Genomic DNA, 242,937 nt, shown 5'->3' on the forward strand with positions numbered 1-242,937 from the left:
ATATTTATCTATGTCCATAATAATAATACAAAATCAAAAATTCCCAATCAAAAAACCCATTTAAATTTAAGTTCTAAAACTAATATTCACATTAATATTTACATCACATTATCACTGTGAACATTTTATGATCATATTGACAATAAAACATCTATTTTCTATGTAGCACACATCTCATTTACTACTTAAACTAGACCACTTTTTATTTTTCTCTGTCTGCATGTTTGTAACACTGTAGTCTATTTAAAAAGCATATTCTGCACATTTAGAGTCAATGTTGAGACTGAAGCTCTCACCTGATACTGTCAGTGTAACTCCGTCACTCATCTGTGTGTGTGTTGGTGCTTGTGTCTGAGTTCCTCTACAGCTGTACACACCACTATGAGACGGATCCACAGATGGGATTTTATAGTTCTGGTCTCGTCCTATGATATAATCTTGTTTGTAGTCTTTATACCAGCTGTACTGCCAGACTCCTGTCTGCTGTATGTCACATGTGAGAGTGACCGTCTCTCCTCTGAACACACGTCTATCAGGATCAACACCAACTACAGGTTTGGGTCTCACTGTGAAACGAGCAAAAAACACACTTCACACGTCTGAAAACATTTCAGATGTTCTGTGCAGCATAAATTATTATTATTACTTGACATTAAGAGTAACTGACGACACATTGTTAACGTATGTCAGTAATTATCGCATCACATCAAGTTGTTTTACATTTTTTTTTTAAATGATAGAAAGTATAGAAAGTAAAATAGCACTGACCTGTTACTGTAATCTTAACTGTATTACTGTACTCGCTGTAGTAGTTTCCTCGTCGTGCTCTGCACCTGTATTCTCCTTCATCAGAGTCTCTCACAGACTTGATTGTTTTAGTTGCATCAGTCGTGGATTCAGGGGTTGAGTCTTTTGTCCAGTGAATTGTCCATCCAGTTAACTGTCCCACATCACAGCTCAGAGTAACTGTGTCTCCAGTGAACACTGAACTCTGGGGTTTTACAGTCAGAGTCGGCTTCGGTTGATCTGCGAGAGTTCAGTTATGCAGTCTTGAGTTCACTTTATTGGTTGCTCCGATATTAATCAATTAATTAAGTATTGTCCATAGAAAAACTCTAATACTGTAAATTGCTTTAAAGCATTTAAGTTTAAACTAATATTTACATTAATATTTACATTGCATTAATATTGTTAGCTCAATCTTACTAAAAAAGTTTTGAACAACACAAACAGTTTCACCCAGATCACAACCAATTTTGTGTTTTTAATGAATGAATAAACGGGCATCATTGAATTTGTTTCAGGGAAAATAATTATGTAAATGTTTTACAAAACTGTCTCAGGTTATGTATGTAACCATAGTTCCCTGAGTAGGCTCCCTGAGTAGACACTGCATCCTCTAGGGGGCGCTTTGGGGAACTCCTCGTCGTGACCCGTGTCTAAGCATACATTGAAAAAACAGCAACTTGTTGGCTGGCAACAGCCTCCGACGTCACTACTGGCGCGAATATAAATCAGCACCGGGAGAGCACGTCATTATGTTCTTCGTCTGAAGCTTGCGTCCGAAGCATGGCAGGGAGCTAGAGGACACAGTGTCTATGGTTACATATGTAACCTGAGAAAGTTCCCTTTCGAGGGAACTTCGAACTGCATCCTCTAGGGGACTAAGAACCTAGCATTTGTACCAAGTCTTGCATGTCACACAGGGGCTACCGCTAGCTTACGCATAAGCTTGCTGAAAGAGCTGTCTCGACAGTTCTCCAGTAGAAACAAACCTGTTTAGATAGGTATCCGAGGATACATAGGTGGAGTGGCACCCAAGATGAACGGGGCTTTTACCAACTCAAGAAAGGGCACGAAGCAACCACACAAAGCCCTCACCATATAGGATTTTAGAAAGAATGCAGAACACTAGCGTTCGAACTTACCACAGTGTGGATTTCAGAAAGTGTGGGAAGACTACACGAGCACACTTACCATAGCATGGATTTTCAAATACTGTTCTAAGGAGGGGCTCTCGTGACACTCTGATAGAGCAGCTCATAGATGGAATGTTGCATCTCAAAACAGTATGATTGAGAGTCATCAAATTGATCTATGGAAACAATACTGGAGCGCTCTGGGGAAAAAACAGAGAACTCCATCTCATACGAGAGGAAAACTCAGAGGTCAGAGTAGCGCACTCATAGACGTCCCTTTTTTGGAAAAGGGGAGCGCTGCTAAATTACCACAAGAATCAGCCAAATAGCCCCTCATGTTGAGGGAAGCGATGCTTGAGGTGTATAAACAAATACACACTGGCCGAATGGATCCAAGGAACCAAGGTCTAATCATCTCAAGAAAGGGAACGAAGCGGAGCGTGTAACCCTTATCGTACAAGATTTCAGAGTGCATGCAAACTTTCCACTTGTGGATTTTTAGAAAGTGCGCAAAGTGTTCACTTGCACACTGACCACCATGTGGTTTTGAGAAAGTACACAAAGCTTAGCGTGTGTACTTAAATGTTCCTAAGCATCACAGAAGTGCTGAATCTCACGGGAGAGGCAAGCTCAATTTTACAAACCTTGGGCGAGGGGAGCATACCCTGAGGCAGCATATACAAGAATACTTCTGTAACTGCCACCTCCACTTCCCGGTAGATGCGACAGCACCCCTAAGCGGCCAGGAGACCTGGCCAGACATCCATGAAATTCCCTGCAGTGCTGTGCCAGGCCTGATAATCAAGGAAGCTCCCTCAGAAACCTGTGATCTCTGCCACCTAATACTGGAACATGAAGCCGGATGGCTGCTGCTGGCAAATGTTTAGTAAACACTGTAAGTGAGCAATGCAAAGGAAACTCACAGAGTTTATTAATAGACACGTAACCACCAGGAATTAAATACACATAAGTATATACAGAGAGGGTTACATTTACTCACCCACCCTCCTACGCCGGAGCCCCACTCAAGGGGCGCCTCGTTTTAGTCTGGACCATCAGTCAGGTGGTTGCTATGTACAAAGAACCATAAAAACATTATAGGTCCAGCATAGGAGACTGTTATGCGAGAGGTTTCCACCTAACCTCGATCAGGTGGAGAGCTGGTGGTTACAGGGGAATTAGGAAGAGGCGGATAAAAGCAGAAGTTAACCCTCTGAAGTTGATTAACGCATCTACACGTTATGAGGCTATTTTCTCCTGATAACCTATTAGACTCCAGAGGGTTAAAAATCCCCAAAGGAATGAGTAGATACCTCGGTATCACTCCGATCCGGACGAGAACGCTGCCTTGTCTAGATCATACCCCGTAGGTTCTGCTTACCTCCTCGTGACCCATGATTCCTCTAACCCCTGCCTGCAGGTGGGGGAGGAGCGCGAGTTGCGACATTAGCCTTCTGTGCCCCTATGTTGTTTGGGCTCAGACCTGGACCTTCGTGGAATGAAGGATCTGAAAGCAGCAGAGCGCGCCTTCGTCTCCCTGAACTTCTCAAATCGCCGTCTCAGCAGAAATACCAAAAAGTTCAGAGGGCGAAACCTGAGCATCGAGCAGAAAGCATTTTCTATCCTCCCAATGTCTGTTCATCCACAGATGTCTCTCCGCTGCCACCATGGCCGCCATAGTCCTGCCCATGGCGGAGGTGGCCTGCTTGGTAGCACGGAGAGAGATCTTATTAGTTTTAACTAATATTTCATCATATTTGATAATATTTTGACAAAACTATTCTTATAAAAACAGTATTATATTAGAAACATTCTTTCACTCTGACTACATTTTAAATGTTGTAAATATTGCATTTTAAAAATATTGTATTCAATTTAATTGATTAATAATACACTAACAAACATGGAAGTGTGACCAGTGTGTGACCTTCTGTGATTACAATTTATGCATCATATTTGGTGCTAAACTAAATCTAGTTAAATGTTTGTTAATCTATGAACAATACACACTGTTGTTATTCATGATGCTCTCAGATGTTTGAACTTCTATTTAATTTTTCTGGATTATGTTGTTTTCTCTTCAGTTTTAATGATGTATCTTTAGTAATCAAGAGTATGTTTAATAATTGCAATCCTAAAATGTACACTTTAACAAATATATGGTCATATGATCCCCCCACCCCTCAATGAAAGCAGCCATGAATTCCAGATCTTCATCTGAGGGTCGTAAAGAAAGTACGGCTTTCTTCTTTCGTGAGGGGGTTTAGCATCATGGAATCGTTGTTTCAATCATTGAAATTTTCAAAAAGAAAACAGTATAACTGAATGAACTCATGCATTTACAGTAGGTGCATTTTTGTTTTTTTTGTTTTTTGAGAGATGCTATTTACACTCAGCATGTTAAAAAAGCAGGACTACTTATTGCAAATAGTAGTAACCATCTGCACCACAGCCTTGTAATATATTTATACACTTTTCTGATGTGACTAGAAATTTGAAAAGGGAGAAAAAAAGTTTGAACCCCCGGTCGATCGCGTCAAATATGACTCACCAATCCTGTGTCGTCCAGTAATGTTTATGATGAATCTGCAGATGTCAGTCATTTAAATTATGACAATATTAATTTGTTCATATTTTAGTCAAAATATTTCCTATTCCTTTTAGTTAACTGTCAGGGTTGACAAGGGAGGAACTCAAGTGCAGACAGGATTCTCAACACAAAAGGGTTTATTTACAAAAAGGGAAAACAAAAACCCACGAGGGGGAAAACAAGGACTAGGGCAGATACAAAATAACTAAACAGGACTGATTAGACAAGATAAACAAAGACTCAAAACTAGAGAACACGAACTACAAATAAACACTCACGGTTATACAGGACACAACATCTCGAAGGGGTTACCAGGGTATAATCACAGGTGAGGAACACATAAGTTGAACAATCACAATGAACCGACGTAAGACAGAGCACACTAGGAAAGCTAAATAGGGGAACAACTCGGGACAACTGACAGGGGACATGACAGGAGCAGACAAGGGACGAGGGGCAACACTTACGGGACGGGGGGCAAGACTTACGGGACGCGGGGAGACGACAGCTGGACACGGGGGGACAACATCTACTGGACACGGGGGGACAACAGGACACGGGACACCTACGGGACAAGGGGCAACATTAACGGGACACATGACAACATCGGCTGGGCTCGGGGGGACAACAGGACATCTACGGGACACGGGGCAACATTCACTGGACACGGGGCTACATCAACAGGACACGGGGCAACACTCACGGGACACGGGGAGACGACATCTACTGGGCTCGGGTAGACAACATCTACGGGACACGGGGGGATAACAGGACACGGGGAGACAACGGCTGGACACTCGGGACTTCTGGGGACAGGGTCTGGGGACAAGACAGGACTGACGGGGACTTCTAATATTTGAACAAGACGGGACAAATAATCTGAGAAGGCTTTAGCAGCTAGGATAACTGGCATCTCCTTACGAGATGAGATAGACTGTACTAGAGTCTTTGCTGCAGAGTCGGCCGCGGCTCTCTCCTCCGCTCTCACGACTGCAGACTTGCATACAGCTCTCTTTGCCGGCTCGGGCACGCTCACCGCTGCTGGCTCGGGCACGCTCACCGCTGCTGGCTCGGGCACGCTCACCGCTGCTGGCTCGGGCATGCCAGCGCTCTCCGCTACTGGCACGGGCACGCCAGCGCTCTCCGCTACTGGCACGGGCACGCTCACCGCTGCAGGAGGAGACAAAGTCGCAGGACCGGAAGACCCCTTCTTCTTCCTCTTCCTCCTTGGCCGAGGTGCAGAGGCCACAGCTGGATCAGAGATGGGTTGGGGGAGTTCGGTCTTAGGCAGGGCAGACTCTGACGCCGACGCCTCCGAGGCTGACTCCCACAACAATCGTCTCCCTCGCTTCATGGGGAGACTGCAGGCTGTGGAAGGCGCCTCAGGACTCTGGGGGGGACTTGCCTGATCCCCCAGGGTTGCCACGGCCAGGACACGACCCTCTGGGATAGCTGGCAGCTGGGCTGACATCGAGGGGAAAACCTGCGGCTCTCCCTGGGATATACCCTCCCATAGCCGGGCATAGTTTTGAAGGATCCACACCCCCTCGGGCGAGTATGGGAGGGTGACCCCCTTCCTGTCGGTGGGGGATGACGTCCAGCACTGCCTCCGGAACTCTGCCTGACGCTGAAGCTCAGAGGCCCTCCTGCCTGCTGAGTTCCTTGGTGGTCGGTTCATTCTGTCTGGGTTTTGGTAAGGGAGGAACTCAGGTGCAGACAGGAAGTAACGAAACACAGGATTTATTTAACAAAAAGGGAAAACAAAAACCCACGAGGGGGAAAACACTGACTAGGGAAATACAAAATAACTGAACAGGACTGAGTTAACGAGATAAACAAAGACTCAAAGCACGGGAACACTAACTATAAACAAACACTCACGGAAATACAAAACACTTCTTCAGGAACAATCACAATCACAAATGTGGTACAATCACAAGTGATGAACAATGAACCGACGCAAGACAGAGCACACTAGGAGATCTAAATAGGGGAACAATTAAGACACGACAGGTGGCACAGATAGCAATCACGACACGACTAGGTTAACAAGGGGGGCGGGGCAAGGGAACGAGACAACACAAGCACATGGCCCAAAGACAAGGCCATGTGCTTGTACACAAAACATGGGTCTGTCATGATCCTGCCTCAAGACTAGGGAAAAACCAAGGACACGAGGGCAGAATCATGACAGTTAACCCCTAAAGGTTGATGCATTAATGATCAAACATGTACTAACATGTAGTTAAGACTGTGTTCTTCATGAATCAATATGATTTCAGTCAAAGATGCTCTTGATTGATTAATAATTTGCTCATGTCTTCACTAATCATGAGTTCATGTTGAAGTAAGTATTAATTCAAGTGTTAGTATATTATTATTCATGTATCTTTACTGTAGTGTTACCTAGAGAGAGTTCAGGAGGACAGTGATATTCAACTCACCCTTCACAAAGAGATGAACAGTGTTTGATTGTGATGAGATTGTTCCTCCATCTCTCTCTCCTCTACACCAGTACGAATCCTGATCAGATGTAATTACTCCACTGATAGTGAAAGTGTCTCTGTCTACAGTGTAACGATCAGACGTCTGTAACATTACACTGCAATCACAGCCTTTATACCACTCATATTTCCAGTCACAGTAAGTCTCAATCACACACGTCAGAGTGACTGTCTCTCCAGTGAATACTGTAAAGTCTGGAGTCACAGTCAGTGTAGCTGAATCTGTTAACAGAAGAAAACAGACTCTGAACTGAACATCTGAATTGATGTAGCTGATAGTGATGTCATTATGATTAAAAATAGATGTTATGATAAAAGTTTAAATAAATGTAAAATGTTTTATTAATATCTTTGTTTTGTCAATTGGATTTTGAAATGAGAAAGTTATTTAGGGTTAGTTCAGCCAAAAATGAAAAGGATGTAATTTATGACACAACAAACCCGGAAGAAAAGACAATGCTGAATAAAGTCAAATTTTTTGTTATTTTTGTACCGAAATGTATTTTCGCTGCTTCAAAAAATTCTAACTGACCCTCTGATGTCACATGGACTACTTTGATGATGTTTTTATTACCTTTCTGGACATGGACAGTATACCGTACATAGGTTTTCATTGGAGGGACAGAAAGCTCTCGGACTACATCTAAAATATCTTAAACTGGTTTCCGAAGATGAACAGAGGTCTTACGGGTTTGGAACGAGATGACCTAATTTTTGGCTAACTAACCCTTTAAAACATTATTGAACAGTTCTTGTTCTGGTCGTTAGGTGGGACTAAATTTATTTAATACACAAGTTTCACAATTTGAGTTGAATTACTGAAATAAATGAACTTTTCCACGACATTCTAATTTATTGATATATATATATATATTTATATCAATAAATTAGAATGTATATAATACATTTTTAAATAGGTTTATTTATTTATTTATTTTTATGTATTTTCTAACTTTCATTCATGAAGATAACATTTGGTTTAGTGGTAGATTACTGCCATAAAATAAAATAACATGATATTTTAGCTATAGCCACTAGATGACTACATGACGACTCAATGAGTCATTTAGCTTTATGTTGAGACATTATTAAAAATAATTTTTATAATAAGAATAACAAAATCAATCTTTGTCAAAGTTAGTTTCTGTACCAAAATACAATTTTTGCAATTATGTCACAATATTACTCTATTGTGGATGTGTTATAATATCACTCTTTCACTTCAGTGTTCACCAAAGTCATGTATATTTAGTCAAGTTTTCCTTGTGGACTTGGTTTTATTTTTTTATTATTTTATTTTTTTTATATTGTGAATGTTTTCTACTTTTAACTGGATGGTGGGGCTATCAAGTCTTAATTATGTACCCTTTAAAAAAAAAAAAAAAACAACAACACAAAAAGAATGTTGAACCTTGTTTTGTAATCTTGAGACTGTGACAGAGGAGAAATTTATTTATTAATTTATTTTTCCACCCATTATTTGGCATATAAAATGACCCTGAACTGCACATTAGCTTTAATTACACAGTCATTAATCACAGTCTACATTTTTACAACAAAGTAACATTTTAAACCTTTTATTTTTTGTCAGTGCACAGACAAATGATTCTGAGAGAAGATGAATAACAGTTAAATATAGACCTAAATCATCAGCAAAGAGACAAATGTGGGATCCTCATATGATCAATATAGACAAATTAAGTACTAGAACACAATTCACATTCATTTAATAAATCAGATGTAGTGCAGTACAGCACAGTACCTTGAGTGAGTCCAGCGTGGATGAAGGACATCAGCACTATAAACAGAAGAAACACAGATATGAAGCATTTCTATTCTCACAACATGCCTTTTTTTCTGTCTGAGCAGTTCCTACGACAAGCTGCAGAAGGAGATCCTAGCCTGTGTGGGGCTGTCACCCATTTGTGCAGCGCAGTAGTTGCACGACTGGAAATATAGGGCCCGATTATCAGCCTGGGCCCAAATGGCCAGATTCACCCACCTGGCAATACACTGGCTCATCGCCAGGGAACCCACCACTGCTCAGGTAGCCGAGCAGGTGTTGGTTGACCATCTGCTTCGGGCCCTTCCCAGTACTCTTCGGCAGGCAGCAGGCATTAATGGACGGTTATACCAAGCCATGCTGGATTCAGGCAGTATAGTCAGCCTCGCGCAGCCCATAATGTTACCCCCGCGTGTGAAGTCCAAGGCCCTCCTAACCATCACCTGTGTACATGGTGACACACGACAGGTCCCCGTTCTTCGTATCACCATCTCGGCCACCCCAGGCACCTGGCCCATCAAGGTGAGGATCGTGAAAACGATGAAAACGAACCTCAGACAGTGGCAGAGACGGTGAGGCCCCCTCCCAAAACTCTAATCTCTTTTATGATGTCTTCCAGCAGGTGTCGGGAGGGGGAGCATTTTCAAAGGAGGAACAAGGGGATGATTTGTTAAAACATTGCTGGTCACAAGTGAGGGTGATCGAGGGAAAGGAGACACAGCCGCCGCCACATTCAGCTCCTGTCATTCAGAATGGCCTACTTTACTGTGTCGCACAGCAAAGGGGGGAGGAAAAGAGGTGGAAGAGGTGGAGGTGGATCCGTGACCATTCTCACTGGCCTGGCCTGGATGCAGACGTGAAGCTATTCTGTCAAGCCTGTCCAACCTGCCAGTGGACGTCACCATGGAATCTCTCCCCAGCCCGCTGATTTCACTGCCCATCATCAAGCTGCCCTTCGAGCATATCAGGATGTATTTGGTTGGGCTGCTGCCGAAGTCCACCCATTGCCACAAACACATCTTAGTGATGGTGGACTACGCCATTCGCTACCCAGAAGCTGTCCCCCTTCGCAAGGCCACGTTAAAAGCCATTGCCCAGGAGCTCTTCCTCCTTTGTAGTCGAGTCAACTTCCCCACAGCGATATTGTCAGATCAGGCCACCTCGTTCTTGTCCCGGCTAATGGCTGACCTTTGTCACCTCCTGAAGGTAAAACAGCTAAGGACCACAGTCTACCACCCCCAAAATGATGGGCTTGTCTAGTTTTAACCAAATATTGAAGCAGATGCTCCATCGAAGGAGAAAAGAGGACCAACTATACCATGTCAGCTCAGGACAGTTCAAATACAAAAAAACAGATGAATATATTTATCTTCTATAGGTTCAGAGCCCTCTTAACGACTGTCTTGTTTTGGAAGGAAGAAAAAATGGAAGAGGTGCTTTGTAAGTATGGCTCTCATAACGGTGAAAAGAGAGCACAGCTATATAAACATTATCCCCTGTTTCATAGACAAGGCTTAAGGCTAGTCCCAGACTAAAGTGCATGTTCAAGCTGTCTTGTAATGAAATTTTGTAAAATATCTTGTAATGAAACAATCTTAAAATATGTCAGTGAAATTGTCTTGTCAAGATGTACACCAGAAAAGTTCTTAAGTCATTTTTATGAAAGTTATTTAGGTATCCTGATTTAGCTTAGGCTTGGTCCTGACTTAATCTAAGCCCTGTCTGTGAAACCCTGTCTCTTTGTTCAAACATTAAAAGTTATACAAGAACGGAACAATTTTCTTATTCACATCATGCATGTTAATACATTTAAATCACTTCATGCACTAAAAACATACACTTATGCCACCTTCACACTAAAACTCAGATCAGCTGTCTCTCCTGTGGATTAACTGAGACCTGTTCTAAAGAGGATCACTTTATTGACTGGCAAACTGCACAATTAAATCTAAACCCTTAGTCTGATGCCCTTATGACAACTGTAAATTTTATGTTTGCTCTTTACAGAAAAGTTGTCAATGACAAGCCTGACATTACCCAGATTGTATTTCAAAGCCCAGCTCTTTTTACAGTAAACCAGGTTTGTATAAGTGCATTCATCCCATGTTGTATTTGCCATAATTACAAGATTCCAACTTGGAAGAAGCATTCATGTCATTCAAGGATGCAGCTGACAAGACTGACTCCAGTAAGAGTCCTCAGCGTTGATCAAGTCCACAACTAAACCCATCTAGAGTGAAAATCATCTTGCAAGGAAACTTTGTAATAGATTAACTGACGATGTGTTTATTTATTTATTTTTTGTTTAGGCCAAGTTAAAAAATATAGATGTGAATCATTAACTTAACTTTCTTTAATTGGATGAATAAAAAAACATTTTTACAGTGTGGAATATGTTCATATGTCAATAGGGCCTTTTGCACCGCCAGAACCTTTTCATAGAACCAGAACAAATTGTGGAAATAACCACTTTTGGGCATTTTTAGTACAGAACTGTCTTTTTCAAGAACCAAATTGGCTCCAACTTCGGTGCAGGGTCTAACCAGCACAACTGGTACTAACCGTGACATAAGTAGACATTGATCAAAAAAACAGAAGACAAATTAAAGATTGTTTGTAGGAGGCTCTATGAATTTTTTATTGTTCAGATTAATGTGAAGATATGTTATGTGTGGATCAGATACAGAATTTCTCAATCAAAAACAGAACTAACAAATATTGCTACAAGTGTGACTGCATCATATAATAATTATTAATAATTAATAATATTAATAATGTTCATCGTCTGGCTTACTACATCTTGTATTATTTTTTCTAAAAATCCTGTCATACGTGCTCAAACTGACAGTCACCACTTATAAGCTATTACTCAATATTGCAGAAACATAATTGTTACAAAAGTTGCTTTGTAACGATTACTTTGTAAAAAGTGCTATACAAATAAACTTGAATTGAATTGAATTGATTAGCCAGATGCATTTGAAAAAGCCCTCACCCATCATGATTTAAAACACTATGTAACATAATGTAAACATTGTGTCAACTTATTTCGCAAGTATGACGAACAGCAATAAATGTACGGACACTGAAGTGTAGGCACTTGTAGCACTGCTAGTTGTCGTTGGAGATTCTTTAAATTTCTATACATATACGTCAACTTTCCATATCCATTTTATGTCCATACATGACATCGCTGTCGACTGGCTTGTGTCAATTACTAGAACACACTGTCTGCGTGAATGCAACGCTTTAAGTGGTACTGGAAATAGGTTGTGCAAAATCGTCAGAGTACTTTAGTGCTGTACATTTAGTTCTGGAATCTTTCTGAATCTCTAACAGAGAAACTATTTTAAGATAAAATACCATACAACACCTAACTCATATTAACACAAATACATCTGATTCAACTGAACTGCTGAAAACAATAAGTGTGAACTTCATAAACAGCAAGAGCACATGTCCACAGAGCCTCCATCTTTCACAAGCAGCTCAGATAAATACATGTTCTCTGAAACTCTGTATCTGATCCATACGCAACACATCATCACATTAATCTGAACAATAAAGAATTCATAGAGCCTCCTACACACAATCATTGATTTATCTTCAGCTGAACACTGTTAATAACAGAAAAACTGAAGATAGAGTAGAATATAGTGAAATACTCACAGATGATGAGAGGCAGTGCACTGGAGCCCATACTGACACATTAACAGACTGTTTTAACAGAGATGCGTCTCTAAATCAGACACTTCCTGCATTACATAGTTCAAGAAGAGATGAGGGAGGAGACACAACTCTACACAGAAACACAAAACAGGAAGAAAAAGAGATTGATTGTAAGATATTTCACATCTCTTTTGGTATGGTCACACTATCAGAGACATAATATAAACATCAACACGTATAAATGACTTAAATTGAATATACTGCCACACACAAGTGACAGATCAAGCCTATTAAATGATATTGATTCATACTGGATGGAGTGATGAGCCGCCACACCAATATTCCAAATGTTTATTTCTTCTCTAAAAGGAGATACTTCTCTTATTCCAGGAGATACTTGTGTATCTTCAGCAGGATTCTTTGTTGAGAACATGATGTTTGACACTGCAGTCATTCAGTCTAAAGCAGTGAAACACTGGAGTTTAATATTCAGTTTAGAGAGCAGTTAATACAGGTCAAGACAAAAACTTTTTTAACTTTAAAGCATCTAAAGCAATAATTGGACGCTTGCCACAACTTTGTTGACAGGAGCAGGACCACCAAAAGTCCTCACAGACAAAAGATGATCGTCTCAGGTTCGACTGTCGATATGCAGAACAAGAACTGACTGAAACCTCTCACTGGACATCTTGCCTCACCGGCTGGTATTATTGCTGCTTTACTGTCAAACTAAATATTAGAAAACAGAGACTAAATCTGATATTAGACAGGGATTCTAAGAAGGGTAAGTAAATGAGAATGACATGCACATGTTGCTGGGAATCTTTTGCGCTTGTGATAGTATTTTAAGGTTTATGAAACTAAAGATGCAGAATAAGAATAACTATCTTCCCCATTCTGGTTAAAACTATAGAGTAGAAATAGAGCAAACGTCAACCACAATCATCAGCTCAACCTTTATTGGGCATCTTAACACTTCTGTCATTTTCTCTCTACACAAAGTTTCTAAAGTTAGAAATGCACAAATAACAATGTGTCTTCATGTCTTCCTAAAATGAGGCCCATTATATAGAAACAACCAACAAAATGTTGTGAGCTACTCATTGAGCACAGACGTCATCGAGCTCATCGTCAAGGAGAGCAGCGGTGTGTCTCACGCTGCACTAAAGAAAGCACTCGCTTTTTTAATGTTATTTTTCCACTAAATATTTAATAATAAATGTTATAATATTAATAATAATAATAATAATAAATATAGCTGCAAGCAGAAATAACGGGGCCAAGCACTACAGAGGCAAGCTTTTAGTAATTAGTAATTAAAACCATTTTAAGATTATTTTAGGCAAAATGGCTTGAAAACAATAAACACAACCACTAGTAATAGGATTTATTGGCTTATCATGTGTAACCTATTGGTGGCGCTGTTACCAAATTAGTGTGGAATGGTCGGTGTGAGGTGACAATGACACATACAATGTTTGGTGCAAAAATGTCAAAGCTTTGCTGAGAAAGAGCCTCAAATGCATTTTGGCATCCTTCCAGCATATTTGTTGATTCGCTAAATGAGAACCATTTCGTATATCGACACAAAATCCATTTTCTTCAGTTGTCTCAGTCTGAAGATGCTATGATTCGATTTTGGTGAAAATAGGACAATCGGTCTAGGAGAAGTTTTGACTGAAAATCAAGATGGCGGACAGGAAGTTCAGCCAAATATGGAAAACTTCGAGTCTATGTTCTCGGCTTGACCCAAGAAATCTTTTAAGACCAGCGACATTTCAATAGCCAGATTTATTCAAAAGTTATTAGCCATTATGTAAATTGAGTTATAACTTTTGACCACTATGTGGCGCTGTTTCGAAATATGTTGAGTAACTTCAGGTGATGGTGTTGTTGGCATATTCTGAGTTTCGTAATATTACACCAATGCATTTGTTTACTGACTCTTGACATTAATTGAATTTTACTACCCCTTACTATTAATATTTTCGCATTTGGGCATTGGTGTTTAGCTATCGACCTATGTTTTCGAACTTCTGACAGTGGTTTTGTCTTGATCCGAAAAGCGGTTTCAAAGATATAGCCAAATGTTTTTTAAGCGCTAAATCACAACGCTGCACAAACCGTAAGGAAGAAAACTAACATGTTTGGTATTGTAGGACTCTGTAAGGTTTCAGGAGTCTAATTAGATGAGACTCGTGAAAATAAGTCGACCACACCCAAAGTTATAAGCATTTAAAAAAAGATGATCACCAATAGGTGGCGCTGTTTCGAAACTTCTCACGCTCCTTCAGTACATTGTGCTGATGACCCATACTGTGTTTCGTAACAATCCGTTGATGCGTTCTGAAAATACGGCATTTTAGCACAAAATTCAAAATGGCCGACAGTCAAAATGTCCAAAATGGTAAAATTGCATATCAGTGGACTCGGCATGTTGCACTGAATCTAACAATACCTAATTAAAAAAAATTATGGTTTTTGGACAAACTGTTTAGATGTTATAAGCAAAAATAGCAATTTTTCATATCTCCGGACCAGTAGGTGGCGCTGGGCCGAAACGCAGAATGTAGCCTCAGGTCATGCTTGTTATGACATGTACCAAGTTTGGTCTGAATTTGATAAATCTTTGCAGAGATACAGCCTTGCGACTGTTTTTGTAAGTACTTCATAAAATTAGTTTGAGCGTTTATCGAAAACGGTTTGACGAAACAATTTGAGTTGCATTACTTTTGGTCAACACTGACTGAAGATGATCTGGTTAAATTTTCATGTAAATCGGACAAAGCGTCTAGAACGAGTTCGAAAAAGTAGGTTTTTCAAAAAATTCTAAATGGCGGCCATATTTCTATGACGGAAAATGACTTCATAGGCACCCTCGAACCGAATCGGCATGAACTCAGAAATCAAAGGAAAAGAATTTTGTTGATTGGCCTTACGGTTAAAAATTAACAAAATTAAAGTGAAACTTTGGACAGGTGGTGGCGCTAGAGGGAATGTATTAGACACACCAAAATTGGTGTACTTAATGTTGGCACTGTCCTCTATCAGAATGTCAAACCATAACAACTTTCCCGCAATCGGTTCTATGGGCTGCTATAAACTCCTAGTCGGAGAAAGGAAGAATAATAAGAAGAACGGGAACCAATACAAAAGGGTCCTACGCACCTTCGTTGCTTGCCCCAAATAATAATAATAAATGTTATTAATGCTGTGTTCCAGGCAGGTTTTTGACCTCGTAAGTCACGATTTCAAACCACGACTAACGACTTTTTGTACCGTTCCAGGCAAGTCACGCCAAACTTCCTGAGCGCAAAGAATTGTAGCTAGCTTATTAATTTTATTGCAATGTTACATTGTCCTTAAATCGTTTTTTCAACGTGTACCACTTGCATAAACACTGCATCCATATGCAATATTATTCGTAGGGGCTGCCATCGTTGTTTCGCGTGATTTGTGACGTCGGAACTCGTGGTCGTGCTCGTGGTTTCACCTAGGTCCTTTAGCGAAGTTAACACCCCCCTCTCCTATGATTTACTCAAATGAGATTATCTTCGTGTGCGTGAGTTTTCTGGAAGAGGAAAAAGAGGATTGTTTTAATAAATGTAGTGTTTAGCGTTGGTGGTAATAATTGTTCAAACGTAATATCCAACGTTTTGAGAAATAAGCATTGAATATTTGAGATATAAATATAGATCATTCAAACTAAGTATTTTTTCTTATGTAAATTAAACGCGGAAATAAAATCTAATCATTTGGTTTATAATTTTGTATTATATTTATGTTACCAAAAATTGGTCACAATATTTCACTCATTATCTCGTTCGGGAAAAAAAAATAATAATAATTTTAGATTGAGAAGTCAAACACGATTAACATTTTAAAGCCTCTGATTGGCTTTGATGTGACCAATGAAATCATTCTGTGGGTTCGTCAATGGAGACACCAATCACAGACCGCCGTTTTCTCTTTAGAAATTATCTTAGAACGAGTGATGGAGACAAGATTCAAGGAGCTTTATTGACATGGTTAAAAAGAAGTATCTGTTCTTTGCCAAAGCATATTAACATTTAAATTAACATTTAATACAAATATACATAAGAATAGATGTATATAGCATATATAGTCTATATATCTGTGTATAGTAAAACTAATGTACTAATAATAATCATAATAAAGATACAGATGGACTGGATCCTGTCATGTCAGTCTTTGTGTGTGCTGTACAGTGTTTTCTTGTGCTTCTGTTCTGCTGCTTGTTCTTTTATTGTGTAAGGACTTGACGTACCTTGCAGCAGGTTCAAGCTTGTTGAGGTTTCTCCAGAATGTGCAGCAGTTTCCTTTTGTTCTATCTGCTTGAAGTCTTTGTGCTGGTTTGTGAATTGGGGGAAGAATGTTTCTCTAATCTGTGTATAATTAGGAGGGCATGTTGTTAAAAAGTGCAATCTGTCTTCTTCTGTGTCCAGGTCTGTCTCTGTCTGAGGTTATGGTCACTGAGTCTGGACATGATCAGGACTTTTCTTAGTTTAGGGTCTGACAATTTATATTCTCTGTTTAGAGACAGATAGTATTGTTGTTTACTTTGAGCTGTTGCTTCTGTCCAGTGTTAACCGGGCCATGATTTCTGAAAAAAAAAACATAACTATAGAGTCATGATTGTTCTTACTCTGATACTAATGATGTAGTCATTTCATTTCAAGGATCTAAATGTACAAAGAAAGATTGCCCCACAACCTGAAGTCAACATAAACTATTTGACCAAATATCACTTCAGAAAGGAATCATTTGGCTTTGAAAAAAAAAAAAATTAAAGGCCATTTGCTACTGTGATTATTTATGTAAAATTGTGAATTATTTTACTTTTTACCCATAGGCTCAGCATTTAGAATGTATTCACCTTATTTAAAAAAAATATATAATAATATAATAAAAAAAAAAAAAAAAAAATATATATATATATATATATATATATATATATATATATATATAGACACACACACACACACATACGTATATATATATATATATATATATATATATATATATATATATATATATATATATATATATATATATATATATATTTGTGTGTGTGTGTGTGTGTGAATAATAGTAGATATTTAAACAAATACTGAATTCTAGTCTCATCTGCTTCCAGCTATTTTGAACTTTTGATCATTTTAATGTATTATCTACATTAAGAACACACTGGTTTGTAGTGCAAACAGTTTTTACATTTACTTGTTATTCTTGTCTTTATTTCTTTACAGCGGCTAATGAATCAGAAATCTTGCAGATTCACAGAAAACCACTTATGTCAACATTGGAAAAATATGGTTGATTGCAATTATTTTCTTTTAAAAGTAGTCATCTAAAGCTTAGTAGTGAGAGTATGCAACCACACATGCTCTTTTCACTCTAGTTTATTTCTTAAAAAGTAGGTAACAGTATATTTGTTTTTGTTTTAGGTACACAATGAAGATGAGGGCATGGATGCTGACATTGGAGGGACAAGCTGATTTCATCGCTGGTCTGGCTGACATTTTTGCCATTTCAATTTGAAGTATGCTGAAGATAATTCTTGCACTGTGAAATTTATCAAAGGTAATTTCTACATAATATTGTACTTGAGGGCTTGTTTTTTATTTGGTGGGTTAAACAAGGAATGTTTGGATGTGTTGTGATTTTGCGAGCCACGCAGGACCACAGCAGCCAAGTGATGAAAACCCGCTTCTTCCCCTCAAAAAAGTGGTGTGTTGCAGGTTCAACATCTCTGTCTGTGCTGGAGACCAGAGAGGAAGGATCCCAATCCTCCTTCCTCTGCAAACACTTCATTTAAAATTATGAATACTGTTGAGTGCAAATGCTCTGCTTGGATAAATCACACACCTCTACTTTGTTGCAGGACTGTTCGTTACGGTGTGTTTGTGATGGAATTTTTTTCAGCTGCTGTTATTTAAGTGGTTAGGATTAATATCACTGTCACCTTTATGAACTGTACTGCAAAAGCAGTGACCCACTGAAGGTGGTGACTGGGAACTGACATGATTTTCATCCCACTTGAAAGAAACTAACAGTTCTCTGCTTTTTGTTTATAGGTACTTCTTGAGCATCAGTCCAAAGACAGGTACAAACTCGAAGAGGCAGGGAGGACATATCATGTTGTGGAAGCTGTTCTCAGTAAAATGTGCAGCAAATTGGGGTTATTAAGCATCATCTACTTCCAGAAGCCCAAACAAAGACGTCTGTGCATGGGGATGAAAGAAACAGCATTTCTTAAGGCAGTCGCACATCAGATGAAAAGCGCAGCACAATGTTCTGTCACATTACACAACGTCTTTTAAATTCAAACACAACTTTTCTTCTTCATTTTCTCTGATGCACTAACTCTCCAGCCGCACTTCTTCTTCGTCGCTTCTTGCCTGATGCACTCATCCAAGCGTTCTAGCCATGACCCCACCCCCCAACCTTTCAAATTTCTGTAGGCAGGAATAATTTTAAAATATACGAATGAGCTGCTTTGTGACATCACAAAACCCGGAAACCAACACTGTAGGTCAAATGAGCCATTCATTGTAGTTCTTGAAAGGGATTTAAAAAAAAATGAAATATTTCCTTTTGGAGTGGACTTTGAGATTCGTAACTTTGTAGATCTTTTGTGTGCCCTTGTAGAAAAAAATGAAAAAGCATAATAGGACCCCTTCAAAAAATTAAGAGCCTGTTATATAAATGAATATTAATATTGTTATATGCATTTGGAGTATATTAAAAGGATAGTTCCCTCAAAAAAGGTTCCTCGCCAGCTGAGGAAGTTTAACCTGCCACAGGAGCTGCTGAAACAGTTCTACTCAGCCGTCATTGAGTCTGTACTGTGTACTTCAATAACTGTCTGGTTTGGCTCAGCAACAAAATCAGACATCAGAAGACTACAGAGAACTGTTCGGACTGCTGAAAGGATTATTGGTGCTCCCCTGCCCACCCTTCAAGAACTGTTTACATCCAGAGTGAGGAAAAGAGTCCTCACATCCAATTCACCCCATCTTTGAACTTTTGCCATCTGGCCGCAAATACCAGAACAGTCAGGCACAAAAACAGTTTCTTTCCCCAGGCAATCTACCTCATGAACAGTTAAATGTTCCCCACGTATGCTTACGTTATAAAAAAGTGCAATATCCTTATATTTATTTGTTACCCCTCCATCCTAGTAAAACCCTGCATCTTATTCAATCCTATTCCATTAACATGTATCGCACAATTGTTTATACACTTATATGTATATATATATATATATATATATATATATATATATATATATATATATATATAATTTTTTTTTTTTTTTTTTTTGGTCTGTATGTATGTAGTTGTCTCTGTGTACTGGAAGCTTATGTCACTAAAACAAATTCCTTGTATGCGCAAGCATACTTGGCAATAAAGCTTTTTCTGATTCTGATTCTGATTCTGAAAAAGTTATATGACAATGCTATCTAGTGCAATCTATCTATGCAATCTAGTCAAAGAAAGGCACCAAGAACATCGACAAAATATTCCATGTGACATCAGTGTTCAAACCATAATTATATGAAGGAACGAGAATACTTTTTGTGGCCAAAGAAAACCAAAATAACAACTTTATTCAACAATTATTCTCCATAAAAAAGACACAGCACATGTGTGTTTTCTACGTCAGCAGCACCAAGTGCATGTGTTGTTTATGTGCAGATCAAAGTAATAAGATTATGGTTAAACTACTCATTTCACATTAACTATTCGTCTTTCTGTGCCTTAAATGTGGTGCTGCCTATGGAGGGTCAGAAAACTCTTGAATTCCATAAAAAATATCTTAATTTGTGTTCTGAACATGAACAGGTCTTACGGGTTTGGAATGAATAATTATTGACTTTTTATTTTTGAGTAGGGTTGGGAAACATTCAAATTGTATTGATTCCAAATTTTTTTTTTTTTTTTTTTTTTTTTTGAAGAAAAAGCATTAAACAACTAAATAAAAGCAAAATGTAATTTATGAATGAATTAATCAAAGACTCAAAGATTAATGACAAATCAGTGTTTTTGAAAAAAAAAAAATCTCATATGATTAAAGATAAAATGCATATTAACAGCCCCATTTTCGCCACCTGCTTACATAAAATTGTAATCGATGAACCTTCTTTCGAAGTGTCAAATATAACATTAAACATACAAATCAAAGGTTGAGGGATGAAACAGACAAACCATTGTAATTTATAGACTCACGTTGATGTTTGAATTATGTTTGCGATCTTTAAATAGTGTTTTATTAACAAGGTTTGGGAGGATAATCAGATAATCATCCAATTTGGCACAGGTGCATGTCTTTTAGCTTATCATCTAGCACGACATGGGTATATATACATGCATTCTTCCTACCTCTGTCCTACAACATTTTTCTGGCATCCCTCCTCCACCTCATTGTTACAGGACGTAATAGATCATGCGATCAACAGTTGTCAGAGTTTATTGATTATGGACGCCGATAATGCTGCAGCCACGCTTCGCCTGTAACAGCGGTGAACCAGCTAGCATACCTCCGCCATTAACGATGAACATGAACGGAGGCTGGATCGCCAACTGGGACTTATTCAGAGCTGTGTTTGAGGATTATGCACTGGTCACTGGCCTAGCTTAAAAAAAGACCAGGGAAGTACAAGCTTCTACACTGAGAAGTGTGATGGGATCTGAATGCAGACATGTTTAGCAGCACAATTTGAATCTCAAAGAGGAACAACAGAGAGACATTAAAACCAGATGCATTGGAAGCATACTTCAAACCTGCCAAAAATGTCATTTATGAAAGGTACGTGTTTGGGTGTTGTAAACCCATAGACAATTTTGTCACCAGATTGAGAGAAAAAGCAACGACTTGTGATTATGGTGGATTAAAGGATGAAATGATTCTTGACAAAATTGTACTGGGCATTTCAAATGAAGGAACCAGATGTAGGTTGTTAAGTGGAAAAAATTTAACATTGCTCAAAGCCATTAAGATGTGTCGCACAGCTGAACAGACCACTAGGCATATGAGAGCGATGACACAGCATTTCTTCCCCAAAACATCCTAAATCAATGGGAAGTCTGAATCAGCCATCAAGATTGCAAAAAACTTTCTGCGCACAGCCATGCTTGACAGAACAGAAGGTGGTCCCTTGGGTTTGCTATTCCCCCACGGCCCAGTCACAAAATTGCTCCTTAAACCCTTTCAGTCTTTTCTCCAGTGTATGCTTTCATGACATAATGGCACTTTGACTGTCGGGTAAAAGTCTGCTGCACATGACAGTTACGCACATGACAGCCATGCCCACATCAAGACCACAAGTGCAAACAAAGTGTGCCATTTGCCTCAAGTCACACATGCACATTTCAGCTGTGTCACTTGATAATTAGGCTAATTAAAATAAATTCAAATAAATGTGATCTTTCTGCACTACAATTATTTAAATAAATATTTACCCAGTATCAGAGTGCAAAACCCTGATACAGTAAGTTACTGCTTTTAAGTCATTCTGAAAACAAAAGAGCAGAACTGTGATAATGCCTCGAATGTTTAGAACCACGTCATGAGGCACCAACAGCTTCACACTACTTAGAAATCTTCATAAAATAGCAGAGACCAAAGCTACCATTTGGTGTCACAGTGGAACCTGAGGTCTATCAACACAAACAGCATGAACTGTTAGCAGATCTAAAGGGCACTGAGCCCATTGCAGATTATATTCTTGTCATTGGTTGTGGTGACATGGACCAGCAAGCTGAAAATGATCATGATCATAAGCTTCAGGCCCTGTTGGAGCATTGCAGAGAGGTCAAGCTATGACTTAGCCTAAAAAAGTTGCAATTTAAAGTTAACCAAGTGAAGTCCACTTTCATCCACTGGCTTGAAGCCTGATCCAGAAAAGGTGAGGGCCATCATGGACATGCCCAACCCTACAGATGCTAAACAGGTACAGCGTCTCTCATCGGCTTTGCTAATTATTTAGACAAAATCATACCCCACTTGTCTACTGTTTGTGTGCCACTGTGGTGCTTGCTCGACAAAGACACCCTATGGCACTGGCTACCCAAAACATGAAGATGCAGTTTGCAAGCTAAAATCCATGGCCACATCAATGCCTGTGCTACGATATTATGATGTTGCCAAGCCTGTCACAGTAAAAAGTGATTCCAGCCAAAGTGGTCTTAGGTGCTGCCTTATGCAAGAAGGACAGCCTGTCACCTTTGCTTCAAGAGCACTGACTCCCACTGAAAAAATTATGCACAAATCGTAAAAGAGCGTCTCCAGTATTGTCTTCTCTTGTCAAAGATTTCACCATTACCTGTACAGACGAGAGTTGGTCACAGCAGAGACTGACCACAAACCCTTGAAAACTATATTTAGCAAACCACTTCTCAGTGCACCCAAGCGGGTTCAGAGCATGCTCATGACACTTCAAAACTACAGTCTCAAAGCTGTCTACAAGCCAGGGCCTAAAATGTTCATCAGTGACATGTTGAGCAGGACAGCTGCTGACTGTACAGGCACGGTAGCTATTTACCAGAGGCATGCCACATGTCATCTGCAGAAAGAGCAGGAAAAGGTACAATTTATCAACCAAGAAGAATACCTGAAGGTGACAGACCAGCGCTTGGGAACAATCAGGGAGCATACTGAAAGGGATGAAGCATAAATCCACTGCCCTGGCAGGCTGCCCAGATGAGAAAGAAAGGACAGCACACAGCATCCAAGAATACTGGCCTTATAGATATGAGATAAGTTGGTATTTTGTACCGTAGTCAGAAAGTCATTATCCCCAAATCACTACGTCCAGAGATGCTCAAAGGCATACATTCAAGCCATATAGGAGGTGATGCATGTTATCGTCAGGCTCATGACACACTGTATTGGCCCAGTATGCAAGCAGAAATCAAAGACTTTGTGAGTAACTCTTCGCTTGCAATGAATTTGAGCACAACCAACAGAAGGAAACCATGCTGTCTCACGACATCCCCAGCAGGCCATGGCAAATTGTCAGCATGGACTTATTCAGTCATCAGCAAAATGACTATCTTATAATTGTTGACCATTTCTCAGGCTTTTGGGAGATTGAACTCCTTCTGGTCTATCTGCACCAGCTGGGAATTGGAGCATGTCATTTCTTCACCAAGACATCCTAAATCAATGGGAAGTTGAGTCAGCCGTCAAGATTGCAAAAAACTTTCTGCGCACAGCCATGCATGACAGAACAGAAGGTGGTCCCTTGGGTTTGCTATTCCCCCACGGCCCAGTCACAAAATTGCTCCTTAAACCCTTTCAGTCTTTTCTCCAGTGTATGCTTTCCTGACATAATGGCACTTTGACTGTCGGGTAAAAGTCTGCTGCATATGACAGTTACGCACATGACAGCCATGCCCACATGAAAACCACAAGTCACACATGCACATTTCAGCTGTGTCACTTGATAATTAGGCTAATTAAAATAATTATTAACATGTATTCAAATAAATGTGATCTTTCTGCACTACAATTATTTAAATAAAAATTGACCCAGTATCAGAGTACAAAACCCTGATAGAGTATGTTACTGCTTTTTTAAGTCATTCTGAAAACAAAAGAGCAGAACTGTGATAATGCCTCGAATGTTTAGAACCACGTCATGAGGCACCAACAGCTTCACACTACTTAGAAATCTTCATAAAATAGCAGAGACTGTCAAACACAGATGTCAAACATCTCGCAAAAAAGTGTGAAATTCATCTTGCATCCCTGAAGTAGGGAAATGAAGATCAGAAACACATTTTACATTTGTATTGAAATTTTTGTCATACAGTCAGGGTTCTGGAAGGAGGACCCAATTGCAGTGTGAGTAACAAGGGTTTATTGACAAAACAGACTGATACAAAAGGGTTGTGAGATGACAGGTGATACTAGAACAAGAACAAATTAAATAGAGTCAGCTAGGGAAGGCCACTGGAACAGCCTCAGACATCAACTGGCAGAATACTATAGCAGCAGAGGGGGCGGCATGACAAGGCTGGTGGAGAGACCAGAGCAAAGCACCAAAGAGCAGAGGTCAGATACTTGTTGACCATTAACTTTTCGCACCCCAGATGTCAGGTAAGGGAACCAGTGGACATGAACAGGTCAGGACAGGTACTCTAACAGCAAGAGAGAAAACAAGGCTCCACAGAAACACAAATTACTCCCAAAACAAGGGAATAAATAAAATAAAACTGATAAAAAAAAAGTAAAACTAAACAAACAGATAGCTAAAACAAGGAACAAGTCAAAAACACAGAACTACAAAGGACTAGACAAGACCAGGGCACAAGCCGAATTAAACCGATCGCAATCTGACTTAAAACAGTGCATGCTGGTTAGAATTTTTGTCCAAATTGAGATGGCACAGAGGCCACACGACTGTCATGTGTGGCATCAAAGTACCGCGAGAGCGTTTCAAGAGAAGCCGGCTGACTCAGCTACCGCAGTTTCTCCAGGGCGACTGCAGGAGCAGGATGACGATACAGCTGTTTCACGATTGGCCAGATTCACTGCATGACAACGATCACGTGTGTATCAAGTAATGGCCACAAATCTGTTGTTTTAGATTGGTAAAAGCTTTTTTAGTGTAGTCGCACTGTTGTATTGAGTCACGTTTATCATATAACACTGATAAAAGCATATATACCCCTATAAGTATTTAAACAGTATATAATTATGTTAAACTTTATTCTTGAAAAGATGGCGCTGTATTAAGCAGTATATAAAAAGTGGTTCTGTTGTTCATGAAAATGTTTCTGAAACGTCTGTGTATTTGACAAATATTGCATTTAATGCAAGCGTTCGGCTTGACGTCTCCATTTTTTTAATTCACCCCCGACTGCAAGAAGCTATTCTCGTTGATCGCTGTATGCCATGCTTTAAGTCGGCACACAGACAAAAAGAGTGTCCGTGCAAAACCCTGACAGACACTTTTATTCAAAGCAACTTACAAATGGGAACAATAGAAGCAATGAGAGAACAACCTTATACAAGTGCCATGACAAGTATCGCTTATTCAGAATAGAATAGAAAAAGTAAGTGCTAGTATTAGTTGGTCAGGTGCTGGAGAAAAAGATGGGTTTTTAGATGTTTTTGGAAAAGGCTGTTCAAATTGAGTTTGGGAGGTCATTCCACCAGCTGGGCACAAATCAAGGAAAAGGTCAGAGTGATTTTTTGCCTCTTTGAGATGGCAGCACAAGGAGCCATTCACCTGCAGGACACACGCTTCTGGAGTGCACATAGGTTTAAAGGCTCAATATGTAATTTTTCTGCTTTAAAAATAGCAGAAATCACTATATCTATGTTATACATATTTTTTTTTAATTGTGTACTTACATTATCCCGACAGTTTCCACAAACTTTCAAATCCGGAGAAAATTACAGTTTAATTAGAAGACACGGTACGTTTCTTTATTTCCGTTTTGTCACCCATCTATGGTGTCATATAAACTTTGACCCCTCTAGTTTATCTAACTTCCTGCGGAACCGCTATATACAAAGGCGAACAGAAACAAAGACGAGACGAAGAAGAAAAAGTAGTAGCTAGCCTTGATCGAGACTATTATATTTTAGATTTATATTGTTTATATTCGTATTTATACCCCAATCAATAACTTAGTTATGGATCATTATTATGCTTTGCCTGCACGTTCTGTGAAGCGCAAATGTACAGGTGTACCTGTACCTTTTGGGACAAGGTAAGAAACAAGACACGGCTAAATATTGGAGTTGCATTTCCAAGATAGAGAGAGCTTCGTGACAAGCTGAAACTACAGAGAGATGCCGAACTCGCTTGCATTCTGATAAACAGGTATGCATTCATTCAGCTAACTGTATCTATCCGTATATTTTGTGAAACGATGATGTCTTGTGTAAAACGCAGACGGACTAGCTCTCATGTATAGTATCTACATTTGTTCTATATCTAGCTGGATAAAGTAGCCTCAAATGCAGTTTGATATCATAGTATAAACGTAATTATAATTATTAACGAAAGGCGACCATGTTTTTTTTTACATATATTACTACTAGCTAGATGGAATATTGATTTGATAGGGGTCTAATAATTCATATCCATCATATCTCCATTCGAAAAGACGTGATTGTCAAAATACTAAGTTAGAATGAGTGAGGAATGATAGGGAGTGACAGAGTGCGTGTTCCAATGAACAACAACTCCCATGAGCCTACACTCTTTCCCGACGTCATCAAAGAACATCTTATGTCATCAAAGTACATCTTGGCCAAAAATTCCATACTGTATGTTTAAACTAGTGAGTTTAGGTATATTGGTGCAGCGCCAGTGGTTGTCTTATAGGCAAGCATCAGTAAGTTGAATTTAATGCGAGCGGCTTCTGGAAGCCTGTGTAACCTGATGAGGGGAGGAGTAACGTGAGCTTTCTTTTGGCTCATTGAAGACAACCCTCACTGCTGCATTCGGGATCAGTGGCAGAGGCTTAATAGTACATGCGGAAAGGCCTGCTAAAGAGAGCATTACAATAGTCCAGTCTGGAGAGAACAAGAGCTTTGAGAAGAAGTTGTGCAGCTTGCCCTGACAGGAACTATCTAATCTGCCAACATTGTATGAGGCAAATCAGCAGAACCAGGCCATTATAGCCGTGTGGTCTGTGAAGCTTAACTGATCATCAATCACAAATCCTAGGTTTATGGTGGTCCTGGAAGAAGTTATGGTTAACGAACACAGCTGTATACAGCAGCTGTGATGAAATGATGGGTTTGCTGGAAACACAAGCAGTTCTGTCTTAGTAGGGTTGAGTTGATGATGATCCTTCAACCAGCTAGAAATGTCTCTAAGACAGGCCGCAATGTGAGCAGCTACCGTCGAATCATCTAGTTGTTATAAGAAGTAGAGCTGATTGTCATCAGCATATCGGTGATAACAACATGTAGATGGAGAGGAGAAGTGGTCCAAGGACTGAGCCTTGAGGAACACCAGTATCAAGAAGTTATGACTTAGAAACCTCACCCCTCCAAGACACTCTGAAGAACCTACCTGAGAGGTAGAACTTATATATATATATATATATATATATATATATATATATATATATATATATATATAATTTTATATACATGTATACCTTAATTGGAGCACCTAACCCCACAAAAACCCCGCCCCTACCCTAAACCTACCCACTTCTGAAAAATATAAAACATATAACAGGCAAATATAAGTGCAATCACAGGTATTTATTGTAAACTGACAATAAACAAGCAGTATAGTACAAACATGTCGAGTTGCTTCCCAAGTCTTCTGAAGCCATAGAATGTCTTTTTTTTCGAACATAAGTAAAACATAAGGATTTAATGGAAGAAAATGATTCTGCTCCTTTAACCCGCTCACATCTCATTCAAAAACATACTCCCTTCCCATAGAATGACGCAATCAGTCACGAGACATACAAGACCCAATAGCATTCCACAACCAAAGCTGACTTAAGGCTTCTTCCGGCAGCATTTTCTGAATTTGTTCTTCAGAGACTACAGCACACAGGATGTGCTTTATGGCAGATGGAGACGGTGATCACGTCTATTCCTCTCACAAATCAATCGTTTGGCTTCAGAAGACTCTGAATATTAATACTTTTTGAATAAATTATGACTGTAGCTGTATCTGCCTGTTATATCTTATGTTTTATCAACAAATGGTACGTTTAGGGGCAGGGGTTAGGTTACATGGTCAGAAATGAAAGAAAAAAAAGTGGGAAGTTATGGCCTGGTGGTTAGAGAGTTTGACTCCTAACCCTAGGTTTGTGGGTTCAAGTCTCTTGGATGCCCTTGAGCAATGCACTGAACCCCCAACAGCTCCCGGGCACTGCAGCATAAATGGCTACCCACTGCTCTGAGTGTGTGTTCATGGCTTATCTGTGTTCACTGCTGTGTGTGTGCACTTTGGATGGGTTAAATGCAGAGCATGAATTCTGAGTATGGGTCACTATTCTTGGCTGTATGTCATGTCACAAAAAAAAATTGTGTAAATAATGTAATATAAATTACTGTTTCCCTTAAAAAAAATAACACCCCAACATATATGCAATAATTATGAAAATCTTGCTTAAATTAAACCCATTGTCACAAAGGGCAGATAGAACTGTTGTTTGGATTAAGTCACATACACACAAATAGCACTTTCTATACATTTAACTTGAATCCAGTCCATAAGATGTCTTACTTCAAACAATGTGTGAATAGCTCATTTTAGTTTTGACGCATTGACACCATTCTCAAGTTTTCACACCACGCATCAATTTTCTCATGCAATAAAAAGTGAGCACAAAATGCGAGCGCTCCCTCAGTTGAAACTGTAATAACAAGCGATACAGGCGAATCCATTTAGAAAATTATTTAATGTGCATTTGTGTTGGTGTTCTGGAGTGCATCAAAACTTTCAATTTACACCTTGTTTTTTGTAGCATTGAGCAATGAAGCCGATCACAGACACTTTCCTGAACACAACCAATCAAAACACCAGTATTTTTTTTATTATTTTAATATATTTGTTTCTGCTTGCTCATGAATTCTCCCATTGTAGCAAGTGTAGACACAATGTAAATAAGAGATTTATTGCGCAGTGATACTGATAGAAAGCTTAGAGAGCTCTATGAATATGAAGCTTGATGCTATGAACTTAAGCCAAAAAAGGTGAATCTTTTGAAAATTTTCTCTCTACAGACCGTCCCTCTTCTTTGAGTATAAAATAACAGCTTACACAAGGAAGTCTCTAGTTGTGAATACAGCATTGTGACAGCATGGGGTCCAGTGTACTGTTCCTCGTCCTCTGTGAGTATTTCATTCTAAGTTACCTTTATTAATTTAGCAGAAACTTTTATCCAAAGTGACTTAAAAATTCTGGAAATACTACAAAGTGATTCATTGTATGCTGTGCTCATGGAAAAGGTGAGTTCAGTTTCTTCAGCATTGACAAGGATTTATCTGTCCAGGTATAGGGTTAGGAGGATCATTTCACCAGCAAAGAATGGTGAATGTCAATATTTTAGTGATTTTGAGCAATTCTCTGATGGGACCAAAAACTGTTTTTTTTTCTCTTTATATATGTAAACAAAATTAAAAAGGCAAAAAAGGTCAGATCCTCTTTAAATATTCAATATGCAATGCTGGACTTTTGATGTGCTAAACACAAGGACATGCTGTATAATTGATTTTGGTATTGGTAGGGACAGAAAAGCTTACAAGAATTTTCTCATTTACAAAACATTGTTTTTTATTAATCTATAACTGGGGTGTCCGGCCATGATCTTGGAGAGATCTACCTTCCTGCAGAGTTTACTTCCAACCATGATCAAACACACCTGTCTGTAATTATGCTCCTTCAGATCCAAATCATTTGGTTCAGTTGTGTTTGATCAGGGTTGGAGCTGAACTCTTCAGGAAAGTAGATCTCCAGAAACAGGTTCTGGGCACCTGATCTACAACAACACATCTTTGTCACTTTAAATACTTTTCAGTGACTATAGCTTAAAGGTACAATTTGTAAGATATTTGCAGTAAAATATCCAAAAACCACTAGGCCAGTGTTATATATTTTGTCCAACTCATTAACAATATCTCTAATGTTTTCAAGTACTTGTAAATCATGAGAATATTCCCATTCTAAACATTGACACAGGGCAGTGCAGTCGCCTGTCAATGGCGTTAGTTACCCTTTGCTACCGCCTTTACTGATGTAGAAACCACATGACAACAGTGTCGTAGACAAATGCAGAAGTAGCTTCACGACAAACTTCAACTAGGAAGAGATGCCGATCTCGCTTGTGTTTTACTCGACAGCTGAGTTGTTTTGAATTGTATCTTTACAGAAAACGTATTCTATTATAACGATCAACAAGATTAGTATTATGGGGCATACACGCCAAACGCAGGGCATTGCGTCTCTAGACCCGCGCGAGGACGTGTCTGATCCATAGTCGATTAAAGCGTATACGCTTTATGAGGCATTTTCTCCTTATAACCACAAAAAGAACTTAAATTACATTTTCAGTTTTGATCGTACAGATAAGACCAATACATTAATCGAATCTGTAAAGGGTTTACTTTTTTTGTATACAGACATAATAACAACAAAACTTTGTGCACTTATAAAATAAAGATAACAAACAAGGTGTGCTGTCTGCAGCCTTTGTCTGCGCTGATCTTTATTTAGACACGAGTCATTAAAATGAACTGTAACTCAGTGAATACTCAATGAAGAGACATGAGAGAGATATCTATAGAAATCCCGACATATCTACTTTTTACTAAACAAGTGCTGCCGAAAACAAATATTCTGTGATAAAGTGATCCATATGAAAACAATGCGATGTCCGTTTTTCACGTCTCCCTTCATTATCTTCTAATGTGACCAAGCCCCTGCGCTGAACGCGCTATTCAGATTATAATGTTTCACTGAAGCGTGCGGCTTGAATACGCCACACAACAGAAGACAACGCAGCCAGACTGTTCTTCAAGTTTTTTTTTACTGTTTGCTTCGTGATGAGAGGAATAAGACATAATTCATCCCCAAAAAGATGTGATGTGGTTGGGGAATTGAGATTTGCATTTCCTCAGAAAAAAAGAATGAAGCACTTTATTCAGCAGTCTCTTTTTATTTATTGATATACTTGTACTAGTTTTAACATAATGTGTAAACGTTTTACTTACCCTACTTTTCCAAACTATAATTCCTGGCTTAATGTATAATCAAGTAAAACATTGTGAAGTTTCAATAACAATATACAATACTATACCATTCAAAAGCTTGATGTAAATAATATAAATGTAACAAATAAATGTACAAATAAAACTGTAACAAATGTAACAAACAATGCTGTTCTTTCAATTTATCCCCCATAAATAACCTAAAATAATAATAATAATAATAATAATAATAATAATAATAATAATAATAATAATAATAATAATGATAATAATAATAATAACAATATTTTTTTTTTACTTGTAGAAAATAAGATTGTTAAAAGGATTTCTGAAGGATTGTGTGACTGGAGTAATGATGCAAAAAAATCAGTTTGAAAGTCAGCTTCGATTGTTCCTAATAAACTTTTAACTGCACTCCCAAGTGAATATAAAATAATGTTGTGGGATAGTTAAATATATTCTAAATAAATTACAAACATAAAATTATATAGATTTATTTTGTCCTCACGTTCTTTCTTGTAACTCCTCCTTCACAGTGGCACAGCTGATAGAACGGTTCATTGTGCAGCTCATTATGCAGGCCTTTGTCTTCTCAGGTGTAAATCACAATGATATTCAAGATAGTTGTCGCCTACTCGCATATGACTTTTTCACAAAAAGTGTCTTAGAATATTTAAATCAATATATTGTTTTCTGTGAGTGAGTAAACAACATGATTTTCACATAATTTTGAAAGAAAAATTCTAGGCTACAAGCTCCAGTTCTCAAATGTCCCGGGAACCAATATTCTGTATGTGTTTTATTGCCTTATTCAAGTGATTTAACATTTTTAGTTTTTCACTAACCACGCATAACATATTTTTTTCTCAAAAACACAATCATGTACATTAGGGGTGTAACGATACGCGTATTCGTATTGAACCGTTCGGTACGAGGCTTTCGGTTCGTTACGCGGTACGCATTATGTACCGAACGGTTCGTTGGACTAATTCATTATATTTGGAAAATAAATAAAAATTGTGAAATATAATGAGATGCGTTCAACAAGGTAGTCCAATAACCCAAACGACGTAACAGGCAACGCCCCTGACACCCCCGAAGAAGAAAAAAACACCAGCTTATATGTTTATGTTAGGCTACTCAGTCAGGCGCTCGCTCACTCAGTACGCGCTGAGTGAGCGAGCAGTTCATGCGCGGCACGCGGTGGCCAGTGCGTTTAACAGACCAGAAATAGAAGATCCTCCAATAACCAACAGGTCTGGTGTTTGGGTGCACTTTACCAATCGACCGGGGCATCCAAACAAGCACGGAAATCAAAATGGACTAGTACTGTACTGTGTCGGAATTTCCTGAGCAGTACGATACAATTAACAGGCCTGCATGTTATTAGATAGAAGAACTGTTATAAATAGAACGTATGCACGGGCAGTTTTGAAAACTCCACCTACTTTGCTCTTGGCATAGTGCAGCGCAAATCGTGTTGTATCTGAAGGGCAACGCTGAGCCCAGGGTCCAGCGCCGCGCATACCGCGTCCTGTGTGAAAGACCCTTTAGCCATTTTACAACGAGCCTTCAGCGCGTACTGAGTGAGCGAGAGCCTTACTCTGTAGTGGAAAATGCAGGTTTTAAAAACATGCCTCATGTAATTGAGTCCCGTTAGCCTACAATATTCCTTCACGAGCCCATTTCAGCCAGACCGTAATTCCTGCTTTGTTCCAAAAAACATAAGCCCTATAGAGAACCAATTGAATAAAAACACACTCAATATAAAGAGTTATAGAGTTCCATATAAAAAGTTACATCTTTGTATTTGTTCATAACTACTACAACAATATAACATTTTCATTTTTTTTTTATAAGGGGCTGTTTTTGTTTTATACAGTATGCTGCTAAGAAAACACCATAGAAGATGGGTAAAGAATAGCTACATCGTTGTTCAATGTAAAAAAAAAAAAAAACCCAAAACATACTTTGTTAGTTTTAATAAATGAGGGAAACTCCGGGTTTTCCGTTTTAGAATGGGAGGGTTGTCAAACCCAGGAAAGCAGGGTACAGTAAGTCAAGCCCATATCTAAAAGAGAGGTAACTTATATTCAGAGTCAGTTTCGATAGTAACTTATTCTATTCTATTCTATTCTATTACTATTATTTGGGGAGCAATGTATTCTATGTACTTTGGATCTGTCTATCTGGTACATCTATCTTGTATATTAATCCTCTTACTTATGATTATTAATGTTGGTGTCTTGTAAGTCCATGCAGGCTGGGCGTAATTATACGCATGACACAATAATAAAACTTCATTCATTCATTCATTCATTCATTCATTCATTCATTCATTCATTCATTCATTCTATGAACATAACCTGGTCAGGAGCAGGTTTTTTTTTTTTCATTAAACCTAGAGTTATTTTGATATCCTTCCCCTTTTTAAAGCATAAGTAGTGTTTAAATACCTCATTCATTCATTAACACTGCAAAAATGTTTCTCTTACTGAGTAATTTTGTTTAATTTCAAGTACAAATAACTAATTCTTAAGATGCATTTTGGTATAGAAAAAAAAAATGTTGGGGGAAACAAGTGCATTTTAAGTAAAATGTAAAATAGCATAGGAAAATACTTTCGTATTATAGGAAAATAACATTAATGCAAAACGGAATAAGATTTTTTATTTATTTTTTTTATGTATCCCATTGGTAGATCATTTGCAAAATTTAATTTAATCCCAAATCATAAGCATAAATCTGACAAAGAGGTGTTTCACAGGACTGCAGGTCAGTGGTGTAGAAATCAGTTTGAGGCAAATCTGATAAATTAGTTCACTTGTTAACATTGTACTTCCTTCAGGATTTCCTATAGGATTTCCAGTGTGGTTAGATGCATTGTGAGCACTGTATGGAATGATGCCAGATGGAGGGGTAGTATGAAATATATGTCATAACTAACACCACAGCTGGTAAATAAACACAAATTCTTTACAATTCATTTGGTTAGCTTTATTTCCTACAAATACAAAAGCAACATTTATGCGGACATCTTTTTGAATCATAATTTCGGAGCTCCATTGATCATGACTTCTCAAAGTCGAGGTGCACGAGCTAAACTCATAGTCAACCTACTTAGAGTGGACTGAACTAACACAATTCAGCTGTTTGGAAACTGTAAACTCAGAGTTTTCCATCTCTGGCTAAGTCAAATCAGAGTCAGATTTAAATTCAGAATTGGTTGAATCTCCTTATTGAAATGGGACCCTGGTCATCAGAAACTGGTAATCAAGGTTTCTGACTGATCTTATTGCTGTGTAGCCTAGTTAGACAATGAACTGTGCTGTACTTTTGGGAAGATGAGATGTTTTTCTTCACTAGGCTTAATTGAAAGTGATGATCTTTCCTCAATAATAAGTGGTCTGCCAGACTAGGATTCATGCATCTACTGGGGGACTGCTCCATTTTAAATGAATAGTAGAGAATATGGGTGTTTTCAATTAGGTATAATCATTAAATACATTTAAAAGCATTAATATGAGCAACTGTGCAGTTTTATTGTATTTTGTTTTTCTTTCAATGTTTAGTACTGATGCCATTATTCACCCCCTATGGAGGCAGTCAAGGTAAATAATGCTATATTTTTTTTCCTTTTTTTAAAATAATCATCCTTAAATATTTAAATCAGTTTTAAGCATGAGAAGGAAGCATATGAATAGTCATACAAACCACAATCTTGCTGTGTCTGGCAACCTTGACAGTTATTGACGACATAAAGCCTGTACTCTTTACCACACACTGCATATGATTAGGACAGACAATAATTTATTTATTTGTCCAATAACAGATCATTTTTGTTGAGAAAATGTTTGTTGTATTCCGTATAATTAAAAATCAGCTATCCATAACTGTCTTTTTGATGTAGACTTCATGCAGCAAATGTTCTTGCATTTCAAGACCATTCTGTTTTGCCTGTCTTGCCTTTTTTTGCTTGACTTTTAATCTATCAATATTTGTTTGTATTTGTATTAACTCAGTGGAAGCAAAAGCTGAAGTGAAGGTGACTCCAGATGAGCGTGTGTTCAGTGGAGAGACAGTCACTCTCACATGTGACATACAGGGAGCAGGAAATGACACGCAGTGGACATACAGCTGGTTCAAAGATGGTTCAATCATCCCGAACAGTACTGAGAGAGTCTACAACATCACATTTAATGTGTCTGATAGTGGTCAGTACAGCTGTGAAGCAAAGAGATCACACATCAGTGTTGCTGTTACACTGACTGTATCAGGTGAGTGTTCAGATTCACATCTGTTTAATGATCATCAAAATAATATTTTTGCCTCAAAACACTTTTATTACACTCTTCTGTATCAGCCAAACTTGTTCTTCTAAGACAGGGGTAGGCAAGTTCCGTCCTAGAGAGCTAGATAAAGCCTCTGTCACCTGAAACCTGTAAAATAATTGTTATTTTAAATAATTAAATGACTGTCAGCTATATCTAGTTTGAAAGAACTCTCTGTGGAGAGGTTTTCATTTATGTTTTAGACAGTAATAATATTCTTGTTTTTTTTTTCACAGATTTCCCCAGATCTTCTCTGACTGTGACTCCAGAAAGTCCTGTATTCACTGGAGAGACAGTCACTCTGACCTGTGTGATTGAGTCCTACAGTAACTGGAGATGGAGAAATGGCCTGACATATGACTGGAGATCTGACTGGACACCTGACTGGAGATATGAGTGGTATAAAGACACAGACAGTGTAATGTTACAGACGTCTGATCGTTACACTGTAAACAATGACACTCTCACTATCAGAGGAGTAATTACATCTGATCAGGGTCAGTACTGGTGTAGAGGACAGAGAGATCAGAGACCAAACTCATCACAATCAAGCTCTGCTGTTTCTCTCACTGTGAAGGGTGAGTTTTTGTATTCATCGTTTAAAAAGTCACAGTGAATAAAAGCATAATTTATTCAGATGAGACAATCACACTGAAAGTACAAGCTCCTGAAGTTCACAGAGAAACGTATCACTGGCTACTCTGGGGAATATATGGTGTATATAGCTGAAAGGCACAGTATGCAAGTACACCGAGAAGCACCAGGCTGCAGCCTGCAGATCGAGGCGGGGCTGCACCTGGGGCGGGGTTGCACGTGCAGCCCCGCCCCACACCTACTCTGATTGGTTCGATCGTCTTTCAAAGAAATACATGATAGGAAATGTGTGCGTAGTTGGTGTAGGACGGAGAATGCTGTTTAAAAAGCTAAAAACGCTGTACAGTTTTATAAAGCTTTCATAATGCACAAAAGAAGAAAAAAAAAACATTAGCCTGTCTCTCGCCTGTAACTCGCCATGTCCCTGAAATGACTGTTTTGTTAAATTAAGCTGATCTTTAGGCTAACATTCAAATATAGTAAATTAATTGGGTTGATTATCCACAGTAAGACGATCAGGTCTTCAGATAGAAGAATGAATTATGAATTAAATTATTCCTAGAAAATTTGATTATTTCATATCATCAGAGTATGAGAAAGGAAAATGAAAGGGGTGTATCATTACTGTTTTAATTTATATAGCATGAAAAGATGATTATTGTTACATATAATTATCCGTCATGCAGTTGATAAATGACACTGCAATATTATAATGTGTCTGCCAATTCAATTTTTATGAAACTTTTAATTTTCTTTACTACATTGCAAAACATAGACTTTTTCTCCCCTTTATTTCAGGAAAATATGCTGCTCCTCGTTATTTGAAAGTGAAGAAATCGATAAACTTGTATTTCTATCGGCCAGTGATGATTCTGAAAGGACATGCATTAAAACGTGTTTTAAAAAGACCAAACTCATTAAACATTTTTAATAACACATTTTATTTACAGACAAGCAGGTTATGGGTGGAAATGAAACGCTTTGTGTTCGTATTCTGTGCTCATATCTGCTTGTCTGTGAATACAATGCTTTATTAATAATTTGTTTACTGAGTTTGGTCTTTTTAAAACATTGATTTATATGGAATTACATTTAGATCAATAATAATGAACGTAACTTTATAAAACTGAACGTAACTTTTTCAGAAGCTATCAAACATATGCAATTACTAAAGAAGAAAAACACAATGAAAATGAAAAAAATAAAATAACTCAGTCGCACAAATGTAACAGGCGCTTCAAACATGCTTCATTTTTGTTAATGTTTTTCAAAGATTCGTTTTCGCTGATCGTGGATTCTGAATGCTGGTGCTCTCTGACCGGGAAGTACACCGCGCATATTGAAAGCTCTCGTGGTGATCAAATCTGGTCTCTACCGCAAAAATTATTTTTCACAGACAAAGTGAAAGAAATTTATTTTAAGCTCATACACAGGTTCTAACCTGTAAAGAAGTTTATACAAAGATTTAAATCTGACATTGATCTTACATGCTCTTTTTGTTCGAGTTCTGAAGAAACTGTACACTTATTTTGGTCATGTCACTACACTCAGAAACTTTGGAATGACATTGGTATGTTTGTCAAGTGTAAGATTTTCCCAGGCTTCTCAGTACATATGAAAAACATTTTATTTGGGTATTATGACTCTGACCCTACAAACGAAAATATCAGTTTTGTTATTAATTAAAAAATAATTTCTAAACAAATTTAACATTCACAAATGGAAATTCTCCAACTGTAAACCTGTCTTCTCTGTTTTTCTAAAAGAAACAAAAAACTATTTGAATGTAATCTCAGTATCTACTAATAATAAAGCTATAAGGACTGTTAGAATTTGTTCTGCCTTTGATCATGTGTAATTTTGTTTAGATTTTGGCCCTCTTTTCTTTAGTTTTATTTTATTCTTATTTATTTATTTTTTATTTTTTATTTTTTTGTGGTTGATATTATTTGATGTATGTTTATATACTTTTGTATGTTTTTGTTCTCTGCATTAATAAAAAAAGAAAAAGACAAAAAAAAAGCTCTCGCGTTGATTTGTATGCAAGACATCGTTCCTTGTATTACTAAATATGTAAATAATATTTGACCTTCGATTGTCTCAGTTTGTAAAGATGAGCTCTCAGGAGACACGGAGTGGCATCATCTTCCTCCTCCGCTTGTCCTGCCTTGAAGGACAAGAGCTCATCTTTACAGACTGAGACGATCGAATGTCAAATATTATTTACATATTTAGTAATACAAATCACCGCAATAGCTTTCCAATATGTGCACCACTCTCTGGCACCACTGAGGGGCGTCTGTACATCCCGGTCAGAGAGCACCTGTCCATCAAAAGCTCACTATCCAATCAGAGTTGATCACTGTTAACCCCGCCCACACTAGAAATTTGTGTCAAAACTCCAAACGAAAAACTGCGAAGCAAAAGGGAAATCTGTGGCAATGCATTCAGAATCCATGATCAGCGAAAACTAATCTTTGAAAAACATTAACAAAGAAATGAAGCATATTTGAAGAGCATGTTACATTTGTCCAACTGTGTTAAATTATTTTCATTTTCATTGTGTTTTTCTTCTTTTGTAATGGCATATTTTTGATAGTTCTGAAAAAGTTACATTCATTTTTATAAAGTTTCGTTCATTTTTATTGAAGCAAATGTAATTCCATAGTTTTAATGCATAAAGCCACGCACTTTCACATTAAGCATGCTTTTACAATGTCCCAATTATTATTTTTTTTAATTAATCTGGTCAAGAAGAGTAAACTTGCAGCAGCTAACATCTCTTGAATCAATAAATCAGACAAGGTTAACAATAAAAAACTGCATCATAGTAAAGGCTTTGTAAAACTGTACAGCGTTTTTAGCTTTTTAAACAGCATTCTCTGTCCTACACCAACTAGGCACACATTTCCTATCATGTAAGTCTATGAAAGACGATTAATCCAATCAGAGTAGGTGTGGGGCGGGGCTGCACGTGCAACCCCGCCCCAGGTGCAGCCCCGCCTCGATCTGCAGGCTGCAGCCAGGTGCTTCTCAAAAAAGTACCAAATATCCACGAAAACACAGCATAAATGTAAAGTTGAGAAATAAACGAAAAAAATGATAGGTATTTGTAATATTAAAAATTTATATTTCTTTATACAATCACTATCTAAAAGTTTGGAATAGTTATGACCCCAAGGAAGAAAGTCGAGTTAAGTTAAACAGAACAGAAAATATAGGCTACTTGTTCACAGAAAGTCTCACGATTGTCTCAGATGATCTTATGTTAAATCACATTTAACCTGTAGTGAACTTCTGACTAGTTCACTGAAAGAGCTCTGTCTTCTTTCTTCACAGGTTTACCCAGATCTACACTGACTTTGACTCCAGACAGTTCTGTATTCACTGGAGAGACAGTCAATCTGACCTGTGTGATTGAGTCTCACAGTAACTGGAGACAGAGAAATGATCAGACATACTGGAGATATTACCAGACAACTGGCTGGAGATATGACTGGACATATTACCAGACATATGACTGGAGATATGAGTGGTATAAAGACACATACAGCAGTGTAATGCTAAACACGTCTGATCGTTACACTGTAAACAGAGACACTCTCACTATCAGAGGAGTAATTACATCTGATCAGGGTCAGTACTGGTGTAGAGGACAGAGAGATCAGAGACCAAACTCATCACAATCAAGCTCTGCTGTTTATCTCACTGTGAAGGGTGAGTTGAATGTCATTGTCCTCCTATACAGTGTTTCAAACTAATATTAAGAGGAAGTTGCTACAGGAAGTTTGATATGTTGCTAAAAGTTGCTAAATGATGTTGTGTATTTTAGGGATGTCACTTAATAATGATGCTTAACTTTATCACTGGCTGCCTCTAAAATTGCATAGTTCCCTAATGCATACACCAGGGGTGTGAAATATTGATCTTGAAGTTTAGCTCCAACCCTGAAAAAATAAAAATAATAATAATAATTATATATATATATTAGGGGTGTAACGGTTCACAAAATTCACGGTTCGGTTCGATACGATACACTGATGTCACGGTTCGGTTCGGTTCGGTTCGATACGTTTTAGATACAGCAAAATGTAAAAACATCTCAACTTTTCAGAATGCCGCAAGCGCACCGCGGGTCATGTGACAAGAACCAACCAATCAGCTTCATCCTTTCCCGTAACAACGTTGAGAGCTCAGCCAAGATGAAGGAACAGCTGATCATAGTTGTATATGGATTGCAATTTTGAAATAAATTCAGTAGCAGAGCTACTGCAAGCGATTTTTAGAGCTGCAAATCCATTTATCCTTCGCTGAAATTTCCGCGTCTCATGGAGAGAGCACGTCATTGTTGCTTAGCAAAGACAGACGCCTCATGAGCGCTTCTGCCCGAGCGCTTTGGAAAGGAGGAGAAAGTCGCGCTTAGCGTTTTCCATGCGTTTTTAGGAGCGATATGTGAACGGCCCCTAAGGCGCTCGCTCACTCAGCACGCGCTGAAGGCTCGTTGCAGAATGTCGAATGCCTTTAACAGACCAGAAATATAAGATCCTAAAATAACCAACAGGTCTGGTGTTTGGGTTGGATTCCCTGTAAGCTATAGTGTCTAAATGCTGCAGGGATAGTTTGCTGCGTGCATGTTTCTCCTTTTTTTCGTCTTTTCCCAGATAGTACTGACGCATATATCCCAGATATTCCCGCTGTTTTTTTTTTTTTTTTGTTTTTTTTTGTAATCCCGCTGGTGTACCCTGTCATGTTGCAGATGCGACATACCGTTGTTTTTTTATCCACCACTCTCTTGCCATCACCATTATAGCTTAAAGGGAATCCAAAGTGCACCCAAACACCAGACCTGTTGGTTATTGGGGGATCTTCTCATTTCTAGTCTGTTAAACGCATTGGCTATTTTGCAACAAACCTTCAGCGCGTACTGAGTGAGCGAGCGCCTGCTGAGTAGCCTAACATAAACATATAAGATGGTGTTTTTTTCTTCTTCGGGAGTGTCAGGGGCGTTGCCTGTTACGTTGTTTGGGTTATTGGGCTACCTTGTTGAACGCATATCATTATATTTCTTTCTCTCTCTTTTTTTTTTTTTTTTCAAATATAATTAATTACTCCAACGAACCGTTCGGTATACATAATGCGTACCGCGTACCGAACCGAAAGCGTCGTACCGAACGGTTCAATACGAATACGCGTATCGTTACACCCCTAATATATATATATATATATATATATATATATATACAGTACAGACCAAAGGTTTGGACACACCTTCTCATTCAAAGAGTTTTCTTTATTTTCATGACTATGAAAATTGTAGATTCACACTGAAGGCATCAAAACTATGAATTAACACATGTGGGATTATATACATAACAAAAAAGTATGAAACAACTGAAAATATGTCATATTGTAGGTTCTTCAAAGTAGCCACCTTTTGCTTTGATTACTGCTTTGCACTCTCTTGGCATTCTCTTGATGAGCTTCAAGAGGTAGTCACCTGAAATGGTCTTCCAACAGTCTTGAAGGAGTTCCCCGAGAGATGCTTAGCATTTGTTGGCCCTTTTGCCTTCTGTCTGCGGTCCAGCTCACCCCTAAACCATCTCGATTGGGTTCAGGTCCGGTGACTGTGGAGTCACTCTCCTTCTTGGTCAAACAGCCCTTGATGCCTTCAGTGTGACTCTACAATTTTCATAGTCATGAATATAAAGAAAACTCTTTGAATGAGAAGGTGTGTCCAAACTTTTGGTCTGCACTGTGTATATATATATATATATATATATATATATATATATATATATATATATATATATATATATATATATATATATATATACATATTTTATTTTTTTATTTTTTTGTAAATTAGTTAGGTCTACCACTTACACTCGAAAAGAGACATAAATGTAGATGTTTTTGGAGGGATGCTCATTTTTAAAATCATTCAGATGAGTGGGGCGGGGCCGAGAGCCATGGGAACGTAGCGAAGCCGGTGGAGTGATTGGGAAATGAGTGACACCTGCTCCACTCACCGGTAGGGCTGTTCGATTCCACAATTTTTGGAATCAAATCCGATACCAATTCCTGATAGTGGAATCGATGGAAATTCCAATTCTTATTTGTATTTTATTTTTTATTTTTTTTAATTAAAGGAACATAATCTCACCCTGATGACTGCAGGATAGGTCGTATAATGTATCCTTCCTATAATATAAAGCTGAAAAAAATGACGATACGAAAATTGTAGTTTTTTTTTTCATCTTTGCCGTGAAATTAATCATAGCCCAGATCATTTTCATGAATTTAAATGTGTGCAGCCTTTGTCGGATGTAGCCTTCTATTTGAGAGACTCCCATGATAGATAAGCTTTGTTGAACTGAAAAAGACTCTGAATGAGGAGTCGATTCCCCTTGATGGAATCGATTCCAACCTTTGGAATCGACTCTCGATTCCCAACGCCTCGGAATCAAGGAATCGATTCTTTTTGTAATCGATTCCCAGCCCTACTCACCGGCCTCGAGTCCCACGGAGGATATTGGAAGAATACAAAAGATGAGCGACGACAGTGAAGAACAAGAGAGAACCCGGCCTGGATTTTATTTTGTGTTTGGTTTTTATTTGTGCGCGACGGTCGTCTGTGAGGGGCTATCATGCTGTTTTGTGTTTATTTGGTTATTAAAACTTTATTTGAATGTCTGCCGGTTCCCGCCTCCTTCTTCCCGTGATTGTGAAGTTTTTATATTGTTACAATCATACCCTATTTATTGCATCAAAGTTTATTAATACTATACTTATGGGATGGATAATTTTACGAGTTGTTTTCATGTAACCATACATAATGCCCATCCAAACGTGTTATTTTTTCGGATAGTCAAGATCACAAAAGACAATATTTGACATTCAGTTCCAGTGGTGCAGTAGGTAAAACGTGCATCATATATATTTTGACGTGATCGACCCGGGTTCGAATCTTTTTTTTTTTACTTTTTTTTTCTCCCTTTTCAAATTTCAAATCACATCAGAAAAGCATTTATTCTCAATGAAAATTAAGTAAATAATTAAAAAGATGAAAATTCAATTCATGCTCACACAGTCATAAAGTAATTATTCAAAAGAAGTACCTACTTAGAGAGGATGCGATATTGGATGCAGTTTGCATGTAGAATACAGTATTACAATACCCAGACTTACTTGTTTATTGGTAAGTAATATAAACAACACACCATTATATTTTAATTAACAATTGTACTCGGAATGTCTTCATTGTTTTTTTAGATTTCCCCAGATCTACACTGACTGTGACTCCAGACAGTCCTGTATTCACTGGAGAGACATTCAATCTGACCTGTGTGATTGAGACTCACAGTGAGTGGAAATGGAGAAATGGCCTGAAATATGATAGGAAATATGACTGGACATATGACTGGAGATATGAGTGGTATAAAGACACATACAGCAGAGTAATGCTAAACACGTCTGATCGTTACACTGTAAACAGAGACACTCTCACTATCAGAGGAGCGAATGAGTCTGATCAGGGTCAGTACTGGTGTAGAGGACAGAGAGATGAGAGACCAACATCATCACATCTAAGCTCTGCTGTTAATCTCACTGTGATAGGTAAGATGAATATCATTGTCCTCCTAAACCGCGTTTCCAAGTAATTTTCAGGAGAAGATGTAGATTTAGATGTAGATGGAGAATATGATATATTCTGTCGTTAGTCTCAATGCACTTTTGTTGCCAGGTGACCGATTGTGTGGCTGAGAAAATAGTTTTTGTGCCATTTTGAGGGAAAATGGATGCTTTTAAAAGTTTGCATTTGCAATATGTTTTCTCTCTCTCTCTCTCTCTCTCTCTCTCTCTCTCTCTCTCTCTCTCTCTCTCTCATTTGGATAATTGTACTAATTTCAGTTCGGTTTGACTAAACAATGTTTTTAAATAAAGATAAGTTCAAATTGTGTAGCTAAATATGAACTAATCTTATAAGTTGTTAAACTGACATTTCCAATAACTTATTATTATCTTATTTTGAATCACATTAAATCTGTATTAAGTGTTCAGACGGAGAAGAGACCATCACTCTCCTCTCTGCATCTCTCCTCTAACATCAGTGTTACACAAATACAGGAAATCACATGATTAGATTACATTGTATTCATGATTTGCTGAAAGTCATGTCAGTTTGTCTTAATTAACAGATTTACACAGAACTGTGCTAACCATGATGCCAGACAATCCTGTGTTCACTGGAGAGACAGTCAATCTGACGTGTGGGATAAAGTCTAATCACAGTAACTGGACAGAGTGGACAAATAACTTGAGATATGAGTGGTATAAAGACACAGACAGAGTAAAGTTAAACACATCTGATCGTTACACTGTAAACAGAGACACTCTCACTATCAGAGGAGTGAATGAGTCTGATCAGGATTGGTACTGGTGTAGAGGACAGAGAGATGGAGAACCATCAAGACCACCGAATACATCTGTTTATCTCTATGTGATGGGTGAGTTAAATATCATTATGCTTCTAAACTTTCTACCGCATGTCCTGTATGAATACAAATCCAGTCAAGAAACTGAAATTGAAATACAGTGCAATATGAGCAGATCTTAATCTAATACCGCGATCAACACTTTCTGTTCATTTTCACTTTGTTAGCAGCAGACATGTTTGTTTGTGCAGGAACGTTTTTTGCCCAATTTAGTGGCATTTTTGCCATAAGATAATTTCATCAAGTTTTTTAGGTCATTTAACGTTTATTTTAGCTATATGGACACTTAGTTTTTCTTGTTTTTTTTTTTTTATTTTATTTTCTACACTTGGCCAAAACCTCATGATATAAACAATGAAGTGCTATATGCACAGGATATGTAAAACATACAAAAGTATATTGGCTGCAACTAAACGGCAAATAGCCTAGTTCTTCTCTGCTCAAACACACAAAAAACATTAGCCTTTACATACAGTGTTTGAGTAAAGAAAACGCTGTATTTTTCAAACATCATTTATTTATTTGCCCTTGCATTGTGGAAAAAAGTGGAGATCTGTCTCCAGGCTGTGCTTGGAGCGGCAATCTGATTGAAGGCAGGATGAAGTGTTTCTGTCAGTTTGAGGATCCAGTGGTGTTACAAAGTTTTACTGACAAGCTATTTTTAATGCTCACAATTTGTTTAATATGTGTAACACCCTCGTATTTAAAATAATAATGACGAAACATAATAGAGATATGAAATTTTGATATTTTTTCACTGCACACCTGACTAGGCTAGGGTATGGAAACTGCCATATGGAAACATAGCCCCTGAATGACATAGACTGATAGTTTAAAGAAGAGTAAACAAAAAGTAACTATACCTTTTTATATATATATATATATATATATATATATATATATATATATTACAATTTGATCTTGTTTGTATAATGAGTGTGTTGTAGGTCTGTCTCTTATTGTTTTGTTTTCTCCCCTCTTCCCACTCTCTACAGTCCCACTTTTACATAATTTTACACGCCCATTTCTAGAGTCATTTTGAGATCTAAAGTGTGAAAGACCAGTGCTGAAACGGGGGTTTCCTGATACTTTAAATGATCCATTCAGTTTATACCATGGACAAAAAAACTATTTTAAACTATAATCTTGATGTACACGAACTACATCTTTAAATTAATGCTGTGTTTATTTTCCCATCCACAAAGTTTTTAAATTCATAACAGTTATTATGAAATTGTGATGCTATCAATCAACACCTACTCATGTGTGTATTAATACAGCGAGACCAAAAGCTGTATTGAAGGTGACTCCAGATGAGCGTGTGTTCAGCGGAGAGACAGTCACTCTCACATGTGACATACAGGGAGCAGGACACATTCAGTGGACATACAGCTGGTTTAGAAATGGTTCATTCATCAGAGACGTCACTGAGAGACTCTACAGCATCACATCTGTGTCTGATAGAGCTGAATACAGCTGTAGAGGAGAGAGATCAGACTCACAGAGATCATCAGACATCAGTTCTGCTGTTACACTGACTGTATCAGGTGAGTGTTCAGATTCACATCTGTTTAATCATCATTTAACATCAATATTTGTGGTTCAACATTTTCTTATATTTGATTTATTATATATATATTTTTTATATTTTTATTTAGCAGCAGCATCTGTACTTATAGAGCAAGAAGCACAAGTTATTATTCTGTTGCTGAGCATGTGCATGTTTTACTGAGTGTATTATAATGAACTGTAAGTGACAAGACTTATTTTTATGGATTATTATATTATATTATTATATTATTATAGATTATTCTATAAGTAAATATCAGAGATGTTGATGCCTATAATAATGGATATTATGGGCATGGACATCTCTGATATTTACTTATAAAATAATTCCTTACATTTATATAGCGCTTTTCTAGGCACTCAAATCGCTTTACATAGTCAGGGGGTATCTCCTCATCCACCACTTTAGTCACTGTCATTATTGTGTTTACAGATTAAATTTAAGACTATCATGAGAACCAAAATGGGCTTTAGTGAGAGAGTTCAATACAGATTAATTTTTTGCTGAAATGAAATGAAGAGAAGAGAATTAAGTGACGTACAGATAATGATGTGAAAGTCTTCAGATCGTCTGCTGAAGTTGATTGAGATTCAGTTGCTCCTCATATGAGGTTGTAGTTGGAGGTCTTCAGCTCTCCTTCAGCAGGAGCTTCATTCTGCTTTCTATGACGAGTCAGAGGTGTTTGTTTGAGGACGAGACGGAGCCAGAGCATCCAGAAAACAATCAGATCACAAAAATAATCACACCACAAAACACAACACAACGAGTGTGATGAAAGATGACAAAATAATTTAACTACATACTTTTTAACACATAAACAAAATATAATTATTTTCACTGTAAGTGCTGTTTTTATCTTTCTTCCCAGATTTCCCCAGATCTACACTGACTGTGACTCCAGACAGTCCTGTATTCACTGGAGAGACAGTCAATCTGACCTGTGTGATTGAGTCTGATTACAGTAGCTGGAGATATGAGTGGACATATTACCAGACATATGAGTGGAGATATGAGTGGTATAAAGACAGTGTAATGTTACAGTCGTCTGATCGTTACACTGTAAACAGAGACACTCTCACTATCAGAGGAGTAATTACATCTGATCAGGGTCAGTACTGGTGTAGAGGACAGAGAGATCAGAGACCAAACTCATCACAATCAAGCTCTGCTGTTTATCTCACTGTGAAGGGTGAGTAGTTCTCTTAACCCTTTGATGCACAACATGGGTCTAAAGTGACCCAACTGAGTTTATTTATTATTTATTAATTCCTCAATGAACTATTTTATCCGTGTATCATTCGATCATTCTTTTTTTATTTAATATTGAAAGTAGAAAAAATAGGAGAAACAAACAGAATTCAGTTTAAATTTTTCTTTTTCGTTCTGGGGTAGAAAAGTAAATAAACAGCTTGAAGGTTCGATTTCTACACGTGGGCAGGAATTAAATGCCTCTTTCTGCTGATTGGTCATCCGAAGATCAAACTCATCAGTTCTAGTCCGTAGTATCACGTAGCAGAAGTGATTTTGCCAAGCAAGACTTCCTGGATCGACATCTTTTGTTGCAAGCCTAAAACAGATATTTCCTGAAAAGTTATCCCTCAAGTCTGATTGGTAGATTGGGATGTTGTTCCAGGAACATGCTGTATTTGGGGAAATCATGCTCACCCTGCTGCTTCAGTTGTATGGATTCTTAACGCATTTATTACAACTACGTTTAATCTTTTTTCATCAAATAAATAGGCTAATGAATAGCTCGACACAACTCATAACGGGGCACAGTCTACTCTAGACAGTGCTTTCTTCTGGGTAGGTATAAATTTTGTTCTTTGCATCAGCTGGACATGGTAGGGTATGATATGACAGCTGTCATAGCCTAGTTTGTTTAATTTAGAAATTGATTCATTAATTTGTTTCAAAATAAGTATTTAAGACAAAAAGCAAATAATCATACATTGGCTTGGGTATATATATGCCTGTTTGTGGAAGAACTGTCATTCTAACTGACAACCGGAGAATAGATATTAAATAGCCCACTGTTAGAGTTTTATAATGTAGTGTTTTATTAAAATTTATTATAACTAATATCTCAAAAGAATTAGCACTTCATTTTGAGCTGCAGCACACTTACACACAGAACTGCAACGCAAGAATTTCATAAAATATAATAACTTTCCATTTTAGTTTGTGTCTCACCAAACCATCAGTATAATTTCAGAATGCTTGAAATATACGCCACAAGTTGCGTAGGATTATTTTATGACAGATATGCATCCACTTAAAAAAATAAATAAAAAAAATACAGTTACCATTCACTACAATTAAATTGGTATGTGCGAGCAGTACATTTATGTGTTATTAAATGGTTAGTTCATCGAAAAAAATCAAAATTATGTCATTAATACTCAGGATTAACACTCAGGACTCTTGCATTTTGTATTTCCATTCCCAACTCCATTTCCCATAATCCCGTGCTTAGGGCTAATAACCACCCGGTGTTCCGCATTACCACTCCCATTTATAAACTGTGCTTGGACTCTCTAATAGTGCAAAGTCTTGTTTAGTTCTGTCTGACATTTCCATGCATTTTCCTTGTGTTTGTTCCTTCCGTGTTTGACTTTGGATTGTTTATACTGACTGTGATTCTCTGCTGCCTGCCCCTACCTCTGCTTGTTACTAGTACTGATTCTGGAAATCCCTGACATACATGACGCTGTGCTCTGATTACTGACTGTCTGACCATTCTCTTTATTAAATCACTGCACATGGATCCGACCATCTCTGACTCCATGTTACAGATGTTACATTGCACATGTTGTTTATGCTCAAACAGCAACATTACACACTAAGTAGAATAAAAATAATAGTAAAATCATAGTCAATGACCCCTTTACGTACCCATGAGATTCTAAAATAAATATTTTAATTAAGTATCACATTTTCATCTTTAGAGTTCTCTGAGATTGGTTAACGGTCATATGGCGTGCAGGTAAACATAAAATATTTATGTAATATTTAGTCACGTTTTTAATAAATGTATTATTTTGATTTCTATTTTTTAATATGTTACTTTAATAATATATTTTGTATGATTTAATAAATGTTTCGCCTTTCATTAAACTCACAAATACCCTGCAGTTCCTTTATGAACCCCAGTTTGGGAAATCATGATGTAATATAATGTTAATTGCACTACATGTTGTTAATTACAATGAAAGGAATATATTTTTTCACTCTTTGTATTTTTACATCATTTTGATACAATATTATCCTGTTTAATACAGAGAGACCAAAACCTGTAATGAGGGTGACTCCAGATGATCATGTGTTCAGAGGAGAGAGAGTCACGCTCACATGTGACATACAGGGAGCAGAACACATTCAGTGGATATACAGATGGTTTAAAGATGGAAACACTTTCTATCCATACACAACAACAGCAGCAGAGATCAGTTTCACAGCTGATTATGAGTATAACAGTGAATACAGCTGTAGAGGAGAGAGAACAGACTCACAGAGATCACACATCAGTGCTGCTGTTACACTGACTGTATCAGGTGAGTGCGCATGTTCACAACGCTTATTTTAAAAAGTATTTGTGGCTCAACACTTTTCTTATGCTCATCTGTATCAGCCACATCTGTTCTTTTTAAAGGCCTGAAGCACTTTTAAATGCAGATGTAGAACTGTGTGTGCATAAGCCTCAGTAACAAGTTCACTATTCAGTATGTCATGCACACACAAGTAAAACGTAACCAAGTTCATTTATGTTGTTTGTTTTTGTTTGTTTGTTTGTTTGTTTGTTTGTTTGTATTGATGTTTTTTCTAGACAAACATACCTGTTTTTATAAAGATTAAGTCTATTGTTAATTGTTAACAACAAAAGAACAATGATTTATAAGTGCTATAACAGGTCTCAGTTAGCTTAAATGCAGTACACGTAGCAAGGGCTTTTAAATAATATAATTAAAAAAAAGAAAACAGATAGAATGGAATAAGAATAGAAAAAAAGTTTGTTTTTTATAATTGTATAAAAAATGAAAGGAAAATAGAATACAAAAAAATTAGAAAGGTAGTTAGATTTATTTTTATTTTTTTAAGAATAGAATAGAATAGTGTAGAATAGTCAGTGCAAAAGTTAGAGGGTCAAATAAAGATAAAGAGATGTGTTTTGAGCCGATTCTTGAAGGTGGCTAAGGACTGCTGGGATTGAGTTGGGGAGTTCATTCCACCAGGAGGGAACATTTAATTTAAAAGTCCATAAAAGTGACTTTGTGCTTCTTTGGGATGGCACAATCATGTGACAATCACTTACAGAATGCACGCTTCTAGAAGCACATAAGTCTGAAGTGATACATTTAGGTAAATAGGTGCAGAGCCAGTGGTAGTTTTGTAGGCAAACATCAATGCCTTGAATTTTATGCGAGCAGCTATTAGAAGCCAGTGCAAATTGATAAACAGAGGTGTGACGTGTATTCTCTTCGGCTCATTAAAAATTAATCTTGCTGCCGCGTTCTGGATTAATAGTAAAGGTTTTATAGAACTGTTTGGAAGAACTGCCAATAGAGCATTGCAATAGTCCAGTCTGGACAGAACAAGAGCTTGAACAAGGAGTTGTGCAACATGTTCCGAAAGAAAGGGCCTGATCTTCTTGATGTTGAATAAAGCAAATCTGCAGGTCCTGAGAAAGTTAGCTGAACATGAATCATAACTCCAAGGTGCCCAACTTGAAGTTGAACTTGTGATGAAATGATGGGTTTGCTGGAACCGCAAGCAAGGTTTTGGCAAGGTTGAGTTGAAGATGATGGTCCTTCATCCAACAATAAATGTCTGTTAGACAAGCTGAGATGCAGGTAGGTACCGTCGGATCATCAGGATCAAATGAGAGGTACAATTGAGTGTCATCAGCATAGCAATGGTATGAAAAGCCATGTTTCTTAAATGACAGAAACTAATGATGCCACGTAGACAGAGAAGAGAAGTGGTCCAAGAACTGAGCCCTGAGGTACCCCAGTAGTTATATGTTGCGACTTGAACACCTCACCTCTACAAGATACTTTGAAGGACCTACAGTATCTGATAGGTAAGATTCAAGCCACTGAAGTGCAGTTCCTGAGATGCACTTTGCCAGTAGGGTTGATAGGAGAATGTGGTGGTTAACCATGTCAAAAGCAGCGGACAGATCAAGCAGGATAAGTACTGAAGATTTGGATTCCGCTCTTGCCAGTCTTAGTTCTTCAACAACTAAGAGCAAGGCAGTCTCAGTTGAATGTCAACTTTTGAAGCCAGATTGGTTACTGTCAAGGAGGTTGTTCTGTGTGAGAAATGCAGAGACTTGGTTGAACACAGCTCGTTCAAGTGTTTTTCAAATGAAAGGAATAAGGGAAACTGGTCTGTAGTTCTAAAGAACTAAGGTCTAAAAGAGACGGGTTGAGGGTGGGTTTCTTAAGTAGTGGAGTTATACGAGCCTGTCTAAATGATGAGGGAAAAAACACCAGTGTGGAGGGATGTGTTAATGATGTGAGTGAGTGCAGGTACAACTGCAGGAGAAATGGTTTTAAGGAGATGAGATGGAATAGGATCAGGGGGACAAGTAGTAGGATGATTAGAAAGGATGAGTTTGGAGACTTCAGAGAGTGAATTTTTCTGATGCAGACAAATATTCAATTATTTTTCTAACTCTGACTCTTCAGGATCTGAATGTGTTCTTGTTCTCCTGCAGATCTGAAGCCAAAGCCTGAACTCACATCAGATCCTGAAGGAGCTGCACTGACAGGAAACACAGTGACTTTGATCTGTCACATGAATCCAGCCACTGGATGGGACTTTTACTGGTACAAACACACACTAAACTCTGAGACAAAGACACAAACAAACTCCTACAGAGTGACGATTGATTCAGTGTCTGATGGAGGTCAGTACTGGTGTAGAGCTGGAAGAGGAAAACCAGTCTACTACACACAATACAGTGATGCACTGTGGATAAATGTTACAGGTGAGAGAGAACATAGTATCTGACACAACACAAAGATCACAGACAATATGTGCAGAACGCCTGAAACTTTGAGTCTAAAACTAATGCAATAATTTGTGTTTGTGAAGTGAGTCCTAAAGCTGTGGTGACGGTTCGACCTGATGAACAAGTGTTCAGAGGAGAAACAGTCACTCTTAGATGTGATATAAAGTGGAGTGGAAACACTGAGTGGACGTACAGATGGGAAACAGAGGGAACAGACTACCAAAATAACTCAATCTCAACACAAGAGCTGAACATCAGCAGTGTTAAAGACTCTCACAGCGGTAAATACAGCTGTAGAGGAGAGATGGGAACACAACGCTCTCAGCGCAGTGATGCTGTTACTCTGACTGTATCAGGTGAGTTTGTGTGTGTGTGTTCATTATCATCAGTGTGAACAGCTTCTCTCTCTAGAACTCATCTCATGTTTTGTTCAGCTGGAGCTCAGGCAGCAGTGCGAGTGTCTCCACAGCCGTGGCTGACTGAAGGAGACTCAGTGACTCTGATCTGTGAGGTTACAGGCTCCTCTACAGGCTGGACGTTCAGCTGGTTCAGAGATGATGATCGTCTGTCAGACAGCAGCAGAGGAGCTGGAGGCTCTTACACTCTCAGTCCTGCTGCTCTACAGCACACAGGAGTTTATACGTGCAGAGCAGAGAGAGGACGACCGGCCTATTACACAAAGACCAGTAACACAGAGAGACTGTGGATCACTGGTGAGTCAAAGCATCTTTCAGCATCTCTATTTTAAGTTTATTTGATATGTAATAAAACATGTTTTTGTCCGTGCCTGAGGGTGTTTAGTGACCTGACACTGTAAATTCAGAGATTATTGGAGTGTTTGTGCCCCATAACTGTTGGTAAACCCTGCTTCTCTAGCATTACCACGATGCAGCGAGCATCACGCATAAAATCTAGGGGTGTGACAATCATATTCTTTAGACTGAATGCAAATTTTTTTAGCAAATGGATAGTTTAGTAAAGATATAAAGACATTTATAATGTTACAAAAAATATATATATATTGAATAAATGCTGCTCTTTTGAACATTCAGTTCATTAAAAGAATCCTGCAAAAAAAATCTTCATTGTTTCCCCAAGCTGCATAACTGTTTGCTGAGCAGCGCATTGGGATCATGTGACAAATGAGATATCCTTCTAAGTCTATCTTAAACATGGCAAGCAGCAAGTTTAACTTGATTTTCATCTCTGTCTCAGGTGATTCTCCTTCAGTGCATCTGGTGGTCAGTCCCAGCAGAAGTCAACACTTCTCGTCTGACTCTCTCTCTCTGAGCTGTGAGGATCAGTGGACAGTGAGAAGATACACAGGCAGAAACACAGAAGATTGTTCAAAACAAACAGGATCTACATGTCGACTCGTCTCTCTCAGCACATCTGACTCTGGAGTTTACTGGTGTCAGTCTGAATCTGGAGAGAAACGTCATCCTCTCAACATCACTGTACATGGTGAGTATACTGCTGTCACATGAAAGGTTTCAGCAATGATCAATGTTGCCGATGACAGACTGTTGAGCAAATGAATGTATTGATCTCATTATTGCAACTCAAATTTTAAAGCTTTCACAAATGCTTTCATCATAACTAGCAGTGCAAACACAATGTAGAGATTAATTGTGCAGTGCAGACTTTTTTTCATTGATAATAAACTCCCTGCTATAAAAGGGAGCATTCTTTGATTTCTTTCTAAATATAATTTAAGTGTCACGGGGCGGTAGATACCGCCAAAGAAAGAACAGGGTCTGGTCCAAATGCAGGGAAATATGACTTCTTAATAAAACTGAAACAATAAAACTGAAACAAAAAAGCAAACAAGGCAAAACAAAACAGATAACAAGGACAAAAGCAGAATCAGAAGCAGCCAAAATACAAAACACAATTAACATATAACACAGCCAGACAGAGTGGTGCGTGAGATGAGAATATATAGTCTGTGATAATGGGCAACAGCTGTGTGAGTGAGTGTGATTGAGTGACCAGGTTTGCGGAGTGTAGGTAAAGGAGTCCGGGAGCAGGGGACACACAGGTGAAGCAACTAAACAATAATGAGGTAACAAGATGGGCAGGGTCAGAACAAGACAGGTGAGAGAACATGGCACCAAACAAACACAACACTCACAGAAGACAATGACAGAAAGACAGAAGACTGTGACATTAAGGTGATGCATTAAAATGAAGAATTCTGTGGTATTACTTTTAGGTCTGTATCTTACAGTGAAAGTCTGTTTGCAAAGTTTGCACTGATTTACGAAAGAATCCACAGTGAACGATCTGAACTGAACAGACAAATAATGCTCTACTGAGACATCCACATCAATAAAGATAAAAAAAGCACTTTCCTAGCATGAGGATAATTTCATTTATAGTATTCTATTCTCTCCTTCTCATCAGTGGCCTCTGATCAAGGAAAATTAGATTTCTCAACTCATGATCCCTAGACTAATATAAGAAGTACAATGTTTCAAATTTACATAAAATTTAAATTTTATGCATTTAGCATAGACTTAGAGTCAGAGTGCATTCAGGCTATCACTTTTACCTAGTATGTGTTTGAACACCCAACCTTGCGCTTGATAGATCAATGCTCCACCAACTGAGCTACAGGAACACTATATAATTCATAATATCATAGTTTTTGCCTATGAACTGTTTTGATTTATTATTACTTTTTGCAGTAAGCACATTTCTTGTGTGTGTGTTTGTGTAGATGGTGATGTGATTCTGGAGAGTTCTGTTGATCCTGTGATTGAGGGAGATACTCTGACTCTACACTGTTTACATCGATCTACAAACCCCTCGATCCTCAGAGCTTTTTTCTATAAAGATGGATTCCTTGTCCAGAGTCAGACGACAGGAGAGATTAGCATCACGACTGTCTCAGAGTCAGATGAGGGTTTCTACTACTGTAAAACAGAGAGAGGAGAGTCACTCCGCAGCTGGATCTCAGTCAGAGGTGAGAGTCTGGAGTTTAGTCTCCATCAGCTGGTGCAATTTAACTCCTGAGCAATCAGCTACTGACAGCTGTGTTTATTATTTCACAAAACATGAACAAAAGTATCAAATCATATAAAAAATATACAGCATATTGTGCAAAATAATAAATGACTTCTTTTTCTTTTAAAATTAGCCAAGAATTTATCTGAATATGCTCATATGTGGTTAGTGTCAAGTACAGCATTTTGGTGTGAGGATCAAGATTGGTGTATCCCTTTAGATCACTGAATTAAATTAACATAAATCCATGCAAGTGTAACGGAGGCCAGCGAGTAGTGCTGTGCAGGTAAACCTCACTCCCCGATCTCAAGAGATGCACTAGCGACAGACGCTAGTGGCTGTAGCCATTTAGCCTCCTTGTTAGTGGTGCTTGTTAGTGTGTCCACCTCCCATGCCGGAATCCCAGGTTCGAGCCCCGGGTGAGAGGGGTTACACAAGGCTAAATCTGGCCTACATTTCATTCTTCAGCATTTTCTGTTGTTGTTAAGGAAGAGAGTTTATTATTATTATTATTATTATTATTAATAATGCACAAACCCTAAGGCTGCATGTGTAAACAATGTAAAGTTAATTTAGTTGGAAAAGAAATATTTAACCCAAATGCTGGGTAAAATATAGGACAGAACACATTTGGAGTAAATTTTACCAAGCAAATTGGGTTTTGGGTTACCTCCATAATCTGCCTGTAAACAAAAAATAAACAGCTCTATGGAAATATTTTGAAAATCCAAAGTATTTGTATTCTGTATTTTTATGAATAGTATTATTTATTTTTATGTAAAGCATCAGGCTTTTCAATTACGCTATAAGACCAGCACGAGTAACACTTGTTCAGGTGATTCACACCGTGCACCTGTATGTTGTGCTGCATAAAATTAAACAATAAACAGCACAGTAAAGATTTTATATATAAGATCAAATGTACACAAACCTGTATTTTACAGTACAAATGCATCAATTCGATGGCGCTTAAAACAACTCTCTCCAGAAGAGGAAGCAAAATCCCTGCAATAAATAACTCCCAGGTTCTGAGTGACACAAAAACTACTCAAACACTGAAAAAAATGGCCCTCAATATATAACTATATCGTTTATTAATGTTCATACATTTGCTTGTCCATCTGTTTTTCTGTGTCAGAAGGTCAGACTTCTGTCTTCAGCATCCTCAGTTTTCTTCTGGCAGCTTGTCCGTATCTGCTGTCGACAGTCGTGCTGCTGTTCAAATGTTACAGAGCGAGAGGTAACACTTCTGTCTGAACCCTCTCTCTCCATCTGTCTTTATTCACAAACTAAAAAAAATATATTTGTGTGTATTTCACAGTTCCATCTGCTGAAGAACGAAGCCAGTACGAAGTGACAGAAGAAACTTCAACTTGATATTAACACGTTTTTTATCATTTGCATCAGCATATTACATCATTTATTTTTCATTAAGCAACTATTTTAGTGTCATTTCGCTTTTATATGCCAATTTTGTCCAAAAAAAAAAAAAAAAAAGGTTCAGTGACTTTATTATGACTTAGTGATGTTTGTCTGTTCTTTCAGTAAAGTATTAAATATTTAGTTATGGAGACCAAAGTTTTATTATGTATGAATTAATTGGGCTAATCTGAAAACAATGTCACAGTCTTGTCACATCCCTAGGTTGTATGTTTTTTAATTAATTGTTGAGGTATGTTTTCCCCACCCTTTGGGGTGTGGTTATGTATCCTCTGTGTGTTCTCTCTCACTCTCTACCGCTCTCTGATTGATAGGCAGTTCAAATTGCCCACAGGTGGTACTCATCCGAGTGTGTGCTGCAGACGGTGCTGCTACAAAAGAGCAGAGGGAACACTGCTTGAGGGAGGCTCACTTCTCCTCTGCATTGTGTTTCGTGTTGGTGGTGCAAGGTTAAAATAGTTGTTAGGTGATCAGAACTGAAAGTGAATTGGATTCCTGTGCACAAGTGGTGTGTTGAAGCCACAGAGTGTATTACATTTATTTTTATTTTTGTCAAGGTATTGTAACTAACTTTATTTGATTTATGGTTAGTTTTGGAAGCTGTAGGGAGAGGATGCCATTTTATTTTGTAGTCCTGTTTATCCCTGTTTTTGGTTAGTGAGGGAGTTGAGGAAATCTTGAATAGATTATTTAACACTCCTCCTGTTAGTCAGCTGCTGTTTTGCTTGTTGTTTTGGCCAGGCCGTCTCCTGAACATCAAAGTTCTCCAGATTCAGAATAGTTTCTTAGCATTAAAAGTCTTCAGTGTTGCAACCTTTCATCTTCAAAAAGCACCTAGCAAAAAAAAAGCTATTTTTAGCAACTTTTGTAAAGTTTAAAAGGCATATATTTTCATCTAAACTACATGAAAAGAAAAGACTATTGAACAGCTAGCCAGCCAAGCAGCACATTAATCTGAAGAAAGCTTGAAAAAGTTCATCACAACATCTTTGATCTTTTTTTGGACATTACTATGTGGATTTGTTTGTTGTTTGCCGTCATCTGTATTTTAACACTGACTGAGCTCTGTGGAGAGCGAATCCTCGAACACCTGGACCATACCATAAGGTACTCTCTGCCTGAACTGCTTTCACAGAAACCCCATTTGTCACTCAACACACGTGTCCATGAAGCTTTACAATCACTTCTCCTTCTACGTCGGTCTAAATATGTTCATAGGGTATTACAGCAGAATTTTAACATCACGGGGACTGATATTAAGGTCTTATGTTCCCATCCCACATGTACTGATATTAAACAAAACATCTCTTGTGGTGTTTGCCCTGCAAACTTATGCTATCCACAAGTGTCTACTATACTCTGACAAAGCACACCCTGAATTCATCAGGTTCGCGCACCTCAAAGTATGTTCATTAAACAAGAAGACAGATTTACTCTATGACATCATCTTGGACAATAAAACTCGATGTCTTCTGTGTTTCTGAAACTTGGCACCAACAAAATTACTTTTTAAATGTCAATCTGTATACTCCACCGGGATTTACATATCTTGACAAACCCAGAGCAATTGGTAAAGGGGGTGGCCTTGCTGTTGTGTATCCAAGGTTTCCGTTACTGAAATGGTTGTTTCTGTTTCATCATTTGAGAGTAGGTCTAAGTCAAGGTAGCATTTATTGTCTCCCTTAGGAGAAATTTGTATTAGATTAGGGAAACTGCTGCCACATCAAGACATAACACACATAACATATAAAATGAAATAGAGTAAAACACATTTCAAATCCCAAAACATCTCCTTTTGTCCATCTATGTTTCTATTAGTCAAGTCAAGTCACCTTTACTTATAGCACTTTAAACAAAATACATTGCGTTAAAGCAACTGAACAACATTCATTAGGAAAACAGTGTGTCAATAATGCAAAATGATAGTTAAAGGCAGTTCATCATTGAATTCAGTGATGTCATCTCTGTTCAGTTTAAATAGTGTCTGTGCATTTATTTGCAATCAAGTCAATGATATCGCTGTAGATGAAGTGACCCCAACTAAGCAAGCCAGAGGCGACAGCAGCAAGGAACCGAAACTCCATCGGTGACAGAATGGAGAAAAAAACCTTGGGAGAAACCAGGCTCAGTTGGGGGGCCAGTTCTCCTCTGACCAGACGAAACCAGTAGTTCAATTCCAGGCTGCAGCAAAGTCAGATTGTGCAGAAGAATCATCTGTTTCCTGTGGTCTTGTCCTGGTGCTCCTCTGAGACAAGGTCTTTACAGGGGATCTGTATCTGGGGCTTTAGTTGTCCTGGTCTCCGCTGTCTTTCAGGGCAGTAGAGGTCCTTTCTAGTTGCTGATCCACCATCTGGTCTGGATACGTACTGGATCCGGGCGACTGCAGTGACCCTCTGATCTGGACACAGACTGGATCTGGTGGCCACGGTGACCTCGGAACAAGAGAGAAACAGACAAATATTAGCGTAGATGCCATTCTTCTAATGATGTAGAAAGTACGGTGTTACGGGAAGTGTTTCCGGTTCCGGTTTACCTAATTAATGCAGCCTAAAAATCCTTTAACGGATTTGGATATTAAAAGCATATTGGTGACATTAACATTACATTATGTTAACATTCAGTGAAGTATTAAATATTTAGTTATGGAGACCAAAAGTTTTATTCTGTATGAATGAATAATTCTTTAAATTAATTTGTATATTATGCAAACATAAACCTGCAAAGTTATGAGTAAATATATTTTGTCTCACATATGTATAATTTATATATATATATATATATATATACTGTCTAATCTGAAAACAGTTTTTAACACGGTCTTAAATGTTAAAAAGCAATTGAATGTGAGACACACCATGGTTCCTTATGACACTTTAAGAGAACAGACCTCTGCTGTAAATAAGACAAACAAACTTTTTTCATCATTGAACTCATACATACAAGATGTCATGAATATATATTAATACTTCTCCAAAAACATTGTTGGACAAAGTGATTAAAAAGGCCCCAAGTTCTCCAGATTCAGAAGAATAGTGTCACGGGGTGACGAAAGAGAAGCGGAACTAAGTCCCGCCGGAATTTTGTGTTCCCCTCGGGACGGTGTCGCGGTAACACCGGTCCACTTCCGGGTTGCGCCCGATGTCACAATAACAACGCTAATGACCGATTGACATCTGGTGTGGGGAGTTTGATGTGGCGATCTGTGAGAGGATTATGGAGGCGGAGTAACCACATAAAAAGAGGAGTGCAGAGACCATACGGGAAGATTCTATTTGGTCGTTCGTTCTCCCGGCTATTCTTCCTGGTTGGCTTGCCCCCGTGTGTGGTTCTTCTCTTTGGATGTGTTCCCCTAGGAGAAGTGAATTCCTGGGACGTTTGGGCTGGCGTGTGGAGGTATTTGAGGACTATTGTGGGGTTTCGGCTATCTGGCTGTGCGACAGATATATCAGCGATCGAGTGGAGATATTCAGGACAGAAAGAGTGTGAGTTCTGGAAAGCAAGTGAAGACCAGGCCGCGCCATCACTATCGGAGGGAAGTTAAGAGACCTGATCTGGGACTTCGATCAATTGTATACATCTGGACTGGGAGTGATAACGTGTGAAGTGGACGGAGCCATCGTTGGGTGAGTGCTGGCTCTATTTGCACTAAGAGTGGGTGTGCCGTGTCTGAAGTGGTGTGTTTGCACAATAAATCGTTTGAAGTGAAGTTACAGAGTGTGGGGAAGATATATAGAGTTAATGCCGGACGCTCATCACCCCGAGAGCCCACCACCGTCACCGTAATCCACACCCAGGCACTCAATTGAAGTATCCCCAAGCCGTAAGCCCCATTTCTTATTCAAGAACACATACATGCTGTTGATTACTTATCCCGCTGTGTAGATCGCAGGATCCTCTGGGCCGAGCGCCGCATGTGATGTCCCTATGAAAGGAGGTGGACACACGAATCATTCCTTTCCCGGTTTTAACCGAAGCATCTCCCAGCCGTAAGTCCCACTACTTATTCAAGAACACATACTTACTGTTGATTACTTACTCTGCTGTGCAGATCGCAGGATCCTCTGGGCCGAATACTGTATGTGATGTCCCTGTAGAAAGGAGGTGGACACACGAATCATTCCTTTCCCGGTTTTAACCGAAGCATCTCCCAGCCGTAAGCCCCACTACTTATTCAAGAACACATACTTACTGTTGATTACTTACTCTGCTGTGCAGATCGCAGGATCCTCTGGGCCGAATACTGTATGTGATGTCCCTGTAGAAAGAGGTGGACACACGAATTATTCCTTTTCCGGTCTTAACCGAAGCATCTCCCAGCCGTAAGCCCCACTACTTATTCAAGAACACATACTTACTGTTGATTACTTACTCTGCTGTGCAGATCGCAGGATCCTCTGGGCCGAATACTGTATGTGATGTCCCTGTAGAAAGAGGTGGACACACGAATTATTCCTTTTCCGGTCTTAACCGAAGCATCTCCCAGCCGTAAGCCCCACTACTTATTCAAGAACACATACTTACTGTTGATTACTTACTCTGCTGTGCAGATCGCAGGATCCTCTGGGCCGAACGCCGTATGTGATGTCCCTATGAAAAGAGGTGGACACAAGAATTATTCCTTTCCCGGTCACAACCGAAGCATCTCCCAGCCGTAAGCCCCATTACTTATGCAAGAACACATACTTGCTGTTGATTACTTACTCTGCTGTGCAGATCGCAGGATCCTCTGGGCCGAACGCCGTATGTGATGTCCCTATGAAAAGAGGTGGACACAAGAATTATTCCCTTTCCCGGTCTCGACCGAAACATCCACGAGCTCTACTTACCCGGATACCCCCCCTCACTCCGGGACGGGTGACAGACTATCCTGGCTCTTGCTGACCCCGTACAGGCACGAACTGCCGACGACTCCACGCCTTCCCAGCGTCTGAGGTCTGGCTCTGTTCTGGTCGGGAGACACGGAAGGAACACTGAACTTTTAAATTGCTTTTAACCAAATAAAACCTTGTTCATTTTTTTTATACTCTCGTCCGTCTGGTTCTTCTGGTACGCTCCCCGAGGTGATCCTGGGTTTCAGGGGTGGGTGCAGTCCAGCTTGGCCCCCCCGACCTGTGACAGATTTGGCGTAGTCGGCAGGATTTCACCTCGGGTTGAGCGACCAGGGATTCTCAGATGGCCGACGACGAGGCACTGGGGGCCCCACCCCGAGTCATGCCAGTGTTCATGGGAAACCCCTGGGTCCAGAAATATGGAGGAAATGAGTCAGAGGTGCGCCTCTCCGAATGGCGGGCTCAGATCGAATATCTGGCCGGGCTACAGGGACTGAGCGCGACCCAACAGCTACAGTTTGCCCTCAACTCCCTTGACGGGGAAGCGCGGCGGGAAGTCCAAGCCGCCCCCGAAGCTGTCCGAACCACCGCCCAGTCTGTGTTCAGATTCCTGACGGAAAGGTATGGTGACGCCACTCCAACTGCGGTTCTCCGGGCCCAGTTCTTCAGCAGCAAGCAGGGCCCCCGCCAATCCGTCAGAGCTTTCGCCCTCCAACTACGGGAGCGAGTTACCAGGCTGCAGGGACGCCCAGACCATGGTCTCGGAGATAGTGAGACTCTGTTGAGGGACCAATTCCTGTTGGGGCTAAGGGAAGGCCCGGTACGCCAGGGACTTAGAGTCCAATTCAGAAGGGAGCCGGAACTCACCTTCGAAGACCTAAAAAAGGAAGCGGTGGCATTGGAGAACGATCAGGTTGAGGTGCAAGAACCCCCTGTGTGTGCGGCCGTAAGTAGCTCCGCAGTGGCTGTCCCCGACATGGCAGAGTGGAAACAGACTCTGAAGCTCGAACTCCTAAAGGATGTCCGGGAGCAGATGGCGGAGCTAACCAAGACGCTCGTGGACGAGCTGCGTTCTGAGGCTACCAGGCCAGAGGTGAGGCCCATCTCGCGGGACCGGGTGTACTCGGACGGGAACAGGGACGCAGGGAGGCGGCCTAACCGGCCCAACCGGCCCCAGTTTGAATGGGACGAGCAAGGACGACCTATCTGCAACCGCTGTGGCCAACCAGGCCATTACAGCCGACAGTGTGGTCCTCGAAGAGGTTCGGAGGGGGGTTTTTAGGTCGACCGGCCACAGTGGGTCGTGTGGTCGGGACCCCCTTAGATGACCCACCCATCAGAGCAGGCTCCAAGGACAGGCTGGTCGGGCATAGCCCAGTGGTGGAGGTCCAGGTGTGTGGTGTGAAGGTGCCCTGTCTCGTCGACACCGGATCCCAGGTGACCCTATTCGCGGAGAGCCTGTCGCAAGAGCTGTTTGGAGATCAGAGGATGCATGGGACGGAGGCTCCCTGGCTCTCCCTGAAAGGAGCAAATGGTCTGGACATCCCCTACATTGGCTACAGGCTGACGGACTTGGAGATCCACGGAGTGATCGTGCCCCAGAAGGGAGTGATCATCGTAAAGGACCACTGTCTGGGGAGTCACCGGGCCTTGCTAGGTATGAATGTATTATCTGCATGTTGGGAAGAATTGTTTCGGGCAACGCCCGCTCGAGGGATCTCGCTGGCCGAACAACAGGAATGGGAACGTGTCGCCGCTGACTGCCGACGGATCCAGATGTCCCGGGCCCGGCAAGGCCGCGAAGGGACAGGTCGGGTAGCGTGCCGTTATGCCCTGTCCGTGCCAGCGAACAGCGAGGCCCTAGTATGGGTGCGAGTCCTCCAGCGGGACGTGGGAGCGGAGGAATGGGTGTTGGTGGAGCCCCACTGGGATGGCCAGCAGGTAGAAGTCGCCAGAGGTTTGGCCGTGGCACGAAGAGGACGGATCCCGGTGAGAGTTCGGAACGGGACGCCCCATGTTGTGCACCTACATAAACACCAGCGGCTGGTCAAGGTAACGCCGGTAGAATCCCATCAGGTGCGGGAGGACCAGGACGTGAGCTTTCGCCAAGTACACCCCGCGGTGGTGGAAGTGGCCCTTACCCAAGCGAGCTCGTCGCCCCAGAGCCTAGGGGAGGAGGTGCCCGGCCACTTGAAGGGAAGTTCCCTGCAAGGGGAGGAGCTGGGACCGACACAGGCCAGGAAGCTGCGAGACCTGCTGAGCAAGTGGCAACATGTCTTCTCGGCACACGAAGAGGACTACGGCTGCACCAACGTCGTGCAACATCGGATCCCCACCGGAGATGCAGAGCCCAGTAGAGAAAGGTACCGACCCGTCCCACCTACCCTGTACACAGAGGTCCGTGCATTGCTGCAAGGTATGCTCAATCGAGGGGTTGTTAGAGAGAGCAGCAGCCCGTGGGCAGCTCCCATCGTGTTGGTACAGAAGAAGACTGGCGCATGGAGGTTTTGCGTCGACTACCGCAAGCTGAACCTGGTCACTAGGAAGGACGCGTTCCCCCTACCCCGGATCGAGGACTCCCTGGCTGGCTTGACACGCTCGGCATGGTACTCCACGCTGGACTTGGCAAGTGGCTACTGGCAGGTACAAGTGGCCGATGCCGACCGGGAGAAGACCGCCTTTACCACCCCGTTCGGTCTCTTTGAGTGGGACCGGATGCCCTTCGGCCTCTGCAACGCTCCTGCCACCTTCCAGAGGCTGATGCAGCGGTGCCTGGGAGGTCAGTTGATGGAGTCCGCCTTGGTATACCTGGACGATGTGATTGTCTATTCCCCAGATTTCGACTCCCACTTACAACACCTTGAGCAGGTCTTCGGGGCCATGGAGAAATATGGGCTGAAGCTCCAGCCGGACAAATGCCATCTGTTACGGCGGGAGGTCAAATTCTTGGGACACTGTGTGGGCGCGGCGGGAGTTTCGGTCGACCCGGAGAAGGTGTCGGCGGTGCGAGAGTGGGCTGCCCCGCAGACGGTGAAACAGGTCCGGTCATTCCTGGGCTTCGTGGGGTACTACCGCCGCTTTATCAAGGACTTCTCCAAGATCGCAAAGCCCCTAAATCAGTTGCTGGCTGGGACAGGACGCCCCCGAGGTCGCGGATCGCCGGCTATCCTATGGAGCCCCGAGTGTGAGGCTGCGTTCCGGCGACTGAAAGACGAGTTGCTGCAGGCGCCGATTCTGGCGTATGCTGACTTCTCCAAGCCCTTTGTCCTATACACGGACGCTAGCAACCTGGGTTTGGGGGCCGTGTTGGCCCAGCAACAGGACGGTGTAGAGCGGGTCGTAGCCTACGCAAGCCGGAGCCTTCATCCAGCAGAGAGGAACGACGCCAATTACAGCTCCTTCAAGTTGGAACTGCTGGCGCTGAAATGGGCACTCAGCGAAAAGTTTAAAGATTACTTGTGGGGTGCCCAGGTGACGGTAGTAACTGATAACAACCCCCTAGTACATCTACAGACGGCGAAGTTGGGGGCAGTGGAACAGCGCTGGGTGGCCCAGTTGGCCAATTACAACTACCAGCTCCGATACCGGCCAGGACGGGAGAACACCAACGCTGACGCCCTGTCCCGACTCCCGGAAGCTCAAGGTCCGAGGGACCCACCGGAACCCACGCCAGACCCCGAAGGAGAGGAGTATATGGTGGGCATTGTGGAGGCGCCGGGGACTCAACATGAGGGGATGCCTGTGAGTTGGGGATGGGACCCCTGCCGCTGGAAAGAGCGACAGCAGGCCGACAGGGAGATCAGTGGCTTGATGCGATGGCTGGAACGGGGCCGAAAACCGACGTTGGCCGAACAACGGGCCCAAGGGGGAACAGGAAGGAAGCTGTTGGGACAATGGGCCAGACTACAGGTGAAGGAGGGAGTACTCTGTAGGTCTGTCCGAGATCCGGGGCTGGACGAGGAACTCCGACAGATCGTTGTCCCCGAAGGCCAGGTACAAGAGCTCTTGATAGCGTACCATGATCAGCTGGGCCACCAAGGGCACGAGAAAACGGTCTCTCTCTTGAGGCGACACTTCTACTGGCCCAACCTAGAAGCAACGGTACGTACCTTCGTCCAGGCCTGTCCTCGTTGCACCTTGTTCAAAGCCAGGAAGGAGGCACGAGCACCGATGGTCCCCATCCAGGCAAAGGCTCCTCTCCACATAGTCGCAATGGACTTCTTGACTTTGGGTCGGCCGGCAGACCGCTATCAGAACATCCTTGTCATAACCGACTTGTTCACCAAGTACTCCTGGGCCATTCCTACTTTGGACCAGACGGCGAACACCACCGCCACTGCTCTGTGGAGAGCTGTCTTCCAGCCGTTCGGTTGCCCCGAGTTCCTACACTCGGACCAAGGGCCAAACTTCGAGTCTCGGGTAATCAGAGAGCTGTGTAAAGTGTACGGCTGCACCAAGACCCATACCACTACTTACCACCCCCAGGGAAATGGCGGATGCGAGCGGTTCAATCAGACCCTATTGAACTTGCTCGGCACGCTAGACCAAGAACATCAGAGCGACTGGGTGAGTGTGCTACCAAATCTGGTTCAGGCCTACAATAATAGTACGCACAGTACCACGGGCTACGCCCCCACTTATTTGATGTTTGGCAGGCATGTGCGGATGCCCACCGACTTATTGCTGGGGACGGCAGCAACCGAGGAGGAGGGGAACGTAACCGAATGGGTAAGGCGCCACCACCAACGCCTCCATTTTGCATACGAGCAAGTCTCGGGACGGATCCGAGCGGCTGGGAAGAAAAACAAGAGGCTGTACGACCGGACGGCTCGGGAAGCCCCCCTTCTCCCAGGAGAAAGGGTCCTGGTAAGGGACAACCGGCGACAAGGGAAGGGGAAGCTCAGTGACCGATGGGAGAATGCACCGTACGTGGTCGAGGGCCAGCAGCGGCCTGGACAGCCAGTATATACAATTCGGCCCGAAGGAAAAGCCGGGCCCGCTAGAGTGGTCCATCGGAACATGATCCGCCCCTGTCCGAACTATCCCAGCCCCGTAGAGGAGGCGCCAAAGGAGCCTGAAGTGGTAGCCCCGTGGATAGCAGGATGGGCCGTGATCCCAGGAGAACGGGAAAATGTCCCCGCAGAAATGGCCCCCAGAGACCCGATGGATATGCCTGCGGACATCGACCCTGTCTCGCCATCACGACGGTCCCAGAGGGAGAACCGAGGTCGGCCCCCGGCACGCTATGGAGAATGGGTGACTGAAAGGCGTTCTAGGGACTAGAACGGTTTGGCAGGGGGGTATGTCACGGGGTGACGAAAGAGAAGCGGAACTAAGTCCCGCCGGAATTTTGTGTTCCCCTCGGGACGGTGTCGCGGTAACACCGGTCCACTTCCGGGTTGCGCCCGATGTCACAATAACAACGCTAATGACCGATTGACATCTGGTGTGGGGAGTTTGATGTGGCGATCTGTGAGAGGATTATGGAGGCGGAGTAACCACATAAAAAGAGGAGTGCAGAGACCATACGGGAAGATTCTATTTGGTCGTTCGTTCTCCCGGCTATTCTTCCTGGTTGGCTTGCCCCCGTGTGTGGTTCTTCTCTTTGGATGTGTTCCCCTAGGAGAAGTGAATTCCTGGGACGTTTGGGCTGGCGTGTGGAGGTATTTGAGGACTATTGTGGGGTTTCGGCTATCTGGCTGTGCGACAGATATATCAGCGATCGAGTGGAGATATTCAGGACAGAAAGAGTGTGAGTTCTGGAAAGCAAGTGAAGACCAGGCCGCGCCATCACTATCGGAGGGAAGTTAAGAGACCTGATCTGGGACTTCGATCAATTGTATACATCTGGACTGGGAGTGATAACGTGTGAAGTGGACGGAGCCATCGTTGGGTGAGTGCTGGCTCTATTTGCACTAAGAGTGGGTGTGCCGTGTCTGAAGTGGTGTGTTTGCACAATAAATCGTTTGAAGTGAAGTTACAGAGTGTGGGGAAGATATATAGAGTTAATGCCGGACGCTCATCACCCCGAGAGCCCACCACCGTCACCGTAATCCACACCCAGGCACTCAATTGAAGTATCCCCAAGCCGTAAGCCCCATTTCTTATTCAAGAACACATACATGCTGTTGATTACTTATCCCGCTGTGTAGATCGCAGGATCCTCTGGGCCGAGCGCCGCATGTGATGTCCCTATGAAAGGAGGTGGACACACGAATCATTCCTTTCCCGGTTTTAACCGAAGCATCTCCCAGCCGTAAGTCCCACTACTTATTCAAGAACACATACTTACTGTTGATTACTTACTCTGCTGTGCAGATCGCAGGATCCTCTGGGCCGAATACTGTATGTGATGTCCCTGTAGAAAGGAGGTGGACACACGAATCATTCCTTTCCCGGTTTTAACCGAAGCATCTCCCAGCCGTAAGCCCCACTACTTATTCAAGAACACATACTTACTGTTGATTACTTACTCTGCTGTGCAGATCGCAGGATCCTCTGGGCCGAATACTGTATGTGATGTCCCTGTAGAAAGAGGTGGACACACGAATTATTCCTTTTCCGGTCTTAACCGAAGCATCTCCCAGCCGTAAGCCCCACTACTTATTCAAGAACACATACTTACTGTTGATTACTTACTCTGCTGTGCAGATCGCAGGATCCTCTGGGCCGAACGCCGTATGTGATGTCCCTATGAAAAGAGGTGGACACAAGAATTATTCCTTTCCCGGTCACAACCGAAGCATCTCCCAGCCGTAAGCCCCATTACTTATGCAAGAACACATACTTGCTGTTGATTACTTACTCTGCTGTGCAGATCGCAGGATCCTCTGGGCCGAACGCCGTATGTGATGTCCCTATGAAAAGAGGTGGACACAAGAATTATTCCCTTTCCCGGTCTCGACCGAAACATCCACGAGCTCTACTTACCCGGATACCCCCCCTCACTCCGGGACGGGTGACAGACTATCCTGGCTCTTGCTGACCCCGTACAGGCACGAACTGCCGACGACTCCACGCCTTCCCAGCGTCTGAGGTCTGGCTCTGTTCTGGTCGGGAGACACGGAAGGAACACTGAACTTTTAAATTGCTTTTTAACCAAATAAAACCTTGTTCATTTTTTTTATACTCTCGTCCGTCTGGTTCTTCTGGTACGCTCCCCGAGGTGATCCTGGGTTTCAGGGGTGGGTGCAGTCCAGCTTGGCCCCCCCGACCTGTGACAATAGCCTCTAACCGTTTATAAGTTTTCACAGTGTTGCCAACTTAGCAATTTAGTTGATAGATTTAGCAACTTTTCAGACTACCCTAGCAAAATAAATTGCACATTACATTTATGATACAGCATGTTATTAGCTTGTATATATAATTGTTGTTCAGTTAGGTACACTCTGTAAGAAAAAAAAAGTAGAAAAACTAAGTTATAGACATTTTATGCAAGGATGTTATCCATTAGGTTGTAACCCTGTAACCTTAAAACAACAATGCAGTGTGGAATTTAAAACACAGGTAAAACACCTGCGAGAAATTAATATAGATTGTTCCTTCATATTAGCAGTACGTTGTGTCCTTTTACAGACTTTGTTTTTTTAAGTCTTTGTAAAAGAGGTAAAAACAATATAAATACTGTTTGTTTCTCACACAAACCGCTCGTTTCGTGTCTTAGGTCATCAATATGTACTTACGATGGGAAATTGTTTAATTTGGACTCCTCTGTGAAAGCTCTTTGAGGTGGTGACCATAGACCTCCATTGTATGAGTCACAGACAAGAACGGTTTGACCTAAAAATATCAAATTGGAAACTACTGCAGAAGCATAGACACCTACATCTTGGATGCCCTTGAGGTAAGCTAAAACATACCAAAATTTAATTTGAAAGTGAACTATATACTTTAATTTAAGCAAGGATTGATTGCCACATGACAATTCTGCTTTAAATTGTGTCCTAAACAGAAAACTCAAGTTCTGAGACAATAGTTTTGTGTGAATAATGAAAAATGATGACTGATGTGAACTTGACTTGTCTGATGGCTCTGGAACAGAGACATAACGACAGACACAAGGATGCAGTCATTGATCAAACAGTCCATTGTCTGGTTTAAACAGGTTTGATGACAGTACTCTAGAAGCTCTGTTCAGACAGCAGACTAATGATCTAATGATCTTTCATGATCTTTCCAATAGCTGATGGAAAGTAGAGCTGTAATCGGGTCAAGCCCAACGGATTTCAAGATTTAATTTTGATTGACAGCTTTTTAAAAGCATGAACCCGTTTACAGCCAGACATTCTTCAAATGTGCGCATGCACATTTGTCAAGAATGAGTCATTTATACATGTTTTTCATTTTGTTTACATTACAATTTATTCATGACTAACGTAGGCAATAGGCCACTTGGAAGTTGTATCCAGGCACTTTTAAATAGGCCTATAGGCATAAGCTCATTTATCCTATAAATAGGCCAACACACCAGTAAAAACGAGTATTTCTTAACAAACTAAATTAAGAAAAATTCTATATTAAGATGGGTTTTTGGTAATAATGCAATTAAGATAAAGGTTCCGCCGGATATGCTTCGCCACTAGCAGATGCCAACATTAGCCTATATGCTCTGTCTATATTATGCATTTGACACTTAATTTATATTTAGTTATAATTTTAAAAACCTTTACTCACCAAGATTAGGCTAGGCCTACATGTTTTTGTAGAGGAAAATTATTGAATCCACTGTAGATGGCTTCAGTGCAGTCCTGCACTCACTGTTGGTGCGTCCAGCAATATAACCCATTGGCTCATTTGACTTTTCCACACCTCAGAGATGAGGTGATCATTATGCATGAAAATTCACCACGCAAACACTGACCAATTGGTCTGATTACTCAAGTTTATCCAGGTACAGATGGACTGTGTGCGTACTGTGGAAGTGGAAACACAGGCAGGAGTCTTCAGCCATCCTGTGGATAAAATCTGCCTCCTGGAAGCCAGTTTTATCAGTTGAACTAGTTTCTTTAAATGACCTTTTTGGGTCATTGGGGGGCCAGGATATCGGGTGCTGCCCCTTTAAGAACATTGTTTCAGGGCTCATGTGATAGCTGACAGAAAGGGCACAGTAGAGAGAGGGCTGACAGAGAAAGCCATGTTGTTCTCATGTTGAAGCTTGCTGAACTTCTATAACAATTCCAGATTGAAACTATTATTTAAACTATATATTCCCAAAGTGGGGAGTAATTCTTATGTTGTTTAAAGGGGGGGTGAAATGCTATTTCATGCATACTGAGTTTTTTACACTGTTAAAGAGTTGGATTCCCATGCTAAACATGGACAAAGTTTCAAAAATTAAGTTGTATGTTTGAAGGAGTATTTCTGTTCCAAAAATACTCCTTCCGGTTTGTCACAAGTTTCGGAAAGTTTTTTTCGAGTATGGCTCTGTGTGACGTTAGATGGAGCAGAATTTCCTTATATGGGTCCAGAGGCACTTCTGCCGGAAGAGCGCGCTCCCGTATAGCAGAGCACTGAGAGCACAACAGACTTCACTGATCAGAGCGAGAGCGTCGCCAAATGTCACAAAAGAAGTGTGTTTTTGGTTGCCAGGGCAAGACAACCCTGCACAGATTACCAAAGAAAAACCAGCATTAAGGGACCAGTAGATGGAGTTTATTTTTACAGAGCATCAACGGAGTTGTGCAAGTGTTTGTGTTTGTTCCCTGCATTTCTAAAACGCTTGTTTTACAAACAAGGCCCAGTTTGACGACGGATTTGCATATCGTTTATTTCTTAAGGATGATGCAATCCCAACGAAAAAGGGTCACGATTGTGTGCTGGAACCACAGGCGGTGAGTAAAACTGCTTAAAATATCTCTGCCTCCTTGTTAGTGTTAGTCCTTGCTGCTGCTGCTCTCGTTCAGTTTCAGCCTTCACAGCTGTCACAGCTTCCAAAAGCTCTCAACACAACTGGCGCTCGTGATTCTTTAGCTCCGCCCACACGTCACGCCTCCAGGCGCTCGTGTTTTTCCGGGAAAAATCGGTACAGACTATCTTTCTCTTATGAATATAATAAAACTAAATACTTTTTGGAGTCATGAAGGATGCAGTACTACTCTATAGGTACTCAAGATTAACAGGATATTGAGTGAAAACGAGCATTTCACCCCCCCTTTAAGTAATCTGAGGTTTATTCCTGCTATTGAGGATATCCAGAGGAAACGCTGTCTATGTCGAGCCCACAGCATTCTTAAAGACTCCTCTCACCCTGATCATAGACTGTTTAACCTCCTGCCCTCCGGGAGGCGCTTCAGGAGCATCAGGACAAGGTCCCTACAGCTGTCTCCTTGCTGAACTCTGCCCTCTGACACCCCCCCCCCCCCCCCCCCCCACACACCATACACACAGACTCCTCCACAGACTAAACTACATCTGACTGATTTATTTATTTATTTATTTGCACTACTGTCTGTTCATCCAGTGAATAATCCATTTGCACACTGAAATATTTTCTATGCACTTTACTGTCCATTGCAATAGTGTGAATTATGTTCAAATGTTCATAGTTGTGCCTATAGTGTACATGCACTTTTACATTATCCAATCCATCTATATAGTATGTTCATAGTGCATCTGTATATCATGCTCATAGTATTTAAAATCTGTAAATTATGTTTACAGTTTGACCGCACATGTATGGACATATAAACATGAAAGAATTCTAAACCACAAGTAAACAACAACCAATCAACCAAAATGTGTCCAGTGTTAGTTATGCACTAGTGGAATAAAGAACAAAATCAAGTTCCAAGTTAATGTTATCATTTCACAGGTAACACCATATTTAAAAGATAGAATTAGAAGGAAACTGTAAGATATGCACATTTTATTTTCAAAAAGTTTTGTTATTGACTCGATGAGTCAGACAGTTACTTACACTGAAAAAAAAAAAATATTGGTAATAAAGAAAATAAATAAGGCCTATGGCTTTCCATTAAAATATAGTTTATAATCATTCTAAAATATATGTTTAGTTTATAGGCAAAATTGCATAAATATGAATAGCAATGTGATGTCTCAAAAAGGATTTATGATACATATCTCATATTTGTGTTGTACCCTTTACTGTGTTAAACATGGTGTCACATGGATGGAATATGAATGGAAATGACATGCAGATTATGTTATGCATATACAAACTAGGCGTTGTAAGCTCCATATATGGCTATTTCGGGGGGTAGACTGGGTGGAGTTTCATTTATGTACAATCTTCTGCTGACTGGGAATTACAAAGGGAATCTTTTGAAGGTTCTGACGTACACATGACTTAATAAATCTTGCTTTTGTGCATACACACACACACACATTTAGGATGAAATCTATGTAAAGTTATATAAATGAGGCCCCAGGAGAATTAGAAACACTAAATGGTCTGCATGTGTGAGAGTGTGAATGTGTGTCTGTTAGTCTTGTGAGTTTCCTTCAGTCTGAGACTCCAGCATCCTGAGACTCTGCACGCGGTTTGAAGAATGGATGAAATCAGATTGAAGTTTGTTCCTCTGTTACAGCGTACTGGCTTTGATCTTCAGTAGATGTAACTGTGACACACACACACACAGTATTCACTTTCATAATTCAGTGTCACACTTTCTGTTTTGCTTCCACTGCAGCTACTGCTTATGAATGAGCACCATCTGTTGTAAATACTGATTTATTACATAAAGATGAAGAGTAAAGGGCTGTCTGTCAGTGAATGTGAATCATTGGTAAAAGTGAGTGAGATGGAGAGAGACGGATCAGACAGAAGTGTTACCTCTCGCTCTGTAACATTTGAACAGCAGCACGACTGTCGACAGCAGATACGGACAAGCTGCCAGAAGAAAACTGAGGATGCTGAAGACAGAAATCTGACCTGAACCTGACAAACAGAGACACAAACACATTATTGAGACACATTATACTCCTAAAGACTTTCAGAAACTTTCTCAGGGAACCCAATGTTTTATGAGTATATTGTCATTTTAAACAGGCAAGTATATATCACATTATTTACTCACCATTAATAGACAGATGTATTCTGTTACTGTCCTGTGATGAGTTTGGTCTCTGATCTCTCTGTCCTCTACACCAGTACTGACCCTGATCAGATGTAATTACTCCTCTGATAGTGAGAGTGTCTCTGTTTACAGTGTAACCATCAGACGTCTGTAACATTACACGGTCTGTGTCTTTATACCACTCATATCTCCAGTCATATGTCCAGTCATTTCTCCTGTCATATGTCAGGCCATTTCTCTGTCTCCAGTTACTGTAAGACTCAATCACACAGGTCAGATTGACTGTCTCTCCAGTGAATACAGGACTGTCTGGAGTCAGACAGCCTACAGACCTAGGCGTATCTGTAAAATATAAAACCAGATAAATACCAGATATGAAATATGAATACAATGAAGTGATATTTTAATCTTTACATGTAAAATATCAAACTTTACATTAGAGTTGCCCTTGACTAAGTATTTTTCTGGTCGACTAGTAAGTCATTCATTTGGAGCATTAGTTGACTAATCACACTTTTATTAATAAACCATTTAAATATTTGTAATGAGCCCTTAATTGCATACATAGCCTAATAAGCTCTCGAGCACACTCATAAAGCTTGCCACAGTGCACTGCAGAAGTAATGATTAAGAATGTGCCAGGGAAAATCTTTAAGGAGACTGCATTAACATTTTAATAATTCACTGATAAACTGAATGCATGTTTCATACAGATGACATAATCTGAGAATAGTTGACTTCTATTTGAATTTGTTTATTTGAAAGGCATTTAATTTAGCAGACGCTCGAGAGAGATGTATACTGCACCAATCATCAACATTTTTGATTGATGACTTTGACCTTCACCCCTCCCCCACCTACAGCTTTGACCTTTTGACCTATTAATGGTCGTAGCTGTTGTATGACATGTAATATGACATCTGTTTGTAATAAATCATGCAGGTGATTTTTTTATGAATTACAATCTTGAGGAAAAGTTATTTTCAGTAATTCAACTCAAATTGTGAAACTCATGTACTAAATAAATTCAATGCACACTACTGAAGTAGTTTAAGTTTTTGGTTCTTTTAATTGTGATAATTTTGGCTCACATTTAACAAAAACCCACCAATTCACTATCTCAACAAATTAGAACACTTCATAAGACCAATACAAAGATTAAAAAAAATAATAATAATAAATTGTGAAATGTTGGCCTTCTGGAAAGTATGTTCATTTACTGTACATGTACTCCATACTTGGTAGGGGCTCCTTTTTCTTGAATAACTGGCTTAATTCAGCGTGGCATGGAGGTAATCAGTTTGTGGCACCGCTGATGGATTGACACACTCTGCTGAAGGATGACGAAGGGAAAAGAAGATATTGTCCTTAAACACTCTAGCACCAAGTTTGTTTGGGTGGAGGCCATCCAGTTTAAACAATTGTCTATGGCCCCAGAAAAGATTGAAGTTGTCAATGAAATTCACAACTTTTATATTAAAAGATCTTTGTAGCCATGTGTTCAGCCCAAGCATCCGTCAAAACATATTTGTTCCCCTTGCTGGGAGTGGTCCACTGATGAACGACTGAACTTTGAGTCTTTGAAGTGTTTCAAAGAGTTCAATGAAGTCCTTCTTAAGGAGTTCTGACTGCTCTTTCCGAATATCATTCTTCTCCACATGGATGATGATTCGATTTGCAGTCTTGTGCTTCATCAGAATGTTCTGAAGTTCTTTGTTCACATCAGAGGCCGTTGCTTGAGGAAGGCAGCATGTTGTTGTAGTCCTGCTACGGATGTTTCTAATAACAGAGTCACCCACTATCAGAGTCCTGGGCTCGGCTGCGCTCTGAGCTGAATGCCGCTGTCTGCTCGACCTTGAGCGCCTGTTAGTAGCGGTGTTTGCTGCTGACTGATCAGATCCATGTTTAAAAACATTTGGGGATTCCTCACCCACATTTATTAATGCTTCAAATCTGTTCTCCAGATGTATTGTATCTTGAGAGTTCATTAAGTAAAACAGCTTCACAACTGAAAGGCAATGCTGGTAGTTTATAAACGGTTACAACTGTGACGTGCTGCCACTTCTGACGTCCTTTACCCGGGCATAGATGTCCATCCGTCAATTATGAACATTCAACCACAAACATGATGTGCGAGCAGTCGCTAGTGTGGATGGGAGAATGGCCCATGTTTTTTTTGTTTTTTTTTTGAGCAACTGGGATGGTGCCCCCTTCTGTGAGTTGGTGCCCTACGCAGACTGTGTACTCTGCGTGTAGGGAGCGGCGGTATTGAATCCATCCTCTGCACTTCAGTAACTGTCTGGTTCAGCTCAGCTTCAAAATCTGACCTCAGAAGACTACAGAGAGTAGTCCGGACTGCTGAGCAAATCATCGATACAACCCTCCCATCTATTCAAGAACTGTACTTATCCAGAGTGAGCAAAAGGGCTGTCAAAATCACTCTGGACCCCTCACATCCAGCACACTCCCTCTCTGAACTGTTGCCATCTGGTCGACGCTACAGAGCTCTTATCACCAGAACGTCCAGACACAGGAACAGTTCTTCCCTCAAGCAATCCTTCTAATGAACAATTGATAATGACCCAAGGTTTTAACAATAATACCACAAATTATTGTTCTTGTAGCCATGGTAACTGCAAATTAACCATGGTTTTGTTACGACTTTATTGAACAAGCTTCTCAATCACAACGCTGCACTTCTGTGTGCGACACACTCATATGCCGCGTTCTTCTTCGTCTCCCGCCTGCTGTACTTACAGCAACATTTTTCACAAGTCCGCAGGAGTGGACACAAACATTGCAGGAGAGGGCGGGCCTGGTCATACAATCAGCTAGAGCGGGCAGGCTCTACTTCATACTTCAATTTAAAAATACATTTTGAGATGCCTGTAATCATATATAGGGTTTATTTTTTTAATTCTCTTTTAACTTGTTAAAGAGCTGTTCATACAGGACCTGTTCTTGTATTCACAACATATGCAACAACAAAACCCTCAAATGAAGTGTAATTTATGATATTTATGAGTAGAGTGAATGTAAAATCTGAGAATAAGATTTCTTTTGATTGGATGCATAATCATACATGTAGTACAGAAGGGCAATGAAATTCAACTCACCTTTCACTGAGAGAAAAACAGCAACGCTTGATTGTGATGAGACTGATCTTATCAGTCCTCTACACCAGTACTGACCCTGATCAGATGTAATTACTCCTCTGATAGTGAGAGTGTCTCTGTTTACAGTGTAACCATCAGACGTCTGTAACATCACACTGTCTTTATACCACTCATATCTCCAGCCATGTGTTTGGTCAATTCCCCAACCCAAGTTACTGTGAGTCTCAATCACACACTTCAGATTGACTGTCTCTCCAGTGAATACAGGACTGACTGGAGTCACAATCAGTGTAGATCTGGGTAAATCTGTAAAGAAAGCCAAAAACATTTAAAGTCTGCATGAAATGCACTTCATTGACTTTATTTACTCAGCACACATTACAAGACTTGATGTGAACAATTAATCCATGCAAAGTAAATACACTGAAAATAAATTGTTTGTCTTGGTAATCTTTAATCAAAATCTGAACATTTGCTTCCGTTCTGGGAAAGAATTCCTTCTCTGATGACGTCAGTTTAAGAGCTTGGGCAGAACATCCTTAAACACACCCCTCCAACTGTTAGATTGCTGGTCATAGATTCAGTGGGAGCGGACGGGTGCATGAGTGAGAGACAGAGAGGAGGAGCGCACAAATAAAATTACACCCTCTATTCAGTATCTTCAGCTGGAAATACTTCACAACACTGAAATAAAGTCAGCAGCAACTTCTGGTTAACACCGATTTAAAACCACTCCTTTTGGAAATATTGTAAATGTTTCACAGAACTGAACGATTGATTCAGTGAAGTAAAACGATAGACTTCTTTTTGGTGATGCTGGGTTTTTCCAGTTTATTAAAATTTGTCCACTTCAACCAGAAGCTGCAACTCTGCAGAGTTTAGCTTCATCCTTAATTAAATACAAACTGACTCTGCTGATCTTAATGAATCACTGCTCTGAGCCTTGGATCGAAGATCTAAACACAGCTTTATTAAGGAGTAGTACATAATTGTATTAGGCAAAGGGCAAACAATAGGAACAACAGTTAAAAAACACAGACAAAACAGAGAAATCCAGGAAACCAGACAGAAAATTAAAACCATGATATGAAAGCAGAGAGCTGAGAAATGCAGAGTAAAAGACAAACAAGACTTCGCAATGAGAGTCAGAATCCATCAGGGGCCATAGTCACAAAACATCTTAAGGTTAAAAGTAGTTCCAAACTCACAGATCTGCATCGGACAAACTCTTAAGAAGAAGAATTTTGTCAGTCATAATTTTAAGACTACATTTTTGCTTTTAGAATATTTTGATAAAGTTTTTTAAAACTAAAATCAGGTTATAAATTTGTGAAGAGTTATGGGTAAATAGTTAAAAAAAAAAAAAAAAAAAAAATACATATATACAAACCATGCTAAAAATCACTGTTGCCAGCAATTTTCCTCAAAATGTAATTTTTGGTAGAAACCTTTGACAATCATTTCCCTTTAATAGAATTATATTCTTTTTATGTTCAAGATAGTCCAGATGTAAACCATAATGAGCCTTTATAGCCTATTCCACGCTCAAACACACAAATGGAGCTTACCACAAAGCAACAGCGAAAGTAATGAATCAATGTGACAGTAATAATAATAGCAAGGAATTGTTTTAATTATTTCTTAATAAACTTTTGTTTTCTGAATCATTGTCAGCTGCAAAGATGAAATTGACAGTATTGACTTGCCATCTCCACAGTAGTGACCTGCCTTTAGAGAGAAATGAACCTCTCAGTTTGGGGATTTCAATCCAATGAAATAAGAAAAACTATAAAATGGAGTAACAAAAACAAAGACAAACAGCCAACTTCAATTGGCAACAGGAAAAAAAGTAGCAAACAATAATATTGTGAGATTTATTTGAGCTCTGTCAAATAAAAGGCAGTAAAGTTCCAGTTTATGTGTATGCCTGCATTATTTCAAGAGACCCATTCTCAAGAGATGGAAGTTTCCTCCTATGGTCTACAGCCTCTTTTGTATTTCTGGTAGCAGCGGGCTTGGACAACGTGGACGGCGCGTGGGTGAACTCTCTCTTTGGTGGGTATTGGAGACTGATATCGAGCGCAAGATCTCACAGCAGTGTCTGATCACAGGAGATTACATCGTCAGTTTGACTGGGAACTTTAAAGAAACAGGACAATGCAAAATTTATAGTGTAATCCTTGTCTAATTTATTGGACAATTTATTATTGTGGGATACTGTGACTTCTGAACTGTGAACTATAATGAGTGAACCAGACTCAGCACATGATTTGCCTGGCGCGAGTAATTCACATGCAGTGCAATGCTTTAATGGATATTTTTTGGGTGACGGGAAAGAAGATTTTCACCACTGTGCAGGCGATTTGAAGGGACTGTGGATGCTAGCGCTGATTTTGATAATGGCAGCTTAGCAAAGTTTTTGCCAACTTGTCTTGGTGGTACTGCTTTTAACAACAGTTTGCTTAGTGACATTAATAAAGACCATTAACAAGTGAAATAAATAATGAATGCTGTTTTTGGAAAAGATTATCGGTCCAAATTTTAAATTTCAATGAACTCATATGTCTGCATGGCAAGGCACTCCAAGTTTTCACAACAGAAATAAGCCATTTGGTGGATGAAGCTTTTCCCACATGAGGCTAATACAACGAATGGAGAAAGATTAATGAAACTTCAAAGGACCTTGGAAAATTTGACAGAGAGAGTGGATCAACTTAAGCTTGAGGTTAACAAACAGAGGAATGCCGGAAGACACAGTTCTTCACCGAATCGACAGCGTCACAGTCATACCCCGGATGATTCACGTGGGCACACATCAGAACGTTGCAGGTATGACAGACATTAATATACTGACTGACTCTTTTTATGAGCAAAATAGACTATCAAACAGGGATACGAGTGGCGATAGGGGACTATCTCAAAGCACGCAGATAGGAGGACTATCGTGACCAAAGTTCTAGGATGTCACCAGAACGTGGACAGCACATTACAGCTCGGGACTCTCTGGATCATGCTTCTTGTTCGGACAATGGTCGAGGTGACAGGTCTTCAGACAGCTACTCAAAGCGTTGGAGTCATCGTTCTCCAAGTCCAGGCCACATGCATTTCAAGTCTCTTTCGCGTACATGTTCATCAGCACTAGGCAAACTATCAATAGTTGACAATGAGGGCCAATTGCCAAATGCTACTGGCACCTGGCCCATTGGTAATGCTGTTGAGCATCATGTGACATCAGTCACCGGTTAGGGGTTGACACAAAAAGTGGCACTTATCATCGGGTATTCATTAATTGAAACTGGTGCTGAAGTTTCTCTTATTAGTGAAAATTTCAGACTGTCTAGTCCTACCTTGCAACAAAGACCCTTGGTGACCCACCGAAAACCTGGTATGCATTGCACCTGCTGCCTTATTATACTCATGCTGTGATCAGCAGCAGCTGGATGCAATAATTGCCTGCCAATGTGCATTGGTTAATTTAGTTTACACTCAAAGTAGATTGGTCTATCAAATCGATATCTCAATTCGTCGGTCACTGGTGTGACGGTCTCCGTTCCCTCCTTCAAGGAATGAGGGTTACCATACATAACAGTCATTCCTCATGCTGTGCGGCAGCCCCCTCAGTTGTGTGACCATACCTACTCAGTAAGTGGGGAACATATGTCAAAATGTGTGGTCACTCATTCAGGGCATGTTATTAACCCCTTACTAGTAACCCCCCTTTTTTGGCATGGAGACAGAAATGACATACCCAAAATAAAAAGGTTTCTGCTCATGATTCTTTCTGACTAGATACATAATCAACCTTTGTTCACAAAGCTGACACTTTAAAGTTTACTGTTCAGGAATCAGAATCACTCAGACTGTTATGATAATAGAGATATATAAGCTCAAACATAAAAACAAAAATAAAAATATTAAAAACATATGTTTTAAATGTATTTAAAAAATTGTTGATGTAGGATATGAGTTTGAAAACACAGTGTAGCTAAGGCCACAAGTCTTCCAAAACTTCATAAAAAATGTCATAATCGAATCTGTAAAACTGTGAATTTTATGAAATATTTTCTAAGGCCATGTCATGTGTGTTTTTAGAGAAGGCTAATCAGATTGATTTATGGCCCTTGTCATCTCTGTAAGATCTCACATGTAAACACTGATGTGTGTTTTATATGTGTGTTTGGCTGTGAAAACTGCCCGTTTCATGATTGTATTGTTCTCACCAAACGAGTCTTTCACACCTCCGCCAGGTATGACACATTATCCGCATTATTCTTTTATCATTATTCTTTTGTTTTTATTCCACCTTTATTAGCCTTGATTGTGGTTTTTCAGGCTTTACAAAGCAACAAAGCAGCGATCTCACTTCAGTCTCTCTTTGCATTTAGCCCTTATTTATCAAAAGTCTTACTATAAAAATACAACAAAACATTTTCTTACGACCTTACGTGAATTATTGAGACAAAAATGCATTATGAAGAAGAAAAGCACCTGCTATTAGTAGCATTGGTGCTAACGTTAGCATCAAGCTACATCTGACAATTTATGAAATTATTAGTACACTTTTACTCAAAACTCACTTTAAACCCCGATCGAGTGTTTATAATAACTTCCTTTAGCGATCAGGGGTGGAATTTGGTCGTTTACTGTTGTAAAAATATGTTATTTGTAGCCTTTTTCATCGCTGCACAAGTTAGCATTTCCGATGTACATTTTCGATTTTTTTTATAAAAACGCCCCAGATCTCAAGAAATTCTCATACCAAGCTTTACTATCGTAATCGCGGGTTTATTATTCGGATATTTTGTGTGTACAGAGGTGTTTCAGTGTTGTTTTGGCCAGATAACTACCAGGAAGTGTGCAGGAAGCATGTGACACGATGGGGCGGTGTCCAGATATGAAACTCTAAGATTGACGTTTGAAAGACCCAATCAGAGTCTGAGTGACACACCGCACGAGCTGTGACTACTGCACGCACACAGAGATCGCTGGGAGAGGCTGTTTATCATCTGATCGCGTAAATCCGTGGAAAATGAATAGAAATGACGATTCTGTCTGAAGAAATATGAAGTAAACATCAGTAAATATATCCATATATCTCCGCAGATATGCATCTTTGGTCTGTAAATCCTTATTGACGCTGTTCAGTGAGTCTATGTGAACACAAATAAACCGCTCTTGACGTGACTGAATATGAGTGAGTTGTGAATTTCTATTCAAAATGTGGCATAATACGGATTTATTATTTTGCACTCCTGACATAAATCACTAAATATCTGTCACTGCAACAATGTTTTATCAAAATATTGGTCAAATATCGAAGCTTGAGTCTTTAAACTTTCCATTGATGCACAGTTTGTCCAGATGAAGTAAGGCAGTGATGTTTAATGTGCTGTGAAAGTGAAACAATAATAAACTGGGGCCGTCAGCGATGTTTGCACGCAAAGGGGTTAAAAGGCCTAGGAAGTTTTCTTTAAAAAAAAAAATCTTTAAATTGTACTTTTGTTATTGTTTTGCAGTTTTACTGTTTTACAATGTAAGAACATTTTAATTTTCACATTATGTAATTTCTTTTCTCGTCTGTCCAAAGATCTGCGATGGTGACGAGAGAGAGAGAGAGAGAGAGAGAGAGAGAGAGAGAGAGAGACGAAATACAAGTTGTTAACATTTATTTTTGTACAATGATTACAAATTGTTTGATATTGTTTTATAGCATGTTATCTCTCTGATGGTAACTGTGGCATTTCAAAATGTGAGATTTATTTGTTCTTGGTATATTTTAAAATATGAGATTTATTTTGCTAAGGGGGGGCAAATGTGAGATTTATTTTGATTTAAACTGTTAAATAGGTAGGATAATGTGGTTGGTTGTGTCGTGTTGTGTGTGACGTGATGGACAGGGTGGCGTGATTACATGCATTGTCATTGGAGATGGTGCATTCACGGGGAGCATGTCGAGGGAGAAAAGGCATCTGATATGAGCTGTGAGTTTAATTTTTTTTTTTTTTTTGTCAAGTAAAATGCAGTAAAGTTCCAATTTATGCCTGCATTATTTTGATGGCCCCATCCTCAAGAGACGGAAGTTTCCTCCTATGGTCTACAGGCCCTCTTACTATTTGTGAATAATCTCAAATCAAAAACCAAAATCACAAGCCCCACTCGACTTGAACTGGTGGAAACAATATTACAAACTTGTACAAAATTACAGCAGTGGCCTATATGTGCCTGATAAAACAGAAAAAAAAAGCATGAACATACATGAGCAATCTGCATATCTTGCCATATAAAATGCACCAACCACATTATACACATTTCACATAAACAATTTTATAAACAATTTTAACATGCACATATATATATATATATATATATATATATATATATATATATATATATATAATATATATATATATATATATATATATATATATATATATATACACATACATATATAGAAATTCCCACAAAAAAAATCATCACTGATTTATTTGCACCCAATCTTGTGCATTTAGCTATTATATTGAGCTAATGGCTCTATCAAAACAGAAAGAATAATTAATAAACTTTACTACCTCAATATGCTTCCTCAGATTTGATAGTAAATATTTGTAGCCAGACATTTACCTGATGAAAGTAGAAATGTGTGTGCTTGATGTGTGAAAACAATGATCATTGGTTCTCACATCAAGCAAACACATTTGAACTTATGTTTACCATATTTGGGCACAAGATCAAATAAAAAAGTAATGTACCTCTGCCCAGCCACCAATATCTTTCCATCTCCAGAGTGAGGGGTAAAAAATAAAATAACATAAAAATCACCTTGGACCCATCAAACCCAGCCCACTCTCTTTTCGAACTGTGAGAGCACTGACCACCTGAACAGCCAACCACAAAAACTGTTTTATCCTGCAGGTTTTATACAACCTGGAAAAATTTTCTTCATAATTATACATTTCCAGTCACAACTAACATAGTTATCTGAAATATTTATATTAAACTGCACACTTTGTAAATAACATATATGCAAACATAATTTTTTTTTTAATACTTTATTTCTGTATATTACATCCCTACTGTGTTATTCCTATGTTTGCACTATAATGTATATCTGCATTATGTTTCTTCTGGAAGCTCCTGTGCCCAAGTCAAATTCCTTGTGTGTGTAAACATATAGGTGCTGATCATATATTTAGAATATGATCAAAAAGTTGATTTATTTCACTAATTCCATTCAAAAAGTGAAACTTGTATATTATATTCATTCATTACACACAAACTGATGTATTTCAAATGTTTATTTATTTTAATTTTGATTATTATAACTGACAACTAAGGAAAATCCCAAATCCAGTATCTCAGAAAATTAGAATATTGTGAAAAGGTTCAATATTGAAGACACCTGGTGCCACACTCTAATCAGCTTATTAACTCAAGACAGCTGCAAAGCCTTTAAATGTTCTCTCAGTCTAGTTCTGTAGACTACACAATCATGGGGAAGACTGCTGACCTGACAGTAGTCCAAAAGACAACCATTGACACCTTGCAGAAGAAGGGCAAGACAAAAGGTCATTGCAAAAGAGGCTGGCTGTTCACAGAGCTCTGTGTCCAAGCACATTAATAGAGAGGAGAAGATAAGGAAAAGATGTGGTAGAAAAAAGTGTACAAGCAATAGGGATAACCGCACCCTGGAGAGGATTGTGAAACAAAACCCATTCAATGTGGGGGAGATTCACAAAGAGTGGACTGCAGCTGGAGCCAGTGCTTCAAGAACCACTACACACAGACGTATGCAAGACATGGGTTTCAGCTTCGCATTCCTTATGTCAAGACACTCTTAAACAACAGACAGCGTCAGAAGCATCTAAAGACAAAAAGGACTGGACTGCTGATGAGTGGTCCAAAGTTATGTTCTCTGAGGAAAGTAAATTTTGCATTTACTTTGGAAATCAGGGTCCCAGAGTCTGGAGGAAGAGAGGAGAGGCACACAATCCACGTTGCTTGAGGTTCAGTGTAAAGTTTACACAGTCAGTGATGGTTTTGGGGTGCCATGACATCTGCTGGTGTTGATCCCCTGTGTTTTCTGAGGTCCAAGGCCAACGCAGTCATATACCAGGAAGTTTTAGAGCACTTCATGCTTCCTGCTGCTGACCAACTTTATGGAGATGCAGATTTCATTTTCCAACAGGACTTGGCCCCTGCACACAGTGCCAAAGCTACCAGTACCTGGTTTAAGGACCATGGTATCCCTGTTCTTAATTGGCCAGCAGACTCGCCTGACCTTAACCCAATAGAAAATCTGTGGGGTATTGTGAAGAGGAAGATGAGATATGCCAGACCCAACAATGCAGAAGAGCTGAAGGCCACTATCAGAGCAACCTGGGCTCTCATAACACCTGAGCAGTGCCACAGACTGATCCACTCCATGCCACGCCGCATTGATGCAGTCATTCAGACAAAAGGAGCCCCAACTTTATTTTTTTTCCAACAAGTATTGAGTGCTGTACATGCTCATACTTTTCATGTTGGCCGAGATTTCTAAAAATCCTTTCCTTGTATTGATATTAAGTAATATTTAAATTTTCTGAGATACTGAATTTGGGATTTTCCTTAGACTTCAAATGTTTCTCTTTTAATTTTGATTATTATAACTGACAACTATCAGTCTGTGGGTAATGAATGAATATATTTAAAAATTTCACTTTTAAATGGAAATAAATACATTTTTTGATGATATTCTAATTATATGACCAGCAAAGTTCTTCTGATTTGTTGCAATGCATGAAGGCTCTAACAATGGCACGCTAGTGGTTTACGCAGCTATGGACCATCTACAAAGGATTTGTAAAGGATGAAACTAATAATTGTTTCCCATCGGAATGTTTTGTAGAGCTGACAAAACAAGAGCAATCTGTGAACCAAGGTCTTTGAAATATATAAAGACAAACACTCAAATTTAAAGAGCCACACAGATGGGAAATCAAAAATTACCTGTATTACAGTGTATGATGTAGCTGTCCATCAGTGTAAACAATGTGCAATGTAATTAAACCAAAAAGTACACGATTTATAAAGTTATTGGCTTCTAAAGTAAGGAGTCGACTCTGATTTGCTGAAACGAGTCGTTATAGATTTCAAATCTTTTGCCCATCTCTATGTACGTCACTAATAATAATAATAATAATAATAATCTCCGCCTACCGTCTTGAGAGAAACTGACCTCTGACCTGCCCCACCCCCCACACAGACGCTCTGGTTGGTGTGAGAGCATCATGTCGAGGAGACAGTGTGTTTTTAATTGTAAAGGCAAGTTTGATTTATTTTCACTGCCAAAGAATGAAGATCAGAAGAACCAATGGCTAAAATTCATTTTCACAATACCAGAGCAGTACAACAAATCCCTTTTGTATGTGTGCTGTCTGCAGCTGATCTTCATTTACAAACACTCATTAAAATGAAGTGTAACTCCATGAATACTCAACAAAGAGACATGAGAGAGATATCTATAGAAAGCTTGGCATGTCTACTTTAAAACTAAACAAGTGCTGCCGAAAACAGATATTCTGTGATAAAGTAATCCATATGAAAACAATGCGATGTCTGTTTTTCATGTCTCCATTCATTATATCTAATGTGACCACGCCCCCGCTCTGAACGCGCTATTCAGATTCAAACTGAAGCGCGGCTTGAATACACACACACAGAAGAAAAAGCAGCGAGACTGTTCAAGTTTTTTATTTTACTGTTTGCTTCGCGATGAGAGGAATAAGACATAATTCACCCCAAAAAGATGCTAACGCATAGTTTACCATGAAGTTGTGTGCAGAACAACCAATCAAAACTATTTCAGTTGATCAGAACACAGTATGCTACCGAAAGGTGTGGTTTAAGGAAACTGAATCTTTTGAACAGCTTCGTGCGAACCGTTTGGGGATCTCTAATTGAGGTAATTTTCAAATGATATCTTGACAAAATGACAATGTTTTTTAACCTTGGATGGATTTAAACCTAATGTACAGGACTTAAACAGTGATAGGAAGCTTAAAATTTTCATCTTACTGGCTCTTTAAGAAATTGTAAACAAGATGTGTTAGTTGTTATTATTACTACTACAAAATATATTAAAATAAATTAAAAATCATTTTTCCATAATCCAGTTATGCAGTAGGCTGATTCCAGTTCCTTTTGAGAAGTATGACACTGTCAAAAACAGTTTTATCCTGCAGGTTTCATACAACCTGAAAAAAAATTATCTTCAGAATTATACATTGCCAGTCACAACTAACATAGTTGTCTGACATATTTATATTAAACTGAGATCCAAAACTCTCGCACCTGTGCGATTCCCCCATTCTACGAACTATACTACATGCAGTGGAGAAACAGAACTTAACTGTGCAACTAGCACCAACGATACACTGCGCACTTGAACTCTTAATAAAAAACACCATTCTGAATTTACCTTTACCTCTGTGTCCCGAGTCATACCTGACAGACACCCAAAAAAGTACACACTAATGAAAATAATGAATAAATAAAAACCACCTTCTGTATTAACCTGATGGTGTGTGTGTGTGTCTTTGTTACTGTTTTTAAACAAAGATTTTTATATTTGGTTTTAATCGCAGCTATAGAAAACATGGTAATGAAAATGCACCATTAAGACAAAGCTGGAAAAGAGTGTTGGTTTGCAGTTGGTTTGAAAAACTAATTTATAAATTCATAAGTTTTATAACACTTCAAAAGGATATGTCTTGTTACATAGATGGACAAAATGCATTTTTAGTACTGCCCTGAGTAAGATGTTTGCATCAAACATGTTTATATAGTCCACAAGAATAGCTGAATTATGTCAGAAGAAACCTAGATGTTTCCCAGAAGACAAAGTTACAATGTACTCCGTTTGAGACCTGGAGTTTTTCTCTGAAGAAAAAGTGGACAGTTTGATGTTCAGGACAAATAAGGGACTCAACCATTTAAAAAAAGAAAGAAAGAAAGAAAGAAAGAAAAAAACTGGAATTCAGGTCAAGTAACGTTGTTTATTTTGAAATGGATTACTTTAAATCGCACGCGTCCTGAATTACACACACGTAAAACCTGAATTAAAATGTTTTTTTAGGAATAAGAGACAGGACAAACTCCTTTTAAGCTGAAATGGAAGACTGATTTTAAATTAAAGGTTAATGTCAAACTCAGTCGAAACAGCAGTACCTTCCTCTAGGGGGAAGTAATGCTGGCAACTCTTTGGAAGTTTTCACAAGCTATTTTGTAAAGTCAAGAACATGACTTCTACAATGAAAACTGAAATTCTGAGAAATCTGTAATGAGACTTGAAATTTAGAGTAATTTTACACCAAGCTACTTGGTTTGGTTTAATGGTCTATAGTGTGTGAACTTCTGTGTTCTGTGGCTAAAGCCACCATCAAAATGTTCTAGGAATCAGTAACAAGACATAACCTTTGGATTTGAGAAATGATAAATGAGTAAAACCTGCATTGAAATGCTCTTTTAGGCCAAATTAACAAGACACTTTTTGAAGTTGATGGAAAACAGTATGAAATTTTAATTAATAAAAATTTGTCAAACTCAGTCTTGCAAATGCAAGATGTTCCTCTAGGGGGCAGTGTACTGCACAATCTATGATTGTGAGCTTTCTGCTCAATCCTTACATTTCAATAGCTATTGCCATGTTGCAGTTTTGCAAATAAAACATGCAAATTTTGTCCCATGAACCAGTAACACAATACACCCTTTAGAACTGGGACAAAAAAAAACACATTTATTGGAGAGGAAGAGATATATTATATATATATATATATATAAACACACAAATGTCTAACTGTTATTCTATGAATAAGTCTTTGATGGGCAAAATTAGATCATCTTGGCAAAACTGAACAATATGACTAAATTAATTTCTATCTGAAATGTCTGCATTCGTATCCCCAATGACATGCACAATATAGTAGAACTTTCAATAAAACTACTTATAAAAGCATTCAATTATTTTCTGAAAGAAAATTCAGACGGTTATATTAAGAATACATCTTTCACATGTATCTGACGAAACGAATTTCAGTGTTGCCGTTAACCTCTTAAGACCCTGTGGCCTCATATGAGGACATTAAATCAAATATGACTGTTACTAAACAGGACGTTGATGTCATACATGTCCTCATGAGGACACCAGGGGGGTATTCCAGAAAGCAGGTTATGTGACATACCCATATATGTTTATATGTTCAACTTTGGGTTCCAAAAATGGAGGTAACTTTCAGGGTATGATAGTAGTCATAGCAACTCACTCTCTGAACTTAACCTGCTCTGGAGCAGGTTCTATTCCAGGGTTAGTTCACTTCAACGAGCATGACAGAGTGCACAACGTTATATAATATTACAGTGTAATATAGCCTATTATAAATATTTGATATGTTAATGAGGAAGCGCTAATAAGTAATAAGGCAATACATTATTCTAATATGATTATTTATTGTATTGGCATATATAAGAGTTATCTGTATAAGTTATAAAACACTAATGACAAGGTAATGTTTAACTTAAACACTTATTTTATATTCTCACACATGGATCGGCATTTTCTATAATGTCTAAATCAAAATACATATGATAAATCACTTAATATATAATTAGCATAACACAAATGTAAGATTAAGTGGAAATAAAAGTGATTGCACAGCCATCAATTATGTGGCGATATGCACCAAGCATGTAAACAACTAATGAACAAAAGAAACAGCTTGGCATGCCATTTAGCGGTCATTTCTATAGTGATTCATTGATTCATTGCTCTGTAAAGAATGTCTCGACTCTTAATCAGGAACATATTCTCTCGGACGCGTTTTGGAACCACATACCTCGAGTAACAAGGTTCGAGGTTAAGCAACCGAGAGTTCAGGGTTTAGTTCACAGTAAATTAACCCTGCCTTCTGGAATACACCCCAGGACTAAAAGCATTTATTAATGTTTTGGAGACATGTCAAATGAATAGTCATCTTACACACATTTTGCATAAAGACGTTTTATATTGAATCATTCTGTTATACCATAGTTGAGAATTCTAAATACAAAGTATGCACCTTATGGAGCAACAAATAAGGATTTAAATGAGCATTAAATAGATGTGAATCACTCACCTGATACAGTCAGAGTAACAGCAGCACTGTCTGATATCTGCATGTAGGTCTGTCCTCTACAGCTGTATGCACTGTAACACATACAATTAACGGGGAAACTGATCTCTGCTGTTGTTGTTGGATATAGATAGAAAGGTAATCCATCTTTAAACCAGCTGTAGATCCACTGATTGTGTCCTGCTCCCTGTATGTCACATGTGAGAGTGACGATCTCTCCTCTAAACACATGCTCATCTGGAGTCACCTTCAATACAGCGTTTGGTCTCTCTGTATTAAAACAGGAGTAAATATTGATTGTCTACAGTATCAATTACCGTTATGAACTCAAAACCTCCTCGTTAGATAAACACTGCGTTGTGGGTAATAACAGAGAACTACAAAACAAGTCACATTTAAATACATCTACTGTGGTACAGCACAGTACCTTGAGTGAGTCCAGCGTGGATGAAGGATGTCAGCACTAAAAGCAGAAGAAACGAGTATGATGCATTATCATTCAAGTAACTGCCCTCCACCCTCCACCTTCCCCAGCCCCAACTGTATAGATCTGCTATGGATTATTTTGTATGCCATTTGTGCAGCAGCAGTAGGTCTTAAATACTCACAGCACCAGATGCATTGAAGTAGCAAGTTCCTGTACTTGTAAATCTATTCCGCTAAGACCAAATACACTAACATTGTCATATCAGAAATATACAGCATTTCAGAAATATATATGCATGGAAATTACAGCAAAGGACAACAATTACTGTATGGTGTTCGGCAGTGGTCAGAAAGGATTTAAACACTTAATTTTAAATAATTTTCATCTTGTAAACTCAGGGATGTGGATTCAGATGGCAATTAATCTAAAACACAACCCTGGTGTTTGACACTTGCTTGAGATCAAATAAGGCGAGCAGACTTTTGAAGTCAGCAGCCTGGGGTTTATCTAGGTGGATGTTGAAGTCAACAAGCAGTACCAGAGGAGTACCATCTTCAGGAAAGTTTGATAACAGAACATCCTCCAAGAAGTTTCTCAATTTACCTGTGGGACGATAAATGACCACAAAGTGGATTTTAACTGGGTGGGTTACATTAATGGCATGTGATTCAAATGAACCAGTACCTGTAGGTGATGGATGAAGATCAAATTTCCATTCTTTTGATATAAGGAGACCAGTACCTCCACCCCTCGCAGTGGTACGAGGAGTGTGGGAACAAATTAAATTAGTGGAGAGGGCTGCAGGGGTGGCAGTGTCTAAATATAATTTCACGAGGAGTGAGGCCAGGTGTAGTGATTGGAGATGAGCTACACCTGCGACCCACCACCGGTCTCGAGTCCCACGTAGGAGATGGAAGGATATAAAACTGGAGCGACTATAGTGAAGGACGAGAGAGGACCAGGCCTGAGCTTTATTTTATTTGTGCGCATCAGTCGTCCGTGAGGGGCTGATGCGCTGTTTTGTGTTTATTTGTGATTATTAAAGTTTAATTTGATTGTACGCCGCTTCCCGCCTCCTTCTTCCCGATGATTATGGAGATTTTATTATTACAATATCTAAATATAATATCATTATATTTAGTAATGATTGGCAGCGGCATTTGCAGCATCTGAGGGCTGTCCTGAGATCGCTAAGGAGGGCTGGACTCACGGCCAACCCAAAGAAGTGTGCGATTGGGCATGTGGAAGTAAGGTTTCTGGGCTTCCACTTGGGGCATGGACTGGTGAGTCCCCAAATTGACAAGACAGCTGTTGCGACCTGCCCACGTCCCAAGACCAAACAGGAGGTAAGACAGTTCTTGGTGCTAGCGGGATATTATAGACGGTTTGTTGCTAATTAGCCCCTTGACTGACCTTACTAAAAAGGAGGCGCCTATACTGTCCAGTGGATGGAGCTGTGTCAGCAGGCCTTTACCACGCTAAAGGCGGTGGGGGTATGTGGCAGGGGGGTGTGGTTTAGCGAAATCTGCAGTGGGAGAGAGAATCAGGAGACCAACGGTGAGTGAGTGGCTTGGACGGAAATTATCAACACCTGTCTGTTGTTTCAGTAATTGGAGTGGAGAGAGTATATAACGCCAGGAGAATCAGGAGCAGTCGAGAGAGAGAAGGACTGATAATGTGTGCCTGAACCGGAAGGAGTAACCCGGAAGTGTTTGCGATAGTGTGTTGATGTCAGAGTAAAAGACACCGCTGGAGTTAGAAAATATAATTTTTTTGGTTAATAAACTCGTTGGAAGTTCAGCCGACCCCTTGTCCTCTTCCTTTCCACCCACGAACATACTACAATGACATCAAAATAAAAGTAATCACTGGTAATCCAAAATACTTTTCAGATGTAACTGTAATCTGATTACCCTTTATTTAAAATATAATTATAATGAAATACAATTACTCATATTTAGTATTTTAAATACGTAATGCCGTTACATGTATTTCGTTACTTCCCAGCCCTGGTGGTTATTTTAGAAAAAGTCCCAGGTATTTTGAGCAGCAGGATTATAAAAATCTGTTAATATAAAATTAAATTAAGTAGCCTTTATACAATTGCAAAGTCTATCTTTCTGTACTTTTTTACTTAACTACTTGTACTTTTGAACTTTCACTTGAATAAAATTTGAAAAAGGAGTACATTTACTGGAGTGATATTTTCTTATAGGTATCTGTACTTTTGCTCAAGTACTTGATTTGTGTACTTCATCCACCACTGCTCATTTTATATCATTGCTTCCTGTTTTTTTTTTTTTTTTCAAACAACTCTTTGAGACCTTGGGAACCAGTCTTCTGTCTATTGTCAACAAATCACTTAGTTTAGGGTCCATACTACTTGATCTCAAACTTGCACTGGTAATTCCATCTCTAACAAAGCCAAGTATTGACCCTGGGGATCCTGCTAATTATAGGCCTCTTTTTTTTTTTATCTCAAATTTTTTTTACTCCATCTACGAAACATTTCAGTCAGGATTCAGAACTTTTCATACTACTGAGTCAGCTTTATTAAAGGTGTTAAATTGTATCTATATGGTAACTGACTAGCTCATAATAATTTTATTGCCTGACACGAGTCCTATGTGGGCTTGACGGGAAACATTTTAAGTTTCTATTTAAAGGACTGGAGGCTGTCAGCATTGGATGCATTAGATGCATGTGCATTTTAGAGTGGAGTTAAAAATCCTTGCTTTTGTCTTTAAGCCTTTAAACTACTTAGCTCCCTCATATTTATCTGAACTGATTTTCATACATAAGCCCTCTCAAGCTCTTAGATCAAGTAATCTTAGATTGCTCACTGTCCCTAGAATTAAATTAAAGAAAAGGGGTGAACGTGCCTTCGCTGTTGTAGGCCATGAACTCTGAAATAGCCTAACAGTTCATGTTAGATCTGCTCCTACTTTTCAGGTTTTTAAATCTCTACTCAAAACGCATTACTTCTGCATTTCTTACAATGTCCTTTTGTTTTGTTTTTTATGTTTCATCCCTGTACTCGGTTTTTGATGACAATTCTGGTTTTATTTCTTATATTTTGTTACATATTTTAAATGTTGATATATATATATATATATATATATATATATATATATATATATATATATATATATATATATATATTTGTTGAAGAAGGTCAATTATTTAATGTATATTTGTGATCTACAAAACAAAAATTCTCATTTAAAAAAATAATATAAGAAACGTCTCTAGGTTACGCATGTAACCATAGTTCCTCGAGGGAACAAGATCCTGCGTAGAAACGCTACGGGGAATGCGTTTAGCGTGAGCGACTCTGAATATCATGTGTAATCTGTTTTATTGAAGAGTGTGACATCACGGGCGGGGTGACGTAGGTAACCAGGAAGCTATAAAGGCACGAAAAAGCTTCGAGTACCTGCAAGCGCAGGCAGGGGTGCTGGGAGTATGGCCTCGAGACGCAGCATCTCGTTCCCTCAAGGAACTATGGTTACATACATAACCTAGAGAGGTTCCTCTTCAGGAAATGCTGCCAGACTACCAAATCCTTGCCTAATGTGTATCCAAAGAGTACAGCTTAGGACGAGAGAACTGAAGTGCCTGGAGTGACTGGAATTTTGCAAATGTGGAAGGCGTGGACCACCCCGCAGCATTGTAGGTTGTCCAACAGGGACACAGCTGCTAGAAAGGCCTTGGAGAGAGATAATAGCCGACAGAAAGGTAGTTTTGACTGTCAGATGTTTGTCTGATATATCTTGTATTGGCTCGAATGGAGCTTTACAAAGAGCCTCTAACACCACAACCAAGTCCCACAGGGGAATACTGGACTGTACTGGAGGTCTCAGCCTCAACACACCACGGAGGAAACGTGTAACTAGGGGGTGTCTTCCCAAAGAGACCCACTGAGAGGCACATGGTAGCCCGCAATGGCCGCCACATAAACCTTCAGCATGGAGTGGGTCAACCCTGAAGAGAACCTGGCTTGTAGAAACTCCAGAACTGTACCAACTGGGCAGTTAGCTGGGTCAAGCTGACGGTCTCTGCACCATGAGGTGAAGAGTTTCCACCTCAGGGCGTACAGTTTCCTCGTTGAGGGAGCTCTGGATTGGAGGATGGTCTCAACCTCAACCTCTGTTAAGAGACCAGATGCTATGAGTTGTGCCCCCTCAGGGGCCACACCCACAGCTTCCACAACTCCGGGCGAGGGTGAATTAACATGCCCTGCGCTTGTAAGAGTAGGTCTGTCCTGATCGGTATCTCCCATGGAGAGTCATCGATGAGCGAGACCAGATCTGCGAACCATACTCGGCCCAGCCAGAACAGGGCTACTTGCAACAGACGGACTCCGTCCTGGCGTACTCTCGCCAGAATTCCCGGGAGCAGAGCAATAGGGGGAAAGGTGTACAGACAAAGCCTCAGCCAGGTCTGTACCATAGCGTCCAGTTCCAGAGGACCTGGATGAGCTGGAGAGAACCAAAGGAGACATTGCGATGTATCTTGAGTTGCAAAGAGGTCTACTTGAGCTTTGCCAAAGATTCTCCATATCTGCTTCACCACCTCGGGGTGAATTTTCCATTCTCCGGGCCTCGGCCCCTGCCTCAACAGTATGTCTGCTGCCATATTTAATTTCCCAGGAATGTACACTGCTCTGAGTGAAAGGAGTTTGCCCTGGGACCACACAAGGATCAGGTGCGCCAGCTTGAACAAAGGGTGCGAATTCAGACCTCACTGGTGGTTGAAATAAGAGACCACCGATGTGTTGTCGTTGCGTACCAACACATGGTGACCTCTCAGGTCTGGGAGGAAGTGGTTTAGTGCACGATAAACTGCTAGCATTTCTAGACAATTGATGTGCCATATAGATGGCGATCGCTCCACAGACCACGGGCAGGGTGGCCACTCATGACTGCACCCCAACCAGTGAGGGATGCATCCATCGCTAGTATTACACGACGACAAGGTGCTCCAAGCACCGGGCCTGATTCAAGAACCAAGGTTTCTTCCACATGTCCAAGGCACGGAGGCATTGCAGCGTGACCTTGATAGTTTGAAGTTGATTGCCCCTCGGGGGAAATCCCTTGGTCTTGAGCCTCCACAGTAGGGGTCTCATGTACAGCAGGCCAAGAGGTATCACGTTGGACGCAGCTGCCATCAGACCCAACAATCTCTGAAATTATTTAAACAGTGAGTGACTCGCCTTCTTTGACTCTCTTGACTGACATGAGAATCGACTCTTTATGAGCAGGGGACAAACGTGCCTCCAGCGTGGTTGAATCCCACACTACGCATAGATAGATGGTTCTCTGGACTGGAGAAAGTACACTCTTCTTGGCGTTCCGTCTCAAACCCAGCTCCCCCATATGTGCGAGAACAACATCTTGAAGTTGAACCGCCACCTGCTCTGATTGAGCTAAAATCAACAAATCGTAGATATAATTGAGAATGCAGATGCCCTGCATGCGCAGAGGAACCAGAGGAACCATCTGAGAGTGCATGGCCAAAGGGAAGTACTCAATATTGGTAAGCTTCGCCCCCAAAAGCGAACCTCAGGAACTTGCTGTGGAAGGATGGATATGTGGAAGTATGCATCATTGAGATCTATTGTGAGAAACCAGTCCTCGGATCTGATTTGAGCTACAACATACGTGATTATGCATTTTGAACTTCAGTTTCATAACTGATCGATTTACGACCCGCAGATTTATCATCGGTCGCACCCCCCACGTTCTTTGGAACTATGAAATACCGGCTGTAGAACCTGGACTCCCTGTCTTGAGGAGGGACCACCACGATGGCCTCCTCCCCTAATAGGGTTTTCACTTCTTATTCCATGACCAGAGGCTGCTCGGGGCCAACTACAAAGTGTTCACACAAAGTGTTCACAAATTGTTCACATGTTCATGTCCTGAACTAAAGCTGTGGTTTTTCTGGTGAAAATGTGAGAACTGACTTCAACATCCGTTAAAAATGACACTGAGACAAACTGGTCAAAAATAATTGGGAAAAAATGTACGTTAATTCTGAGAAAAGCATTAACATATTTTTTTTTCTTCTTTTTTGGCAGATGTCACTTGTTTGATATATTGTGTTTAATGCAGTGAAATTCTGTCATTTTAAGTGTGATTTTTGCAATTTATTTTCAATAAGAGGAACATAAATATTTCAAAGTGGTTGAGAAACTTTTGTGAGAAACTATTTAAAGATACAAAACCATACAACACTCATATTAACACAAATACATCTGATTGAACTGAACTGATCAAAATAAGAAGAAAGAGTATCACATTATAATCAGCAAAAACACGTTCACATAGCCTCCATCTTTCACAAGCAGCTCAGATAAATACATGTTCTCTGAAACTCTGTATCTGATCCACACATAACACATCACAATAATCTGATCAATAAAGAATATGATAAACAGTAAGATTCATAGAGCCTCCTACACACAATCTTTAATTTATCTTCAGCTGAATACTGTTAACAACAGAAAAAAAATGAAGATAGAGTAGAATATAATGAAATACTCACAGATCATGAGAGGCAGTGCACTGGAGCCCATACTTACACATTAACAGACTGTTTTAACAGTGATGCATCGCTAAATCAGACACTTCCTGTGTTTCACAGTTCAAGAAGAGATGAGGGAGGAGACACAACTCTACACAGAAACACAAAACAGGAAGAAAAAGAGATCCATTCTAAGATATTTAGCTGCTCTTTCAGTACAGTGCACTTAATTATTTTGTTGTTCACAGTCAGAGCTGCACACATTACAGACAGACCAGTGAATGAAGTAAAATAATGTAGGTCTGTTCATGTAAGTCCTGCTCTTATTTGAGTTATCCTCACATCAACAATAGCAGTGCCCCGGTTAAACTTATCTACTTTTACACAATGACTGAGATAATGAACCATTGTAATCCAATGTATCTGGTATTAAATTCTGGCAGAAGCCTCTCACTAGAAATGTTGCTTCACCAGCTGGTATTATTGCTGCTTTACTGTCAAATAAATTATAAGAAAACAGAGACTCTTAAATCTGATATTAGACAGGGTTTTCTAAGAAGTGGAAGTAAATAAAATTGATATGCACTTGTTGCTGGGAATCTTTTGCTGTTGTGGTAGTATTTTGAGGTTTATGAAATTAAAGATGCAGAATAAGAATAACTATATTTCCAGCTCTGGTTAAAACTATAGAGCAGAAAGAGCAGACGTCAAAGCACAATCATCACCTCAACCTTTATTAGGCTTCTTAACACTTCTGTCATTTTCTCACCACACACAGCTTCTAAATAGCAATGCACAAATAACAACTTGTCTTCATTTGTTTTGTTATTTTAATTTTTTTACTACCTACGACCTCGGAAAAATGAGCCCCACTATATACAGAAGAAACAACAAACAAAATGCTATTACTTCCATTACAAGGTACATCTATAAAACACACCACTGAAAGAACATCTGCAGAACTTGCTTTGACTGTTAACGCAACCCATTCTCACTCCCAGGGCGTCAAAAAACCGAAGCATGGTCAAGCGCCTCTAGCGTCACTATTATGACACCAAATGTGCCCCTCGGTGTCACTATATAGACGCACTACGACCTTCATTGCTTTCAGTGGGAAACTTTTGGAGTCAGTATTCCGACGCGAGGGCATGAGATGTTTATTGCTATGAAATCACATTCAAGTCTCATTCAGCACACATCGCGATATTTGCCACCAAGTTCCAAAGTTTGGGTGAGTAATCGTAAATATGCTCTTTTAATGCCTTTTATAAAATGGATTCTGCTTCTTTATTAATCAGATTAGTGCCATATTTTTTATATTTTTAACTAAATGAACAGCTGCTAACTAGTGTGATTAAACTCTGTCACGTGAGGTGCAACAGACCTTCGATCCGTTTTATATTTATTTCAGGTTCAAAGATGTAAGTTGCATTTGTAGTAATATCATGGTAATCACGACTCTTACAATATAGTAACAAATGAAATTTGAAGTTAAAACACAGTTAACTGGACATTTACCATGTTTTTACCACAGCAACTGTAGTTTTACTATGGTATATTAATGGTACAATAATCACCAAACTATGTTTGTATCACTGTAATGTTAGCGTTTTTATGTGCTTTTATATGACAGATATCACAGTAATCATATACTGTATCATGCTTTTAGTACATTTTAATGTAAATCCAAAAAAAAATTAAACAAATTAAAAATAGATAAATAATAATAAAATACATTTTTTCCATCTTGCAGTTCATTCATATCAGTTTAAATCTTAAAGGTTCCGTTCTCCGTGATCCCATGTTTTAAACTTTAGTTAGTGTGTAATGTTGTTGTTAGAGTATAAATAATATCTGTAAAATTCTAAAGCTCAAAGTTCAATGCCAAGCGAGATATTTTATTTAACAGCATTCGTCTACATCGAACGACTACATCCCTCTAGTTTCTGGAGTAATGACATCACTAGAACCATTTTTGACTAATCTTGTTGCGCTCCGACGGAGAAGAAAGAGCTGCGTTTGTGTTTGTCGCCATGTCGTTGAAACGCTGTTATTTTCATCTCGGAGTCCAATCATCTTTGTTTGGGCTTCCCAGGGACGCTGTACTTAGAGATCAAAGGTTACAATTTCAGTTTAACTCGGTTCCCGAAAATTATAATCCACATGTAAAACTATGTGAAGCACATTTTGCTGAGGACAGCTTCCCCAATCTCAATCAGATTAATGCCGGATTCACACAAAGATTATTCTTGGAAGATGGAGCAGTTCCCTCTTTGTCTGGAGAAGGCGTTGTTTATGGACCACAAGCGGTAAGTGTATTTTATTATTTAAGTTGGTCGTTTAACAGTTTCTGTAACTTACTACACAAAGGGCAACGCTGTTTAGCTTTGTTGACTAGATGGTAGGGCTGTGCAAAAAATTTAATGCGATTTTCATGCGCATCTCGTCAGTAAAGGCGTTCTGTGGTTAGAATTACATCTCCAGCACGTGCGTTCAGATCAGGGGCTCGTTCTTCGTACGTCGCTTATTACATCCGAGATCAAATGACACATCCTAGATGATATCATCGTGCTAATCATGATCCAGCTAATTGGGTTCTTCAAACCCACTTGTTGTGTATGATTAGTATCGCTGGATTGAGTTATCTGAGATAATTGCATGTTCATGTGTTGTCTTAAAAGGGGATATGTATTGATACTCGAAACCATGATCAGCAGTGCAGCGATTGGCTGGTGGCAAGACGGCAATGTAATGACGTCATATAATTTAAAAGGACACCCGACGAAAAACTCGACAAATTTCTGGACTTTTATGAGGAAACAGCCAAGCAAACAAAAACTACATAAATGTTATTGTAATGCCACGCCAGCAGAGGGAGCCCTCTCCCGAGTACTGACTGTGTTCCGCTCCCTCTGCTTCACCTGTACTTCCTGTTTTGCAATATATAAGCATGGCCGCAACCACTATCACGTCGCAAAGTATTGCCAGCCTGTCTGCCTTACCGAGCGTTTTTCCCATTGCCATAGTTTGCCTTATTGAGTATGATCTTTGCCTGGTTTCCTCGTTTCTGCTTTTGGGTTTACCCACTGTCTTGTTGTTTGGATTGGACTGCCTATCTGTGTATGATTCTCTGCCTTCTACGATTACGATTCTCTGCCTACTGTTTGGATATGTCTGCTGTGGATGTTATTAAACTGCACATGGATTCTAACGCCGCCTCCGCGTCATTACAATTATAATAGATACATGAAACAGATAATAGATACATGTTTTTATTTTTTTAGAATTTTTTTCATGATTCCCAATTATTTAGATTCGCAATTTATAATATTTGTGCAGTCTTTACATTTTTATTTCAATGTAGAAATTATCTATTCATTTCATTTTATATTTGGACAGATTTGTTACGTGACAGCATTAATGAAAGTTTCTTAAGGGTCAATATCATGTTATCTGCATCTCCTGCGCTCCATCAAGCCACTCTTATAATAGCAGTCATCATCCAAAATAATGCACGACTCTATTATCTGTATAGCATGTGTGTAAGACTCTAATACAATTATGAAGTAATAATTTTATGACAAATAAATATTTCAGGGAGTATAACTGGCTGTGTCTATAGTAGGCTGTTACGGACTACACCAAATTTTTATATTATTTTTAAATAATCTTTTTTTAAAATGTTTATTATTTTAAATTATTGTCCCTGGATCAGTACGATACTCTTGTAATAAAGTAGCGGTGGTAGCAGGCATATATCACAGCACAGGAACCGCTGGCCCAATCAGAACTTTTTACGTATTTCTGAAGGAGGGACTTCATAGAACAAGGAAGACATCAGCCCGTTTTTATGACAGTGAAAACAACAGTATACAGATAAGTTAATTGTGTGGAAAATACTGTGTGTTTTTACACACAAAACATGAACACATGTTATATTGCACACAGTAAACAAAATCAAAGGTTAAAAAAAACACGAAAAATGTGACCTTTAAATATTTTGCTCACAGATCATTATTAACATCCTGTATATAATTCTATTTTATTTTCTCTCCCATTTTTTATTATTTTTATTTTTAGTTAAAAAGACGTAAAAGAAGCAGTCAGCCCAGTGGTGTTTCTGGAGAGGTATTCCTTCAGAAATGGAGAAGACAGAAATCTGCGGAGGCAGACATTTGCAGCAGTAAGTCTGTGATAGTTTGTCCCTTTTATCAAACATTCCTGCTGTTATAATTTGTACAGTGTTTGTTGTTTCTTAAACTGTTGCACTGTCCAAATACCCACATTGCCATCTTTGCACTTGACCACTTGATTACTTATTTAATGTCTTTCCTGTATTTGGCCTAGTGTTCAAGTAAGCATGATGACCACAAGTGTGTGTCGAACTTTTCATGACCTGATAACTGTGTTTCCCAATCCTGGTCCTGGAGAACCCACACTTTTGAAGTCTTGGAGTCTTCAGTGATGAGCTGATGGGTTGAATCAGGTGTGTTTGATCAGGGAGACATCTCAAATGTGCAGTGTTGGGGTTCTCCAGGACCAGGATTGGGAGACACTGCCTTATGGGACACACTTAAGTGTTTACAGAGATTTTTAATATCTAATTATTATTATCAGTACTTCACATACTGTACATTGGAAAGCTTTCCGTGACCTCTTGTGAGATCTCGGCAAAAAGTCTGACGATTTATTCCAAAACATGATGTATGATGGGATACACTAAGCGTTGTATAGCGCTCCGGAGCAGTATTGGAGAGGTTTAGTGTGTGTTAAAGATGCTGTGCTTTGGCATTATTAAGACCGGGGACGGTCTCGTTCACACACTGTCATGTACACACACTCTCAAGTGGCCAAGACTGCAAGTGTGGGTATCTAGACAGGGTCAAAGTCTTATAAATGAACCCTAAACACAGTCGCACATCACATTCTTAATAATTCAGTTTAACACTTGTATGATATTGTACAAGCCCCAGGACTGTCTCTTCTGACACTATCAAAAGAATTCATATGACTATAGCTTGCTATTAATTACTTGCTTTCAATAATGGATGCATTTAACATTTAATTATACAGCATCTTTACAGAGAATGCTTTTATGGTCTAAAAAAACCCAATGTAATGTATAAGTTGCACGTAATGTAATAATATTTCCTTACAGGATTGTTTGCAGATAAGACTGTAGTTCTCCATCATGCACAAGGACTCACCTCGTTAACTCTTTATCCCCACACACACAGAAATGCTCCCTGGATCTGTGATTAAACTTTGCAGTGGTTTGATTTTTGCAGAAGATGTAACTTTGTTTTAATTATAAGCTCATAATGAATACATTATGGAAACAATAGTTAAAAAATTTATTTTTCGTATTGATAAAGCTTTGTGTTCTCTTTTTCAAGCTTCATACAGTAAACTTTACTTCTGGTGCTTTTATCATAAATAAAAAGCATCAGTTCATCAGGAGTTTTAGTAAAGGACATATTCATAGTTCCAGTCAAGAAGTGAATTCATGATGTTATTGTCAAAGGTAGCAGGTGTTTGTTTCCTGAACACTTTCTCTGTCTTCCATTGTTCCAATGAGTGTTTATTTGATGCTGTGCTGATAGAGTTTTATAGATGATATTGCACACTTGATTTTTATGTCTTCATGGTGTTATTTTGTGAGTTTGAAACATTTACTTTGTGTTATATAACATTTTGGTCAATTTACTTTTTAAGAAAAGGTTTCTTTTTCCAGTGTTCTCTGAAAGACATACTGTATTTACTGTTTTGTTGTTTAATAAAAGTATTTGCATACTGAAAATAGTTAACGTTTACAACATAACTTCATATTCTTCATGGTGGCAAAAACGACAGAGGATGCAGTGCATTAATTTGGGCACGCTGTCTTTAAATGAGTTTGACATACAAATAAATACTGGACGATTCATGCTATGAATGTTCATTATGCTTTATTTATTAATTAATTTATTTATTTATTCTTTCTGTTTTTATTCCTATAGTTCAAATGATAGAGAATGGCAAATCACAGAAACACAAATGTGAATAATTTTAACTTTAAAACACAATGTAATATAACAATGTAAATTTTAGAAGCACATCATTTGATTAGTAAATATACTAGTCTTTGGTCAGAATTATATTTTTTGTCAAGCTGAACAATGCAGGAAGGAGTAGACGTTAATAAATCACAATTTAATAGGTAGAACATTTTATTTATTGTTAACCGAATCTATCCCTTCAGCCGAGAAACGGAAGACATCGGTCATACATGGATAAGGAAGTGTGACGCTGCTGCTCAGCTTTGATGTCATTGGCTGTGAATTTTCAGGACAGTCTGTGGTTGGACTATCTTTTAACCCATATTATACAGTGCATCATGTTAAAAAGTATGTTTTGCTGCTATCATCACATTAGTAATATATTAAATCAACAATGAAGTTTTGCTATGTTGAGAAAAATGACATCTTTAGCGAGATATAGCCCTGATCCTAAGAATAACTTCAATGAACTACAAAAACAGCGCCTAGTGTTGCCTTTCCATAGATAGAACGATGGAGGCTTGTAGGTAATGTAGTTTAAAACTTTTGAATAACAAAATGAAATAAATTATTTATTTAATGGAAAACTGGATATCTAAATATGTTCATTGTGCAAACCTCTATGATATATTTGAGAGGCAGGCTGAAATTTGGTATTTTACTGTTCAGCGCAGAGACAGTCACTCTCACATGTGACATACAGGGAGCAGGACACATTCAGTGGACATACAGCTGGTTTAGAGATGGTTCAGTCATCAGACACGTCACTGAGAGACTCTACAGCATCACATCTGTGTCTGATAGAGCTGAATACAGCTGTAGAGGAGAGAGATCAGACTCACAGATATCACACATCAGTTCTGCTGTTACACTGACTGTATCAGGTGAGTGTTCAGATTCACATCTGTTTAATCATCATTTCACATCAATATTTGTGGTTAAACATTTTTCTTATATTTGATGTATTTATTTTATTTTATTATAGTTTTATTTAGCAGCAACATCTGTACTTATTGAGCAAGAAGCTTTATTCTTTGCAAGAATTTTGAAGGGGGGGGGGGGGGAAGCTTATTCAGCCGAAGATCCAACTCATCAGTTCTTCTGTAGTTCTTCTGTAATATAGTATCACGTAGCAGAATAATAGTCCTCTGGCGTTTCAGTCGCCGTGATTTTGCCAAGCAACACTGGTTCCTGGATCAACATCTTTTTATGATCCTGATCAACATTATTTCCCAATATAGACTAAACCCAGTCCCTACCCCTAAACCTTAACCTGATAGCTGATTAACAAGGGTGTAGAAGCACCTAACCTTGCAAGCCTAAAACAGAAATTTCCTGAGAAGTTATCCCTCAATTCTGAGCACGGTGCAATGTCCGAACCGATTGGACTGTATTTTACGTATTCACTGTATTTTATGTAAAATCATTTTCTATTTTTAACTGTTTTAATTTCATTTTAAATAAGTTCATTTTTAAATAATTTCCGTTTTTATTTGTGTTTTATTATCTCTTCATGACTATTTTACTTTATTTTATGTTAAGCACTTTGAATTACTATTGTGTAAGAAATGTGCTATATAAATAAACTTGCTTTGCCTAATATCTGAAAAGGATGTGCACTTGTGCGCGGTGTGAACTGTAGCACACTCACACACAGGACTGCAACCCAAGATTTTCATAAAATATAATAACTTGCCATTTCAGTTTGTATCTCACCAAACCCACAGTATACTTTAAAAATGCTTGGATTATACACCACAAAATGAGTAGGATTATTTTACGACAGATATGCATCCACTTCAAAAAAAAAAAAAAAAAATAGGCACCATTTATGTGTTATTAAGTAATAAACCTCAAAGAACAACATTAAGAACCGCTGGTCTACACAGAAAAAAAACATATCTAGACTCTGCCCCGGTATGAGTTGTGTCAAGCTATTTATTAACCTGTTTGATGAGAAAAATATGAAATGTAGTTGCAATAAAATGTGTTTTTAATCCATACATCTGAAGAAGTGTAGGACTTTTTTGTATATCTCTATATTTTTATACACATGGGTCAAAAATTACCCAGAAACCTTTGATATTTGCTTTTTTTGTGCAAGTAGGAACATATTTACTGCAGAAAACTATACACCTGCCCCACATTTCACAACTAAACATGGCTGCTTTTGTATGATGCATTTCGTCATATTTTTCACATGTATTAACACAAAAAGTATTTGCCATATTGTGAAAGTTAACTGTATATAATATTTGAATGCTAGACTAAGTTTACCTTAACCATTAAATCGATTACTATTGAGAGAGAAACAGGTCCAATACTATTAGCTAGCTTGTTGTTGACATATTCTATTGTAGCTTGCTTATGTTAGCTAGATCAACAAAATAAATGTCAAATTAATACATTATTAAATACAAGTATATATCATTGCTGTCTGGTGGAAAACCCATATCTCCACATTTCATTTTAAATTTTCAGACCCAGTCCAATAGATTTAGTAAAAAAATGGTTTGCATCTACTCATATTATGTGGAGAACATGGAGGTGATCCATGGTGCTATGGTACAATGTGCTGGATGTTGCCTCCCTAATTGCTTACACAAAAGGTGGCCAATGTTGGTCCTGAAGCTCCACAGTCTTGCACAGTTCCATTTCAACTGCAATAAATAACTCCTTACGAATGACCCAGGATCTGAGTAACACAAAAACTACTCAAACACTGAAAGAAATGGCCTTCAATAGATATTGTTTATTAATGTTCATATATTTGCTTGTCCATCTGTTTTTCAGTGTCAGAAGGTCAGACTTCTGTCTTCAGCATCCTCAGTTTTCTTCTGGCAGCTTGTCCGTATCTGCTGTCGACAGTCGTGCTGCTGTTCAAATGTTACAGAGCGAGAGGTAACACTTCTGTCTGAACCCTCTCTCTTCATTTGTCTTTTCACGAACTAAAAAATACATATTTGTGTGTGTTTCACAGTTCCATCTGCTGAAGACCAAAGCCAGTACGAAGTGAAAGAAGAAACTTCAACCTGATATATTAACACGTTTTTTAACATTTGCGTCAGCATATTTGATTTACCTTACTTCATTTATTTTTCATTAAGAAACAATTTTAGTGTCATTTCGCTTTTATATGCCCATTTTGTCCAAAGAAAAAAATAGGTTCAGTGACTTTATTATTGACTTAGTGATGTTTGTCTGTTCTTTCAGTGAAGAATTAATTTAGTTAAGAAAAGAGACCAACATTTTATTCTGTATGAATGAATAACTCTTTAAATTAATTTGTATATTAAATATTTGTATACAAAAAAAACTGCAAATTATGAGTAAATAAATATCTTGGTTTGTCTCACATGTGTATCATTTATATATATATATATATATATATATATATATATATATACACACACACACACACACACACACATCATCTTATCTGAAAACAATTCTTAACATGGTCTTAAATGTTAAAAAGCAATTGAATGTTTTAAAATAAATTGTTAAACAAAGTGATTAAAAAGGCCCCAAGTTCTCCAGATTCAGAAGAATAGTCTCTTATCATTTATAAGTTTTCACAGTTTTGCCAACTTAGCAATTTATTTGCTAGATTTAGCAACTTTTCAGACTACCCTAGCAAAATAAATTGCACATTTATGATACAGCATGTTATTAGCTTGTAATTGTTGTTCAGTTAAGTACACTCTGTAAGAAAAAAAAAAGTAGAAAAACTAAGAAGTTATAGACATTTTCTGCCGGGATGTTATCCATTAGGTTGTAACCCTGTAACCTTTAAACAAAAATGCAGTGTGGAATTTAAAACACAGGTAAAACACCTGCGAGAAATTAATACGGATTGTTCCTTCATATTAGCAGTACATTGTGTCCTATTTTACAGACTTTTTTTTTTTTTTTGGTACTTATCACATCAGTACACTCTGTAAAACTATAATTGTTCAGAATGTGCAGTTTTAGTTGATAAAAAAACTCTGCATGACACTGTCTTCTAAATTATTTTAAGTTTTATGCATATGCTAATTTCGAAAGAGAAAATGGCGGTCTCCGATTGGTGTCTCCCCACTGACCAACCTACAGAATGATTTCATTGGCCACATTAAAGCCAATCACAGTCTTTAAAATCTTTCCTGCCTGTGTTTTTTTTTTTTATCTCGGAACAACGTAATAATGAATGAAATGGTGAAAGATTTAACACCATGCCTGTAAAATGATACTGTAATACAGAGCCAAATGAATTTAAGTCGTTTCGTTCTTAACTATAAAAGATGCATTACAAATACCTTCAAAACTTTATACGTAATTAACACTGACCATGAACATAAAAAAACGATATATTTTAAATCATTTCGAACAGACTAATGTCGCTGAAAACGTATCGTTTAACCACTACAAAACTTGTTCTTGGTGTGTAATGGTGTGTGTCTCTTAAAAGAGTCGTTGGGGTTTAGTTTTGTTCAGGGGTCTTTACACCTTCGAATCCGTGCAGAGCGCGTCCCTGTCATTTACGAATAACGTTCTCCAGAAACACCTTCAACACACCGCGTGTCTCCTCGTAGATCAGCCCAGAAATACGCTTGACGCGCCGCGGCGATCAAGACGACGAATAGCGGGTTTAGTGATTCCCCGGATATTATCCCCAAGAACCTATCGGTGACGCTTAACGCCTCCTTTACTGCCTTTATCTCTTCCAGACATATTCTTTAGTCCGTTTGTTTTACAGCGAATATAAATGAAATAGAAAATAGAAGTGATTTAAAAAGGCGATACATTCATGCGTAACTAGAGAAGACCTAGTTGAAACCACAATCATGGGTGGCGCTAAACGTCATGACGTCTCATCCAGTTCTGCCTTTTCATACGCACAACCGACACATCCGGGAACGTAACTGTCAATTTAGTCCCCGCCCCTTTTTAGGGGAAAATGAACTAGATTTCTTATAGACTTCTATATAAAATAGCGACACAAACCAACGTCCGTGCGCAGCCGGCATAATACATGTCAAGTAATTATATGTCCACCCTTCCTGCCACAGAGCGTGAAAGATACATTCACAATCTTAATTTGGTCAATTTAAAAAACACGTCCCTTCACTCCCCCAGTGTCAAATTGGTGTGACAACCCCACCCAGTGGCCAAAGTCTTACCAAGACATTTACTCGTACCTCAAGTCACCAGGTAAGCCAGTAAATGATTTTACTTCGCGCCGGAAATGCCGGAAATAAATTGAAAGTAAAAAAAAAAAAAAATCTAAAAGTAATTGAGCACATTCACTTCTGTTAAAGTGAATAATATTATATATATATATATATGTATATATATATATATATATATATATATATATATATATATATATATACACATATATATATATATATATATATATATATATATATATATATATATATATATATATATAATAAATTGAACCTAGAACACTTTATCGCTTCATTTTTATTTTCTTGCAGCCGTTTATTGCTGAGGGATTGGACAGATGTCAAAATGTTTGTTTGTGCTGCTAACAGAAGTGAATGTGCTCAATTACTTTTAGAATTTTTTTTTTACTTTCAATTAATATCCGCATTTCCGCACTGTTAAAGGTCTTTGTGTGTGTGTGTGTGTGTGTGTGTGTGCGTGTGTGTGTGTGTGTGTGTGTGTGTGTGTGTGTGTACACACACACACACAAAGACTTACGTTTAACAGTATAAACAAGAAGATATTTAATTATTGATTTAAAGCAAAATGTTAATTCAGTAAGAGTCCTATTAAATGTTAACATCAGGGTCTTTAAAAAAAAAAGGTGTATATTATTTACAAATAAAAGTTCTTAAAGGGATAGTTCACCCAAAAATGAAAATAAACACTCATGGCATTACAAACTGTATAAATTTCTTACTGTGGAACATATAATCTGAGAAATCCAAGACACTTTTGATTGATTGGTTATTGTCTGGAGTCTCTGAAAGACATTGACCAATGAATGTGCATCTCTTCCCTTTTCCCTCTCTTCATCATATAAAGTGTATAAAGCTTGATCCATTCCAGGCGGTGGCAGTAATGCACATAAACTGGTTTGCCAACCCTCAATAAAACACAGAAGAATGTGCTGCCTCAGGTTTTCAACAGGCGGCAAGGAAGTCGACCGGAAGTTGAAGTCGGCTGGGTGCCGCCATCTTGTAGCAGAACTTCACTTGCATTAGCATTCCCATTGACTCCCATTCATTTTGGCGTCACTTTGACAGCGAATAACTTTACATCTGAGGCGTTTAAAGACTCCGTTTGTCCATTATGTATTTCTAAAGATACACGACAATGTATAAAGGGCTCCATTAAATAACATTAAGTTATTTATCAAAAAGTCTAGGATCTCTTCCTTCAACAATACTCCAACCTTAACTGAGAACACAGTCAAAGGGTGTATTGATATGTTTGGAATGAAGCCAGTTTTGAAATTCCAGCCAAAAAGTCTGTACAGATTCACATTGCAAAAACATATGATCTACAGTTTCAATATCTTTCTCACAGAACCCGCATGAATTGTTCTCCCAATTAAATATTTCTTGTAGGAAGTGATTAGATGGATAAATGTCCTTTAGTATTTTAAATGTTACTTCTTTGGCTTTAGGAAGAACTGGATAAGTAAAATAACACTTCCTTATTTTCTTTGCCTCTTCTTCACTATATTCTTGAAGAACATACTTTCTTTTCAGTTGACTGGGGAAGTACAGTTTGGATAATACATTTCTGATAAACTTATTTGTTAATTGTTTGCTCTTTAAATTTTTACCTTAGTACATGATGGATAGCATAGGTGTAACTTAGTTTTTGGTGGCTTGTGGTAAAATCACGTAGTGAATAATGAAAGGACACGGTCGTTTTGTATGTGTATTCCTTTAGCATTTGTTGTATAATTTTAAAAAGGTCATATGGGGAGGTTGTTTTCATATTTAATTTTTCATTCACTTCCAGGGATAGGATTGGCATAGAAGATGCAGCACTCTTTACATTTTAATCATATGTTGCCACCCTAGAAGTCAAAGTCTTTTTACATGTGACATTAACATATTTATTTTGTTCTATTTTGTTGTTCTGTTATTCTGTTGTTTGACTTTTTTTGTTTCAGATCAAATGTATATCAAGTGTTATCCATCCTCATAACACCTCCACAAATAGAGACTGGAACTTCTGAGCGCCATCACCTTGTCTGCTATGGGACTGTCATAGGTGAATGATGCAGTACTATTCTGTGTTGAATTTACCGTCAGCACACAGACATAGTATTGTTCCAGTTTTGCTGTGCTCATGTCTTCTTTGTGTCCCCAACCCAGCAATCAGATGCATCAGACCTTCAGCAACAAGTAAATTGCTTTAACATTAATGATAATGAAATGTCAGTATTGTAATTAAACTTGACCCATCTGACGTAATTGTTCATGCCAGAGATTTAACATCATTGTCAGTCAGGAGCATATTTAACAGGAGGCACACTTCAGCTGGCTTGAAAGTAACTTCAGTTAGTGTGGTTGACCCTCTTGTTTTTTGTGGCTATAACAATTAGGCTAAATAATCTCACTCTCTTCCATTTCCTTAACATGAAACTTTTTGTTTTTGTTTTGATACTGAACAGGTGCAGTGAAGATATTTAAAGAGACACTATTACTATCTAAAGTACAGAAAGCCGTACATCATCTCTAGGTGCAGTCACCTACAGTGCAGCCAGCTTCACAAAGACTGTGGGGCTGGTCACCAGGAAAATGGACAACAGGGAGTGATTTTTGGTTTTTACTCCTCAGATGACCACCCTGGCTACTGTAGCTGGGATTGCTTCACAGACGATGGAGGTTTTGAAGAGTAAAGTGTGCGTGCATGTGCAAACATTGTGTTTTTACTGTAACAATTATGGTCACTTGCAGTTCATGTGTTTTCAGTGTAGTGTAAGATGTGTTTATTATTATTACTCAAAAACCATTAAAACTTCTAAATTGTGGAAGTTATTCTTCATTATTTTACTGTGGTTATTTTGTATATGTTGTTATTTTGATTAAAATACAAAATTCAACACACAAAATTCTGGTTGAGGTATTATTTTAATAATTCATTTAATATTTCATTTATTTTTCACTGCTAAATATTAAAAACAAGGTTAACTTTCTAAAATGTATGAAATGTTACATTGGCAGTTGTACATTGGTAAAACAAGCATGAACAAATGGATGTCTGTAGTGCAAATTGCTGGGGGGGGGGAATAAAAAAAATGCTGTGGTGTCATAAACCGTAAAGGATTATTATATTATTTTTATTATTTCTACTAGGTAAATTTAACAAAGATAAGAGTACAGAACATATTAACATTACGTAAAAAGAGGTGACATAACTTGCAAAGCACCCTTTATACATGTATACAACAAGTAATACAAAACGAAAGTTTGGTGGAGGTGACATATTTTCAAATGGAGCTCCACTCGCCCCCATGGAGGTGACGTAATTCTACGTAAAGTGTTACCCGGACCAACATGGCGGCCGCGTCATTAGTGGAGGCGACGTAGTTCTACGGAAAGTTTGGCCCGGTCCAACATGGCGGCGGCGTCGCTAGTGCAGGTGACGTATTTCCGCTCTTGAGTGGAGCTCCACTCGCCCATATGTCTGCAGCCAGACCCTCTTGAAAAATGGGTTTCAATTGTCTCAATTGAGTTCCAATGGGGTCGCTGTGTCCATTTCTTTTACTGTCTATGGTTTTCAAACAAAAGAGACGAGTTTGTGATTCCCGCCTAAGGAAAAAAAAAATTGTGCTGGGTGTCTTATGAAAACCCAAGTCGGATTGGGAGTTATAGTGTAAAATGTATTATATAAAACAACCCACAAGTTTATCCGCTTAGGTTTCTTTGGCCATGACAAAAATAATATTTTCAAAACGTTTACATTTTGATTGTACTGCTAACAATGTAATGTGATATTACCATTTAGAAACCACGTGTATTCTTTAGAACAAGACCGAATGAAAAACGGTTTCATAGACTGGTCTATTTATTTAGAAAATATAGAATTATTGAATATATAAGATTGGGTAGAAGAAATCGCTCTCTAAAGGAAGCATTTGGTTGCTTTTAAAATAGCCTTTGGTTTGAAGAGAAACGTCGCAGTAATGCAACACTTTGGATGCCAACTGACATAAAAATCCATTGAAGAAGAAGAGAAACGTCGCTCGGTTTACTTGGTCTTGGCGGGTTTCTCGGTCTTCTTGGGCAGCAGCACGGCCTGGATGTTGGGCAGCACGCCGCCCTGAGCAATGGTCACTCCGCCCAGAAGCTTGTTGAGCTCCTCGTCGTTGCGCACCGCCAGCTGCAGATGACGGGGAATGATACGGGTCTTCTTGTTATCCCGAGCCGCATTTCCAGCCAGTTCCAGGATCTCAGCGGTGAGATACTCCAGCACAGCGGCAAGATAAACCGGAGCACCGGCACCAACCCGCCCACCATAATTACCTTTGCGGAGAAGCCTATGAACACGACCGACGGGAAACCGCAGTCCAGCTCTGGAGGAGCGAGTTTTAGCGCGGGCCTTTCCATAGGCATCGAATGCTTTTTTCAGGGCGGCGAGCGAGTCCCCGCTGTTCGGCTTCGTTGCGGCCACCGCATTAACGACGAGCTCGCTGAGGCTCAGGCCTGTTCTCTCGCGTTTAGCTTCGGGCTTCTTCTTGGCTGCTTTGGTGGCGGCAGCTGCTGGAGCGGTTTCTGCCATGATCTCTGGACTCGAGCTCTAACTGTAAACAATAGCCGTGTTTCCACTATCGAGCTAAGACCGGGCGTGCTAGTGTGTGCCAGGGCCAGTCGCGTTTCCACTGTCACTACCGGGGCTTGATCGTGCCTCGCCGGGGCTTCCTCGGGACCAATGGTCAGGGTTTTTTGGCCCGACGAAATCCTTGGGCCAAAGCGGGCCAGCTGGGGCTAGAGGAGGGGTTATGAACAAAGGCGGCGTTTCTCCGTTTCTGGAGAGTGTCAGCGCGGATCATTTCAGAAAGATAACAGCTTTAACACCAACATTAAAGACATTTAAAAATAAGTTGAGCTCAAAACTCACTCTTAGTTAGCAGCAAGTGTTTGAAATAACTTGATCCGATGTGGATTAATCACTAAACAAGGCAGGAATATTTATAAGCGATGTAAAAGACTATGCACGCTCAACATTAACGTTACATAGTAAACATGGAAAATATGACTGCTTCGCTTGGATAAATCAGACGTCAGCTTCTCATTCTCTGTAACAATTGTGTATTTATTAAGTAACATTTTATCTGTCGTCTCGTTTCGTGAGTTTAGCTCCACGTTGCATATCATCAAAATATAATAATGATTTTTTTTCGGGAGCTTTTATAAAAATAGAGACTCTGCGCTGAGGATCATTTCAGAAAGATAACAGCTCTAACACAAATATTGAACACTTTTAAATAAGTCAAGCTCAAAACTCACTTTCAGTCAGCAGCGAGTCTTTGAAATAACTTGATCCGATGTGGATTATAATCACCATACAAGGCAGAAATATGTATAAGCGATGAAAAAGTCTGTGTATGCTAGGCATTAACATTACCATAGTAAATATGGTAAATATGACCGCTTGGATAAATCAGACGTCAGCTTCTTATTCTCTATCACAATAGTGTATTTATTAAGTAATCTGTCACAAGCCTCGTCTCGAGAGTTTATCTCACGTTGCCTATCATAAAAGAATATAGCCTAATAATGTTTTTTGTTCGGGAGCTTTTATAAAAATGGAGATATTATCATTCATTTTAAATGTGACGGCTACTGTGGCTAATAAACAGAAACAGACTCGACTGAATAAACAGGCTATTTTCATGAGCGTTAAAAATAAATAAATAAAATAGAAATAAGTGTATTTATGTGTGATTAATTTTCAGTCCTGATAAATTAAATCAATATGCTCAATGTATCACTTATTCTATAGTTAAAACATCGATGCTTTTGAATTTGAATATATAACAAAGCATGCAAACAAACTGCCGCTTTTATCATGTTTGTTTTGTGATCGCGCTTGTTCCAGTGACTTCTTAGTTTTCTGATAACTTATCTTTTATGGTGAAATTTTGAGGTTGCATGACGTTGTTCTGAGAGGCGTGTAAAGGGCGTGTTTTAGTGACGTGCAGCGGTGCTACAGGCTCCACTGTGGAAACCCAGGCGGCAAGGAAGTCGACCGGAAGTTGAAGTCGGCTGCGTGCTGCCATCTTGTAGCAGAACTTCACTTGCGTTAGCATTCCCATTGACTCCCATTCATTTTGGCGTCACTTTGACAGCGAATAACTTTACATATGAGGCGTTTAAAGACTCCATTTGTCCATTATTTATTTCTAAAGATACACGACAATGTATAAAGGGCTCCATTACCTTCTATGTTACATTATGGCCCCTTATAAACAGTTTTTGTAAAAATAGGCTAACGATTGCGACTGTAATGCGACTCTCTGTCGCATTACAGAAGCTACGTTTGAGTCAAGCTACGTTTGAGTCTGCGCGTCAGAAACGGAAGTGCTAAAAAACGCTAAAAATGGGCTTCAATTGTCTCAGTTGAGTTCCAATGGGGTCGCTGTGTCCATTTCTTTTACTGTCTATGTGGAAACCCTGCGCTATGGGCTAGTTGCATATCTCCGCCATCTTGGATTTCCGGTCTTGCGAGTGTGAGTGAGTGAGTGAAGTGACATTCAGCCAAGTATCGTGACCCATACTCAGAATTTGTGCTCTGCATTTAACCCATCTGAAATGCACACACACAGAGCAGTGAACACACACACACACACACACACACACACACTGTGAGCACACACCCGGAGCAGTGGGCAGCCATTTATGCTGCGGCGCCCGAGGAGCAGTTGGGGGTTCGATGCCTTGCTCAAGGGCACCTAAGTCGTGGTATTGAAGGTATTGAAGAACTGTACATGCACTCCCCCCACCCACAATTCCGTCCGGCCAGAGACTAGAACCCACAACCCTTTGATTGGGAGTCCAACCCTCTAACCATTAGGCCACGACTTCCCCATAAATTACCTGAATTCATGAATTATATTACCTTCTATTTATGTTTACAGGATTTATAATATCACTTCAAATGCAAATAAGATTTACACTGCTATTATTACTATTCTGTATGTTAACTGAGCCAGTGCATTTGAAACTTGTGTATGTTTGGGTCCGGTGAATGAATTAGATACACTAATGTTCCCTACTGTTCACGAAATGAAAATTGAACTTATGGTGTGTACACACAGATACATAATTATTTTTTACCTTACCAATTATGTAAATGTAAAAATTACTTGTTTCTCGCAAATGTTTGTATTACATTGATTTTTATTTTTTTGTTTAATGAAATGTTCACCTTGTGAGACATGGGCTGTGATTTATCTTCACATTTCTCAATTGTGCACATACATTAGTTTGTTTCATCATCATTTTCACAACATATTTTATTATTTGACAGTCAACTTTGCATCAAACATTTTGAAATGAAAAAAACGGGCTGTAAAATAATACAACTAACACGACTAATCTATGTCATTAATCATTAAGTTGAAAAGAATAGGGCTGCTCACACTTCCCTGGGGAGTTCCATTCTCTATTGAGAGAATCCTATCATAGTTTATGAATATAATAGTTAAAATATCTCTATCAGCAGATAAAATAAAACAGCATATCATAGTTTATGAATATGTAATAATAAAACCTTTATATTTATCGGGAAGAAGGACGCGGGAACCGGCGGACAATCATAAGACATTTTAATTACACAAATAAAAACCAAACATAAAATAAAGCCCAGGCCTGGTCCTCTCTCGTCCTTCACTGTCGTCGCTCCAGTTTTATATCCTTCCATCTCCTCCGTGGGCCTCGAGACTGGTGGGTCGAACAGGTGTTTTTGCCATATTCATGCTCTCCACCGCATCTCGCACACCTTTGTTTACCTCTGCATACAGCCGCTACATGTCCAAATTTTTGCCATTTGTAACATCTTAGTGGAGGGGGTACGTAAAGCCTAACCGAGAAACTCATAAATCCTAAAAAGACTTTACTTGGCAGCTTATCCTCATCAAACTGAATCATCACTGATAGACTATCTCCCCTTTCATTGTTTCTATTACATTTCAGTCTTTTCACTCCAATTACTGCGCCTCCCGTAAGACCTTTCTTAATCTTTTCCTCTTTTAAATCAGTAGGGATCCCTGTAATTACTCCTTTAACCCATTTCTTTTCTTCTTGAACTGAACAATTCACACCCTGTCCCATGATCGTTTTAATTTCTAGAGCCTTTTTCTGTTGTCTACTGTCCTTACAATATATAATCAATCTACCATCCCTCAACTTCTTCACACTTTCAACCAGTCCTATTTTTTCCTTAATCACTTTAGATCATTTCAGTGGATTAATGACACTGAAAGATCCAGCATCTAATTTCAACTATACCTTAAACTCTTCTTTCCTTCCCCTTGTCACGTGTAATCCATTCTCACTTTCAGTTTCTGATTCATTTCTTCTATTTTTCTTCCTTTTCCGATTTCCTACTGTACTCCATTCACTAGGCGTTTCTCAATGTCAAGGATACTTCCTTGGTAGGACTGATCCTTCCAAGTCACTTCCTTCAGAGGCTAGGTGAGACTCCTCTTTAGCATTCGGAGAACAGGTAAATGGAACAGGCTAGCAAGTGCACGTAATTGCGTCATTACGTCAGTGAAAAGGTCCGTTTGAATAACGCTGTGAATGTTATCATTAAATTACTTTGGACAACTTAACTAGTTATTTATAAAAGAAATGCCGTTGACGCAACCAATTTTTAAATGACAGGTCCGGTTCAGTTAACCATTTGTATTTGTATAATTTACAATATCAATACGGTAGTAATTTGTACTGGCATTTAAACATCAAACTTTACTTATATTTACTACAGTTATAACAAATGTTTGGTAACGTAAATAAAAACCGTTAACGCTCTGACTACGTTAACATTCAACGTTTTTAAATTTTTGAACTAACGTTAGATAGCAAAGCTGCGCGCATAGGATTGTGGGTGATTTGATAGCGCGAAGAGCGCGAAGGATACACATATGCATCCTTTCCTGTGTATGGGATATTCTTCGAACGAAGGACTCAGTCTCCCTGCCTCCAATCAAAACGTCCTAGAGAAGTGCCGCCAGTGAGCCTCTACTGGCCAGAGCTGCGGTTTTAAACACAGCATGAGAACCGTGTAGACTCAATGTAGCCTGCTCAGTGTCTGTGCTTTTCCATGAGCGAACGCTGCTTGTGTTTTCTCCTTTCGTATTTTGAATAAAATTGAAGTTGTTAAGTATCTTAGTCAAGTAAAACCAACGTATACATCGTGTAGAGGTACTTTATTTAGAGACCAAAGATTGCTGCAAGCTAACGTTTACTTTAACACCGTCAGATGAAATCCACGGCTTGTGCATGGTAAAGGACAGGGTTGGGTGTACTTTTTATGTAATATTGTGTATTAGCACTGATGAATATTTGAATGTGTCGTCCGTGTCTTTAGCAAACACTTTGACAATGTGTTTAATGAAAGAAACATCCTGGATGCACTTGAGGAGTGTTTTATTCAGACGTTGTTTCGGTCAGCTTGAAGCACACAACACACCGGTCTGTCCTTCATCTCCGGTCACTACTGCTTCACACGATCCGCTGCTTTATTGATTCATAGCCACTAGTTAAATCTCTAACCCAACACCTGTATATGTCATAACAGAGGGCTTTTTACACATATTTAATTCTTTATTGATTTTAGTTGTTGTTGAACTGATGAATAAAGCTAATTCGTTTATTGGTAGGCCTACTGTGGCAAGCATTTGATATAAACGGAAGCAGATCATTTCTTTAACAAGGCCTGGGAAATGCACATTCATTTTTTAGCCTATTAATGCTTTATTGTTATGGCATGTTTATATGAAACAACAGCATAAAAAAAGGACATTTTATTTTTCAGTTTACTGCCTTTTTAGGAAATAATACCTCACCGACATATTTACAAGTGTAAGATTGTTTGAGGTTTTGCGCATGATTCATATTTTTTTTTCCATATAAGCGTACAAATATTACATCATTAATTCACAATTTCAAACAGCATCACAAACCAGACACCAAGAAGGCAGCTAACATGAAATTATTATATTATGATGTATAGCATCTGCCTTATATTTGTAAACTAGCACTTTAAACATGTTGATATTGACTGATGTGAACAAATTACGGAGAAATGCTAATTCTATTTACAGAGATCATAATGTAATTTCTCAAGTCAGCCCACATCAGTGACCACAGTGACACAGGCCTGAGAGCGGAAGAATGTGGGTCAGTTGTACTTGACATGTTTTCCACTTCTGCTCTGTGGGTGTAACAATCCACACTCTAAACAAATGACCAAATAAGATTAATCTCATGGTTTTAACAATCAAAGCACTTATTGTTTTAGAGTTGAATACCAACAAAGCCTTTTGCCTTCCAGCCCCAAACCCATCTTTCATTTGGAATTGCTGTTGCGATACATTATAATCACACAATAGCAATGCTCTCCCACATATTTTGGTATTTGTAGCAGTGGGTGGGAATATATTCAAGTTTATTTCATCATGCTGATTACATTACAGTCTGAACCACTGTAGTGAAATCAAGGCACTGACCCAGTATTGATTTAAAACTGAATCAATGTTTCATATATCACATGCACATCTGACATTATCGTGTCGAACTTATGAAAACTGATAAAAGTGTCCATGGACCAGACGTGATTCAATTACCCTCAAACAGTTTGTTGTGCAATCACCCAGAAATTCTTAGTAATATTTTGCATCTTCACACTTCTCTTTTCTCATGTGTTGAGACAGTCAACATGTGGGAAAACTACCTTATTTGACCAGGTTGACGATAATTCAGAGTCGCAGAAGACAGGATGACACAATTGACGTGTTAGTCATTTATTTCCGTATGTGTTTATAGGAAGTGTTGAGTGTATAACAGCCTGTGTGTCAGACATCATGTCATTAATAGAGCAGTATGGACCCCAGGCTACTTCCTCTAATGCTTTGTGAGTATTATTTTCTCATTCCTGCATTTATTTCTTATTTTGTATAATGCTAGTGAATCAGTGTTCTTCTGTATTTGAATATGTTATGCATTTAATTTATGTTTTCATTCATGCTGCTAATGATCTTAGTATCAAATCCACCTGCAGTTCATGATATCTGTGCGTGAAAGTGAAATATACTCACATGTGCTGCATGCATGTAGCGGAGTGAGATTATCGTTTTATCGCAGTGTTTTTATCGTTTATCATGAGTTCTGGAAGCTTTTTTTCTCTAGTAGATCTTTACTAGCAGTCAGTGCATCTATATATAGTCTTTGCTTGTGATGTGCTGATGACAATGATGCCACTTCCCTTATTCATGGCATACAAAATAAGATCTAGTATTGTGTCTTTAAACTGCATCATGACAGCGTCACAAAGATATTCTTTGCAATCCACATAGATTTTTTCTTCCACCCTCCGTCATCGTTGACTCACTTCATTGTTGACAGATCTGATAGAATATGATGCATTGAGTTGATTATATAGCATATAGATGATAGAAAGAGTTTAGCTGAGCAGTTCTGTTCAGTAACAGTATAATATTGGCCTAAAATCATTTACAGATGAATCAGTTGCGAAATACCTTTGTCTCAGCTTTGTTATTTTTAATTCTTCTATAAAACGGATCATTTCTCTTCCAGTGTAAATTATTCAAATGCTTCTCTTCTGGAATTCCTTTTTAAAGTTTTAAAAGATATTTATATAATTCAATTTAGAAGCAATACAATCTATTAATTAATCAATCAATGTAACTGTCTCTTTTTGGTTTTTAGTGCTGATTTCAAACATCCACCTTGGACAAACTAAAGGTGAGTTTTATTTCCTAATATCTTCACACATATAACACAGAGGAACAGTTTGTGTGTGTGTGGTCGTGTACAGTGTGTGTTGTGTTTGTTGATCTTGTCATTTATTGGGTCTTAAATGATATAGACCAGCTCTGTATGAAATTAACATCTAAGTTTAAATTTCATTTGAATGTTTAATTTGACATTATTGGGAAACCAAAGGCTGTATGGTTAAAATAAAATAAGTTATACTCAAAATTATGGTGACATTATAAGAATGACTTTTATTTACACATATTAATAAAAGGTGGTTGTAAAAAACACTTCATCTACAGCGATATCGTTGACTTGGTTGCAAATGATTGCACAGACACTATTTAAAGAGCCAGTAAGATGAAAATTCTAAGCTTCCTATCACTGTTTATAAGTCCTGTACAATAGGCTTAAAGCCATCCAAGGTTAAAAAACATTGTCATTTTGTCAAAATATAATTTAAAAATTACCTCAATTCTCAGAGATCCCCAAACGGTTCGTGCAAAGCTTTTCAAAAGATTCAGTTTCCTTAAACCCCACCTTTCGGTAGCATACTGTGTTCTGATTGGTCAACTAACATAGTCAGTTTTGATTGGTTGTTCCGCACACACCTCCACGGTAAACTATGCGTTAGCATCTGTTTGGGGTGAATTATGTCTTATTCCTCTCACCGCGAAGCAAACAGTAAAATAAAAAACTTAAACAGTCTCCCTGCTTTTTCTTCTGTGTGCGTATTCAAGCCGCGCGCTTCAGTTTGAATCTGAATAGCGCGTTCAGCGCGGGGGTGTGGTCACATTAGATATAACGAATGGAGACATGAAAAACAGACATCGCATTGTTTTCATATGGATTACTTTATCACAGAATATCTGTTAGCAGCACTTATTTAGTCTTAAAGAAGACGTCAAGCTTTCTATAGATATCTCTCTCATGTCTCTTCGTTGAGTATTCACGGAGTTACAGTTCATTTTAATGACGTGTTTGTACATGACGATCAGCGCAGACAGGCTGCAGACAGCACACATACTGATAAGACGCTCGGGAGAAAACAGACACATAACTTCATAATCATACTTCGCGTTGTGATTCGGAGATGCTCGTTGTTCTAAATAAAGTTGGTAATGAACCCTCTTTAGAAAAGCAGTCATCAGTGAAATGTTGTAAACACAACAGAAGGGATTTGTTGTACTGCTCTGGTATTGTGGTGAAAATTAATTTTAGCCATTGGTTCTTCTGATCTTCATTCTTTGGCAGTGAAAATAAAACAAACTTGCCTTTACAATTAAAAACACACCGTCTCCTCGACATGATGCTCTCACACCAACCAGAGCGTCTGTGTGGGGGGTGGGGCAGGTCAGAGGTCAGTTTCTCTCAAGACGGTAGGCGGAGATTATTATTATTATTATTATTATTAGTGACGTACATAGAGATGGGCAAAATATTTGAAATCTATAACGACTCGTTTCAGCGATTCAGAGTCGACTCCTTACTTTAGAAGCCAATAACTTTATAAATCGTGTACTTTTTAGTTTAATTATTTTGCACATTGTTTACACTAATGGACAGCTACATCATACACTGTAATACAGGTAATTTTTGATTTCCCATCTGTGTGGCTCTTTAAACTGAACTGAGATGATGACATCACTGAATTCAATGATGAACTGCCTTTAACTATCATTTTGCATTATTGACACACTGTTTTCCTAATCAATGTTGTTCAGTTGATTTGACACAAAATCTTTTTTGTTTAAAGTGCTATATAAATAAAGGTGAGTTGTAAATAAAGTGGGTTTATTGTTCTCATCATGCAGGGCATGAGGATACAGAGGAAAAGAGAAATAAGTGTTTTTGTTGTATTGCACATTCCTGGACAAAGACACATAATAAACACTGCCACTTGTGTAGATGTGTAGATTATTGTGGCTTCTTTGGCTTTTTTACCATAACTTCTGTTTTTCGGTTCTTACTGAGCCTCCAATCGAATGGTACTTAAACAAGGAATTAACTAGTAAACATTGTTGTATGTTGGACAGACTGAATGTTAACTGTAACGATTAATCTCAATACATGAGATTAATTAACCACATCTGTATTATATTAAAGATGTCATTGCCTTATGGACATCACTTTGATACATATCTCTGGCTGATAACAAGATACTTCCTCAATTATAGCAATGAAGCAAGCAATTTCTGTAAAGCGGCTTTGAAACAGTATGTATTACTGTGAAAAATCCTACATAAACTTGAATTGAATTATTGAATTAAGCACCCAATTTGAGGAGCCACGTCTCACAGGATTTGTATCTCCATGTCATGTTGTTGAGACATCTTATGTTAGAAGAGCATAAAAAAGCTTTAATTACTCATTATGACAAATAAAATAAGTTGAAGGTTGATGCAAAATAAGGAAAACTTTCATATAAATGAGAAATCATATAGAATGATAACTATAGATGATGTCTAAAGACTACTTATTAACTCAAGATTGTATGATTAAATATTTACAGACAAACCCAAAGTAAGTGTAAAGCCGCAGAGTTCAGTGTTCACTGGAGACACAGTTACTCTGAGCTGTGATGTGAGACAGTCAACGGGACGAAAGATTATCTGGTACAAAAACTCTGAGATAATAGAAACTGGTGATCAAACAAAAACACTGAGAGATGTGAGAGTCTCTGATGGAGGACAATATACATGTGGTGTAGCAGGAGGAGAGACCACACAAAGCAAACCAGTCATGTTAACAGTGAGAGGTACGTGCTGTTTTTACAGTGCAATCTGATTTTGAGTTCACTATACAATTATGAAAATGAACATCATCCATCAACAGTATCATGTTCTGTCTGTTAAACTGATTTCACACAGAGAGACCCAAGCCTGCGTTGCATGTTCAGCCTGATGAACATGTGTTCAGAGGACAGATGGTCAATCTCACATGTGACATACAGGAGACAGACGTCAGCAGCTGGAGCTACATCTGGAGTAAAGATGATTCAGAGATTGATGTCAGTCAGTCACAGGAATACAGAATCAGTTCTGTTGATGAATCTCACACGGGTCGTTACAGCTGTACTGGAAGAGAAACAGGAGGATCACGATCCTCACACACCAGTGACACAGTTACACTCACACTATCAGGTGAGAGACTTTATATCTGTTTATCACTCTGACTGCAGGAGCAATAAATTAAGAAATAAATGGATTTATGTTAAAACATCATAAATACTACTTAACTCAAGATTGTATCGTGAAATATTTACAGACCCAAGTAAAGTAAGTGTAAAGCCGCAGAGTTCAGTGTTCACTGGAGACACAGTTACTCTGAGCTGTGATGTGGGACAGCCAACGGGACGAACGATTATCTGGTGGAAAAACTCTAAGATAATAGAAACTGGTGATCAAACAAAAACACTGATAAATGTGAACGTCTCTGATGGAGGACAATATACATGTGCTGTAGTAAAAGATAGCAGCATACAAAACAAAAGTGTCATGCTAACAGTGAGAGGTAAGTGCTGTTTTTACAGTGCAATCTGATTTTGGGTTCACTATACAAAAATGAACAGCATCCATCAACAGTATCATGTTCTGTCTTAAATTAATTTCACACAGAGAGACCCAAGCCGGTGTTGCGTGTTGATCCTGATGAACATGTGTTCAGAGGACAGACGGTCAATCTCACATGTGACATACAGGAGACAGACGTCAGCAGCTGGAGCTACATCTGGAGTAAAGATGATTCAGAGATTGATGTCAGTCAGTCACAGGAATACAGAATCAGTTCTGTTAATGAATCTCACACGGGTCGTTACAGCTGTACTGGAAGAGAAACAGGAGGATCACGATCCTCACACACCAGTGACACAGTTACACTCACACTATCAGGTGAGAGACTTTATATCTGTTTATCACGCTGACTACATGAGTAAAAATATCTATAAACCTATTTTAAGAAATAAATGGATAATCAAATTGCAGTTGATTAGCTACCCTCGACTGACTTGATTAATTTGACCTGCTGACCTTTTATTTCAAAACATCAGAATCTCCAGTACCTCTAGAACCAACATCTTCAGGTGTTTTGATGATCGGAGTGATTTCAGGACTCAGTGGTGCATTTCTGCTCATTTTGTTACTGGTCCTGCAGTTCTGCTGCAGACGCAACAAAGGTGCATCTCATCTCTTAAATAAAAAAATAAAAAAATAAAAAAAAGCTTAATTATTGAGCTTATGCTAATTGAGCTTAATTAATTAAATTCTTCTGGAGCAGTAGTTCTCAGTGTGCAGACTTCATTTTTTTTATTTGATTATAGTATTCAGTTGTCTTGCACCTGCATCCTATTTGGATGTTTGGGATGTGCACACCATTTGTGTGTTATTGCATCTCATCTCTTCACATCAACATTTATACAGACAATCTTATCTATAATGATCTTTGGAAGCTTTTTATGGTTAAAGATGATTTTATATAAATATATGTCATAAACCGAGGCAGGGGAGCCATTTGTGGGTCCTTCCTGAAGTTTCTCTGTGTTTGAGTAGGTGAAGGATCTCCGTCTCCATCTACAGACCATCAGCTGCAGAACATCAGGCAGACAGCAGAGCATCAGAGGAACAATGGACAAACACCAGCGAGCTCCAGTCAGTCCCACTCAGAAACACTCACAGTGTCTTTACATGACGTGCATAACCTTTTTAAAATAAAGTTATAAGATAGCAATGTGTGACAAAGCAAGCATGAATAGATGATCTTTGTGTATCTGGTTTATTTTATCATAGACAATAAAATAGTAGCCATCAACCGTTTTGAACAAAACATCAGTATTACAAACAACTGAAAGACTAAAGTCAGAAAAAGAGAAGTAAATGTCTAACTCTTTCATTATTTCGTTAATGCAGACGCTGTAACTGGGCCTCCGTCTGTGACCTATATGAATGTTGGCCTGAAATCATTGGAGGAAATGAGGAAGAAAAATAAAGGTATGACAACAGATTCGCAGTTGTTTGTTGTAATGTAACACATTAAGATAAATGCATGTATAATTAAATAAATATATGTTAAACTCTTGTCATCTGTTAGGAGAGCAGAGTTCTGACACCATTTACTCCAAATTGATGTTTTAAGGTGAAATAATGCAAAATGTCACAATATAATGCAATTAGAAAAATATATACATAGATACAAAATGTTTTATACGTGTGAATTAATTAGCATAATTTCAGGTGCTGTTTCTGGATCAATATGACGAATGCTCGGACAACTTTCATCAACACTGGAATACAAAAAATGAAAGAGAATATGTTGAAGAATTTGATATATTACCCTGATTATTAATTGTATAGTTTAAATTATTAAACATAATATGCAAATCTTCATAATCTGTGACATTTTAAATCATGATTCTGACCACTGATACAGTACTGCATTTACTGTTACATTTATTATATGTATTACAGAATTGTGAATATTAAAAGCAAATAGCAATAGGCCTCCACTAGATGTCATAATAGTCGCTTCTGCCACATTTTTGGTTAGCACTTGTGCATTATTTTGTTATATACTGTGTCCTCTTGCTTTGATACCTGTGCTGCTTGTAGCCTGTTTTTATTATGTAAGCCAAGCAAATGTACTTTTCACATGTTGCAAAATCTAAATAAATTACTAAAGCGATTCAATGTGGGAACTAGATGTGTTGTAGGAACCCTCTATTTTACAGCAGGGTTACACCTCTATAGTCTTTCTAAGAAAGACACTGAGGTTTATAGCCATCTCAGCTTGTCTAACAGACATTTCTTGCTGGATGATGGACCATCACCTTCAACTCAACCTTACCAAGACAGAACTACTTGTGGTTCCAGCAAACTTGGCAGACCACCAAGACCAATCCAACAAGCTATAAGAAAAAGATTATACATTGGTTAGAGCAATCGTGTCTCACCTTGAACACTGTTGAAACAAAAGAGATGTGTTCTTCCAATGCAGATATTTTTATAAATAGTGAATAGATAGAAATTGTTACTGAGTTTAACTCTCTTGGTTTAATTCTGGATCCAAATATGCATTAAAAAAATGGTAAGGACTATACAATATGACTTGATAAATTTCAGACAAATTAGACAATGATGTAGCTAAGACTTTTATGCATGCTACAATCTTTTGTTGGGGTCAAGGAGGAGAAACTATTGTTAAACCTTTAAAATATCTTTATAAGCAGACTTTAAAAAGCCTTCCCAATATCACCACTAGGGTTTGGGAGAAATAAAAAAAATTGAGCTTTGATAATTTTAGACTTTTCTCAAATTTGTGTAAGGTATATAACATTTTAAATGGTTCGGCCCCTTTGCATACTTCATGATTTTGTGCATTTTCGCTCTACAGTCTCTGTAAGATCTACTAGATCATCTACTAGAGATTGTGTTGTTCCTTTCTCAATCTGCCTTTGTATTATCATCTATCATCTGTGACTTGAGTTTTCTGTCATATATCTACAGAATATCTTACTGTGAATTAACAGAGGTTTAGACGCTGATGTTTTGTGCATTTCAGTTTGAAATCACCATTATAGTGATTAGTGTTTCTTTGCTTTCTCCCATCATGCACTGCAGCAGGAAGTCATCGTTTGACATTCAGCACTGTTGAGATTCATATGATTTTTGATGTCTGTGCACTTTGTCTAAAGTATCTGATAGTCACAGCACTGCTGCATCTCAAGCTTTAGTATCACAGGGTTTTATTAATCATTGCCGTAAAACTGCATCCATGATATAAGCAGAACTTTTTGATTTGTTGAGTTAATCAGGTCACTACATAATGATTATCTTCATATTGAAAGCATAATCATGAGCACCTGAGCAAATATTTTCTTGGTTTTCTTGCCATTATAAATATGTTTTCAACACACAAAAACATCAGTCAAAATCAAAAACAATTTAATCAAACTTATTCTAAACATCCGATAATTCTCAATAAAAACGTCTGTAGACATATGACAGAAATAAAGTCTAACTGGTTAAATTGCCTTTATTTTACAAAGATAAAACTGTTTAGTATTACAATATTTCGCATCCATTTCTAACTATGAGTTGTCCACACATATGCATATACTGTTATGAGCAAATGAGATTAAACCTGAACACCCCAAAAAAAAAAAAACAATGCATCAGTGTGATAGAGAAAACTCAAAATACAGTAGACGGTAGACGAGTATGTTGCATGCTATGTTCTTCAAAAAGAGCAACCACAGGGATGTATGGGATAAAGAATACTTTAATCACGTAATTACACTCAACTTGACATTTCATTTCCAGTGTAAGGAATGAACTATACATGATATGTGCTGTTATTTTTAACATCAACATTTCAAAATTATGACATTTTTAAACAAAATGGAATTAAAAATGCAAAATGACACACTTTTCTTAGATGACAACTCATGCTACATGCTACACAATGAGGTCACAGGACGACAATATAGGACTGTTCTAAATGTATTTCACTGCACACACTCTTAAAAATAAAGGCTCTTTAATTCCATTATTAGTTCCATGAAGAATCTTTCCATTTTGCATGTTTCTTAAAGAGGTTCCTGAGATTATTAAAATATTCTTAACACAAAAGGTTTTTTTTTTCTTTTCATTTCTTTTTCTTTTTTTTGAAAGGTTCTTTTGGGAAACAAAAATGGTCCTTCTGTTGCATCGCTAGAATGCTAAGAGTGTACTGCATATACTGTTTCACAAAATAGCAGACATACAATGTGTATTGTTTCCACAAATGATGCTTAAACCCATCAATTCACTAGTGAAAGCACAAAATTTACATTGAAGTATATTTAAATCGGCTGTATACAGTATGTGTTTGTGTCATATCTCTCCCAGTTTGCAGTAAACCGTGTTAATTGGATCTGAATCGGGTTCTGCTGCCTGGTGAACTGTAGCTTTTACTTGAATAATTCTTTCTTGTCCAGATTGCTGTTGCTCCTGATTGTCTCTATTCACCTCCACGCTGTCTACTTGACAAGCCTTGGTCTGAGCAAGACACAAACCAACAAATAAACAGGTCACACAGAGTTTCAGTGCATCTAAACTGATCAAAGAACATTGATTCAAAGTACAGTCTCACTGTTCAGATGTGATTCAGTAAGATATTACATACATGTCGTGACGGACTGTCATAGATGGTTTCTACTTTGTTGCTGACAGTGTTGTTTCCTGGAGATGTCTGGGATGCAGCCGGCTTTTCCACGGTGCAGTAAATAGTTTCATGATGCTGTTCAATCACAACACGACTGGACTGATACAGAGAGAAAGAACATAGTTTTAAAAAAAACAAGAGTCGTGACATATAATTCACTTCTGAGAGACAATCTGAGTGATTTATACCTGTGGATGAACTTTTGAACATCTTCTTCTCTTGACAAATACCACAATCCCACCCATAACCAAACCCAATAAAACAGCACCACAAACGGTGCCAACGATCCAAACGATGAGCGATGGGAGGATATGATAATCACTTTGCAGCTTTTCATGGCCTGAGGATAAATACAAATATTAAAACACATTTTAGAAAAAGAAACAACATCAAAACAGCTATTTTCACCTTGACTTTTTAATTTAATTTAGTCGTTATTTTATTGGTTATTTTAAATTTTAAAACATGCAAGAACATTTTAATAAAATTACATTTGAAAGCCTGATGTGCTTTTGTATAGCTTATAGACTAAAAACAATGTTCTTAATGGAAGGGGGGTTAATCAGACCATGCTCAGGTACTGTGCTAATTAACAAATGGGCCTTGCCATCATATTAAGCTCCTCATCGACACTGATCATAATGAAGATGGAGCACTATTAAATCCGAAGCAAAACACCAGAGACTTCAGAAACATCTCAGAATAGCTCAGAAGAAAACAGCAGCCCTATCGTCTTGTGCAACTGGTGAGTAGCTACTTCAGTTGCTTTAGCCCCTGATTATTGTCGAAATCTTCAGATTTTTCTGAAGCCTCAAGTTATAAACGCCAAATAATGATTTGTGCACATTGTTACATGACCGTTTGCACCATATTACAATTAAGTAACAATTTAGAAATATTTTGAGGGTTGTTTTTAATTTTAGTTTTTTATCTCAGTATTACTATCAGTTTTGCATAAGGGTTTTATGCATAATAGTAACCCTATAATGCATGTTACCATCATGATTCTAGCATGATTAACATGTTACTAGCATGCTGTTAGCATGTTTCTAACATGTTTATCAAGTTGCTAGCATGTTGTTAGCATATTTAACAAGGTTGCAAAATTTTTTAGCATGTTATTAGCATTTTGTTAACATTTTGTTAACATAATTAGCACATTTATTAACATGTTACTAGCATGATAAGCATGTTACTAGCATGATTCTATCATGGTTAACGTTACTAGTATGATGCTAGAATGTTTTTGCATGATTAGCAAGTAACTAGAATGCTGTTAGCATGATGAGCAAGTTAGTAGCATTTTGTTAGCATTTTTCTAGTGTGATTAGCAAGTCACTAGCATGTAGTTAGCATTATTAGCAAGTTACTAGCATGTTTGCTAACACGATTCCTGCATGAAAAGCATTACTGCGTTACATAAAGCGTTACTGGCATGATGCTAACATTATTATCTAATTACTGTCATTTTGTTAACACTTCTATCATGATTAGTAAGTAACTAGCATGATTATAGCATGATTAGCATGTTACTAGATGATGTTAGCCTCTTAAGCATGATTAGCAAGTTACAAGCACTTTTCTAGCATGATTAGCATGGTACTAGCATGTTGTTACCATGATTAGTAAGTTATTAGCATTTTGTTAGCATGTTTCTAGCAAGATTAGCAAGTTAATATAATGTTGTTAACATGTTTCTAAGCTAATCCAGTTGACCATCAACCACTTGATTCAATAAAAAGAAAAGAAAAAACACTAGACTGGCCTGCTTAAAAAAAAGTTGCCAAAACGACTTTAAAACCAGCTTGGGAGACCAGTCAAACCAGTCGATCAGTTTAGGCTGGTTTAAGCTGTATTTTCAGTAGGGAGAAGTTAAGCTTTACTATAGCAATAGACAGCTTAAATACATCATAAGTCTTATTGTATAAAAGTTTTCAACACCTCAATAAAAGTCTATGGGATTTTGGGTGGTTTTGATTGTCTGGTTTACGAAAACTGTAAGCCGTATCAGTTAGAAAACATCTAGCAACCCAAATCACACCAGTCTGAAGGTATGACCCAAATTTGGTGCTTCTAGCTTGAAAAGTCTAGAAGGAAATACATTTTAAAATTTGGTCTCAGAGGAAAAAGTTTAAATGGGATTTCAGTAAGATGGCTTTTTCAAGCCAACTTAATTATTCATTATTTCAATGGGTTACTAATGACACATCATAAATATGCAAATAAGAACATTAACTCAGGGTTTACAGATGTACAGTCTGAAATCCCACACCTGACAAAATGAATGATTACAGGTTAAAGTACAACATAACATCAGTATTGACCGTGAGTATTAAAGAAAGCATGCTTACACATAATGGGAGTCTGAGAATGATTCCTGCTCACGTTGTTGTTGACGTAGCATTTGATGCTGCTGTCCAGTGCAGTGACAGTGATGTTAATGGAGGAAAGAGAGGATCGTGTCTTATCACAAACATTTTGGTGGCAGTCAAACGTGGCCCAGCTGCCATCAGCCGAACAGTTCACTGTGGCCCGACACACTCCAGCAGATGAATTAAAGTCATATTGATTCACGTTGATTACAGGCTTCGAGACAGTGTCTGGAAAAACACCACAGATGAGTTAGCAGCAACATCTGAGCTGAGATACTGAAGTATATATCATGTTATAATCATGCAGTGTAGATGAGATGCATGGATCTTACCCTCCACTGTAAGTGTGAATGCAGCCAGAGGTGCAACCACCCACTTGTGAATTGCCTCATACAGTCCACTGTCATTTTCTTCAAGGTTGAGTATGGTCAAAGACCAGTCTGAGACATTTAGTCTTATTCTTTTCTCAAAATGAGGAGAAATGTCTTTTGAGTCTGTAAGCTCTTCTTTCCTGTTGAATCGTAGCCATCTAACATTAGTTAGTGACTGATTTCTGGGACTGATGCTCAGATGGATTGAGCTTCCCTTCAATCCATAACGATTCACTTGACAATCAGTGACAAAACCTGCATGAATAAAAATTGACAATAGCCTACAATAGTCAGACATAACAGTTCAGTTTATTGAAGACCAGTATCTTACGACAATCGTATGAAACAATGGAGAGAAACTGAAGAGTTTAAACTCCCTAAAATGGACTAAAATAAAAACTGTAGTTTGTTGCGACTTTGCAGTAATACGTCTATAGCCTATATACATTTCTGAAAAAAAAAAAACATTTCTGATTATTCTCAATGCTGAAAATAGCTGTGCTGCTTCATTTTTTTTTTTTTTTTTTGATGGATAGAAAGTTTAAAAAAAAATTGATGTATATATCTTTATATATTTATATCTTCTTTTTTTATCTTTCTGATCCAAAAGGTTTGAATGATAAATCTTATGAGAAATATAAAATCAAATAATGTACAAAGCAAGCAAAGAGTATAAAAAATTGCTTGAAGGAAAGCATAAAGAAAAATGAAAAGTATTCTTATATGTGGATCTATATCTCATACAAATCTTTCGTACAACTCAACAAGGCTTACTATTGCGCAAGCTGTACACTATACAGACTACGCTCTGAGGAAAAAAAAAAGTTATGAAAACTGTCACTGGAGAAACATTGTTTTTAAAAAAAATCATATCTTCTTTCATGTTCTACAGATGAAAGAAAGACACATGGGTTTGGAACAACTCAAGTGTGTTATGTTGAGAACCATTCCTTAAATAGTACAGTTTACAAAGAACCTGTGAGGGGAATCTTTGACTGTGTTTTGAGCTGGGAAATCCTTCATAAAGTAGGTATGTACCTAAACTGAAGCAAAAAATCCAACGCAGAATGAGTTTCATAGCTTTCAGCTCGACTGAAAATAAGACAGCAGATTTCCTGTTGAGCACCTGCAGGCCGGAAACAGGAAAGAAACAGAAAAGTGAATGTCAGCAGTGCAGTTCTTCTGCAAAACAAGTTTGATGTACAGAGCACCAAACCAATTAAGCAGTCTCAATGAACAATTTAATTCTACCTCAACCAAGTGCTAATAACATCTCATTTTCACAATCGTCTCAGACTTCTGTACTTCTGTAAAGCTCGACCTAATTAAAACAATGAGCGATTACTGTAAGCACTGTTAATGTGGGCGTTTTTTGGGTGGGTGGATGTGCATTTGTGTTTAGTTATGCATTTATCAGAGCATAACAGAGTAACTTTTCGCCTAGTCTAGTGGAAAGTCTGAACCACTTCTGAACTTGAGGTGAATTTTCAGTCTTTTTTTATAACAATGAGTCACAGACAGCAGAAAAGGTCATCTCATCTCAAACACACACGCTTTGACAGAAAATTATACAATTAATTCAAATGGCATTTCAAAGTCTCGCCTACTCAATCTAAACACCACAAACACATTGAGGATTCTAAACTAAATCCTAAATGTTACATCAGAAATGTGCTCTTATAACTTTGTCTTTTTACACAAAAAATGCAAATTGTGCTGCAATCAGCTAAACCTGTTTAACAAGAGAACACTTGCTTTAACCAGTCATTTCAACTTTAATGCACACATAAACAACCAGCATGTTGTCAAAAATGCATATTACTTGTCAAATCCAGAATTGCAGAGCTGCAGACATTATACATTCAAAAACAATTGCATGAGCACACGCTGCACAATTAACTTAGTCTATTTCAATATGAATTCAAATGTAACAGAATATGCATGCATTTACATATCACTCATTACATGTCAAATGTTTAAAAGCAGGAAATGGATCACATACTAGCGTATGAGTTCTTACCTTCAAGATCTGTTGTAGTAAGTGTCTTGAACAGGATGAGATGCAGTGGTTTCCACTCTCAAACTCATCAAAGTCTTCCTGTTCGTTTGCATCTTTGACACGAGTTCAGTTCTATTTATGACCCACTATATGAAAATGATGTTATATTTAAACTATGATTAGCGCATTACAATGTACCCTAACCTATCTATCTAACTGGATTCCCTAAATGGTAAACAGAGCTGGCTAGTAACTAATCTGGATTATTTAATCCGTTTCCAAAAATGCATTTCTTGTATTTAGATTAAATTACGTTTTCAAATATTCAGACTGCAGTTAATATTTTTTATAGATTATATGATTGCATTTTATTTACACAATAGCAAGAAAATGGTTCTTCTATGGCATCAGTGTAAAGAACCTTTCAAAGCACCTTTATTTTTAAGAGTGTAGACACTCGTGTGTGTTCGGGATGCGGGAGAGTAAAATATAACTAAAAGCATATAAATTGTTATTTATCTGTTGCACAAAAGCAAAAATAATAACTAACATTAACATTAATATGACTAACGTGCAAAGAGCTAGGGTTTCTATTTATAACAGGTGTTTAAAGCATTGCAATGTAGCCAGTCCCAGACATAGCTGTTGATTTCGGGAATGCAATAACCAATCAGAGGTGATTAAAGGGGTCATATGATGCAATTACATTTTTCCTTTCCCTTTGGAGTGTTATAAGCTCTTGGTGCATAAAGAAGATCTGTGAAGTTGCAAAGACTAAATTCTCAAATCCAGAGAGATATTATTTATAAAAGTTAAGATTCAACCATTCCTAACTAAAACAGCTCGTTCTAACACGCCCCCACATGTCTACATCACTGTGTAGGAAGATTTGCATAACGCCGCCCAAAGAAGGTGTAACTTTTAATTTCAGCTTTTGCCTCCACTGCTGCCATGTCATGGAGACACTGTGTTTTGTTGTGAAAGTGAAACTACTTTGTTTGTTCTTCCAAAAGAGAACACGGCTAGAAATCAGAGGTTAAATTGTATTTACAACACTCTTCCAGAACAGTTCAACCCAAATATTCAGATGTGTGCACATTTAAAAATTCGGCCACTGATGATTCAAACATGAATTTTGAGCAGTGTAGAGCAGTGCTTGTTGTTTCTCTGATCACAAATGCAGACATGGTTTTATGTTTACGTGGTGCGACATGCAACACAATGTGTAAAAAGACAGAATAAGTCGTTATATTCAGTAATTATGTCCCCACTGGATGCAACAAATGCCTCGTTTATAATGGGTTTTACCAGGAAACACGACATCACAGTATGTTGAGGGCCGTAACATTTCTGTCACATGCTTGAGGTAATCAGCCAATCACAATGCCCTAGATAGCTGGCCAATCAGAGCACACCTCACTTTTCAGAACGGTGAGCTTTGTAAAAATCGACACGTTTCAGAAAAGGGGGCCATAGAGGAGAAACAATAATGTGCAGTATGTGGAAAATAATGTGTTTTTGAACCTTAAACTGCATAAATACATTTAATTACACCAAATACACAAAATTATGTCATATGACCCCTTTAAGTTAGAATCAATCCAATCACAGCAGTGCTGAAAAGTGTAAAAGAGTCATTGTGCATACTTTCATTGTGTAATAACAGAGCTTTATAAGATCGTGATGAACTGAAATGACAGCTTTTAGTGAAAATAAAGGAAGCGCTGCTCACATTCTGCCAAACCATGCACGCAGCAGCCCATGCTTGCTTTTCTCTTAAAAATAACAGGGTTGTGAATGTTGATGCTTATCCTAAATAACAAATATTTTATCCTGGTATTGGTGGAACTTAGGAGATGTTACAGATACTGTTACAGTACTGGAAAATAAATCTAAAGTGGTTACATGACATGCAGTTAAACAAATCAAATTAATTAAAACCAATTTAATAAATAATGTAAACGTGACTGACTGCTTCACTTCCACTTTAAAAGTACATATTTGTATCTTTAAGGGCATATTAGCACATTCAAATTACATATCAGTACCCTGAAACAACACATTAGTACATAAAGGTCTTCATCAATGGCTCACAATTAATTAAGTGCTGCCCAAACAATAAAACTATAATTATTAAGATATAAATATTGAGTAGAGAACTACATCTAAAATCTTTTGATCCCCTGTGTCCCTGTGTGTATATGTGACTTCTTACAGTTGCTCAAAAAAAAATATTAATAATTCTGTGCATAATATAGAGTGACTACAGACGAAGGCTGAATTCATCTGCATCTCGGTGCACTTTAATCTTACATTTTCATGATGCTGGGATTTTTTAGGGAATAAACGCCGGGTGTTTCTAACTCTCACTTCCAAATCACACCAGGTGTTATGAAACTGTGATTTAACACATTGATAAAATCAAAAGACAAAAACAAAGTCATTCTTTTTATCAAGTTAAACCATCTGAATGATAATCATAATGACAATAATAATGAAAGATGTGTCATTGGTGGTTACCAGGTTATGTGGTGCATGGTGAAATACTAAGTGGAGGAAAGAGAAGTACTGTTATATTGCTGAAATAATACTCTATTACAAACAAAAGTACTGGTGTCAAAACAGTAGTTAAGAAAAAGTACAAAGTACTCCTCTTAAAAACTGTGTTGTATAATGAATTACCAAAAACCATCCATTCATATCAAAGATATGTGTCTATTTTGAACAAAACCCACTATTATCTTACACACACAAATATGCAAATTAGTGGTCATGACACAGGAATGTCTTACTTCAATACCTTAAAAAATATCACTCTTAAAGTACCCATGAACCTGAAGTTGCAACTGACTTCAATGTTGTGATGTATTTCTGAGTGAAACTGAATATTGAACAAAGGGCAGGGTTTTATTGAGATGCACCTCATCTCAGAGCAGATTCACAGTTGGATAGAAGTGGAGAAGAGAATATCATGACATCACGCTTCACCGCTTCTGGGTCCTAACACCTGCCACACGCCCAAAGACAACAACAAACTCTGCTAATATACACCCACAATGTCACTTAACACTGAAAGATTATAACCTTAAGCTTTATCTCCATACTGAAATCCCAGATGGCCTGAGAGTGATTGAGCTCAAATATCAGTGTCTAAGACTGTGTGCATGGAGGCTGACACTTAGCTTAAAGGTGCAATATGTAAGATTTTTTTAATTAAAATATCCAAAAGCCACTAGAACAGTGTTATATACTTTGCTTACTTGTGTTCTTACATTATCCCAAATGTTTTGTAGAATGTTTAAATTCAGAGAAACTTTAGCGAGGGACACGGACCGTGTCTATAGTGTCATTGTGTTGTGTCTACCAATGATGTCATACACCCACAATTTCCTTTGTTTTGTAGAAAACATGGAAACACTAAATACGCTTTAATACGTTTTGCGTTTTAATAGACCGGCGACAATCACGCAGAGTAGAATTATAACAGAACTTTCAAACGTATATAGTATGATAAAACAGCATTGCTTTACCTTACATATGCTTGACTGGAAGGAGCGGAAGCAGTAAAGTGTGAAGTAATAAAAGCCCCGCTGCTTTTGAGACGTGTGTCAATCGTCTCTCATTAGCAAACGCTTCGGCGGCCTCATTTCGCTTCGACGGTTCTGCCTCACTCTGCTTCATACTACAGTGTTAATAAATCTTTAATACATTGGCTCGTCCATAAACATGATTTCAGCCCGAGCCCTGTCTGATTGCATCGGCTGTGGGGATGAAGATGACGACTCCCATGATTCCACACTCAGTTACAGCGTCATAAAACTACAGCTTTGTTCTTTGTTTGTTTTGAATATGCGTCCTCTAGCCATGAAAGCTTACATATTGTGCCTTTAAATATGTGACATTAATGAAATAGTGCTCATAAAGGGTGAAATGAAGTGAAATGAGTAGAGGCTTGGACCCAGACACATATGTATATTATATATATATTAGTAATATATATAATATATTATATATATATTAGTAATATGCACAAAAAAAGTAAATAAGATCATTTCTGATTTCATGACGACTTATTCATTTTAATAACATTGGCGAAACTATACTGTATATACTGCCATACAGCTATTTTAATAACTCAATTTTTCTGGTCCATCCATTTTTTTGTCAAGGCAATCATTATTTCAATCTTTAATTGCTTCAATCCAAGTCTTTTATAATAAACAGATTTTATTATAGGCTTTTATTTGCATAAACATAAACATTGTTCAATTACCATTGCAAAAATCTCAATCTTAAACATTTGCTCATTCTGTGTATTTGGGTCTTTAAAATAAGGAAGCTTGATTTAAAAATTGATTTCAAACTGAATTCAATTTACAAAAAAAAGACAAAGTCCACAGTCTGTAATAAAACAACAATTATAAAACAAATGACCTCAATTCAGTTCAATTCGACATATGTCAGCACTGGATTTGTATAGGCAGTGTTTTATATGTAGTTTGTTTAGATAAAGGGTACATCAGATTTGACCTGTAATGTCTGTACAGACTAGCATATTCATACATATATTAATATATTTACAAATATCCCATTCCGAAACATTTCTAGCATTGCTACATTGTAAATAAATTAAAGTTCCATCTTTGATTGTTGATAGTTTTCTGATGCATTTCAGAAATAAAATTTCAATAAAATTTGATGCAATAAAATTTCTAGTAGCATTTTCATTGGTCAGGTGTGGATATAGACTGAATGGTTGAAAAGTAATGGAACTAAAATATAGATATTTATGATAACACTAGCATGTAGTTTGAGTCCATAAATGAAACTGAGATCCATCTCTGTCTGATCAGCTCTTCACCTGCTGAAGCAGAGGCTTTTCCCGGTTCAGATCTCAGCGCTTTTATTGGTCTCATTCATAAACTGTAAAAAAAGAAGAAAAGTGAAGGCAAAGCATTTCAGTGTGGCCGCTGCCATCTTGAGTAAATGACGTCATTTGGAGCCAGATTCTGCGCAGTAAATATTTGTTGTTGATGTTGTTTTATACTGTTTTGTGTGAACCATTCCTGCAGTAGGCTACTTAACTTTAACAAGAACCTGAGGGGAATCTTGAGATTCTGTTTTAAACTGGGAAATCCTTCTCAAAGTAGATACACACCAAACGTAGGCAAGAAATCCACCGCAGAATGAGTTTCCTGTTGAGCACCTGCAGGCCGGAAACAGGAAAGAAACAGAAAAGAAAATGTAAGGTTTACATACAGAAAGCATCAAACCAACAGCTTATTAATAAACTAATAGATAATTCCATCTCAACAAACAGCTTAGACTAACTTTGCTCACTAATATTTTGTTTTGTTTTCCACTACAGCCTCAGTCTTACGTTTATCTGTGAAGTGCAACTTAATAGAAAAGGACCGATTACTGTATGTGTTTGTGTTTGTGGGTGTTCAGTTTAACCTTCTTAACCAGGGAACACTTTAACCATTCATTTCAACTTTGATGCACACACACACACACACACACACACACACACACACACAAAAAACATGGTCAAAGTGCAAATTACTTGTCAAATCCAGAATTGCAGAAGTGCAGACACACATTCAGAAACAGTTGGTCACACGCTGCAGTTATGAAACAACTCAGTCTATTTCACTGTGACCTCAAATGAAACCAAATATGCATGCGTTCGCATATCTCTCATTACAGCCGAGCATAAATTCTTACCTGCAAGATCTGTTGTAGTAAATGTCTTAAACAGAATGAGACCAAATGGCTTTCACTCTCAAAAAAGAAATCTTCCTGTTCTGGTCATTTTTTTCCCTCTTTCTCGAACATGTGACTCAGGTTCAGTACTTTTTCTGTATGTAACTCTATGAAAATGATGTCATATGGAAACTCTTACTGTACAATTAATGCACCACAATATAATATCACATCTCTCTACCCATCTACATCTATCAAGCCATCTTTAGGGCAGGACCATAAGGTACAAAAGCTACATATTAGTACTTTCAAAGTTCATATTACCTTAAAGGAGATATATTAGGACTCTTAAGTGTACACATTGACAGCGTTTACATCCCAGTGTCACTTTTATGCCATTTTTCTAAAAGAGTAAGAAAAGCGTCATGCTTTAGAGTGACTTCCGATTTCGTGGGCATCGCGATGTCATCTCTCATTTTCATGATGCTGGGAATCAGGGAATAAACCCCGGGTGTTTTTAACACTCAGAAATCACCCCAGGTGTTACAAAGCTGTGACTGAACACACTGATAAAACCATTGTGCAGCTGTTTCAAAACTCCTCGTTTATTAAAAACAGTCATTTGAGATCATTAGCAGGTAAAGTGGAAGTCCAGTTATGAAAAAGTGTCTAAACACAAAAGGAAATTCATGAAAACAGATGTATCCTTACAGCCGCAGTTGAAGACAGGCAAAATGTGTAAAGATAAAACCAAATTCATTCTTTATATCAACAACACAAACCATCTGAATAATAATAATAATAATGTCTCATAGGTGGTTTATCACTTGCCAGCTAAAAAGCTTACAACTGATCTCTCATTAAGTTAATTTTATAAAACTAATTACATTTCTACTCAATAATTTGACTAACAATAACACAATACATGCACAATAGTAACTTGACTTAACAAACAGCTCTTATTTATTATTATTATTGTTGTTGTTGTTGTTGATTCATAGGCACTTTACAATTTCTATAATTCAAAATACATTCTTTCACTCTTTGTCATTATCTTCATATATAAAAGGCCATGTACAGTTAACTTGGATCCAAACAAAATCTCCACAATAAAGCCTCCTCCTCGAGTTAAAGTGCTTTTAGTATTGTTAACAAACATTATTATGTTTATTCCAGTGACAAAAGATCAACTATAGGGAAAAAAAACTAGATCTTTACCCAAAATAGCTCTATACTGGCACTGTTAGACACAAAGATAGATACAAATCCCATCCAACGCAGTCTCTTAATAAGACACGCACGAGTTATCACTCTAAATGTTGTACCTTTGCTCTATCATTAACTACAGTACAGTGGTTTAAATATGATGATGACAAGCAACCCTTCAGTGCATTGTAATCCATAATCCTTCTGCAAAAATAAATCAATATCCATGTGTTTATAAAATCAGGTATTGTCCATCAGAGTTTACAGAATAGTTGTTCTTCTCAAAGTGTCTAAGTGGCACTGCTTTTCTTGGCCACAAGGAGGTGAAGTAGTCCTTCCTAGTGAGCAGCTCCATCACACCAGCGTCCCTTGCTGTTTTGTCATGAATAAAGCAGCAGATCTATGTTGAATCATCATTTGATTCCACATGGTCTAATAGTTTAGTAGTTTACAGTATTTCTCATTTACAGACTCCAGCTATATCCGGAATGAAACACTAGCACACTGACAGATGCATGTAGCATACTATTTTTTAAAGTATCTTGTATTGAAATAAAGTACCATCTACAATAAATTCAACCCTAAACGTATATCCGATAGTGTTAACAAAAGCAGCTGTGAGATTAAACACATTTGAGCTCTTTTATCATTAGTTTCAGAAGACTCTTTACTTCGCATGGCAAGTGTAATGCTGTACCGGGTGAGCTATCGAGCAAGTTTACTATGTCAGAAAAATCATGCATATAGAGCTGATTATGTGATTATTATGTGCGAACGTCAAAATGTTTTACTTGTAATGATAATAATCTGTGTGCAAAGGAATAAAAGTTGTTGGTGCTTTATCGCCATAGTGCTCTTTGTGATTATAAACTGCAGTGAGTTGTATGTATAGGTATGTTTTTGAAGTTTGCCAAAAATGTAGGGAAAGCCATATTTTTCCAATAGTTTTGCCATAGTAGATCAACTGTGTGTTTTGTGCTTACAGAAAAATTGCATGCTATGCACAGTACACATACTAGATGTGACCCTGGACCACAAAACCAGTTATAAAGGTCAATATTTGTCAGAGATACAGCTATTTGAAAATCTGGAATCTGAGTGTGCAAGAAAATCTAAATATTGAGAAAATCAACTTTAAAGTTGTCAAAATGAAATTCTAAGCAATGCATATTACTAATCAAAAATTAAGTTTTGATACACTTACAGTATACAATTTACTAAATATCTTCATGGATCATGACCTTTACTTAATATCCTAATGATTTTGAAAATTAAAATCAATAATTTTGACCCATACAGTGTATTTTTTCTTATTGCTACAAATATACCCCCAGCGACTTAAGACTGGTTTTGTGCTCCAGGGACACAAATACTGCAGAAACAGGAAATGTGGTATGCTAGTGTGCTTTTCCGAACATAGCCGCTCTGTCTTTATCTTCTCTATTTCATGCTTGTACGCCAGTGCATTTCAGCGCTAGCCAACTCTACTGGCACCCTACCTAGTAAAACAGGTAAGCCTAGTGGCATCATAAAAAAAAAGTTGGCTAACACTGAATCAAATAAGTACTCAAGCAATTTATCTCCATCTGATCCCCCGTTCACTCATTCATCTGGGTTTTCCGCTCTCTAGACGTTACTAATGCGGACGCTGAGCTGGTCTCGGACACGCCCCTTGTCCCGCCCCCTTTCCTCCCGGTAGCTCTCCTCCAATCGTATCTTCTCCAGATCCACCCCTTGGACTCCACTGCCATTGCCTTGTTGTTGGGGAGACTGGGTGCTTGGAGGCGGGGCTTGTTTAAAAAGGGGTGGGGTCTTGGTCTTGGCAACCTTGTCAAAGAAGGCAAAATCAGCTACATACTTTCCGGAGGGGGACAGGGAGACGACGGGAGGAAACTCGTAGCCCCACAGGATCTCGTCGGGCAGGTAGGAGGTGCGGACTTGGCATGTGGCCGAGGTCGGCTCCACAGTAGCACTCATGATCACAAGCAGCTCAAAGTCAGCCAGCTCCGGATCCGTCCACCCGCCACCTTATAGAGAAACAGATGGAACAGATTTAGTAGTGATTAAAATAATTCATCCCATTTTGTTGCAAACTTTCATTCAGTATGGCGAATAAAATTGGAGAAATTCTCAAATCTCATTCATGCTTGAATATAAGCAAACCTAGAGAGTCATATCAAAAATACTTTTTGTAGCTTGTCTATTTTCATTTACATTCTCCTTTTGAATAGAATTTGGATATTTCACATACCCTGGTGTCGTTCCAACGCGAATAAAACAAAAATAATGACTTTATTCAACAATTCCTTTGTCAACAGTCTCCTCTGTGTCTCTCCATGTCACTCACCCGGTTTTTATCCATAAAAATATCTTAAATTGTGTTCGAGAAGATGAACAAAGCTTTTATGGGTTTGGAACGACATGGGGGTAAGTGAATAATTACAACACTTTCATTTTGGGGAGGAGTAACCCTTTAAGCCTTCTCCTTACTCCATTTAAATGTATATTACTTTTAAAATACTTTTATATTTTTCTACCTTATTTATAATTTTTTTTTCATGTATATTATGCAAGGTTGTTTTCGTTAACTATAACTGAAACCATGGTGAAAACTTGAAATAAAATAAATAAATAAATAAAAACTTGAAATAAAAGAAGCATTAATTGAAATAATGTAAAATAAAATTTCTCATTTACTGTACAGTTAAACTTGATGCACTAAAATAACTCAAATCAAATATACAAAGAAAATTACTGAAACTTACTCATAATGCAAAAATAAATAAATAAAATAAAATAAAATAATGTGATATTACGTTTAGTTTTTATTAACTTTTTTCTATTTTATGTAAGTACCTGGAAACTTTAGCAAATTACTTGCATTTTTTTGCACAGTTGGTGAATAAATGAAATATTGATTCTGATTCACCATATACACACTTTACATTAAAGTAGATAGTTTATCAAATCAGACAATAAGACAATTAACATATGATGTAAAAAATTATGTGTTGGTATGTAAGGAAACTTATGGCTCATACCAGCAGAAATCTAAATGCCTTCAGTCGTAAACATGCCATTCACCCACTGACACACACACACACACACACACACACTTAAAATCGCACACACACCTGCATCAACATCCCACATTCAGAGCGAGAGACCGTCATCTGTGAAAACAGTCTCTACTTTAACCCAGAGCCAGTTCTGCATTCTGCGAGCAAAAAACATGGGGTTTCATAACCCACAAACACAAGATCATGCTCACAATGCTTTACAGTGCCCCCAAAACGTAACTGGACACTTGAGTCACACTTAGAAACTGACTGCATTACATTATTAAATATTTAGTTTAATATCATTTATTTTATTGTTAATGCTAAAACAACAGATGATAAATGGTGGGGTATTTCCTAGTACTTACTCTTCATTCGGAGAGTAAGAATTGCATTTAAGCATTCAAAACATTTTAGAAACCGTGTATGCAAATCATAAATTCTCATGAATTTAAAACTCACTGGCTAATTAATGCGAATACACTGACATGTATTAATTATCAGCATGTGAAGATGTTCTTTGTTGTCGTTCACACACTGACCATGACAGAACAGAGCCTCAGGGGATGTCTGTGTTTACTAGCGGACAGATCTGATGTGGCCTCTCACTGTGTCTTTAATGTGTTTCAGGAAACCAGATAGCCTACTTATATATGGGTCAGTCCTACTATCTGGTACAATTTCATGTCCCCATCACATAGAAGTTTAATAAAGGAATGAAATCATTACTTCTTTTACAGTTTATATATATATATATATATATATATGAATATGTACACATAGGGGTAAATTTGATATGGCATGTTTTGAAGTAATGTAACACAATGTTTGAAGAAAACAAAAACTGACAATGTGATATTTAGTTTTTCTGCAATATATATTGTGATCTGGTCAAATATATATATATATATATTTTTTCATTTGACTTTAATAGCATTTGGAAATATTTATTCGTTCCAAAATGCTTGAGGAAACTAAATAATTTTGAAAAGAAATTAGAAAAATTAATATCACACTTTGTTTTACTTTCCATTTGAGTTTTCACAGGACACAAGTTTTGGATTTTATTGTGATTATTAAAAATATATATTACAAAAAATTACAGTACAAATATAAAATGACAATACTAATATTTGCATTTTAATTCTTCATCTTCAAAAGTTAAAACATCAAGCTTACATTTTTATGGCTTGATTGCAAATAAATATGCGCTGCTGGTTTCAGAGTAAATTGGCACTGTGTTCACTTACACGTGTGTACATTACAATACAGTGTTTCAGCATCTCACAGCAGCTTGATTCTCAGTAAATTAACAAAAGCTCACCAAGATGTTAAAACTCTGTATCTATTCAATTAAATCGCAGCATTCACGATGTGATGAGTGCATTCAGCCCTAACATAATATTTTATTTTGATATATCTTGCAGCCCTAGTTTGAGTCAAACACATATACAAACACACATTTATGAGAGAACATTTTGTTTGGTGGTTCATATAGCTATATGCTGACTCTGAGTTAACACTTGGCGTCCCTTCTTCTCAGTCTCTTACGCAAACACAATGCCACATTCAGCAGACTGGCACACTGTGTGTTTAAGTTTTTTACTGTAGATTCACACACACTGGTGCACTGGCACCCGTCCATACACGTACGTTTACACACAGCCACTCAGGCACATACAGATTCACACTGTAATGCACTGGCACGCTTTCGGACACGTTTTTACTGTCCGTGCCAGTTTCTTCATTCATATGCAAATGTGCTTCCATTGGAGCAACCTGAATAGCTATTTCTACTTCATATTCAGGTTTTTAAAGAAAAATGTAACGGTCAACATACAAATCAGAGTCATTTCTGGAAGAACGCAATCAAACGGGAAGTCATCATGAATTTCATTTGGATTAGGTAGCATTAGGCATAAGTGGGGTCTATTAAATATAACCTTATACCGTATAATCCGACTACAGTCAATTACACCGGCGATCTGGCTAGACTACAAACACCATGAGACAGAAGCATTGAGACGAGACAAAAACGGATACACAAGGATATGCACGTATAGGAAAAACTCATAGACGTGCGAGATGAGAGTCACATTCAGTGAATCAAGTGCAAAAGCGGGGACCGGAGGGTCTGATAGTTTGGGCCCTCGATGGGGTAGAGACTGGGACCGTAACTGGATCCACGACCTGCGTGTCAGCACCAGGAACTGGGCTGCTTTGTGCCTCTAATGAGACGCTCTGGCACGCTCTCATACACGCATTCCAGCCAAAGAGAGAGTATTTATAAAAGAAAGAGAGGGAAAGCTACGTCTACAGAGAAAGTGAATGTGGGCTAACAGAGAGAAAATGAGATGAAAGGAGGAAGAGGACAATAGATGCAGCTCATCTGCCAATAATAGAAACTCCAAGTTCCTGTAAACATGCCCCCACCTCACCTAAGTTTTTATTCAATTTTCTACAATTCACACTAAAATTTAATTGAGAATGTGAAATCTGCTTCTGTTCTTTAACCTCCCAATATTCAATTAAACTTTTGCAGTCTTTCCCACAAAGCATTTCTATGATTCACAATTCCAATCCTGACACCAGGAGTCCTTGCTGAAAAACATTTTAAGCTGGTCTTCCCATCTGAACAGTCTCAAGCACCCAAAATCCTTTAAAACCACTAAAACAGACCAGCCTTGTGGCTCTGATTTTGACTCGCAAATGAGCGCTTGATGGACAAGAGGAGATATGTTTGCATTTAAGGCCCATTCACACCAAAATCAATAACTATAAAGATAACGATATTAGCACCCACCCCAGCGAACGATTTCATCTGTTTATTCTAAGTGCACGCTCATCTACCGCTTTAAATTCTAAATCATGTGACAGCAGCATTGAATCTTATTGGCTGGTGATTCCAACGATATTGTTTCCCTGTGTCGTTCTTGGTATGAACGGGCCTTAAGTCTCATAATCCGTGAATTGTGTGGTACCTCAATAAATCATGATAGAAGCATTGAAAAAGCAAGCTACATTGGCTATTGGTTGGATGATTACTTCTTATAAGTGTTGCTGTTTTGGTAGAAGCAAGGACTGGTGGGACAACACCTGTCCTCCATAAATTCACAGATGATGAGTCAAAGACACATTCCCACATCCGAAACTTATTGCTCAAAGAAAATCCTTCAGTTCATAAGTTTCATAAGTTTTTCCCACTGATAGTTACAAGACTGTGGTGGTGTTCATTTGCGATTAACTACTAAATACACAAACCCATCATTACATTTTGTTGTGGACCAGCAAGCAACAACCCAGAACACTTTAGCAATTCTCTATAAACCAATGCTCTGGCAAGCTACCAAAACACCCTAGAATCATGACAGTAAGTTTTACATAAGCAACAGTAAATGTACAAATCCAATTCGCATTTACCCTCATGATTAATCAAGGAGAGGTAAAATGGAAACATAAATTGAGCCACTTTGGCCATCTACACGCACTTGATTCAGGTGTGAAGTGTCAGTGGAAACAGGGCACCAGTGTGTTCTCAAAGTGCCAGAACTCCCTGCACCTTCTGCCTGCAGCGTGACCTCTGCTCTGAAACAGAGCTTCTCCGGTATCTTTGACACCTCTCCCCACACTGCTGTTTCACGTTTCTCTCGTGTAGCACTCGATCCTTAGAGCAACTCTGCTGGAGCCACGGGGGTCAGTGCCCAACCACGCTGTCCCTGTTCTCAGGTGTATCCTACTGACAGTCTTCGTCTGCCACCATAGCCAGCGCCATCTCTGCACTCTCACGCAATCACTCACACAAGCTATGTGCGAAGAACTAACATGCATTTGACAGATGCTTTTACCAAAAGCTAATTATTGCATTCTTGGTACACATGCTCATTGGGTCAATTCCCTGGGAATCAAACCCACATGCATTGGCAGGCGCTTTTATCAAAAGCTAATTATATTGTGCTCACGATACACAGTGTCATGCATTTAATTCGTAAGGAACGCATTCTTTGGGAATCGAACCCATGACCATGGCTTTAGCACTATGCTGTACTGTTATAGCAACAGTAATCTAAAAGTTCCTGTGATGTGATGGGTTCAAACTGTGCATATATGAGGAAGTGTTGAAATGGAGTAGTGTTGTTTAGTAGTTCAAGTGTAAGGCTGGTAAGCAGATGGTTCCTGGTTCATTCACTGAAAGGAATGATCCATGAGCCAACAGAGCAAGACACCTAAGGTTGCACCAGCTGAAACTGTGCCTGTTCTGTTTTACGTTTACCATTTGGCAGATGCTTGACCCAAGACCTTGGCACAGCCAGCACTATGTTCTTCCAGTTGAGCTCCAATGATACAAGTCCCAGACAGCAACATAGTGTTGGCCCAGATCCGGCCCACATCTGGCCCGCATGAAATCCATGTGGGCCAGATATGGGCCAGACTTGGGCCGAAACTGCTTGCTGTCTGGGGTTCAACTTACAATAGAAAGTATTGAATATTTTCAATATAAGCTTAGGCTTTCAGGCTCCATTTTGGAATTCCATCATTTTATTGTTCCAGTTTTCCTCTTAGTTTTCCTAGTCTCCCGTACCTTTGGCAGCCCAAGCCCGCAGTGGGCTGCTGTCATCTATCACGTGGTAGAAAGTGAGGGGCAGGATGAGGAAGGGGCTGTCACTGGATGTGTCCACTTGAAAGGCTACATTTCTCTGATCCAGACGCACCGTCTCTCCTTCTTTAGTCAGCGACGTCTGCAGAAGCTTACCTGTTACCTGAGGGACCCCAGGAATTGGACATATGATGAGTTGCACATACGCTACACAGGAAATGAATATAAAATTTTACGTTATTTCACCAGATGTGTTTACCTGGCAGCCCAAAAGGAGGCTCTTACGCATGTTAGCGACACGGATCATGAGACAAGGTCGGCCCTCGTGATTGGCAACCACCGCATGCTGACTGAACTTCACCGTCTCACCACGTTTCTTCGGCCGTGCTACCTACATACCCCAGATTAAAACATTAATGCCTTATTAGATCAGAGAGAACTGTGCAGGTGACAAAAAAATATTTTTTTAATCAGATACTGTTCCAGTTCAATCCAGTTCCAGTACAGCTGCATGTTTAATAAAACCCAAAACACCATTTATTACGAATATCAACTTGCAAAGGCTACAATTTATTTAAATAAAAATATGTACTGAAGCTTGGCACTGTGTTCATTTACACGTGGGCATCTCATGATGGATCATCTAGTGTTTTCAGTGTCGCAAAGCAGGACAGAAAAGAGCAGTTCACAGCAAATGCTGCTCCACACAAACTCCGACTCTGCATTTGCTGTGAGTTTGGATCACTTAAACATTTAGGAACTCAACATTTGCCAGTCTTCTTCCCAAACTTGTAATGAGAAGTGCATATAAACAGGCCAATGTTAGGTTTTCCGCCAAAATAGACACATGATGGTAAGATATTAAAACAACCAGAAATAATTATTATTGCAACTTTACACTTGCTACGTGCTGTAGCAATGTTTTACCCAAATTAATTTAGTTTTAGTTGTACCTTGGCAAGGAAGGTTCCAGTGATGAAGATCTCCATCACCATTGTGATGACAAGCTGGACAATAAGCAGGATGATTGCAAGTGGGCATTCCTCAGTGATGCATCGAAAGCCATAGCCGATCGTAGTTTGTGATTCCAGGGAGAAAAGGAATGCTCCAGTTAGGGTTTGGACCTGCATCACACATGGCGTGTGGTTGGACGGAGGGTCAAACTCTGGTGAGAAAAGGACAAGAAACAAAGACATGGAAATAACAGGGTTGCAATATTTATGAAAATAAATATCCAGGTCCTTTTGAAGAATATCTCCTTCCCGCCTCACCTAGCAAATCTCCATGCACAAGTGCCACCAAGTACCAAAGCACTCCAAAGACAAACCAGGTGCCAGCGAAGGTTGCGGAAAACAGGAAAAGCTTGTAGCGCCACTGCATGTCCAGAAAGGTCGTCCACAGGTCACGCAGGTAAAGCGTCCCTCGGCCGCTGACGTGTTCGATGCGTACATTGCTCCGCCCATCTTTAGATAGCACCCGTCGACGGCGTCTCAATGCTGCAGGTCCGTTTCCTGTTGAAGCCCCGCCTCCTCCACCTAGGAGTGGCTTTAGAACGTCTGTCTGTGTCTGGGTGTGACAGACCTTCTGAGGGGAGGAGCTACGGGAGGAAGGGGGCGTGGCTGAGGTCATAGCTAGGAGGGAAGAGAGAGCTAGTTTAAATATATTTTACCTTCCTGCAGACTTGAGTTCCAGGGTTGCAGGGTTGGCTACCCTTAATTTAAAACATGCATGTACACAGATCATGGGAAATAAAAAATAATTAAAAAAATATATTGCTATTTGTAAAACATATAATATCTTAACTAAATTAGCTAATATTGATTGATTACAATGAAACTGTGATATTTGCACTATTTCAGATGTCAAAAGAGCTTCATAAATAATTTCAACATTATAACTCCACTGATGTAGTTGTTTGTGTTCAAAATGCAGTTTCTAAAATGCACAGGTGACAAGGCTTTCTTCGTCCAAAACTCTAGTTGAAACTTTGAGCACATTAGACTGTTTGCTAAATAGACAAGATACAGACTGCAATTGAGTTAGTGTTCAATTATGACCAAACACTGAAACATGAAAACCTGGACATCTTTTTGTTTAAGTGTTCAGGTTTTGGAGTGACAATTGCAGCAGCACATTTCCATTTATTATTTTGCTAATAATTCCACTTATTTCCCTCATTTTGTTTCCGGCCAGCAGTGGATGTTATCAGATGGGACTCATACAGGTGACAGTTTAGGTTACACAAACTACAAGTATCTTGTTACTCTGACATAAATAGAAGTTCTTTTTAATGAAATAACCCATCCAGCAGTTAGCCCTCTGTGTGAAAAACCTGTCCCCTTATCAGCTTCTGTAAAAATCTAGGTCGTCTCGTAGCATTTTAGAAGAACTAGCACATGGGAAGAGAGAGGGCTCTATCTCTGTCTGAGCTCTATCTGAAAGACGTACATCGTTCAAGTAAAGAGAGCCACATTAGGGACACATTAGCGACTCTCAGCAGTATTTAAAACAGACTTCTCTAAAAGCTGAAATGGGGAAAGTAGCTTTCACAGCGATCTTTATCGAGCATCCTTCTCTCTTGAGGTTTGTGTGTGCCAGGAAGGGGTACAGGGCCAGTTTTGGGGGCGATCCTGGTGGTCCGTTACTCTTTTTTGACACTATATTCAGACCCTCCAGCTGCCCAAGTGCATTAAATGCCCCTCATTCACACAGTGGAAGCAGCTGCCCTTTCTCATTTAAAGGCTAGTCGTCAACGCTGACCAACTCACATGCCGTGCTCGGTTGGCCCGGGTGAGCGCTGAAAAGGGGGACTTATTCACCATCCAAAAACACAAAACCCCAGGAAGGAATCAGAGATGAAAAGAACACCACAATGTTTTCCATATTCTCTGCATTCCTCTGTTACATTGAGGGTGACGCTTCTTAATCCTTCACCTTTATAAACTGTGTTTTGTAGATGCCGCTTGGACAGTTTTTTCAATCACTAGTTCACTCCCTTCCCATACAGCTTTAGTTCAAACTTTTTGTGTATGCAAACCACACATTAGCTGAGAGTACAGCGATCATGCTCAAAAAACTGAATTTTCTGACACTGTTTATCCAAAATGGTCCTGGAATGAAACTTCATTACACAATCATACTCTATTCAAGAACCAATAATGGTTTTATAGTCTGATGTTGTAGACCAATGAATTGTCAGTACAGATAACTATAATGGAAATTACTTTTTCAGTGGACCACAAAAGATATTTTGAAGAACATTGGGAACCAAATAACTTTGGAAACCAGTGACTTCTATTGTATGGGCAAGCAAAAAAAAAAAACAAGGATGGCACAAACATATTTCAAGCAAAACATTTATCAGAAGAAAGCATTTGTACAGTTTGAAATGACTAGATGTAGTGTTGAAAATGCTTGTTTTTCTGTGGTTCCTCTGTGAACCTGAGGAGAACTGACTTTGTGCATCCACTAAAATTCACCAAAACTCCAGCTTATTCAAAGAAACTGAGACAAGGATGAAGAAAAGTGTTTCTCCTAAGAAAACAAAATCACCAGTCATCTGACGAAATCTTAACAGTGACTCAAACTGTGCTCCAATTCACCAAAAAACTCTCAATATGAGCTCAAACATTTCATCTTTATTGTGATGCAAAATGTAACTATACCATCGCCCAGTTCTCATGCTCAACATAACAAATCTCAATTTATTGATTGCTTGTATTGTTACAAAATGTATAATATATTTTTACTCCGCTCTAATCCGCTAAATGTGACTATAAACATTTGATATTAAGAAAGTATAAACATTAACATCATGATTTTCTGTAAAGCTGCTTTGAAACCATGAGTATTGATTTAATGTGCCTCATTAAATTCTGACAGGACCACTGATAATGAGGTGCTATCCACATTAATCTAATTGTTGTATGATGTCAAACAATTGACTAATTTGTGACTTTAAGGACAAAACAGCAACTTGAAAACATAACTAAGAACCGATATGTTAACTACGTTCCACAAGGAATCGCTTTCAAGGACTCTATTCACTCTCGCTCTCTTCTCTCCCTCTGCATTCTTGTTTAAACGTCTAAGTGGTAGTTTAGTCTCACTCAGCTTCTGCCTTCCGCACCAAATAAAATAAATGAAATGAATGAGTACCAGGGAGATGTGATACGCTCTCCCCTCTCTGACCTCGCTCTCTCTCTCTGGACTCACACTGAGAGAATGAATAGGTATCTGTCTGGATCGCTGTGCTCTGAATACTAAAGCCGGCAGAGATGGAGGAGGCGTTCCTCGCAGGGCACGTGTTATAAGCGGAGTGTACACACAGCTGACCTCTGAACTCCGGCGAGTACGCGCCCACACGTGTGCACACTGAGACAGTACATACTGCTGACACGCACTTGACTCAATGTATGTTTCTCATGCTCACAAAGACCTTTGGTTTAAAGGCTTGAAATACTTAGTTTTGGAGACAAATATACATTGTGCATAAAATATTTGACTAGGAATACATGCAAACTAATTCAGTTATCATCATTTCCATTTATCAGTGATTGATTTCTCAGAGAGCGTCAAAAACGAAGCCATGTTGTTCCACTGCAAAAGTTGACAAATTGTCTTCATCTTCTTTCTCACTCTTTCTCTCACTTTCTGTCCTCCCTCGATGTCTTTCTTTCTCACTCGCTGCCCTGTATACACAAGAATCCTTTTGTTTAGAAATGAGATGAAAGAGACAAAAGCCACCATTGAAAAATACAACACTGCATGTGTGTGTGTGTGAGAGAGAGTGAGAGAATCACAGAGAGAGAGAGAAAGGAAGGAATGACATGGAGAGAGAGACAGAAAACAGTCCGATATTAAAACTCTCTCATCAGTATTCTGTGGATGAGCAACTTTTACTTTCCTCTATTCACCGGATCCAATGCAATTCTCTCAGTCGCAGTTGAACGTACTTGACTTTTCTATTTTAACGTGCTCAGGAAATCACTCTGCGAACAAATCGACCCGCAGATCAACAGATCAACATTTCCTTAACCTCTAATTAATCTGTTGCACTGTTATCTGATCTAGGCAGATCCGTTATTTCATTGGCTGGCTTTATATCTGCAAAACAACCAGGTTGAAATAAACAAGGGGGAAAGGCAAGGGAAAAGTTCAAAAAGAAAATGCTAAAACTTTGCCAGGTCTGATGTTTGCCAGAAAGAGCCATGGGGAGCATATCAGATCAGTTGAAAGGAACAAAAAAAGAAAAGAATGCCCACGCGATGCTGTGTTTCAGTCAGAGTCAATGAAATTATTTTGATAGCAGCGGATAATCCTCCTCTTTTATATCTCTGCATCAGCAAATATTATTTCTCTACAGCTCATTCATTAAACACAAGTAGAGTGAACTGTTGAATTTGAAAGCTTTAAACAAACTGAAAGTTCTCATTATAAATCAAAATACAACTGTAATAAATGTGCATGATACTTATTGCAGACAAATCCATTTTACAGGAACAAAACTAATACTTGGCAAACAAAACACAAGTAAAAAAAAAAACATATTTTGCTGGTTAAATTTTACTGTCAATCGTTTTCCTTTTTTCAAATGTATTTTGCATTACAATCTTTTATTTGACAGTGACACCGACTCAAATAAAACTAATATTGACAGTTAAATATGCGCATTATTAATTACTAATTAAACATGTCACTGTATATTTAAGCAATCAAACTGCAGGCTACACATCAGAACAACTTATTTTCACTATAATACTTATTTCTATATTTAATAATTATATCTGTTTTGCATCCTATGTTCTGCTTGTGGAGATGCACCTGATGTCTTACATCATGTCTGCAAGGATCTTACTCATTTTGGAATTCATGACTTATTTAAGGATGAGACATGTTGCTGGATTCAAATCTGCAGAGATGAATGAGATTCTTATGGTTGAGTTTCTTCACCAATCTCCTTCATCTGAAATAAACGCAGTCTTCTAGGCCTTCAGCGTAGATGTTAGGCTACATGTTTACTTCAACACTTACCTTTAACCGAGGACTTGAATGCAGAGCTCTCTCTCTCTTTTTTGTGATTCACAACAGTCACTGCTGTTTTCCAGTTTCAGGACACATCAGAGGACAGTCTGAGGCGAAGGATGTGAAAGCGTTCAGATCGGAGAGAAGCGCGTTCCTGACAACTTTATCAACAGCATCCGCGCCAGAAGAGTGACACGGTCTCATAGTGTTTATAACTCAAATAAACACATTTCACACAGTTAATACGATTTTAAAACTCCAGCCTAAATAATTATGAAAACATACAAAATATGTTAAGTTAAAAATATATATATCCTATGTATAATCGGTTCGATCCTAGCAATAAGTTGTGTCCTAAGCAGCAATAAGTGTTAGTCAGTGCTGGCCGAATGTTACCGATTTATTATGTAATCCCCTTTCTCTCTCTCTTTCTCCCTCTCTCTTTCTATCTCTTGTCTCGTCTTAAGTGGAACTCCTCAATAAGTTTTGTTCGCAGCACTATCTGAAAACTTTCTCCTCTCGTCTGAGTCCTGCCTTTCATTGTTGATGAAATCCGTACTTCGAGCGCCTCAGCACAGTTTAATTCATTAATTCATCGGTCCTCCTCCGCCCCCCGTGTCTCCGTCTGTAAATAGAGCCCTTGTTGAGCTCCTTCGACCTCCGCTCCTCGGCCTTTGTAAACTTTTCTGCTTGATTTAAATATGTCGAAATGAAGAAACTGTATGTTGCTGTTGTTCGGAGGACACATACATTATTTATAAATACGACCTCGGATGTTGAATTAGTTCTGAGGCGATTTTCCCTCGTTCTTTTCTCTATCCGAGCGGAATTTGCGACTTTTTCAGAGTGACATGACTTTGAAGTCGATGCATGTCCGCTTGAATAACTGCGCAGAAACAGGTGCAAACCTTTTAAAAGAGGCGCTGAAGGGGACGTAATTATAATTACTATTCGTATTATGCAACACTGTTATTAATTAATGATACACCAACAACAAAAAGTAAGCAAACAAGAAAATATAGCCTAGAACTATATAAAAAAATTAGCAACAAAAGATACAAGATTAATAGTTTAACTTAAGTAGCCTAAAAGGCTAATTATTTTTTATTATTTATTTATTTATTTTTAAGGTTTAAGGGTGGGCTTACTAGCCTATAGATGTCATATTTCTTTCTTTTATTTTTTCGGGAATAAAAACGAGTCTGTAATAAATAGAAGCTGAATGGGTAGTAGGTCTTATTTTCACAGCCGCCCCACAAAAATGTCACGTTTATTTATTTGTTTGTGTGGAATATGTAGCCTATATATTTTAATGTTGCGTCAGCAGAATGCTTGAATGTTGTTCTTTTGAACAGACTGAATGACTTCCTCTCCGCTTTCCATTCCAAAAAAGGCCTTATGACTTGATTTGACTTTTGTGGTATTTGATGCTATTTGTCTGTTTAACTTCCCAATACGAAAGTCAACAGTTATGTTTTATAGTCTAAAAGTAAAAATTGTTACCTTTCATCTAAAACCTAATATTGCATTTCAATTTCTGCTTATGAAAGTCTTGTTTGAGGTATAGTCTGTGTTGCTGGAGTCTAAATAATCGGCCGTAAATGTTACAAGCAGCTATCATATATAACTAATTAAATTTAATTATTTACACTCTAAAGGTTATTTCTGAAGGCTGGACAACGTAAAACCGAAGTTTGTGGTGGCGGAAGTTAAATTTACCGCGTGCCCTAGACGGCCAGACACATAAATCTTAACGCGGACCGGTTTGTGTCAAGACATTTTGCGCGCGGGTTTTTCACACGCGCGTTAATCTTGATTTCCCGCCCACCTGCCAAAGCGCGGCCGGAAGAACTCAAGGTTGGATACGTTTTTAACTGTTTTTAGAATTAAATCTAGGGATGTAAAACTATGTAGGCTAAATTAAATATGCCATCTGAATATGAAAAGCAAAATAATAAAATAATAGCCTATCAAAAATAAATAAATTAATAATCTAATATGGAAAGTTAGGTAGTCTAATCTGTCACTCGGGGATGTAAGATGCAAATGAGAGGATGCAGATACACAAGAGAAGAAAGGGTGGATGGAAGAACACAGGATGGGGCACAAAAAGGAAGCAGAGGTGAAGAAAGTCGGTCAGGACTCTTTTTGCCTGGACGGCTCTGTCGGAAGAGCCTGTTTCTTCTGTTCTGTTTCTTCTCTTTTGTTGACCCTTTTCTCTGGCATTACACTTAGTTTGTTTTACTGAGCACATGGTGTTCTTTTTCCCACTCAACTTCCGTCTCTCTCGCTGTTGATATTCAGTTCAGTATCATACCCTTTCTGTCAGTTCACTCTAGCTACAACTTTTTCATAGACTACCTCATGAGATTCAATGCTTTTTGAAGTCGAGCCCACAAACACACACACACTGTGCAGACTTTCATTCAGTATTTTTATTCAAAGAAGGAGAGGAAACCATTACCACTATGTCTGGGATAGTGGTGCCCATTTTCTGTCCAAGGGAGCCGCTCGGTAAGTTTTATGCCTTCCCAGTGAGGGAAGTTTTATGTGGACAATCAGCGTGAGAAGTTTTATAAGGGCAATCTGTGCTCTGACTGTGTTAACTCCTGTAATTCACAGCTGGCCTCAAGGTTCATCCAAAGGATTCTCCATCGTGTTCTTCCATTCCTGCAATCAGATGCATGGTCTCTTAGGAACCCTTGGCTCTAGAGCCCTCCTGTGGCTACTAAAGACACCGTTCTAATTGGTAGGTGTCCCTTTCTCCAATTTTGAAACAGACTTTTATTTAGTAGTGTATTTTGTCATGCATTCTGTCTTCTTCTGACATTAGAGTATTTGACAACTTGGCATTAATGCTTGAAAGAAGTACACGTTATTTAGTGTGATATGCTGTGGCATCCGTTCATCAAACACAGTTTTAAACAGCGTATCGCTAATAACTGTGCATGCATTGTATGACTGAAAAACAATATGAGAGCCTAAAAAATATTTTCTTTAAAATGCATATACTTTTTAACCTAAATCCTGGTTGATTTGGATTTCTTTTCTTGAAACAGTTTTCTAAATCCTCTGCCTTTACTGAAAAGCTCAGCAATGATCTATGAATGAATGTATCCAGTAGGGGACAGTGCTGCACCATTCATCTCCAGTATGGGCAGAATCAAGAGTGTTAGGACAATAGAGAATGTAACTACAGTACGTTTGTATTAGCACACTTACTATTTCTGCAATATGTATTATAAATGCATTTGACCTTGATTTAATTAAATAACTTTTCTAGCTTGGAGCGGAATATAATCAGTAAACAATCCTTAGCCAACTGTTGTGTTCAGAAGAACTGCACTCTTCAGAACATTTCCTTTTATGTTCAGTGGAGGAAAGTTAATCATACACTGTAAACCCGAATGATGTCATTAGTAAAGAAATCAAGTTATCATAACTTAACCTTACTTAAAATGCCAAGTTTTGGTGTCAAAATTTAACATTGAACTCACTTGGGAGCAAAAATCTTTCAAATTAAGAACAACATGAGATGAGTAACCAACCACTTTTTGTTCCATTCAAAATTGAGCTGAAAGCTTTAAAGTTATGATTTAGGAATGTTATGGCTATCTTGGTCACACAGTCCATACGTAAGACATATATTGAAATAACTTGAATTGAAATATCTAGTCCTGTCTCAGAGACCCCTGATAAATGGTTGAAAGTATCAAATACAAGCAAAAACTTGATTTAATCCTTTTTTATTGCATTTATAAAACAATGATTGAGTCTGTTTCTTTCTGAAATAATTCACATATTATCTTAATATATTTATCAGCACATTCACAGCTGCCAGCACTTTATCTGTATTTTATTGCATGTTATTGCATCTGCTCTTGCAGATATTAATACTGAAATATTTTGTCAGTAAAGCAGCTTTGAAGCAATGTATATTTTGTAAGGCTCTGTATGAATAAAACCATCTTGGATTGATTTGATAAAGATCCCGCGCACATTCACTGTCAGACAGCATCACATGCATTCTATTTTCAATTTGCCTTTATGTTAGTTCTGCTCCATGTCTTTCTCCACATTACTGGTGACATGTGGCTCTCATCTAATTAAAAGATCAAGGACAATTCAGGATTTATGAACCTCATCTTTTCCTGGAGGTCTGTTATCAATACGATTTCGATACAAAAAGGACGGCATCGCTGTGAATAATCTTTAAAGCACCTTTATTTTTAAGAATGTATGTGTATTATGTGTAATTGAAGTTATGGATCTTTTTTATCTCTTCTCTTTCTGTTTTTCTAATTATCTCCGGACATGGACAGGTTTGCATTTTGTATTTTAATTCATTTGGCATAATGCAAAACGGCACGTCCCTTCAAATAGCTCATCTAATTTTCAGTTTCAGGAAGAGCACGTTACTTACAACAATAAAGGCCTTCAAGTTCACTCTTGTGAGGACCAAAGTGAGTGTCGCAGGTTTCACGCATGACACTGGAGTGAGATTCTCCAGACACGTTCTCACATAACCAACCCTGAGTTTATATCTGAGAGAAGCGAGAGCATGAACGATCTCAGACATCAAGAACCGCAGCCAATGTCAACCTCCCCATCGCTGTTGACAAACTCAAACTCTGTGTTCTAAATGTACGTATTTAGTGTTCAGTACAGTCCGTTTTCTGCTATCAATGACTATCTTTTTCCCATAAAGTAAAAAAGAAGAGATTTTGCAATGTTTGCTTGTCCAAGCTGCTGTTTTCCAGACTGTATGTAACAGCAGAGGACCAGTGCAATTCAGCATTGTCAATGTCATGATGCATTTTCAGTGAATAGCTTGGATGAAAGAACAATGTTAAGTAAATTAATTTTTCTGGATTCTATAATAGGAAGAGAATGAGCCCTTTTAGGAAAGAACACTGGGCTATTTGTCTTTGCATTTGTTCATGTCATCAGCAACCCAACTGATGGCTTAGTATACAATGACTTGCAAAAAGCATGAAGTGTTATGCAATAGTAATTGAAGAAAACAGGCTGTTAAACTCAGAGTAGAGGTTGGGACTTACAGGACATTCACTTTTATACTGAAAATGACACTAAACGCCACCATCAGTGCACCACCCTCTATACGCGCCAATCGCAGACATGCCACAGTTCCTTCACTTCATGTATCTACTATGTGTTGACTGACCTGTACAGGGCCTTGGCCTGCATATTTGTTCAAATAAACAGTGTCTGCACACAATAATATGTCTGATGCTTTTATCCGAGTTCTCCATTGGGAATTGAATATTCTTGCGACTCGGTGAGTTTCATAACCAGTTTGTTGCAGCGTGTTAAAACTAAATTCCTACAAGTTTCTGTTATTGACAGTTATGGAAAGTGTTTTATGGTGGACACTAAAGAAGTCCTTATCGATAAAACTCACCATGGCTTATCTCCCATTTCCTTATTCTTGTCTCTTTTCAACTTATTCTTTCCTAATGAGGGTGATAAGAGAGAGGTTACATAAAACAGGGAAAGTTGGCACAATGTCCACATTCTGATATATTTTAACAGCCGAGATGACTCGGTGATGATTTTTCATAAGAATGATAGCGCACAATGAGCTGGAAATCCTGAGTGCCGTTACTGTAAAAAGTTGAAGAAAAAAGAGTAGTCTTCTTGTTGAAACCCACCCTTCCTATTGCATCACTTTTATAATGACCAACATTTCCTCTTTCCTCTTTCAGTTGAAAAAGAAAAATGTTCACATTAATTTGCCGTTTTTGTACTAAGTTAACAAGATGCCAAATAGAAGCAGTTCGAGATTGACTTTTGGACATGTCTGTATATTTACTAAGGCTTAGTGTTTGGAAGTTTAATGAAAGGCTGTGAGAGAAAAACCGAGTTAAAGTTTACATTTGCTTTGGTCCGTGTCCAAATATGTTTGGCAGTGAATTTCTGCAGTCAAACTGACCCATGCATTTATTATGTAACATTATAGGCAATGTTATCCAACAAACTTTCTCAATCCTACTAGAAGATTCTTTCAGGACCAGCCTTTTTCACATAGATCACACAAAAACCCCTCAGTGCTTTAATGAGAGTTGTGGCCCATTTGGTACTGGACTGTTTTATTTCCTAACCGCCATAAAACCCAGTCTTCATTCCATTTCACATTAAATTGCAGGGTGAAACACTTCTGCAGATTCTCAGTCACACACTCCTGTGTCTATCTGTAGATACTGAAGCTTGGAAAATCTAGATCTGCCAGATTTTGCCCATGACTTGTCTCAACTGAGCTTAATCAATGTAAAAAGAACAAATAAAGGACTGCATGCATTAGTCTAGTCAGGTTCAAAGACGTCAAGCTAAACCCATTTCACACGTTCCACACATACTCTCAGTCATTATGAATAATAGGATCCCTATTCATGATGACGACAGGCCTGCTCACTTCCTGTGCTGACCGGGACATGTGACTTTCATGCACACCCTCAGACTGAAGTGAGTATGCTTTGCAATTATCAGACGTGGATAATATTATTACTACTGTTATGTGTGCAGTTTGTTGCATAAAGATTCATGAGTTCGTTCCAGACTCGTGCTGATCAGATGCAGATCCCTCCGTCTACAGCAGTCAGCATTTGAAGTGGTCCAAAGTTGTCCTAAGACAAAAATGCATTTTTGGACACCCTGATCCATTTCAAATGTGGTCTAGTGTTAAAGAAACCCCCATCAGGCTGATTTACTGTCAAATTATACTTTGGTCATTTAGATGGAGGCTTTCAAGTAATGTTTAATTTCTTCAAATCACAAAGGTGAGGCATTAACCTTGTTCCGCTGGACTGGTTGCATAATAAACCTGGCACCTGGACAGCTCTGGGAACATTTTTATTGATTCCTATACAGCTGTAACCTCGGAGGAAAAGGCTGGATTGTTGTGTGCCATCATGAGCCGAGCCGTTACTCCATTGGTCAGGATACAGGCGTGTCAGCTTGAGCAAAGAAGAACCATGTCATCAGTACAAGTCCAGCACTTCACAGCCTTTTCTTTTCTTCAGCCATGTTTTTCTGAGCTGAAACAGTCACAACAGTGACTGAGGCAACAACAGGCCCCCTATCAGGCCTTATATTATAGGTGAGGTTGTAAATATTATACTTATCTGTTAGTCATTTAGTCACTTGTGGGTACCTTGAACTACTGGATGATCACAACAGGAAATGACATATAAAGCAGAAGCAGTTTCAGATAATTATGATGTCATGAATTGCGATGATGCCGGGCTTTAGGTGCCATTGAGTAATTTAACTGGAACTGTGCTGTTACGATAAATATTGCATTAAACAGTCACAGAGGTGATTGTATATTCTCCATTGATAACCCTAAGATGGTTTTGACTGATGTGTGGGAAGTTTGTTTATACGAGGTGCTAATATGAATAGGATTCTTCTACCTAATGTGATATGTTTGAGACAGGTCATAGGTCAACGGGGGTCATGAACTCTTTCTGAGTCTCTGAGACACCCTCCTAGATCCTGTTCTCACTCTAAAATAAAGCATGCGTGACCATTTAAAAAAAATGGGTTTGTATATTTTTTTTATATTTATATATATTTATTATATTTAATTTAGTCATTCTTCTACATGTGTGGACATATAATGGAACGAAATGTCATGTCTCACAGGACCAGAGATACACCAATAGAAATAAACACAACAATCACATATGACTGCTCTTTTGTTGAACTTGATTGCTTCTGTTGTCCACATTTGTAAGTCGCTTAGGATAAAAGCGTCTACAAAATGACTAAATGTAAATTCAAATGCTGCAATACCTTCTGATGAATTCAGGATGCATTTAGTAGAGCGTCCAATCCTGCTCCGGGACGGCCAGTGTCCGGTTTGCCTGAGTTTACCTCCAACCAGCTTCAACACACTTGCATGGAAGTTTCTAGAAAATCTGAAAACCTTGTTTAGTTGGTTTAGGTGTGTTTATTTAGGACTGGAGTTAAACTTTGCAGGACAATGCAGGATTGGACAGACCTGATTTAGCATGAGAGGAATGCTAGAGGACTGAATACTTTGACTTATGAAACTGTCTTAGGCATTTCTGCAATGTTTGACACAGGCGGAGCAAAGCGGGATGAAATATGTTCTCTTGTATATGTTCAAAACTCAGCAAAACAGGTTTAACATACTGATGTTTTTAAAAAACCCTAAAATATTAGTATTACATAATATACACATTCTTCAAGTTTAGTGATACAACGCCAAAAAGAAAATGCGGTTGATGATATCTGTTTAAAAGTGCACGATTTCTTTATCTGAATCATTGTGAATTAGTTTGAACAAGACAAATACACATGGCCTCACATGACAATGTTTATATTTGGGTGACTCTTAGTAGCCTAACATGTGTCTGTGTTGTTCAACCATACATAAATCTAATCTAGTAAAACCAATGTCCATGTTATCAGGTGTTCAGTCTGACAGCTGTTGCTCAAGTTTAAGTGAGATTTTACTGATAACAGACCAGAAGCCCATGACGGCCCACCCAGAGGCATTTGCGTCAGAGGAGTGTTCCGCTTGGCGCGCGTCAGACGCGGGGTGGAGCGGCGGAAGCGGCGTCTCTATAAGAAACCGACGGCAAGAAAGCTCTTGTATTCATTCTCGCGTCTCGTTATCGATTCATTCTCATCACTTTTATTTGTTTCATTGGTAAATCGTCGCGTACGTTTGTGTCTAACTTTACCACACATCGCCACAGAGTAACATCGACATTTCCGTTCCGTATTCGTGAAGGATCTGATCAGCGATTTTAATCATGTTTCCTGAGAGCAGCTCTGGGTAAACGATTTTTGTTTTTTGAATCTAATTTTGTGTCTTTATTTTGTCTTTTGAAAGTTAACTGGTTGAGTTCTAGTTTCTTTCGATGGTGATGTAACAAAGGCATAGTAACGTTACAGGGAGTTCAGTTTGATAGTTAAAGTCGACCTATTATAATTAATCCGTTCATTCATACATTAGCAGTGTAGGCTATTTTTTAGTTTAACCGAATTTTAGCAGTGACGAGCACGTGGTGATGCCCGGGCGTGCGTGACTTGAACAGCTGCCAGGGAAGCGAATGACCGTTACTTAAGCGAATGTTTCCTGATTTAAACGCGGGGGTAAGATTATAGAACTCTTTTTGAAGTACTTATAAATTGGAGGGAAAATTTGACTTTGAATGGATTGTAGGCTATTGACATTCTGATAAAATATATATATTTTTAAAATAATATATATAACCTAGGCTTATACTGTATAACAGACACAATATGATCTTGACACCTTACTATCTAAATATTTAATTAGCCACTAGTATTAGTCAACCATTCACCTAATACGTATAAATACCATACTATATTTGGAGAAGTGCTTTCTGGACATTGGCTAGTTATTTTGAGAACAGATATTGTTTTGTCAATTGATTGTATTGAAATTCAATTGTAAATCTAATTAGATTTTAATGTTACTTTTTTTGTGCAGAGGCCAGAGTACTTATCATAAAGATGCTCTGTCACAGTTTATTTTAGTAGTCACCCGCTGACATTACAGCTGTGATGTGTCAGAAAGTGGCTCATGTTTCAGATTTGCCAGGATATTTTTATTTGGTATCTAGAGACTTCGTAGGCAGTCAAACGTTACAGTATTCAACAGTTCAACTTAGTTATGTTGTTATATAACTACATTATGCACTACATATCCAAATGCTATTGTATATATCTCAGTTGTGTAAGTGTATTGTACAAAAGTGTAATGCAACTGTGTGTGACATTCAAGTGTGTCAGGATGGGAAACATGCATGCGTGTGCTGTGAATTCGGTGTGCTGGAAACACATTTGGTTGCAGTCATGTGAGGGGCCTCGTGAACTCATTTGTTCCATTCTCTCTTCGCAGGTACAGTTATGAGGATTGCCAGGCCACAGCTGACTGGCTTCTGTCCCAGACTGCAGTGCGTCCTCTGGTGGGCATCGTGTGCGGTTCGGGTTTGGGTGGACTGGCTGATGCCTTGAAAGACCAGGTGGTCTTCAACTACAGGGACATTCCCAACTTCCCCCAAAGTACAGGTGGGGTCGACTGTATAATATAGAATATTGTGCACCTTATCTTGTAAAAACCATTACTGAATCTGTGCATTTCTTTCTCTTCTGCAGTGCACGGTCACGCAGGACGGCTGGTGTTTGGCACTTTGAAGGGCAGACCTTGTGTCTGCATGCAGGGCCGGTTTCATCTCTATGAGGGATATCCCATCCAAAAGGTATGAGCACCCTGTAATACACACATTCTGGCTCGTCAAGAGTCCAAAACATGTAAACAATATGGCTCTTCGTCAGTCTGACAATTAAATCCTGGGTGCTGATCCAAGCCTCTGAATTTTCACTTCTGTATATTTAAATATTACTGAAATTGCAAGTCGCACAAACTTGAAGGACCTGGAGATCCTTCTTAACCAGGAACTAACTATATTTGGTCCACATGTGACCTTATTGAAAACCAAATTAGTTTTAACGGGTTGTGTTGTGTGCCTGATTGAAGCGTAAACTCTTTGACCCTGTGGAATGCAGGACCAGAACACTTATAGTATTTACACAGGTTATTTTTGCTCCACAGTTTAAAACTTAATGATAATATCTCCAAGGTCTGATATCCGATACTTGATCAACAATTAAAAAAACAACACAGATGTGACCCTGGATCACAAAACCAGTCATTAAAAAATTAATAAATCTTTCCATTGATGTACGGTTTGTTAGGATAGGATCATATTTGGCCAAGATACAATCATTTGAAAATCTGAGGTTGCAAAAAAAACCTGAGCTACTTAGGACTGGTTTTGTGCTGCACACATGGAACACAACTGGTGCAAACTGCAACTGATGTGAGGTTCAAAGCATCTCAAACTAAGATTGTTGTTCTGTTTTAGATTACATTGCCTATGCGGATCTTCAAACTGCTGGGTGTGGAGACCGTGATTCTCACCAACGCCGCTGGTGGTTTAAACCAGGACTTTAAAGTAGGCGACATCATGATCATCAAAGATCATCTCAACATGCCTGGATTTGCTGGAAACAACCCTCTGGCTGGACCCAATGACGAAAGGCATGTTTATTTAGTTAATTGAATCACCACTGTTATGTAACAGATCCACAGAGATTCCACACTTGCTCCTGTAGAAACTGTTCACTATATAAGCCTTACGTTATCTTTTTAGGTTTGGCGTTCGTTTCCCCTGCATGTCTGATGCATATGATCGAGAACTCCAGCAGCTGGCGCTCGACGTGGGTTCAGAGCTCGGTTACAGTGACTTCCTGCGAGAGGGCGTGTACTGTGTTCTAGGCGGACCGTCGTTCGAGACGATCGCAGAGTGCCGCATGCTGCACAAACTGGGAGCTGATGCTGTCGGTAAGAGTCTCGACTGCTGTAAAGCCTCTTTTGAACAACCAGCACATGCTATTGTAGCATTAAGATATATAAAATAAAATAATAGAGTATTATGCAGTTCTCTGACAGGCTGAAAAGAGCATTCGAACTGACAACAGTTAGTATTCCTGTAGGTCATGGGTTCGATTGCCAGGGAATGTCTAAACTAATGAAATGTTATACAAGCCTCTATATATAAAGCATCTGCCAAATGCAGAAATGTGTGACCGTTTAAAATTTTAACTATGCAAATTAACCGTGATGCTGTAACAAAATAGCTGGAAAGCATTGAGATTGAGAATGCAAACTTTTGAAAACTTGTTTCAAAGTACAAAGTGACAATAGCAGAATCGAACCTTAAAACTTTTTTTTTTTAACTGCATCATGTGCATGTGCTATTGGAAAGGCATACATAATAGAGCACTGTTAGTTGTTTTTGCAGATCGAAATGAATGGCAACTTTTTTTGACAACATTGTCGTCTGTATGCGACACTTCTCGAAAACAAACGGGAAAAACTTGTGTTTTAGTACAATAGTGGTGGTGTAAACATACCTTAAGTTGAACCAAATGTCACTTTTTAAGCGAATGAGCAGTGGTTTAGTGATCAGTGAGTTGTTCTGTATGCTATTGTGTATATGCTTTTTCTATGTGAACTTGTTTAATAAGCATACTTCGTCTGTTTTAGGCATGAGTACGGTTCATGAGGTGATCGTGGCACGGCACTGTGGGATGCGCGTCTTCGCTCTGTCTTTGATAACTAATAAGGCGGTGATGGACTATGACAGCGAGGAAAAGGCCAATCACGAGGAGGTTCTGCAGACGGGCAAACAGAGGGCGGAGCAGCTGGAGAGGCTGGTGTCCACCCTAATCACCCGGATAGAGCACAACAACAATTTTGCTTAAGACTGTTCTCAGATCAGTCACAGACCAAAGAACGCTGATTCATCTGTGAACATGGTTATGGTTGCAAAAACTGTGTCAAACAGGTCAATTCAACTTAACTCAGATAACTTATTTATACTTTCTGAATCTTTTTAAGCCCTTAAATTTTGTCTGTGATATTTTGCCCTTATGTATATAAACCCGGTCAACAGGAAAGTGCTTATTTAGATTTTTTTTTTCTTTAAAAAAGAAAAAATACAAATAATTTTTACATTCCTCTGAATGCTAAAACCGTTTATTATTTCTAAGTTAACGTTTACCATGTGTTACTTTGTCTTAATTTAAAAGTTGAATCCTCTGTAAAACTTTGATTTGCTTTGTAGTATTTGTCAGTAGATGTACAGTAAATGTCTATCCTATGTGTTTTTTAACAGTTATTATTAAAATTGGCTATTTATTAAGCATGTCTCCCTTTCATTAATGGTAGGAAAGTTGGTTTTTTTTTATATTACACAGAAAATTTGATGGAATTTCTATGGAGTCATGGTGATGGGGAAATATTGAGATGGGAGGAAAAAATATTTTAATGCTTTTTCTAGTTCCCAAAACCTATGATGGAAATAATCACTTGGGCGGACAAAAAGAATTCCAATGCTTTTTTTTTTTTTGTCAAAGGGGAATGCAATATATTTATGAGTGAATGCACAGCATTGAAACAGGATTTTTTTTTTATTATTCTCCCATCAAATATTTTTCTCCATTGCGTTGTCCACTTTCTTTCTTTTTTTTTACATGACATTAGTTCCATGGCAATTATGTATTTTAAATTTCATTTCTATTCCTTTTATTTCAGTTTGGTTTTGAGACATTTTATTTGAGTATTAATGTACATATCTGAAAATTAAAAGTTTATCTGCAAAAACAGATAATGGAAAAAAAACATGATTTTTGAAAATTGTCAAAAACGGAGTTATTTGTTTTTACAAACAAACTCGTTCCCAAAACCTGTGATTGAAATAATATTGCTTAGGAGGAAAAATAATGGATGCAAAATAATAATGCAAAGTTTCTCAGGAGAATGCAATTGAGACAAAGCAAAGCATTGAAATGTTTTGTTTTTGTTTTTCCCTCCTTTCAAATATTTTTGTCCATTTGTGGGTTCTGTATATTTCAAACATAAATTAAATTGCATTTCTACATCAGTCTGGTTTTGAGACATTTTATTTGAGTATTAATATACAAATCTGCAAATTAATTATTTAAAAAAAAAAAAAGTAATTTTTTTCAAAAATCATTTATTTTATATCAGGTTTTTGTGTTCGCTGTATTTAATAGTTATTTTTACGTAATCATAATAACAGCTTGAGATTTATTGGAATGCACAATTAAAAAACATAACTATAAGTTATCTGTTTTTGCAAATTAACTTTTCAAATAGTCTCATATATTTAGTTATCCTTACGCAAAATATAATTGCTTTATTTCACTGTAAAATTTGACACAGGAGTTTCATCGTGAGATTCACCCTAATTAGATCCAATAATTACGCATGAAACATCTTGCAGATTTTCTAAGAAAAGTCTCAATTATTTGGTCACAGGTATTTTCAAGAAAGGCACAAATGGGATTAGTTCTCAGCTAGTTCTCTTCCACATTAGAGTTTGCAGAGCCTTTTGTCCCAGATGGGCAAACCTTCAAGTGATAGTTAAGATGACTGCTTTGAGAGAAACACTTGTCACAGTTTGCGCAGCGGTGCGGTTTCTCTCCCGTATGAACCCGTTTGTGTTTCGCTAGCGAGCTGGCTTGAGTAAACTGCTTACTGCAGACGTTACAAGTGTAACTCTTCTGCCCCGTGTGAGTGAGCTGGTGCGTCTTCAGAGATCCTTTGAGGGCAAAAGTCTTCCCGCATACATCGCAACTAAACGGTTTGTCTCCAGAATGCGTCAATAGATGAGTCTTGAGATGCGTTCCTCGCCGAAAACCCTTCCCACAAAGCTCACAGCAGAAAGCTTTGACTCCCGTGTGGAGCTGCTTGTGGGATTTGAAGGTGTTGGCGTGTACGAAGGTTTTTCCACAGTCCTCGCATCTGAAGGGCTGTTCGCCCGTGTGAACCCTTTCGTGTGCCTTGAGGTTGCCCTTTTGGGCAAAGCTCTTCCCACAGTGTTTGCACAGGTATGGCTTTTCTCCAGTGTGAACTCGCTGGTGGTAGTCCAAGTAAGACTTGGTGAGAAACTTGGAGCCGCATTGCAAGCATACAAAGGTCTTCTCGCCATCATGCGTTCGCTCGTGAGATCTGAGGACGCTTATCAAGGCGAAGCTCTTTCCACATGTGGTGCAGGAGAACGGTCTCTGGTCACCGTGACTCGTCATGTGATTCCTCAAGTGGTTGGGCAAGCGAAACACCTTGTCGCAGAGCGTGCATTTGTGCGGTTTTTCCACCTTGTGGTCTCTGCGGTGGATTTGGAGGAGGCGTCTGGAGCCGAAGCGCTCTCCGCACTCTTGGCAAGCGTGAGGTGTTTCTCCGCTGTGGAACTTCTGCTCGTGTCTTCTCAGGTTGTTGAGGTGGGTGAAGGTCTTTCTGCAGATTTTGCATGTGTTCTGCTCATCGCTTGTATTGGGTTGCTCTTCTTCAACGGCATCTTTTGGGACGTCCAATCCTGTCTCTATTATGTCGGGTGGATCTAGTGTGTTTAATTGTACTGAAATGTCATTGGATTCATCCTCAGAGTTTGGTTCAGTGGTCCACTGCTCTTCTCTTTGATGAGATTCAGATTCATTTGCACTGGGCTCCATTATATCTGTAACATAAACAAGGCATGTTTATAGATATAATATTGTATATTTAGGCCTTATATTAACATATTCTACCATGTTAATCCAATTCCATTAACGTCAGTGAGTCTGTACCATCTACAGCAGCATTTTCAGTGGCGTCTATTGGGACGTCCAATCCTGTCTCTATTATGTCGGGTGGATCTAGTGTGTTTAATTGTACTGAAATGTCATTTAATTCATCCACAGAGTTTGGTTCAGTGCTCCACTGCTCTTCTTTTTGATGCTCTACAGATTCAGATTCATCTGCGTTGTGATCCATTATATCTGTAACATGAACAAGGCATGTTAATAGATATGATATTGCATATTTAGGCCTTATATTAACATATTCTACCATTTTAATCCAAATGCATTAGTGTCATTGAGTCTGTACCATCTACAGCAACAGTTTGACACTCTACTTGTTCCTCTTCATGGACAAATACTTCTTCAAATCTAAACTCCAGCTCTTCCTAGATGAATACAGGGTTATATTAGTTTGATGTACAACAAAAAAGCCTTTGTATTTTCAAAAACACAACAATTACAGCTGGATGTGGATTACTTCAACAGTCTGAAGTAGATGTCCACCAGATGGGGTGCAACTCAATCTTTCCTGGATTCCCGACACAACGTCTGAAGTGAAGCCTTGCTGATCTCCTCCTACAACAGTGCATTTTTATTATTTAATCTATTAAAATAACAGTAATATAGGATTTAGTTTTGAGAAGACCCACCTTTGACATGTTCCTCATCTTTGATATGAGTGTAAAGTGGTCTTCCACTGCCAGCATATTGCTGCTCTACCATGTGGTTGATTTGATCTGGTTGTGTCAGATCTTTTCTTGATCCACTTGATGCTTTATGAAGGATTCTACAGATGTGTTCAGCTGTTGAGTTTGTTATTTTCCTTATAGCATCCGTCAGATTCTTGTGAATCAAACAAAAAATAATCCATTTAACTGTTAAAAGTTTTACTTACCCAACTGTTGCATACAACAGGTTTGCTTTATTAAGTTTCAGCACATGTAATGTTGAGGATCGACGCTCCCACGATTATTAAGAAAATGAAAAGGTTTGAAAATCCATATTTTTTTATCCCATATTGGCGTATTATCATTTTACAGTAGTAAAATAGTCATCAACTACTGTATACTTTGACAGTAACTATGAACACTGCGGTCATTTTTAGTGAAAGAAAAATGGTTAACATATTTACAAATGTTAATCAGTATACATTTGAAATAACTTACCATTTTAATATCAGTTTCTGGATTTCCATTTCGACGCTCTGACTGAAAAATATCGAGTTGACAAATTTCTGCCACTATAGATGTGACTAAACTGTCCATTATTAAGAGCACTTGTTTCTGGACTGATGCTTCACACGACATGTTTCTATACACACCTGTAAAATAGCGTAAAAATCTCAAAACAGGTGAATATATGACCGATATATTTGTTTTGTCAAAGTCTCTTCAGTTGCTGTGCGAGTGGACTCTGAACAGTTTCTCGTCATAATGGTTTTCAAAATAAAAGTCACCCACTAAAAACCTCAGGGAAATTAAAAGTCGGTCAATGAATCTGCAGAGATGGTTTCAAATTTTAATTTTTGCAACAAGTATAAACATAAATATTCATAAAAATATATTTCAATATGAAATAAATATGAAATAAAGGACGTTGGCACTTACACCATTCTAGTCCCCAAACTTCACATTTCTGATGTCTAAACAAATCTAAACACACATGCTTCCTGTCATCAGCTCATTAACTCGTCACGGGCTGTGTGAAATCTGATGTATGCAGTCATCAAACACGTCTAAATGCTAAGAACAGGACATTTTGGTTTACAAAAATCAGTCTTTGTGTGGAATCATGGTTTATATTTCTTCAGCTGACTCATAAAGCCTGGGTTTGGCTGAATGCAAGGCCTGGCGGTTTTCACAGCGCTGTAGGCTTCATCAAAGGACATGTTCTCCTGGGACATGAGGAACCCGATGACAACAGAAGCAGAGCGAGAAACACCAGCGTTACAGTGGACCAGCACAACTCCAGCCTGAGGAGCACACAGTCAACAGGTCAAACACACACACACACACACTATCTCTGGATACACACCTGCTGACTGGCTTCATGTATGAACTGGAAACACTCAGGGAAGCATGAAGTGATGTCTGTCTCTGGAAGATCCAACACGATGACAGTCTTATACGTGAAGAGATCAGGAAACACATTCTCAACTCCATACGCCACATTCAGCACATGAGTCACCTAAAACACAGGTTATTATCATTTTAATATTAGATAAAGCAGCCTGCTTATTTTTATAAATGTTTATAAGAAAGTCAGATAAGTACTGTTAAATAATAAATATAAAAAGTAGTGTATAAGTAAAAAAAATATGTATATTACCTTTAATTTCTTCAGTGTGTCTATATCATGGGCAGCATCCTGTGATGCTTAAAATCACATTATTAGTTAAATATAACAAGTAGGGTTAATACTCAATGTGTCATTGTATATCTTCACTCCATTAAAAAAAAATAATAATATTCATTATTATTATATATGTGCTTATTTGGAATTAGCCATAAATAAATAATTTTGTCTTAAAGTATATATTTTAAAAAATCTTAAAATTGAAATTTATTATGATTTTACTGTGTTAACAATAGCTAGAAATGACAGAATTCGTCATAATCAATGAATCCTTTTTTAATATAATGATAATCATATTCATTATATTGGAATTAGTCTTAATAAACCAACAAACAAACAATCTGGACACTTAGTTTTGACTGGAATACAGAATTCTGAATCTATCTATCTATTATATTAGTAGCAGTAGTGTTGTTGTTGTTATTAATAGTTATCATGGTGAACTCTTTTTTTTTTTTTATCTTTAATATGCATCGTTACACATAAAGTACCAGGCAGTGTCCCTTTATTTAGTCACTGTTGATATTTGTGCACAAATACAGTAATTCGCATGGAATATTGATATTTCCAGCAGTGCACCAGGTTTTCCCGATGAATATTGCAAATACACATCAAACACATAACGCACAGAGCAGGAGGAAGGGTCTGATGACGCCCACGTGCAGGTCGAGGCTCGAGTCCTGCACAAACCCGCACGCCGCGTGCCCCTCGCGCTCCACGTGGTACCGATCTCCACGGCGCGTCTCCACGAGTCGCTCGCCCGTCACAGTCGTCACTCTGGTGCTCTGCTTCCTCAGACGAGCCGCGGAGAAGCCCCGGATCTCCTGCGACACAGAACTCATCTTAGATCCCTGCTGATAAAGCAGCGGAACTAAAGATAGCGACTGTACATACAGAGCACGGAACTTTAAGATTGAGGCACCACTTAATTACAAAATAAAAGCCTCTCTTCATGCATTAGACAGCACTTAGCCGTGATTACCAACATTTCACAAAATACTTAATTCTTCATTAATTAATTTGACATTACTTTCATTACTAATAATATAAAGACTTTAATAAAAGTGTTAGAAAAGTAAGTAAAACCATTTGTAAACATTACTTGTTTTTTTTTCATTTCTTAAAAATATTGTTTAAATGTTAACAAAATACACGTTTAGATTAAACTGTAAATTTTTAGATTAAAAGTGATTTTTAAGGTTTTCATTATTGCTACATCATGTACTTTTAGCCTTTTTAGTTAAAGTCACCCAAGCAAATTTTTAATTATAACTATTCCTCTTGAACTATTAATATTCTCGACAATGCTGATAAATCAACCAACATTATCACAAACATTTGCTCAATTAAGACGGTGAAAGCCACATTGACAAGATCTTGAACACCCAAAAAAATTACTTTAAAAGAAAGTTTATTGAAAACCGACATAAATGAATCAGCAGTGGAAAAAAAGAACATCCTGTAAGACATTTTGCTTGGCATTGGGGAAAAAGAATATCCTCCATTTCAAATACATCTTTCTATTAAAAGCGAAGTGCCGTCTTGTTAAATGAGAATCCGAATCAATCCGTTCCCAGTTCTGCTGCTCCTGTCTAGATTGTATTAACTGGATGTTTTGCATTGTTCATATAATAAACAGAACTAATGCATATGGCATTTTAAAAAAACATGTCCCTTTTGGCATGATAAAAGATCCTTTGGTTTTTCAGTACATCTCACACAGTATGTCTCATAAAACAGCCGCATGCAGGAAATTCAGTCCAACCCAAATCGCCTTTAGCAAGTAAAGCTGGGTTCATCAGCGCATGTATTTCTAATACAGCGGGCTTTATACAAACAACAATCAAATATGGCATTTACTGAAAGATATGCAGCTCATGATCACAAAATAGAGCTAAAAATTACGAATGATTGAAACTGGCAATGATTCATTTGGCATAGAGATATTCTGGAGAAACACGTGCAGCTCGATCCGGAAATGATAACAACATACTGTAAATGTTTTTCTCTTGGCTTCAGATATGCGTTTGGCACAGTGTTCTGCATGTAGACTATGTAAACAGGGTTGTTTATAAAGGCCGTTTATCCCATAGAGATGCATTACAGAAGTGTAAAAATGAAGGCACTCTTCAGAGGGCAGGGCTACAGAAGAGAGAGCAGACGAACGGCGAAAATGTGTCCATCTCAGGCAAACATGGTCAGAGAAATCCACTGCAACACAAGAGAGAAAGACCATTCAAAGAATGCAACTGCTTGACTGAAACACTGAGGTTAACTAAACACTACATGTATTGTGTGTATGTGTGTTTGCATTGTGTAGAAATGTTGATGTAAGTCAACTGAAGTGAAACCTGAAAGAAGGAGAGTGATATGAATCCATCGGCGTCTGTGTCCAGCGTCTTGAAAGTCTCTGTAAAAAACACACGTGTCCGTCAGATTTTCCTGAAAGCTTGTACACGTTCTTGTAATTTTGTGTTATGGCACTTATGAAAAACTGCTCCGCTTCTTGAATTCTGTGACTCACTGAACATGGTTTCCAGTCGCACTAAACAGGTGACAAAGTTGTCGAAATCCACAGACAGATCTTCCTCTGTGTACCGCAGGATGATCAGCTGGAATAAATGATTGTTCAGCTTAAATCCTGGAGAACGAGGGAGGAACAGAGAGTCAGGACACAGAGCTGAATCAAAACAGAGCAAGCGTGAGTTTAGAGACACTGTACCTGCCGCTTCCAGAGCTCTCCTCATCTCATAAGAGCTCATCGTGCCCGATTTATCCACGTCATGGTCTCTGAAGATTTGCTGTGAACATATGCAAGTCATAACTCATGCAGTCAAAACTTACCGTTTTTAATTTCTTCATGCAATCGTCTTCAAACCATGTACTTATTAGTTATTCCATTGAGTGTAATAATATAAATATAAACCGTATTCTTCCACCAAACAAAGTAGTTCCTCAGAAAGAGTTCCAACAAAGCGGTTGCCGAGCAACACGCAGAAGTAAACAAAGGTGTCTGTTTGAAGAGTAATTTAAAACTGCTTTGAACGTGGCTCAGCCAATCAGAATCAAGGAGCGGAACTCTCAGAAATACACATGCTTCTTTTTCTGCAACACTTTGAATAGTTCTATATGTAAATGAGGATTGTTATGACAGGCTAATGTTTTGATGTGAAGTCAGTAGTAATGTCTGGCTCAAGTAGCTGTTGAGATGTAAATGTGTTGAGCTAACCCAGCAGAAGACCACCTGTGAAAAACATGAATCTAACATCATCTCACCAGGTAGCGTTTAATCTTTTCCCACAACACGTGAAACTCTGTGAGTCCCAGCTTCCCGCTGCCGTCCGTCTGCAAACATGTCAAGGACAATCAGAGCGAGAGAAATACAGTCTGGACTGTACAGAGACAGAAAGAGTGAAAGATTGAGGTGAACAAGCAGAGGTGACGAAACAAAAACCCCCAGTGAGCAGTATTTGCTAGCAGAGACGCATTAAGCGATGTATATATTTTAAAGCTGATTGTGTGGAAAGGATACGTCCATGAGGTTGATCATGCTTCGACACGACTCCTTACCAAACCCGTCCGTCTTTAAATCTTTATCTGTGCATAAAGACACACAAAAGAGACGAGTTCTCAGAATGAATCACTTTCTCTTCCTTCAAGTGTGATCTTAAGAGCTCTTAGAAGTGAGCTGTCTGTGTAGACATCATGAAGATCTCACGTTTGGAGATGATTCTGTTCAGGATGGTCTGCAGCTCCGTCGTGCTGATCTCCATGTCCTAGAAAACACAGGATCACATATAAATGTGTTGTAATATGTCATGTGTGCGTACAGCAGTGGTTCATCGCTCTCTCACCGCTCCGGCCAGCTGTCTGAACAGACTCTTAAACCCAGCGTCAATCTGACTCTCCTCCAGACGTTGCTAAAGCCATCAAGAGAAAGACAAAACACTTGAATCTGTATTTGCATTTGAATTTATTTATGCATAAATGTTAACTATTGTAGTAGGACGTCAATAGTGTGTGGTGTCAAATAACACCCTTCAACACAATATATTTCTAGTAAAGTGCAGTCGCTCTTATCTTCTCACTGAACAATAGAAACGTGTCTCGAGCTGATCGTCTCACCTCCTCTGGAATATCAGCTATGACTTTATCATCCATTTCTCTGAAGGACACACAGAGAGATGATATCAGCCAGAGAATATGTATATATTTTGAGGAAATAATACAGAGTATACATCCATAGTAAAGTATCCTTGACGTCCTGTTAAGATCCTGTACATTTCAGAAAGCTCATGTGTGATCCAGTCAGTGCATGCAGGACTTACTCAGAGTTAGCGGGTTTCTCTGAGAAAACTCTGAGCACGAAGTCGGCCTCTTTCTGCGGCTCGAACGTGGAGGGTACGATGATGTACTCTCCGGCGGGCAGCCGAAAGCGTGAGCTCACCTCCCGCAGGTTAATGAAGAGCTCCGAGCGAGCGCTGGACGCGTTAGACAGGAAGAAATCCCGCTTCAGATGAACTCCGGACTTCCCCACAAACTGAGCACAAACACACGTCCGCTTTAAAACATCTGAGCAGGACATCTGGTGTCCTGAACAGTTTATAGGTAGATAGTTCCTATGTGTGTATAAATAAATGGCCCTTGATTTAAAGGGCCCTGGGTGGCTCTCATCATACCTCTCTTGGCACCTGCGAAAAGAAAGATGAAAAAGCAACAAATCAGAAAAGGAGTCGAAAACACATGAACAGGAAATTCAGATCTGCTCTCTGACCTCATAAATGGCGAATCCGATGGTCTCCATGTCCTGTCCTTCTCTGCGCTTCTTCCTGCGGTCCTTCTGCATCAGTGCCACCAGGAAGCTGCAATCTGATTGGCCGGGAGAATCTGGGTGTTTTAGGGTCACCTTGAACTGAGGGTTGATCCAGAACGTGGCTGTGGTTTATAGAAACAAAAGAGGCAGGTGAGGGTTTGGGTGTTTTCCCGCCTCTGAGCCGTCGTTCCCGGTCCGCTGCGGTACCTGGGAAGTTCCTGCATCCGCCCGCCGTGCTTCCTCTCCTCCACTCGCCCTGATACAGCGACGTGCTCCACTTCTTCACCTGACTCGCCTGGAGCGCGTCTGCCGTCAGGTTACAGATCTCCAGACGACTGAACTCACGCAGGAAATCACTGAACGACATCCTGACACACAGAGAGAGAGAGAGAGGACCAGTCATACGGTCACAACAGTTACAGGACACCTCATCTGATCATCTCTGATCACGATCCACTCACCAGAACTCTCCGTCCTCGCTGCGGTTCTGTAATCGGCCCCGGACGGAGCGGTCCACATTGTCCCATTCCCGAGAGCTGCACACACACACACACACACACAGATCAGATCAGAACATCCTCCCCACAGTATGGGTCAGCACACTGGTGTGATCCTCACTCGTCGCTCCAGGATCCCGTCCACTCCACTTCACCCCACGGGTTCCTGATGCGCACCAGCTTGGTCATGTTCCCCCTGTACACCACCTGATCAACACACTCCTATTATATTTCTCTTCCGAATAGCGTGCATTGATTAAACACACACACACACACTAAGACAATCAAGTCACAGAAAGAGACGCTGCATCTAGATCCTGCTGTGTATAATGAGTGTTTTAGCATGTCTCTGGCTCACCTCTTCCACTCCGGTCACTGAGTATGCGTGACCTTTGACCAGCTTCTTGAAGGTCACCGCCTCCATGTCAAACTTACTAGTGATCTTGAGGATAAAGAGAGATATATAATGCAGTCAGACACTGATATTGATCACAGTCACCAATGCAAACGGATTGAAAGCTAATATGATGAGCAAAATAATCATCCTTATCTTTGTTAACTAAATCTAATAAATGATTTTTGATAACTGAAATAAAGCCGAGATCAAATATAAATATAAATGTTGTCTGGGCAATTAAGTTAAAGCACTAAAATTACCAAAACTAAATTAAATAAAACAAAAGCTAACTAGAAATATATTTTTTTCATTTGAATAAATGATAAATGATATATAATAATATTATATAGCAATGATAACAACTACGGTTCAACATACAGTTTGTCCATGTAATTCTGCAAAAACAAAGCAAAAATAAATAAATAAAAACAGCATGCTTAACATTTTAACTAAATACAGCCCATTAAAGTGTCTGTGACTGTAAAGCACTCATGAATATTTAATTAGGCTGCTTGTAATTGGTTGTCTGCTGAACACATTCTAGCTCCTCCCAGTTCAGGCTTGCAGGCTTCAAATCCTCCATAATCTAAAGGTTAAAACCGCTCCACCTTCGAACGCCTCCACCTGTAACCGCGAGACTCACATCTATGGAGCAGCCCAGCAGCGATCCTCTCTCGATGGCTCGGCCGATGATGCTGAAGAGGTCCGCGGGAGCTTTCTTTAACTCGTACATCTCTGTGACTCCTCCTGTGAAATCCTCGAAGCCCTCAGACGTGCTGCCGCCCGACAGAGCCTCGTAACAGCCGTTCAGCCTGACCAACGAGACCACAGACTGAAGCAGTGCAGATAACCTGTGTTTGATTCATGTGTACAGAGGAGGATGGTCATACTTGGCGTAGGCCTTCTCCAGCAGAGCGCTCCAGAACTCTCCTCCCTCCGCCGAGTGAACGAACAGCAGCTTCCCGTCCTTCACGGGCAACCGGTCGTCTATCACCACGTCCAGCCACTCGCCGAACTGCCAGAACTACAGAGAGAGAGACGCAGATACACTCCTCAAATAAAAGCTGTTTACCACCAACCACACACTCTAGAAAATAAAGGTTGCAAAAGTGATGCCACTGAAGAAATATTTGTTGTAAGAGTGTATGTCCAGCAGGTGGCACACACACACACACACACACACACACGTTTGTTTTTGTGTAAAGTGTGTTCATCCCATAGGTGTAATGGTTTTTATTCTGTACAAACTGTATATTCTATGGCCCTACACCTAACCCTAACCCTCACAGGAAACTTTGTGCATTTTTACTTTCTCAAAAAAGTGTTTTGAAAAATGGGGACATGGCTTATGTCCTCATAAGTCTTCCTCTCCTTGTAATACCTGTGTCATACTCATGCATTTTTGTGTATTTTGCAGTAATTCGAAAGAGATGAGTTTGTAAAATCAGTTTTTAAGGGATCCAGGGTGATGCAAACATCACTGCAGCGCTCTGAAGGAGCTGCACAGAAACGATCACATGCACAGATAAAATACACAGATAAAGCACATCCTCTGCTGTTTGTTTTGCTGCATTAGTGGTGAAAAGCTTTCTGGGTTTGTCAGAAATACAGAACAACCTGGCTTCCACACACATCATCAAACTTTCTGAGAGGAGGATCACGGGGCACAATCTCTCAGTTTGTCATCTTATAATCATGTTGACTTTGATGAGATGATGTGACTGCAGCATTACTGTTAGTGAATCCTCAGTCATTATTCACAAATCTATATTCCAGGAATTATTGGTGCAGTAGGAATCGCCTGTACTTGCAGATTTCCGTTCACATTATCCACCATAAATAACAAACACACACACACCCTCATACACACCCTCGTCCTATATGTGCACTTCTGTAAAGAGCCATTCAAGTAAGGTTTAAGGTGGATTTGAGACATCAGTGAAATCATCAATCACGCTGCACATCTCTGAGGAACTGCTTCCCAGGATATTTGATTTATATAATACAGAGACGATATTCAATCACACAGCCTGTCCAAATAATTATCATAAAAGCACATTGTTAAACATCTAAGTAGTCATATAAAAGCATTAATTGTCTTTACGCAAAATATATTTTATTCATGATTCACTCGTAAACTGTTTAAAATGCACTGCAGCATTTCTCTACTCTCCCTGTGGCCCTCAGTGATTTACTCTCTCTCTCTCATAATTAGCTTTTACACACACTCAGGACATTTCTGCTTCTAATTTAATCTAAATGAGTCCCAGAACTAGCAGCAAAAACACAGATGCAGTGTGACACATTAGTGAACACATCTGGATCCTGTGTTTTTGTTCACACGCTCATCCATGCATGAATTTGTGTATGTGTGTGTATTTGTACAGCATCTATGTGTGTGAGTGTTTGATGAACCAGTTTGTGCGCATTTCTGACTGCATTGCGTTCTTTTTTATTATTCTGCACAGTATTACCAAATAAAAAGTATTGTTAAGTGTCTATTTCAGATAGTAACAGAGTAGCAGCATGATATTCATTCAATATAATATGGAAATACTTAGATGCATGAATATTTTAATCATTCAGTGTAATGGCATTTCTCAAATAAGATATATTGTGTTGTCATTTGCTGCCTGTACAAATTGTGAAAGAATTCTTGGCATGCTATGTCACCTCATTACCCATAATCCTCTCTGCCATTTCATTGAGGTTGTTTGAACAGCAGTGATCAGCCCTGCCCTCCCCCTCACCTCACTGAGTCAGAAACACACACATCAGCACAATAATTCACTACAATATCCCACACGAGGAGCAGATTGATCAGACTGTCTTACACTGTTTCCAAGCAGAGCTTCGTTATTTTATAATACTCATCCTCCACTGCTCATGCTAGTGTGTTTACAGAGCAAAGGTCGAGGACAGTTTACAGCTACACATGAGCTCTTGTGAAATCACACAGAAACAACTGCATATTAACCTTATTCCTTTTTTTGGAACCGTTCACTGAAAGCTGAACAGTTAGGGGAACCTAAAATGGTTCTTTTTGGAGCTGTTCACTGAAAGCTGAACAGTTAGGGGAACCTAAAATGGTTCTTTTTGGAGCTGTTCACTGAAAGCTGAACAGTTAGGGGAACCTAAAATGGTTCTTTTTGGAGCCGTTCACTGAAAGCTTCTTCGGGGAACCAAAAATGGTTCTTTTTGGAACTGGTCACGGAAAGCTACTTTGCAGTGGTGGAGAGTAACGGAGTAGCTTTCCTTCGTTACTGTACTTAAGTAAATTTTTCAAGTATCTGTGCTTATTAACCTTATTCCTTTTTTTGAAACTGTTCACTGAAAGCTGAACAGTTTGGGGAACCTAAAATGGTTCTTTTTGGAGCCGTTCAAGGAAAGTTTCTTTGGGGAACCAAAAACAGTTATTTTTGGAACCGTTCACTGAAAGCTTCTTCTGGGACCAAAAATGGTTCTTTTTGGAACTGGTCACGGAAAGCTTATTTGGGGAACCAAAAATGGTTCTTTTTGGAACCGTTCACTGAAAGCTTCTTCTGGGACCAAAAATGGTTCTTTTTGGAACCGGTCACGGAAAGCTTATTTGGGGAACCAAAAATGGTTCTTTTTGGAACTGGTCACGGAAAGCTACTTTGCAGTGGTGGACAGTAACGGAGTAGCTTTACTTCGTTACTGTACTTAAGTACATTTTTCAAGTATCTGTGCTTTACTGGAGTAGTTTTATTTTGAGTAACTTTTACTTTTACTTCACTACATTCCAAAGCATAAAATCGTACTTTTAACTTCACTACATTTCATAAAACATATCGTTACTCCCTATAATATATCACGTGCTCCGACACGCAGAAGCGGTGTCTGATTCATCATGAACGAACTGAATCTTTTCAAAATAAACTTTTAAATCCGATCGCAAATCGCACCAAACGATTCGTTTACGAATTAGAATGATCCGATTGCAGCTGTTCTGGAGTCGACCACTCACTGATTCAAATGAACCGTTTAGTGCGAGTCTCCAGAAGTAAGAACCGGGAGATCTGGTGAGCGCGCGTGCGTCTGATGTTGCTAAAAGTAAGTTATTAATGTCGAAATTTAGGATTAATTATTGTAACTGAAAATCATATTTAGGTCAAAATTGTCAGTTGTTTGGGAACTAAATCCGTTGTAAAGAGGGATCTGTTTAATCCCACTGAAATGCTCGAGTGCAGACGATGCAGACACATCAATCAGCGTCTCTGTGTTTTAGGTAAAAAATAAAAATAAAATTAACCATTAAACTAACACCGATTAAATAAAATAACTCGTGCATGTTCAAATTCCCCGCTGCCGTAATATTAACAGTTTTATTAAAATGCTATCCATGTCCTATGTGACTTCTGTTTATATATTGTTTATCAACAGTAACGTTATATTGTTTGGATTAACTAGATGAGTAGACAGACATGAATGTTTATTCATAACCGTACTGAAAATAAGTAAATATTGTTAGCTGATGCTAACTGTCTAGCTAACAAGCTGGTGCTAACTTGAGGTAATTTTTATAAATAATGTCCAAATATTTTTATTCAACAACCTATATATATATTACATCTGGGTAGAAAAGAAAGGATGTGATGTTCAGAACATGGTAACTACAGTAATTATCAAAGAGGGGAAGAGATGCACCCTGTTTGGCCAGGGGTGTTTTTACACCACAGACAAGATTTGAGAAGGAAAAAATCATTATGAAAATACAATTATATTTTCCTTAAAATGTTCTTCCTAACCTCAGGCCTTATTATCATGTCATAACTGTGATGTTCTGTAAAACAACAAACTTTAAAACACTTTGTTCTTACTGGTGAAGATCAGATGGTCATCTCTGTTTTCTCTCAGGTACATCACAGTGTACGCTTCACAGTGAATATTACTCTCATCAGCGTAGTCCATATCAACAACAAAAATATATCTTGACTCCATATAGTGGTTATTTTGGAAAACATCCCAGGTATTTTGAGCAGTAGGATTATAAAAAATATGTGCTAATATAAAATTAAATTAAGAAGCCTATATAAAATTGCAAACATCTATCTTACAGTACTTTTTTACTTAAGTATATAAAAAATTGAGTATTTTTGTACTTTCACTTGAGTAAAATTGAAAAAGGAGTACTCTTTTACTGGAGAAATATTTAACTCTATACATATCAGTACTTTTACTCAAGTACTTGATTTGTGTACTTTGTCCACCACTGCTACTTTGGGGAACCAGAAATGGTTCTTTTTGGAACTGGTCACTGAAAACTTTTTTGGGGAACCAAAAATGGTTCTTTTTGGAGCCGTTCAAGGAAAGTTACTTTGGGGAACCAAAAATGGTTCTTTTTGGAACCGTTCACTGAAAATTTCTTTGGGGAACCAAAAATGGTTCTTTTTGGAACCGTTCACTGAAAACTTCTTTGGGGAACCAAAAATGGTTCTTTTTGGAACCGTTCACTGAAAACTTCTTTGGGGAACCAAAAATGGTTCTTTTTGGAACCGTTCACTGAAAGCTTCTTCAGGGAACCAAAAATGGTTCTTTTTGGAGCCGTTCAAGAAAAGCTTATTTGGGGAACCAAACATTTTTATTTTTGCAACTGTTCACTGAAAGCTAATTTGGGGATCCAAAATTGCTCTTTTTGGAACTGGTCACTGAAAGCTACTTTGGGGAAACTAAAATGGTTCTTTTTGGAACTGGTCACTGAAAGCTACTTTGGGGAACCAAAAATGGTTCTTTTTGGAGCCGTTCAAGGAAAATTTCTTTGGGGAACCAAAACTGATTCTTTTTGGAACCGTCCACTGAAAGCTTCTTGGGGGAACCAAAATTTTTTTATTTTTGGAACTGTTCACTGAAAGCTACTTTGGGGAACCAAAAATGGTTCTTTTTGAATTGGTCACGAAAAGCTTCTTTGGGGAAGCAAAAATGGTTCTTTTTTTAAACGTTCACAGAAAGCTTTTTTTAGAAAATTTTTTTTTTTTTTCTTTTTTTTTTTTACTGTTCACTAAAAGCTTCTTTGGGGAACCAAAAATGGTTCTTTAAAACAACCCTTTAAAAAACACTTTTAAAAACCACTTATGTTCTAGCGTTTGTCACATTGACGTACCTGAAAGTGAAATATTCCTGCGTATCCGCCGTCAAAGCCCTGGCCGTGTGGCACCACGCGGTGCAGGAGGTCATCGTTTAGAGTCAGAGATGCGATGGCCGCAAGCAACCAACAGTCACCTGAGGAAAACAAACCACAGATAATGAACGGTGAGATTTAGTGAAGGCAAGAGATGTGATACAAAACATATTCAAGATATCTGAGGTCAATTTATAAGAACCTGTCAATGACAACAACTGTAAAATCGAAAAGATTTAATTAATTAATCAAATTTATTTAAAATGAGCTAGGATAGTATGTAAATATTGTTTAGTTTAAAATTCAACCTACATTAACTCTTTGTGCTGTATGAATGTGTAATAAATTATGTCTAACTATCTATGAGTCCACCAACAAATTGTATTTAGTGAATTAAAGTGTATTAAACACTTATTCATTTTAAATCTCCATGCCACAGTCTCTGGCATTAATTTAACAAGACAGTTTATTGCCCCAAACTGAACATCTGCTGTTGGAAGATGATCTGACGCATGACATCACAGAGAATGTGTAAATAATCTAAAATAGCTGCCAGACCCAAACAAACCTGATACAAAAGAGGAACAGTCAGTCATTTGGTTTCAATGTTAACTAAAGCTTTTAAACGCACACCAGCAGTCTCTGGGCCGCCACACACATCCTGACCAATCACGGTGCTTCCTCACGGTTTTACATGTTTAAACACTGTTCCCTTTTATGATGTCATCATAATGCATTAGCAGCTCCGCTGTGAGACATCAGCTCTTTATTTAATGACTGCAGGGTGAGAGCTTTAATTATGAACGAAGCGCTGTGTTTAAACATCACTGTACGTTACTTCATGAGTCTTGAAATACTCCAGATGTACTCTCCAGTTTCTACATGTTTCATAGCTTTCATTTTATTTCAATTTGTTTATTTAGATGCACTTATTTATAATATTGAGCATGCATGCATGAATGTGTATACTCTGTAAAAAAAAAAAAAAAAAAAAAAAAAAAAACATTCTTACAATAAATATTGACTATGAAATTTATTTTACAACACTTTACATTTCAAAAGTATTTTTTTTAAGATATTAAAGAATGCATTAAATTAATCAAAAGTGGCACTAGAGAAACTATTTTGAACTTTAATAAAACAAGCCTGGAAAAATTTTTATCACAGTTTTCACAAAAATATGAATGTTTTCAGCATTGATAATAATCAGAAATGTTTTTTTTTTAGCAGCAAATTAGCATATTACACTGATTTCTGAAGACCATGTGACAATGAAGACTGGAGACATGATGCTGAAATCTGGTGGTTGAGGTTGTAGTGAGGTAAAATCAGGGTTGTTTGAGGTAAAGTCCTCCCCTGATGATGCTCAGACAGACTCACCCAGAGCTCCCTGACAGATGTCGGTACGAGTCGCTCCATCCACGATGAACTGGGGACGCGTACAGATCTCCTGCAAACACACGCGTGACGCTAAATTAGATTAGCATTTTCAGAAGGATGATGCACGGCACTGTGCCTCTCACTCAAACACACACACACACACACACACACACATATATATATATATATAGTGGTCTGCTGTCAACACCTGCATCATGTTTGTCAGTGACGAGTGTGAAGACACTGAATACCTCATTCAGATTCAAAGGCATGTCTAGTTTATAAAGCCAGGATGGATGAATGTATAATGAATAGCAATTTTTCCTGACAAATCATTTCGGTTCTTAAGCATCCCATAGCAACAAGCACGAGAGACCTGGTTATATAAAGCCATGCATTAATGTAATCAGTAGAAGCCCTGAAATCCTGCGGGACGTTGAGAGTAGAGGTGACCTGACACACGCAGAAGTGCTCACAAATGTGTTCAGAGAGCGCAAGAAGCAGAGCGAAAGGTTAAACTAGGCAATGTGTGAACACATGTGAGGACCGAGGTGAAGCGTTAGTATAGATATACCTCACCCAAAAATTACAATTCATGCAAACTCGTCTACATCTCGGATGTCCTGATGCTGTTTGTTCATCAGAAGAGATTTGGAGAAATGTAGCATGGCATCACTTGCTCAGCATTGGATGCTCTGCAGTGAATGGGTGCCGGCAGATTTCTGACGGCACCCATTCACTCCAGAGGATCCAATGCTGAGAAAGTGACTTAAAGCTACATTTCTCCAAATCTGATGAAGAAACAAACTCACCTACATCTTAAATGACCAGAGGGTGCGTACATTTTCACTTTTGGGTGACTGTTCCAATGAAATACAGCAAATGGAAGAGGACAAGAGGAACAGCAAGCAAACTTGCTAATTGACCAGCTCACCGTGGGTCTCATCCACCGCACACCTTGCGTCTTGGAGGAGCGTGGACCCAACTCATTGAATCCCAGTGAAGAAGTGCTGGCTGGGAACAGGTGGTCCTCAAACAGGGTCCTGGTGCGTTGGCACTGGGCCCTCAGTGAGTCGTAATCCTGGCCCAGGAACTTCACAGCGTTGTGGTTCTGCCCCAAACCTGCGTCCCGGTCCCACTGACTCCGCAGCTTCGCAGCCATCCCTGTGGCGTAGATGGGCTCCATGCTTTCACCCGCTTCACTGGGACTGGCAGACAGCCAATGAGAACGGAGGGAGGGGAAGAGACGAGCCAATCACAACAGAGGAAACCAGGAGTAGAATGAATATGTTCCTTCTGAATCAGAGGGAGGATGATGCTGGATGTCCTTTATTCAGTCAGCAGCTGAGAAGGATCTGCTTCAGAAGTCCTGGATTAGAGAAGAACAGTTCTGTTATTATAAAATAACCTTGTCATATAAACAACTTCACATTACTTTACACTGCTTTTGCATCTGGGACAAGAAGAACATTGGCACTAATCAACACTATAAAGAGGAAAGGCTATGTTTAGTTTAGTATTTGATGCTTTATGTATTTGATGAGTCAAATTTTGACAGGGCACAACATGTACACAAACTAAATACCACAGCAAACATATGCAATTATAACATGTTCAGTATCAGTTCTTTTTGGGCATCATTTTTTATGTGACATGTTCCCAACCTTGAAAGTCAGGACTTAACCCTTTTATGAAGAAATGAGTCCATAGGGAATAGTTGAAATTCTGTCATTTACTCATTAGCCACTGACGGTCATAATATGGTGAAAAAATACAATAGCAGTCAATTGCTAATGTTTGGTTACTAACATTCTTCAAAATATCCTCTTTTGTGTTCAGGAGAAGAAGGACAGTCCCACAGGTTTAGAACGATTCAAACGGAGTTTTATTTGCACAATTTCACCCTAAGAAAGTTTCCCACAGGACACTTCGACTACACCGAGCTTATATACGAGACGCCTGACATGTCTCTGAAAGCAGAATAAACTCACATTCATTTCCAACAAAGCCCGAGATCTGCTGACACAACCTAAAAACATCGAAATGATGGATTTGTTCCTGTCTTGCACTTCACAAGACATCAACTGATGGATTTGATCGGTTTGGATTATTGTGATGTTTTTATCAGCTGTTTGGACTCTCATTCTGACGGCACCCATTCACTGCAGAGCATCCACTGCTGAGCAAACCTGATGAAGAAACAAACTCCACTTCATCTTGCAAGTATGCACTATATAGAGTGAATAAGCACGTCCCTTCAGCTCTTTGAGCTTGTTAAACCGGTCTAATGCTTCTCCCTCCTTCATTCATTCTCACACTGCAGTGAACCCGAGGAACCGAGCTCTGATTCACACCATCTCTGTGTTAAACCACACACATCTGTGCTCATATGTCTCTGTAAAACTTCCTTTAATCCTAAACTACCTGTCATTAGTTTGACTGTAATGCTGTGGGCTCGTATCATTTACTCATCAGTTTCATGGGAACTGGTTGTGAACAGCGTGACTTGAGTGTCCTTCAGAGAGAGAGGGAGAAAGTGGAGCAGTGGAAGGGTGTGGTGCGTGAGACGCGCTGCCAGGACTGTGTTAAACTGCAGACGCATGTGTGGATGGGTGCCAGCTGGACGAAGACAGCGTTCAGGGCTTCAACAGTGACTAAACATCAATGCATCTGAGCTTGAAGACGGGAGGAGGCACTTTGAAATGTTGCTCCGGGTCTCCAGCAGTGATTTTCAAATGAGTTTGTGTTTGGTAGGTGGCTTGTTTCGTGCACACCAGCTCTTTCTGAAGGTCTTCTGCTCATCTCAGGATAAGAATGGATGTCAGACGCTGCTGGCAAACCTCCAGCCATCTGCCAGAAAACATCCAGCGCTGTAAACGAGCGCTGAGATTCACACAGCACTCATAAACTACAGGAATAGTTACAGTAATGCACATGAAATACATTCTCTGTCTGTCTGTCTGTGCTCTCTCTATGTGTGTGTGTGTGGCACTACAATAATGAGAATTTGAGGAGGGAAAATATTTTTTTATAAAATTAATAAAATAATGATTTTCAGACAAGAAAATAGTATGTTTCTTTCTCTTTTTGTGTAAATGTTGTACATTTGCTACCGTAAATATATAAAAACTTAATTTTTGATTAGTATTGAATTTTGTATTTCAGATGTTTTATAAATCTCAGTTTCAGAAAAAATGGACCCTTATGACTGTGTTGTTATCATCAGTTTCTGACTTTATTAGACAGAAGCTCACAAAAATACCCAAATTACATATTGAATTAGTCTCTGGAGGGCTGAGAAGATCAGTTTCCTCGATGACAAGTGAAGACACGTCATGAAACCTCCGTGTTTGAACAGATGCTGTCGACCAATCAGAGAGAGACTCAAGATGTTCACACACTGAGAAAACACTTGAGGGAAAACACGTTCCACAAGACCGATACCAGAACGCCAGCTACATTATATTATACAATGTGTGTTGACTAGAATAGCACTTGTGCATATGTATTAGTCAAAAATAATTGAGCAATTCCGCTTGGTGCAATTAATGGTGCTGAAATTAACTTATGCACTTAAATTAAACATTGATCAAAGGTATGCAACAATAAACAACTAACTTGCATTCTTTAAAATAAAAAGCATTCCAGTTCGCACTACTCACTCTGTGCTCTTTGGTAAAGTGTGTAAGCAGAGATTGTTTCGAGAGGTCAGCTCTATGTAGCCTACAGGTGTGATTTTCTCATATTTCTGGGCGTAGCTGACTGTGACTCAGAGAATTCACAGACAACACCCTCGACATCCTCTGCTCTTCTCTCTGTTACACACATACAGTGACCCTCTTTCCAAGCCATGGCACATGTCCACTCTACCGTGCGTAAACAGTGCTGCTTACATCGGTAGACACGCTGCTTCAGTCTGCGCTGTGATACCATCACATGTCAACAGTGGCAGAATGACACTTCTGTGTGAGCGCGGTCTCAGGTTACATCCAGGTGTGATCAGATTTTAATGCAAAGCAGATTTAGATACAAGAGCCAAAAGGAAACCAAAGGGTCCAGGGGTTTTCAAACTGGGGGTCAGTGGAAACACAATGTACAAATAAATAATAAAAAGTAGCTAAAAATGTATAAATGAGTAAATAAAAATGAGTTTTTAAAATATCAAATTTTCATGATATAAATTTGGTATTTAAAAAAAATAATAACTATAGATGTTTGTTATATTTGGGAGTAACTGCAAGTGTTTCCTTGGTGTTACCAAAGTGGCCTGGGTGTGGATTTTAGATAAGAAATAATAGAGTTATATGGTGAAACACCACTTGTTTTCATCTCTTCCTGTGTTATTCAATAAAAAATACACACCCACCCTGACCACAACAGCTGACCATGTGTGTGTGTGTGTGTGTGTGTGTGTGTGTGTGTGTGTGAGTTTAAAATGCTTTTAATAGCCATGCATGCATGCATTCAGCCTCAAACTATTCTTGTGTTTTGGAGAAGTCGATGTGAATTCAATCTAGATGTAAAGAAAGAATCGAAACTGATTACATTCGCGCGCACTAAACATGTTCCTGAATGATTTACTAGTTTATAACAGCAATGCATGCATGGCAACACTATGAGAGCTAATAATGGTCAGTGTAAAGGCAGAAACTGTAAAACAAGGAAATGGAGTGCACGCGCCTTTTGATGTTTTAAACGTTAAAAGATGTTAAGACTTTTGCCTGATGAACAGTTTATTCTATAATACAACCTTTACGTGAAACATATCCGTTGTAAACAAGACAGGAGGGAAAGTACAAAAGTGAAACAAAGTCTCGTTCGCACGGATGCAGAAAAGTCCGAAGCGTCTTACCTCGCGTCTTGATTTGTAGCACACTTCCGAGTATGAGCACAGATTATTGACTCCAGAGGTTTGCGCTATTCTTCGATCCTCTGCACATCTGGAGTTCGTGTAGTTAATGCTGCTGATTTTAACCCGCCAGCAGCACAAACGCCCAGCGGATCCGGGGCACGTCTGAGCGATGCGTGATAAACGCGACGCGTCCCAGAGCTGGGGATGGACGCGTGCAGCATCCAGCGGACCAATCAAAGAGCGACGTTACGCGTTCGACGCGACGCAACAAAACGAAAACGCTAAGCAAACCGGACAACCTAAAATAAGAAACACATGTGCAATTTTTCATATTATCATATTATATTTATATATATATATATATATATATTAGATTTTTAGATTAGATTAGATTAGATAATTATATTAGATTTAACTATGTAAAAGTTTTTCGCAGGCAGAACACGGCAGACGCATCGCATAATAAAACCATGTATAGAAGCCAAATATTTATCGTGAAATATCTTAAAACAACTGCACGTTTTATGGTTACACGTTAACTGAAATATATTATGATATATAAAAAATTAGATAGCCTATTTAATATAATTATTTAAGCAAGTTGCCAAGGAAACTCTTTAATTCAGTTTACCTTAATGCACCAAACTAAAGCTAAAACTGATAATAATAAAACAAATATAATTATATAAAATATATAAATATGAAAAAAAAACATATATTCATATGAAAAACTAATATAAATGAATTGCACAAGAAAGTTACTAAAACTTTAAATAAAATCTACGCGTCCGAGCAAACTTCCTTTCATTATGCGCTTCACACTCCATTTCAGTAGGTGGCGGGAATGCACCTTTTAAACTGGTCTGCCAACCGCCGTAAAATCCTAGAAGAAGATTTTTTGTTGTTGTTCTTTTTTTTTATTTTATTTATTTTTTATTAATGCTTAAAACAATACACAAGCAATAAAAGATAACAACAGAATATATATGTATAGGAATACAACAGGGGGAATAATATAAGTTAAATTAAACATTAACAAATTATGAGAATTACATGACACTGAAAAAAGGAAAAGAGTTACACATAGATAATGTTTTAAGGCTCTTTTGTTCTCAGACAACTTAATTGAGCAGAATTATTTTTCAAGTTCTTTCTCAAATATATAATAAAAATAAAATCCTAGAAGAAGAAGAAGAAGACGAGCAAACTGCGTGACGTCAAGCCCGTTGCGGAAGTGCGTGGCGTTCCCGTGATCCCTTGCGGCTGAACGCGTTTGTTCCGAAGAGCTTCATCATGGCTAGCGATGGGCCGCCGGGCGCTGATTCAAATCCCGATATTAACACATGGACCCACGGCGAGCTGCAGGCCAAGCTGGCCGAGCTCGGAGCTCCTAACATGGGTGAGATGAACGCGTGTTAACACGAGCTCTGTTTGTGTGTCTCGCGAGCTAGCGTTAGCCGCTTAGCCTGTTATGTCCCTGTCTGCTGCTCAGGTCTTCACTGCACAAAACCTCACGTTAAAGTGTGTCCGCACGTAAACACGTCTTATGGGAAACTGTGTTTACATTTATTCGTTTGAATAAAACACGTAAGACTGTGAATAGCACAAGTTAAGCGTAAGTGAAGTCGCTCGTGTGTGTGTGTGTGTGTGTGTGTGTGTGTGTGTGTGTGTGTGTGTGTGTGTGAGAGAGATTGATTGAGTGAGTGAGTGAGTGATTGTGTGTGTGTGTGTTATAACACTGAAAACTCTTATCTACACCACACATATTGCTCATTTAAAACCATGTTTAATTCAGTCAAATGTTGTTTATCATATGTGATACAAAAACAAACATGATCTTTACGTAATATCCTAAAGATTTTTGGCCTAAAAGGAAACATCAGAAGTTTTGACCCATACAGTGTATTGTTGTCTATTACTACACATAAACCTGAGCTGCTATGGTTTTGTTCTCCAGAGTCACACATCTGTGTGTGTTTTCTGTTGTTCAGGTCCCAGAGAGGAGCTCATAGAGCGACTGAAATCTTACGCACAGGTAACTTACGCACGCTTTAACTGCAGATCTGCTCATGCGATGCATTTCTTTGTCTGAGCTGTACATTGATCTCTTCTGCAGTCTGGGATGATCTTAACTAAACCGAACATGCCAGGAGGAGACGACAAGATCATGACTGCTACGGTACTGCCATGTTTTATTCATTCTCTCTCTGGCTTGGTTTAGATTAGTTGTGTTTGTAAAGACCAGTATCTCTGTGTGTGTGTGTGTGTGTGTCAGATGCCAGGTCTGCCGCCCATGCCCCCGATGCCCTCCATGCCCCTGCCGCCGGGCATGAACATGATGCAGGCCATGAACATGATGGGGGGTCCTCCACCCATCCACATGATGCAGCACGACGACAGAGCCACGCAGGTGAGAGACACAGCTCTGTGTGTGAAACATTACAATTAAACCTCAGGTGCGTGACTTTACCAGCGACTCCACTTCTGTAGCTCAGGCACTTCTATCAGACACAGTCCTTTTAATTTGTGCAATACGTTCTGAGCGTTACTGATCAGAGATATGCACGATTGCATCTCGTTCATCATCAATAAACACAAACTTAATTGAATTAAGATGCAATGCTAAACAGGTTAAATGGTGTACCACAGTTAGGAGTTTCACTTGGGTCACAGCTGTGTGTGTGTGTGTGTGTGTGTGTGTGTGTGTTCAGGGTGATTCACGGGTGATGGGTGAGCAGATGAAGGAGCATGAACTCCTGGAGCAGCAGAAACGGGTGAGAAAGACTTACCCTTATTGCCATATTCAACTGTGTTGCTGAATTCAGAAGGATTTGGCTCAGGCAATCTCCGCTGTTTGAATGTGAATTATTTATGCACTACTGTTCAAACCTTTGGGATTTATGATTAAATTAAATGTATGCATTTAGCAGACGCTTTTATCCAAAGCGACTTACAGTGCATTCAGGCTATCAATTATTACCTATCATGTGTTCCCGGGGAATCGAACCCACAACCTTGCGCTTGATAGCACAATGCTCTACCAATTGAGCTACAGGAACATTTATTATGAACGTTAATGCATTCAATTGATCAAAAGTGACATTTAAGCCATGTTACAGTATTATTACAATGTGTTTCAGCTCTGAAGACTGGAGTAATGAAGCTGAAAATACAGCTGTGCATCACAGAAATAAATTACACTTTAAAACACATTCACATCGGAAAATACTTCGGAATATTGCAGTTTTTACTGTATTTTATTTCAAATAAATATTGAGCATAAAAGACAGAAAAAAATCATATGGATCACAATCTTTTATATTGTCTAAATGTTTTGATGTGTATTTTGTGACGTAGATTGTGCGTGTGTTAAGTTTGTACAAATAAAGTGAGTGTTTGTCTCTGTCTCAGGCTGCTGTGCTTCTGGAACACGAGAGGCAGCAGGAACTTGCTAAAATCCAGCAGGGGGCTCCACCAGGCACCAGAGGACCTGAACTGGGACCACGACCCAACCTCCTGCCCCCCATCCCGCCTCTCAGAGGTCAGCGCCCCTCCGCCTTCATACTGCAGAAACACTGCCAAACACTGATTCACCAGGATGCTCGGAATTTATGTTAAAGCTGCTGTATGTAGGATTGACACCGAGTGGTTGAACTAGGTATTACAGTCCAAATTCAAAATATTGGAGAGGGTTTTTTTCACCTGGATCATCCTCCTCAGACTTGACACACACATGTTGCCAGATTGATGACACAAACAGGAACAAGCGCACTTGATAATGAAATAAATCAAATATGCTGTGCTTTCCACCAACTGGCAATCCGGGGTGCGGATATACAATTAGATAAACTGGCAGTGGGAGGGTTTCACAAACCAAAACAGACAGACCTTCCAGCCCTGGACACACATTTCACAGGAGAATAACTGACTGTAGCACATACTTGTTTTCAGATAAACAAGTATGTTAACTTAGCATGTTTCTTAAATATCTGCAAACATACAATGGTATTTTTATGCTTTATTAGAGTCAAAATCTCACATACAGCACCTTTAACCTAATGTGATGATATGCTGATTGGATGCCCTTTTACTTCACTGATAATATATAATGGGCAAGACACCACAGGAAAATGCATTTTTTACTTGCACTGGTTAATTTTGAGATTTACGATATATTTGGCTTTTCTTTACATGCCATTTCAGTCTAGTGGAAAGAAAACATTCACAATACACATGTAAGTGTTTATTTTAGTGCACTGTATATTTTAGCACTTTTTAAAGGTTGTTTTCTCAAAATGAATGTTCAGATGTATTTTCTGGAAATGTATGCAAGTGCATATTTACTTACATAATGCCTCATTTGTATATTCAAACATAACATTCAGAAAACTTGAAACCAGAAAGATTGCAATGTGTTCCATCAACACAGGGAGTGTTTAATTACTATTATTTTTTTTTATTGGACCCAATTCACCTTATGTGTCTTGGCTTTTGTGAACCAGACTGGACTGAGATGACTGCAGCCTTCAAATCATTGCTGATAAGAGTGATTTTAACTTAAAACGTGATCTGTGTCCTGCTGTAGTTGGGACTCCCGGTGGCCCCGCCCCTCCAGGAGTTTCTCTCCTGCCCCAATCTGCCAATCAACGACAGAAGGTCCCGCCCCCTCCAGGAGAAGACGCCAGAGAGGTGTGAGACCCTGAGCGCCTCGGCACATGATCGGTCTGACACACAAACCCAGTCTCTTCACTCATCTTGATCTGTTTGTTTGTGCAGTCGTGGCAGGGTGAGGAAGTGGGCATCGGACCCAAGATCCCTCAGGCTCTGGAGAAGATCCTGCAGCTGAAGGAAATGAGGCAGGAGCAGCTCAGCGTCGCCCCCACAGGTCACTGACAATCCACAGGCCACCTTAATACTGCTAATGATCGTATTTATGAGACGAGAGCACTCGAGGACAGCAAGTCTGATCATCAGAGGAGAAACACTCAGTTTAGTTTTCAAAGGCGTGCAATGAATCAAATCATAAATTACCGCTGCTTGAGGTTTTTTCTTTTTTTACAGTTTAGCTTGTGGATTCTTTTTAATGACTAATGCATGTGTCTATCATGCACTTGCACTCTTTATTTAAAATGTGAGCTTTCTAGAAAAGGTGTGTAATTTAGCTGCTTTATTTGCTGAATCCAAACATGAATTGTCTTTTGCACTGAGAGTGAGTGTTTGCGTTTGCTGGTTTTATCCACAGAGGTCTATGATGACCAGGAGAGCGCTGACACGGATCTGAATAATTCCTCCACCCGCGGATACTCGGACGAGGACGATGAGAGCGGTCTTTCTAAAAAAGATGTAGGTGTCCGCACATCTGTGAGCAGTGTTGGCGAGGCTCTTGTTGATCTCTTACTGAGTTTCTCCTGGTTTTCTTCTAGAAAAATCGCAAGCGCAGGAACAGGAAGAAGAAGAACAAAAAGAAGAGGCAGCAGGAGGAGGAGGAGAAGAAGAAAGAGGAGAGCAATGACAAGGAGCCCGAGGTGGAGATCGAGTACGTGACGGAGGAGCCTGCGGTCTACGACCCGAACTACATCATCTTCAAGAGGATCTTTGAGGCCTTCAAGGTCAGAAAATGCTACGTTCGTTGATGCTTTGAGATGAGGAGCTTCCAGAAACTGTTTTGTTGAAACTAAAACGCAAAACTTTGTGTTTGATGCAAGAGTGTGCCGCTTGTTTGGAGTTTGATCTGCTGCTTGCTTCACACTCATCCATCACAGTTTGACATTTTAAAGACTGAACATAACTCTCGTGTTTTGATGGATGGTGCGCTCAATGGATTTCTATCACAGCTGACAGATGACGTGAAAAAGGAGAAGGAAAAGGAGCCGGAGAAGCCCGAGAAGCCAGAAATCCTTTCGTTTAAGAAGAAGGGCTTCGAGCTGGAGAAGAAGGACAGTGACGACAGCGACGAGGTGAGTTGAAGGCCACTTCCACAGCGGTGGTTTCCTGACGGTATTCCTGTCTAACGCCGTCCACTTCCTGTTTGACAGGACACCAAAAAGGACTTGCCCAAGTTGTCCAAAAAGAAGCTCAGGAGGATGAACCGGCTGACGGTGGCAGAGCTCAAACAGGTAACCAATGAAACTAATTTCTCTTCGTTTGATCAAAATTACTCCTAAAACCACTTCTGAGATCAATACATTTAGATTTAGATGTTTTAACTGTAAATGAGCTTGAAGGAATAGTTGAATCAAAATTTGCTCTAGTCATAAAAGATAGTTTTTTTTTTTTTTTTCATTGCATGACTTGCTCAGCAACAGATGCTCTGTAGTGAATGGGTGCCGTCAGACTGAGAGTCCAAACTGCTGATAAAATAATCCACATCACTCCATCAGTTAAAGAAAGTAACCTGGTTCTGACGGCACCCATCCACTGCAAAGCATCCGTTGCTGAGCGAGTCATGCAATGCTACATTTCTCCAAATGTTAAAATACATTATCAGTTAATTTTGGCTGATCTAATCCTTCAATATGAAGTGCATAGCACTAAGCCGTCTTCATCATTTAGACTTAGCATTAAAATAGCATGCTCAGTTCACTTCAGAGTGGATCCAGTGCTATCTTCAGTGTTTCTTGATGTGTTCCTCAGCTCGTGGCGCGTCCAGACGTGGTGGAGATGCACGACGTGACGGCGCAGGAGCCCAAGCTGCTGGTTCACCTGAAGGCCACCAGGAACACGGTACCTGTGCCCCGTCACTGGTGCTTCAAGAGGAAGTACCTGCAGGGCAAGAGAGGCATAGAGAAGCCCCCGTTTGAGCTGCCCGAGTTCATCAGGAGAACCGGCATCCAGGAGATGAGAGAAGCCCTGCAGGAGAAGGTACACGCACACTCACACACATCTCACACGCTCTGTTCCTGAGCAAGGGCATCAAACAACAGTGTGCACCGCTTCATTTAAACGCTCTGCTGTCAGCTTCACTGGCGTCTCTGTGTTCCTGCAGGAAGATGCCAAAACCATGAAGACCAAGATGAGAGAGAAAGTTCGGCCCAAGATGGGGAAGATCGACATCGACTACCAGAAGCTGCACGACGCCTTCTTCAAGTGGCAGATCAAGCCCAAGCTCACCATCCACGGGGACCTGTACTACGAGGTGCGTTTGTTACTGATGTGAGTGATGAGGACACTCCTGGAGCGTCACTAACTCTGCTCCGGTGCTCATGTGTCAGGGTAAAGAGTTCGAGACGCGTCTGAAGGAGAAGAAGCCGGGCGATCTGTCCGCTGAGCTGCGAGTGGCTCTCGGGATGCCCACCGGACCCGTGAGTGTTCATCCTGCGCTGCTTTACACAACACCAGCTGTGGAAGTACACACTTCTGTGATTGTGTGTGTGTGTGTCTCCGCAGAACTCTCACAAAGTTCCTCCTCCGTGGCTGATCGCCATGCAGAGATACGGACCTCCACCCTCGTACCCAAACCTGAAGATCCCCGGCCTGAACGCCCCCATCCCTGAGGTCAGACACACTCAAACACACACCATCTGCAGTATTTGCCCATGGTTTATCCTAAAAGCATTAGTGTAGAGCTCTTATAACTCTTCCTGATGAGGTGTGTGTCTCTTTCAGGGATGTTCGTTTGGGTATCATGCGGGCGGATGGGGTAAACCCCCGGTGGACGAGACGGGCAGACCGCTGTACGGAGACGTGTTCGGCACCAACGCCATAGACTTCCATGTGAGCAGACCGCCCAATCACATCCTGAACACGTGCCTCATTGCTTGAACTGATGTTCTGAGTCAGTGATTGTGAGGAGATCTGAGTCTGTGTGATCATGTTCACAGGCCAAAGCAGAGGACGAGGAAGTGGATCGAACCCCGTGGGGCGAGCTGGAGGCGTCTGATGAAGAGTCGTCTGAGGAAGAGGAGGAGGAGGAGGAGAGCGACGAGGAGAAACCGGATGAGACGGGCTTCTTCACGCCTGCAGACAGGTGCTGCTCGTCTCTGATTGGCTCGTGTGTGTGTGTGTGTGTGTTTGAGACACGAGGACTCACAGATGTCTGCTCTCTCTCGTTGTTTGACAGCGGCTTGATCACGCCGGGCGGCTTCTCCTCCGTTCCTGCCGGGATGGAGACCCCAGAGCTCATCGAGCTGAGGAAGAAGAAGATCGAGGAGGCCATGGACGGGTGAGTGTCTGTCTGTGTGAGAAACACACTTAAAATCATCAGATCGTATCAAATCAATGTTTGGACAGAATTTGAACATTTGCATGCATTTTTCTGATACATCAGGCTTTATTGAAGTGTGAGGTTTGAGCTCTGCAGGTGTTGTCTGGTGAGCTGTCATGCTCATGTCTCTCGTGTCTGTGTGTGTTTCAGAAACGAGACGCCTCAGCTGTTCACAGTGCTGCCGGAGAGGAGGACGGGGCCGGTCGGGGCCGCTATGATGGCGTCCACACACATCTACGACATGTCTACGGTACACAGTCATTTTAACACCCAACAATGCACTTGTGTAACCAATATCAGTTCCCAGCGGTTTCAAATCCCATTTTTAGCACCTGTCATCCAACAATCCCAGTAAGCTTTGCTACTTCTGATTCGAAACAAAGTCTGAGCTTTTAAATTTTTCTAATGTGGCACGTAAACAGATCATCTCTTCATCTTTACTAGTTATTACATGAATAAACAAGAGTGAACATCAGAAGGTTAAGACATTAATAAATATTGTTTTCCTCAGAAAAGCCAATGTGTGAGGAACCTATTAGTCGATTAGAAAAACATAACTCTAAAGGAGCATTTTCATAAATATATGCAATATTGCATATTCATTATTTCACGTAACCTGTTAGCAAGTCTTCATTATATGTATAATTAAACAGTAAATAAATGCTGATTCACGTACAATATTAATGCATTTACATTTGATATCATTTAAATGGGCCTTTTTTTTATCTGATGGTAGATTATAGCCAAAAAAAATTTAATTTGGAGTTAATTGCATCATGATTCAAGATCCAGGCCTGCTATGCATCATCTTCCAATTAATATTTGCGAAAACAAAGCCTGATGCATTAATAAGCATGAGATGAACTGTTGCAGAGTTGTGTGTTTTATAGAAATGATTTCACCTCGCAGCCAGACAGCATCCGCCTCGTATCCCAGAGTTCTCTCTTCTGCTTGATTTCAGTATCTAGACGACAGATAACCTTTGCAGGAGCGCTGACTTCACATCTCCATCAGATCTCTCACATGCAAATCACTCCATCCATACGGCACTCGTTTATAATACCAGCGAGAGATAAACGAGCAGCGTCTGGGTGGAGGAAGTGTCCTCTGAATACTGTCGTGTGTTCCTCTGTGGTGCAGACGGTGACCAGCCGAAAGGGAGGAGTCTCGGTGCTGGGCGGAGACTCTCAGGGGGTGGAGGTGGCTCTGGCGCCGGAGGAGCTGGAGCTCGACCCCATGGCCATGACGCAGAAGTACGAGGAGCACGTCAGAGAGCAGCAGGTGGAGAAGGAGGACTTCAGCGACATGGTGGCGGAGCACGCCGCCAAACAGAAGGTGAGATCAGATGCATGCGCTCAGTCCGTCATCAACCCAAATCAGACAAACAGGAACTGATATACCGTGCTTTAGTTTGAACTTATCTTCATTTCCATTATTGTCTGATCTTGAGAGCTTAGTTCAAAATCCTTATTGTCTTCGTTCATGATTCTCATTAAATTATTAAATGATAATCTATCCAGCTTTAAAAATATATATATTTATTTGACCATTCTTATGATTTTCCTCATTTGTTAGATGCTTTGAACAAATGTATCTGCTAAATGAAGACACAAAATCAGCCAATTAAATGAATAATTCTGCTTTTATACTTTTTGTATAATTAATAGGCTACATATTTTTATATTACATTTATATTTACACATACATATTACATATGTATATTATGCATATTTCTTTTAAGTATATATGCACAATTGATTATATAAACATTAAAAAAAAAATGTTTTTTAAATATATACATTTGTAAATATATTTTATTTTTATTTTTTTCTCATCACACTGAGACTCAATGTGCTTCATTGCCATGAAAATCACTATATTCTATATTTCTAAATAGGATTTCTTGTCTTCACACCAAATTTTCACATTTTTGATTTAAGGTAAAAATTACCTACCTTTTTTTTAATGCTTTGCGAAGGATGCTATCATAAAATAGAAAAATAATTCTTATCACCATATTAATTCCTGCACTAAAAGCAATAAATAGATATTTTCTAGTAAAGCCGGTTTGTGTCTCTGATAAACGAAGGTGTTTGCTGTATCATCTTTGTAAATGGTTTCCTATTTTTCTTCTGTGTCTTTGCAGCAAAAGAAGCGCAAGGCGCAGCCGCAGGACACACGCTCTGGAGCCAAGAAATACAAAGAGTTCAAGTTCTAGCCCTGCGCTGACCTCCATCCTTCATTCCTTCCTCTCTGATGTCGTGTAGAAGAGCCCAGTGTTTGTACGTCACACGATAATGAGCCACGTTTTTCATTTATATGCTTGATGTTTTTGTAAATAAAATACCAGTCCATGAAAAACTGATGTTATGAGTTTTTTTTTTTTTTTGAGGTTTACCCGATTAAGAAATAGTTATAGTAGTTATTTTTATAGACATGATCTACTCTAAAATATTCAATTCAATTTTCAATTCAAGTTTATTTGTATAGCGCTTTTTACAAAGCAAATCGTTACAAAGCAACTTTACAGAAAATTATGTTTCTACAATATTTAGTAGTAGCTAGTAGTTTGTGCACATTTGACAGGATTTTAGAAAAAATAAAAATAATAATAATACAAGACGTAGTCAGCTAGACGATGAACTATCAATATTATTAATTAAGTTTTTATATGATTCAGTCACACATTTAGCAATAATTGTTAGTTCTGTTTGTTGATTCAGGGTTAGCATCATCTGAGGTCCTCTGAGGGTCAGCATCATCTCTTCTCAGGTGTTCTGGATCCAGACTGGAGCTTGTTTAAATCCTAGTTACCACGGGATGAAGATCCTGTGGCGAAACATAGAAACAAAATAGAGACATCATTAGCATAGCTGCTGATCCAACAAAGTAAAATTAGTTTAACCCAAGCTAATGAATAAAAAAGCACCTTTGATCAGATGCAACTACACTCACAATTTAAAAGATACATTATTCGAATGCTTGGTGAAAGAGATGTGTTTTTAATCTAGATTTAAACAGAGAGAGTGTGTCTGAACCCCGAACATTATCAGGAAGGCTATTCCAGAGTTTGGGAGCCAAATGTGAGAAAGCTCTACCTCCTTTAGTGGACTTTGCTATCCTAGGAACGATCAAAAGTCTAGCTTTTTGTGACCTTAGGGTGCGTGATGGGTTGTAGCGTGGTAGAAGGCAAGTTAGGTACGCTGGAGCTAAACCATTTAGGGCCTTATAGGTAAGTAATGATAATTTGTAACTGATACAGAACTTAATAGGTAGCCAGTGCAGAGACTGTAAAATTGGGGTAATATGATCATATTTTCTTGACCCTGGTAAGGACTCTAGCTGCTGTATTTTGGACGACCTGTAGCTTGTTTATTGAAGAAGCAGGACAACCAGCTAGAAGTGCATTACAATAGTCCAGTCTAGAGGTCATGAATGCATGAACTAGCTTTTCTGCATCAGAAACAGATAACATGTTTCGTTGCTTAGCAATGTTTCTAAGATGGAAGAATGCAGTTTTTTGTAACATTGGAAATATGATTTTCAAAAGACAAATTGCTGTCTAATATAACACCCAGATTTCTGACTGTAGAGGAAGTAACAGTACATCCATCTAGTTGCAGATTGTAATCTACAAGATTCTGTGTAGTGTTTTTTGGTCCAATAATTAGTATCTCTGTCTTATCCGAATTTAATTGGAGAAAATTGTGTGTCATCCAATCTTTTACATTTTTAACACACTCTGTTAGCTTAGATAATTGGGAAGTTTCATCTGGTCTCGTTGAGATATATAGCTGAGTATCATCAGCACAACAGTGGAAGCTAATTCCATATTTTCTAATAATATTACCAAGGGGCAACATGTATATTGAAAATAGAAGGGGACCTAGGACGGATCCTTGTGGCACTCCATATTTTACTGATGATAAATGAGATGACTCCCCATTTAAGTAAACAAAATGGTAGCGATCGGACAGGTAGGATCTAAACCATCTTAGAGCCTGCCCTTGAATACCTGTATAGTTTTGTAATCGATCTATGAGTATGTCATGATCTATGGTGTCGAACGCAGCTCTAAGATCAAGTAAGACTAGAAATGAGATGCAGCCTTGATCTGACGCAAGAAGCAGGTCATTTGTAATTTTAACAAGTGCAGTTTCTGTGCTATGGTGGGGCCTAAAACCTGACTGAAATTCTTCATACAGATCATTTTTATGCAGGAAGGTGCTCAATTGAGCAGACACAACTTTATCTAAAATTTTAGACGTAAATGGAAGATTTGAAATAGGCCTATAATTTGCCAGTACACTAGGATCTAGTTTTGGTTTCTTAATAAGAGGCTTGATAACCGCCAGCTTGAATGGTTTTGGGACGTGTCCTAAAGATAACGACGAGTTTATGATATTGAGAAGCGGTTCTTCGGCTACAGGTAACAACTCTTTCAGTAATTTAGTGGGTACAGGATCTAATAAACATGTTGTTGGTTTAGATACAGTGATAAGTGTATTTAGCTCTTCCTGTCCTATGGTTGTAAAGCACTGCAGTTTATCTTTGGGTGCGATGGATGAAACTGAAGTGTTAGACGCTGTAGAATCTACATTCGCTATTGTATTTCTAATGTTATCTATTTTATCAGTGAAGAAATTCATAAAGTCATTACTATTTAACGTTGGTGGAATATTTGAATCAGGTGGCGTCTGGTAATTTGTTAACTTAGCCACTGTGCTAAATAAAAACCTTGGATTGTTTTGGTTATTTTCAATGAGTTTGTGTATATGCTCTGCCCTAGCAGTTTTTAGAGCCTGTCTATAGCTGGACATACTGTTTTTCCATGCAATTCTAAAAACTTCTAAGTTAGTTTTTCTCCATTTGCGTTCAAGACTACGAGTTACTTTCTTGAGAGAGTGAGTATTACTGTTATACCATGGTACAGTACGTTTTTCTCTAACTTTTTTCAATTTGATTGAGGCAACAGCTTCTAATGTATTAGAGAAAAAAAAAAAAAAATATTGAATTGGCAATAAATGAATCACTGTGAGTGTTGACTTTGTAGCATCCCCATCAGCTGAAACCACAGGAAACATGTTTGTGTTTGTGATGGATGTGAGGTTTAGTCTTGGGTCTGCAGTGAGGCGCTCGGGTCAGTAGGGGGCGAGTGAGAGCGTCTTCAGGAAGTCTTGACCATCACCTGATGTCTGGGAGCTGTTTTGACCTATATAACACTTTCACTGTCACTTGACCTCAGTCGAGAGCAGACAACACTCGTTTCCCATCAAACACGACGCATGAATCCAGTTTTACACATTCCAGACGTCGTCCAAACACTGACTTCATTGTCTCGAATATCATCTCAGTTCTTCACTGGCATCATGATTTCTGATGAGCGAGACGTGAGTTTTATTCAGGAAGATGTGCTGGTGCTCACTGCACACTCAACACCAGTCATGTTTCCTTATGGAAGCCCATTTCTGAACAAAAGAACTAAAATTATGATACAAGTTAAAAATGAGATACTAAGTCATCAATGAGATAAAAAGAGCAATTATGCTGAAAAATGTTATTAACTTAAATTGAGATCAGTTATGACATTCTGAATTATGAAAAAAAAAGCTAGAAACTTTGACTACAAGATAGAGAGTCAATTATGACAGTAGAATTATGAGATACTAAGTCATGTTTATGACACCCATCTAAATTATAAAATTATAAGTTATCAATAGGAGATTAAAAAAATGAATTATGGCATAAAAAAGTAAGATTGAGAATGAATGTCACTTATGACAGGCACGATTATGACCAAATGTGTGCAAAAATTATGAGAAGTCCATTACGGTATAAAAAGTAGAAAGTTTGAAAAACATTAACCTTGATATATAAAGTTACAATTATGAGATGAAAAGTCATAGTTATAACAAAAAGTAAAATGAGAAAAAAAAATTCTGACCAAAAAAAAATGGAAAGACAGATGGTCAATTATGAAAAAACGTTAAGGTGGAAATGATGAGATTGGAGTTTTATTAGTTAATTTAGGCCTATTAGAAAAATAACAATTGCAACTTTTTACTCTATTTACTGTTTTTCATGATTTTGACTTATAATTTCATCTTTTTATCTCATAATTATGATTTATGTCAATGATGACAATAGCACACTCTTGAAATGTTATGCCAGAATTATGATTAAGAAAAGCATGTTTTTTTCCTTCTTGTGTGGCTGAAGTGGGCCTCCGTACTTTTCACATGAAAGTTTGACGATCTTTTTATATTCCTCTACTTCACAAACACATTAATGTACTTCTGCGTGACTAAACTGTGCAGCCAGCGTGTTCAGAGCCGGACTGGAGTGACTCAACTAACCAGCGTTTGATTTGATACCCACAACATCCTTGTGCTGTCCTCGTTAACAGATGAAGTCGTAACACACACACACACACACACACACGTCTCAGGAGACGTCCAGCTGTGTCAGGCATTGGTCAGCATCAGCTGGTCACACTCTCTCCATCAGACGCCTGCGAGCTGATAAATATAGATGTGCTTTCATCACCAGCCTCCTCCGTGGTTCCCACCGCTCACCGCACAAATAATATCTGTCTGCCTGGAAGTGTGTGAGGAGACAGCAGGTGTTTTCTAATCTCAGTGGCCTGCTGCGACACAGGGGTCATTTCTGATTGACCCTCAGTCCTGACTTGTGTATATTATTGTCATATAATCCAGGCTCATTATAATGTGGCTGATCACATGACCAGCTCTACGAAGCACGGTCAGGGTTGTCCTAAGATGACCTGAAGAGTCTGTTGTGATGGTTGTGTGTTTATTCAGAAGCATGTAAACTGGACATTTTGGCATTAACTAATCGCATTAGAGTTGAGACAAACTCAGTGTCCATTAATGGCCTTCAATACTGTTTTTTACAGAAATATTTGATGCCAAAACTTGATATTCGCAAACAGTGTTGACCGATAGCTGTAAAAAAAAAAAAAAAACGAAAACATGTTGACCGATAAATTAACAAAATAGAACTTATTTTTATTTATATAATAAATTGAAATAGTTTAATATTAATATTGATTGATACATTAATAATGAGATGTACACAATATTAAATAATGCATTAAAAAATGTTTATTATTATTTTAAAGTGATGTCATAATTATGACTTCATAATTTAGCATTTTTTATGGGTTTCAACTTTTTGTCAATTGCAACTTAGTATCTCATAATTCTTATATTTTATCTCATAATGGTTGACATGCGATAAAATGGAATTTAAATAATCTTTATCTCATAATTTTGATTAAAAATCTCATAATTCATTAAATGAATGTTTTTATATTTTTATTTTAAAGTGATACGTGTCATTATTATGACTTTTTACTTCATAATTTAGCATTTTTGTATGTGTCTGACTTAGTATCCCATCATTTTGACATTTTATCTCAATGTTTTTTTTTTATTTTATCTCATAATGTCAACAATTTTTATCTTATATTATATTTTATATGATTTTGACATTAAATCTCATGGTTTCAAATTGTCATGTCATAATTCTGACTTAAATCAATTATGACTTTTTACGTCAAATTTATAATTTTCCAAAGCACAATTTGTGGCAAACCCAAAAAAATTACAGCAATCTGACATTTTCACTCAAATCCACTGAAATAATATTTTATATCTAAATATATAATATAAAATACGTCACTGACAGTGTTGTTGTGTTTGAGACGGATATGAATGAAGCAGTTCTACTGTGGATTTTCTGTATATCAGACATCTATACATGAACAAACGCACAACGAGGAGTCATACTGGCAGTGCTAAACCCTCTCAAATTTGACCCACATTGGTACCATCAATAATTCATGAATTCTTAATGATGGTTCAGTGGGTCTGAATGTGTTTATTCTGCTCCTTAAGTGCTTTGTGATGGAGTAAAGCAATCTGAGCAAAGAAAACGTGAAAAGAATTTGAGAGATAATTTCTGGTTGATTTCAGTCACTTTCAGACAACTAAGGAAAATCCCAAATTCAGTATCTCAGAAAATTAGAATATTGTGAAAAGGTTCAATATTGAAGACACCTGGTGCCACACTCTAATCAGCTAATTAACTCAAAACACCTGAAAGCCTTTAAATGGTCTCTCAGTCTAGTTCTGTAGGCTACACAATCATGGAGAAGACTGCTGACCTGACAGTAGTCCAAAAGATGACCATTGACACCTTGCAGAAGAAGGGCAAGACAAAGGGTCATTGCAAAAGAGGCTGGCTGTTCACAGAGCTCTGTGTCCAAGCACATTAATAGAGAGGAGAAGGGAAGGAAAAGATGTAGTAGAAAAAAGTGTACAAGCAATAGGGATAACTGCACCCTGGAGAGGATTGTGAAACAAAACCCATTCAATGTGGGGGATTCACAAAGAGTCACAAAGAGTGGACTGCAGCTGGAGTCAGTGCTTCAAGAACCACTACACACAGACGTATGCAAGACATGGGTTTCAGCTTCGCATTCCTTGTGTCAAGCCACTCTTGAACAACAGACAGCGTCAGAAGCATCTAAAGACAAAAAGGACTGGACTGCTGCTGAGTGGTCCACAGTTATGTTCTCTGAGGAAAGTAAATTTTGCATTTCATTTGGAAATCAGGGTCCCAGAGTCTGGAGGAGGAGAGGAGAGGCACACAATCCACGTTGCTTGAGGTCCAGTGTAAAGTTTACACAGTCAGTAATGATTTGGGGTGCCATGTCATTGTGTTGGTCCACTGTGTTTTCTGAGGTCAAAGGTCAACGCAGCCGTATACCAGGAAGTTTTAGAGCACTTGATGCTTCCTGCTGCTGACCAACTTTATGGAGATGCAGATTTCATTTTCCAACAGGACTTCACACCTGCACACAGTGCCAAAGCTACCAATACCTGGTTTAAGGACCATGGTATCCCTGTTCTTAATTGGTCAGCAAACTCGCCTGACCTTAACCCAATAGAAAATCTAGGGGGTATTGTGAAGAGAAAGATGCGATATACCAGACCCAAGAATGCAGAAGAGCTGAAGGCCACTATCAGATCAACCTGGGCTCTCATAACACCTGAGCAGTGCCACAGACTGATCCACTCCATGCCACACCGCATTGCTGCAGTCATTCAGACAAAAGGAGCCCCAACTAACTATTGAGTGCTGTACATGCTCATACTTTTCAGTTGGCCAAGATTTCTAAATATCCTTTGTTTGTATTGGTCTTCAGTAAAATTCTAATTTTCTAAGATACTGAATTTAGAATTTTAAGGAATAAACATATGAAATATATCAGTCTGTGTGTAATGGATGAATATAATATACAAGTTTCACTTTTTGAATGGATTTAGTGAAATAAATCAACTTTTTGATTATATTCTAATTATATGACCAGCACCTATATGCAAATATTATAAAACAATATAGTTTTTTACTTTATTATTAGTATGTTATTGTATTATATATTGGTGTATTTTAAGATAAGCGTGTTATTTATTTAATTATCTATTTATTTATGCACGCTAGGTATGCATGTAAACATTTCCTTGTAAATGTAAATTGTAAAGCCACTAAAATCTTAAATTATATTATGATTTTTCTTATTTCGCAGGACAAAAACGACAGCTATGCGCTCTCTCTCTCTCTCTCTCTCTCTCTCTCTCTCTCTCTCTCTCTTCTCTCTCTCTCTCTCTCTCTCTCTCTCTCTCTCTCTCTCTCTCTCTCTCTCTTTCTCTCTCTCTCTCTCTCAAGGCTTGTTATGAGGGCTCGTCTTTCACAAGAGGCGTTGCTCTTCGGCCGTGGTGCTTCTCTGCAAGCACAAAAAAGAAGAAATTTCCGCTTCCTGCAACGATAACCAACTAGCGCAACTTGAGAAACATTCGCCGCGACTTTGACGGTGAACGGCGGGTTGAAGCGCAGCGCAGCGCGCGTCGGGATCGGTCTCCCCGAGCCTCGGTCCTCGTGGACGGATGATTGTGCTGCGATAGAGGGTCGGCGCTCCGACAAACAGTCGTTTTATTCGGGGTTTCCTTCTTTGTGTCCTCCAGCATGTCGGACCGGGGAGGGCTCCCGAGGACTGGAGGCGTACCGTCTCCGCAGCCCTCCAAACCGGTGGCGATCACCTCCAATCGGCCGGTGCACATGAACCTGTACGCCACCTGGGAAGTGGACCGATCGTCTCCGAGCTGCGTGCCGAGGTAAGGCGCCTGTCCGCCGGGGAGGGAAGCAGCGGTGCACCGCCGGATAATGCTCGAGGTTTCCTTGACATTTAAACACATAAAGGGCAACACACTGAATTAAAGCTGCAGGGAATAAGATAATGAAAACATCTTAGGTGTAATCAAAGGAATAAATGATCCTGTATTTCAGCACGATATGTGTGTGTCGCGGTTTGCAGCGAATGATCGGTGGTTGAATCTGAACACGACAGTGCGGCGAAGAAAGACAACAGAACAACTTCTTAACAAAGAGCAATGTTCAGACATAGGATAGACTGGAAGTGATCAGGAATGAAACAAGCAAAAATATCAGCCAATGCCTAAGAATATGATATTAATGCAAAGGCCCCATTTTTTGAGTGTAATACTTTTATTAGCAGTAAAAGCAATAACTGTTGTTATTATTAGTAGTTTTATTTCCCCCCAATGATTCTTGGTTGAGAAAACTAAGAACTGCATAAGATTGTTTCCCCATGATGTAGAAGTAATCCTAATGTCTCATTCATGCATTGTATCCATCGTGGGAATGCTGGATTTTTGGGAATAGACTGATGTGATGCTGGTTTAGTGTGTCAGGGTTCCATGCATCTTCTAAATTGGAAATGGAATGGAATTGGTTTGGGATGCTGCTGTGGTAACTGTTGAGCTTCATGTATTGCATTCCCATCTGCTGTTCTGGAAAACATTGGAAGTATATTTCATATTGGAGTATGCCGATATAGAGGTATTACTCCCTAAATATTAAATGTATCATTAGACCAAATATTAAGGAATAAGAACTGATAAAGTAGGCCTAACTGCTGGGATTCATATGTTTTATTATTGGGAGCGGTCTTGTGTATATTGGCTTGGGATGCTGGCATGTTAACTGAGGAGCTTGAATTCCAATCTGGTGGTCTGGAATATGTCGCGGTCGTCTGGAACTCTTAGATATGCTGCTTTAGAATGCGTGGGGATTCTAGTGCATTGTGTTCTAAATCGGGAATGGGATGGAATTGGTTTGGGATGCTGCCATGGTAACTAGGGTTTCCAGCCTGCCAGCAGCGTAGCATTCCCCTGCATTTGTGATCAGGTGAACATGTATGTGTCCGTGTTCAAAACAGTCGTTCTTGTTGAAAGCCAATACTCCCTGCTGCCTGTTGTTTTCACTAGCAGTTAATATCGGCTACGGATGCACACAACACAGACATGTGAAATGGCTGCCCATCGAAGCTAATTGGTTTATTTGTATTAAATGTGTATTGATGGAGCAATTGGGATAGATATGGGTTACACAGCATGTGCTTGTGTATTGCGTGGCATCAAGCGGCTGGAAACTCTAAAAATACACCGAAATATTGATTGGCTTGTTGATGTTTCATGTTTGGCCGGAGCTGATGGCGGTATTCAACATGTAATACATCATGGAAAGAGCATAGTGCTCTCCCTAACTCTATACTATCATCTCGTTTGGGACTACTGTTAAATATTAATGCAATCTTGTTTTATTTCTAATTCAGGTGGACTATAGCCCTGTAACTCACCCTGGCTACTTAATTAGAGCTAAAGATGGCACAGTGGGTGGCACAGGGCACCCGTGTGGAGCGTGTCTGGTTTCGGAGGGTTTGTGAGTGTGTGTGCATGAGTGAAAAGAAGGAATAATGAGCAATAGGAATCGACCTATTAACAGCACAGTAACAATTTCTGATTTAAATTGGCCATAATGAAACGAATGACTAACAGTCCAATGAGTAAATCAACCATCGCTCCGGGCTGCTTTTCCCAAAAGCATCATAAGCCCATTAGATCATGGAAACCACCGGCACCAATGGGCTCTAAAATCTTACTCGGGCTTCTGAAACGTTTGGATGATGCAGTTCTGACGGATTCAGCGAGTCATTAAACAGATTCAAGTCAATAATCTAAGACCGAAAAAATGCCTATTCACTTCACACTGATAACATCTAACTATGAAATTGTAATGGTTGCTCTAATTCTGTGAGAAGTCTGCACAATAAATATAACGGTAACAACACAGAAGAACAATATCGTTATTAGGATCCAGAGTTGAAAGACTTTGCCTTGCACTTTTTACAACAAAGCTGCATTGCTTATTTAAGATGAACAGAACATTGTTGTCTGTTGGTTAAAACATTAATATAACTAACCTGGTTTGCATGGGCCTTAAATAGTTTTTACGGATTCATTTAAAACAAAATAACCTTCTCACAAGAGTAATCGATTGGTGTTTTCGGTGCATCATGCAAATCTTTCTACTCCAGTTTCTTTTGCAAATTGAACCTGTTATGAAAAAAAGCCAATTCAAACCAAAGATGATAACTATATAAGCGCCCACACCAATGCACAATAACATTGTGTTTATTATAAGCGCTCTACAGTTGTGTCATCTGCTGCAGTAAATACTGGAACTCCTTAGAGTCGAATCTATTCTGATTGGCTGTCAGTTATCATCCTTGTTAAAATTGGGTTTTAAAGGGACAGTTCACTCAGAAATGAAAATTGTTTGCCATATGTGTCCCTGGAGCACAAAAGCAGTCGCTCAGGTGTATTTGTAGCAATAGTCACCAGTACATTGTATGGGTCAAAATTATAGATTTTTGTTTTATGCCAAAAATCCTTAGGATATTAACCAAAGATCATGTTCCATGAAGATATTTTGTAAAATGTCTACCGTAAATTTATCAATATTCATTCTTGATTAGTAATATGCATTGCTAAGGACTTAAGTTGGACAACTTCAGTATTTACATTTTTTGCATCCTCAGATTCCAGATTTTCAAATAGTTGCATCTCGGCCAAATATTATTCGATCCTAACAAACCGTACATCAATGGAAAGCTCAATAAAAAGACCCTTATGACTAGTTTTGTTGACTAGGGTCACATATATGATGCACTCCATGTATAATTTTCAATCATTGTTCAATAAAGTGATCGTATCTCTTCACAAAGCTTCAATTAACTTTCAAGGAAAGACAGAAATCTCTCAGGTTTCATTAAAAATATCTTGGAAGATTATGTGTTTGGAACCGCATGACGGTGGGGAAATGATGACCGTTTTCCTTTTTTTGGGGAGGTTAACTATTCCTTTAAGAACAGTTCTCCGTTTGCGACCCTATGAGTGACTATAGCATGTGTGCTGTCATTAGTATCTGCGGTTCGACTCTTTTGTTACCGCGGGTCTGTCATCTGTCTGATATTTGTTAAGATAAAATCATTCCTTGCAAGAATCCCTCGGTGTCTTTTGGCAGCTGAATCTTTGATTGGTGCCAAAGGCCAGCAGGAAAACAGACTGACACCTCATTCAACACAAACAACAGCACTTTACAGTCCGCCTTCACACTTCTGTCGCACACTTCCCCATCAAACCTTCCATAATGGGATGGAACCGAACGGTTAATAGCTTGGTCTTTGAAAAACCACAAACACTGCGTCAGTGACAGCGAAAAGCCATTGATTCGCACATGTGTAGTAACTGAACATGACACGTCATTTCTGAATTCTGCACAGGAACTTGTGTGTTTTATTGTCGGTTTGTTCCTCACACTCCTCATATCCTCTGACTGTCTGTGTTTGACCTATAACATAGAGCTCAAGCCGTATGCAGCACTTTTTTGTTCTTTGAAGATCCGAATGTTTAGATGAGAATCTTCATGTTTGGAGTTGACTTGCTTTAATGAGGAATCACTTGCATTGGTTGGAGGCTGGGGTGTGTTTTCAGTATAAGCGTGGTGTTTGGCACAGGCGCTGTCTGGTTGTTTCCTGTTTGTCTGTTTCCCTCTGCAGTCTGAGGGCTGACGATGTCACATCCTTTTGTTTGCGCTGCCACCGATTTCTGGAGTCACGCTTTGTTCACCTGATTTGATTGTTGAGCACAAAAAGAGAGCGAACCCAGGCGCCGACAGACAGAGAGACGGGATGGAGGGAGACGAGGAGAGATGTGAATCAGGGAGCGAGGGATGATGGGTCGAGGGTGGGAAGGTAATTGCTGCTGTCACAAGATTCGAACTGCGTGGCACCCAATCAATGACGGCAGGACGGCACTGGAAAAGCCATCTCGTCTGAGATCAGTCTGAAATTAAATTCACCTCCATATCTACAAGGTCGAACAATCAAATGGAGGCTATTGCTGAATTTGGGGATTTGAGTCTAAATAAATAACTTTCTTTTTATGTGTGTGTGTGTGTGTTATTTTGAACAATTAATCTATGCAAATTACTCCAAACCACTTTTATTCTTTACCTCAGTCTGGTATTGAATGCTTTTCATGATACGCTTGATTTTTTTTTTAATGGATAAAATTAAGCCCTTTTTTATTAAACATTCATTATTTAATTTTTGGGATAGTAGATAACATTATTTAATATTTATTTAATTATTTAATATTTAATGAAAGAATAGATAATATTATTATTCAAAATTATTTGCATTTTAGTTTTTTGTTGTGATGTTTTTCCCCCATTTTTATAAGTGTTTATTTTACTAATACTATTGTGAAGGTTTAAATTTTTAGTTTGTTTTATTTCTGTTCTATTGTTTAATATCTGTTTATTTCAGCATTACTGATTTTAATCTATTTTCTAATTTTCTTAAGTTCAAGTTTACTTATATATATTAATGTGTGTATAAAATGTTTTATTTCAATAAAAACAGTTTCTTATCTTAATAATAACACTAAGGCTTAATGATTTGTCAGTAAGGCATGTGTGAACTAGTGCTAACTATTATAACTCTCAGGTTAGAGGACTTGTCTTTGCAAGATCTGTTTCACTGGAAGTATTGGGGAAATTTGGACAGTTGCATTATGGGTAGCGTGTGCTCTGCTTCCATGACGTGAACAGAGCTGTGGGATGTCATCTTGATATCCTCTGGCATGCGTTGAGGACTGAGGGATCTTCTGGGGACTCAGGGTTGGGGTTCATGAGTTACTCTACGCTCTGACACAGCGGATCAAGATGGACTTTCCCATTTACTCATCGCTCTTTCTTTCTGGAGGAGAATTCTCTCTCTCTCTCAGCATCAGCTGGATTCTTCCACTCTTCAAAAAAAGATTAGACAGTTTTAGAAATCGGTAATTTGATGTGTATGCATATGAAACGAGTTTCTTTCATCACCTCAGTCACCTTTGCTTACATGAATTATTGCCTTTATATCGTCTATCAGCCACTGCTCTCCAGATACTGCTGTCCACTTAGAAAAATCCATATTCTTCAACTACTAGTTGTGACTTTATATTAAAAATAAAAGTTAAAGGTAGTCAAAAGCTACTACTATAACCCTTTACTGCCTTTCAAAGATGCTGCCATTCTTGCTTTTTTTCCACCAAGTCTTATCTGGTGTGCTTTTATAGTTCTTCAGGGTTTGTAGGAGAATATATATTAAATGGGTTTATTTGGAGTGTTTTTGAAAGGAAATCTCTGGATGACTGTAAAATCTATTTAATTTCTTCCCAAATTCCATTTTAGAATATAGTTTTTGACCTAAATTCCATTTTGGAACTTTGTTTTTTAAATGAATTCCATTCTGGAATTGTATTTTTTTAAATAAAAATCCGTAGTTTTTTGTTTTACGTTTTCTCTATTAGATTCTATGTTAATGGTTGAATTGATTTCAATCATCAAAAAGCGTGTTCAATGAACTGAATTCATAAAAATTTTAATCGTTAATCAATTATATTATTATTTTCTTTTTTATAAATGTAACCATTCCTTTACAAAAAACATTGAGTTGTAATAATTTTTGTTCTGCAATGTATAAAAACATATTTCTGTCATAATTTCAAAAAGTTTAACCAAACATTTCTATTGGAAAACTTTTAACAGTTTATTTTTTTATTTTATTTTTTATAAAATGAAAATAACAATACATTTATAGCAGATACAAGAAATTAATTTCTACTGTCAACTAATTAACAGCAGTAATCATAAATATTAAAACTTTTTCAATTTCATAAAGTTAATGATTTAATACTTTCCAACATTTATAACCGAGAGCATTGCATTTTTTTATAGTTTTTATTTGTCAAATAATGTTCTGCACAGCAATTCTAGTATATTTCAGTCATTCAAGTTAAACCAAACCTTTATTGCAGTGGTGTAGACCTTTGTGTTTGATGTGCTTGTAATACATGTCTTCATCACATCCAGTTCAGTGCATCAGACTGAGAATGGCTTTAGACTGAAGTATGCTCGGATCATGTTTCATGAATGCCTCTCATTGATGAGCAGCTATTGACACACGGCAGGTGTGTTGGAAGTTTGAGCACACACGATGCATTGTGTGTCTGTCTTTGATCGCTGATTTTACCTGATTTCCATGCATGGCCTTTGTTGCTCTCATGGCGTGCGGATGCGTGTTGGTGTCATCAGTATTTCTGTTATGAAACCCTATACTCTCATAGGGAGAATGCAGAAGCAGAAGCTTTATCTTGTTGTGTGTCCTGGACGTTTATTAACACAATCCATGAGAGCGCAGCCGTGGTGCAGTGAGATACGGACACGGTTCATCACCATTCCCCGAGCTTATTAATGCTGACATGTGAACAGCTTTACTTTTCTGTATGCATGTTTGCAACTGTTCTTATAACTGTTGGGTGCATGTTCTGCAATCTGAGCCTCTATGGTTGAAAATGAAAGGTGTTGCTGCACTGAATCACCAGCAGTGTGATGAGCTCTGACGTGGTTCTTGTGATTGAATCACACACATGCTGGAGTGAGACACACTGACCCACTAACACAGTCCAACAGCTCCGGCACATGACTGATGATGTGACACGCTCACTTTCTCCTCTCCGGTTCAGATGCTTCTGAATTGAAGTCAGTTGGTACTCTAAAAGTCAAAAAAAGCACATAGAGGAAACACAAAATGAATAACTGTGGCTCTGGATGATATATTGAGGGCTTGGAGATAGCTCTGAACATCATTACATGTAATCCAGGGCTTCAGGCTAACAGTGATGTACGCTTAGTGAACGAATCATTATTTTTGGTGAACCAGATGAACCAGTTCGTCACATCGGACTGAAGCTTTGTAAGATTTCACATATGAAGCAGCACAGACCTACTGGTGTCAGTTTATTCATCTTGTTAAACTGATCAGTGTTTAAGCCACTGATTTAAACCACAAGGACCATTTACATGTGGTATGTCCAATGATATGAAGATCATTGGAAAAAATTAAGCTTTATTTTTACATTTATTCATTTAGCAGATGCTTTTATCCAAAGTGACTTACAGATGAGGACACTGGAAGCAATTAAAATCAACAAAAAGAGCAATGATATATAAGTGATATAACAAGTCTCAGTTAGCTTAACACAGTACACGTAGCAAGGGCTTTTAAATAATAGAATAAATAAAAAGAAAACCGATAGAAAAGAAAAAGAATAGAGCAAGCTAGTGTTAGAGGTCTTTTTTTATAATTGTATAATAATGAAGGAAAATGGATAGAATACAAAAAGATTACACTTTTTTTTTTTAAAGAATATAATTAAAATAGTGAGTGTTAAAGTTCGAGGGTCAAATAAAGATGGAAGAGATGTGTTTTAAGCCGATTCTTGAAGATGGCTAAGGACTCAGCTGTCCGGATTGAGTTGGGGAGGTCATTCCACCAGAAGGGAACATTTAATTTAAAAGTCCGTAAAAGTTGACTGTGCTTCTTTGGGATGGCAGAATCAAGCGAAGTTCACTTGCAGAACGCAAGCTTCTAGAGGCACAAGTCTTAAGTAATGAGGTAAATGGGTGCAGAGCCAGTGGTAGTTTTGTAGGCAAACATCGATGCCTTGAATTTTATGCAAGCAGCTATTGGAAGCCAGTGCAGATTGATAAACAGAGGTGTGACGTGTAATCTTTTCGGCCGCGTTCTGAATTAATTGTAAAGGTTTGATAGAACTGGCTGGAAGACCTGCCAAGAGAGCATTGCAATAGTCCAGCCTGGACAGAACAAGAGCTTGAACAAGGAGTTGTGCAGCATGCTCTGAACGAAAGAGCCTGGTCTTCTTGATGTTGAATAAAGCAAATCTGCAGGATCGGACAGTTTTAGCAATGTGGTCTGAGAAAGTCAGCTGATCATCAATCATAACTCCAAGGCTTCTAGCTGTTTTTGGAGGAGTTATGATTGGTGTGAACCTAATTATTCCATGTAGACAGAGAAGGGAAGTGGTCCAAGAACTGAGCCCTGAGGCACCCCAGTAGTTAGATGTTGTGACTCGGACACCTCACCTCTCCAAGATACTTTGAAGGACCTATCTGATAGGTAAGACTCAAACCACTGAAGTGTGGTTCCTGTGCCAGTAGGGTTGACATGAGCATCTGGTGGTTAACAGTGTCAAAAGCAGCGGACAGATCAAGCAGGATAAGTTTATATTTCATTGAATATAATACTTTTTTTATTTTTTATAAAATGTAACTATTTATTTTAACTGGAAAATCAGAATATTTACAACAGCATTATTTTAGTATTATTTATAACACTTTAGACTGTGTCTGTCCTCCGCTGCAGTGTGTGGATTGTAAACAGTCACGGAGTCTGTTTTTAAGGTCAAGCTCAGAAAATGAAAGTGAAGCGAGACTTTGATGGATGTCACAGGTTGTTTCAGTGTGTGGGATGTCCCGCTGCGTGTGGATGTCTGGTCTCTTATCTGTCCTGAACACAGCCCTCAGAAAGGGCACAGACGTATGACGTACGTCTCAGATGTATTTTTCACAATCAAGCTCTTTTACCCATTACTGTAATTTGCTATAAATATCATTCTTGTCTTAACAATACAAAAATAAATAAATAAAACAAATATCATGAAGTATATTTGAAGTTGTGCTTTACAAATTAAATTATATTTAATTACGGTAATTAGCTTAAGAACATTAAACTAGTGACAGTAGGAAAAACATTTCTGTAAATAGTTTGTATAAGTAGTTTTATGTCTGTTTTATGTCAGTTTTTTTTTTTTTTACAATTTGCACAAATTAGTGTTTAATGATGTCTATATGCTTAATTTTAATAAAATTGGTTCTAAAATTCTCATACTTTTATCTTAGCACATGCATTTTTTTAATATTATCTATTATTATTTTTCAGTCATTCTATTTTGCTTGTATTAATTTTTATATTGGTTTTATTTTTAGCAATTTCAATACTGCAGCTTATTTCAATTAGTTTTTAAGGCAAGATTTTCTCATTTTTGTTTTAAGGTTTTTGATCCAAACTAACAAACAGAATGGAATGAATAGAACTAAACAAACTGATCTCTTTAACGTTACTGTAACCTCACAGACCTAATAAAGTAAAGTTCAGTGTCAGGACGATGCAGGAGCAGAAAACGGGCGTGAGGGGAACAGACTCGTCCTCGCCGCGAGCGCTGCTGAGACGGGACGGGGTTATTACAGAGGAGCGAGAGTCTGTCAGGACGCTGAAGACTGCGGCTCTGTTGTACAGCGTCCATTAAGAACCTGACCAGCTCCTGTGTGTTTGACCAGCTACTTCCCTCTTTCATTATTACCTGTGAGTGAGTGAGTCAAGTCAAGTCACCTTTATTTATATAGCGCTTTAAACAAAATACATTGCGTCAAAGCAACTGAACAACATTCATTAGGAAAACAGTGTGAATAATGCAATATGATAGTTAAAGGCAGTTCATCATTGAATTCAGTGATTTCATCTCAGTTCAGTTAAATAGTGTCTGTGTATTTATTTGCAATCAAGTCAACGATATCGTTGTAGTTGAAATGTCTCCAACTAAGCAAGCCAGAGGCGACAGCGACAAGGAACCGAAACTCCATCGGTGACAGAATGGAGAAAAAAACCTTGGGAGAAACCAGGCTCAGTTGGGGGGCCAGTTCTCCTCTGACCAGACGAAACCAGCAGTTCAATTCCAGGCTGCAGCAAAGTCAGATTGTGCAGAAGAATCATCTGTTTCCTGTGGTCTTGTCCTGGTGCTCCTCTGAGACAAGGTCTTTACAGGGGATCTGTATCTGGGGCTCTAGTTGTCCTGGTCTCCGCTGTCTTTCAGGGCTGCAGAGGTCTTTTCTAGGTGCTGATCCACCATCTGGTCTGGATACGTACTGGATCCGGGTGACTGCAGTGACCCTCTGACCTGGACACAGACTGGATCTGGTGGCTACGGTGTCCTTGGAATGAGAGAGAATCAGACAAATATTAGCGTAGATGCCATTCTTCTAATGATGTAGCAAGTACATAGGGTGTTATGTGAAGTGTTTCCGGTTCCGGTTTACCTAATTAATGCAGCCTTTAATGGATTTGGATATTAAAAGCATATTAGTATGTTATGTGTAAGCCAGGTTAAAGAGATGGGTCTTTAATCTAGATTTAAACTTCAAGAGTGTGTCTGCCTCCCGAACAATGTTAGGAAGGTTATTCCAGAGTTTAGGCGCCAAATAGGAAAAGGATCTGCCGCCCGCAGTTGATTTTGATATTCTAGGTATTATCAAATTGCCTGAGTTTTGAGAACGTAGCAGACGTGGAGGATTATAATGTAAAAGGAGCTCATTCAAATACTGAGGTGCTAAACCATTCAGGGCTTTATAAGTAATAAGCAATATTTTAAAATCTATACGATGTTTGATAGGGAGCCAGTGCAGTGTGGACAGGACCGGGCTAATATGGTCATACTTCCTGGTTCAAGTAAGAACTCTTTCTGCTGCATTTTGGACTAGCTGTAGTTTGTTTACCAAGCGTGCAGAACAACCACCCAATAAAGCATTACAATAATCTAACCTTGAGGTCATAAATGCATGGATTAACATTTCTGCATTTGACATTGAGAGCATAGGCCGTAATTTAGATATATTTTTGAGATGGAAAAATGCAGTTTTACAAATGCTAGAAACGTGGCTTTCTAAGGAAAGATTGCGATCAAATAGCACACCTAGGTTCCTAACTGATGACGAAGAATTGACAGAGCAGCCATCAAGTCTTAGACAGTGTTCAAGGTTATTACAAGCAGAGTTTTAAGGCCCTATAATTAACACCTCTGTTTTTACAGAATTTAGCAGTAAGAAATTACTTGTCATCCAGTTTTTTTATATCTACTATGCATTCCATTAGTTTTTCAAATTGGTGTGTTTCACCGGGCCGTCAAGAAATATAGAGCTGAGTATCATCAGCATAACAGTGAAAGCTAACACCATGTTTCCTGATGATATCTCCCAAGGGTAACATATAAAGCGTGAAGAGTAGAGGCCCTACTACTGAGCCTTGAGGTACTCCAACTGATGGTGGTCATAGAAGTACGATTTAAACCATGCCAATGCATTTCTATTAATGCTAACAAAGTGTACAAGTCTATGTAAAAGAATTTTGTGGTCAATTGTGTCAAACGCAGCACTAAGATCCAATAAAACTAATAAGAGAGATACACCCACGATCAGATGATAAGGAGAGTAGTCTCAGTACTATGTTACGGTCTAAATCCTGACTGGAAATCCTCAGATATACCATTTTTCTCTAAGAAGGAATATAATTGTGAGGATACCACCTTTTCTAGAATCTTGGACAGAAAAGGGAGATTCGAGATTGGTCTATAATCAACTAGTTCTTTGGGGTCAAGTGTGTGTGTGTGTGTGTGTGTGTGTGTGTGTGTCTCATCTTGGCATCTGCATTCTGCACATGAATGAAGGTTTGGCAGGTTTGGTGAGAACAGGAGCAGATGTCGTCATGGAGAGCGTCTGGGATCTCTTATCATCTGTCAACCTGTTCACACTGACCACGCTTCAGATTTCACTGAGTAACACACTTCTGTACCTCTGGACAAACACAGGGCTTTCTAACTGATTATGTGAGTGCGTTCTGCTGGATGATGTTATATTATGTCTGTCTGTTGATTCATATCCTATCAAGCTCATAGAAAATCCTAGAAACCTCTTCGATATTCCCTAAACATCCAAAAACACCTTAAAAACAAAACTAGCAGCGCCTTCATTTGACTTCAGTGAACTTTCAAATCTGTGTCTGCTTACGTTTCCAGACGAGGCATTAAGGCGATATTTTGAAATTTTGTGTTGACCGTGTTAAAAATGCACAAATTGAAGTTTTGTAATTTGCGTGTGTGTGTGTGTGTGTGTGTGTGTGAACATGTTTTTCTGTGGTGAGTGAGGTATGCGGTTGTGAAACAGCGAGCAGAGACACGTGGGAGTGTCGTTCACATGACCTTCAGCCTGATCTCAGACGTTTCTCCTAACATTTCTAAGAAGTATAAATTAAAAATAGTCTCTCATCTGTCAGTGACTGACGTCCAGTTAGAGTCTCCAGAAACATGATTTGACGAGGAGTGATGGGTTCATATCCAGATGTTGTGATTGCAGACTTTGCTGTTTGAGTTTGAGAAGTTTCTTCTGAAGATCTTGAGAAAAGTCTTTTGAGATGACGGCTATATTTATTTTTAGGAGAAACAAACCACAAACTTTCCATTATCTAACTAGAAGTTATATTTGTACATAATGAGATTATGAGATATTGTTAGTGATTTTTCACAGACACATAAACAAACAAACAAACACACACACACACACACACACACACACACGCACACATGCCTGGAGCAAGAGTTGGAGGAGTTTGGTATGAGATGCATCCCATCAAGAAAAATGTCATGACGTGTGTCTGTGTGTGTGTGTGTGTGTGTGTGAGAGAGAGTTGTGCAAGATCTGGATTGTGGCCAGTGGTTTGATTAGTTGAGACAGACTCGTCGCGAGATGAAGAATGAGAGATTGTGTCTGGTAAACACAATGAGGAGAGAGAGTTTTTGTTTCATTTGTTTATTAAGAGTGAAGTGTTCAATCTCAAACACTCCTGCTATCTTCCTTCGGGGGGTTTCTGGGTACTAGGGGCGTGAGTTACATTTTAGACTCAATGTTGACTTTTTTTCCAATTTACCAATGAAAATGGTTCCAATCAAAGCCGGAGCAGAACATGTGTGCATCAAACAAACCGTGTTTAATCTGTTGAGTAATCATCAATTAATAATCATCAAATGATCCATTCATCAATCACTGTCAGTTTTAACATCATCGGCCTGAATAGCATCATAAAAACACTCTCAGCGTTATCTTCTTTATCGATATTGGGGAAAATATCCTCAAAAACTGAGGTACCACTTTTTGTCAATGTCTCACAATCTTCTTTGCTCGGGTGTTTTGGGTGGTAACATCCGGACCCATGTGACAAACTACAAAATCCCCCTCAAGTCTTTACCCTGGTCTCTAGATTTGCACCTTTCCTTCGATCTAAATCTGTGGGATTTGTTTGTAAATCGTAATAAAGTAATAGCACACCTCAAATGAAGAGAGATGAGTTTCATGCCCAGGTCTGGAAACCCTTTTTTAACCACACACACACACACACACACACACACACACACACACACACACACACACACACACAGAAAGAAATAAATTAAAGCTCTAAGAAATGATCTGCATCAACTGCATATTGATTTTCATTCGCAAAGAACGTAAACAAACCGAGTCAATCTTTCTCTCTCAAACACACACACACACACACACACAGTTCTCCACAGCGGTCGACTGAAGGCCTATTGTCTTCACAGCATGACCACTAAATTGCAGGATCATTTGATTGTTCCCTTGGGGTTCACACACACACACACACACACACACACACAGTAGAGTAATTCTGGTCTGAACTCTTCTGTCATCTTCACCCAAACCCGTCTCAGACACGTCAGTCTCAGTTTAGACATGCTTGAAGCAGCACTGATCTCAGACCTGTCCTGAGCATCAGATGATGAAGAAGATGAAGATGATGATGAGGAGGGTGCAGGCTCTCATCAGCTGTGATGTAATCTCTGTCCTCAGCACCACTGGCTCGTGTGGTCTCATCAGCTGTTGAGTGTCAGCTCAGATACTGGAGGAAACGTTCTCCTTCATGATGTGACACACACAGAGGAGGCACGAGCCGACAGGAAGAGGAAGTGGCAAAATGACGGACCGATCCATTAGATACTTAATCTCCCGTGACATCACATCCTGTTCACCACCTGATGTTGAAGCATTGCTGTTGACTTGATTTTAAAGACGTGTGATTGAAGGCCTGTACCGTATTGTATTTTAAATATTACTTTTCCAATTATATATATGCAAATATATAAGTTTGTGATCGCAGTAAGATTTTTAATGTTTTTAAAGAATGTTCTTCTGCTCATCAAGACTGCATTTATTTGATCAAAAATATACCAAATGCAGTAGAATTGTGAAATATTATTGCAATTTAAAAAGATGGTTTTATATTTTAATATATTTTAAAATGCCATTTATTCCTACGATGTAAAGCTGAATTTCTGAATATTAGAAGAATATATATATTTCTGTGAAATACTGTAGATATAGACATTTCTGGACAAATGTAAATGTTTTTATAAAACATAAAAAACAATATGTAATAGTAAAGAGCAAGCATGCTTTAGAAATATATTCTAGATGTTTTAGTATCTTTAAAACAAAGCAAACTTAAAGCCCCATTATTTGGGTGCAGTCTGCCTGACGTCTGCAGGACTGAGAAGTGTTCTTCAGAAGAATCTCGCTCAGTAACACAGGAATGTCCCGCTGAGAGATGCCTGATGGGAAACTCATAACTCAGGTGTGTCCAGGTGCAGTCTGAGCAGCGTGAGTGATCTGAGAGATGTGAAATCACTTGTTTTACGTCACGAGTCTCGTTCTGGTGTGATGGTGATCAGTGATTTACTGCAGCTGAACACATCTCTCTCTCTCTGTGTGTGTGTGTGTGTGTGTGTGTGTGTGTGTGAGGCACCAGCTCAGAGCTAAAGTGCTAATGAGAGAGAGCTGGATCAATTCACTCTGTATTCAAAAAATAAATTGGATCTCTCTCTCACACACACACACACACACACATTGGGTTTGGCTCAGTATCGAAATGTTCTCTTTGCTGTGACACCAGTACCTTAGTATTGATCCTAAATCGATACCTTAAAGGGACCGATCTCCCAAAAATGAAAATCCTGACATCATTTACTTTATTTTAATATTGTCCTTGTTTTTTGGTGTCTATATGTAACTTTATATTTAATTAGTGAGGTTTTCTGAGCTGTTTCTTCCTCTTCCTCCTGGCAGAACTGTTTGTGGTTGAGTTATGAAAGTTGGCACACAGATAGAGGACAGTCTGAACATTAACCCCTGCAAATCTGGAGTCACTAACTCAAACCTTCTAGCGCCACCAACAGGCCAAAGTCACACTCATGTTTATGCTAACTTGGGCTAGAAACAAAATACTTGGCTCATGTTGAATCAGTTGTCATCTGTAGTAAATATTTTCCTGCCATTTAAAAAATTTTTTCTGAAAAAAAAGATATATTAGTGCTGTCAAATTATTAATTACGATAAATCTCATACAAAATAAATGTTTTATTTACATAATATATGTAGGTGTACTGTGCTTTGTATATATAAATACACACATGCAAGTTTATATATTTAGTATATTTTTATATAATATAAAAGATATATTTTTTTAAATTAGACATCTAAATACATGTAAAATATATACATTTATTATACACTATAAATATACCCAGAACACACACACATTATGCAAACAAAAACTTTTATTTAGTATGCGATTAATCGTTTGACATCACTCATATATAAACGCATACATACTCCTCTTAGACAATTCGTCTGATTTTCACCAAAAACGGCTCCGATCATCTTTAGACCTCCGTCTGAACACAACTGTTTTCACTCAGATCATGTTACAGATCTATGTCATGCAATAACTAGTTCTGATCTGAGTCTCTCGCTGTCAGCGTGCTGTGTATAATCTGAGAACTGTGTTACACACTGGGTCATTTTTAGTAGTTAGATGATTTATTAAATTGTGCAATTAATGCATTGAGTATTTTTGTTGTCAGACTGTGGTGCATCGATGCATTTCTGCCTGAACGTTAGCTTTGTTTCGACTCTTCAGGACAGAACAGACCTCGTCTGGAGCAGCTGAAGGAGTCCATGCTAATCACATCTGCTCTCGTTTCTAATCAGTGCTGTGTGTGTGTGTGTGTGTGTGTGTGTGTGGAGATCAGCCAATAGTCTTAGACGGCTTGAAAGCTGATATGAATGTAATAAAGGTTTGTCTGAGGTTTGATGTAGGGTGGGCTTAGAGGAGAGAAACTGTCATTAGCTCTGCATAAAAACAAACGTCGATGGAAAGTACCAGTGTGTGTGTGTGTTTGTGTGTGTTTAGCATTGTCAGTGTATTGTGCTCCTGCAGTTTCTCTGTGTCTGTGTGAGTATGTGACCTGCATACTGATCACACACACACACACACACACACACTTTCTCATCAGTGAGGCTGATGAGGATAAAGCTTCTCGCTGCTCAGTCAGTTGTGTGTTCATATTATTTCTGCATGCACACACACACACACACACATTGATTTATGAGGCTTCACCTGTAGGTCTTAAATGAGGTCTTGTCGTTTCGAAGACAACAGGAGATGATTGGTGTGATTGTGTCATGTTTGTAACACGAGGAGAACACAGAACAGGAAGTGAAAGAGGATGAAAGGGAAGTGCAGAGGCTTTGACAGATCTATTTCCTGTCTCCAGTCATTTCCCAACTTCATAACAAACCTCAGCCACTGCACTTCACTCTTTATAGTTTATAAGTCATTGTTTGGATATTTATTACTATTATTATTATGAATCTTGTGTAAAGCTAGTTTCAATAATTATATTTTATACAGTTGTTTTGAATGATGATGATGATGATTATTATTATTATTAGTGTTTAAGTATTATTTGCAGCACGTAAACAATAAAACCATCCATTTATATAGTTGAAAATGATGCACAGCAGTATTTAAATGACTATGTTTTATAAAATAGTTTTGATTATTATTTGCTTTAATATTATTCGATGAAATATATAGGATAATTTAATCTTAACTAATTATATTTTATATAATAATGTAAGGATAATAATAATGTTTTTTTATTTATTTTAATATTTTTATCAGCATTTATAAAGTTCACAATGATGCACAAAAGCATTTAAATAATTATATTTTATAAAATGGTGCTGATTATTATATTTTAATATAACAAATGTTATTATTATTATTATTATTATTATTATTTATTATTATTATTATTATTATTATTATATTTGCCTGCCACAATCACGGTTCTAAAATCGATGCACAAAAGCATTTCATATTGTTTAGGGTTCTTTTAATAAATATTGTGAAATGATTATTTAACATTGCATCGTTTAGTAGTACAGTTTTTTACAGTAAAAGCCGCTGAGCTTCGGAGACGCTGCTGGGAGACGCTTCTAGTTCTGGTTCGTTTCTCTCAAACCGTGCCGTGAATCTCCCAGAAGGCCGTTTGATGGCGTCGCTCCGCTTCGGTCGGGAACATCTGCACAAACACCGGAGCACAGCTCAGTTTGGATCGAGATTAATGCAGGGTTTGTTGGCTGTGAGTGTTTGAGTCTGGATCAGAGCCGTCTGTTACTGTGATGTGTTTTAATGGGACTGTAGCAGGAAATCACAGCCTGCTCTCTCAGGAGCTGGTGTTCGTGTGGGGTTGATTAGTCGCCTGTTTAATTAGACTGATTTCAGGACACAAACCCATCATTACCGCTGTCAGCAGAAACCCTGGAAAGATACAGTCTGGGAATGTCCTTTTAAAACACACCGTTCAAATAAAAATACTGGATTTTCTAAATATTTCCAGATTTTAAAATATTTGTAGATATCTGATGTAGATCAGATATTTGTCAGTTTGTATGTATATATACAGTACAGACCAAAAGTTTGGACACTCAGTGTTGAGGAGTGAATCGCTGAAAGCACCAGTGACCTCTGACCTGATGCTGTGGGTTCGATTCTTTGTTGGTTTGTTGTGTTGCAAGCGCAGCTTCACAGTCGAGTGAACTGAAGCAATAATCAAACACACTGACTGCTTATATCTGTCCAGACAGTTGTGTGTGTGTGTGTGTGTGTGGTCTGGTCAGTATCTTGGACTCTTTAACCTTCCCTGACGTCAGAAGTGCATCAGTGGCAGTAGAAGGGATTGATTGACAGCTGTCTCCAGTGCTGATATTGAGCTGTGTTGTGTGCAGACTCTTCAATCTGACTCTGAAGAAGCTGGTGATGCTGAAGGAGCTGGATAAAGACCTGACGTCTGTGGTCATCGCTGTCAAACTGCAGGTGACTCCTCCTTCACTCATTATTTTCTTCTTATTTAGTGAACTCTTCATCAGTGCACTCATCTGAAACAACTGCTAAATAATATCAGCCAATAATATCACAGCACACTTTTTAGGATCCAATCAAATCCTGATATCACACGCTACAAATTCAGTTTCTATTCAAATTACCAACGTGTGTGTGTGTGTGTGTGTGTGTGTGTGTGCATTTTTAAAAATTACATTTATTTATTTTCCAAACTTTTATTTAAGAAAGGTTTATTCAACATTAATTAGATTTATAAAAAATAAAAAACATACGTAATATTACATACGATTTCTATTTCAAAATATTATTTGTGTAAAAAATTCTACATTTTGTATTTGTTAATTTATTTATAATGTTACAAAAGGTTTTGATTTTAAATGATTGTTTAAAATTAATAAAAAAAAATTTTTTGTAATTGTATTTATTTATCAAAATATTTAAAAATATTATTTTAAGTAGTTTTTTTTATTTACTTTTAATATTTAGTATTTATTTCAGTACATTTTTTATATATATTTTATTTTACATATTTCTTCCTGACAGTAAAAACATGTATAATGTTTGAAAAAAAAAAAATAAAAATAAAAAAATAAATATATATATATATATATATATATATATATATATATATATATATATATATATATATATATATATATATATATATATATATATATATATATATATATATTTGTTATTCTGTAAAAAAAAAATATTAAGCTTTATTTAGCTATTTGGAAAGAAATCAGTATTTTTACTCCGCAAATATGCTTTTACAATAATCAAAAGTGACAGTGTGGTGTTACAGAAGATTTCTGTTTTAAATAATTATTTTATGTATTTTTAAATGATAATCTTAAGCAGCAAATCAGCATATTAGACTGATTTCTGAAGATCATAATGATGCTGAAAATACAGCTTTGATCACAGGAATAAATTATATTTTAAAAGATACACACACAGACATTAGCTTTTTTAATTTGTAATAATATTTAAAAAAATTTACTCTATTTTTGATCAGATAAATGCAGTCTTGATAAGCAGAAGAGACTTCTTTCGCAAACCTCTCACAGTGTTCTCCGTCTGATGTTTGTTCACTCAGGGCTCGAAGCGAATCCTCCGATCAAACGAGATCCTGCTGCCATCGAGCGGTCAAACCGAAACAGACCTGCAGCTCACGTTCTCCTTACAGGTGAGAGTCAGCACAGCTCCTCACGAGCCCATCGTCTCAAAGCCGTGCTCAGACGCCTCTCTGTGTCCTCGCAGTATCCTCACTTCCTGAAACGAGACGCCAACAAGCTGCAGATCATGCTGCAGAGGAGGAAGAGGTACAAGAACAGGACCATCCTGGGCTACAAGACGCTGGCGCTCGGCCTCATCAACATGGCTGAGGTGAGGAGCACCCCATCCCCAAACCCTTCTCCATCTGCGTGTGCTCCTCATGACTTGTTCTCTGGTGTGGTCAGGTGATGCAGCACCCCAGCGAAGGCGCTCAGGTCCTGAGTCTGCACAGTCAGCTGAAGGAGGTGTCCGTCCCCGTGGCTGAGATCCGGGTCTATTCTCTGTCCAGTCAGCCCATCGACCGCGAGGGACCCAAAGCCAAGATGAACGGTGAGACACGAGCGACCAATCACAGCCCAGGGTTCCAGAGTCATGTGACGTCATCTGCTGCTCAGCTCAGCTCAGTGTGAATCACGTTTTGTTCTTTATCTTTGGGCTCAGATCGTTCTCCAGACATTGATAACTACTCGGAGGAAGAGGAGGAGAGTTACTCGTCTGAGCAGGAGGGCAGCGACGACCCCGTCCACCATGTACGTCCACGGTGTTTGATCAATTACGATTTTTTAATAATTAACCCATTTTAAATATATATTTTAAAATTAATGATTTTAATTTAGTAGAATAAAAAATGTTTAATATATATATTAAACAATTTTTATTGTATTTTATAATTTGCTTAAAATAAAAATTAATTAAATTATAAGATTAAAGTACATTTTGTATAAATCTATTGATTAAATAAATGAATTACGTTTAAAAAATATAAATTTATTGCCCCACAATGTGCCATTTATTTATCTTCATTCTTGGATTTGTTAAATTTATTTTTTAGACATATTTCCAATTAAATACGTCATTGTTGTCAAATCTGCCCTGTTGTTTTCAGATATACAGAATATTGGGGGTAAATTTGAGCGTTCTGGAAAATGTAGACAACATATTTAAGTTTGAAGTGATGTAAACATATAATGATTAATAAACCTACACTTTCAGGGGTTTATATACATTTCTTAGAATTTAATATTTCTATGTTTCAAATTCATATTTTGATTGAAATTCTGCTTTTGGTTTGCTTCTGGTAGTTCTTATTGCATTTGAAGCTATATTGTAGGGTGTGTGTGTGTGTGTGTGTGTGTGTGTGTGTGCGTGTGTGTTTAGGGCTGAATGCACACACACAACGAGTGTTTAATGGCTTATGTGTGTTTCAGTATCTAGATGATGAAGAGGACGAGGTGAGGAAGAAGAAACCCAGACGCAAACTCACTTCAAACGCCTCCATTACCAGAGTAAGACACACACACACACACACACACACACACACACTGCACCGCTGTGTTAATGGATATGAATGACCGCACTGAGCTCCATTTAACACGCACCATTTTCATTAAAGAGGCCACTTTTCTAGCACTTTATCTTACTTTAAAAGTAAAAAATCCTACATTTTGCTGTAATATTTCTCATCTCATTTTTCTTCATAACTACATGCTCGGATGAATCATTCACAGTGTGCTTCAAGACTGATCTGATGTTGACATCAAGCTTTATACTGACAGAGTATTTATCTGAATTGTGCTGGAGATAGATGTGTTATTGTTCTTTTTCTCCAGCAACCGAACATCAAGCAGAAGTTTGTGGCTCTGCTGAAGCGGTTTAAGGTGTCTGATGAGGTAACGTCTGCTGATGAAATATGTCTGTGATCGATCTTATTATCTCCAGCTGCTTGATACTGCTTACAAAACTGAGAGTTCCGCTCCTTGATTCTGATTGGCTGAGCTGCGTTCAAAGCGGTTTTAAATTACTCTTCAAACAAACACATTTGTTTACTTCTGTGTGTTGCTTAGCAACCGGTTTGTTAGAACCACAACTGTTTCTGAGGAACTAGTTTGTTCGGTGGAGGAATACTGTTTATATTTATATCATTAGACTCTATTTGCTCTGTTTTATTCTGTGAAACCTTACTATGTATATGGAATAACCGTTTTATAAAAGCAAAAAGTCTCTTGAAGCCATGGTTTACAGTGAATTTATAACCGCTGAATCTGCCTAACAACGGCCCTTAGCTGTTATAAATTCACTGTAAACCACGGCTACACAGGGATTATTGGTTTATTATACGCATCTCTAAATAATAACACAATTTCAGTTTTTTTGGTTGTACTGTGCCTTTAAAAAAAATTTAAAAAAGCAACTGAAATACACAGAAGTATTAAAATTACTAAAGAAAATAAAATTACTGACCTTAATTTTCGCTGTTTTTGGTATCTAAAACTACAATTAAAACTATTATAAAAAATGTTTTCATTAACTGAAATAAAATTCAAGAAAAATATAAATATTAGATGGAACACTTGAGAAACTGAAGCAAACATTAGAAATATTGCCTTGGCAACTAAGTGAAATAAAATATGTTCAAGTTAAAGGACTGAAAGATATAATAAAATAAATAAAAATAAATAAGTCTATATAGAAATATAAAAAAAGCACATTACAAATCTCTAAATTTAAAATGAAGACTGGAAATATAAAACATCTCACTGGATGCAAGTCAAACCTTGTTTTTATTTTTTTTATTCCAACACCTTTCTGTTTTCACATCATCCTCAAAAAGACGGGGAAAAATATGTATATAATAACAGAATTTACATTTTTGGCCTTAAAAGAAAATGAAACAAAATTTTTAAAACTGAAAAAAAGTCTGCAATAAAAATTAAGCTTAATTAAATTAAAAATGCAAAATCTAAAACTAAATGCAGTTCAGTTCATAATAGTAATACTAGCAATTGAATACCTTTCAGATGTATATATTTCTTATGAATATTGCTATGTTTATTTCTCACCTCTGGGCTGTTATTCGTCTCAATCGGTGGGCTGTGTCTGTGGTGCAGGTGGGTTTCGGGCTGGAGCACGTGTCCCGTGAGCAGATCCAGGAGGTGGAGGAGGATCTGGACGAGCTCTATGACAGTCTGGAGATGTACAACCCCAGCGACAGCGGGCCGGAGATGGAGGAGACCGACAGCATCCTCAGCACTCCCAAACCCAAACTCAGGTGAGCGTGAGTCTGCGGCGCCCCCTGCTGCTCGCCCTGTGTGCTGACACCCTGTCTAGAGCCTCTCTCTGTGTCTCTGTGTCGGTCACAGGCCGTTCTTCGAGGGAATGTCCCAGTCCAGCTCTCAGACGGAGATCGGCAGCTTGAACAGTAAAGGCAGTCTGAGCCGAGAGCCCTTCAGTCTTGTGAGTACAGATCACAAAACACTCCTCTCTCGAACAGACACGGACAGATCAGACCGAGACGTCCTCTGGAAGCACCGCATGTGTGCAAAGCACGACTCAGTATATTGTATATACTGTGTAAACGTGTCTTTTCTTTCTGTGACAACACGTAGTTTGTAGACACTAGCGGATCTTTTGGGTTTTTCAGTCTGTCAAATGATCTGAATAAACATAAAGAATCAGTCAGGGGTTGTATGATTTTTAGGAACATTTAAACTATTATTTAAATTATTTAGAATATTTCTGATATACAATTTTAAAGGATATTTATATTTTTAGAATTTAATTTTTTATATATATTTTATATATTTTAGTTTATATGTAGTTCGCCATGGATTGTAAAGGGTTAAAACTTTTTTTGTCCTCATCATTTTTTGTATTATATTGTTAGTTTTTATTTTTGGAGTTTTTATTTTTATTTATAAAAAAGTTTATCCGTTATATTGTCTTCATTACTTTTTTATTCATTACCTGTAATTATTTTAGTAAATTAATTAAATGCAAAATAAAAGTCTTTGTTTACATATACATGTATTTTTTATGTGTATATGTATAGAAACACACACACATGTATATACATTTATATTCCTATGTTTTATATTGTATACAAATATATTTAATATACAAACAACATATTTTTATTAAATATATACATGCATGTTTGTATCTATATACACAGTATACACATATATATTATGTAAACAAAAACTTACTTTGCATGCGATTAATCATCACCTGCTGTGGTGTAACTGCATGGGTGGCTCTGCTGAGGGTCGATGGTGTCCAGACAGCTCAGGTGTGTGTGTGAGTGTGTGTGTGTTAGTGATTGTAGTTCCTGTGTGTGTCCACCAGGGAGAATCTGATAAGGTCAAGCCCTCTCGCAGCCGCACGCTGGACGAGCCTCTGTCTGAGACGGACACACTGGTGAGAATCACTCTCACATCTGCACAAACACACAGCATCACACTTCTCATTTTACCAGCATTTCATTATAATAACCCCTGCTTAATGCATGCATGCATTTACATACACTGTAAAGAATCATATAAGGTAATCCTATTACAGAAACTGCATGATGTATTCAGTGCATGCTGGGAACTCACGAAGCCTTAACAGTTCAACAATGTGCACTTGTGTTTGACTTGTTGGGACAACATTTGACACATGACAAGGGTTTTTATGTAGTTTCAAGAAAATGGCATTTTGAAGTATTTGAGACTCCAAAGGTTTCGTAAACTGGAAAATGTGCAGTTGCTTTTTTTTTTTTGACATTGTAAGAAAAATCAAACTCGTACGTGTTTTTTAAAGATTATAGAAGCAGGCTTTTCAAGCTAAACCTTTGACACAAAGCTGTGGTTTACACTAAAAACACCATTGTGTTCAAAGACACGGAGAAAGTCCAAATACTTCTGACCTCAATGTATATATAACATGCATTTCCCCCGGGATTCTGCGTGACTTGAATTCTTTGGCTTATTATGAAGTTTAATGCTCTTTAGTGTTGAACATGTGCATGTTTTGTAGGATCTGAACGATCAGGAGTTGTTCAGTGAAGTAGGGCCGTCTATAACAGTGTCTGTGGCTGAAAAACCACGAACACCCCTAAAAACCAGCAAGAGCGAGCTTCAGTCCATGCCATCGCCCAGGTAATGTCATATAATACACCGTTCAAAAGTTTTTAAAGAAACGAATACTTGCATTCACCAATGATCCATTACAGTGATCAAAAGTGATGCTTATGTCATTTATAATGTTACTAGGTTAAAAGCACAAATAATGCAGAGAAAACAAAGCCCAAGTTTGATGAAGTGTGTGTGTGTGTGTGTGTGTGTGTAGGTTGGACGGAGGACACACACCCCATAAGCGCTGCACTCCTCTAAAAGAGCGCCAGCTCTCCAAACCGCTGAGTGAACGAGCGAACAGCTCGGACAGCGAGAGATCGCCTGAGCTCGGACACAGCACACAGGTGCCACGATCTGTTCCTCAGCCAGAAACTAAACTTTACTCACCCTCAGGTCATCCAGGGTGTAGATTGTGTTTCTTCATCAGAACAGATTTGGAGAAATCTAGCATTGCATCAGTGTTTCATCAATGGATGCTCTGCAGTGAATGGGTGCCGTCAGAATGAGAGTCTGAACGGCTGATAAAAACATCACAATAATCCACAGCACTCATTCCATCAGTTAATGACTTGTGAAGAATAAAGCTGCTTGTTTGTAAGAAACTAATAAATCATTGAGACATTTTTAACTTTAAACCGTTGCTTCCGTCATAATCCATAATAACTTCCTCCAGTGAAATAATCTTCTTGTTGGAATCGGGAGAGAAATATGCATTTGATGTGAGAGACAACAGGAGACTTATTCACTGGAGGAAGTGTTATTATGGATTATAGACCCGACTCTCATTCTGACGGCACCCATTCACTGCAGAGCATTGCTACATTTCTCCAAATCAGTTCTGATGAGGAAACAAACTCCACTTCATCCTGGATGGCTTTGGGGTGAGGACATTTTCAGGAAATGTAAATTTTGGGTGAATTATTCCTGTAATGTGTGGCTGTTAATGACAGGAGCACACAGGGTCTCTCTCTTTCTCCAAACACAGTTCTCCTCAGACTCTCTGCTCCCTCTGCTTTTTAAATAAGAGATGTTAATGCAGTGCTTCATCTTGTTCTGCAGAGTCACTGTGAATTATGGATGTGTGTGTGTGTGTGTGTGTGTGTGTGCAGCTCCTCAGGAAGGCCGTCTATGATCAGTTGAATCAGATTCTGTTATCTGATGCTGCTCTTCCTGAAAGTCTCATCCTGATCAATGGCACAGACTGGCAAGGACAGGTACGTGTGTGTGTGTGTGTGTGTGTGTGTGAAGCAGATTGTCCTGATTTGCTGCTCAGGAAACATTTCTGATTATTATCAATGTTGAAATCAATTGTGCTGCCCAAACATTTTGTGGAAACTGTGATGTATTTATTTCAGGATTGTTTGATGAATAGAAAGAAAAGGACAGGCTTTATATGAAGCAGAAATCCTGTCTGTCAGTATAAATGTGTGTGTGTGTGTGTGTGTGTGTGTGTGTTTGCAGTACGTGGCGGAGCAGCTTCAGCTTCAGAAGCATCCTGTGGTTTGCACGTGTTCTGGAGCAGAGATTCAGGCCGTTCTCTCGGCTCTGCTCACTCGGATTCAGAAATTGTAAGTTAGTGAGGTTAACCAGGGCTCTTGTGAAGAAAGCTGTGAGCTTGAAGCGTGATCTGTGTGTGTGTGTGTGTGTGTGTGTGTGTGTGCGCGCAGCTGTAACTGTAACTCGTCGATGCCGCGGCCGGTGAAGGTGGCGGTGGTCGGAGCTCAGAGTTATCTGGGAGCAGTGCTGCAGTTCTTCGTCACTCAGCTGGCCAACAAGACGTCTGATTGGCTCAATCACCTCCGCTTCCTGGTCGTGCCCCTCGGTGAGAAACACAACTCATGACATCATCACTCTGGATCTGGATGGATGGAGGGAGGGAGGGATGGATGGAGGGATGATTGATGGATGGATGATTACATAGATTGATGGATGGATGGATGAATAGATGGATGATGGATGATGGATGAAGAGATAGATGATGGATGGATGGATGAAGAGAGATGGATGGAGGGATGGATGGAGGGATGGATAGATAGATGAATGGATGGATGAATAGATAGATGGAGGGATTTTCTTGGATGTTGATTTCAGTGTTTCTGTTTGTATTTTTCTTTCTGTAAACTGCATCAGGTTCTCATCCTGTTGCTAAGCACCTGGGTGCCCTTGACAACCGTTACAGTGCAGCCTTCCTAGACGGAGCCTGGAGAGACACATTCAACAGATCAGAGCCACCGCAGACAGGTACACACACACACACACACACCGCAGACAGGTACACACACACACACACACACACACCGCAGACAGGTACACACACACACACACACACACACATATATACACACCGCAGACAGGTACACACACACACACACACCGCAGACAGGTACACACACACACACACACACACACCGCAGACAGGTACACACACACACACACACACACACACATATATACACACCGCAGACAGGTACACACACACACACACACACCGCAGACAGGTACATACACACACACACACACACACACACACACACACACACACACACACACACCGCAGACAGGTACATACACACACACACACACACACACACACACACACACACCGCAGACAGGTACACACACACACACACACACACACACCGCAGACAGGTACACACACACACACACACACACACACACCGCAGACAGGTACACACACACACACACACACACACACACCGCAGACAGGTACACACCCACACACACACACACACACACACACACACCGCAGACAGGTACACACACACACACACACACACACACACACACATACATATATACACACCGCAGACAGGTACACACACACACACACACACACACACACACACACATACATATATACACACCGCAGACAGGTACACACACACACACACACACACACACACACACATACATATATACACACCGCAGACAGGTACACACACACACACACACACACACACACACACACACACACACATACATATATACACACCGCAGACAGGTACACACACACACACACACACACATACATATATACACACCGCAGACAGGTACACACACACACATACATATATACACACCGCAGACAGGTACACACACACACACACACACACACATACATATATACACACCGCAGACAGGTACACACACACACACACACACACATACATACATATATACACACCGCAGACAGGTACACACACACACATACATATATACACACCGCAGACAGGTACACACACACACACACACACACACATACATATATACACACCGCAGACAGGTACACACACACACACACACACACACATACATATATACACACCGCAGACAGGTACACACACACACACACACACACACACACACACATACATATATACACACCGCAGACAGGTACACACACACACATACATATATACACACCGCAGACAGGTACACACACACACACACACACACACACACACACACACACACATACATATATACACACCGCAGACAGGTACACACACACACACACACACACACACACATACATATATACACACCGCAGACAGGTACACACACACACACACACACTTATACACACTGCAGAGAGGTACACACACACACACGTTTGTTTTTGTGTAAAGTGTGTTCATCCCATATGTGTAATGGTTTTTATTCTGTACAAACTGTATAATCTATGGCCCTACACCAACCCTACACCTAACCCTAACCCTCACAGGAAACTTTGTGCATTTTTACTTTCTCAAAAAACTCATTCTGTATGATTTATAAGTGTTTTGAAAAATGGGGACATGGGTTATGTCCTCATAAGTCACCCTCTCCTTGTAATACCTGTGTCATACCCATGTCATTATACAGAGTTGTGTCCTGATCCTGATATGATACAAAAACATGAGAACACAACACAAACACGCAGATACACACACACACACACACACATACATACACAATACACACAGCAAGAGCTGCCTATTGTTTTAATTTTTTTATTTCATTTGAAAGTGAGGTATTACTAATCAAGCATACTTCATACTGTCTTAAATTATATTAAGCAATGGTTTTCCTCGAAACTTTAATGAACAGAATGTAAAATGTACAATTTTATTTTAAGAATATTAATAAACTAATATATCTTTTATAATTACTATATTTTTTATTTGTTAAAAAATAGTAAAATGATATAATTTTTGATGTTCAGATTTCTGATCCGTTATACACCAGTGTAACCCAGCAGCTGTATGTTGTTGAATGAAGGAATGATGCATTTATATAGTGCTTTATAGTGTAATGTTGTACACCCAATCATGTGGAGGTCTGCCCTCAACCACCCTCAGTGTGCAGCATCCACCAGGACGATGTTGTAGTTGACGTGTGTCTCTGTGTGTGTGTGTGTGTGTGTGTGTGTGTGTGTGTGTGTGTGTGTGTGTGCAGATGCGGTGGACGTGGCGGCGCGTGTGTCTCAGTACATCAGCGGAGCGGCTCTCACACACCAGCTCCCCGTCGCTGAGGCCATGCTGACCTGCAAACACAGAACGTACGGCTCCGTCTCTCTTCACAGCTGCACATCACTCACTGCTCCACACACAACACACTCACAGTCTCTCTTCCTCTTACAGGAGAGATGAGGACTCCTACCAGAAGTTCATTCCCTTCATCGGGGTGAGAGGAATCATTCGCTGCTGCTGGAGTGGCACCCATATGTATTTCTTACTAGGCATAATATTGCATTTTGCATTGTATGTATTTACAGTATGCACATGTATATTTGTCCTGTGACAGTGTTTTGGGCTTAAATATTTTTTTTTTTTTTTTGCAAACAGCACAAATATAACTCAAAGCTTAATATATAATCTTAAATCAATGCATTTTGCATTGATTAATTCAAATGCATGTAAAAGTCCTGTAATACTGTTTTATAAAATGCCAAGTATTATAATAAAAAAATATATTTTTTTTTATTTGTATTTTTTTTGTGGGGTAATATTATATTCTTTTTCTTTATTAATTTGTGACGTTCGTCTCACAGGTGGTGAAGGTGGGTTTGATCGAGCCTGGCCAATCAGCAGCAGGTGTGTGTTTCCACAGCGTCTGATTGCTAGTACTAGCTCCGAGTGTGATTCGCTCACCGTGTGTCCGTCTGTGTTCCCCAGGAGACTCTGAAGAGGGCGTGGCTGTGAGTTTAGCCGTCCCCTCCACATCTCCGCCCTCTCACGCTTCACCCGGCGGATTGAAGGAGGTGGCCACGCCCCCCTCATCTCCGTCCATCGGCGGCGGTCTGGCGGTGCAGGGGTGAGTGAATGAGGGAATGTCTCGCGTTATATTAGTACTTCAAAACTGCACTTTTACTGCAGAGCTTTAACACATCAGAGAGAAACCTAGCAATGCAGAACACGGTTGTGCTGTGTCTGTCTCAGGAGTCCCAGCATGCCTCACGGCGGGGACGCCATCGGGCTGCAGGTGGATTACTGGCTGGCGTCTCTGGCGGAGAAGCGGCGCGAGGGCGAGAGGAGAGACACCGGCTGTAAGAACACCCTGAAGAGCGCCTTCTGGTCACTGCAGGTCAGCCGTCTGCCAGGAGGAGGAGCCAGCGAGCCGCAGGCGCCACTCAACACGATGGCCATGACCGTGGTCACCAAAGAGAAGAACAAGAAAGGTGAGCCGACCAGAGCGGTAGTGTAATTTAAAGTTACAAAGATCAGTACCACTTTATATACGAGTATAATATTACAATATAAATAATGTCTCTCTTGCTTTCTTTGTGCAGTTCCCACTATCTTCCTGGGGAAGAAGCCTAAAGAGCGTGAGATGGACTCTAAGAGTCAGGTGATCGAGGGCATCAGCCGGCTCATCTGCTCCGCCAAACAGCAGCAGACCATCCTGAAAGGTACCAGACCTTCCTCACAGCCAGAAAACTGCATTCTTGTCATCTAAAGCAGAAAAAACAACATTCACTTCCTCTTTTCTCAGTCACCATCGACGGATGCGAGTGGAACGACGTGAAGTTCTTCCAGCTAGCCGCTCAGTGGCCGACTCACGTCAAGTATCTCCCGGTGGGATTGTTCGGCTACAGCAAACCGACCTCCTAGGACCGCCCACTTTCTCAGCTCCGCCCATTCAACCTGCACCCCATTGCACACCACCGTCGCCACTTTCACAACCAATCACAGTTGAGACGGGATGCTCATGTGACCGTCTCTGGTGGGTGAGCAGGTGGAGTTGAAGACGGCTTCAATAGACTTTTATCAGCGCTAGTCACTTTTATTTATCAGAGGCCCCAGAGCCACATATGGGGGCCAAGCACAATTTTAATACACCCCACCTGCTTAAATCACTCTCAACAACCCTTAATATGTCCCTTTGTGTAACTGATATTCCGAAATTAGCAGATTTCTCACCTGTAGTAAGAAGGCGGAGTTAAATGCCAATTTTTTACATTGGAGGCGGGGCTACGAGGTGCCCATCGGCCAATAGAGGAGAAGATTTAGATCTTTTGCATAGTTTGTTTTATCCTTTCAGTTGGCCACATCTGGAAATGCGTTGTTGAACTCCATCCTGCATGTCTTAAACTACATTACCCATAATGCACTGGGAAAGTATACATTGCATTGCCTCGCGTTCCCCTCGACGCACGGAAGGTTAGTAGTTCACATCTCTGTTAACTAGAATAAACTATTCCAATTTAGTTTTATATTCGTTTTTAAACATGCATTTTGTTTATTTTTAAAAGTGACCTTTTAGATTAAATATGTAGCTCATCTACCGGTTTTATTTAGTTTCATAAAACATCTCCAAAGATCTCAGAATGTAAACATTACGGGACAGAATGAGTCAGTCACCTTTAATATTACGGGCAACGGCGAACTCGATTTATAAAAGAAATACGTCGTATGGATCAGCACAAGAACTGAGATAAAGGCTACACGAGGTTGGATGTGGAAATGTCAAACGGGTTTGGGGAGAACTTCAATGGTTTCATCTTCATCAGTTGTTGAATGCTATGCACTTAAACTCGCCTTCATTTCTTCATATCTTCGTCCAAAGCACAAGAAGAAGCGACCAGCTCCTCATACAGAAAGCCCAATTAAAACACGATTCACAAACACTACCTTTACACACTGCAAACACATGATTGTCTTATTTTATTCTTATTTTGTTTTTGTCTTTTCAAGTACAAATATCTAAACAATCTTAAATCGAGATACATTAAATGTGCTTAATTTTGATCATTCCTCAAAAAACTGTGCTTAATTTCTTAAAACATTATCATAGATCTTGATTTAAGAAGGTTTAGCTGTTTGAAAATACTATGAAAAAACACTATAAAATGCGCAAAATAGGACAAAAAAATGGTGCGAGAATCATTTTTTGCAGTGCAGCTGTGAACAAAACGTCTGAACTGATCTGAGATCAGTAAATCTTGAGCTACAACATCCCTTTATTTTCTAGCTGGAGCTTGTTACATTACTGCTAATGGCAGCTTTCACAGAAGTAGCGTGCTTTTATTTCGTCTAGACGTTTTGTGAGATATTCTTGAGTGGTAGGTAATGCAACTAACAAAATGTCACTGAAATGTTTTAAAATAATAACAAAACACGACAAAATAGCTATGTGTGAAATGGTGTTGTGCCACAGTGAGAGTGAAGCCAGTGTGTGTGTGTGTGTGTTGTGGACAGTAGTGCTCACTGGTTTAATTAATCTGTGGTGTTAACTGTACGTTCTTCACAGAACAAGATTCGGCATTTTTCTACCCAGCCGACTTATATCCATCGCAGCTTTAAATGCTGATAAATTATTAATTAATATACAATGATTGTTACATGATTAACTTGTTGAACTTCTATTAATTTACTTTCGACCCAAAAGAGTGAATCTCACAAAAACCTGTTAAGAAAACGTCATATTTCACAACAAAATCAAAAGAAAATTAAGATTTGCTTAAAGAAAATTCAGCCTAATTTAGGAACATTTAGGATTTTGCTTTGTGACGTGATTTGGTATGATTTTATTACAGTAATGTTGCAAAAATTATAATTGCATACATAATTTGTTGTAATTATGTTAATTTAGGCTGATTTCTAAAACAGATATTTGCATTAATAATCATTGTAATATAATTATTATTTTGTTTGTTGACCTGGATGTGAGATTCACCCTAAATCTTTCTGTTTTCTGAAATGAAGGTGTCAGTTTTTCTGTGGTTAAAAGTATTAAGAACAACAAAGTATTAAAGTCACGATGGGTCAATTTGATTTTTATTTTTTCTGTTCCTGCTTCTTACAGAGAATATGTATCAATAGTTTTGAAGTGTGAGTGTCTTTCTTCTGTGTACATCAAAAGAAAGTTTGTGCATCTTGCATTTTTTGCCTGTATTCTTAAAAAAACAGTGAAAACATAATTTCTTTGAGTTAATGTTGGTTATCAATACTGCACTATTAAACAAATATCCACACATTAATAATGTGTTTATAGCAGACAAGTTCTTAATATGTTTTTATAAAGCTGTTTAAATTGCATTTTTTTGCATTTTATGAATATCTTAGCAATTTAAATCCTATAAGGCTCATAGAAAGATGCATACTCTCTGGCTGTATGCTCTCATACTCTCATCGGATCTGAAAATCATTCATGATTTAGAGGGTCGGCATGTTCACCAAAGCTTAGAAACCTCCTAGAGATGCTGAGCATAAAAAGAGAAAAACCCACGCTGAATATTATTTCTAACTAGTTAAAATGTCTGTACTGATGTTACACTTGCTGTCCGTGTTTTAAGCTTGCATGAGCAAATGCGCAAAAACTTGCAGCAACCTTCAAACAAGAGTTTTGAGTTAAAAAAATACAAAATAATGGCAACTATTTTGGCGTCCAGGTTCAAATTTTATATGGATATATGGAAAAAATGGTCACTGCCAAAGAGTGTCATCTGTTACATTTTTTTGTTTGTTTGTGTTTTTGTATGTATGGAAAATGATTTTCAGTATTTATGGAGCGGTGTTACCGAAGTACCGAATTTTCCAATCGATTAATTTCAGTATGAAAAGAAAGTTTCCAATTTCCATTCCTTCACTCGAACATGTACTGTCTCTTTATGCGTGTGCTGTTTGGAGTCTGGTCTTCGTACCTCTGTATGTACCTGTGTTGATTGTCATGTGAAAATTCGACAACATAAAGCGGATTTGAGCATTCTGATTGGTCGACTAATTATCCCAACGGCCAATCAGATTGGCGCTCATCTGCTTCAAATACTTTTTGTCAATGTAATCTAATGGAGAGATAAAATGCCTGAATTCCAAGCTTCGGATTCAAACCTAAAGTTAATCTACTGTGTAAAGTGAATCATTACGTAGTATTTAGACGTGGACGATCAAGAACCGAGCTTGTGGAGGAGATGAGTATTTTTTGCACATGCGTTTGTTATCTTTTAGCAGTCTTCAGCTCTTTGCCTTTTTGCCTTTAGACAAAAACGCTTGTACAAATCCAAAGTGCTTGTAATATGAAATCATGTTCCTTTATTGTGTGCTATTTTTTTATTTGACATGTTTTTGTAGTAATGCTTTTTCATAACTGAGTTGTCAATCAATAAATGTGGTATGGACAGTGGACGTGTTACTTGTATTCTTTTTTATTTAATAAACACCTGATTTGTAAACTCTCTTGTGTATCGTGTGGATTTTTAGCACAACAAAAATAAGTGTAACTGTTATTTGTGGAACTATTTTTTGTCACTTGCTTTACTTGGCCATAGATATGTTAATATTCTGATTAAATATTTTCTGATAGATTTAACACTCTACTTGAAAAACGTCCCATAATTATGTGAATAGGGTAAAAAGTTCAACTAATGTATGTTTCAATAATTACATAGTTGTTTATTCACTATACATTAAAACTATTGTTTTGTATTTCAAGTATTTTATAAGTTAAGGCATTTTACATCTATAATTTCTCTCATTTGCATACTTTTTTTAATGATTATTGATTCATTCCAGAAAATGGCGCATTATTTTCATATTTCAGGAATATAATGCTATATAAAATGTGAATGTTATGAAAACAAATCCCTTGGTAAAAAGTTTCAGAATATATTTAGGAGTAAAACTGTAAAATCTGTTTCATGTAAATTCTGCTGAAGTGAAGATAGAAACTTATATTTACAACGCTATATGAATTGCAATTGAAATCTACAGATGCAAATGGATAAAAGTGACATAAAACAAAACACTTAAATCTATATTTTCTTTCCACAAGTATGAAAGACCAAATTATGGAACCAAATAGTCCAAAATGTAAATATGTCTTTGTATATTTATCTTCCCCAGATGATTAATCACCACAATAATACAAATGTTTTCTATTACAAATATTTTTCAAGTTATTAAGGCATTTTCTAATGAAAAATGTCCTCATCTGCATACATTTCAAGATACTAGAAATGGCCAGGTTGAAAATTCTGGCTTAATTTTGTCAAGATATTAAGAGTTAAATGTTTTTAGAGAAGGGATTTTGGATTTCTGTTTTTCTCTTTACATAATTTACAAAACAGTGAATTTTCTCTATATTTTAGAAATACAATGTTGTATACCAGATCATGTGAATGTTATATAAACAAACTCTGTAAAAACCTTCAGAATATAGTTATGAGTAAAACTATATTGAATTGTATTGTGATTGAAATCTAAAGACACAAATGGATAAAGTGTCATAAAACAAAACCCTTAAATGTTTTAGAAACCTTAAGTTTTCCACTAAGTATGAAAGACAAATTGTGCAACCAAATAGCCCAAGATATCTATATTCATTTTCCCAGTTAATTTTCTATATTACAACTATTTTAGAAGTTAAGGCAATTTAAAATGAAAATGTAATTTGCATAAATTCCAAGATATTGTGAAAGGCCAGGTTGAAAATTCTTGCTTCAATTTGTTGAGACATTAGAGGTTAAGTTTTTGTACAGAAGCGATTTTAGATATCTGTTTTTATTTTTCCATAATTCAGAAAACAGTAAATTTTCACCAAATTTTAGCAATAAAATGTAATATAAAAGTCATGTGAATGTTATAAAAACAAACCCCTCGGTAAAAATCTTCAGAATATAGTTAGGATTAAAACTGTAAAATTTGTTGCATGCAAGTTCTCCTGAATTGGAGACAGATCTCTT

The 242,937-nt window shown here is 38.7% G+C and overlaps 12 protein-coding genes and 1 long non-coding RNA gene across 17 annotated transcripts; 5 read left to right on the forward strand and 8 right to left on the reverse strand.

Moving 5' to 3' along the window:
* Positions 1 to 9,822: 9,822 nt before the first annotated feature.
* On the forward strand, positions 9,823 to 105,855 carry LOC127961830 (B-cell receptor CD22-like). The gene is made up of 13 exons (XM_052561102.1): positions 9,823 to 9,910; positions 35,215 to 35,469; positions 35,760 to 35,849; positions 43,390 to 43,734; positions 44,316 to 44,624; positions 45,893 to 46,159; positions 51,902 to 52,174; positions 52,282 to 52,554; positions 52,633 to 52,911; positions 53,414 to 53,662; positions 54,921 to 55,166; positions 56,346 to 56,447; positions 105,749 to 105,855. Exons 1-13 carry the CDS (start codon positions 9,823 to 9,825, stop codon positions 105,802 to 105,804), a joined length of 2,832 nt encoding a protein of 943 aa, XP_052417062.1. The 3' UTR covers positions 105,805 to 105,855.
* LOC127962022 (uncharacterized) lies at positions 72,457 to 77,036 on the reverse strand. Its single transcript, XM_052561428.1, has 4 exons — positions 76,628 to 77,036; positions 73,512 to 73,853; positions 73,268 to 73,372; positions 72,457 to 73,052 (listed from the first exon to the last, which is right to left on the reverse strand). Exons 1-4 carry the CDS (start codon positions 76,953 to 76,955, stop codon positions 72,994 to 72,996), a joined length of 834 nt encoding a protein of 277 aa, XP_052417388.1. The 5' UTR covers positions 76,956 to 77,036; the 3' UTR covers positions 72,457 to 72,993.
* A 4,996-nt stretch (positions 105,856 to 110,851) lies between the features above and the next one.
* LOC127962023 (histone H2A, sperm) lies at positions 110,852 to 112,711 on the reverse strand. The gene has a single exon (XM_052561429.1). The coding sequence runs from the start codon at positions 112,519 to 112,521 to the stop codon at positions 111,991 to 111,993; it is 531 nt and encodes a 176-aa protein (XP_052417389.1). The 5' UTR covers positions 112,522 to 112,711; the 3' UTR covers positions 110,852 to 111,990.
* Positions 112,712 to 112,761: 50 nt separating this feature from the next.
* Positions 112,762 to 125,420, forward strand: LOC127962018 (kin of IRRE-like protein 3). Its single transcript, XM_052561415.1, has 11 exons — positions 112,762 to 118,881; positions 119,697 to 119,732; positions 122,257 to 122,502; positions 122,615 to 122,887; positions 123,012 to 123,257; positions 123,362 to 123,634; positions 123,793 to 123,918; positions 124,292 to 124,390; positions 124,649 to 124,729; positions 124,830 to 124,874; positions 124,973 to 125,420. The coding sequence occupies exons 1-10, from the start codon at positions 118,851 to 118,853 to the stop codon at positions 124,871 to 124,873; spliced, it is 1,455 nt and encodes a 484-aa protein (XP_052417375.1). The 5' UTR covers positions 112,762 to 118,850; the 3' UTR covers position 124,874; positions 124,973 to 125,420.
* Positions 125,421 to 126,998: 1,578 nt separating this feature from the next.
* Positions 126,999 to 132,780, reverse strand: si:ch1073-220m6.1 (uncharacterized). Its single transcript, XM_052559965.1, has 7 exons — positions 132,704 to 132,780; positions 131,722 to 131,809; positions 130,645 to 130,938; positions 130,292 to 130,540; positions 128,129 to 128,280; positions 127,902 to 128,039; positions 126,999 to 127,774 (listed from the first exon to the last, which is right to left on the reverse strand). The coding sequence occupies exons 2-7, from the start codon at positions 131,759 to 131,761 to the stop codon at positions 127,610 to 127,612; spliced, it is 1,038 nt and encodes a 345-aa protein (XP_052415925.1). The 5' UTR covers positions 131,762 to 131,809; positions 132,704 to 132,780; the 3' UTR covers positions 126,999 to 127,609.
* Positions 132,781 to 136,920: 4,140 nt separating this feature from the next.
* LOC127961229 (uncharacterized) lies at positions 136,921 to 138,539 on the reverse strand. Its single transcript, XR_008154405.1, has 3 exons — positions 138,410 to 138,539; positions 137,841 to 137,888; positions 136,921 to 137,605 (listed from the first exon to the last, which is right to left on the reverse strand). It is a non-coding gene; the product is annotated as an uncharacterized LOC127961229 (long non-coding RNA).
* A 433-nt stretch (positions 138,540 to 138,972) lies between these two features.
* Positions 138,973 to 153,822, reverse strand: LOC127961230 (ATP-sensitive inward rectifier potassium channel 10-like). The gene is made up of 6 exons (XM_052560246.1): positions 153,281 to 153,822; positions 148,519 to 148,878; positions 148,201 to 148,412; positions 147,507 to 147,638; positions 147,233 to 147,410; positions 138,973 to 141,621 (listed from the first exon to the last, which is right to left on the reverse strand). Exons 2-6 carry the CDS (start codon positions 148,874 to 148,876, stop codon positions 141,221 to 141,223), a joined length of 1,281 nt encoding a protein of 426 aa, XP_052416206.1. The 5' UTR covers positions 148,877 to 148,878; positions 153,281 to 153,822; the 3' UTR covers positions 138,973 to 141,220.
* Positions 153,823 to 161,849: 8,027 nt separating this feature from the next.
* LOC127961296 (purine nucleoside phosphorylase) lies at positions 161,850 to 166,059 on the forward strand. Its single transcript, XM_052560347.1, has 6 exons — positions 161,850 to 162,098; positions 163,191 to 163,360; positions 163,448 to 163,551; positions 164,218 to 164,393; positions 164,506 to 164,696; positions 165,402 to 166,059. The coding sequence occupies exons 1-6, from the start codon at positions 162,076 to 162,078 to the stop codon at positions 165,617 to 165,619; spliced, it is 882 nt and encodes a 293-aa protein (XP_052416307.1). The 5' UTR covers positions 161,850 to 162,075; the 3' UTR covers positions 165,620 to 166,059.
* A 312-nt stretch (positions 166,060 to 166,371) lies between these two features.
* Positions 166,372 to 169,921, reverse strand: LOC127961295 (zinc finger protein OZF). 3 transcript variants are annotated; one of them, XM_052560345.1, is made up of 6 exons: positions 169,666 to 169,921; positions 169,150 to 169,342; positions 168,978 to 169,075; positions 168,807 to 168,885; positions 168,506 to 168,697; positions 166,372 to 168,396 (listed from the first exon to the last, which is right to left on the reverse strand). In XM_052560345.1, the coding sequence occupies exons 1-6, from the start codon at positions 169,804 to 169,806 to the stop codon at positions 167,237 to 167,239; spliced, it is 1,863 nt and encodes a 620-aa protein (XP_052416305.1). In that variant the 5' UTR covers positions 169,807 to 169,921; the 3' UTR covers positions 166,372 to 167,236. The 3 variants fall into 3 exon arrangements, with proteins under 3 accessions (XP_052416305.1, XP_052416304.1, XP_052416306.1); XM_052560344.1 differs by having other exon boundaries at positions 169,150 to 169,302; positions 169,662 to 169,921; XM_052560346.1 differs by lacking the exon at positions 169,666 to 169,921 and adding an exon at positions 169,395 to 169,628 and having other exon boundaries at positions 169,150 to 169,302.
* Positions 169,922 to 169,997: 76 nt separating this feature from the next.
* Positions 169,998 to 171,758, reverse strand: LOC127961297 (dual specificity protein phosphatase 19). Of its 2 annotated transcripts, none has more exons than XM_052560349.1 (4): positions 171,483 to 171,758; positions 170,828 to 170,874; positions 170,534 to 170,686; positions 169,998 to 170,393 (listed from the first exon to the last, which is right to left on the reverse strand). In XM_052560349.1, the coding sequence occupies exons 1-4, from the start codon at positions 171,694 to 171,696 to the stop codon at positions 170,289 to 170,291; spliced, it is 519 nt and encodes a 172-aa protein (XP_052416309.1). In that variant the 5' UTR covers positions 171,697 to 171,758; the 3' UTR covers positions 169,998 to 170,288. The 2 variants fall into 2 exon arrangements, with proteins under 2 accessions (XP_052416309.1, XP_052416308.1); XM_052560348.1 differs by having other exon boundaries at positions 169,998 to 170,471; positions 171,483 to 171,752.
* A 490-nt stretch (positions 171,759 to 172,248) lies between these two features.
* Positions 172,249 to 189,118, reverse strand: capn1 (calpain 1). Its single transcript, XM_052560343.1, has 22 exons — positions 188,933 to 189,118; positions 185,015 to 185,449; positions 184,081 to 184,150; positions 182,683 to 182,801; positions 177,452 to 177,585; positions 177,205 to 177,373; positions 176,523 to 176,606; positions 176,286 to 176,371; positions 176,129 to 176,203; positions 175,875 to 176,035; positions 175,629 to 175,789; positions 175,534 to 175,545; positions 175,183 to 175,394; positions 174,980 to 175,019; positions 174,709 to 174,774; positions 174,573 to 174,630; positions 174,387 to 174,451; positions 174,131 to 174,199; positions 173,577 to 173,655; positions 173,379 to 173,495; positions 173,206 to 173,264; positions 172,249 to 173,065 (listed from the first exon to the last, which is right to left on the reverse strand). The coding sequence occupies exons 2-22, from the start codon at positions 185,264 to 185,266 to the stop codon at positions 173,039 to 173,041; spliced, it is 2,115 nt and encodes a 704-aa protein (XP_052416303.1). The 5' UTR covers positions 185,267 to 185,449; positions 188,933 to 189,118; the 3' UTR covers positions 172,249 to 173,038.
* Positions 189,119 to 190,153: 1,035 nt separating this feature from the next.
* LOC127962436 (splicing factor 3B subunit 2) lies at positions 190,154 to 199,496 on the forward strand. Of its 2 annotated transcripts, XM_052561993.1 has the most exons (22): positions 190,154 to 190,331; positions 190,924 to 190,967; positions 191,049 to 191,111; positions 191,208 to 191,342; positions 191,644 to 191,706; positions 192,344 to 192,473; positions 193,518 to 193,621; positions 193,709 to 193,817; positions 194,175 to 194,275; positions 194,356 to 194,541; positions 194,767 to 194,889; positions 194,968 to 195,048; positions 195,566 to 195,793; positions 195,918 to 196,067; positions 196,144 to 196,233; positions 196,319 to 196,426; positions 196,538 to 196,645; positions 196,753 to 196,898; positions 196,992 to 197,093; positions 197,286 to 197,385; positions 198,276 to 198,470; positions 199,282 to 199,496. In XM_052561993.1, exons 1-22 carry the CDS (start codon positions 190,226 to 190,228, stop codon positions 199,351 to 199,353), a joined length of 2,544 nt encoding a protein of 847 aa, XP_052417953.1. In that variant the 5' UTR covers positions 190,154 to 190,225; the 3' UTR covers positions 199,354 to 199,496. The 2 variants fall into 2 exon arrangements, with proteins under 2 accessions (XP_052417953.1, XP_052417954.1); XM_052561994.1 differs by lacking the exon at positions 191,644 to 191,706.
* A 7,414-nt stretch (positions 199,497 to 206,910) lies between these two features.
* LOC127961640 (phosphofurin acidic cluster sorting protein 1) lies at positions 206,911 to 241,431 on the forward strand. The gene is made up of 24 exons (XM_052560847.1): positions 206,911 to 207,334; positions 225,465 to 225,552; positions 226,682 to 226,771; positions 226,846 to 226,971; positions 227,046 to 227,190; positions 227,302 to 227,390; positions 228,069 to 228,146; positions 228,471 to 228,530; positions 229,749 to 229,909; positions 230,001 to 230,094; positions 230,986 to 231,057; positions 231,658 to 231,779; positions 231,970 to 232,099; positions 232,865 to 232,969; positions 233,217 to 233,323; positions 233,423 to 233,577; positions 233,886 to 233,996; positions 236,214 to 236,316; positions 236,399 to 236,441; positions 236,809 to 236,851; positions 236,933 to 237,071; positions 237,197 to 237,435; positions 237,547 to 237,666; positions 237,750 to 241,431. Exons 1-24 carry the CDS (start codon positions 207,186 to 207,188, stop codon positions 237,866 to 237,868), a joined length of 2,688 nt encoding a protein of 895 aa, XP_052416807.1. The 5' UTR covers positions 206,911 to 207,185; the 3' UTR covers positions 237,869 to 241,431.
* Positions 241,432 to 242,937: the final 1,506 nt, after the last annotated feature.

Source organism: Carassius gibelio, chromosome B7, assembly GCF_023724105.1.
Source record: "Carassius gibelio isolate Cgi1373 ecotype wild population from Czech Republic chromosome B7, carGib1.2-hapl.c, whole genome shotgun sequence".
Lineage (NCBI taxonomy): Eukaryota > Metazoa > Chordata > Actinopteri > Cypriniformes > Cyprinidae > Carassius > Carassius gibelio.

Coding starts and splice junctions, on each gene's coding strand:
- LOC127961830 (XM_052561102.1), top strand. CDS start 9,823: ATGGTGGACTACGCCATTCGCTACCCAGAAGCTGTCCCCCTTCGCAAG. Junction 53,663..54,920: donor TCTCAACATCACTGTACATG/GTGAGTATACTG, acceptor GTGTTTGTGTAG/ATGGTGATGTGATTCTGGAG. Junction 55,167..56,345: donor CAGCTGGATCTCAGTCAGAG/GTGAGAGTCTGG, acceptor TTTCTGTGTCAG/AAGGTCAGACTTCTGTCTTC.
- LOC127962022 (XM_052561428.1), bottom strand. CDS start 76,955: ATGTTTTTGGCTTTCTTTACAGATTTACCCAGATCTACACTGATTGTG. Junction 73,854..76,627: donor TGTTTTTCTCTCAGTGAAAG/GTGAGTTGAATT, acceptor TATATTTTACAG/ATACGCCTAGGTCTGTAGGC. Junction 73,053..73,267: donor CAAATGTTACAGAGCGAGAG/GTAACACTTCTG, acceptor TGTGTGTCACAG/TTACATCTACTGAAGATCAA.
- LOC127962023 (XM_052561429.1), bottom strand. CDS start 112,521: ATGGCAGAAACCGCTCCAGCAGCTGCCGCCACCAAAGCAGCCAAGAAG.
- LOC127962018 (XM_052561415.1), top strand. CDS start 118,851: ATGGACCCCAGGCTACTTCCTCTAATGCTTT. Junction 122,503..122,614: donor AGTCATGTTAACAGTGAGAG/GTACGTGCTGTT, acceptor GATTTCACACAG/AGAGACCCAAGCCTGCGTTG. Junction 122,888..123,011: donor AGTTACACTCACACTATCAG/GTGAGAGACTTT, acceptor AAATATTTACAG/ACCCAAGTAAAGTAAGTGTA.
- si:ch1073-220m6.1 (XM_052559965.1), bottom strand. CDS start 131,761: ATGAAACTCATTCTGCGTTGGATTTTTTGCTTCAGTTTAG. Junction 128,281..130,291: donor TTCTCAGACTCCCATTATGT/GTAAGCATGCTT, acceptor ATTTATCCTCAG/GCCATGAAAAGCTGCAAAGT. Junction 127,775..127,901: donor ATGACAGTCCGTCACGACAT/GTATGTAATATC, acceptor TGTCTTGCTCAG/ACCAAGGCTTGTCAAGTAGA.
- LOC127961230 (XM_052560246.1), bottom strand. CDS start 148,876: ATGACCTCAGCCACGCCCCCTTCCTCCCGTAGCTCCTCCCCTCAGAAG. Junction 148,413..148,518: donor TGTGCATGGAGATTTGCTAG/GTGAGGCGGGAA, acceptor TTTTCTCACCAG/AGTTTGACCCTCCGTCCAAC. Junction 147,411..147,506: donor GCCTCCTTTTGGGCTGCCAG/GTAAACACATCT, acceptor GGGGTCCCTCAG/GTAACAGGTAAGCTTCTGCA.
- LOC127961296 (XM_052560347.1), top strand. CDS start 162,076: ATGTTTCCTGAGAGCAGCTCTGG. Junction 162,099..163,190: donor TTTCCTGAGAGCAGCTCTGG/GTAAACGATTTT, acceptor CTCTCTTCGCAG/GTACAGTTATGAGGATTGCC. Junction 163,361..163,447: donor CAACTTCCCCCAAAGTACAG/GTGGGGTCGACT, acceptor TCTCTTCTGCAG/TGCACGGTCACGCAGGACGG.
- LOC127961295 (XM_052560345.1), bottom strand. CDS start 169,806: ATGTCGTGTGAAGCATCAGTCCAGAAACAAGTGCTCTTAATAATGGAC. Junction 169,076..169,149: donor AGATGAGGAACATGTCAAAG/GTGGGTCTTCTC, acceptor GCACTGTTGTAG/GAGGAGATCAGCAAGGCTTC. Junction 168,886..168,977: donor ATCTACTTCAGACTGTTGAA/GTAATCCACATC, acceptor GTATTCATCTAG/GAAGAGCTGGAGTTTAGATT.
- LOC127961297 (XM_052560348.1), bottom strand. CDS start 171,696: ATGAGTTCTGTGTCGCAGGAGATCCGGGGCTTCTCCGCGGCTCGTCTG. Junction 170,875..171,482: donor CAGACCCTTCCTCCTGCTCT/GTGCGTTATGTG, acceptor TGTGATTTTAAG/CATCACAGGATGCTGCCCAT. Junction 170,687..170,827: donor ACACACTGAAGAAATTAAAG/GTAATATACATA, acceptor CCTGTGTTTTAG/GTGACTCATGTGCTGAATGT.
- capn1 (XM_052560343.1), bottom strand. CDS start 185,266: ATGGAGCCCATCTACGCCACAGGGATGGCTGCGAAGCTGCGGAGTCAG. Junction 174,452..174,572: donor GAACAGAATCATCTCCAAAC/GTGAGATCTTCA, acceptor CTTTATGCACAG/ATAAAGATTTAAAGACGGAC. Junction 173,265..173,378: donor GCGACTGGAAACCATGTTCA/GTGAGTCACAGA, acceptor TGTTTTTTACAG/AGACTTTCAAGACGCTGGAC.
- LOC127962436 (XM_052561993.1), top strand. CDS start 190,226: ATGGCTAGCGATGGGCCGCCGGGCGCTGATTCAAATCCCGATATTAAC. Junction 191,112..191,207: donor ACAAGATCATGACTGCTACG/GTACTGCCATGT, acceptor TGTGTGTGTCAG/ATGCCAGGTCTGCCGCCCAT. Junction 196,899..196,991: donor TTCTTCACGCCTGCAGACAG/GTGCTGCTCGTC, acceptor GTTGTTTGACAG/CGGCTTGATCACGCCGGGCG.
- LOC127961640 (XM_052560847.1), top strand. CDS start 207,186: ATGTCGGACCGGGGAGGGCTCCCGAGGACTGGAGGCGTACCGTCTCCG. Junction 233,578..233,885: donor CTTCCTGGTCGTGCCCCTCG/GTGAGAAACACA, acceptor AAACTGCATCAG/GTTCTCATCCTGTTGCTAAG. Junction 237,667..237,749: donor GCAGCAGACCATCCTGAAAG/GTACCAGACCTT, acceptor CTCTTTTCTCAG/TCACCATCGACGGATGCGAG.